Here is a 288,358-nt window from a genome sequence, read left to right on the forward strand (position 1 = left end):
TACCAGCAGAACGGCTACCTTTGTTAGCCAAGTCATGAAATCTCCTCAAAGTTCAGAACTTGTCTTAAGCCTTTCAGCGTTGCATTCCCACGGTCAGGCCAGCTCGGGCGGGGCTGAAAACGTGGGTCCATCCATGAGACTCCATGGATGGACCATTTGCCTGTCAGTCCTCAATGGGGCCAATGTCACTTAATATCGCCTACTTGGTGTAGATTCCATAGTCCCATTGAAAGATGGCTACTAACGTGTTATTTTGATACCATGCTAGCTGCCATAACCTTGCTCTGACCACACTCCTTTACCCCACCTGGTGACCAGTGTGATCTGAAGTGGTAAAATTGTGGTCAAGAGGGTGTGACCGAAACACCACCAGAACTCCCCGGCATTATCCTGACTGTAGGAATGCAGCTATTGAAGCTACTCTTAACTGTTTTCTGAACTGAGCCACAGGAACAAAGCCATAACCCCCTCTTAAAAAAAAAAAATAAGAAAAGAAAAAGAAAGTGAATCCGTAAACAATCTTTTTAAAAAGATGAGCTGCACTACTTTTTTACTGTACGAACTGCAGAGTGCAGCTCCTGGTTCGTTGTTGATTAAAGTGAATTGCAGTGATGCTGTAGGGTGCTAGTTTTTTGCAGGAAGGGCATCTCGTTAGCCTTGTGAAAGTGCACCCTGGGGACTGTTGACCAATTTTGCTAATTGGCGCACCGCTGAGAACAAACTTGCAACAATCCAGCTCCTTTGGCATGAAGTGAGAGGTCGGGACTCAAATCCTTCCATTTATATAGAGCAAAAGATGGCCACCGAAAAGTCATGTTATTTCCCACTGTAGAAATGCTTTGCTTTCTATCTAAAATTGATTTATTTTTGCTTTCTTTAATTATGTTAGGATTCCCGAAGAAATCTTGGCATTTAATTTTTTTTTTTTTCCCAATTTCAGGAACCCGGTCCTGAAAATTGCTTAAACCCTTTGGCAAATATAACAAACCAATAACTAAATACAATAAATAGGACTAGTCAATTATAGCGCCAAGTATGAATCACTTAGTGTTATATTCCGTGGTTCTGGCCCATTGTTCTTGCGATTTACGTTGATGCATATTGTCTGTGGGAAGAATATACTGTAATGCATTGCTGTGAGACAACATTGTTAAAGAGGGGTGGTCAAATGCAGATTTGCCACTGGCTTAATTAAACTTGTCAAGACTCATTGTTGGAACTTGGTGGAAATGGAAAAACAAAATGTTGTATGTTTTCACACCAGTGTTAATCAATCTTTCAACACTGCTACTTACTGACTGAGATTTTCTGAATCTTTTTAAACCTTACATATGGCTGAATACTTGCTTACCCCAACCATCTTGGTGCAGTCAGTTGAGTCTAATGTTACTGTAAAGAACACGGTCATCACAGAACAGATTTAATTTCCATGGATAGGAGCCTCCAGTTTTGAGAGAAATCTCAATGCATTGGTGACCTTTGCTAGCTAAATTTGGGAAGGTTGTTATTTGTGGTTTGTCGCAAGTCTTAAGGGAAGATTCTCTCAAATAAAGAGTTTTGATGGTTCACTCATCCATTTTGGTTTCCTGTGCTGGTATTATGCAGGATTTGAGGATGCTTCTGTCTATTCAGACCAGTGTATGAGTTTCACAATAAGGTCTTCCTTGTGAATGAATCTGTAGTGCTTAACTTTGTATTGGCTTGGTGATTAAATTTGGCTGGCCATCTATCATGTTATGGTTTAAGCTGCATCCATAGCCCTTGGTGGTCATTCATTCTGCAAACTTGGGACGTACTGTAGACCGTTCTGACATGCTCAACGGTTACCCTTCCCTAAGTTGATCTTTTTAAAACTCCAGCTCTTTAGGATCTTCAGATTTGCTAGCAATTCTTACTTGATTTTTTTTAACGTTTAAAAAAAAAAAATTTAAGACAAATTCAAGTGCCGTTCTATTTTTTCACCTTCTGCTCACTATGCAAATTTACCTTACTCCTGAACATCGTCCGCTTGCAAAGATGACTCGATTATTGGTTTCCCTTGAAGTGGCATACTTTTTAGTTTGACTGAGCTAAATTACTTTATTTTATGTACATATTTTCTTTTTTACTCAAATATTTGAGGATTAAAACCGGTTTATTTCTAAACTTCCAACAGCAGCAGCTATTTTCCTTTACAAAGTTGTACAATGTGTGTGTATGAAATGCTCAGTTTGTGATAAGTCTTCGGAAGTGGATATTTCCCACGTTTTTGAACGTTCGATTTCAGCCTGAAATGACACGTGTTAATCAGTGTACACAAAGCTACAGGTGGGGCTGTTGGAAACGTGTTAATCAGGATTGGGACAGTGAATGCTCGCCACGTCCTGCAGCTGATGTCTCCCTGGAGCCGCCCCAAATGCTGAAAGTCAAAAATAGTTTTTAGTAGTTTTTAATGCAAAAATGAGTGAGTCCGTGCCTTTTAAATTGCAATTCCTTCACAATGTAAGGAATTCCCCTGAGCAAGGAAGCCGGCCTTGCTCTTCTTTCTGTTACAATGGCATCTGAATGACTGCCCCAAGTGCTTTTCTATGTTCTGTACTGTTTAATACTGGAATGATTTGTGGGCATGTCAAGTGTCATGAAATTGGTGTGGCTTAAATGAAAATGGTAAGAGTTCTTTGATTTGAGCTAGGGTTTTTTAAATGTGATTGAATACCGAGCACATTAATGGATTGGTCTCTTGCTTTTTAAAAGACTGCTGATAACATGGGACTTTTCCCAGTGTCCATACTGTATATTGTGTCTATCTTAAGTATTGTTCGGACAGTATTTGTTCTGAAGTAGCAATTTAGGATGTCTACAAAAATTTGAGGCGTTCTAGATTTAAATCTTTTAGCTGTCTGCTTTACAGTACTAAATTTAATTGATGAATTGCAACCAAAACAGGGTTAAGGCCCCATAAAGACACACTCCAAAACTGAAGTCTTCTAATAGCCATTGTTTAGGAATGGCCAAAGGGAATACTGACTTGAGGTAAACAGTGTTGTTCTTGGCTATTTCTTTGTGCAATGCATTTACTTGCTCTCTTGTGTGTCCCACCATCCCAAGTATTGTTAAATTCCGATTTATCTGAGCCTAGTTAGTCTCCGCTGCAAGTATTCACACTGACCTTTTATTTAGTAACATTTTCACAAAATATTTGCACACTTGGCATTTAAATAACCTGACCCAACATACTTCATGAATGTAAATAGCTGTGCAGTTTGAAGCCATCCTTCAAATGAATCATTTAGGCAAGTTAGTGAGTTTTAATAAATGTTTGCCCCTAATTGGCTAGTGTGAATTATGGAAAGATCTGCTTTTAAATTTAATTTCTCAATTTAGGGAATAAATCTTAATTCTGTACATAGTGTAGTGGTAGCCAAACCGATGCCCTCAGATGGGTAAAGAATTACACACATTTTCAGAAACCAAATTGAATATTTCAAGGGTTCCTTTGGAACGGTGATTAAAAACGGACAGGGGTTGAGCAGCAAGTTACCATGACATAGCCGACTTCTTGAAAATGCAGTTGGGATTTGTTTTTTTTGAGTCAACGGCTATTTTCAGCATTGCTGTAGGAGGTTAGGCAATAACCATGTTAACATAGGGCAAGGATTGGCAGTCATCTTAATGCTTTTCATTTGATCTCCACCTGCACTTGATTTTAAAAGTGAATGGCTGTAAATAGTTGAATGATATTAAAGTATGTTCATTGCTAGCCGACAGGTTGGCTGTGTGCTCTGCCTTCATTCATCACCCGCCATCTCCATAATGCTGTAGCTCGAGGTCAATTAGCAGTCTTGTCCAAAGTAGTTATTCTGCTATGCTGCATTTGCTTGCATGGCTTATATCAGTTGTTGTAAACACAGGAAGGAATTGAGTAGCAACCACAAAAACATGGAGAATATATTTTATTTATGATGTTGATTGAGGAAAAATATGTGAAACCATACATTTTACTACACAATGGAATAATGGTAATAAAATAGATGCATCTTCCAATCTTTGGTTTTTAACAGGATTTTACTTTAGAAAAATAAAATCGTACAGAATTGTGGCTTGGAACTACTTGCACACTGTTCTGCACAATTCATACTTATGTGAATGGTTTATAGTAGTAATTTCTAAAAAATATAATTTTGACTCCTGAAAAAAAATTGCATACACAGCCCTAATCGCCATGGCTTCATAATTTCAAAAAAGATAATGATTTTCATAATATCAATGATTCAGTTGAGGTGCTTGTGTAATTTCTTGTTTGTTATATATATATATATATATATACAAAGTAAACCAACCACTGCTTAAAGCACCATTCAGTTTCTCCCAATGCAGTGACGACTGAATTGAAGTGAAACTACCCAACCTGAAGAGAATACAAAATGGTGGAATCTTCTCTGGCCACATTTGGAACAGTCTAGCCCATACCACATACAGCTGCTCAAAGACCAAAATACAAAAGTCTGCTCAGCACATTTTCATAATACAAAAAAACAACCACCTTTTGACTTCAAATGAAGCAAGTACCAGAGGGTTTGTTGTTTTCACCTCCTATACAGCAGGTATACGCTTTAAAATTTGTATCAAATTTGTTGTTGAAATGTGAATGCGTGCCCTTTATAAATGTACTAAGACACAACATTTTACTTGGTACAATCTTGAGCAATTGATCAATATTTATAAACTCAAATGGTACCCCACCCTATGATAAGTGGAATTCCAGAAATGATATACAAAGGAATAAAAAACATGGAAATAAAATAATTAATATCACCAGAGGACATGTGAGGGGGGAAGCTAACAAAATGAGACGCAGGGTTTGATTTGCACCCTTGCTTAAATAGGCCCAGTGTGAAATGCCCTTGAGTTAGGAGAGGTGGAAGTTGTTTTAACTTTATATATAAAAAAAAAAAAAGCAAATGGAATATTGCTATCAATACAGTTGTCACTGAGGAAGGTGTAAACACACCGTGACGGTGACAACCCAGGTGAAGTGTGCCAACTCCTTTACGCTCTATGGCGACTGTGGTTCTCTCAATGTTCTTTCTTTTCTTTTTTCTGTCCTGTTTCATGCCCTCAATAGATCTGCAGGTAAGGTGAAGTGGCTCCGTCCTTCCACTTGTGAACTTTGTCCGTGATCACCGTCCGACACAGCGGGCACGTCTTCTCCCGGTTGAACCACAGCGAGATGCACTCGTCGCAGAAAATGTGCTTTAGGGAAAGAGACACAAAATGGCGTCATCCCGACACACTTCTTGCCCAGTTTTACTCAGCTTCAGGCGCTGCTGACTGTGGCCTCACCTGACACAGGAGAACTCTCGGCTCTCTGAACTCCACCTGGCAGATCGGACACACGTCCCCCACGTCACTGCACTGGCTCTTAGTGGCTGCTGCACCGTTCTGCTGAGAGAGACCGACCAACACACAGCCGGTTTTAAGACCACTTCATTTCCACCTAGCAGCATGTACTCACGTGCATCAGGTTTTTGATTAAGTAAAATGCCTTTTAAATGAGTGTGCAAAGAAAGGAGTGCGTTCAAAAAGAATTTGATGGTTTTTACTTGCTGCCTTTATCCAGGTATTTGGGATGGTGTATCACTCAAATTGTTTATTCGGGGCAGCATCATGCCAAGTGATGATCTATGATTAATCATAGATAAAAAGGTATAGAAAAAGTATAGATTTGGTACCTCATTGTTCAAAAATATGCCACCGGTTTTCTGGACAGATCCCCAAAGTCCATACAGTCCCAGCAGCTAAGAAGAAAGCAAGTGGGGTGTAATACACAGTATTCATTCAGGTCCAGTCTTCATTTCTTTTTTTTTTTTCCCGATTTTTCCCTTTTTCTCCCAATTTGGTAGCCAATTGTACCTCGTCTGATTCAATTGGAGGTAGTCGTATTAGATGTACCGCCCGTACCCCGTCCCTCGGCGGCCCGAATGAGAGCGACACGCCTTCTTCAAGCCGTCTCGTCTCGTGCCCGTTGCCGTGATTCCGAGGCGCCCGAGGTGCTTATTGTGTGGCGATCTAATAACCCTGCCAAGTCCCTCCCTCTGGAGCAGCGAGCCAATTATTGCTGCCCCACGTGAGCCGGCCAAACTTGGCTTTTGGCAGGACTGAGAATCGAACCCCGGTCCCCGGTGTGCAACTGCAGCAAACTGCAACCGCAAGTCTGCTGCGTCTTAGCCTGTTGCGCCACCACGGCTCCCAGTCTTCATTTCTAACATACCCGCTATCTGGGAATTCTGCCCAGAGTTCCTGTTCAAAACCGACAATTCTCTGCATCCTGAGCTTCAAAAACGGCAAATTGTTTTGAATTTAAAATCAGTGATGACAAATGAATAGGTTGTCCCCACAATTTGTGCCTCAGTTCAGCGTTACCTTCAGAATGATGTAGACCAGTGCTAGCAGGATACCAAAGGTCAGACCGGTAACTCCATCCACCTCTTGGTAGGTGACCAGGTAGCGGAACCAGACGGGCATGGGAGCAATAGCCTGGTGCACCTGGCCAAACTCCTCCGTGAGCATGTACCACCGGCCCTGAGGGGACAGGCAAACGTGGCAGTAAGACTGATGAGCTGGGACCTTCTGACTGACATAGCAGAGATTTAATGCAAAATGAGGCGAGTCCTTACCCTTGATTTGTAAGCCATGAAGGCGGAAGGTACTAGTAGAATAAGGCACTTCAAACTCATGAACAGGAACTTCACGACAAAGTTGGTCACACCCACGGTCCACAAAACCTCCCAGAATCCGGGGGACTCGACATTTGGGTTCACCAAAATTAAGCTGTAAAGGAACAGAGGATGTGGCGTAAGACCTCAGGATTTCAAATGGGGCAGACACACCAAATTAACTTCATATCCTCACCAGTAGTACAGGTGCTCTTCGTGGAAAGTGTAATAGAGCAGGAGTGTGGAGGATATTAGGAAGGACAGCAGCCATACACACTCCAACTTTGAACGTCGGTCCTGATTTAAAAAAAACAAACAAAAAAAAAAACAGAAAAGTTATTCGACAGGTAAAATATCAATCGGACACTGAATGTAAATGTGATCGTTTTACTTACCTGTCGAAAAACTTGGGTTTGAATGATTTTATTTGCATAAAGAAAAGTTGTAAACAGGCCAACTCCAACAGCTAAACCTGGGGAAGGGGGGGGGGGGGACACATACAAGACCAGTGTGTATATTTAGCATGAACCACAGCTTTCAAAATCGTAAGAAATTACCGCTAAATCAATTTTCACAGTATCAATACATTTCTTGATGCATGTCATACTATCCCACACAATTAATCGTGCCACAATATATAATCAGAGGAAAGTCCAGGGGTCAGAAAGTAAAAGTCCTGCCACGTCTGTTTTCCACCTATCACCATCAATTAGTTCTGAAGATCTGTGCTAATTAGCAAATTAGGGCGAGTGGAATAAAATACTGGGGAGGACCTCCACTTTCTGAAATGGAATTTACCACCTCTACGTAATCAAGCCCGAAATTGTCTGGATGACAATGGCAGCGCAAGTCAAACGCGAATTTCAAAATCTAAAAAAAAACGTTTAAAATGAGTGTTCAAATAAAAAGCACATTCACGTCTACCACGTTCATTGAAACCTACCAAGGGCGTGCTGGATAACTAGTTTGGCACAAAGGATTATAATGAAAGGAAGACTTTTTTGAACCCATCGAAAGAGGTAACGCAGTTCGGAGAGAGAGGTGCTGGGTTCTCCCGATTCCGATTCCGTATCCCCTGGATCAGGCTCTGGCTCGCTATGCGAATGGGGACGGTTGTGCCCCTGGCTGTGCGAGTGGGAGTGAGAGTGAGTGTGGGCGCCTGTTCTCGGCCTTCTGGACGCCGGCCGCCCGCTGCTCTCGCCGGGTGGGACACTTATTGGAACACGGACCTCCCCAGTCTCCGATGGGCTGGAGCCACCTGCCGCCGGTGTTCTGGTGAGTAACTCCGGTTGCAGAGTTAGGGATAAGCCGTTGCCTGCCTGAGTATTATGTTCGTTTGAGTTAGTCTGCATTACAGTTGTTGATTCTTTTATTTTCAGCAATCTTCTGGACTCACTAGAATGGATCCTAAAACACATGAAAACATAATTAAAATTAAGAAAATGACATTTTGGACAACATCAGCTACCTAGAATAATACAGCTAACGTTAGACATCTAGCTAATGCGTATATAGTCAGCTTCGTAAGAGTTTTAGCGAACTCGCTAACATTAGTAAATAGTCATAGCTAGTGCTGCTAGCTTGCTTGCTTGCTTGTTATTCATACTTCATAAATGGTCGGCTAACATAGGTGGCAATCTCCTGGCTGAATCAAGAAATGCTTATTAACTTTATTAATGTTATGTTAGCTAAGGTTAGCTTGCTAGCTAATGCACAGTAAAGTGATTACTGACAGCTTGGTCACTAACGTTACTTTAGAGTGTCGACTAGGCTAAGTAGCAAGCTGACCAACAACATTCGTCTTGGTAGTTTTTTTTCGATCAGCGCCTGGAACCGCTAATCATACAAGGGGCTAGCACTAGTACACTGCACAGCAGCAAGCAAAATACTTAACATTATCTAGTGTCTATGTTTACTTTGGCACCTAGCCAGCTGTGACGAGCTACAGTTAGCCTACCTGTAGCCTAAGCTAACCTCACAGATCCGCAGTGTTTTCATTTGGCTGGATAGCTAACTTACACGTTGCACTGACAAATAAAACATACATTCAGTTACCTGTCATACTGAGTCCGGAGTTTCATGGTATAGCCTTTAAACCCATTTAAAAACAGGATCAAATACAAATCAAAATGAAACTAAAAGAAAAAATAAGCAACCTAGCTATTCAAAGCTAGCTGGCTAAGTTCACCGCTTCGCAGACATCTTTAGCTAATGTCAACGTTACTGATTGCAACTGCAACGCAACGAACACAGGTTAAAGGTCAACTTTATAGTTCGGTTTTATTTCTCCTCCTTTTAATGTAATTATTATTTTATTTTTTATTTTTTGACGAATGCAAGTCGGTGATAATCGAAATGAATAAAAATATAACAAGCAAGCTGCGTGAAGAAGAACGCCTATGATGACGCAAACACGTCACTGTATGCTGATGGCAAACAAAAGTTAGGTGACGTCAGTTGTCTTGTCTTGTCATGCAATCGTTAGAGAACAGAGATCACTCCCCTTGGGTTGCGTATGTGTAGAGTGGAGAGTATTTCATGTCGGCATCAGAAAAATGTTTTTGAATAAAATCCGTTCAATGTTAAGTATATGTTATTCAGCCGATCAAAACACAGGTATTACAGTATCAACTCAATTGTTTGTATATAGGTAAGCCTATTATACATTTTGAAGAACATAAAGTTTAATATTGATTGAAAACTTTCTGCCTTACCATCTACTTGGTTGAACTTGTGTAACTACTATCTACTAGTCTTAGAAGTTTGGAAGTTATACATAGAGTGGTACTGATGTAGTTGGCTAAGCCATGAAATATTGAAAGAAATAGCCAAGCAGCACTATGTAGCATTGTTCAATTACCATAACGTTTTTCTGAGCAATATTAGGAAAATAATAGTTCATAATCTGAAAGTGGAAAATTGTGTCAGTGTATGCGTTAAAATTCTTTCCCCCTGCTTTAATGCCAAAATCAATACAAACCCCAATTTCCACTCGCAAGTGACTTTTTGGGTGCCACCCTGCCTTTTTTAAGAGCAACGACAAATCCAATGAGGCTAATGTTTTGCATGTTCTCTATTGAATATATAAAGAACATTTACACAACGTTTGGAAGTTTGTTACCGAATGACCCTATTATTGTTATTACCACAACAACATATCCTGTAGAAAACAACCTCACCTCACATTGGTTGAATCAAATGCCATTGAACGGATTTAATTAATTACCAAGTCTTATTCACGGTATGTCCATATTCACGGCAAAGCCATATCTTGGCTCGAGACTAGATGGTATCCTGTGAATTAATTCTGTTGATAATGGTGAAGGGCATTTTACATAAGTGTGCCGCTCCACAGACCCCCAGAAGGAAACGCTGTGTTTACCATGTTGACACAGGGTCAGCAAGGTTTGATGAAGAGTAAGTAAGTACATTTTATTTATATTGCACCTTTCACAGACAGTCACAAAGTGCTTCACAGGATCAAAATAAAAATAAAAATAAGTAATAACAATAATAATGCATAAAAGAACGGTCAATAAGACCAACAAATCACAAGTAAACAAACATGAAATAAGCGGAAATACAGTCACAAAAACGGCTAGACGAACACCTGTCTGAAGAGATGTGACTTTAGCTGCTTTTTAAAATTTTTCACAGATGCCATGATGAGGACTTCAGTTTTGTCTGCATTTAACTGAAGAAAGTTACTGGCCATCCAGTCCTTAATAGCAGACAAACAGTCATGCAGTACATTAAGTTTATCAATCCTGTCAGGTTTAAAAGAAAGATATAACTGAATGTCGTCCGCATAGCAATAGGAGGAAATACCTTTGAATTTGCTAATAATAGCACCTAAAGGAAGCATGTGAGATACAGGACTGACCAATACAGGACTATTGCGCTGCCTCTGTGTAATTCTGCCACCTCATTGGAATGCTCCCAGAACTGTTAAGTTGAAATAGTACTGTGTAGATCATGGGTTTTCCACATACAGTGTTTCGTATCTTTAGATGTTGCTAATGTTGTGGGAAAGAGTTTGGTGTCATTGGTGGTGTAGTACACTGGTCACTGAATAAAGATTTTGAAATACCATTTCGAAATATACTACAGGTAATGCAAGTTACCTGTGAGTCAGCATCCAGCTGTGCTACAAAGATTAACCAGGTTTGTTAGACGTACAGAGATAACATCAGCAGGACCATTGTTGTTACCGCCCTCTTGTGACTCTTTTTTTGATGATTTGTCGTTTTCCTGTAAACCCTGGGTATATAGAGGGAAACATGGGATGGTTTTAGGAGGCTCACTAATACAACCTCCTGCGTGCCATTCGCATATAACCATTCATAGTTCACCTTTCCACATTGGAATTCTATTTCTGCATTGCACATTGTTTAATAATACCCCTCCGATGAATCGCCACCTTAACGTGGTGGAGGGGTTCGTGTGTCCCGGTGATCCTGGGAGCTAGGTTGTCGGGGGCACTGTTAGCCCCCAGTAGGGTCTCCCAAGGCAAATTGGTCCCGGGGGAGGGGCCGGACTAAGAGCGATTCAAAGACTCCCATGACACGGCCACACAAAGACCCAGTTACCTCGCCCGGAAAAGGGAAACCGGGGCCCCCTGCTGGAGCCAGACCCGGGAGGGGAGCTCGTCGGCGAGCGTCTGGTGGCCGGGCCTTATCCCATGGGGCCCGGCCGGGCACAGCCCGAACTGGTCACGTGGGGTCGCCGCCCTGTGGGCTCACCACCTGCAGGGGTCGGCATCGGAGTCGGGTGCTTTGCCCAACGGGCAGTAGGCAAAGGCGGGGATCTGGGCGTGCTGATCCTCGGCGTCGCAGACTGGTTCTGGGGACGTGGAACGTCACCTCTCTGGTGGGGAAGGAACCTGAGCTAGTGCGGGAGGCGGAGCGGTACCAACTAGATATAGTTGGGCTCACCTCCACGCACAGTACTGGTTCCGGAACCAAACTCCTGGAGAGGGGCTGGACTCTGTTCTTTTCTGAAGTTGCTCAAGGTGAGAGGCGCCGGGCGGGTGTGGGGATACTCACAAGCCACCGGCTGAGCGCCACTGTGTTGGAGTTCCACCCGGGGAACGAGAGGGTCGCTTCTCTGCGACTACGTGTCGCTGGGGGGAAGGCTCTGACTGTCATTTGTGCGTATGCACCAAATGGCAGTTCAGAGTATCCGGCCTTCTTGGAGTCACTGGGTGGCATCCTGGAAAGGGTGCCACCCGGAGACTCCATAGTTCTGCTGGGCGACTTCAACGCTCACGTGGGCAATGACGGAGAAACCTGGAGGGGGGTGATTGGGAGGAACGGCCTGCCTGATCTGAACCCAAGCGGTGTTTTGTTATTGGACTTCTGTGCTGGCCATGGATTGTCGATAACAAACACCATGTTCGAGCATAGGGTAGCTCATAAGTGTACTTGGTACCAGAGCACCTTAGGCCAAAGATCGATGATCGACTTTGTGGTCGTATCATCAGACCTGCGGCCGTATGTCTTGGACACTCGGGTGAAGAGAGGAGCAGAGCTGTCAACTGATCACCACCTGGTGGTGAGTTGGATCAAGTGGCCGGGGAGGCTGCCTGACAGACCCGGTAAACCCAAACGTGTAGTGAGGGTGAACTGGGAACGTCTGGCGGAGGCCCCTGTTCGCGAGGTCTTCAACTCCCACCTCCGGAAGAACTTCTCACGCATCCCGGGGGAAGCTGGGGACATGGAGTCCGAGTGGGCCATGTTCAAAGCCTCCATTGCAGAGGCGGCAAGCAGGAGCTGTGGTCAGAAGGTCATCGGTGCCTGTCGGGGCGGCAACCCAAGAACCCGCTGGTGGACACCAGCGGTGAGGGAGGCCGTCAAGCTGAAGAAGGAGGCCTTTCGGGCTTGGCTGGCCCGGGGGTCCCCTGAAGCAGCAGACAGGTACCGGGTGGCCAGAAGGGCTGCAGCTTCGGCAGTCACTGAAGCAAAAACCCGGGTATGGGAGGAGTTCGGGGAGGCTATGGAGAAGGACTTTCGGTTGGCCTCGAGGAAGTTCTGGCAAACCATCCGACGACTCAGAAAGGGAAAGCAGGGCTTGTCTCAGGCTGTTTTCAGCAGGGGAGGAGAACTGCTGACCCGGACTGGGGATATTGTCGGACAGTGGAAAGAGCACTTCGAGGAGCTCCTGAACCCGAACAACACGTCCTCTGTGGAAGAGGCAGAGCCTGAAGACTCGGGGGAATCTGCACCTATATCCCTGGCGGAAGTTGCTGAGGTAGTCAAAAAGCTCCTCAGTGGCAAGTCGCCGGGTGTAGATGAGATTCGCCCTGAGATGCTGAAGGCTCTGGACATTGTTGGGCTGTCTTGGCTGACACGCCTCTTCAGTGTCGCGTGGAGATCGGGGACAGTACCTGTAGAGTGGCAGACCGGGGTGGTGGTCCCCATTTTCAAGAAGGGGGATCGGAGGGTGTGCTCCAATTACCGGGGTATCACACTCCTCAGCCTCCCTGGGAAAGCTTACTCTAGGGTACTGGAAAGGAGGCTCCGACCGACGGTCGAACCTCGGATTCAGGAGGAGCAATGTGGCTTCCATCCTGGCCGTGGAACAGTGGACCAGCTCTTTACCTTGGCAGGGTTGCTGGCGGGGTCATGGGAGTTTGCCCATCCAGTCCACATGTGCTTTGTGGACTTGGAGAAGGCTTTCGACCGTGTCCCCCGGGGAACCCTGTGGGGTGTACTGCGGGAGTATGGGGTACCGGGGCCGTTGTTACGAGCCATCCGGTCCCTGTATAACCAAAGTGAGAGCTGTGTCCGCATTCTCGGCACAAAGTCAAGCACGTTTCCGGTGGGTGTTGGACTCCGCCAAGGTTGCCCCTTGTCACCGGTCCTGTTTGTGGTATTCATGGACAGGATCTCAAGGCGCAGCCGAGGTCAGGAGAGTGTCCGGTTTGGTGACCTCAGAATCGCATCTCTGCTTTTTGCGGATGATGTGGTTCTGCTGGCTTCATCGGACCGTGACCTTCAGCACGCACTGGAGCGGTTTGCAGCCGAGTGTGAAGCGGCCGGGATGAGAGTCAGCACCTCCAAGTCCGAGGCCATGGTTCTCTGCCGGAAATCGGTGGATTGCTCCCTCCGGGTTGGGAACGAGTCTTTGCCCCAAGTGAAGGAGTTCAAGTATCTCGGGGTCTTGTTCACGAGTGAGGGTAGAAGGGAGCGTGAGATCGACAGGCGGATCGGTGCAGCGTCAGCAGTAATGCGGGCGTTGCACCGGACCGTTGTGGTGAAGAAGGAGCTGAGCCGGAAGGCGAAGCTCTCGATTTACTGGTCGATCTACGTCCCAACCCTCACCTATGGTCACGAGCTTTGGGTAGTGACCGAAAGAACGAGATCGCGTATACAAGCGGCCGAAATGAGCTTCCTCCGTAGGGTGGCCGGGCTCAGCCTTAGAGATAGGGTGAGGAGCTCGGACATCCGGAGGGAGCTCGGAGTAGAGCCACTGCTCCTTCGCGTCGAAAGGAGCCAATTGAGGTGGTTCGGGCATCTGATCAGGATGCCTCCCGGGCGCCTCCCTTTGGAGGTTTTCCGGGCTCGTCCAACTGGACGGAGACCCCGAGGGAGACCCAGAGCCCGCTGGAGAGATTATATATCTCTCCTGGCCAGGGAACGCCTCGGGATCCCCCAGGAGGAGCTAGAATGCGTTGCTGGGGAGAGGGACGCCTGGAATACCCGGCTTTGCCTACTGCCCCCGCGACCCGACTCCGGATAAGCGGGTGACGATGGATGGATGGATGGACATTGTTTAATACATTTTATTTTTTGTTTAATAATATTCATTTTAACCTGGATCCTCTTGACTCGGACCACTACACACTTACCTAACAGGCATAGCTAACATAGGCTACCTTCACCCCGTGTTCACTCGCTTTCACACTAGTGCATATACAGGCCAGATGCCAGAGGCATGTCCGTGTTTACACGGATAGATAGTGATCATATAGCGCCATACTATTGGTGGACATTTCCAGTTACTTTTCTTGAACTGTTAGAACTTAATCTTTGGAGTCAGATTAATAAGAACACATTTTATTAACCCTGTTCCAGTAGTGCCTGGTAAGACTACACGCGTTTCCTTTGCCTCTCAGATACTTCAGCTTTTTGGTGTATTTTGGGGGGTGGGGGTTGGGGGGGGTTCTACAATGGACATGTAAAAGGAAATGGAGACGGGGAAGGAAGCAGTTTTATATTGACGAATACCTGAAGAAATAATAGTTTTAATGCAGCATCATTGCTTCCATGCATTTTGTTTGATCTGTGGCAGCTGTGCAATTAAAAGCAGCCTAACCACAGTGTAAAAACATATCATAAAATGATCACTTTCCATATTAGGTTAAAGACATTTTGTTTAGAACTAAATTTCTTGACTTAAGCCTCATATGCCAGTTTGTATGAGAAGCTCTTTCGGTGGGGTAATGTGTTTCAGGAAGAAGACCGAATTTAAATGAACCCTTCTGGTGTGTATGAAGCTTGTAAGAAGCATAACCTTTTTTTACAGGAGTACATAAAAGCAGACCGGTACACTGTAGGAAAAGGATTTAATGCAAACTACAAAATAGACATATTAATTTGTGTTTATGGTGCTTCCCACTTCTTGCCGCAAATTCCCTGACACTTCCCTGCAGGTTTCCTGTGTTGCTAGAGGCGGTTGATTGATAATACCTGTGGTGTGCGCTGAATAGCGGTCACCTGACAACCATAGATTCTGTGGCTGGCCGTTTGCTGTAGTAGTATCTTTCTGCCAGAAGATGGCGGCAGCCAACACTCGCTTTTCTGCAAGCCATTGAGTACTGAGTTTTTCTGGCTGCCATTCCGAGAGCGAGTGTTTATTACTGACTGATGTTAGGACATGAGGCGCGTCACATTCTTTATTCAATTTAGCGTTTGACATTAGGTCACCTCTTCGCTTCGTCACCTTGATAATTTAGCATGAACTCTACATGGAGTTCGACCAATCTCAAACGCTATTAAAATCTGTGAATGTAGCAATACCTTGTGTGTGTGTTTTTATTTTTTCTTTTATTTTTTTTATTTTTAGAATGACATTTATATGAACGGTCATAAAAGTACATTACGTTACAAAAAAGGGTTTCATTGAATCTACCTGCAATCACAAAATTTGCAAATGGGCATCAGGTAATTATGTCCAGATACATTTTCTACAGTTCTACAGCCCTGATGGAACCTACAAGTAATGACATTTATAATAGAATATAAATGAATAATTAAATAATTATGAATTTAATAAATAATGTTTTTTGAAAGGATAACTTGCTGATTTGGGACTTTTTCTGGCATGACAAGTACATAAATCCTTAAACTGGAACACAAATAGCAAAACGTGTATTCATGAATTACCATGAATTCAAATGAATTCTAAAGAGTTCACGGTTATTCTAAAGATGTTCAGCAGAGAGGCATGTTGGAGCAGCAGAGCTTCAGATTCTTGTCTTTCTCCACATAGTCATGCACTTCAAAGAATCGGCACCTTGATCTTCTGAGCCACCCTGACTCTGCTTTCTGACAAATTTATGTCCCCATATTTTCAGGTATTCAGCACACTCCCTGCCTGTATGTCTTGAGCCTCAGCAATGGAGGAGGATGTAACGGTTACGTGAGATTAATGCTTTCAGCAGCCATAATTTATCGAAATGGCTTCTTTCATACCTTTGCAAGGCTGCATTGAAGAAGGCTACTCACTGACTGAAGTGACTGTGTGTGTGTGTGTGTGTGTATGTACATGTGTGTGCGTGTGTGTGTACGTGTACGTGAGTGTGTGTGTGTGTACGTGTACGTGAGTGTGTGTGTACATGTGCGTGTGTGTGTGTGTACATGTACGTGTGTGTGTGTGTGTACATGTACGTGTGTGTGTGTGTGTACATGTACGTGTGTGTGTGTGCGTGTGAGTGTGTGTGTGTGTACATGTGCGTGAGTGTGAGTGTGAGTGTGAGTGTGAGTGTGAGTGTGAGTGTGAGTGTGAGTGTGTATATATAGTACACACTCAGTGAGCACTTTATTAGGTATTTATTAGACTTATTTTTTCTACTTAAGTCATCTGCTGCTGTAGCCTTCCCACTAGGTTTGATGCGTTGTGTGTTCAGCGATACTCTTTTGCATACCACTGTTGTAATGTATGCATTACTGTCACCTTCCTGTCAGCTTTGACCAATCTAGCCCTTCTCCCCTTACCTCTTTCATTAACAACGCATTGCCACCCGCAGAACTGCTGCGTGTATATACTTTTTAAAAGCACGGAACTAAAATGTACAACACATGCTGTGTTTAATGAATAAACGGATAACAGTCCGTTCAGCCACCCTGTGCTGTGCCATGGAGCCGTTTGCTCATCGCAGTGTGTGGTAAGTGTGGTGCGCTCTGCCTGCCCAACACCAGTCCTGCCTTTCATGCCGTGACCTCACCTGCTCACACAGCAGCTGTTCCCGCCCCCTCTGTGTTCCTCACCTCCCTGTCACACCCTTCATGTGTTTTCTGACGGATCTCAGGCGCTGTTCCACTGGTGGCACGGGGACAGCCAGCAGAGGTGTCGATGTAGCACTACAGCGGTATAGAGTGTGTGTGTGTGTGTGTGTGTGTGTGTTGGGGGGCGTGTGTGTGTGTGCATGTTGGGTTGGGGGGCGGGATGTGTGTGCGTGTGTGTGTATATGTGTGTGTGCTGGGTTGGGGGGCGGGGTGTGTGCGTGTGTGTGTGAGTGTGTATGTCAGGTCGGGGGATGGGGTGTGTGTGTGCGTGTTCATATGTATGCGCGTGTTGGGTTAGGGGAGGGGTGTGTGCGCATGTGTGTGTGTGTGTGTCTGGGTTGGGGGGTGTGTGGTTTAAAAACAGACTGAAGCACAACGGAGCATTTAAATGCATCCTTTCTAGTGATGGTGCTATGTAGCTGAACACCCTGCTAATTAGCGGTTAAGATATGCACAAGACAAGCCATACCGGGGGACTGAAGACAATCTCATTGTGTGACCGTGTGCGAAAGTGTACAGGTGTTGAAAAGAAATCATTTCAAGATGAATTTCTTTTAAAGATAGTACAATGTGAGATGCTAATCATAGCACTATGAATACAGTTATTAAGTAAGAATAGAACCAAAACAATAGGAGTAGTTAAATACTGTTATTAGGTAATTGAGCAGCCATTTAAATGTCATGAAAACTATTCTCTGGTATGTTGTACTTGCATGTAATAAATGCATGCTGTAGCTCTCCTATGCCAGCTCCCGGCTATTATTCAACTTTGCTGTTATTTCAAGATCTAACTTCCAGTTAAAACAGACTGTGAGCTGTGTAGGGTGCTCTACATGTTAAATGTTTTGTATTTGTAGAATGATGGTTTGGACCTGGTGTTGCACCTCCAAGGCCATCAGTTCATTACATTACATTACACTTATTTAGCAGACACATTTTTTGATCGTGATGGTTCAGCTCCCAAGTGGGCCTCTGCCATTGTACCCTTGAATAAGGTACTTAATCTCAGCTGCAGCTGTATAAATGGGTACTATGTAAAGGAATGTAAGCTGTGGAAGTTGCTCTGGTTAAGCATGCCTAAAGGTGTAAGCCTACAACACAGAGAAAACTCAAAGATGTTAACTTATTTTGAGCATCCAGGAATATCCTACTTTGCTACTATATCCTGTAAGGGTTCTGTTTTCTTGAAGGAACACAAATAAGCTCCCTTTGTGTGTGACCAACCAGCCCATGATTTCAAAAATAATTGATTCATGATACTGGTATACATTACAGTTATTTAGCTAATGCTGTGTACAGTGTCTTACAGTTGATTAGAATAAGCAGGGGACAGCCCCCCCTAGAGCACTGTGGTCTTGCTCAAGGCAGCAGGAATCTTATTGTGGCTACACCGGGGCTTGAACCACGAACCTTCTGGGTCCCACTCTTGAACCTTAGCCACTAGCCTACAGGCTGCCCCTGTATACCTTGTTTCCTGGTCTGGCTTAGCCAACCATTATCAGAGCAAAATAGAGGACTGAGCAGTCCTGCCCCTTCTCTCCCACTCTCCCATGAAATGCGTGAGCATGTGTGACCATTCCAGGATGAGAGTACTGTCTAACTGTACACGAATGAGCGTGTGCGACTGTTTCCAGCAGCAAGAGTTCGGTCAAATCTTACTCGCATGAGACCACTCCAAGATGAGAGTATTGTCAAATTGTACACAAGTTCATGCTTGTGATCATTTCCAGGTGATAGTTGCATCTAATTGTACGTGAGTGTGTGCGAGTGTCCCCCAATGGCAGTTCTAATCATGTGTATGCGACCGTTTCCAGGTAAGGGTTACATCTAATAGTACACGAGTGAGTGCGTACTACCTTTCCCAGGTGAGAGTTATGTCTAATAGTACACGAGTGAGCGCGTACTACCTTTCCCAGATGAGAGCTCCATGTAATCCTACATGAGTGCGAGTGTGCGACCGTCGGCAGATGAGTCCCGTCTCATGGTACACGAGCGAGTGCACGCGACCGTCCCCCAGGTGAGCACTGCGAGCGAGCTCAGTGGATCAGAACCTTCTTGGCGGAATTGTTTTCTGAGCTCCGGGGGGGAAAAAACATCCACGGCGAGAGGGCCGTTAATCTTCCTCCGCGCCTCCTGTTCAGGTGTTGTTATCGGAGCGTGCCGGCCATCTGTTTGCCGCTGACATTCAGCGAGTCCGGAGTTACCTGCAGCACAGGGGCCGGGTGGCAGCTGACATCCCGGGGTTTAACAGATTATGTACAAGGTGAGAGCACCGAGCGCTGATTTATGTCCCGCTCACTCCCGCGACCACTGCAGAAATTAAGAGGAGCTCTCTCTCTGTGAATATCTTTATTTATTTATCTTTGTTACTTTCTACGGTTTCTTTATGGGCCATTTCCAGAAGATGAATGGCAAAAATGATCTGGTTTACCAAGTGTACCCCTCCATGAGTTGTCTGGACAAATATACCCCCCCTGCCTCCCCCCCCTTAGTGCTGTTCCTGTGTGTTTTGGTGCTCTTGTCTTTGCAGCTTCAGTAGTGAGTTCATATTCTTGTACGGGTTTACTTAAAATATATGTGTTACCATTCCTAAATAACATTGAAGGTCGGCAGAAATAATACTGGATTTGTCTTAACTACAGTGAAGATTGACAGAAATAAGAGTTTTGTCTTAAATAGCAGTGCAGTGCAGAAATAAGACTTTATTTGACCTGCTATGAAAAGCTTCCCTTCACAAAATATGTATAATTAATTTACTACCAGTCAGTCTAGCCAGTGTCCATTTTGTTTCGTCTCCAGGATTAACTCAAAGTGCTTTGAATAATAGTCTTTCTTCCATTATTACATTCGTTTTTTATGTACACAGGGACACCACAACCTAATATTCTGTAGCTCTAAAAAATTTATGAAACTATCTTGTGTATTGTACAGCTTTACTATTACTGTTGCAGCCAAATCATCATGAAGCAAGGAACTTTCATTATGTCATGCTGTTTTATACTGTTCATACTTAGGTCCAGATAGATATGTGAATATGTGCTTTTCGTTCTTTGAGATTGTCTGAGGTACTCTACTTTATCACCTTATGGTCTCATGGTCTGCAAAACCACAGAAGCTTAGTGCATTTGTTCCTGGTTGAAGTACAGTATTGGAAGAGGTATTGATGGTTAATTAAAGGAACACTCACCTGTTCGGTCCTAACGGTAAAACCCAGTTCCCTTTAGCAGCTATGAAATTTCTGTACCAGCATATCTGTTGAGCTCTTAAACCAGGATGATTCAAAATCCTGTGGTGTTTTTTATGAATTGTGAGGTGCTTCTGGCCAAAATTCCAGGCTTCCTGGCTTTACTAATTTGGCTCCCTGATAGGGCCCAGAAATTAGCCAGCTGCACGAGGCTTCTCACTGGTCTTACTTATGCGTAAGTACCTGCCAAACCAACCAGGAGGGTGCTACACATGCTACATAAAAGCTTAATTCCACAGTTTGGTCATCTTAATGATTGAAGAGAGGATGTTCAGAGCTGACAGCTTCCTTTTCTTCCTGGAGAATTTTTCACATTTCTCAGGATGCTCCAATCTCATGTTTACAATTAATATGCTCACACTGTGGCAGCACAGATGGTGCAGTGGGTAGCACCGCCGCCTCACAGAAAAGAGGTCCTGGGTTTGAATCCCGGTCGGCTGGGGCCTCTCTGTGTGGAGCTTGCATGTTCTCCCCGTGTTCGCGTGGGTTAGCGTGCAGGATAGGCTGATTGGAGAGCCCCTGTAACCCTGTTCAGGGTAAGCGGGTTAAGATAATGGATGGATGGATGCTCACACAGTGTACCTCTGCTCTTATGTGAATAAGGAACCGCATTTACGAGTGGTCTCGACCTGTCGTACAAATTATATAATCAACGCATTCCATTCATTTCCTATGGATAGCTTTGGCACACAGAACTCAGATCAAATATGAATCAAGATGTACCTACAGTACTGTATACACTGTATCATAACAGACATTTTCATTTAGGACAGCTGTCTGTAACTAGGTGCGTCTTTTGAATCTGACATGACACACTCGTACGAGCCCATCGTATGAAAAAAGTAAGAGAAATGTATGATAAGAATATGAAAATCTTCTTGCCTGAGTCCCAATGACTTTGCTCCATAAACTGCAACCAGACCTCTCTGTTCAGGCTCTTCTCCCACCAGCTGGCTGTTCTCTTCAGGCACCTGGCAGCCCCTCCACCCGGCTCTCCTCCTCCATCTTCCTGCGATGGTGGAGTGACCTTCCCCAGTCTGTCAGGAAGGCAGACTCACTGTCTGACGTCTGCGGAAAGTCTGAGGACATGCAGTGCAGTCCGTAAGTATTTGGACAGCAAGATTTTTGTTGTATTTTGCTCTGTAAATTAAAATAAAATGTAAAACAATGCACTTCCACTTCATTGTCACTCTTTTATTTCAAATTCAACGTGCTGGAGTAGAGCCAAATGGACAGGAAATGTGTCCCTGTCCAAATACTTATGGACTGCACTGTACCTCAATTAATTCATCTATAAAAAAACGAAAACAGGGAGACAATGTTATAGTTTTTTAGTTTTCTTACCATGTTTTAATGCAAATTTTGTAAGTGACTAAATTGTTGATTGTAAATTGCCTCTGATTTTACACACAACTGAAATTTAACAGTCTGTGCCTGTAAATGCTGTCTATTCAGGGTGTGACTTCTGAAAGATGACATCCACACCTACCCCTCTGAACATCCTCTTCCTGTTGCAACACCCCCCTCCTGCCCAGTCTCTTGTCCTTTCTTAATCTCTGGCCCCTCCTCTCCTAATATCAGTGGGTCCCCATCTCTGACTGTGTCTGAGGGTGCTCTGTCTGAATGTGTGAACCTCTGTACATTACATTAGTTATTTAGCGGACGCTTTTATCCAAAGCATCTTACAGTTGATTAGACTAAGCAAGGGGCCAATCCCCCCTGGAGCAATGTGAGGTTAAGGGCCTTGCTCAAGGGCAATCTTATTGTAGCGACACTGGGGCTTGAGCCACAAATCTTCCAGGTCCCAGTCAAGCGCCTTAGCCACAAGGCTACAGACTGCCCTCTGTTCTGCAGCAAGCACTTCCACCTCACTGCTGAGATAACCAGCTTCCTGATTGGCTGGACTCATCAGGAAATACGTTTCCTACAGGCTCTCCGCACACATCCGTCCCTTATCTTTTAATACTGCACATATCTAGCAGGAACTTCCTTACGATTACGCCCCAATGCCCCAGTGCAGTGATGGGGACACTGTGCTGCAGGAGACATTATTTTCGCATGTTAGACCAAAGATATTATTATTTCAGTCTTTTACCAATTCCTTTGTTTTTGTATATTTCTTCCACTAATTATTGAATGGTCAAATGAAATATACTGGCTGTACATTAGAAGTACTCCATTTTAACAAACGTGAAATAATCATTCAGAAACACACATTTACAGACGGAGGCATTCGTCCCCAGGGCTGACCGTTTGGTGGCCTTGTTTTCATTTTCTCCATTGTGGTGAAGTGGGCCCACTTCTCTGTGCATAGCTGTGAGTCAGGCAACTGGGGCGCCCCTGTATGTTGAGAGAAGGCCCTTCTTTTGGGGGGCCCCCTGATAGGGGGGGGGGGGGGGTTTAACAGTCTGTCCGAATACAACCGGGCCCTTCCTCCGGGCCCCACCCCGCTCCACAGAGCCACAGGGGGCGCCATCCCCCCGCGGTCCTGGAGCCGTGGTCCCCCGCCGCGCTCTGATCTATTTAGCGCAGTGCGCATGAAGAGTGTGTCTGCCCGCGCAGAAAAGGTTGCGGATGACACGGTTGATTTAAAGGAGGCTGCCGCACCGCGACTCCCTCTCCCCCCTGGAAGATAATGAGGCCCTCCGATGCGAAATGCCCCATATGCAGCGAGGTGGATAAATCAGCCCTGAAAAGAGGTGATCACCAAAGACCCCCGCCCACCCCCGCCTGCGAGAGGCTCATCGTTCAGCGGCTGGGGACTCTTTACTGCGGCTTCCTAAGTCCGAACATATTTTCACAGGCCATAGCCAGTAGCGCGTATTGGACGCGTGCGCTTTTGCAATCGAACGCCTAATCTCTCGGGGTTCCCTTTCATTCGCTGCGCACTGAAGATGGCCTAGAGCGTCGTCAATAAATAAATAAATCTTTTGTCGCCCCACATCCTAAGGCTTGTCCGTCTTTTAAAATTCCTCACACACAAGTGCACAGAATCGGAGTCGGTTTCCCCCCCATATGACTCCCAATCAAAAACTGCTTTAACCTCCGCAGAACTCCATCACGCCCAATCAGAAACGTCAACATCTCCCGCGGAAGCGTCTAATAGGTCTTCATAACGGTCCGTGTGCGCCGGGGCCCCCGTACAGCCACGGGAGGAAGGGAGGTTAATGCGGTGGAGATGAAATCTGCTCCCAGTCTCCCTCTGCTGTGTAATCGTGTTATTATGTCGGCGGTATTGTCGGTGGAGTCGAGGCGCGGTGAAGACGTTTGGGCTCTGCCCGCGGAGCTCCAGATGACATATAAATTGCCGTCTGCCAGAAATGAATAGAAGGAGGTTATTCCCCGGGCTGGGAGCAGATGCGGGGAGCAGAGGGAGGGGAGGGGAGGGGAGGAGGGGGGACCCGACATCGCTCCTGACGGATGCGTGAGCTTTACTACGTGTCAGATGTTTCTTTTACATCCACTCTGGGTTGCTAGGGGCTGGAGAGGGTGGAGGGAGGGAGGGAGGGAGGGGGGTTTCCAAAAAGGACTGAAGGCATGAATGTAGTGGAATGGTGAAACGGTAATTGAAGTACAGGTGGTCGTACACAGTGTGTGTAGACTGTAGACATGTATGTATATTGTACAAACGTATGTAATACATTTTTAATATATTGTATATTTTGCCCTTTAAAATGGAGTAATCAAAATATGTGTGTAGTTTCATAAGCACAGGCCAAAGGGAAAGTTAAAAGTCCACTTTTGACCTTTTCAAATGTTAACTGCAAATCCCTAGATTGAAGATGGCAAAGAGGATCCGTGTATTAGTCTTGATGTGTGTTTGTATCGTTTCTGTCGGACAGCTAGGTCCGGACCTGACCGCTTCATACTCCACTGAGAATACTTGGACAGCGTTCAAGAAACGTTAGCGATACCATGAATAATCTCTACAGTTGTGCTCCAAATGTAAACCCTGTGTGGAAACATCTGGACCTCTGCAACCATCCTTACTGCTCCTGCATTTCTTAAGTTTATGTCTGCTCATTGAGGTTGTTTTATACTTGAATGGAATCTCTGGTAATGCATACCTGTACTAAATATAGTTTTGTCATTTAGCACAATTTTGAGGATACAAAGACACAATAACAAGAGAGCCACTGAATGTCAGTGGATGTATTTCATTAGGTGAAAGTGTGTATGCGTGTGTGTTTCTGAGGTCATGCTAGCTTATAAACAGCAGTCTGGAGCGCGTCCAATTGGCAGGCCCCGTGGGTAGATGAATGCGATTGTTATTCCGCAGAAAGGGAAGGTACAAAAGGGCAGGGTCTGGCGTTTCTGCTACACAATAATGTCACTTGTTGACCGTAAGTGGCTCGCGCGGAGGGAGTACTCTGGCGAGTCCAGTGCAGAGAGAGAAGGTTAATGAAGCTCGATCACCCGGCAGCAGCAGGCTCCATAAAGGGAGACCACGCCGCCATTCCGTGTCCTGTGTGACCAAACGGTGTGACCAACCTGACAGAGCGCGCCGCTGCCAGCACAGATATCGCGGTGCAGAAGCATGCGCCACGCGGACTGCACTGCAAACAAAGCAAAACTAAGAGTCAGGCTCAACAAGTATTTTAGTCTTCTCTTGAGACTTTTTCGCTATATGAGTCAATGTTTGAGTAATTTCACGATTGCCAATGGGGTGAGATCATTTCAGCTGTCAAGCAAACCGTAACTTAAAACAAGCTAATATTTTCTACTTCAGCAAGAAACAAACAAAAGAAGATCTTAAGTCCTATTACATGACTAATACTCTTAAGACATGGCCTGTCTTTGGAGACTGCATTGGCAGGCATGATCTTGCTCTGTTAGAGGGTTTGCGAGTTCAGCCAGCTTGTGGAAGCTGAGTCTCCGTGTTTTCCGGGTTTAGAGCCTGTTCTCCCGGGAATCTCGTGGGGTTTCCACACAGCCCTGCTCCTGCTGTGCATTTCATGGCTGTCCAGCTCTCTATTAACTGTTCCAGCACCTCCGCCCCCCCCCGCCCATATTGTTGTAATATATTTACAGTAACAGACATTTGCACTTGCCGTACACTAAGGAAATACACACTGAATAACTTGGGTGCCTGGTATGTTTGATTAAATTAAATGAATATGTGCATAGTATTATATGTATCTCATTCATAAATTACATTCTCTTGCCCTGCTGTCCAGCCAGTTAACCTCAAGACCTCAGTGACCTAAGAACTCAGTGGAAATGAGACGCAGTGTCATGTTCAGTGTTAATTAAATTCTAATGGAGTATAAATGAGTCCAATAAGATGCACACTGTCATATTAAAATGATCTTTATCAGATTTGATTTACTGTAAGGAGGAGCTATTACCTGATCATGGGGAGTAAACCGACTTGCTATGATTGACTGACTGATTGATTGATTGATTGGTTGTCATTTATTAATCCCTAATGGGGAAATTCACATTTTCACCAGTCCAGAAATGACCGTCAGATCTTGTCAAGCGGGGTAGCTGGGCTGAACACAGGGCACACATAATTGGCTATTGCCTTGCTCATGAAGGAAGTGTTTCAGTCGACAGGGTGCTCCCTACCTCATTGGTCAATGGCAGAGTTGGCTGCTGTTAGCATCCACCTGAAATATTTGCGGAGACTGCAGTAATGGGGCAGGCCCAGGATTATGATTGCCCATTCCGAATTGGGGGAGCAAAAAACTATTGAGGAAATCTGGGAAGTATCAGCAAATCACTCATAAGGACACTGAAAAGTCAACAACAGTTCATGCGTTGCCTTTAAGTGAGGACTGCCACGCAAGCTCCTCTGTGGCCAGCAGAGGGCGCTTGATGAAAAGGCATGGGCTATACAAGGAGGCCTGCGGAAAGGAAACGTTTTCCCGTCGGTGGCTGGTTCTGCTGCCCAAGAATGCTCTTCGTTTGCCAAAGAAAGTCTTTTTGGAGTGAATAGCAAAATGTACTTGCCAGGTTGTAATGTTTGCATGCGTTGTTAGAACAATGTGTAAACCCACGGTATGTGCTATTGTGTGTTTGTTTTCGTAGCGGTTACTGTTTCCAAACTTGGGACGATACGACTATTTAATGAAGTTTAATTTAATATGGCACGGTATTTTAGAACGATCTGTTTCAACACATTGTAAACCCTCATAACAATTAATGTTGACACACGATCGTTTTTTAAACAGCCTTGGTTTTGAGTACAGAGGGGGCTCTAGACATAAGGTGAATTGCACAAACAGTGGGCTTCTCTTAGCCTTGCCGTTTCCCATGTTGGCCCGTCCTTGAAGATTATTGCTGTGATTAATTACGGAGATTTATAGACGGAATGGCACAGGAACGCAGACAGCGCTCTTCAGCTGTAACGTGGAATGCAGTTTTAACAACAGGGGGACCGGGTCAGTACATGCTTCATCCACCTCAGAGAATCCCAGACATTAAAGCCAGGGTGTTTTTTTGTTTGCCTGGAAAGATGGTCATTTCATCAAGCGTGACTAAGAGAGAGGGGGGAGAGAGAGGGAGACAGTGTGAGAGAAGGGGAGAGAGAGACGGTGTGTGTGTGCAAGGGGGAGAGAGAGAGAGAACGAGAGAGAGAGACAGAGAAAGAACGAGAGCCATTGATTAATGTCACTGGTAGATTCCACCATAGATCCCCTGTGTATCAAGGTTAGAGGAATCGCTCTCAGGCGACCTCGTAACTGTCGCCAATTGAAGTCGGTGGCCTAGCTGTCCCAATCTGGTTGATGAGAGACCCCTGCCGTCGTCCTTTTTGCTGATAGCGCTAATGGAATGGCAAAATCCACTGCATGCATCTTTCCAGGGACAGCAAGGACATGCTTGTCTCAGTTTGTCGCATTTCACGCATGCCTCTGAGGCATTTCACACATCCTCACGTCGCAGGAAAGAAAATATTTGTTTCATTAAATTATTTCTGTGCCGCTTTCCCTCAAAACAGCATCGTCGAATGCCAAATAACGATTTTTTTCACCTATTATACTAAATTATACGTTTTTTCCCTTTTGATAAATACACATTGTAGGCCTATACGTTATTCATCTTCACGGCCTATTTCGGGCTCCCAGTCTTACGAGGCCACTGTGCGCGAGGAATGCCCTTGTGTGGAATATGGCAGAACAGATGTTTTTCTTTCCGCAGTTTTCTTTCCAGGAGGTTTAAACGAAACTAAACCGTGTATTTGAATTATTCTGAGCAAAAAAATACTTTTTCATGAGCTCCCTTGCCAGGAAAAGTGATAACAATCCAGCGTGTAAAAAAACAATTATAATAAAATGAAAAAATATTGAGCGAGCGTCGGTCCATGACTTAGCAGTTTCGTCTGTCTCCGCAGGTTTTATATGCACGCTCCCGGTGGCGCTCACTTTGCAGACAGTGCCAAAACTAACAAATTCCCATGGGAATTATCTCCACATTCCACAGGAATACAGACTTCCCAGAAACCACGGAGGAAATGGGGCAACAGCTGGTAAAGAAGCATAGGATTCGCTTTATAAAGGCTTCACACAGACGTGTCAATCGTGTTTCCTAAGTGCTGCAAATTTGGAACCGGGTTCAATTTTCACAATTCAGTGAAGATCACTGTAGAGCTCCTTGGCGTGCTTGCTTGTTCTTCGTATTTCCTGGGGGATATACAGTATTATTTTACCTGTCACATTATAGCTTTTAGTGTAAATATTCTGCATATGGAAATAACCAAATTAAGACCACCATGTTTGTCTATCAACTGTCAATATCATACTGTAACCAACCCCTTTTCTGTCATAATGCTTTGCAACCAAAAGAATACACTTTTAGGTTACCTAGACGTGTCAACATATTAGGTATTGTATACAGTGTGTAATGAGGTATAATGCCCTCCAAAAGTATGGTAACAGCACAGTGAAATGTACTTAAGGCATTTGGATTTGAGATCAAAAGATAAATATCAGACAAAGGTATGAGCTTTTATTTCATGGTATACGTTTTACCATTTTACATAAGCGGCTGTTTTTGGTTTGGGTCCTCCCATTTTCAACTGTAAATTGATACAAAGTCTAATATTTGGTTGCATAGCCCTTCAATGCAATGACTGTATCAAGTTTACGACCCATTAAAAGTTTGGCATCTTCTTTTGAAATGCCTTTTCAGGCTTTCACTGCAGCCTCTTACAGTTGATTTTTGTTACAGGGGGTTTCTGTCATCAGTCCCCTCTTCAGTAAGTGAAATGCATGCCCGATTGGATTTAAATCAGGTGACTGACTTGGCAAATCCAAAACCTTTTCTGACTGGGGACTGATGAATGATTTGATTGCATAGGCAGTGTTTTTGGGGTAATTATTTAGCTGCAGGATTGATGAAGTGTGATAAGGTTGGAGGAAATTATTTGTACTCGGTCTAATCCATGATAATACCCATATTTCATGAGATGGTACGGTTTGGCTCATGTGCTTTTCTTTCTCCACATTTTTGGCTTTCCATCGCTTTGGAAAATGTTAGTTTTGGTCTCATCTGTCCATAAAACGTTGTTCCAGAACTCTTCTGGCTTGTCTCTGTCATTTTTGGCAGAGTCTAATCTGGCCTTTCAATTCTTGCTGCTGATGAGAGGTTTGAATCTCGCAGTGTAGCCTCTATAATTCTGCTCTCAAAGTCTCCTGCATATGGTAGCTTGTGATATTTTCACCCCAGCCCTCTGGAGACTGCAGGGATGTCACTGATCATTGTTTTAGGGTCTTCATGGCTCTTTGGATTCATCTGTCAATACCTGCCAGTCATCTGTTAACTTTAGCACAGTTGAAATGGGGGGACTCAACACACAAACAGCTGTTTCTGTAAAATGGTAAAACACATATGAAATGAAATGTTTATTGTCTGTGCTTTGTTCATCTTTTGATCTCGAATCCAAATGCCTTGAGCATATAGCAAAAAGAAAAATAATAATTTCACTGTTCCGTTGCCATAATTTACTTACCATTGCCTGCACAAGTACAACTGAGATTTGCTCTACTACTGAGGATCTTGTAATGGAGCATTTCAATGCGAAGAGGTTTTGCATGTGCTTGTCTAGGGTGTCTGTACAGGAGAAGGAAGGATATTTACATGTTCCTGTCACTTTGTGTCTTAAACCACACTATGTGGATTCACTACAGTCAATCAAGTAGTCTATACTAAGTGACTGATCTTTGGGATATGAACAAGGTAAAAATTTGGCAACAGTTATTTTTTATACTTGCCTTGCTTTTTCTTTCCATCCCTGAACATTGTTTGATAAGGCCCTGTTGCAGCGTGCATGGACTCCTGTGATTAGCGCTAGCTGAGCACTGTGTTGTGTTTAATTACTGCAGATTGGAATACCATGACGACGGGCGCACCGGATCCAACGTTTACTCCTCCGTTTACGTCTCCATAGTTCCACCTAAACAGCGGGCGCCCGGCCCGAGGTCCGGTCTGGAAATGTGAGTGTGGAAAGAAATGTACGGAATCGCATGCCTCCGTGCGCATAGCAGCGACAAATTGCCGTTGGTGTTTACATCCATGTCACATAGTCGGAAATAGGCCAATTACGTCATACTTGCGTCGCTCCGAGGACTGCTTGTGCTTTCTGATCGACCGCTGCCCTGAATATGGGAGCGTGGTACACACACGCTCTGAATATGGGAGCGAGGTACACACGGGAAAATCTGTAACACAAGTGCCCACCCACCCCAACACAAGGATTCTGAAACGAAGTTATTTTCGTTTTTACGTGCACAAAATGACTATATTGCGTTGCTTTGTAACACCATTATTATCTGACTTATTGCAAAAAATAATGACGTTGGCTTTTATCTGTTATCTGTTGAATTTAAAATTGATTGTTTGGTCGGGTTGGGGAGGGAATCCGTAAAAAAATAATAATACATTTTCTAAAGTATGAATATACACTCAGTGAGCACTTTATTAGGTATTTTTCAGACTTATGTTTTAGACTTATTAAGTCTTATTTAGCTGCTGTAGCCTATCCACTTAAGAGGTTTGACTCATTGTGTGTTCAGAGATGCTCTTCTGCATACCACGGTTGTAATGTGTGGTTATTTGCGTTACTGTCAGCTTCAACCAGTCTGGCCCTTCTCCACTGACCTCCCTCATAAACAAGTTTTTCCCTGCAGAACTGCTGCTAACTGGATGTTTTTTGTTTTTGCAAACTCTAGAGACTGTTGTGCGTGAAAATCCCAGGAGATCAGCAGTATCTGGCATCAACAATCATTCCGCAGTCACTTAGATCACATTTCTTCCCCGTTCTGAAATTTGGTCTGAAAAACAGCTGAACCTCTTGACCATGTCTGCATGCTTTGCTTCCATGTGATTGGCTGATGAAATATTTGCATTAACAAGCTGGTGGTCTACATAATAAAGTGCTCAGTGAGTGTAGCTCAAGCTGCCATTTAGTTAAATGTTAAACATGTGTCTTGTGTAAATTACATTTAGATGTAGAGTGTACTGAGTGAAGCACTTGGACTGCATGGTGAGAGTGCAGACTACACATGTATCTGTTGTCAAATGTCAGTTGTTCTTGCAGGCCAGCACACGCCATGCCTCAGTGCTACTGCTTGTGACGACGGTAGTTCTTCTTTTCCCCCTGAAACACAGAGGAGCACTTGCAGAACCTTCACTGGGTGCTGTGACAGCAGTGACAGGAGGGGTGAAATATTGTGCCCAAACCGTACCCCCGAGAATGAGGGAGCTGGTGGAAGTGTCTAGAACATTTTCTAATGCAAACATCCAGTCAGGGCCTGACCAAACAGGCAGGAGTGCTGCTTGGTTTATATTCGCAAACATGCTAGCTCATCAGACAGTGGCACTTCCCTTGCACAGTGAAACGTCTCCAACCCTCTTGGGCTCCATATGCCACAGATTCTCCATAAGTGCAGATTAAATAAATGAGCTTTTCAGATCCGCGCTAAGCCCCAGAGGTATTTTTCCTGTTCTTGTGCTCTCTCGAATGTCGTTCTTTGTGGTCTGATTTACGCTAACATACCATCTTTATTAAACTGAGAAAACGCTGAGATGATGCTTGTCTGATAATGTGCTCAAATGGGTGTTTGTTTTTTCTAGTGTTTGTTTTTCTTTGTTAGTTACATGCATTGTGAAGATTCCCCAGCTGAAATTTCAGACCAGCTCTCAGATCGATATGGTTTGACCAGCTCAAGGTATGTTTTGAAACAGCTGGTAGCTGGTTGACCAGCTCATATTCAGCTTGACCAGCTTCATAAACAGCTTGGCCATGCTGGTTGACCAGCTCATACCTTCAGAGGTGGAAAATCCAGGTCCTCCCCAGTATTTTGTTCTGACCACCTGGATTTTGCCAGTTAGTACAATTCATCAGCCAGGAGGTAGAGCTTATTAGTGAAATCAGCTGGCTGAGTTCATGGGTGGAAGAAACACACAGCAGGACCTTTACTTCCTGACCCCTAGACTTTCCACCTCTGTATACCTTGCTAGGCCAGCTTGACAAGCTCAATTTTCACGTTGGTCTAGCTGGCATAGCTTTGATATGTACAACATGCCAGCTAGTAGTTGTACAGTAGTTTGGCATGCGAACGGGAAGCACTGAAATATGGGAGGCTCAGCTATATGAAAGAAATCGAAACGTTCTGGAAGACATCGGAAGGATTTGATGTTTGAGACGGTCGGCAGGCGCCATTTATGCATACTTCTAGATGTGGCACAGGAAATGGGGACCCGGCGCGATAACTGTCACCTTGAAAGTACGCTCCCTTCACCACACTCTGGCTCGTGGGCGTCTGGCACGCCAAGGACTCTGAGATGCATTTCAATCACGCAGTCAGTCAGCGCCGGCTCGAGGGAAGCCGCGTTTACTCCAGAGCTTTTCACCGATGATAGCAATTCCGTCTGATGATCCTTTTCATATGACGCAGCTGTGAGGAGAGGAGGCCCTCTGAGATGCCAACCATTTATTCCCTTTCCTCCTCTAGACAGATGGGGACAGATCTTTTCACTCAGGAAAGAATGTGCTTTCGGGGCTGAAAGCCGTGTCTCTTGAAAGTTATTGAACGGCCCGGTGTAAATACTAGCCTAGATCCATAGCTGTGAGTGTGGGTTGCTGATTTGGAGACCAGACTTTTAATCAGGTTGGGGAGACTCAGTACTCTACTCTTGTTCCCAGGAGCAGGCAACTTGACCTGAAGCACTTCATAGGAATATCTGCATGTGTTCAAGGGAGTTGTGTGAAAACTTTAAGCAATACAAGGCACAACAGATAAGGGTTTTGCAAACCAAGTAATGTAATTTGATTAAATTATTGATACATGGTGTACACTACTACTACTTCAGCAAAACAAAATTGGGTGGGTTTATCAAACACCACAGCTCATTAAGTATGAACATACACCACACTGCTATACATACGAAACACACACACATACGCACTTTTGTTTTCTGTGAAATGAAATTCTATGGTCTTCTTAGCATAAAGTAAACTGAACTGAAAATGCATGTTCCCATTCTTAAAAGAAAAGAAGATAAATCCAACAAATACAATGAATCCAACATACATGTTTTTCCCGATGGGAAGTCTGTTTAATTCAGTATCTGTCAGTAGTGTGCCTGTGTGTGTGTAGGCTACATATGTATGTACATTGTACAAATGCATATATTGCATGTTTTGCCCTTTAAAATTCAACATTCGAAAGGATGTGCATGATGCCAAAATGTACTTTATTCATTTTTAAATATAACATTTCAGGTAATTATGTGCTTATTGCGTATTAAGCGCGGTGCTGAATCGAGAGAGGGTGTAGTCGTGTGGAAGACGGGCGCTGTATGCGCCAGTCACCTCAGCCCTGTGATTAAGTACTCGAGCAGCGACTCGGCTTGTGGAGAACAAGCCGCTCACGAGGGCTGCCTCCGCCCGTCCGTCTTACTTAACCTGTATTTTAGAGAGCAAGATGTAGCGAAGGCAGCTCAAAAACCCCCCTCCCCAACAACCCACACACCCACTCCCTCCGCAAATGATGCCCTGATTAATGCAATCCATGCAATTTACATTCATTACCATATATTACATACGCTATGTTTACTGCAAGGTCGATAGGGTACACAATCGTTTCGCCCTTTAGAAATGGCAGCTAGGCTAGTCCAGGGGAAGCAGACTCCCCCCTGTATGGGAAGCCGGTGTGAATGAACGAGGCCCCGGGGCCTGGGTTAAATGGGATGTTACAGAGTACTCTCGGGGTCAGTGATAGAGACGCCGGGTGAGGAAGACACGAAGAACGAGGAATGTTTTATCACCCCTGCCCGCTAACGCGGAGCTGGATTTAAGGCGGGAGGATAAATGGCATACGGAAAAAAAGAGAGAGCTGCTGCTATATTATCCAAATGGAGAGAGAAATATATAGGGCTCATTACGGAATAATTATAGACTACCGGCGAGTATTTCTCTCTGCGTTACCGCGGCTCTCTTAACTCCAGTGAATGGCTTCTTCTGAGATCTGAAGGTGTGCTATAACTCTGCGTAACACGAGTGAGAGGCTTGCCGGAATAATAATTCCTTCGCCTTCGCCTAAATATGCATTTCATTAGCAGTCATGCCGTGTAGCCCGTACTTGTAGCATGTCTTCTCGAATCACAGCATCGCTCTCCTGGGACAATTTTAATGATCTTCAGAATAGCAGCATATCTAAATACGCTTCCAATCCGCCTGGATATATGGGTGACACGTCACTTTATTTCCTTTGCATGTTAAAAAGAAGACCTTAAATCTACAAACGGGCGAATCTCTCCATCCGTCCAGGAAGCCGCCCCGAGTCCTTAGGCTTGAGTTTGGGAGCAAGCGGGATGGGTGATCTGATTTAAAGCCTGTCAGGCTGTGAAAAACGTCCTCGTTGGCCCTGTTTAAAAAGCATGGTTTATTGAACGGAGGAGGCAGACGGTGCAAGATCTATTCTTCAGCCACCTCTGGGAAGCAATGCCTCGTAGCATCCTAGCGATCGCACTCCATCTCTCCTCTACTTTGCTTTACCCACTAAAGAGATTTGTGGCAGAAGTGTATTTACTTAGTGTTTTAGTAATGACCTCATTTCTCACCTTCCCCGTACATCTCCTTTCTAAAGCCCATTTGCAATATGTATTAATTAGACGTTTTTTAATACAGGGAAGGTTGACTGAGCAGACTTGCTAATTTACTGCAGTGGGTGGAAGTCATCCACACAGGCATGCAGAGGACATCCAGAAACAGAAATTCCCCAGTCGGGATTCGAACAGGACTTTTCTGCCTGACGCTGCTATCCACTGCACCTCCGGGGGAATTATCTGACCTCCTGTATGAATATAGTCGGTGGGTGTTTACCCGCACCCTGAGAGAGATCCCATATGCCTTCAAACATGTGTACGGGCTAGTCTACCCCTCTCCCTTTCTCCCTCCCATTCACATTGGAAGAATGCGTAGTATGCTCCACAACGCATGCTACGGGGTCCAAGCAGCATGCGGAAGTAATGAATTTTCAAGCTGTACAGACATATTGGGGGAAAGGTAAAGAATTCAGTCTGTTCCAAAATTTCACATGGTATTCCCTGCATGATGATCTGTCACTGGCACGTGCTCACTGACAACTGATCAGCATAGCATTCATACTTTTACCTTTAATTGGAGACTGACAGGTTGGCATAGCATGCAAAGTTTCAACTCGATTCAAACAGTTCAAGAGAGATTGGCATTTACACATTTCTTCTGAGAATTTGGTGAGAATTCTGGTTCATGATTAGTGCAAAAACTGCTGTTTTAGTTTTTGATATGTTTTTGATGTGTGGTGGCCATATTGTTTTGAATAATCATGACCATTGATATAGTGTCCCCTAATGCCCAACTGATTCCAAATTAGACACACTAGTACCAAGTCAAGAGGTCAGTATACTCACCAAGTGATGATAGGCCCTCACTGAGCCTGTTGAATGGCTGCTGATGGCAGGCATGTTTATCAAGAAAACTTTGATTCATTGGAAAGACTTATTGTACAAAATGTCAACCTGATTGGCCAAACAATTCAAGAGATATAGGCATGCAGAATGGTGTCAATGGGTCTGTCTTCCACAGAATCACATGCTGCAGTAGTGTACCAAATTTGGTGTGGATTGGACAAAGCGTTCATGAGGTTTTCCTAAAAATGTTATATGTGAAGGCCATTTTGTTTTGAATAGTCACGATCTATCAATAAATTTAGTTTTTCTGACTCTAAAGAAGGTTTCTAGCCTAATTTGGTGACAATGGAAAAAAAGTTTGCGAAAGTAGGTCATAGCGTGTTTAATAATAAAAAACAGAAAAAAACAAAAACAAAGAAACAATAGGGTTCCAGCACTACATGCTTGGACCCCTAATAATGATAATAATAACAATAATAATTTGGGAGCCCTTGGGAGTTTCCCAGAGGTCATTCAATGCAAATGCATATCAGGGTTTCCCCCAGGGAAATAATTAGTGTAGGGGGAAGTGCCTCAGAGGGTAAGCAGTGGTGGAGTGGTGATCCATGGCATTCACACGGCACAGCCTACACCTCACCTGGCGAAACCACGACTACACCGTGCCAATTTCATCAAATAGAGCCACTGTGCCTTTCCCCCCCTTCTATGGAGATCTGAGTCTGAGGTTGTATTGATTTTTCTCTGATGTTTGAGGAGGTGCTCATGAATTCAGCAGAGCTGAATAGAGCCCCCGCCATTAATACCGGGGGTAAACCCTGCTCATCACGCCCAGGGCTCACAAATTCACCAACGGTTATATTAGGCTGCCTGGCTATTTATTTCCACTTATCACACTTGTGTTGTTTGTAGTTGTAGCTCTTTGCTGATGCATTAAATAAACTGTTGTACTCTTGCCACAGCTAGTAAATTTCTCATCTTCCTTTCGGCTTGGCTCACAACATTCGCTGCGTCTTTACGGCTGCCTCATCGCTTCTTACTGCGGCTCTACGAGAAACACCTAGAGCTTAAACCAATTAGCTGCTTTATTGTTAGCAGGTGACATGATATAATGATTATTTTCATTGGCTATTGATAGTCCTGCTAATGACAGCCCTGCCTCAAATTTGTGCACTTCTTGTGAATTTTTAATAGAAATGTATTCTTTATTTCTGGCATTTTCCCCAATTCATATCCTGCTAGTGAAAGCATGCACTGTTAGAAAAAAAGATACGGTGGAGGTGCATTTTTGTTCTTTAAGGAACAAATTGTACAAAATGTGCCCTGACTGACACAATCATTTTACAAGCAAAGGAACTTTTGTTAGAATTATTAGATTAGATTAGATTATAATCTCTAAAATTACTTCTGAGAGCTTGTGCAGGATATGAATTGGGGAAAATATCATAAAGTTCAAATACAAAGGCACAAATACGAATATGTTTGGAGTGGGACTCGAGGAGAGGTGGATTGGTGTATTGGAACTGGGCTCTGTTGGCACAGACCGCAGTCCCGCCTGCCAACAATCAGTTAGTTCTGTTTGCTGGCCCAGGACATTATCGCTCCATTTGTTCACCAGCCAAAACATATCAGCGCGAGCATTATATCTTTCACTGCCTTTATCAAGCGGATTAATCCAACACGAATAATTAATAATAGACATTGGATATGATTCTGAAATTATGTGTAGTCTGGGGCTACTCGGCCTTAGACCTGAATTGCTGCAGCGGCTGCCGGCTTCGTTCCAGCCCGGCTCTTTCCCAGCCGGCGCTAATAACCGTGGTCTTTCCCGAGGCCATTCGGTTTCCCGTCGCAGTGCTGACTGTTAATGGGAGCCAGGGAAACTGCTTGATTGCGGCCCGCCAGGACCGGAGTGGAGTAGCCCTTTGCTATTCCGTGCGGCACTCGCGTTAATGGCCACCGCTGAGGTAGCGGCTAGCCAAGGAAAGCCACCCTGCTGTCACAAAATACCTGGAGATATTCTGGGAAGGAGACAGGACTGTTAAAAACAGCTTAAATGCGCATTAGTTTCACTGGGAAAGATCACCCCCCTTTTTCGATGCTCTGATTTCTCAAGTGCGACCACCTCCCTTTCATAATTGACCTATTTAGCGACTTGCTCTTGCTTTTCATCCAATTACTTTTCAATGATAATTCCAGTCACACTTTATTTCAGAGATGTTTTAAAAATCATTTTGGCTGTGATTTCTGCAAGGCTATATTTTCATCACACAAGTATGATTATTCTGTGTATACATACATCTAGGTTATATAAAACAAATAACATGTATGTATGTTTGTCTGTGTTTGCATTACAACATAAAGAAATACACCATTGTTTATGTAAATTACAACATATACTCTTATTCTTTTGACTTATTAAGTCTTCTGCTGCTGTAGCTTATTCCCCTAGAGGTTTGATGTGTTGTGTGTTCAGAGATGCTCTTCTGCATACCACTGTTGTAATGTGTGGTTATTTGCGTTACTGTCACCTTCCTGTGAGCTTTGATCAGTTTGGCCCTTCTGCACTGACCTTTCTTATTAACAAGGCGTTTTTGCCTGCAGAACTGGTGCTCACTGGTTTTTAGTTTTTTGCACCATTCTCTGCAAGCTCTAGACTACTAGATCAACAGTTTCTGAGATACTCAAAAATACACCAATAATCGTTCCACGGTCAAAGTCACTTAGATCACATTTCTTCCCCATTCTGACATTTGGTCTGAAAAACAGCTGAACCTCTTGACCATTTCTGCATGCTTTTATGCATTTAGTTGCTGCTACATGATTGGCTGATTAAATACTTGCATTAACAAGCTGGTGTTCAGGTCTATCTAATAAAGTGCTCAGTGAGTGTCCATAAATAAGTATAAAATATCATAGCCTTGCCTTTTACAGAGGCTCTCATGAAGCTTGCAGTGTGTGACCTCTGTATTGGCACTGTCCTGTTGCTTGGTCATTCATCTATCCCCTCTGCCCAAAGGCCTATTGGATAGTGCACATTTGCCCTTATATGGAGGCGATGAAACACACACAAGAAAACAAGAAAAATGGAAACGGTAACGACCTCTGCTTAGACAGGGATGAAATCCATAATGCATCAATTTCAGTGGAAATACCAGCCCCTGAAAGACATTTACGTGCAAGTTTAGGGAACAAGTTCACGTTTACACAAATAAATGGATGGACCTTTCATACATAATCTTAGTGAATAATCTTGGCGATGGTCTACGCGCGTCCGTACCGCGTTGTTTCCGTGCCGGCCACGGATCTTCGATGCCCTTGTAGGTACATTATGTCTAACCGTGGACGTGACAGGCACTGTACTCGCGCTTATACGAAAACTCTCATCGTGCCAGCTGGTCCGTTCCAGTCGCACCGAGGAGTCCGAGGCGAATCTCTTGACCTAAACCCGCGGAGCACCCCACAGTACCACCGATCTCGGCGTCGTTCCGGGAAATTTTCATATACCGTGACACGAGTGTGTCCTTGACACCGGCTTTTTCTGCCCGTAGCCATCTGTTTGAAGGGGGACCGCGAAGCTTGGCAGAGCGAGTCGAGGAGTGTGCTTAGACAGAGCTGCACTGCAAACAAGTCTGTCTTAACAAATGTTTTCATCTCATAATGACACTTAACATCTTGTTTTTCTGTCAAGTAGAAAATATTTGTTTGTTTTAAGTTACCGTTTGTCTACCAAATGGTTTTTGGAAAATCTTGAAATGAGTCATACGGTCTCACCTCATTGGCAGTATTTTAGTCTTATTTGGTGAGATAAATTGTATCAATAAGCTTTTAAGTGTAAATATAAGACAATGGATAAGATGGAGAATATGAGATTGACTTATTTTTTGGTTTTTGCAGTGTGGAAGTGTGGTTGTTTCTTTTTTGCATTCTGCTGATTGTTTTCCCTCCACCTCTCTGCTCTTTATAGTCTAATAGGATTAATGCCGTGTCTGTCAACGCACGGGCCCAGGGTGGTACAGAGCGCTCATTAATTCAACAGTGACGCGAGCGAGGCGAATCATTTATTTGCTGACGTGTTCTGGTGAGCAACGAGAAGCGTGAGTCAATCTTATTCATGCTGCTGGCTGCCAGCCGTGAGATTCTGTCAAACATCCAGTAGATACATGCAGCTATCGAATATTGTGTGTTTGCACATTATTTATCTGCCGAGCACACACTTATCTTGGCCAACCTCATTGCTTACATCATGCATATTGTCAATTTATACTGCTATATGCTGTATATGTACATGCACACACACACACACACACACACACACACTGAATCCACTTGGGTAAAGTACTGTGGTATCCCATATATAATTTGCAGCCTTCAAGTTACAAATTCTGTTCACTAATTAAAAAGGGGTTTTAATTTTTTTTTTTTTTTGCCAGGAAACTTTAGACAGGAACTGCGGTTTTGGTCTTTTGGTCTTTGGTCCAGCTGACTTTTCATTTAATTAGCAGCTGAAAGATATGAACTCAATTAATTAAGTTACCGAAAGATGCAAAAACATTCCCTAACTGATTCCCCGACTTCAGAACTGCATTCAAGTGTCAGAAATAAAAGCAGGTGGTGAACTCCCAGGGAGAGAGTGGTATTGTGTCATCTCCACCTCTGTATGCATAATTAATGGTCGCCTTTTAACTGCTCTCCTGGTGTCTGTAAGAATAATACGTGTCACCGACAGTAATCAGCAAATAAAGTAAAGTGCGATTGAATTTTTTTTTCCAGTCCCTGTTGCTAAGAGCTTTGCAGACCATGGCAAAGAAACATCCATGCCAACCCGAAGAAGAATAATGAGAGAACATTTCAGTTTACACCGCATGGTAAACACCAAAAACCAACACTGAAATTTGCAAACTGCAGCAAGAGCAAGCACATCACTTTATTCACTGACAAGACCTGTGTCAAATTTTTTTGGATTCAAATACTTTTCTGTGCTCGATTGATCTTGCCTGCTGCAATATTTGAGAGTATTTAATTGGTTTCAATACGCCAGACAAGCTCAGTAAAGCATTTTGTTTGTATATAGCTTTTCACAGAAGACTGTCCCAAAGACACTTATCCGAGTGAGTAACAGGAGGGAAGAAGAAAGGGGAAATACCAGCCCCAAGCCAACACAAGCAAAAAAAACTCTATACTGGAACCTGTCTATAGGGGGATGCCCTTCCTCCGCTGGCCAATAGGTTGAGATGGTAACAGTTGAGGTATTAAACTAGCAGGTGAAGTAGAAAGTGCACTTGAAGGGATGTAAAGTATGCAGTTCAGAGGGCCGGAAGTCAAAATGACGTATTTGACCCAGGTCTGTCACTCGCATAGCGGCCACACGCTTGACAGTATAACAGACTTTGGAGGCTGGATTTCCCCCGAGGCTGCTGTTGTACCCTTGAGCAAGATGCTTACAGACAAACTGAAACAGAAATTAGAGCAGCCCTAACCGCTACAATAAGATGTGTATGCATACAAGTGAAAGGGATCTTTCAGAGGAGTTTTTGAAGAGTAGGCAGGCGATTTGATTGATGTCAAATGAAGAGAGGGACTTCAAAGGAGGATGTGTGTGTGAAAGGGATATTGATTGCAGGAGAACGGAATATTGACAACCATTTGATCAACATACTCGCCCACTGGTACACGATGACATACAATCTCATAAAATTTTCCAGGAAGTGGATGGGAATTAAAATAAGGCGTGAAAGTACACAAGTATTACAATTTTATATATATTTAATATATACTTTAAGTTGTGTGTGTATGGTTATGAAAAATTGACTAAAAGTGAATTTAGATTTCTGCTTGTTTTTAACTTGACTTGCAGCTGAATAAATACACCCTATGTAAAAGAAGGTAAGATGTGTCACTGGAAAAGAGCATGTTATAAATGCTTTAAGTGCAATGTAACGAAAGGCTCGATATTATGGTTTAAATTTCAACAGCTCCTCCCTCCACATAAGGCCTGTAATGGATGTTAACGTGAACACGTGCCATCACTACCATGTGTGATGCTTTGCTATTATCCCCCTCCCCCAGGATTATTTTGAAGGTTGGTATGTTCCGTATGGCGACTGAAAGCTAGCGGGAAAGCAGGAAGCTGACAGCAGGAACGACGTTTGTGGATTGTGGGTGCTGTGAAGATGATGAATGTTCAAGAGTGGCCTGTGAGCACTTCTGTAGAGACACCGACGCCTTCCCAATGCCGTAAAACTCCAATAGTGAGTAATTAAAGTGGGAGGAGGGGTATTCTGATGGCGCGGGAGCGCTGACATACCGTATATCTTCCTACTCCCGTGTCATGACTCATAAAGTCGTTAAGCAATGCCACACGTGACGGTTCTGAAGAGGAGACGTTGAGAGTTTATGATCTCGCTCGTGTGTGTTAGGAGGGACCAAAATAATAATCCTCGATGTCGGTTTGATTCATTGCCATCTGCTGTCTATTTATTTACACTATAAGTTTCTAAACTATTGTTAAGTTGGATCTCCTTCAGTCGTTTTGCTTTTCAGACGGTTGCGGTTTGAATCGGCGGTTTCTATGTTTTACTGTGGAAAACTGGAAGCACTTTTGGCCTAAACTCACATTGAGTCCTTCAGAGAAAATGAAGCCAGAGTACGTCTGGAGAGAGATTCCTTCAATGATGAGTGAAGTCTCATCGTATTAGAATTTATGTTGGGTAGCAGAACTACAAGCGGGCTATTGTAATGCCATTATCATCTATAAACAATTGCTCTAATCCTTGAATAATCATACATATTTGACAAGCTTATAGCAATGGCTATAAGATCCCAAAGCATGCAATGATGAGTGTTATGTCCCTCATTACATAACATCATATGTCTCCTGTCCTTTGAACAGCAGTTTCTGTTTGCTGGTTTTAATGTTTACATATACTTATAATAATGATAATTTATAATGCAGTGCATGATAGCACTTGTTAGGCTATTAGGAATGCGACATACAGTAAGAGCCACTTCAAGTAAAGTGTTGCTCTGTTTTTTTCTGTGTAATTGCCGACTATTTATAACATTTCAGAAATGTGAAATTCATACCGTTATATGCTTCTTCATTCTTTTTCATGTAGCTGTAGAAAAAAATTGTACTTTAGCATTTAGGTACTGAGGTGTATTATGACAAGCAACTGAAAATGTCCTTGTTGGATTTATGTTAATATCGTCACTGCCGAGGGAATTAAGGGTTGCGGTACTTGCTCTGTCTTTTTTTCTGCACCCGTCACCGCGGTGGATGAAAGCAGACAGGTTGAAGGTTGTTTTTTTTATCCCCTTGCACTCAGGACTCTTCACGGCTGTAAGTCTTTTCTGCGCTGAGCGCTAGCAGCTGGACGGTCTGGGGTGGCGGGAGCTGACCCCGAGGTGAGGACGTGAGGGAGTCTGGTCCCAATGAAGGCAATCAAAGGCTCAAACCGCAGCGCCCACAGCGCGAATCGACCAGACGACCTCCCCGAGCACAGAACAAGGCCCGCGCGTGTTTCTTATCCACTCGCAGAACGGGGAGGCTGCTCACCTCCTCTCTGTTCTATCATAGAAGTGGAGGAGGTGTGTGTGTGTGAGTGTGAGAGCCATTTCATCTCCCTCCTCTCTCCCTACCTTAAGTGTTTGACAAAAATAACAAGTCGGATATCAAACTTGCTTCATATTAAATAAGTTTTTATTAAAGGACTCGGAAATAAATTTCCGTGTAGCCAGAATTTACCGTTTCACAACTGTTGGCCTTCACAGACGATGGAGTGAAAAATGTCCTGAGGGTTCCAGACCAAAGAATGAAAGAAGGCGGTGTTTCTGGCTGGTTAAGCGCGTGTAAGATCCGGAGTCTCAGACTGAAAGGTTTGGGGTATTCCAGAACATGGGGTCCCCCGTGAGAAGACCGTAGATGCCTGTTTTCTGTTCTCTTATTGCCCGCAGCACAGTACCAAAGGCGATGGGTTTTCGGTGTGCTGCGGCTGCTGCCTGAGCTTGTAGGAGTTCTGACTCAGACAGTAATTATTCTCCGCTCACGTTCGGTGCTCCCGAGGACAAGGCATCGCAGATAAAAATAGACTTCCTCTTCACGGTGTTCATTCCCCCCCCCCCCCCCCCTTTGTGCCACAGTTTTTATCTCCGCGACGGCACGTTGACACGTTTCGCTTTAACCATGTGTGTAAAATCGCAGTTGTGCTTGTGTGTTGATTCTCGCATGGGAGGGAACATTAGAGTGTAGCGCCAGTTCCTGAATGACAGGACCGTGTTCCTGTTCATTGTTGGGTAACGGTGGCATGTTGTCATGGAAATGTCAGGGAACATACTGTAGTCTTATGTATTTGCTCTCTGTGAAATAGTTAAATATGGCTAGATATGCCGAAGTGAAGTTTTGAAGCCAGCTTGTTGGTTTCTCTTGACTAATCACGGAATTGACCATGGAGACACAGGTAATTGCACATCAGTTCATAGAGACATGGATAATTATGCATCTGATCATAGAGGCACAGGTAATTACACCTCTGCTGATGCTGATGCAGGACATATAAATGCATTTCCTTCTGTACCGTCTGAAAAATTGCAATTACAAGTCAGAAAAGAGAATAATATACTTGATTATCAACCTAAAGGTCAAACTAAATGTTTTTATGTATTGTCATGAACAAAAGGCCAATATTGTCAACAATTTGCTGAACTATGAACATCTGGAGGGGTCTTTGTTTACATCCAATACAATATCTTTTCATGGACGAGGTTGACTTCTCTCATCAAATTGATTTCATTTTCAAAGGAATAGAAGCCCTTGTAGGCTTAACTTAATGACGTGTAAATATGATTTCATTTGCTTGTTTTAAAGCATTTTAAAGCAATTTTATTGGAACATATTTTCTTTCAAACAAAGTTATTGACATGGATTATTTACATGTTGCTTCCGCAAGTATTTTGAAGCTGGCAAATGTGACATAACAAGACCAGAAGGAGACGGACGGTGTCTTGGGTGTTAATGAAAATCACACAGATCCGAGTGTGTGTGTTACATTACATTACATTACGTGGCATTTAGCAGACGCTCTTATCCAGACCGACGTACAACAAAGTGCAAATCAAACACAAGAACCAGTGCATAGAGGACCTGAGAGGACAGTACAGTTCCGTGTTTGTGGTAAGGAGGATGAAATGCAGTATGCGAGCGTGGAAGAGTCATGCTGAAGTTATTAAATAATACATTTGTTCAATGCCATTCAACTCTTAAATGATTCATTACCCTGTGAGGTACGACAGCAGACAGCAGGCATTCTATTAGGAGGCGAGACTGTGTTTATTAATTATGTACTGACCTGAGCTCCGTCATTGCCGGGCTATCAGGTTCTTCATTCAGATAAACATAATGAAGCGTTTCCTGTGTTTTCAGCTGAACCTATTTTTGTGTTATTCCTGAGGATAAAAAAATAAAATGACATTTTTAAACCTGTTTTTCATTTACTGTCCCATTTAGAAAGTGCAGTCACAGTCCTATTACTGTTCTATCACTACAACCTCAGTCAATTGAAAATGTTGTCTTTCCTGTGTTGAAAACTAACCTGTGAGGGGCTTAAATTAAGTAAAGACGCTCGATTCCGATGCCCTATACCCTCGGAATCCCAGCTGTGAGATGAAGTCATCATTGTCCATCTGTGACCAGGAGTCCACAACAGCAGGACATAGTTGTCTTTGTCTTGCCAGACGTAGGGGCAGGGTTAGGCTGGCCAGGGTTCCATAGGCCATGCTCTCTCCGTCCAGGGATCCCCAAGCTAGTGCTTAATATCCGTCATAGACACACCTCTCCTCTGTATTGCCTGTAATTTCAAATGGTCATTACATTACATTACATATTGGCATTTGACAGACGCTCTTATCCAGAGCGACGTACAGTTGATTAGACTAAGCAGGAGATAATCCTCCCCTGGAGCAATGCAGGGTTAAGGGCCTTGCTCAAGGGCCCAACGGCTGTGCGGATTTTATTGTGGCTACACCGGGATTACCTTGCGTGTCCAAGTCATTTACCTTAACCACTACGCTACAGGCCGCCCCACGAAAATAATCATGTCAGCTAGCTGTAGTCCGCTATGGAGGCTATTAATACACATAACAAATCATGTGACCTTGACTCATCCACTATGCTGGAGGACAGACAAATGATCAAAACATTAACTTCCACTTGGCATCATAGCTGGCTAGATCGCTACTGAAATATCATATCCATGAATGGAACCTCTACTTCAGGGGTCTCCAATCTTATCCAGAAAGGGCCGGTGTGTGTGCAGGTTGTTGTTTTAGCACAGGACTAAGACAGCTGATTCTACTCATCTAGGTCTTGATTAAAGACCACGATTAGTTCATTAGTATAATCAGGTGTGTTACTGCTGGGTTAAAACAAAAACCTGCACCCACGCCGGCCCTTTTAGGATAAGATTGGAGACCCCTGCTCTACTTGATTACCGAGCTGCAAAATGCCATGGTTAGTAATGCAAGTATTAGTAGGAATTTAAGTTATAACTAGGCTACGTCTAAACTGAAGTACAGCAGGTGCAACCCACTCCTACAGAGGGCACGCAGAGACATTAATTGGCTATTGTCAGGTGTAGACGACTATAGTCATCTATAGTCAATCAGTATTTTCAGGCAGATTATGTGGCGTCAGTCTACACCAGGGATCATCGACTGAACTGAACCAGAACTGCTGGTTTACCACCCTCCCTTTACCAGGGTGTCAGGTGTGAAGTCAGTCTGGCTAATCAGTAGAACAATTTGCTGTGTTAATCACCCAAGAGAAAAGAAAACCAGGGTTTTGAAGATCCCTAGTGGAGGAGATTCTGCCCATGGGAGAGACCCACCCCCCTTACTGCAGAGACCTTGCCTTGTCTTTCAGCTCCAGTGCTGTCATTTGGGCTTGTTCTGGTTAAGTGAGTAAACCAATCTCTTTGTACACCACTGGTCTCCTTCTGGCTTGATTTATGAACATCTGATAACCAGTCGAGCTGAGGGATCATTTATTTTCTGCCATTAAGATGAACTGTTATAACCGTTTTATATTTCTTGACAAATGGTTCGGCTCAAGGTAAATGGAGTGGCCCCCACTGTTTTGGAAAAGCAGCAGACTGCAGGGTTTGATTCGGTTAACATGGCATAGCAACAGAAGGCCTGTGCTTTTGTTGTCTTGTGCTTATTCTTCAGATAACAGCAGCACCGATACAGCTATATCAGTAGACCTACTTCCCATTTTGCTGTTGGTGTTTTTGTCATTTTTCACCTTGGTGAAAGGTTTCCCCATCTCTCTTTCTCTCTCTCTCTCCTCCTGTCTCTCCCTCCATTTCTCTCTCTCCCCCTCTATCCCTCCCTCTCTCCCCATCTCTCTCTCTTAAATGAAGTAGCTGTGCTCTTGTGGGCTGAACTCCCTCTAGAGACAGAGCTTATTTGACTTCAGGATAAGCTAGACGACTGCTGAATGGAATTGCTAACTCTAGCATGAAATGCAGGCCATTGGAGACTAATCAGTTGTTGAAATGCACACATACATACACACACATACACACACGCATATATATATATATATATATATATATATATATATATATATATATATATATATATATATATTTTTTTTTTGTGTGTGTGTGTGTGTGTGTGTATATATATATTATACACACTCGGTGAGCACTGTATTAGGTATTTATTAAGACTTCTACTGCTGTAGCCTATCCACTCAGAGTTATGATACATTGTGTGTTCAAAGATGCTCTTATGCATACCACTGTTGTAATGTGTGGTTATTTGCGTTACTGTCACCTTCCTGTCAGCTTTGACCAGTCTGGCCCTTCTCCTCTGACCTCTCTCATTAACAAGGCGTTTCTGTCTGCAGAACTGCTGTTCCCTTTTTTGTTTGCTTTTGCACTATTCTTTGCAAACTCTAGAGACTAGTGTGCGTGAAAATCCCAGGAGATCAGCAGTTTCTGAGATACAAAAACCACCCTGTCTGCCACCAACAAGCATTCTACGGTCAAAGTCACAAAGTCACAAAGATCACATTTTTTGGTTGATGGTTGATTGATGTGAACATTAACTGAAACTCCTTATCTACATGATTGTATGCATTGCACTGCTGCCACACAATTGGCTAATTAGATAATCACATGAATAAGTAGGTATAATAAAGTAAACATGTTCCTAACAAAGTGCTTGGTGAGTGTGTATATATATATATATGTATATATATATATGTGTGTGTGTGTGTGTGTGTGTGTGTATATAGTAATGCTGCAAATTTAATTTAGCCAGCCTCCGGACGTGTAGAGGCTGGTCGTGCCTGGCTGGGTGTACAGAGAGCCTGACCGTGGCGGGGTCTGATTTTAAAGCACAGATGCAGCCAAGGGCTTCCTTACATGTGTCGACGGGGAGGAGCACAGCCCTGAAGAGGTGAAAGGGAATGGGGGATTTGAAGTTGAAAGCAGTGAGCGTCTGTATTCATGAAGAAATGGCAGACCTATCATTAATTATGCATTTCTCCAATAGAAATCCCACTAAATACATTATAGAACAACCATCAAATTGGTTTCCTCTGAGCCTTGTGATAGGAAAGAGGACAGACAGCTCGAAAGGAGTAAAGAATGAACAAACTAAAGGAGGCAGACAGGCCTGGAATGTAGCTCTAGCTACAACACTATTTTCAATATTTGATTATAGAATGCCTTAAATGGATTTGATTGTTTGTCGGCAACAATTGTGTGTGTAATCTAAATTTTTTGGAAATGGGCTTCAATTCAACACAAGGTTTTAGTTGATGTTATTCACCCCAAAAAAATGGTCTTTTGTTTTCGATTTAATTTTAGAAGAATGGATTTTCCATAAGTACCTCACCCTGCAGGGGCTTCAAGCAAAAATACCTTTGACATATGAATGAAAGGTTACTGTTGAAACAATGAGTCATTTCCACCAAATGTGATCAAGATATCTTCCTCCAAAAGCGTATGCCGTTTCATTTGTTTTGTAGGCAAACTGAATCATACATATGAAACTAATATAGCTTTAATACTCAACCTATTGTACAGGTACACTCACTGAGCACTTCATTAGGAACACCTGTATACCTACTTATTCATGTGATTATCTAATCAGCCAATTGTGTGCAATGCATAAAATCATGCAGATACAGGTCAGGCGCATCAGTTAACCATCAGAACGGGGGGAAAATGGTTCATCACGATCATCGCTTGAATGCCACAGCTGAACATGTGCATCCCTTCATGGCCACAATGTACCCATTTCTACTTCCAGCATGATAATGCACCATGTCACAAAGCAAAAGTCATCTCAAACTGGTTTCATGAACATGACAATGAGTTCAGTGTTCTTCAGTGGGCTTCCCAGTCACCGGACCTGAATCCAAGAAACACCTTTGGGATGTAGTACATTTACATTTGCATTTTAGTCATTTGGCGGATGCTTTTAATCCAAAGTGACATAAAAGTGCATAGGTTCTTCCACAAGTTAAAGCAACACATCCATAACTAGTAAAATACACTTGAAGTGCTGTTCTAAACAAAAACAGTCATTGTAAGTGCCATTTTTTTGGGGGGGGTTAGACAAGAAGGATATTGGAAAGGGGGAGAGAAATCAGGAGGGAACGGGAGATTTGGTAGAACAGGAGATTTGCATTATGACTGTGCAATGTGCAGCTGACAAATCTGCAGAAATTGCATGCCAACATGGTACAGAATCTCAAAGGATTCCATGCCACAAAGAATTGAGGCTATTTTGGGAGGCCCTACCCAGTATTCCTAATAAAGTGCTCAGTGAGTGTATATTTGAGAGCAAAATTTTCTCTCAAATATGACGCTTATTTGGTTTTGTTGGTATTTTAATTCAGTATGTTTGGCACCTTGAAAATGTTTTGATTTTAATCTTTTGTTTCTTTAATCTCTCAAATTGAGGGAAGTTCTTTTCTTAATTATGTGATAAATAGACTTTATTATCCCCGAAGGGACAATTGCCTTGGACAGTGAATGCTAATGCATTACAAAACAGAATAAATATGCATGCCCATGCTTGCAACAAGTTGCAGGATATATCAGAGGTGGAAGGTCCAGGGGTCACACAGTAAAGGTCCTGCCATGTGTTTAACCCATGATAATTGTGAGAATTGTGCTAATTGGCAAATGGTGATTGGGAAGGACCATTACTTTATGAACCTGGATTTTACCCGTCTGGGGTACACCCGTCTGGGGTACACATGTCTGGGGTACACACGTCCCCTCATGGTACAAATTCCACAGGGGTACAGCATGCGGTGCAGGAGTTGTACTAATATCTCAAATATATGCTTCCTTCTGCCCAGACTGTTTTTTCTCTTTTTTCATTATTTCTTTAAATTTTGCTCAGACTATTTTGATTCATTGCGTCATATCAGTTGGTCAAGAGTTGATATCATAATTGTCTCCAATTCATTAAAATGTCAAGATTGTTGTGGCTAACTGAAATGTATAATGGCAAACTTTTCTTCAATTAATGCGTTTTTGTGGTTTGCTGCATCCATTGGCACGTCCAGAACGACCTTCAAATCCCTCTTTTGGCCAGAAATATACCCTGTAGCCTGAACAGCTGTTATCGAATGTGCCTCGGTACTTCCAGATCATTCTATTCATTTTCTCTGTTCAAATTCATTATCAGGCTATAATAGATGAGTTGCCAGGACCCCCTAAGGTAGTGACTTAATGCGCCCACCCCACACACAAAGCAACAGCACACCTCGTTTGAAGGCTTAATCCCTCTACTTTACTTTTCAATGGTACGCTCCGCGCTGTCAGATTGTCGTGACAGTAGTAGGAAATTTAGCTTTTTTGGGAATGGGTGAAAAAAAGGAAAACTCTTTGTGAAACCTTAGTGACTACATTTTGGGATCACTCACTGTTTGGGGTGGTAATACTTGTATACATTAAACATACCAAATTTTTCTGAAAATAAACCAAACATCTACATCATTCATAACAGTCAACCAACACGTTTTTATTATACTCCCAAGCAGTGGCCAAATATTTATTTAAACGTTCATATTTCTATTGTATATACACTCACATTTTTACTTTAATACACCTACTTATTCATGCCATTATCTAATCAGCCAATTGTGTGGCAGCAGTGCAATGCATTCAATCATGTAGATACGGGTCAGGAGCTTCAGTTAATGTTCACATCAACCATCAGAATGGGGAAAAAATGTGATCTAAGTGACTTTGACAGTGGAATGATTGTTGGTGGCAGACAGGGTGGTTCTTAGAAACTACTGATCTCCTGGGATTTTCAGACTAGTCTCTAGAGTTTGCAAAGAATGGTGCAAAAACATTTTTAAAAATCCAGTTAGCAGCAGTCCTGCAGACAGAAAAGCCTTGTTAATGAGAGACGTCAGAGGAGAATGACCAGACTGGTCAAAGCTGACAGTAAGCACAATTTAACAGAATAAACTCAACAGCACAATCTCCTGTCCTTTACAATGTAAACTTCACTGCCCTTAGAAATAATTGTTTTTCAAAACATTTGTATGAAATATGGCTTACTCGAATATTTCTATTGAAAAAAAGCACAGGTCATGAAGAAGACAAAATAACAATATTCATTTATTAATTTACAATTGTTTGAGCACGATGACCAAAACCTATTCATTTACTGAAATCTGTTTTATAAATAAGTCGATATTTTATCTGCCTATGAATCATCTCTTTCATGCTCGCAATGAATTCTGCTTTACTGAATACCACCATCCTTGGATCTTTTATATGTCCTTCGAGCACCACAACATATTTAACAAGATACAGAGGAGTGGGTTCTACTCTGTTTCAGAGGGCTCTTTTGAGTGTTATGGGCCATACAGGTTTCTGAGAAATATGCATATATATTTACAAATCCACCTTTCAACTTCTTATATTGGCAAGAGCGTGTGTGCTGGATTAAATAATTTCACAGGCTGGGCCCTGGAGGGTTAAGTAGTTCCTGTACTCTCTCTTTTTTTATTTTTTATTGTGCAGATAATGTTCCCGGTGTCTCCACAGGAAGCTGGGCTGATGTATGCAGGCACTAGACCACTCGGCGATGAACCACTGACTGTGAAAGATGTTTTAAAGCATGGAAATTACATTCACAAATACTCAGGGACTCTGGCTTCCTCCCGCCGCTGAGGACGGTCTCGGGCAGGGGAATGGCAGCCGAGCTTAAACCAGTTAGGTGTGTCGATTTCCTGAGACCATTCCCCGTGGTTTGGGTCTTATAGCCTGGGAAAAAAATCACCAGACAAACAACGAGCAGCCGGAGAGGAGTGTGTGGGGTGAGAGAGAGGAAGTGGGAGTGGGGGAGAGAAGGGCCAGTGGGGAGAGAGATATGGAGATGGGGGATGAGAGAGAGAGTGAGAGGGAGAATGAGAGTGAAAGGGAGACAGAGCGAGAGATGGAGATGGTGGATGAGTGAACGGGAGACAGGGACAGAGAGAAATGGAGAGGGAGGAGGAGAAGAGACTGAGAGGGAGAATAACAGTGAGGGAGAGAGTGGGAGAGGGGGATAGAGGGACCAAGACAGAGGGATAAAGATGGAGAGGGAGGATGAGAGACTGAGAGGGAGGGAGAGAGAGGGAGAAACTGAGAGGGAGGGAAAGGGAGAGAGAATGAGAGGGAGAGAGAGGGAGAGAGAGTGAACAGTTCTTAAGACCGTGGCAGCGGGGGGGAAGTATCTGTCAGTGCTCCTCAGGGGGTACCTTCTGTCTAACAGCACAGTGAGTCATAACCATGCGAGACGGAGAGAGGGCAGAGCGGGGAGGGGCGCAGCCAGTCAAGCCCACCCCGGCGGAAACTTTTCCTCCAGATCAAAGCGGCCTGACGTCCGCTGTCCCTGCTTTTAAAAGTCACTGCGTAAGAGCCCCGTCACACTATTCACTTAGCGCATTGACCAGGGCCACGTTCAACCCCGACAAGACGTAGAAAAACAGAAACGGTGGCGCATTGAACTTCCTGTTGCAAACCGTGGGCGGATTGATTGACATAGCACGGTTTGCTCAAATGGCATCTGAGAAGGCATTCTTCGGCCTTTAAAGCTTAGGCCTACGTCCCCGACACACCCACCAAACGGGAGCAGACATACCTCTAAGCCTGTTGCAAAACATTGCACACCATTGGGAGAAAACATCATTCAACACAGAAACCGTTGCAAAACGTTTTCAGATTGAACATGCCCCAGGCCTCATGGGTATATGCAGAGCAGTGGACAGGGCCTGAGGTCCCTACCTGCTTAAGATCATTTTACATTACAGATCATACATAAATCACACTACATCATCGAGCAGTCCTGCTAATTGCCCTGGGAATATGACCTGTTACTAGAGGCCAGAACACCAGTGCTCTTAATCCCTTCTCTCTAAACCATCACTTTCAGATGGCTGGGTACTGCTATCGGTACTGTATACATGTAATCTGCAACAAATAAGATGAGTTTTGTAAATGGGGGCTGTTTAGCATGGACTACCACCAAGCAATGATGTAGCTGCATTTTTGCTTTTGAGTAGGGGTTTGGGGCTTTCCCCTGATGTTTTCAGTGATTATAGATGTGATTGTGATTGTGCTCATATCCTCAGCTTGTACATTCAGTTGTTTTATTTTTTAATGTTAATGTTTTAATGTTCGAGGGCTGGGCTGGTGTGGGTTTTTTTGCATTAATTCCTTTTTTCACGGTGGAATTTTCAATCAGTATGGTAGCAGGATATACTGATTGAAAGCGTGAACTTGCGGTTCTAACGTATTTTAAGATGCTGTTGCTTTAACGACAACAGTTCCTTATTTTGTAACATGTGGGTGGCAAAACAAGCGTGGGGGAACCTCGCCTTCTCTGTATTTTGGAAATCCACGGACGACAAGAATCAAGGTAATGTCAGGGTCCGTTTCACAGCAAGGGTCCAGTGAACCAAATGCATAATCGTTTCAATTCTAAAAAGCCATAATCTGTATCTACTCAAAAATGGAAAATCTTCCATTTCCAATGTGTTTGAGCTTCTGTAACTTTGTTGTAGAATAATTATGACTCTTGGAAAACAAACGCCGAAGGGTTACCTTTCAGAAGAGACCAGGATTATGCCTGCAGTCAGAAGGGTTCAAGAATAGTAGGCATTTTATTTTGGGTATGTCATTTTCGAGCTTGTGTTAAAAAAGGGGGTGATACTTAAGGGGTTCAACAAAAGTCACCTTTTTAGGAAGTCTACATTCCTAAAGAATTTGGACATTTAGAATGTGTAGATAGCCTGCAGGCGTATAGGCTATGTAGCTCTCTTGTCCCACAGAAAGTGAATTATTAGTGTCCTTTGTAAGCAGCGTGACTGACTGCTGATGGGACCTGAGGTGACATCAGGACTGTGGGAATGGCACTATGGCAGGACTCCAGTCATATGACAGACTATCTGGCCGTCTAATCTAGCAATAACCGAATCACTGGCCCGTCCCTCTGTTTCTATCTGTCCCACGCCACAAGCTGCGACAGATTCAATCATGCAAGCGACGCTCAACGACACAATCGAGCCTCGCGCAGCAGCTGTCAACGTTGGACGTGGTCATCTCAGTGCCGAACACGGCTAACATGTCGTAGCTTTATGTATTTATTTATTTATTTATTTATCGTCACTGCCTCCATCTGACAAAGTGACAGGAAGACAAGGAAGATCCATTCAATAAGCGAGACAGCAGAAACTGACGTTTCAGTCGGTGCCGTGCAGCGAATACCGGGATTGAGTGACCGGACATCGGTACCACACCTTTCATTCTGGACATTATGCAAGCTCAAGGATATTCAATATATTTGAACACCCTGCTGATTTGCAAACCAAATGACTCTTAAGCGCTGTTGTCTGAAACGCGTCTTTTCCATAACAAATAAAACTTGACGATTTTGGCAATGAAACAATAACCGCGAACAGAAGGGAACTTTAGTGCCTGTTAATCAAAGCAGCTCTTGCGGATGTTGTGACCCATTTTATTTACAGGCATTTATCGTTTCGTGAAAATCGACCCAAACTTTAATGTGCATAACGGGATTGCGAGGAAGGAAGAGAAAACGGGAGTGAAGTCAATACTGTGAAAACCACTTTAAAACGATCACTTCTCCCTGGAAGCCCAACTAATTAGCGTCATTACATGACGTACCGAACAGATTTTGAGAGCACAGGGGTGATGTGCTTCTTCGTTGTGTCTCGCTGCATTTTCATTGAATACTAATCCAGCGCCAGCAACAGTCATGGACTTGAAGGCATCGGCCGTACTCTGAAAGCTCCGGTTTCCAGCCTACCTCATCCCCCCCCCCCGGCTCAGGGGAATAAGGTGAATGGGCTTGTGCGGAGCAGGTCATGGAGCCGGTGTGATGTTAGCGACTCACGACTCCGTTTCGCCGCTGCCTGGGGCTGTCGCTGGCGCGCGGCGGAGCAGTGCATCTGTCTCGCTCAGCAGGTTAGCCCTCGGTGTTTATATAAGAGAGCAGGGCGGAACAGGTGCTATGTGGAGGAACATTTCCATATTAATCTCACTGCGGAGCACTGGGCCCGCATTCTGTGGAGAGACTGATTGCATAGCAGCGTGCCCTGCCCAGCGCTGCGTACCGTGATAAATGACATAAGTGTTCCCTTTATTTTATGGCATATGTGGGTTTTTGTGTGTGCGGGTGTGTATATGCGTTTGTGCATGTGCATGCGTTTGTGTATGTATACGCTTGTGTGTGTGTGTTTGTGTATGTCTTGGTGCAGGGGTTTGCAAACAATAATAAGCCGTCACTGTTGCTGCAGCTGACATAATCCATAATCAATAAACCGCATACATTTACAAACGGCTTACTCTCCAGAACAAACAATGCATATCACCGTAACCGACACAGTTATGCACACATTCCCTGCGTGAAATCGTAATGTAGCTACCTGCATTGCTGACTGTAAGGGCAACTTTCAGCCTGTTGCCTCATTTACAGCTTGGCAACTGTGGTTACCCACATTATTCCATGGATATTTCTTCAGTGGCTGTTACTTCAGTCAGGCCTCTCCCCTCTCTGGTCCTGCAGCACAGCTGATGCTGGTTAGACATGCCTTGTTCCCTGGCTCCTCTCCCCAGGTGTGTGCCCTCTGGGGATGTTCAGATCCTGTGTGGTGCCTACAGCAGAGCCTGGGTGTGTGTGGGGGTGTGTGTGTGTGTGTGTGTGTGTATGTGTGTGTGCATGGGTGTGTGTGCATATGTGTATGTGTGTGTGCATGTGTGTATGTGTGTGTGCACATTTGTGTGTGTGTGCATATGTGTGTGTGTATGTGCATGGGTGTGTGTGTGTGTGAGAGTGTGAGTGTGTATGTATATTTTAATGGGTGTGTGTGTATACGTACATGTATGTGTGTGTGTGTGTGTGCCTGTGTGTGTGCGTGTGTGTGTGTTCCTTCCAGCCCATACAGGAAGGAAGCGGCTCAGGCCCTCTGTGGAGGTTCCAGGCCCTTACAGTAACCGTGCTGCGTCTGTCAGAGCTCATCTTACCTGTCTGTCTGCACTCCAGAAGACCTGGCAGGATCCTCACCGCGTATTTAATACCTGTCATAGCACCAGGCAGCCAAGTCGCACTTTTACCTGCCAGCAGTTACAGGATAGGATGGAGGAAGATGGAGGGGGGGAAACACCAGACAGCAACTCATTTTAAAAACCAGCAGTAATGGAGTCATATTGTATCCTGAAACAAGCACTCTGGTTAAAGTTCTGCTGAATTTAATTTCCTAGCTCAGTCAGTTTCCTTGATATATTCCGCAGGAAAGCTTTCTGTCGTGGCACTAATGCAGTCTCGGTGTCCTGTTGTGAATCATTTTGTGTTCTTTTGTCTCTTTCTTTTCCGTCAGTCAGGTTTTGCTGTCAATATAAATCACATCTTATAGGACAACATCTGAGCTTTCAGGGAAACGTAATTGAATTCTGTAACTAGACTACCTACTAAGAACATTTTTTTTACTTACCCGTAAACTGTTTGGAAAATAATTTGTGTCCTACATCCCTGCTGCTAATGTTATTTCTTCTCAATCCTACAAGAAATGTGTTGAAACGGCTTGGTTTACCACTTGGGGCCTCAGTAAAATAAGTAACATGGATTCAGACATGTTGGATGTGGAAAATAAACACGAATTGAGGAGGATACATCTCATGTCTCCGGTCAGGAATCATGCACGACCGCTGCATGTAAATAAACATGAAGTGTTGCCTGTCAAAGTTGAAACAATTAGTTTGGCTTGCCAGTCCCGACGCATTATCTTGGACGATTTTATTTTCGTAGTCTCTCATAAACGGCTCGCTTGGGCACTATCAATAACGGCCGTGCGGTGCGACCCTGTACGGTAACCCTCCGTGTCTTAGGGCATTATTCTTCGCGCGGCGATGTAACAGCAGCCACTCGCCCCCTCCGTCCCTCCGCCCCCCCGTCCCCCGTCCCCTGTCCCCTGTTCGCTTCCACACTTGGCTCTGCGATCCGTCTCCTCGCGCGCTGCCAACTCCCTGCGCTGTAGCCGTTTAGCTCCGACATGCGAGGATTTAGCTCCCTCGCTTTGATCTCCATTGACGGCTCGCCTCAGACGCACAAAAAACTGCAGCGTGCGCAAATCTGGCACATCTTTCAGGGCAACGGTCCTTTGTTGTGGTGCTGGCAGTAAAACCTCAACCTCGGGACTCCATCTCGAAACGCGCAGCAGGTCTTTTGGAACAGCTATCGTGCTGGGCATTGATAGCAGTCATTCAAGGTACCTACTGGCTGCCAGCCCTTCCCGGTTTGTGTGGGTGGCGGTGAGACGTTTTTTTCGCTTAAGTTCTTTTTCCCCATTTAGCCCAATAATACAACAACAGATTTGAAGGCTCCTGTTGTCATGGAGTTTTGATCATATCCCTCAACGTCTTCTTATAATACATTGGCAACATGTAAATATTACTTGGGTAACTATGGTACAGTAATTCAATTCTTGCCCCTTTGCCAAGGATATTTCGGCAAGCTTTCCTTTTGACATATGATCAGTTTCCCAAAAACACAAATGTTTTTACAGCAAGCTTGGTCTTTATCAACACATTTAACACATGCATCATTTGTCATGCATTTAATCATATTTTGCTTTGAGTATACACATAAATGTGTTTCACATATTTCAATAAACAGACAAAAAGTTATTTTCTGCTACTAGAATTAGTAAAAACCACAATTTCCTCAAATTCCCCATGCCAGAATCACACAAGACAAGTGCTTCTGGGGTGGGTCTGTGGCTACCGTCATGCCCCAGATACATTTCTGTCCTCATATACAGGAGGCCACAGAAACTCAGCCACGGAAGAGAATCCCATGGCAACGGCGGGGTCGGTGAGGAAACTTGACTATAATAGAATGTAACTTTTCCTCAGAACCAGCGAGAGCCACTCCTTTCTGGGCAAGCCCTGTAATATTGTAAACACTGTTGGACAACATGGCAACATAGATTAAAATAAACTCTGGATGTCTTCTGCTGTTCAAGGAAGGCATTGTGTTTCATATGTGTAAAACAAACAAGATGGACACATTTACTTGTTTCACCTGAGGCAAACTTGGGTAAAATATGTTTCTTTATTCATTCATTTCCAGGAAAATCTTTTTTGGGGAAAAAAAGTGGGATTCTTTTGTTTGTTTCTGCGAAACGCGTGGGCATTTGGGGTTAGGCTCTCGCGTTACATAAAAGCAGGATGAAAAGGCCCCGCTGGCCAGGAGGAATGCGACGCACGCATCGGTAACTCTCACTGGTCAGGTTCTGACAGTCGCCTCCTCTCTCCGCTGTTTTTATGCTGCTTGTTTATGATGGTATCGCTCACACAATGTTCTCATTTTTCCTTCATGAAAAGGAGGGGGGGGAGAGAGAGAGAGAGAGAGAGAGAAAAACCCCCTTGAATCTCTGGCGTGAGAGGAGGCGGGGAGGAGAAACTCATCTCATTAGCCTCCAATCCACACCGAATCTTATTGCATTTATTAATCCCACGCTGTTCCTGCACGCTGGAGGCTGCTCCTCTGTAAAAAAAGAAAAAAAATCTTGCTACAGACACCTTTTCTCCATCTGTTCACAGCTACAACAGAGAGAACAAGAGCGTCTAACAACCGGTGCTGCGGAAGGACTGTAGGAAAAAACCCAGAAAGCATGTCAGATCATTTACCGGCGGGGATGCACGACTCCTTTTTTTAAAAAAAAGACTTCAGCCCTGCAGAAACTAGAACTCCTGTCTAGTCAGCAACAAAATGGCACCCAAAGCTTTATTTATGTCTAGAATTTTCATTTGGCGTTGTGCTAACGTAGAATTTATTCCAGCAGCAACTCTCATCCGTGTTCGTCTAAACTGGAGGGAGAGGTCCCTTGCAGGCATGCATGCACACACAGGACAGATGCACAGACAGACAGACACACACACACAAACACATACACACAAGAAAGACAGGCAGGCACGTGCGCACACACACACACAAGAAACACAGGCACACATACACACATATACACACACACACACACACACACACACACGCAACTACGATTCCACGGTTTCCCTTCAACACAAAAAAGGGAGTCGGTTGATGTATTTGAAAGCCATCCCTATCTGCAGTGTGCAAAGGACACAGGTGTGCCAAGTGATTCCCTGCAAAGCCCTGCTCAGTTTCCTCCCCCAGCCCAGCCAGAGCTGATGAAACGAGCCCTCACAGCCACCTTCTGAAGCCTATAGAAGAGGAGCCTATTCTGGACCCACACACACACACACACACGCGCCATAGGAGCGACCGCCGGGTCAATTATCCATTAACACCTGCCGGATTAATCAGGCCACATCAAAACAATAGTTTGTGCCCCGTCCCTGCCGTTCTTCCATGACTTCCTCTGCGCGGTGAGGGATGGAGGCAGAGGCGCGTAGCCAAAAACGCGTCCCCGTAATGAGTGCTCCGCAGTTTACCAGACGTTGCGCACGCAGACAGAGGCCACGGGTCGGGCCCTTCCGGATCTGTGGTCTGGTGGGGGTCGGGTCCAAATTGATGGGGAACTCCCTCAGCCTCTATGGAGTCTTCAAGGCATACTCCCACAACAAGATTCTTCATTCATTTCAAAAGATGTCAAAATGTTCATTTAATTAGAAATCACATGATTTCTACACTCCTTTTTGTTTTGCCATCCCAACTGTGATACATTCTTATCTTTAAGCAACACAAACAAACCAAAAAACATGTTTTTTGTGGAACTGCTGTGGGAATAGACGATTGTATCTGCTTTGTGTCAGCACGGCGACCTTAGTGACCCGTGTAATTTCTAACCCGTCCCCATTAGCGCTGAGGCTGAGAATAGGATATTACCTCTTAACCTTTGTAAACAAGAGCTTTGGAGCTGAACTGCCGCCCTCTTGGCCTGAGTCTCCCAGCCGGCCAGCTGACTCCGGCGACCTCTCAGAAGTGCAGCGTTGAACTCTGGGAAGAAGACACTCGCATGGATGGTCAATTTTATTGATCTGCAGAAAGCTTCTGAAATGACAGGTGATGCTTGAGGAATAGCAGTGTTTGCTGTCCCTGTCTGTCTCCTCTGAGGGCGGTGTAATACATTCTTTAAGCTCCCCCAACAAGGACTGTTTTAAAGGTGAGCGAAACTTGTGCTGTTGAAGAATGCTTATCGTTGTTCCAGTATACAGGCCTTTGTATTCTCATCCATATTAATTACTTTGGTTAAATTCCATATGATTACTACATCAATCCCTCAATCTACATCAATCCCTCAATCCCTCAAACTGAAGTTTACTTCAGTTCAGTGTTAATGTTTTTAATATAACCTCTTAAGAGTTGTTTTTTTGTAATCAATTAGTAGTAATTAATGAGCCATTAATATTCTGCCTAGTGCAATCTGTCAAGCTAATTATGTTCATGTAAAGTTGAAAATTACAATAAACAAACATTTCACTTTGGTAAATAATATTGCTTTAATACCATTGATGATCATACATAATAAATAAATTGCACTGAACACACAAGTTGCTTCCAAGTGCCACTCTAGTTCCAGCAATGCTAAAGATTGCAATTCCAGGTCAATGACCCAATTCCATTCTATGTTATATTTGAATAGGAACTGGTCGCATTTAAATTAAACCCAGGCTTGATTTTCACACAAGCAAATGCATATTTCCCCTCTGCTAGATTTCCCCTCACATAGAGCTTCAGTAAAACCTCATCTCATTACGACACTGCAGGGCGTGTCAAATTAGATATTCTGCAAAAATGGCCACTGCAAAAACTTTGGTAATTAGGGGTATCAACTTTACATGAAAACAGCGCTTTCTGAAAGCAGTTTTTCAAAGCTTCTCCCCTTTTCCTCCTTATAATTCGGAATGCATTTCACAGTTTTATATTTCAGGCAATTAACAGATGCTCTTATCCAGAGTAGCGAACACAGTTTACATTTTATATAAATTTAATTAATTCATACTGCTGCTGGATATTTACTGAAACAACTCAGAGCCTTGCACAGGGAGCATCAGCAGCAAACACACATGGGAATCGAACCTCCAACCTTGGTATTCCGACCCTAGTTCCATCACCGTTATACTATACTGTTGCCTAATGCTCATCGTGTGTGTAGAAAGCCCCTCACAACCTTCCTTGCCAAGTTGGTAGGGCCAAAGGCAAGCAAATGCTCTCATACGCCACTGCCTCTTTTCATACAATGGTTGACAAGTCAGGCTCACACAGACATGAGTCGGAGGAAGACACTTTCACGTGCAGCTGAACTGGGGGGTGAGGGGGAGTTGGGGGGTGAATTGTATGCAATGATACATTGTCATGCCAGCCATGACACGCCTATATTGCAGAACTGCACCTCAACCAAACGTCCCTTCTAAAAGCTTTCACACTCTAACTAAAATCACACCCACATTTGAACATTTGTTTTGGAACATTTTCCCCACTCAAAACATTTGCCAGTTTGTCACAAAAGGACACGTCAACACTAGTTTTATAGCTGTGCATCACAGGTTTAGAACCACATTGAGGGAGATGAAATCATTTGTGTTTCAAATGGGACCTCACAGAAACACATACAGCACAAATCACCCGGACTGTCAAACATATGGGCTCAATTTATCAGATTAATACAAACTTTATTTGTTAAAACCCTCACAACAGAAACAGAAATGTTTACTGAGTCAAAGGCAATGATATAAACTTTTCCTATTGTGTTAATATTTCACACAACACAAATATGGTGCCCTGCCTTCCTGTGGCTGTCATTTTGGGACTATAAACTGATAGTAAACTGTCCCAGCTGGTTTTTAAATGTATTTGAAAAGTCTTGTTTTTATTTTATATTCATGGTTGTGTTATCTGATGTTTTCTAAAAATAAATTAAAACAGATTTCTTCCGTCTGTTATTCATAACTTGAGAAGGAACAGGAAAAACTGGATCAATGAAAAATATTATTGCCAGCATTGGCCCACTGCTAAGAGGTGTCAACCATTATTGCAGATGCTGAAAATCAACATGGTATGTGATCTGTGATGGATTTTGTGACTACTGAAAAGGGTACATCTTTATATGAAGTGTAAACGATCATAATTCCTTCATTTGTTTCTTGTTGCTCATTGATTTTTGATGAATTATGTTATCCAAAGTCCCTGTCAACAACATGCTCATTATATGAATTCACCTGTGTGTCAATGTACTACATTGTTTATACAGAACTGTATGCTCAATACTCTGTAGAAATAATTGCTCGTTTTGGTATGATATGTGCATTTTTATAGCCTTTTCTCATTAAAAGAAAATATATGGTGTAGAGGAACTCAATTTATGTAGAGTTTTACTGATACATTGTCACAGTGGGAAGGGAAAAATGGGCACTGGGGGGCCATCTCAAAATATGTCAAATATGTCAAATGTTTCCATTATCTGTACCCCCTGTAAAAACCGAATAAAAATGTATCTCATAATTCCTTCATTATTACCTGATAGTCTTCTGAATAGGAAATAACGTCTGGAAAATAAATTTTATGCAAATGTGCTTCTCATTTACTCATAGGAAGCTATTCAAGGTTATTGTGTGTTAATGTATACACTGTGGATACATATATTAATTTAAACAGTATTTCACAAACTTTATGACATTTTGTAATGTCCTTCTTCATAAATCACTGGGTTGAAAAAAGATCCACCATTTGAAAATTGGATATTCACTCAGTGAGCACTTTATTGGATATTTATTAGACCTATTTTTTTAGACGTTTTACATCTTCTGCTGCTGTAGCCTATCCACTTAGAGGTTTGATGCATTGTGTGTTCAAAGATGCTCTCATGCATACCACTGTTGTAATGCATGTGTTACTGTCACCTTCCTGTCAGCTTCGACTCATCTGGCCATTCTCCTCTGACCTCTCTCATTAACAAGGCGTTGCTGCCTGAAGAACTACACCACACTGGATGCTTTTTGTTTGTAATACCATTTTGAATAAACTCTAGAGACTGCTGTGCATGAAAATCCCAGGAGATCAGCAGTTACAAAAATACTCAAACCAGCCCTTCTGGCACCAGCAATCATGCCATGGTCAGAATCACTGCGATCACATTGTTTCCCCTTTCTGATGGTTGAAGTGAACATTCACTGAAGCTCCTGACCCTTATCTCCATGATTTTATGCATTGCACTGCTGATTAGATAATCGAATGAATAAGTAGGTGTATACTTGTTCATAATAAAGTACTAGGTGAGTGTATATTTCCTAGTGATGTTCATTCATATATCAGTTATGAAAGAATCAGTTGATTTTATGTATTCATTTTCTTCAAAGTGAACTACCAATTTTGAAATTTGATTCATTAAATAAAAACACCTTTGTAAAGCAGCTTTAACATATTTCATGGTGGACCAAATAGATTTAATTAAGAGATTATATCTAATCATTTTTGTAATCTGTTGCATAAAATATGCATGTGTGAGATAACTGAATGAACTGGTAATTATGTGTCTAACTATTTGAAAGTGGAAGTCTAGGGCAATGCTCAATGTATTCTCCAATGTGACAGAGCAAAATGTTGATATCTTGACCCTTTTATTTCATTCTAGTATAAAATGAAAGATAAAATAACATCTCGGCAGGTTAAATGTGAGATATTATTTTGGAGTTATATATAACAAACGTGTGTTTCAAATCCACAGGAACATAAGTATATGAGCGTACAAATGGTTATTTTGGAAACGTGGTCAAAAAGAGATCGATGTAATATGGGCTCGGAACATAAGAAAGACGGTATTATCTATCACATTGATAACCCAAACATGTTGACAGCAATTACCTAACGTGACAGTCGTGGCCATCCACAAATAAATATCCCCTGTCCACGTGCAATACACCGTTCTATTTTCCTCTCTTAATTCCGTTTTACTGTTGCTGCAAAGAGATGGATTCTTTACTTACATAAATACATTTTCGCGCATTTCTTTGTAAATGCGCTAGATGGTGCACTGTGAAAGTCGACAGGTTTAAAGGTTTGATCATTAGTAACAAAATCTGCTTGCTCAGTAGCGCCACTTGCTCTCGCCTAGCGGCAATACCCATCAGTTACAGTATTATTACACCCCTCATGACCACGAACGAGCCAATAGGCTCCGGGAGGCAGAGTTGTCCCTGTGGCCGCCATTAAAGAAAGGAATCCATGAATTCAAATGGAAACCAGGAGGAACAGAGACCGAAATAATGGTTAAAATGACCGAAAAAATATAGACCAACACCAGCTTTCGATCGGTTTTTTACAAGATGTTTTTCATTTTTAAATCAAATTTGGTGGTGATGGAGCAATAGGGGGACGATTTTAAGCAAAGACCGTTTTAAGCAAAGGGGGAGGGGGAGAGTTGCTTCTTTGCTCTCCCTTTCTTTTTGTTTTAAGATCATTTTCGCCTCTTTTAAAAATTAACTTAACTTATAGAAGTATTTTAGCATAGTCGACGCCGGTGGTTGGATGCTTTTAATCTAAAAGCTGATATTTGTGGCGGACGAGAAGAATCGAAGGGGTTGTTGAATTACATTCCCCAACCGATTGTTTAAAAAATATTCTCGTTGTAGCTTAGCTAGCAGGCTATATACATCTTAGAAAATATTTTTGAAAATCGTTCTTTCTTTATTGGGAACTGAAATGATGGAGTGTTCGATCTCGCAGTGAAAGGATGAGTTCTTGTTTTGTACCGAACGGGGCCAGCCTGGAGGATTGCCATTCCAATCTATTCTGTCTGGTAAGAGATTTAAAACTAAAGGAAAAGCAGCCATTTTTAACTAGCTAGCTGAAAAGAGCTAACGTTAGCTACAGCAGGGCAGAGCAGGCTTATAGGCCTGTCGAGCACTGCAATTCAAACATCACTCATCAATCCATCATTTATTTCCATACTGCGAAGTTGTGCAAGATTAAAAATTAAGAATATGTATTAATAACGGTGCACGTGTTTTTCTTGAAGACTGGCTTGTGTTTTTGTTTGTTATTATTTGACAAGTTAAACTGCGTGTGTTGATCAACATTTAATACAAATTCAGAATGTAGCAAGTTAGCTCACAAGCTAAAGTTTATTTTTCATCTGATGCTTCTGAAATTAACATGCACGCAACTTGTTCACGCTGTTAGGAAGCGCGTTTAAAATGTTCTAGCTATAACATAGCTAGGAGGCTAGCGTTATTTCGCTTATGCAATACTGTTAACGTTAGCTGGATGGCTGGATGTACTCTGTTAGTTAGCCAGCTAATGTTAGTGTTAACTGCTAACGTAACATTTGTCATTCGTTAACTTATATTTAACGTTAACAACCTGATAAATGCTCATCATTTTATTTAGCTAGCTTGCTAACGTTGGCCAACTAGCTAACGTTACAATTTGAGATGTCTTGTCTGTTGACAGAACTGCTTGTTTCAAAATTAGTCAGCGTTGTGATGATTGCTGTGGATAATGATATGAAGGAGGATTTAAAATGGTGCAATAGTCACTTATTAGTCGCTAAGCGAAGTTGTTTTGGTTTCATTTCTGTGATATCCCTCGCTGATTGTCTACTGGTTTAGCTTCCTTGCTAAGTTATTCGAGCTGGTGAGCGTTATGGCTTGATAACTAGCCAGCTAGGCATTTTACGTTGTTTACAACAGTTCCTCCCTTTAAAAAGTTTCTGGCAAGAGGCTGTTTTAGACACTGGAAATAATGACTACAGCGTACTGTCGACAGTTGCCATGCTTGACATTTGCTTACTTACTTTAATAAACAAACCTGTCGAACTTCCTAGCAATGTGACTTTTGGATAGCTAGCTGGCTAAAAGTTCATTTCTGTTTTGCATACATTTCTGAAGTTTATTTAAAACTAAAATGTGGCTATTGTCTGATTCAGGGGTTATCCAAACTTGCTTGGTTGCAAGGAGATATAATTAACTCGGCTGTTGGCCGTTAGTCAGGTGAGTTGCATGAAAATGGATGTTGCTAGCAAGCTAAGTATATACTTGTGTGCAGGAAGTTTCTCCAGGGTATTGCAGTGAACTCTTTCTGGACTCATGTTTTAATGCACTGTTCTCGCAGTGTAAACTTGTGGGCTGGCTTTGGGTTAGATTTGTCTTGTATTTTGGAGTTTTATGCATGTGTGCAAGACCAAGTCTGCATGGGAATTACCGAAGGAACCTCAATATTTAATGACATGGCTTCCGTAATCAGGCAAATGGTCCAACCGCTACCAAACTAAGCTTCACACCGTAATTGTGGGTGACAACGCGTGCATCACTACCCAGGCAGTATTTGATAACAACTTTTGATATCGATTGAGTTGCAATTATAGATAACTTTTTATTTTCTAACACGGAACGCTGCATTGAGGGCCATTTATATTTAGAGAATAATGAAAACAGTGTTTGCCTGCTGTTTAAGGAGCTGGAAGGCTGAACAAAATAAAGATGATTTTGTAATGCTAACAATATTTCTTTCGATTCCTACGGCAAGACTGGAACGCAACTTATTGTATTAAACTAACGTTATGGGTTCTTAGCAGGGACGACATTTTGATACTGGCGGAGACTTCCCCTGATGCCTTTTAACTAGACGCCAAGTGCACGAGTCACGTCAGGACGGTGAGATTATGAATGATTAAACACTGGTATTTAGTTGTCACGATAGTACAAATATTGCTGAAAAGAGTACGCTTTCAGAAACCTGAGCTGGTTTGTGTTGGGGGCAAGTATACTGCCGTTGTGAGGTGCTGGTGGTATTTTAAGCAAATGTTTGTTGTTACTTGGTTCAAGAATTCATTGTCTGGGAAGGTTTTAAGTGTTGTCTTGTGAATATACATTATTTACTGTATATAACCATAATAGATAGGCCTAAATGCATTTTAATTTAGTAACGTTTTAACACAGGGTTTTCTTCCCTTTAAATTGGCAATGGTAGTTCCTGTCACACCCACCTGGTTTCCAGAAATCTTAACTACCAACTCAGCAACGTGTTTTCTGCATGTAGGAAACTACTGCAAACTTGCTCACTGTACGGCTGCTGTTCTGGTTTGGCTGTGGTTTACCAGATAGCTGTATGGGCAGCTGTAGAAGTGAGCATAGGGTTTTTTTGTTGCAGAATTGCAATACAATGTGTGTTAATTGTGCATTTTCTTTCATTCAAATTCAAACAGCAAAAAATGTTGTTTCTAGTCTGATATCTTGACTGCTCCTGGCAGTATTTTTGTGTGTATATGTGGGGGGGGGGGGGGGGGGGAAGGGGGGGTTGGTGGTGGCGTGGCCTAGATGATTTGAGAACTACACCTGCTGTTTCAGAATCTCTGGAAATGGCAGCTGTTGGTTTTCGATGTTTTAATGGGACAGGAGACTAGAGTTGCGAAAGTGTTTGCGAACAGCTGAGGAGAGGCCTGTAAAATGCGAGTGTATCCAGATTAGGTTAACTGGGTGTGAAAGCAGAATGTATTTACCCTCCAGACACCCCCCTCCCCCCCCCCCCACCCCCCCCAAAAAAAGCTGTAGTTTATGTGGGTGCCTGGTAGTTACTGGAGTTCACGGCCCACAATTTAAGACTTTACTCAATATTGTGATTGTTTTGTTACTGTTTCTCCCCCTCTGTGCTCCCTGTATCAGCCTTGCCTTAGCAGGAAGAAGATTTGCAGGTTTCTAACCTCGCCGTAGAGACGTGCCAAGATTTATTTTGAAGTGACTGCTTTCTGAGACGAGCATGAAATTCATAAACCGTGCAGAGAAAAAACAATCTCCCTCTGCCTTTCGAGGATGGTGATTTTATGTTTAAAAGGGTGAGAAAAAAAGGACCTGGCAGAAAGTGGTTTTCGCTTGGTCACTGATGGAGGGTTGTGTGCATTTGTTGTAATCTCACCCCTGGCTATCTGCATAACGGCATTATGGCATTAGGTGAGGATTCAGTGTTTTGCTAATAACATTTAACATGTTTTTGTGGAGCTCACATTATTTTTACTCCTCAAATGCGGTGTGGCTGCTCTGCATGGAAAGGAGTCCAAACTTTGGTGGTGTTGCGCTGATCATTTGATAAGCGGCCAATGACACTCTGCTGTAATTGCAGGTTATCTGGTGTCTCGGCTCGACTGCTTTTTGGCACCCTCGCAGATGCTGCTCGCTAATGGCAGGTGACGCCACGTACCCCCACCTCGAATTAAGACGTTATGTTTTGAAAGCCGGCAGTGGGGCGCAAGGCTGAAATTCGACATTTCGGCTCCGCTTTAATGAGTCCGCGGCGAGACCTTTTGTTCCGGAGTCAGAAAAATGTGCCTGTGGTCTCCTGGGTGGGCGGAAAAGCCACTCCGCGAGGGGAAATGTTTGGATCTAATGATGTAAAGTCTCTTGTCCTGAGAGTCCCTCTGAACTGTGTGCTTGTGAAAAGCAGTGGGTGCAGAGTTGAAGCCAGCACTGCCTTTTTGGCCGGGGGGTGGCCTTTGAGTATTTCTTCAGCCTCTGTGTGTTGGACTTTCAGTTTGTTCCGATGCATTTGTTCCCAGTGTACAATCCTGTTGTACTCCTGCTTTTACACCATTGTGTGCAAGTTGGCTTTCAGTTTTGTTTTTGAATTGGTTGTCTTAATGTTATCATGGTGTATTGGCATTTTGATAGTTTTTGAAAGATGTATCATAATGTGACAAATGCGCGGAACTATCCATGCATTGGATTTTTTTTAAAAAGGAAAAAAAAGAAGAAAAACACGCAACAGAATTTATTTGAGAGAAAAAAGGGTTAAAAAAATCAGTTCCTCAGAACTTAAGTTATTTTGCTATTACAGTCTGCGATATAACAACCCCGCAAGTAGAAGATTATGTGCATAGGAATGTCACCCTATTGCAGTGGGAAGCCAGCTAGAAGACATCAGATTCCAAGATAAGATAATTCTTTGAAAATGAATGTATGAATAAAACTTTATTTTGTCAACCATGATTTTGCAAGTGATGGTATATCCTTTGTTCTGAAACAGTCTTATCTGAAAGACATGGAAAATTTTCATGATGTACGTGTTGTGTTATGGTTGACCAGAAGAATGTGCTTATGACAAGTGGCAAGTCATCGTCGAGTCAAATGGCGGATTTGATCAGGACTCTGATGCGTGGGTGTCTGCATGCATATACATGCACATTTTAATATACAGCTTACGCTCACAGGCTAGTTTTCATCCTCACACCCTAAAGTATTTTGAATAGCTTTATGAAGTCCACATTCTAATACCTGGAGACTGTGGACTTTACACTTTTGGTTTTCTCTATTTTGTGGTAAAATTATTGTTCAGATCATGAGATGTACTTTAATCGCACCACTGTAAATACATTTGTTTGGATTGAGCAACACAACCTGAAAATGGGACTCTAGAGTAGAGAAAATGGCTTGTTATGATGTTGTGTTGGTATTATTCAAGGTTGACACTTCTGCACTAGTTTGACAGTCCGAGAATCCTTTCGCCTCGTATCTCAGGGCTAATCCGCGGTGCTTCTAAGGTGACTGCTGCTGGATGACTGGGATTATTTAGGCCTGCACTTGTACCACTTAGCTTGATTTAGGTTTCAGCTGGATTTGAATGGATTTGCCTGCCTGCAGAGGAACAGCATCTGACCTGGAACAATTCTCTTGTTGTGCTAGAGTGGAATGCCAGAGGAGACCCTGAGTGGGGAAAAAAATGTCAACAGAAAGTGGAATTCCATTGAAATGAAGCACTTCTGCTCTTACCCGACCATTCCTTAAGGTCCAACCACCTTGGTTCCTTTGCCCTGTGATAAGAGGTTGACTTCCACTACGTTTCGTTGCGGCACCGTAGCGAAACCTTCCAGGTTCAGCGCTTAAACGGCGCTTGTGATTTACTGACGCCTTCGTTTTGTTCCCTCCATAAAGGCCAGACTGCGTTTCACAGGAAAAAAAAAAACACCCAGCTCCTGACGGGCTCCTCATTAAAACGGATTAAGACAGTCAAGACCCCGCTCGCTGTAAATTCAGCATGGAGCCGGTTTTGCGCGAGACTGAAAGTTGAGCTCCGGTGCCTCCGTTTTCATACAAATAAGATGCCTCGGTAGCCAGCGCACCCGCCCAGGTCGTCGTATGCGTTCCTTTGCAAAAGCTATCTGTTAAAGAGGATTAATGCCTACTTTTTAAACGCAGCTTAGCCGGGGTGTTTGTTTACAGGTGCTGGGTTGCTCCTGAAGCAGAGCTGATTCTCTCTCTCTCTCTCTCTCTCTCTCTCCCTCCCTCCCTCAGGCTGACCTGACTGGGATAAAATGGAAGCGCTACGTGTGGCAGGGCCCCACCTCCGCCCCCATCCTCTTCCCGGTGACGGAGGAGGACCCCATCCTGTGCAGCTTCAGCCGCTGCCTGAAGTCGGACGTGCTGAGCGTGTGGCGGCGGCACCAGACGCCCGGCCGCCGTGAGCTCTGGCTCTTCTGGTGGGGCGACGACCCCAACTTCGCCGAGCTCATCCACCACGAACTCGCAGGTAAGAGCCGAGGGAGAGGGGAAGAAGAACGGGAAGGTCCCAGTGGGGCGCTTGGCAACTCTCTCGTTTTTGTCTTTTTGGGCTGTTTTTCGCACTTTGTTTTTTCTGGTTCATGTCTTGCTGTTTTGCCGAAAGTTTGTTTGTTAGTATCTTCACATGCTGTAAAAGGCAGTGACAGTTTTTTATGCACTCACTTTGGAGCTAGGCGGTGTTGTAAAAATTCTGGTGGCAGCCTGTTTATGTTCTACATTATTTGCGGGGGGAAAAAAGGGGTATTCGCTTTGTTGGGACGTGTAAAAGCATGTCTGAAAGGTCCCTTTTCGTTTTTAGGCGGTGTTCAAAGGGATCGTAATTAGTCGGGATGTTGTTCTGTTTCCAGAGCTGCAGGTGTGATGAGCGTACTGGCGGTGTGTTGGCAGTGGAGTCTGTGGAAGTGTTATCCTGGATGTTAATGTCATTAGACAGAATCTCTCTCGGATTTCGTGACTCCCTCCTGGGGCAGGCCTCGAATAGCTCCACCCCTGTAGACCCGACTCTGCAGGTGCTTGCAGGTGTGCCACCGCTGCCCGGAGCAAGTGCTGACGATGAGACAAACGCTCTATATTTAAACGTCGCCTCCTTTGTGCGTGATTGTTATCGGCACGACGCAGCGACTCGCACCCCCCCCCCGTCACCCCCCCGTACGAGACCACCGCGCTCCGCTGCATGTGAGACTCGTACGAGGTCTAGGGGTTCAAATGAGAAGGCTGGGGGTTTGGGGGGAGGGCAGGGGGGGCACTGGGGTCAGGATAGCGGGGTGTTCTGGCAGGGCATGGGTGATTGGAGGTGGCTGAGAAGCAGTGCAGGAGAAATGAGCTCCTTTAACCCCTTGTGTGCTAACCACCTCGATGGGAGGAGTGAGGCCGGCGTGATTGGGGCGTGTGGAGCGATGGCCATGGGGGTAGGTGTTATGCTTTGTTGGGGGCGCGGGTGGTTGGAGGTGGGTGAGAAACTCAGGAGCACCGTGCGGGCAGGCTTGGGGTTGGGGTGGGCCGGAGGCGGAGATGGGATCGGTGAGGCGGAAAGCTGGCGAGCGTATGAAGTCGGGGCCCCTCTCATTTCGGGGCGGACCCCTGTCTTTATTCGTGCCCTCTCCTGAGCAGGCTCCAGAGCCCCGTGGCGCTGTCCATGGCCCTCCTTCATTATCCGCAGTGGTGCCGCTAGTGGCCGGGAAATGGCTGCCAATTTGTCCCTGTTCCTACAGGCTACCAGCCCTTTTTTTCATGGCCACAGCAGTGGTCAGGGTGGTTCTGTTGAGCAGAGCGTTACTTTTGCTTTGGTTTTTCTTCAGTGCAGACTTCATTGTGGGAAGGCGCTCGAAGAACTCGGTGCAAAATAAGCAGGGGACAAGAGACTCCCCTGACTTCTGGAGCCGGAAGTTTCCGTGGCTCCCTCAGGCATATCCAGGAAACATTTCGTTTTTTCGTTCATATTCAATTGGAATTCGTTTTGGATATCCTCACTTCTAATGATAGGTGTGTCTTCTGGAGTGGAATCACTTTGCTTTTCTTGTGTGGATAAAAGGGCTTAAATCAAATAATCCCTCAGACTAAGTGTAGATACTCTTACTGAGCTGACGCTCAGCGTGGCAGCCTGTGTGTCCTGTGCTTTCTGAGCTTATCCCTGCTCTTTTTCCGTGTAGGCAGTTCTGCTGGTCCACTTGTCCCGGCAGGGGAGTGCTCTGTTTAATCGGCTGATGGACCGGGCAGTGGAGGGGTTTCCCTGCCGAAGGGTTGGGTTCTCCTCTTCACACCGAGGGCTGACGGTGGGCAGAGCGGAGCCCGGGCTGTGTGAGCTCTGATGTAACCGCCAAGCTCGTTTTTTTTTTTAGGAAGCCCTAAAACCTGGACCCCGGTGCTCCAGAGTTGGGCGCCAGCCAGCATGCCGCCCACGTTGTGCCAGAGAGGGTCACCGCTGTGACTCTGGGACAGCGTTCAATCCACCGGCCGCGGGGGCTCGTGTCCTGTTAGAACGGGGATCGTGGCCGAGCGCCGACACGGCCGGGTGGAAGTCGCTGCTGCAGGACCGCTAAGTGAGGTCCTAACCAGTCACACCCTGAGGTCTCGGTGAGGTCTGAACCGGTCTCAGTGAGGTCTGAACCGGTCTCAGTGAGGTCTGAACCGGTCTCAGTGAGGTCTGAACCGGTCTCAGTGAGGTCTGAACCGGTCTCAGCGAGATCTGAACCGGTCTCAGTGAGATCTGAACCGGTCTCTGTGAGATCTGAACCTGTCTCTGTGAGATCTGAACCTGTCTCTGTGAGATCTGAACCTGTCTCTGTGAGATCTGATCCGGTCTCAGTGAGATCTGAACCGGTCACACCGTGAGGTCTGAACCGGTCTGAACCGGTCACACTGTGAGGTCTGAACCGGTCTGAACCGGTTACACTGTGAGGTCTGAACCGGTCTGAACCGGTCACACTGTGAGGTCTGAACTGGTCTGAACCGGTCACACCGTGAGGTCTCAGTGAGGTCTGAACCGGTAACACCGTGAGGTCTGAACCGGTCACATCGTGAGGTCTCAGTGAGGTCTGAACCGGTCTGAACCGGTCACACCGTGAGGTCTCAGTGAGGTCTGAACCGGTCTGAACCGGTCACACCGTGAGGTCTCAGTGAGGTCTGAACCGGTCTGAACCGGTCGCTCCTTCGCAGACATAGCCCATATTTCCACACCCCCCGTCTCGCCCACAGTCCAGCGCAGATTTCCCTGGGGTGGGCCTGCCTGTACAGAGGTGGGTGAAGCCGGAGTGGGGAGACTGGGTGAAGTAACGGGTAATGAAATCTGGGGCAGCCGCTGCTCGTCGGCTCGGCTGTCCGTCATTCGTCCCGGGCGAGCCCCACGAAGCGAGAGGAGGGAAGAAAGGAAGGGCAGAGCTCTGCCGAAAGTCAGCTGACACTGCTCCGCACCCCGATATGCGCTGACCTGCACCCCAAAGTGCTCCACTCGGTGCCGGTTTTCCCCCCAAAATGCACTGCACCCCGTGGCCCATGCTGGCATTTTAATTTGAGCCCAGCAGTATTGTGCAACAAGCTAAAACCAGTGTTTATTTTTTCTTAATACCACACTTCTTTTTTTTTTTTCTTCTCCCCCCTCCCGTCTTTAAAGCCAAATGAGAAAGTGGCGAGTTTAATGTAATGTAATGTAATGTAATGAAAGTGGCGAGTGTGCGCGCGGAAAAACGGGCCGGTGAGGGCTCCCCGCGCGGCTCTGATCTGCGCTGCATTGTGGGCCTGTTGGCTCCCTCATCAGATTAGTGGCCAGTGTGAAAGTCTTTAAATTTGAGTGAGTGCCATTTCGGCAAACCAGCGCGCCACTAATCCCTTCTCTCCGGAGGGAGGTGGGGGGGGAGAAAGTGTGGGGAACCAGAGGGATGTTTTAATGCCTGCCACTTAATCACCAGTCAAGGAAAGCCCAGTGAGGGAGAGAGGGGGTGGTGGCGCTGGTGGCTCGGGGTTGGGAGATGAGGTTCGGGGTTGGGGAGAGGGGGAGGAGGTGGGGGTCTAAGGAGGCGTTGCGGAGGCGGAGGGTGGCGGTCTGTTTCCCCGACATCGGGGACTCGCCCCGTTCTTAACCGAACACTCGAGAAAAGCAATCGCAATCTTCCCGCGGCCACGTACGGAAGCGATTCCAGCCGGGCGAGCGCGATTGCTAAATTAAACGGTACCCCCTCGGTGGACCGTGGGCTTTATTCTCATGCAAATCGTCTGTAAAGCCGGGCTGCGCTCTCTATCCAGGGGCACCCAGAGTGTGGAGATAAATGAGTGCATTTCGCTCAAAGAACGTCTGATCTTTGCATAGAAATTAGGGATGGAAGTCTGTCTCGGAGGGTAATTGCTCTGCGGTTCGTTTCTGCCTCATTTCTCCCCCTCCACCCGCCAATCCGCCACCCCCCCCGCCGGTCCCCGGCGATGTCGGTGCTGGCTAAGCTGCTGCCAGCCTCCTCTCTCCTGGGCGTTCGCTAGGCTACCTGTTAGCATCGCGTGCGCAACACGAGCCCGGCTGACACGTGAATCCTGTTCAGGCATTGAACAACAAGCAGTTGTTCATGTTTTTTTTTTTTTTTTTTTTTTTTTGTCAACATTACTTATATTCTCTCTCGACATTTGCAGGTGGAAATTGGTCGTCCGTTGCAGATGAGATGTATCCTGATTGGATTTGTAGAAAAAACAAAAGCCAGTTAATTCTACCCCAATCCCCCCACCCCCATTTTGTTTTTCTTGTGGAACATCATACTTCACCAAGAAAGCTGAATGCTACATTAGCACGTCGGTGTCACAGCGTATTTGTGTGCATCCAGATTGGGGAGATAGCCACTCGACATATAGCCCTTTGTGTTGGCCATGCAGTAATTCAGTTTCACACGTCCAACCCGCCATTAAAGGCGCTCTGTGGCAAAATGAAAGGCGTCTTGTATTTGCTAGACGGCGGAAGAGAGTTTCTTATCAGCGAGCTTTCGCAGAGAAGCCCTCGGGCGGTGGAGCCGGGGAACACAAAGTCCTGCTTCAAGCACGATGGTGGAGACCGTAATGGAGAGAGAGAGAGAGCGAGAGCGAGAGCGAGAGCGAGAGCGAGAGAGAGAGAGAGAGAGAGAGAGAGAGAGAGAGAGAGAGCTCGCGGGGTTACTCCACTGTCATGCGGTTCCTGGGCCCGCTCGCTTGTGGACGCTGTTCGATGCGTTGATGTTTCTTAGCTCTTCGCGGCGGGCTGCTTTTGGAGGTGCGTCCTGCTCGCTCTATAGCTGGGAGATACGTGTGTAGGGCTCTAAGGGTCACCAGTTGACGGCTGGTGAGAGCGGTCGCTCTCGGTCGATTTAAAAACAAGCACCTGTGCCCCGACTCAACCCACTGTCGCCAACGGGAAAACCTGTTCCCACATATCAGCCATTTCTTTAAAAGGAGAGCTCCCGCCTTTCCTTTTTTACTTTATTCAGACGGGAATAAACACGTGTAACGTCAATCTGAACATTGGGTGGTTGAAGAACGGAGAGCACGGGTGCATGCCTCCACGGAAGAATGTTTTTTTTTTAAATAAGAGCCATTGCATGATCATTTCTGGCTAATTCTAAGTTCTAAGGTGAAAATATCAAACTACTGGTCACTTTATCAATCGCATCATGAAATCTCCATCTTCCATATCTGAAATTATTTTTGTCACCGTGCTATATTATTTCAGGGGCAGGAAGGTTTATTTGGCATGTCATATAATATGTAAGGGGGTCTTGTAACAGTATCCCCATCCCCCCCACATAAATTACGTCTTTATAATTACGTCTGTGCCTTGAGTCAGGCGACCTATGAAGTCAGCCACATGCCTCGCTATGAGGAGTGTTTTTTTTATAAACGCTGTCAGGTTGTGGCGTGGTGTTTTTGGTACTGGGTATAACTGCGTTTGGATGAAACTGAATACTTCCAGTGTAAATCCCCAGTGACCTGCCATCTTCCCTGCATAAGGAGCGCAAGTGCTGTTTGCACGGTCCTTGCAAACAAGAGTCCTGCTGTAGAGGGTCATTAGCTTGGCAGAAATCTACATGCTTAAGCAAACATGGCACTTAAGTTAGCATTGTAGCGCTGGAAACGAAACTGAAAAGTATTGAATATCTTCTTCACAAACCTGCCTAGACTTGTTTTTTTTATTCTTTCTGAAGGAACCCACATTTTTTGTTCAGAAAAGACCTGCAACAGAATACATGCAATAGAAATGCCCTTTGCCATTTTATTAGAAATATATTGAAATATGTCTGTGTTTATGTGAATGTAAGAATTTGTTGTACAGCAGGTACAGTTGTGTGTGTGACATAATTTGCCATTCTCACAATTGATAATCTTTTGGCCTAGGACTGGCCATATCCTGTAATTACTGGTGATGCAGGTTTATTGGGTCTTTGTCTAACTCCATGTCCTGTTTCTTGGGCCGTACAATTCTGCTTCAGCCAACTGTCACTATATTTTGAACAGTGTGGAGACTAAAAATTAAAAACAGATTCATTGATGATGCTAGCCTGCGGTACATTACTCTGAAGTCACGTTAACTATCCGTCCAATTTGAATGGGACACGCGGTTCTTTTAGGCGCTTCTTCTGAGAAGTCCGTCGGAATGCCGTTTTGACGTCCGCCATGTTATTTTCGCCCGATGCCTGGCCGCTGTTGTCGAATCGCATCTCAGAACAGCTCTTCTATTAAAACCAGAGTATTTCTCCTCCACTTGATCCCGTTACGCCCGCTATTTTCGCCGCTTCCTCGGGAAGGCAATACGTCGACGGGCTCCGTCTGTCGGAACGGAAAATGGGAGAAAACGGGGGTGAAATTGCCCCGCGGGAATTTTGTCAGGAGGGAAGAGGGTGCGTGACAGTCACGCCGAGTGAGTGGCGGTGTCGTGCGCCTTCCCTCCGACACGACCGCGCAGTCATCCGGACCGGCTCGGGTCCCCCCCCCCCCGCGTCTGCGTTTCCACAAGTAAACCAACGAATAGGCTTTTGGCCACTGCTGCCTGGCAGGTGCCTGCACGGGGTCGACGGTGTTTGCTTGTGGTAACCCGCGGTTACATGGCTCTACGGCGAGAGTCACTTGACGGCAGGGTGCTTCGTGCCGTATTAAAAAGCGCTCATGTGCGTCTCGGTCATAGGTTGTGACCGCCGTAGTAACTGCAGTCATCGGTGAAACCGCAAAGGATGACTAAAAGGTTTGACGGGTGGAGCGCGTGTCGACTTTTGTTCAGAACTTGTAGCAAAAATAGAAAAATGAGCAGTTCTGTTTTTTAGGCTGACCTTACAAATGAAAACTGATTGGGGAAGAATTTTGGGTGATGTCGCAAGGATTAGTGGTTTCGTTTTCACGAAGGGTTTTCTAAAGGTTCCGTATTTTACACCTTTTCAAGGTTTTATTTTAGGTCCTGATATCCATTAGAAAACATGTGTGGATTTAAGTTCCTAAAACTATCTCTATCTAGTTTTACGTGTCCATTCTCCAGCACCTCTCATGAGCCAGCGCCTAAATTTTAGTGACTGTCATTTCATTAATGTCAACGAAGCTCTGTTCCGATGGGCTGGCTAGCTCCGCAACTAACTGACGTCCTCTGTCCCGAGCGCTTGGGTTTGTTCTGGCTACAAAGTGGGTTGTGCTGCAGGTAGACATGCAAATGAGTGAATAGTTCTGATGTCACAAAGTTACAGAAGTCCATATGGCTTGTTTAAATGTACAGTTTCTTCATACGGATTGTGTGGATTCCTTTGGGGACTGTGGGTTTTTGATACTTTTACAGTGTTTCTATAGCAGCCACAACTCCTTCATAATCCACATTGCTAGGGAAATGTCATTTTCCACAATAAGGGACCTTTAAAGGCCTCTGGGTGTTTGGCTTCCTCCGCCTTTTGATGAAGATGGATTTCAGTATTTCAGAGAAACCTGTCCCGTCTGGTTTTCGTTTCCTGTGCCCCCTGCCCCTTCGACAGTCCTCCGTACCTCCTGTGCCTTAAAGAGCACCCTCGCACATCTGTCAGTTGGCCATTTTGAGTTGGGTGGTGGGGCCAGGTGAGCGATGTACATTGCACTGTGAGTTCATGTAAATGCTGTTCCCTCGGGAGTTTGCATAAAAAGGGAACATGGGCAGTAATAAAGGGCTGTAAAAACATGCATTTCCTTTAACTGGAGCCCGGTGCGACCCGTGACGTTTCTGTTCCACTGAGAAACTCAAATTTTCTGTCAAATTTACCTCTTTACTGCTGCAAATCATCCTTCCTCAACTATTCAGCTTTCAGGATAATACCACCTTTTGAATGATTATGCCGTGTGTATGGTGAAATTAGTATAATTACCATTTCTGTCTTTCTCAAAACCTGATTTTGGACAATACTACTGGAAACCTTTACTCCATATCCAGCAGTGTTTTGATTAATATTGGTTACTGGGGAAAAAAAGAAAAGAAATAATATATTAATAAATCCTCAATACAATTTTCAAACATGTCTTATTTAGAATTTGAAAGAATTATAACGATATTTTGGCTCAGATTATATATTCAGATTATAGATCACTACAAAAATGTTTGAATTTATCATTTCCGCCATCTTGAATAAAGTATGCAAATGAGCTAATTTACATATTTTGTCTGAATTTATCAAGTCCGCACCTCATGATAACTGAAGTATGTACCTCTGAAATGATCTGGAAGATGCATTTTCGGTGGAACATAACCGTAACCTCAGAAATAGCGCTCTAATTCAACCTGTTTTTGGGCACGGCGAAATAAACCGAATCGCGAATGGCAAATCGACACCGGTTAGCGATTGTTTCCACGGTGTCGCAGCAGTGGATCTCCCATTTTGCTGCGGTAATCTCCTCTCTCCTATTCCCTCTCTTCCTCTCCTCTTCCGCCGCCCCCGTGCCCGGTTTCCCAGGCCCCCTCTCTCCGGCGAATCCTCCCCGGGCCGCGGTGCGTCGCGCGGGGAGTAGCCATGCGTGAACGCCGCCCAGTGCGGCCCTTCTCCCCGCTCCGGAAACGCTCATTAATTAGTAACGGAGACTCCCGAAAAACTGCTATCCTAGCGCCCCGCACGCAGACGGAAGTAGAGAGAGAGAGGTAGAGAGAGAGGTAGAGAGAGAGAAGATGGGTGAGGCACTCCAATCCTGCATCTTGGCTGGAACAATCCCCTGGAGTCCCGCACATCACAAGATATTAATCACGGCGTTTAATGACCGACTGCGGCAGCAATTACTTGTGGATAGAAACCTGTGGCTGATGGGACCAACCCCCCCCCCCAGCCTCAACCCCACCTTTTGTTCCCTGTGCTTCTCCGCTCCAGCCAGCCTAAACCCCCAGCTCCGCGCCCGAGCAGCTTTTCGGGGGCCGTCGCCCCGCCATCTTTAAGAGCGCCCTAAAAGGTCAGCTCTGTTCGCTCCGTCCCACACAGGAGCACGGCGTAAATGTGTCACGGCCCTCAGCCCAACCCATAAATCACCCCCCGCCCGTGCGGATGGTTCGGCCCGGCCCTGCCCGTCCCCTTCCCCGGGCCGGGGCATCGCTCTTCTCCGGGGCCAATTAGCCGGCTCCAGGAGAACAGCGCAAACGAAGAATTACCGGGGTGATATATTTACCTTCCCGCTCAAGATATGCGGCCTGCCAGCCGGCCGCAGGTTTATTTTATTTATTTATTTTCACGGGCGATAAAATTTGCGAAAAATTAATACGCAATAAAATGTGTCGTTCATCACCGGCTGCCATTAGGGAATGGGCAACATTTATTGCCTAATAAAAGTGCATTGAGTTGATGTAGCGTAATTAAGTTCAAAACAATCGTGTTTTATGGTATTGTGTCGGCGTGGAACAAAACGTATGAGTTGAGTGAGCGGGGGGGAGTGATGTCATCCTGGAGGGGATGACGGCTCGTTGGAGCGCTTTGGGAGGTTTTCTGACGGGGACGTGCTGCCATTGTCTCAGTTTTTTGGACTCCTGGAGTTGATTGAAACGGTTTCCTGAATGTCTTCCTGCCGTAACGGCAGACGTTCTCATCTCTGTTTGATGTGTGTTCACTTTTGATCTCCTCCCCTTCCCTGGGATATTGATATTGTAAAAAATATTTTTTTATGACCGATTATCATACTTTGCCATCTTCAGAAAAGTAAACTTGAATTTATTTTTTTTTTAGTTTTTTTTTTTTAGTCTTCTGTTACCTTTTGTGTTTATCCGTTTGCCAGATAAGATTTGTGAGTAGTGCGATGACTCCCTGTGATAAGCAGTCAGGTCACCACCATCACCAATATCTTACTGTATTATTATGAAATACTTCTGTTTACATTGTTTATGAACTGTGCCCTGTAACAAATGAGAGTGAGGCTTAGTGGACAGCGAGACGCAGTCCTAGTGAACATTTGATGCAAAGCAGACTATTTTGGCCAAGGAGGGGGTGCGCTGGGCTACAAAAAAAAAACACAAGTGGTCTTGTCAGCTGTCTGCAGTCGGGTTCAGAGGCTCCCTGTCAGTTTCTGAGGATGCTCTTTTTAAATTAAACCTTGAAAAGGATGAGGTGGGGGGTGAGGTGTCTTGCCAGAGTGAGGAATGTTCACTTCTGGCGTTCCCCAATTCCCAGAAGTCATCCCTTCTAAGAGTGCTCCACAGTGGTTGCTCTGACGCTCTGAATTCTGACCAATCGGCCCATTAAGCCCCTGTGGTGTTCCCTACGTGTGGGCTGAAAGCCCGCCCCTCAGTCTTGGCCTCTCTGTAAAGCGATGGCACTCCTGTGTCCATGGAGACTGACGGGCGTTAGCACCGTTAGCGCGGGCGGTCCCGTGAGGAGGAACACGTGTCGGCCGTGTTGGGGCTGACCCCTGACCTTCCCGCGGGCATGTGAGAGGAGCCGGTTCCGGTGTGACCCGCTGAAGGGACGGTCTCTCCCGGCTGTTCGCCGTGTGAGGCACTGTACCGCCAGTGGCGTGGATAAAATCAGCATCGCTTCTGCACTCCATTTCAGCCGTCTGTTTTAAAACATGTTTTATTGTTTTGAGTGGAATGTCATTTTTTCCCTGCTAGACCTTAATACATTGACTTTATTTTTCTTCTTCTAAGCCCAGCCCACAATTCTGGTTATTAGTTTGTATCAATTTATTTATGAAGTGGACCTTTTTTTTTTTTTTTTTTTTTTTTTTGGTTTCTGGCAGCAAGCGCACATGTGAAAGTGTGTTCTTAAATCTCGTGGCTCTTGCTTTTTTTGTTGCATTTATTTATTTTTGCATGTCAAAGTGTTTCGAGGTGCTTTGTGGCGTTGGACCTATGAAAGGGAGAAACGGAGAAACAAGGACGAGTTATCTGTTCAGTTGCTGGAATCCTTTTTGCTTTAGGGGTTAAATTAGAATTTCAGGCTTTTACATTTCTGTTCCTGTGTATGAGTCCTGCAGAAGGAGTCTCAGCGGCTGCTCTCTTAGGCAAAAAAAAAGAATGGATGACTCCAGTTCTCACAAACATAAAGTGCCAAAAAGATTTGTTTTAAAAGCACAAGTCAGAGTTGTAGTTTCTTGGTCTCGGACTGGGTTTCCAGACATGGTTCCCAGGTGGTTTTGACCCAAGTGTTGGACTTGGATGGACATTCCGGTGCTACTCGCTAACTGCCTAATTTACCTGCTGGTGTTTCCACGGTTTGTTGGAAAGTGTGCGCACATGTGTGTTTGTGTAACTCCGACAGAAGCCCCCTGCCAAAATGTAAAATATAGTTGGCCGACTCGTTTCGACGCGTGGCCGGCGTCCATGTTTTTTGAGAGGAGCCCCACGAGACTCCATTATAATTGTACCGAGTGAAACGATTGCAAACAGCTTTCCGCTGCCAGCACCTCTCAGTTGGCCGTTCCTCTATAGTCATGCTTCTTAGCTCTCTTAACAGGCTTTTGAGTGTTTTGCGATTTTACCATCGGTTAAAAAGACTTTAAAAAAGGGACATGTTTACAGGATCTGCTCTCTGAGCCGTGCTAGTTTGCTAACTCGCGAGTGTTCCAGCCTGCGCCAGACTCTCTGTGTTTGCCCGGTTTTGAAAGCCCTTTTTTTCTGCTCATTCAGAAAAATCTCGCAAGCATGTCCTCAGCTGACTGGGTAAATATTTTCGTCGCCTCTGCCTTCTCCCGTCCCCGAAAGGAGGGCGATTCTGTGGACGTTCTCGGTTCTGTTAAAATACTCGAGGCCCTGGCGTTTCTCTGAAAGCTCTGTGCCAGTATAGAGTTCCAGATCATTATTATTTCACCTTCCCCTTTGTCATTTTCTCAGAAGTCCTTTTGTCAGCCGCGCATACGAAAGGGCGAAAGGGGACCATTCTCTGTTCTCCTGTCACATGGGGACGTCGCGCTTAACACTAAAAAAGCCTTTGGGAAGCTTCTTAAAGTGAAATTACGTCCCAAATAATTTGTTTATACTTGTGTTGAGTGTTCGTGATGTTGTTTGTAAAATTACTTGGTACTTCTCTCCCCCATTTGCTGTGTGTGTGTCTGTTGGACGTGAATATTGACTTCTTGGGACATATAAACTGTCAAACTTTCCTCAAAAATAAATTCTGTTCATGGTGTTTTGCTGGTTAATCCCATAATGATAATGTGATGTGGAATAGTAATGAAAAAAAGTCTAAAGACTTTTCCGAATGCAAGCTGCCTTCCCAGCGGCCCTGGAGAGGAACTGCACCACGCACCCCTTCTGAGACTGAATGGTGTGTGGAGTGATGCTCCTCGGATGTCTGAACAAAAGACCCCCTGGTAGATGAACATTAATCGCCGAAGTGCCTTCGCTAATTTTATTATGATTAACTTCAAAGTAAGCGGAAATCGGCAGCCAGTTGAAACAAGTACAAGTTTTGAAGTCATTACATGGTCATATGGGATGAAGTTAGTTAGTTCACTGCACTGCAGTGTTCTTTAAGGTCATTTCAGCGTGTAGTTATGAGCTGGGTCTTTTGGCTCATTGATGATTTGGTTGAGTTTACCCAGTCTTGATTCTCAGTGGGAAATCCTTGCATTGAGATTTTTGAGTGGAATGACGATGATATTTTTGCCATTGCTACCCCACTGAGGTCCATGATCTGGAATTTAACCGTTGTGTTCACCTGTTTAAACATACTTCCTGGATGGTCATACAGAATATGAGTAGGTGGAACAGCGTGCCAATGAGCAGAATTGTGTTGCCTATTCAAATGAGTGCTGACAGTGGGAAAAGCTGTGTTTTTATTTGTAATTGTCTTTATTTTATAAAGTCCGTTTAAGTCAGATAACCATTTTACCCTTCGCAAACAGCATTACCCAACAAGCACTGTGCTGATTGAGGTTTAGCCGTTTGCTTTGATATAATTTGTTCCATGTAGATTTATTGAAGATAATTTATATGAAGCATAGCTCCAGAATTTAAGCCATTAATTAAGTTTTCCCTTGTGTTGAGTTAAGAATTCACCTGGTTTAAGTAGCCATATTCAGCTCAAAACCAGAATTGTTTAATCATGCTCAGTAGAAAAGGCTCATTTTGGCACACTTTTGGCTGGACTATTGTTGATATTTTTGTAGTTGCAGTGACTTTGAAACGTTAGCACTAAAAGTCGTGGCATTGGTTCATTTTCATTTGCGGAGGTAAAGGCACAAATTTAGGAGTCTGGAATATCTGCATGAGGAGCGTAGAGGGAATCGTTTGAGAAATTGTGCATTTTATTCTGCACTCCATTATTTTATATTGTATTCCCCCCCCATGGGGTCCTGTTGGAAGTTTCAAGTGCTTGTCAGTTTTTATTCCAACAGCAAGTGCGTACATGCCACCATTTTCCAGTCGTCATATAGTGTTGCTTCCAACTGTCCGCCCTGTAGACATTAATACGGCCCTTGCATCAATTTCAGAAGGATGTGTGTGGGCAGAGCTAGCTGCACACCAAAATAAGGAACCTCCGCGGCAAAGGTTTCGGTTCCTTCCAAATTACGGCTCAAAAGACAACTTTAAAAAAGCGGGTGGGAGAGAGGATAAGGCAGGTGTAAATTTCAGATATTGCAACAAATTGCGTTTGTGAACCGGATGAGGGAATGAATTAATAAAAGCCCTGCCGTGGCGTCAGACCTGCCAATCCGCCTGGCAAACATCACGTGCGGTTCGGAGAGCTTCAATATTTCAGCGGCTTAATCCCCGCGTTATTGTGATATGGATCTGGTTTGAATTTCCTGTCTGTTTCATGCAAGTTTAAGATCCTTTTTTTCTCACAGCGTGGGTGTCAAGTAGGCAGCTGCCTTCCAAAAAGCCATTTTTCACGGGGCTTGTTGGTGAATATTTTAGAGGGCTGATGGGGTAATTAAAATGCTTTGGTTTTTGGTCTGTTTGACATCCCGGCTTTGCCAAGTCTTGCAGATCCGGTGCAGTCGGCATCATCATTTGTCAGTGACACGAAGTAACCGAAGCAAACCGTGAAGTCGAGCCCGTTTTACTCGCGATATTTTAAATTGTTTTGAATTATGATAGCAGAAGAGTTCTTATGGTGCTTACTGCAGGAAGATGAAGGTCGTGGTAATTTGCTGGTCATTTAGATATGATTATTGGGAAACCAGGCCACCATGGCTTTTTATGTGTTTGGACTGGAATGGTGGGACTGTTTAGTGGGCTGTCAATCAAAAGGGAGATTGAAGTGAATATCTGTACAGAACAAACAGGCCGTCACAGCTCTCCTGTTTAGAAATTGCCTACTTGAAAAAGAAGTTGCATTTTTTTTCCCACCCTGTTTGTCAAAGCATGGGAACACTGGCTTAATGAATACTTTACAGGGCTCTACAGGACCATTTCCAGTAGTGTGCTAACTGGAAATATCATTTAGGAACACCTGCTAATTGGGATGTATTGGTGATGTGGTAGCACACGCTCATTGGGCAAATTTGTTTTAGCGTACAGCTCTGCTTGAAATACAAGAACAGAGTGCACAAGGTCTTTTTCCAGTCCGTGTTCTGCATTGGTTCACGTGACGAAATGTCGAATCCATCTGCCGAATTGGTGGCCGTCCCACTCTGGGTTTGCTGTGGATTCAGGGAGTTGGGAGCACACCCGATACCACTTTAGCCAAGTTTAGTTCTGAATGTTCTCCCTGATTCCAGAAAGACGAGCGAGCGACAGCGACTGGAAGCGGCCGTGGCGAAAGGCACAAGCCCGGCCTCGGCCCCGCTGGCTCGCTCGCCCTCGCGTCACGCCGCTCGCTCGCCCTCGCGTCACGCCGGCTCGCTCGCCCTCGTGTCACGCCGCTCTCTATTCTAGAGGCAGGCTCACAGCCGTGAAAGTAGTTCACAAAAATGTCACGTTCATGTCGGATGGCCTACAAATCATCAATGGCCTGTCTCCGGCAGCGCAGCCGTAGTCTTTGTGTGCCGAGGCAGGTTGCGCATGCAGGTGTAGCTTGCGGAGATAAGATCATGCCGTGCGGGCCTCTCACACATTTCTCCTGTGTGTGTCGCACCTTTATGCTTTTAGTTGTCGTCCTCTCTCTTTTGGTTTGGAACCGCCGTCGAGTGTCAGAGGTGTTTAGCTTAGTTTAGCGCATTTATTTTCCATTTATCTTTCTTATTGTTGTCCTCCGTCTCCTTGGGTGCCCTGCACACGAGTGACGCAAAGCTGTAGGCTTACGGCTACGTGTTTTGGTAGACTGCATCTTAGAAGTCATGCACAATCTTTGTCCATTTGTCTTTGTTTCCAAGAATGGCTACATGAAACTTATCAACTTGGTCTTTAACCAATCGGTCTACTAAAGGCTGATGATTAGCCTATTGGAAAGAGACCGATACTCGTTGCTTTTTTACTTATTCCTGTCCCGGTGTTCTGTGTGAAATAATGCTGGTAAAATGCTCTGTGGGTCTTAAAAAGACCAAAAAAAAACGGGCTTTACTCCAGTACTTTGCAAGGACAAATCGGCCTGTCATTGTGTCGAGAAAATCGTAAAATGTTCCACATTGAGTCAGAGTACTAAGCATTTGGGGGCTTCCCTGTCATTGATGATGCTGTTGAACATCCTGCAACTGTAGATGGAAAATATCTGCCTGAAAAGTATTTAAATTTAATTCCCATAGCTAAATTCTCCAGAGTATGTAGTGTCACTGTTGGATGTTGTGGGAGTTTCAAAAGAACTTGTATTTTGAACAAAGTTTGCAAGCTGTTTTCAATTGCTGACATGGTCCTGCTATAAGCCAGTACAGATATCGGTCTTTTTCAAAAGCCACAACAAGTTCCAAAAAAGCGGAAATGCAACTCATTACTTTTGAGAAATGCAGTATTTGTCTGTTTTTATTTGATGTAAGTAGATCTAGTAACAGTGCCCATTGGCTGAAAATGCAGGCTGTCTTGCAGGAGCAGATAGTTCCCTTCCGAAGCTGTTGAGAATTTGGGACTCCCCTCCATTTATTTGAATTGTTGTGACGGCCTGCCTCTGCACAAGTTGTTTGTGAACTCCTGAACTCAGCGTAAAAGACATGGTTGGGTGTAAAATCGAAAATTGTACACTTTTTTTTTTTTTTTTTTCTCCTCCTCGCAAAGAGGTGCTAATGCAGGGTTGTCACTTTGCCCTGTGACTGACTTTGTGAAGGGACTGGCAAGTGACTCCCCACTCTCACTCGATTTTAGGATCTTTTGGCCCAATGTGTCAGCATCCTCTGTAATTTTGTCTGAAACCGAATCACCAGTGTGCTGAAATCACAGTGACTGCAAATTGGAAGCCTGCATTTTGTCTTTTGTTTCAGGCTGCAAGTTGTTCCCCTTGCCACTTCAACCCTTCAGGCCGCATCGATCTAAAACGCGTGACTACCATTTGGAGGAGACATTGTCCTACCTCTTTATTGCCGCCATTACTGAGAAGGCACTTTAGTGAGAGGAAAGCATGCAGATGTGATTGAGCTTTGCTGGCGTTCCCCATGGGCCTAACCGCGGTCCGCCTCATTTCTCCCCTCCGCAGCCGAAGAGGACGGGGTCTGGGAGAGCGGCCTCTCGTATGAGTGTCGCACGCTGCTCTTCAAGGCCATCCACAACCTGCTGGAGCGCTGCCTCATGAACCGGGGCTTCGTCCGAATCGGCAAGTGGTTCGTCAAGCCCTACGAGAAGGATGAGAAGCCAATCAACAAGAGGTAAGGTGCTCCGCCCCTTTGCACTCAACACTGAGGTCTGTGCAGCTGTGGTCTCTAGAACACCTGGAACTTATGTTGCGTGGATGCGTTTCTTGCACTGTGATTGGTTCGACCAGCGCGCTCTGATTGGTCGGTGGTCGTGTTGACTTGAATCGCCGGTTGCAGTTGGGTGCCCGGCCTCCTCCCAGGCAATGATCGTCTCGCACTACAGTGTGGACTTGATCAGGTTCATAGCGCAGGAGCAGAGTCAAGAGAACTGCCGCTAGTCCAGCAGTCTGAAGGCAACTGAACTCTGACTGCTAAATTTAGCTGCTTTTTCATTCTGTACACTTTGACTTTTGATCAGAATGGTGATCATTATTCCTAATTAACTCCTAATGCAGGGAAAATGTCCTTGATATAAATAGTTAAGTTGTCATATGGCTTCAAAAAATTAAGTCAATAAATACATTTATAAATATATCCTTACCTGTCTTGGTAAAGAGGGAGTGTGTTTTAGGACAGTGCAGTGTCTCCAACACGCAAGCACACAGAAAGAAATCTTACTTTTCAAATGTTTTACTGCTGAATACTGCCTGTCAGCACGAACACTTAATCCTGCACTTGTCCTTGACTTGACTACAACCTTGAAGCACTCTTCATACACTGTTTTCTTGGAGTATGTAATGCAACAAAACTGCTATTAATGGAAATACTTGACAGAGCTGAATACTTTTCAATAAGCTGCATCGTGTGACAACGGCAATGTTAAAATGTTAAGTGGTGATTTGATAATTCCCATAGTTTTGTGTGAAAAGCATTTGCAAGCTGAAATCCTTGAGCATCATTTTTACCTGCTGCCCTATTACAGTACTGCCAGGTGATGAGACTTCCCATGTTATCAGTCATCTTTTTTTTGGCTGTTTTTCTGTTTATAAACAAAGTGATATATAAGTGAATACATATCGATTCTTCACGCTCGCCCTTGTATGAACTTTTAACCTTCTTGTTACATAGCTTTTAATGCACTGGCTGAGGAGGGAATTAATGAGTAATTTACTTGACACACCTCTTTGAAACATTTCTCTTAACAAATTGGACCCCTTCAAAATAAAACATGAATTTTATTTCGAACAACAAACTTGAATGTAAGTGGGTATACAAGTCAAGTTTTTGTCTCTAACAAATGCTACTTTATGTGCCAATTGTGTGGTTTTTATCTTCGCAGTACTGTCAAACGGCATCTGTTTGATTCACTTAAAAGCAAACAAAACCCCCACTAAGAAAAGGTGGGCTTTTCGCCAGTGTACGGAAATAATTTTGGTAAAAAAATAATAAAAAAACAAACAAAACAACAACCAGCAAAAAGAACATTGACGCTATTTTGGCAGCCATGACACTGAGCTTTGGACCGCTCTCGTTTTGAAGCGCTCCAGTGGAAACAAGGCTGTTTGGACCGCAAATGTGTGTGCAAGCGCTCAGCGGGAGGAATTTTAATCCTGTAGCTGGAAGTGTGTGGTGACGCGCTTGGTCCAGTCCTTGGCTTAATGGAACCTAAGGCTTGTTTCCCAGGTCCAAGTTCAGAACTGGTTTTGAGTGTATTATGAATCGATTTAGGCCGAAACATTAAGCTATTTTACAAAGGAATGTGTGCTACACTCCTACGTTGCGTTCACAGATTAGAAGAATCCGTTTAATTTTGAATAAAGAGGACTCTGATAGTCTTAATCCTCCGCAAAGTTTGATTAATCGTTTGTTTGGCTTTTTTTTTTTTTTTAACCAGCCCCCCCCCCCCTGTTATTAATCACTTGTTACATTAAGAGAGCTGTTGCCTCAGCAAATATTTTTGCAGGAGAGAGCTGTGCGCTGATACCTTAGTTACGAGGCGAGCATTTTTTGACAGGTTGCGCTTGCAGAGGAGGGGTTCGGGGCAGATTTTTGTGCGCACGCCTCCCGTTCCCTCGGTGCCGTTCTTGTAAGTTTATTACCGAGGGGGGCGGGGGCGGGGGGTGGGGCGGGGGCGGGGGGCTTCCTATCTGGTGGGCAGGATTTACTCTCCGCGTCTGCGCGCTTCGATAAGACGGCGAGACTCGGGCGGGTGAAAACACGGGCGCGACGCTGGCGCGGCTTACCAGGCTCCGCTTAATTTTCTTATCGCCATCCAGATGTGCGTCTCGCTGCTCCGATGCCGACTGTAAACCCCCCACCCCCGGTATTTTTTGTGCTTTGCAGACTAAATTGAGGCTATTAGCGGCACAGGCCTGCTCTATGGCATTTATAACGCTTTCTCTCGCTTATAAAGCTCTCATAGCTGGGAGGGACCGGCTTGTTCTGGATCTTAGGGCATCTGGAATATCGTACACGGCGCTGGTTGAAGAGGAAAGTGGAGAATAAAGACTTGAGATATCCTGCCACTGTCTCCTGGAATGCACAGGTGCCCCCCCCCCCCTCCCCCCCCCCCCCCCAGCAGGAATGCGACTCGTGTGCGCGCGGGCCGGTGATTAACCTGCAGGGCCGCCGCTGGTTTAACCCCCGGCTTCATCTGCTGTGTGTTTGTGTAGTCTGCGTTTGGCATCGGCGGGGCGGCCCGGGTCAGGCAGAGAGGAGCGTGGGTCTGCTTTCCCGCTCGCACTCCCGCAACCAGAGTGGAGTGCGGGCCAGTGTTCTGAAACGGTCGACACAACCGCAGTGTCAGACCGCTTTGTTCTTTTCTCTTTCTGGGCTGCTCTCAGTGGCGGGCTTCAAACGCCTGAAAGGCCCTCTGGGACATTGCTCTCTGCCTCTGTCATTCTCTCCCTCTCCCTCTCTCCCCCCCCTCTCTCTTTCTCTCCACCTCTTTCTCTCTCCCTCTCTCCCTCTCCCTCTCCCTCTCCCTCTCTCTGTGTCCCACATTCCTTTGTGCCAGTGTGCCTATAAGCATTTGCAGCAGAGGGCTCATTACCGGCCCGTATCTGCGCTCGCCCACAGGGACCCCTCTCTCACCCACAGGGACCCCTCTCTCACCCACAGGGACCCCTCTCTCGCCCACAGGACCCCTCTCTCGCCCACAGGGACCCCTCTCTCACCCACAGGGACCCCTCGCTCGCCCACAGGGACCCCTCTCTCGCCCACAGGGACCCCCTCTCTCGCCCACAGGACCCCTCTCTCGCCCACAGGGACCCCTCGCTCACCCACAGGACCCCTCTCTCGCCCACAGGGACCCCTCGCTCGCCCACAGGACCCCTCTCTCGCCCACAGGGACCCCTCTCTCGCCCACAGGGACCCCTCGCTCACCCACAGGACCCCTCTCTCGCCCACAGGACCCCTCTCTCGCCCGCCGTGAGAGCGGAGGTGGGTTGACACCGCTCCGTGCCGTCTGAGCCACGCATCAGGAACAATGGCATTTCCTGCTTCCTGGAACCCGTCCTGAAAGTCTTTCTAGGGCTATAAATACTTTCACAGCAGATAAGACGCTGAAGGATGTTATTCTACCTGAACTCATTCATTCTTTCGTCCGTGGGCCATACGGCCATATGCGCTGTCGTATGTTTTTGGAGTTTCACACACTGCGGACTAAACCGGAGTAACACGTACAGTCGATGTTCCTTTAAGTAGATGTGCTTAAGACTCACTTAATTCCTCTCTTGGATTTTGTTGCAACTGCAACTGTTGCAGTGCAACTCATTCGGCCGTTAAGTGACCGCTTTTTTGAAGCAATTATAAAGTAAGTACGGAAAGATTGTGACAAGAAGAATACACTAGGATCTTATGAGGCCCTGCCGCACGGTGCGTTGATCAAACAGTCATTTCACAAAGGGAGTGGAGCTTCTTCCAACTTGTCAAACTGGGCTCTGATGATATCGTCTCATTAGCATTCCAGCCTGACGTTAATGGGATTGCCTTTGGAAAGCTGCCAGTTGGATGCACGGAGCACCTTGTAGATGCTTATTTTAAGGCGATGGAAATGTCCGCTTGTGAGAAGCATCAGTAATAATGAATGAGAAATGTCCGCCGTACGGGTTGATGCTGGGCAGTTCCATAGAATGATTGCAGTCAATTAAAATACCGCCATCACCATTTTTTTTATTAAATAGTTTGTTGTAAAAATTGGTGGTTGTATTACATAAGACTTTTTTTACACAAGAATTTGCTCCTTTTAAAAAAACAAAAAACATTGCGCGTCTCCATGAATGTTTTCAAAAAACAAAAAAGGGAGTACATGTGTATTGTGGCCTGAACTTGACTAGTAAGCATTGTTTTGGTTAGAAGAAAGAATACTTTGATATTTAATTTCCATGTTGAATATCCGGCTACTTGAGCAGTCAAGCCTTTTATGTGGTGGAAGGCGACTGGTCCCCTGCCATTAATATTTAGCTATAAAAACATCAAGCGCATTGTATTTTAGTTAGGCTTCTGCTTCAAAAGTTCCAGCTCGCTCATGTTTTGGAAAACCCCCTTAAAATTTTTTTATGAATTTTTAAAATATGTGCGGGTCGGATTTGTGGAAGAGAAATCATGAATGAATGGCCAACTTTGGAGATTTCTGATGCGTTTGTCGTTTGCTTCGTAGGTGACCATTTTATTGCGTCTCCCTCAGTTGAGTGCTCTGGTGGGGTGCCTCTAGCACAAAACCCTTTTACAGCAAATAAACGTTATGGCCCTATAGAAAGGCCTAGGAATCACAATGCATTTCAACGGTCATGTGTCTTGAAAAAAGGTCATATGATCAAATACAACACTGGCATCACATCCATCTATTATGGGAGATGTAACGCGCAAGTTGCATCTGCCCACAAGGGGTTAAAGTTCTTGAAGTGGAAAAATAAGCAAAGTTTGGCCTTCTGCAAGTGAATGTGCAAGCCTTGATGGGGTCTTTTCTTAGTAGAGCACTACACTGTAAGTCGGTGGAAACGTATCAGTCAGAAATCTCTTAAGCATATAAATGGGGGAGGAAGGGGGGGTGCTATGAAAAGACCAAAAAAACAAAACCATAACCTGGTTTAACCCTGTAGAGCTGTTTTGTCTGAAGACGCGTTTGAAAAGGCCGAAATGGTTACAGCGGTAAGCCGTGTCAGTGCATCAGCTTCGTGGAGGATTTACAGTCGTCAGACCGCGTAAAACGCTTCTGGGTAAACGTCACCACTTATCTTATTTACCTTGCAGTTCCCTTGTTATTGAGAAAAGAGCATCACACGATCACATGGAAACTGTGCGACCTTGCTGCTGGTTGGCTGTCGTAAAAACACCCGCTAGATAACAGCGGTTGACGATTTTGCCCCGGTAGCATTTCACACAGCCTCTGAAGTGTGGATGTTTACTGCGGCATCAGCTGTAATTAAAGAAGAAGAAAAAACAAAAAGAGGCAATACACGGCATGGTGGAGATGACCATTATTGCATTCGATAATTATCGTTGTAGTGTACCTATTCAGGCTGCGCACGGTGCTCTGGCATTCTGAAAGTGCCTCTGGGATCACTGCTGAGAGAGAAACTACAACTGCACGCTACAGCTCAACGCTCCTATGTACTGTCAGGTGAGGTGTACTGCAGAAAGGCCGTCGATGCGGAGGCCTCTCTGTGTTAGCGCTCTGTCCTGCATGGGCCAGCAGTGCCTGACCCTGCACGCAGAGCAGATGGTGAAGCACTGAATCTATCGCCGTGTGGAGTGGTAGTTCCTCTTCCCCCTTCCCCCCCGGTCTCAGCAGCCGGTCCTGCAGCGAGCATCGGATGCAGCCCGTTTTCGGTTCGTGCTCACGTGCTGGCCGCGGTCGCATAGTTGGCCGACGGCGTTCGAAAACCGAAAGTGCTGCGGTCCCCTCGAGGGTGCGCCGGTGTGCAGCTCATCCTGGCGTTCTGCCAGACCGCTCACCTTTTTTATCTTCTTCCTCCTCCTCCTCCTCCTCCTCTCTCACTGGGCTGGTGTGTCCCGGCTCACCTGAGCGTGAGTGCCCCACCCTTCTGGGTTTCCCAGCGGCTCCCAGCGGCCCCCACCCCAACACCTGGTGCCCCTTCCCCCGTTCCCCCGCCCCTCCTCACCGGCTCCTGTGTTCTCATCCGTTGAGATCCCGGCTCGGGAAAAAGTTTTACACGCTTGCCGTTCACCCTAAAGGTCTCCTCTGAAGTTTGAAAGCCCTGGTGCATAGTCCTCAGACAGCTGGAGCTTCTACACCAAACGTTTCCAGTATCGAACGGCTTTTCGACTCTGAAATGTCACGTGCAGTTGCGATTTCTTGTTTTTCCCTGGCTTAGGTGGTACTTGAAGTGGGTAAATAATCACATGCACACCCTGAGATTAGGTGCCTGGCTGAGATGATATGGAAATGGGAAAGGCCTGAGGAACAACCTAGCCGGATCGAAGCATTGTCCTTGTTCTAGTGTTGTATCACAAATTAAACGTGTGTTTGGAGTTCTAAAGTCGGCAAGCTTTCGTTTTCATGTGGTTGTTGGCACTTGCCTAGATGTGCTTATGTTGGGTGAGTCCTTCATCATTAAAGTAATTGCGAGGTGTTGTTGGATCGTAGAGATGTGTGTATTGAATCATTCTTCTGCTGCTTCATTGGGGCTGGCAAGCAGAGTAAAGTGCACGAAGAAGAAGTGAAGGCTTTGTCTCAGAAATGAGCTTTGACAAACCTCCCGTTCAGGTATTCGCTCAGACCTGACATAAACTGGCGACGACGATAAACTGCGTAAATGTGGCTTCCGTGTTGCATGTTATGAATGCGAATTACCCTCCGAGGCACTTAACCGTCAGGAGGACGAGACGCAGCGATGACGCAGTAAAATACCTTGGCTCCGAGGTTCGTCGGGAGTTAATGTTTGAAGTGGAGCCGTGTCAGTCGAGTTGCTTGAGGAAGACCAGGCACTGCGGTCCCCCTAGATGCACCAGCAACAGCAGCATTGGTTTCCAAGCAGAAGAATCAGAAGGTGCCAATGTTTTGGAGGGGCCCCCAAATGATTATTATTTGCCTCAGGCCCCCAAAAGTCTGTGTATTTATCCCTCTTCCTGGATGGTGATCACCAGGCTGCGTGAGGTTGTATGGGTGCGGCTGCAGCCTGTGCCCAGGCCTTGGGCTCTTATTGAAATCCTCACCTGTGTTTCTCCACACACTCTGCTGGCTGCAGTGTCGACGGCTTTCAGGGGTTTTAGCCTGGTCTGTTTGGGTCTCTTTTGCGGATTAAGGTTTCAGGAAATCTTGGTATTGACAATAAGAGTTTGGATTTAAGAGGGCTGCTGCAAAATGGCAACCGGTGTTGTTCGCATCCCGAAGTGCCCTCAAAGTGATCATGAAGTGATGCTTAAGTACCACTGATACGACGTCAGTCATTCTGTAAACTTCGGGTGGCCAGCGCAGCAGCGGTGTAAATCACCACTCCGTTTTTGAACAAGCTACAGGTCAGGTTTTTTTCTGGCATGAAATGGGTCTTTGGTGCTCCCCATCATTGGGCTAATGCGTTCAGTCATCTCACATAGAGCCATTTCCCATTGTCCTGTCTTTCTCCTTTTGCACTTAGCAAATTTTTTGAACGGATGGTTCCATCCCGGGTCTCTTCCTGTTTGCCTTGTGGTGCTTATGGCGCACGTGCTCCCGTTCAACAGCCGACCGTCGAGTGGCAACTCTTGAGCTTTTTGCGGCACGCCATCTTTTTCCTAGCGGGATTGTTTCAAAAGTATCCTCCGTCTCATAATCGCCTCTTCGCTCCGTCTTTATGGCGGCCGGCGCGACCTCGTCCGACGCCCATAAGGCGCTGTGACCGGCGTTTATAGAGAGCAGCCCGCTCCGACGCGGAGTCCTCATTAAAGCGGGCGGGAGTCGGTTATGGTTTGAGCGGGACGCATTACGGATGTAATGAAGCTTTAGGGTGTCGTTCCGGCGTCGGCGTTAGAGGCCTTTATAGAATTACACGCCGCCGTAATCCTGCCCGAGGGGAAGCCACTCGCCCCTCAAAGCGAGGAGGCGGGACGGGGGGGCGGGGGACGCATCCCAGCTTCCAGCGGGGCGTGGGACGGGAGCGTGGAGCTGCCACAGTAATCACGAAATACCCCCGCCCCCCTCCTCCTTCGGTTTTTACAGTATGGGCATGGTAAGTGCTGCTTGTAGTGTGCTGCTAGTCATGCAGACAGTCTATCCCAGAGTGCATCTCTGAGGGAACGCCGCACTCAGGCGCTGCATGTTATGGGTTCTTTGTGTTTTTCTTTCCCCATTGGTGGGTTTTTCAACGGCTACCGCCCGTTTAAAAGAAATTCAGCGTCGTGTCGAGGGTTGAGTGGTGGTTCGTGCACGCCGTGTCGGTGCGGAGAGCAGCTCTAGACCCCAGGCGTCTCTGTGTGCGAGTCGGGCTGTGATAACCGGTCCCCGTAGGAGAAAGGTTAGGGCACCGCGCGCAGGGTAATTAAGCGAGTGTTTAGGCCACATTATGTGCATTCGAGCCGACGTCCCCCCCCCCCCTCCTGGGCCTTCCCTCCGCGCCCCCTCGTCAGCACGCCCGCTGACAGTCTCCCGCTCTGGGAGGGGGAAGCGGAGAGCCGGCCCTTAAAGTAGGACAGCGCAGGATAAACAGCCAGAGCTGCGAGTCTGGGGCTAACGTGCTAAATTTATCCCCCACCGCCACCGCCACCGGTCTCTCTAGCAACGCAAATTCCGAAGAGACCGGCCTGTCATGTGACCCATCTCTTTGGAATATCATGTTGCCGGAGAGACGTGAAGGGGATAAATGCACTGCGTCAGAGCGGAGCGCGCTGGCTTACAGAGCCACCTCTCCGCTCACCTGCCTCCCGGCTCCCCACGAGCACTGCAGCCCCCCTCCGTCTGCGTAGACCACGGCTGCCCAGCCCTGTTCCTGGAGACCTACCGACCTGTAGGGTTTCATTTCAACCTTAATTCAGCACAAATTCCAAGAACGACGTCACACCTCCGCCAGCTCGGATCCACTTGGATCCAGCATCTCTAAAATGTCATCAATACAAATAGGAATAAATACTTTAACCAGGCCTGCAAAACCCTGTTCCTAGAGATCTGTCGTCCTGCAGGTTTTCATTTCAACCCAGATTTGGCACACCTGATTCTATGGATTAGCAGCTCAATCTTGCTGTTAAATAATGTGTGCTTTGTCAGGGTTGGAGTGAAATTTGACAGGACTGTAGATCTCCAGGAACAGGGTTGGGCAGCTCAGGCTTGGAGTGGAAAACGCGTCCCGCACCACCCACCCCCCACCCGCGCACCGCACCAAACCTCTGGAATTCCGAGCCGCTCCACGGCGCTCAGCCCTCCAGCCAGAGTCTTGGAGTCCACAGGAAGTTGTCACTGTTAATCCGGTGTTTAAAACGGCACCTGCAGATGGGAGGTCACCGCTGGAGGCCCCGGGGCCCCTGCTCTCCGGCTGGCTCCCCTCTCGCCCCCTCCCTCGTCGCGGAGCGCCCGGGGGCGGAAAGCGGCAGACTAAAGGAGTGCAGTACTTCACCTGGGGGGAGGCTGGGGAATTAGGGGCTTTACCTGCAGCCTGGTTTCCTGCACCTGCCCCTCTGTGTGAGGATAACCTGTGCAAGCTGAGCCCCAAACACCTGGCAACCCTTCTCATCTCCCCCTTTACAGCTCTCAGTTGCTTTAGGGATAGTGTGTAACATTACTTTGGTCCAAGTCAGGGCTGCCCAACCCTGTTCCTGGATATCTACCCATCCTGTAGGTTTCACTCGAACTCTGACTAAGCACACCTCATTCAACAGCTAGAGCAGGGCTGTCCAACCCTGTTCCTGGATATCTACCCATCCTATAGGTTTCACTCGAACTCTGACTAAGCACACCTCATTCAACAGCTAGAGCAGGGCTGCCCAACCCTGTTCCTGGAGATCTACCGTCCTGTAGGTTTCACTCCTACCTTAACAGAGCATACCTCATTCAGCTAGAGAGCTACTTGAGCTGCTAATTGTTAGAATCAGGTGTACTTAATTCAGGTTGAAATGAAAACCTACAAGAAGGTTGATCTCCAGGAACAGTGTTTTTCAGCCCTGGTCTAAGTCTTTATGCCGATCAGTTAAGTTGCACTCATGCAATTGTCGAGAGATGTGTTGGCGGATCATTCGCAGTCTTGCTTGTGTTTTGCGTTTTGATGCTAATCTACACTAAGCTCCACACAACTTCTGCTCCCGCACGCTCACGACTTGTTGATGCAATCGCGCAGATGAATCATCGGGTAAACTGTTGCCTGGCGCTGGAACAGTTGCGCCCGCGGTGGGGCCTCTGGTTTAAAAATGCATCACAGGTGGCACATTTACATGGCCAGGTAGGGGGTGTTAATCACAAACATTTAAATTGTGAATGTAACTTTTTTTCCCTTTTTTTTTTACGGTGAGTTTCAGTTGTTTTTGCGGACCCCCCTTCACGCTTGTTCACCTGTTCACACCTGTGTGTGGGAACGTTAAGCCTGTAAACGGACAAAATACCAGCTTTTGCTGACCTGTGAATCTGCTTTATTCAGACATTGAATCATGTTGACCAGTGGTTTCCATATCATTGCTGTGTTTAGTTTTTAATTATCTGGCTGTATCACTGTTTTAAGGCATTGTGACGGTAATAACTATGACTTGTTCATGCAGCAGTTAATTGTGTTTTAATTATTTTTCCCCCCTGCCTAATTGGGATTGAGTAATTTTTAGTCTACAACCACTTGCGGAATTTAACTAATTTAAAATGGTTACAAATTATCTAATGTTAAAATGATTACCTGTTTTACTAGCCTTTTTAAACATCCTTATCACCTAGCACTCTCAACTGCCCCAGTTTCATGGTTTCATTTTTCACAATGGGTTCTCCCTGTCGTAAACCAGGGGTCTTCATGTTGCATGTTTTAAGAAATAAACCTTGCCTTGCCTCAGATTTTTACAAAAATTCAATTCTCATTATGCAGTGTTCTTACACATCCACTGCACCACTCCACCTCCGTCGCCTAGGCAACACGCCCCACCCACACACAGTTTAATGTGAAGGCCTGCCATGTGTGTAGACAGAGTGTCACTTACACCTTTTAAAAGGTGATTTTTTGCTTTAACTGATTTATTTTATTGGCTAAATCTCATCATGGCTACCTGGAGGCGATTGAAGTGCCAACTGTTGTATGGCTCCCTAAAACATTCCTAAATTGTGTTTTAATTCCGCATTTTAACCTTCGCTCTTGGAAGTGTTATTCATTTCTTGGTGCGCGTGTGTTCATCCTTCCTTGACAATATCCTTGAACTAGGCTCTTTTAATAAATATATTTGTGAGGAACACGTGCAAGTAGTCATAACTTGGCAGAAGTCAGCACCGCTGTGTTCTTCAGCAAAGGCCAGTGAATTTTGCAGTGTGTCCACCGCAGGTTGCTAGGGCGAGATGATAAAAATAGCTTGTTTGTTCAGTCGAGCCCTTCCACCACCTGCAAAACCCACATTTTTGGGTAAGTTGGTCAGGCTCGCCTGAAATGCGCCTTGGGCCCGTGAACCCTCTGCCAGGTTGTTCATCTCCTTCACACAGTGCCTACGATGCTGCGCCTATGAGCCTTTTCTGACGGCTGCTTTCCTGCGTCTTGTGTTCTCCCCCCTCCAGGGATGTCTGTAGCCTGGCTGAGAGAAGGTGCTCTTTGTCTGTTTCGCTTGCTCTGAGCCCTCTTCGCTTTGGACTCTTCCACCGATAACCCTGGGCGAGATGAAACTCACTGCAGTCACCTGTAAGACTGTATTTTGCCAAAATGGTGTCCTGTTATACAGAAGACTGTATACAGAAGACCTACAAAGAAACATTCTGTCCTGTTGTGTTTTTATCCCAACTCAGGAGAACAAATACTGTTAATCAGTTAAATTCCTTCCCCTCCCTGGAGGTGCTGTGTCTTTAAGGTTTTTTTTTACCTTTTTTTTTTTTTTCTTTTTTTCAGGCGGCTAACTGTCGCGCCAATACCTTCGCCTGTCTGACAAGCGAGTCGAACAACCTGCCCTTTGCTCGTCCCTTAAAAACCTGCGTGCGTTTGTATCGTGGTCCTTTTCAATTTCCGAAGGGGTAGCGCACGCGGAAGGACGAAAGCTAATTAGCTTGTCGTCTCAAACGTTTCGGCGGTTTCTACCGAACCTTTGCAGTGGAGTTCACTCCCGTCGGGGTCGAGTTCTCCTCGGCCCGGCTGACAGTCACGCCGTCGGTTGCCAGGCCGACGTTTGCAGCTGACGGCGGTCCTGCCGTTTCGCCGGTGTGGCGTCGAAGTCGCCGTGTTGGTCTCCGGGGTCCAGTCCTGCGGAGTCGCCTCACGTCAGAGACGCCTGTCACGCGTCCACGCTCGTCACTCTGGCCGAAGACGGTTTCGCGCAGGGATGTCGAGGGAGGGTCTGTCGGAGGCTCCCGCTGCCATGACAGAACCGTTAAGATTTCTCACGGTGGAGGTGGGACAGGCGGGTTTCTGTGGGAGGGCAGTCACATTCATATCAAGGCGACAGGTGTGGTGTAGGCTGTTTCAGCAATGACTGTTATATGGACAGAATAGGTTGTGCTTGTAATTATTTGCGAGACCGGAATTTAAACCTGAAGAGCTTGGGTTCACATCCATGCCACCGTGTTTTTTAATGAGGAACTTGACCTGAGCCGTTTCAGTTAGTGAACGGTTGAATGACTACAAGACAGATGTATGACTGTCTGGGTAAAGGTTTCTGGTTTATTTTCTCTTTTAAAGTTAAAGGGGATTTTGTGAAACATCGTCCTTCGCTTGGGGAAAAACTGTGCGAGTTCGTTGTTTTCTTTCTGTGTGGAGAAAGTCCCTGGTCACTATCTGTACCGCGAAGCTGTGAAAAGGCCCAGTTTAGAAGCTGTGAATGTTGATGGAAGAGCTCTGCGGCTCGCGTCTTTAAAAAAGCCTCGCCTGTCGACAGCCTTCCTCTCAGCACCTCGTTCAGGTAGCAGCTTCCGGAACGTTCCCCGCGGATCCCGCCGCCAGGGAGCAACTCCAACTCCAGCTCCAGCTCTCTCCTCAGAGTGGCCGTGTCCGCGTTTGGGAACGGCGCGTTTGGGAACGGCGCTCCGGCCCTCGGCCCTTGTGACCGCTCCCCCTCCCGGAAAGGGCCCTCGTCAGGAGAGAGGAGCGAGGCAGTGGGCGTGCGGTAGGACCTGCTGAACCGGCCTGTTGCGGCAGAGGTGTAAAGGAGAAGTGAAACCTCCGTAATTAGGATTAAAGCAGATAAAGGTCAGGGCATTGTCAGTGCGGCACGGCTGGGTAGAGAGCTCAGGGCGACGGAAGCATGTTTACCGTGGCCCTCCTTTTAATCTGGGCTGAATCGGAGCTGTCGGGCAGCGCCGCCTGCCAGCCACGGCCTCCCGGGCTGCCAGCCTTTAATCCATGTAAATAAAGCCGCTCTCAAGATGGCCGTTTAGGACGGAGCGAGATCAATGCAAAATACTCGGCCGAGGTTGCTTTCCGTAGCCGTCAGCTGTACAGAGCACTCCCGTGACATGGCTTAGCATGCCAGGTTGTGCCTGAATGCTCATGCGTTTCTGTGAGCGTGCCTGTGTGTGCATGTGAGTGTGTGAATGTGCTGAGTGTGTGTCTGTCCAATTTTTTGTTTGTGTTTTTATGTGTATGTATTTATTTGTCCATGCCAGTCTGTTTGTGTGTGTAAATGTGTATGTGTGTGTGCTTGCCTCTGTAAGTATGTGCGTGTTAGTGTTTGTGTGTGGGTACTGATGTGTGTGCGCGCGTACGTGCGCCACCCTGCCAGTTGCTGCGCCCGCTGTAATGGTATGTTCTAGAAGCGGGTCTCCTGATCGGACTGAGCTGCTGGGTGGGGGAGGGGGGGCAGCAGGTGGTCAAACAGTCACACGGTGCTCCTCTCTGTCATGCGCCCTGTCGGGGGGGGTAGGGGGGGAGGGAGGGGGGAAGTGACATCACTGCACAGGCATCCCGCCGGCCGGCGGAAGAGCCCCTGACAGGGCAGCGGGGAAATCCTGCGCCTCTCAGCGCCACCAGTGCTAATTTAAGCCCCCCCCTCGTCACTGGAGGCCCGGCCGGGGTGAGGGCGGCGGAGGTGTGCTGGACACGACTGCGCTATGCTGGAGCTCATTAGAGAGACTCCCGCTCTATCTCTGCCTGCAGACACTGGGGTAAATCCACCTTGTCGGGGGGGGGGGGGGGGCGGTGTGGGTGTGAACTGATGAGCAGGGCTGCCTCTGCAGGAACGCTCCCCCCCCCCCCCCCCCCAAACACTGTCAGTGTGAGCCGACCTGGCTTCTCCTCAGCACTTTCAGACCGGAACCTGGACCCAGGTTGTTAGGTACCGTACACCTACAGCTGAAATCAAATTGAACTTTTCCCTCAATTTATTCAATTATTTAGTGAACCATATTTTAATTTGGGTCTTATGTCATCATGTACCAGTGTAAATTTTTCATTCCCTTTCAATCAATATCCGTTTCCCCCCTCCTCGTTTGATGTCAGTCAAATCGACTCCCCGCCCTTCAAAAATTCACCCCAAAAGATGTGTCACTCGTGGATACTGTGCATTATATCTCGCGCTGCTCCAACTTTTCAGCTCATGTTTAAAGAGGAAACTCATGAAGGAAGTCAAGTCCTCAAGTAATCTATAATGAAGTAAAGCGGTAATAGTTATTTATATTGTTACTTATTATCTTTTTGTTTGACACGCACACTGTTAGAAAGGGCACTGGCTGTTCTCAGACAGCAGTCCTGATTGGATGGGCTGATTTGAAGTCCGGGGCAGTTATTTGTAGGGGCAGCTGTCGAAGGCAGCAAGTGGGGTAATTGCGACAGGTTGGCATTCTCTCCAAAGAGCCGCTTGTTTTCCGCTACGCTACAGTGGTGCGGAAGTGCTTTTTTTAACCTGCTCACAGACCACTGCCGATCTAAATAAAGACATAATTTGTTATTTAGCTATTTTCTATCCTAACCGTTGATTAGACTAAGCACCATGTGCAGTTAAGGGCCTTGCTCAAGGGTCCACCAGCTGTGAAGAGCTTATCGTGGCTGCACCACGGGCTTAAGCCACCAACCTTCCGGGTCCCAGTCAAGCCCCTTAGCCAGCAGGCTACTTGCTGCCCCGATTATCAATACAATGCAACATCTCTCCCTTGTGACCCCCCTCCCCCTCCACTCCCCCTACTTCCCATTTTCGTCTCTGTGTTATGGCTGTCCTTGCGTGCGAGCAGCTCTTGAAAAGTGTGGTAGCGCAGGTTACTGTCGGACAGAGTGCCGAGCACGAGCGTGCTGCTGGAACAAGCGTTCATGTGACGGCGTTGTGGCGGCGGCTGCTGTTGTTGTTGTTGTGGTTGTGGCTGTGGTGGTGGTGGGGTTCCCGGTCGGGGGCATAAAGCCAGCGCACGTGCTGTTGACCTGCAGCTTACACTTTGCACGCTGTTTGCATGCCGAGCCAACAAATGTAAATCCCCCCCCTGACCACTATTTAAAGGGCAGCTATTAGTGGGCAGTTCCACCCTCTCCTCTTGGCTGTTCCTATGGGGGGGAAAGGGGGTGGTCCGTACAGGTAACCCCGCCCTGGTGGTGTGGGAATCCAACATCTGGGATGGGTGCAGATACCCCCCCCCCCCACTCTGCTGTGTTTACCGCAGGGGGCTGTTTGTGAGAGTGGGAGTGTTAGGAGTTTGAGCTGACAGCCTGAGCACACCCCTGACAGCTTGGCACCCCAACACTAGGGGGGTGGGGTTTGGGGGGGTGGATGTGATTGTGCTGAAGTTTTCTGGTCCCCTCTGGGGCTCCCAGTGTGTGTTTGTGTGTGGGGAAGGGGAGGGGGGGGGGTTAGGCAGAGACAGCAGGTGACCTCATTTTGTGCTGAATTGGGGGTACAGGCTGTTTGGGGTGCTGTTAAGGTGCTGTTGTAAAACTGACCATTATGAAGCTTTTTTTTTTTTGTGCCGTTTTTGTTCAAATCTGAAGGTAGGAAGTGGACTCACCTCCGCAGTGAACAGCAAGCACCTACCTGAGGTTCAAAGTTTTAAAAGGAACAGACAGAGATTATTAATGTTTAACCTATTGTAGTGATAAACTCACATTTATTTTTGTACTTAGAGGGGTCACTGAGCTTTCCTTGCCATGCTTTTTGAATGCAGATATAACACGAGTACCCATTGGCTAAACTGCCTTTGTGAATCATTTGAAATTAGTGGCCCATTGTTTGAAATGTAAAAACAATAAGCAGTCTTTGGACTGCGGAACTGCATTTTCGGTTCTGTACTGTAGGTGGCATCGATCCATTCATCTTGGGCTCTCTGAGGAAGCCTGGCGACTTCAGCACGGGGTGGTGCAGAGTGTGGGGGAGTGGGCTGTGCGTGTGTGTGGCCGTGTGGGGGTGTGTGCGTGCGTGTTTGTGCGCAGGAGCTGGCTGGGGAGGTTGGCACTGCACTGGTGTTTTTGTTCCCCCCCTCAGTGGTGCTTCCACACGCAGTTCGTTCCAGCACGTCAGACACTGCCTCTTTCAGCTCCCCTCCGAAACCTTACTGCAGCCTGGAGCCAGTCACAGCAACTGCACCTCAGCCATAATCTTTTCCCCCTTCTTCTTGTGAGGTTTTTTTGGGCAGCGGCGACCTGGGTGTGGTGGAGGAAGCTGGGACCGGGGGAGGTCCGTTCAGGCGTCTCCGCGGACGTCCCGCGCGGGGTCCTCGCACAAAGCTTGACCTGCCGGGAACCCTGCCTGTTTTCCCCGCGGAGGAATGCTTGTTTACATCCTGAAGCAAGGCCCCGACTTCCTGTCCTCCATCGAGCGCCGTCCTGTGCGACCGTGCCAGAGCCCGGAATCGGGCCCACGCGGGACCCGGGCTAGGGTGTGCCTCGCCTGGTCCCGTTCCCAAACCCGCTCCTGCTCTGGTTCCTGTGGCCTGTCCCAGACAGCGAGCAGCGAGGGTTACACATTTCGCCGTTATGCAACATTACCCAGACCTCAGTAGCTCCGTTCCCCTCTAACGGAGTTTGCGAGCTACTTCAGCAGATTGCCACATGGTAAACAGTTTTTAAGCGGGTGGCACTGTTACTGTTTTAGGTTGCAGTGGAGCAATGGTTGCCGGTGTGGAACCGGAGTTTAGGGAGACCGCAAAGCCACCGTAGAGAGACTGCAGAACTGGGGGAAGCTCTCCGCTGGCCCTGGTCCATGGTCCTGACCTCTCTCTGGAGTCTGAGCTCCGGGGAGACCAGCTAATGATTGTGTCAAACACACCTTCTACTGTTTTCTCTCTCACAGAGCAGCACCTTTTACAGGAGTTTGTGGAGAGCGCTTACCCCCGCCTTACTTGTGTTTACAACCCGCTGTCAATCCTGCTAAATCCAGCCTCATCTGTGGCTTTAAGTGCAGCGCAATATCAACACTAGTTCTATTGGCATTTGAACACAAATATATTGACTGGCACTACTTTGTGTGCATACTGCACATGCCCAGTGCGGTTCTGTTCTGGTTGTAAAACAAAGCGGTGAATGTGTTGCCGGGGCGTTTGTTGACGGTGTATTTCGGGTGCGTTCAGCCCACAGGTGTTGGCCGGGTGCCCTCGCGCGCGGCTGTGGTCAGCGGACTTCCCGTGCCAGCGCTGCGCTCCGGACCGCGCGGAACGCCAGGCTGCCTCCGCCGTACATTCAGTCCCTTAGCGGCATGCTAACGGCTCGCGTTACAGGCCAGTCCGCAAGAGTCCTGTTTACTCTACTCTTCTTACTGCGAGTGTGGGCGCTCTCGTTTTTATTTGCCTCATTTTTTACTCATTTTGTTCTTGCCGAGTTAGGGCTGTGTTTGTTCTTTCCTCATCCTTTAAATGCAGAGGAGCCCCCCGTGCTCATTTTGCATATTAATCTGATATTAATTTCTCCTGTTTTATCTGGCCATCCATCATCTCTGTCGGGCATGGTGTATTTTGGACGGCGTGCATTTTTGTTTGTTTTTTGTTCATTTATTTTTTTCCGAACAGGAATTTTGGCATGCCGTGCGACATGAGTTTTGTTTTACGAATGCCTTTTCATAATATTTGCGAGACGCAGATTGCCGGTGTGGGTTTATGGGAGTGACGTTTGATGTCTTCCACATGTTAGCCGATCCTCCCGCCGCCCACAGCTTCCCGAGGGAATCTTGTGAAATTGCCACCTGATGAACTTTCAATGACGCGCTTAACTTTGGATTCCTGGCAAGCGGATGAGCATTTGGCATGAACCCACGGGTTCTAGTCTTACTGGCCGTAGGCCCACTACTTCATGTTTGCAGTGTGTGTGTGTGTGTGTGTGTGTGTGTGTGTGTGTGTGTGTGTGTGTGTGTGTGTGTGTGTGTGTGTGTGTGTGTGTGTGTGTGTGTGTGTGTGTGTGTGTGTGTGTGTGTGTGTGTGTGTGTGTGTGTGTGCGCAGTGTGTGTGTGTGCGCGCGTATTTTCAGACATGCGAGAAACCTGCACCCATTGAGCCAGTTCTATGGCAGTTGCCGATTTGGTGTTGGGAACGTTGGGTCTAGTGTGAGTGAGGTCCCTGTGGTGGCCTGGCCAGATGTCCGTAGCCATGCGGTGACCTTTCTGCTAACCCCCAGTTGGCCGGAGCAGTGGTGCTGTGTACGCTAGCAGTGCCGGCAGGTCAGCGGTACTGTGGTGGGTAAAAGGGCACCGGTATCGTTTTAGCGTTGTTATCAGCAACATCCAAGCCAGCGCTACTCAACTCCACGTCCTGTGGGCCGCAGTGTCCGTAGGTGTGTCTGCTTCGGATAATGAGCTTATTACTGAAATCAGGTGGTGTAGCGCACGGTTGAAGCAAATACCTACAGACACTGCAGCTACGCAGGACCTGGAGTTAAGTAGCGCTGGTTTAGATGTTGCAGATAACGATGCTGACACGATACTTTTAAAATTGTACCTGAAACGGTTTCTGAACCAATACCTTCTTTAAATGAAGAGCAAGCAACGGCATTAAAGAACATCAGCTTTTTTGCAAAGGTCAAGAAATGTAACAATGTAATTGTTCTCTTATTATTATTATATCTCATAAGTTATGTTTTTATATCATTTTTACTGTTTCGCTTTTGGAGTTTACTGTAGGTTAGCTTGCTAACGGTACCTGCTGTCACTCACCGAGTTGTCGGAGCAAGTGCAGCGTTAGCTCACGAAGGTGTGTGGCACCGGAATAAGGCACTGAACTCTGCCTTGCCGTTCAGTTCCATAGTTTTCAAGATGCAGCCGCTCGAAGCCAAGGCGGACAGTCGCTGGAAGATTCCATCGTGGCGTAGGGACAGTGGCCGTGGCTCCTTGTTCATCCCTATCTAGTGCTCATCAGTGTTGGGCAGTGGGGTGTTACCCCCCAGCTCTCCCCTAACACACCTCCGCCGCACGCCTCCCCCACAGCGCGACAAAGGAGGCCGTATACGCTCACAACACGCGCGATTCCAAAGGCTTGTTAGCACCTCTCGTTCCCGCCACCTTTCCGCCGTCCCCTGGTGCGCACTTTGCTCCTGCCTCTGTCTGTCGCTCTGATCCCAGGCCTGCCTGTCTGTCTGTCGCGCTGATCCCAGGCCTGCCTGTCTGTCTGTCGCGCTGATCCCAGGCCTGCCTGTCTGTCTGTCGCTCTGATCTCAGGCCTGCCTGTCTGTCTGTCGCTCTGATCCCAGGCCTGCCTGTCTGTCTGTCGCTCTGATCCCAGGCCTGCCTGTCTGTCTGTCGCGCTGATCCCAGGCCTGCCTGTCTGTCTGTCGCGCTGATCCCAGGCCTGCCTGTCTGTCTGTCGCGCTGATCCCAGGCCTGCCTGTCTGTCTGTCGCTCTGATCTCAGGCCTGCCTGTCTGTCTGTCGCGCTGATCCCAGGCCTGCCTGTCTGTCTGTCGCGCTGATCCCAGGCCTGCCTGTCTGTCTGTCGCGCTGATCCCAGGCCTGCCTGTCTGTCTGTCGCTCTGATCTCAGGCCTGCCTGTCTGTCTGTCGCTCTGATCCCAGGCCTGCCTGTCTGTCTGTCGCTCTGATCCCAGGCCTGCCTGTCTGTCTGTCGCGCTGATCCCAGGCCTGCCTGTCTGTCTGTCGCGCTGATCCCAGGCCTGCCTGTCTGTCTGTCGCTCTGATCCCAGGCCTGCCTGTCTGTCTGTCGCACTGATCCCAGGCCTGCCTGCCTGTCTGTCTGTCGCTCTGATCCCAGGCCTGCCTGTCTGTCTGTCGCGCTGATCCCAGGCCTGCCTGTCTGTCTGTCGCGCTGATCCCAGGCCTGCCTGTCTGTCTGTCGCTCTGATCTCAGGCCTGCCTGTCTGTCTGTCGCTCTGATCCCAGGCCTGCCTGTCTGTCTGTCGCTCTGATCCCAGGCCTGCCTGTCTGTCTGTCGCGCTGATCCCAGGCCTGCCTGTCTGTCTGTCGCGCTGATCCCAGGCCTGCCTGTCTGTCTGTCGCTCTGATCCCAGGCCTGCCTGTCTGTCTGTCGCACTGATCCCAGGCCTGCCTGCCTGTCTGTCTGTCGCTCTGATCCCAGGCCTGCCTGCCTGTCTGTCTGTCGCTCTGATCCCAGGCCTGCCTGCCTGTCTGTCTGTCGCTCTGATCCCAGGCCTGCCTGCCTGTCTGTCTGTCGCTCTGATCCCAGGCCTGCCTGCCTGTCTGTCTGTCGCACTGATCCCAGGCCTGCCTGCCTGTCTGTCTGTCGCACTGATCCCAGGCCTGCCTGTCTGTCTGTCGCTCTGATCCCAGGCCTGCCTGCCTGTCTGTCTGTCGCACTGATCCCAGGCCTGCCTGCCTGTCTGTCTGTCGCTCTGATCCCAGGCCTGCCTGTCTGTCTGTCGCACTGATCCCAGGCCTGCCTGCCTGTCTGTCTGTCGCTCTGATCCCAGGCCTGCCTGTATGTCGCTCGCACCTGTCTGTCGCGGTCGTCCACGGCAACGGTACCACTCGCGAGGTGAGAGGTCCGCAATGTTCTGCTAGGCTCCGCTAAGAGCTTGTCCCGCTTGTTCCTGTCAAAACCGCGAACGCGGGACGTTACTGAGCCGCTGGCGTTGTCGTGCGTGGGTTTTTTGTTTTCGCCGTGTGAGTTCAACACCTGAAGCACGCCGTGAAGAGTGGGTACCCAGTGAACAGAAAAACGTCCTCACAATGTTGCCGCCGTGTAGTGTTGTGACATTGACAAATCGGTAGCATTGTGAGGACATTTTGTGTCTTCACGTTAGGCTGTCATTTAAGGCTCAGGTTGGTCTTCTCACTCACTGCGAATGCGGATATGATATTGGATTGATATCAGGGTGAAGTTTGTTTGTTTCTGTAAGATGGCTGACTCCCTCGCCCCTCCTGTCTCCACAGCGAGCACCTCTCCTGCGCCTTCTCCTTCTTCCTGCACGGAGACAGCAACGTGTGCACCAGCGTGGAGATCAACCAGCACCAGCCCGTCTACCACCTGAGCGAGGAGCACCTGAGTCTGGCTCAGCAGGCCGGCAGCCCCTTCCAAGGTGAGCGCCCCTTGTCTCTCCCTCTCTCTCTGAGGGGCAGTGGTCAGCACCAACACTTCCATAGGGCCAGTAAAGGCAGGGGGGATTGTCCCCTGCTTAGTCTTATCAACTATAAGTGGATAAAAGTGTCAAGATAAATAACTGTAACATGCAATGCAGGTCTCCTGTGACCTCCATAGAGCTTGCTTCCAGGTGAGTGATGATCAGTAAACACCACCTTCCCATGCTGGTTAGCTGTGGCCTTGTTCTAATGGTTTGGTTTTTGGTGAGGGCTTCTCTCAGCTCTGTTTGAGTGGATGGGTAAAGTTAGATGTCTGGCGCTCCCCTTCGGTGAGCGATCCCCCCTACACCCCGGGCACATCTGGCTGGGCCAGAGCGCGGTGTTTCCCCACTCCGAGGCCCCGGTCCTCCGAGGGGATTTCCCACAAGCCCCCTCTCTGCCCGGCGCAGACATCTGTGCCATTAGCCGGGCTGGCGGAGACGCCGGCACGCGGAACAGAGAGGAAGAACAAAAGAGCCAAGAACAAAGGAAACAGAAAGAGTGCTTTACAAGGGGAAGGGCGCTCATTAAAGGCAACACAACGGGCTCAACTAAACACTCAGCCCATTCACGCTGCTTCTGCCCCCCCCCCACTTCTCTCTGTGTGTCTCTGTCTCTGCCTCTCTCCCTCCCTCTTTCTACGGCCTCCCTCCCTCCCCCTCGATCTGTCCCTCCCTCTACTCCTCTCTCTCACTTCCTCTTTTGACAGTCTCTCCCTCCCTTCATTTCTCTCCCTCCCTCTATCTTTCTTTCGGGCTTTCCCTGTACCTCTCCATCCCCTCTCTCTCTCCCTCTCCCTCTCCCTCTGCCTCTTTCTCCCTCCCTACCTCCATTTCTCCCTCCCTACCTTCATCTCTACCTCCCTCATCTCTCTTCTTGTCTCTGTCGCTCTCTCTCTCTGTCTCTCTCGCTCTCCCTCCCTCCCCCTCTCTCGGTGTCTGTCTCCCTCTCTCTCTCTGTGTCTCTCACTCTGTTCGGCCCAGCGGTTTTCAGGCCCGTCCCCCCTAGGGGAGCGTACCACGGAGGAGGCGCCTGCTCCCGTAATTAACACCGCTCCCTTCGTTCTGATCTGGTACACAGCAGGAGCCCTTTTAACTGGGCCCACTGTAACGTCAGTTACGGTTAAAAGCCGCGGCCCCAAACTCCGCCTCTCTCCCTCCCTCCCGCGCCCGTTCGGCCAAGATCAGTGCTACAGCACAGTTTTCCCTTCCCACTTCTGAGTGTTGGCATCCTGTTCAGGTTTGTGATGTCACAGTGTCGAACAGGCCCATTTTGCCCCCGATAGAACTTAAGCTCCTTTAGCATTTAGCTTCTGGTAAAGGCCTTTGTCCAGAGTCTCATCGGCATTCGATTCGATTAGATTCGATTCGATTCGATTCGATTCGTATAGTGCTTTTTCCAACACAAATTTCCAACACAGTCACAAAGCAGCTTTACACAGAACCCCCTCTCTGCATCAGGGCCAAGAACACCTCCACATGTAAGTAGTTTGTCTGCACCGTTTGCTCAGGGCTTGTGTGTGCAGAGTCAGGTAATTATTTAACCTTAAATGGCCGTTACAGGCTAATCTCAGGCCACTTAGTGTGGGCTAAGCGTTCTCACGACCGTTTTGGTATGGTGAACGCACGCCTGTCTCCACAGTCTTTATGAGGGTCGTCTTTAACGCGTCTCTGCGGATCCGTTAGCCTCCGGCTTTCTTCAGCTATTTGGGGGTTCAAGTCTGGCGTTTGCCCTTCTGTTACGCTATAGAGTGTCTTTGGTGTCTTTGTGACAGTTCTGTAGAAAGCGCTGTGCACGATGAATTGAATTGAGATTGACATAAGAATGGAATGGAAACGAGTCATGTATTGTATTTTTAATTTATCAAATTATTTTCAATGCTTTTCACTTGTTGAGGAACTTACGCACTTGTAAGTCACTTTGGATTAAAAGCGTCACCGCAGTGACTAAAAGATAAAGTGTAAATAAAATCAATCCAATCTGTTCCCCTTAGGCCAAGCTCTCATATTCCGGTTTTGAACTGACACTGTGCGTTTCTCCGTCTGGGGCGAAATCCAAGCAACACCGCTGCCCCCAGCCCTGTCCGCCCCTCTGCCCCCAGCACTGTCCGCCCCTCTGCCCCCAGCCCTGCCCGCCCCTCTGCCCCCAGCCCTGCCCGCCCCTCTGCCCCCAGCCCTGCCCGCCCCTCTGCCCCCAGCCCTGCCCGCCCCTCTGCCCCCAGCCCTGCCTCTCTGCCCCCAGCCCTGCCCGCCCCTCTGCCCCCAGCCCTGCCCGCCCCTCTGCCCCCAGCCCTGCCCGCCCCTCTGCCCCCAGCCCTGCCCGCCCCTCTGCCCCCAGCCCTGCCTCTCTGCCCCCAGCCCTGCCCGCCCCTCTGCCCCCAGCCCTGCCCGCCCCTCTGCCCCCAGCCCTGCCCGCCCCTCTGCCCCCAGCCCTGCCCGCCCCTCTGCCCCCAGCCCTGCCCGCCCCTCTGCCCCCAGCCCTGCCCGCCCCTCTGCCCCCAGCCCTGCCTCTCTGCCCCCAGCCCTGCCCGCCCCTCTGCCCCCAGCCCTGCCCGCCCCTCTGCCCCCAGCCCTGCCCGCCCCTCTGCCCCCAGCCCTGCCCGCCCCTCTGCCCCCAGCCCTGCCCGCCCCTCTGCCCCCAGCCCTGCTCGCCCCTCACGGCGGCAGATGAAGGGGTGCCCGCGAGCCGCCTCGTTGATGTTTACCGCGCGCGAAGGCCCTCTCCCAGATACGAGCCCATAAAAGACAGGCGGTCCGAAACGAGCGCACAGCTCATTTAACTGATCCGCGCACATTCGACATGTCTTTGGGGGGGGGGGGGAGCATTTCCATATTTGTGCCGAATTTGATCTTTGCCTCGCTGGCATTTTCAGAAAGGCAATCAGAGGCGCACAAAAGCGAATTCTGAATTTAATTAAAGTTAATACGATGGCTAAACCCCCGGCGCGGGCTCGCTCCCGCCTCGCCCATGCAGATGACATCGCGGAGAGGAGGATGGAGCGCGGGCGCGGGCTGCTTTTCCGCTCCCGCCGTTTTTTAATATGGTAAATTGGCCTCGGCTGTCGCCGGTAGTTACGGTCGAGCTCCGTGACCGCGTAGCGCAGAGAACGTCGGTGGTGTTTCGTGACAGAGTAAGCACCCGTGTATATGTCCTTGTTGTGCTTAATTGGTTGTGAACGCTGACCGCTGGCTCTGCTTAGTGTGTGTGTGTGTGTGTGTGTGTGTGTGTGTGTGTGTGTGTGGCGCGGTGGTGTCAGTATTGATTCCCCTTTGTGGTGGTCAGCTTGGCTCCCTCCTGCTGCTAAAGTTCGCTCGTGTGCTGGCATGTGTCTACAACTCAACCAAGGCTCTTCGAAACAAAGGCGTTTCATGACAGTTGATTCATCCTGACACACAAACAAAATTATAATAAATATATATATTTTTAAAAACAATTATGAAAATGCATCCTGTCAGAATGGAGCCAAAAAACCGCTGTAGTCAGCACAGCTGGCTGTTATATGTGATTAATAAAGGAATAATCTGGAAGGGGGAAGGAGGGTGAGGGGGGGGGGGGGGGGGCAGATGAAATGAGATCTGAGCATGCTCACGGTCGCCTGCCATGCCCCAGTCACAATACAGGGATCATTTAGAGTCCTGTGGGGGTACAAGCTCTCTGCCCTCCGCCCTGGGGACGGGGGCAGTGACTGAAGGGGTAATAAACACAGGCTCTGATTATGTCCCTTATTTTGGATTGTAGCCTGGAAACTCGCGCCATGGTAACAGAGCCCAGAGAATTTTTAAGGCTCCAGAAAGTTCTATTGGGGGGTACTGCGCAACAGATCAATACGGGCTTCACAGAGGGGCGGGCTCTGACCCGAGCTGTAGCGGTGAAATATTTACGTTTACGTTTTAGTCATTTGGCAGTGCATAGGTTCTTCCACAAGTTAAAGCAACACATCCATAACTTGTAAAAAACACATGAAGTGCTGTTCTAAACATACAGTCATCATAAGTGCAATTATAGCGCCGGTGTAAGACGTGCTGTGCAAAGCCGTGACATGACATTTTTTTTTAATTTATTTTTTTAAGCGCACTGTCAATGTCTCGCGAGTGGGCCGGGTCGGGGGCCTCGGCACCTGGCCTTTCGCCTGTGCTCCGTGAGGCCGCTAGGTAATGATTTCTCGGTCGTTTGGGGGGGGGGGGGGGAGGCTGGGCTGTGAAAGGTCACCGGCGTCGTGGAGCTGCGTGACGCTCCTGTGTTCGGAGGTGGCCCCCGCGGTTTAAAAGCTTTGACCCGAACCCCTCGCCAACGCCGGTGCTGACACACCGCCACGGCCTTTCCTGTCGTGTTCGGGCGGCGGATGGATGTTCTGCTGCGGCCTTTAAGGGCTGGGGGTTTGGAGACTGATCATGGGGGTAGATTCTGCAGTGACTTGGTTTCTTTTTTGATTTGTGACTTGGGAGTTTTGAGATGTGTTGTCAGTGTCCTTATTCAGTATTAACACACAGTTAATCTAACAGTGCAGTGTTGAGTTGGTGGCTGGAGTGTCTGCGGGTGGATTCGGCTGTGTCTTGTGTTTTAAGAAGTTCTCTCACTGTGTCCTTATTCTCTCTCCAGTGATTTTGAGCCCGTTTGGGTTGAACGGGACGCTGACCGGCCAGTCCTTCAAGCTGTCCGACCCCCCCACCCAGAAGCTGATCGAGGAATGGAACCAGTTCTATCCCATCAGCCCCAGCGCCAAGGAGAGCGCTGAGGACAAGATGGAGGACATGGACTGGGAGGACGACTCCCTGGCCGCCGTGGAGGTCCTCGTCGGTAAGACGCCCGTTTCACTGACGATGGTATTCCCACGCTGTGGACGAGCCGTGGTGACTCCAGCACAGCGAGTGTGCACAGCCCATGAAAGGGCTTCTCAGATCTGTTCCTGGAGATCTACCCTCCTGTCCTGTCGGCTTTCAGTCCAGCCCTAATAAAGCACGTCTCATTCAACAGCTCGAGATCTCATTGAGCTGCTTAACCGTAGAATCGGGTGTGCGGAATTCGGGTTGACATGAAAACCCACAGGACTGAGTTCCAGGAACACGGTTGGGCAGGCCTGGGCCATCAGCTTTTGTGACTGTGAAAGACTTCCTGCGGCTGACTTCACTCTTATCTTCGAAGGTGGCGTTCGAATGGTGTACCCTGCCTGCCTGGTGCTGGTCCCTCAGTCCGACATCCCTGCCGTCGCCCCCATGGGGCCCTCCCACTGCACAGCCGTCTATCTGGGGGGTCCCCAAGTGCCTGCCTCCCAACGAGACCCCGCCATGTCCTCGGTTACCCTCACCCCTCCCACCTCGCCCGAGGAGGCCCAGACAGGTACTCAAACGCTTTTCACTCGCTCACGCCGTGTCCTCAGTTTAGCCCTGGTGTGCTTTCGTGTTTCAGAGCTCCAATTCATCACTGCGCTCTCCCCGAAGGTGAATAGCACCATTAACATTGTCTGCTAGATGAAGGAACAGGTCAAAAGCAGACCAGAAAAGACAGGCTAGCTGGTTTTAGCCGAGGCTAATGTAGCCGTATCCTCAGTGACCCCGTTTAAGGGGAGGAATATGGAGTGGAGAACATTTCCGCCGATCAATTATTTTATATGTATCATGTTGGCACAAATGCAAACATTTTTTGTATTATGATTTAAAAGGCACAAATGTACATATTAGTTAGACCACTTGTTTTCTCAGTGAAATAAGTTCATTAGTTCATGTAAAATGTTTTATTGATGAAAGTATATGCTGAACAATTGAGATTTCCATATAATGGAAATGACAAACTGTATACAAACTGTAAAAAGGCTTAACTGAATGGGGTGGGGGGAAATGTGAAATTAGCCCTTAACGAGAGTGAGGGTGCCCTGCTGGTGTGGAATGGCGGTGGTTACCGCATGTTTCTCTCTCTACGCCCAGTGGACTCCCAGTCAGCGCAGAAGTGGGTGAAGTTCTCCTCCGTGACGGACGCCTTCAGCGCTGACAGCACCAGTCACCACGGCGGCAAGATCCCGCGCAAGCTGGCCAGCCAGGTAGTGGAGCGGGTGTGGCAGGAGTGCAATATCAACCGAGCCCAGAACAAGTGAGTGTTTCCACACACACCTACACACACACACACTCACACACACACACACACCTACACCTGCACACACACACACACACACCTACACACACACACACACACACACCTACACCTACACACACACACACACACACTCACACACACACACACACACACACACACACAGACACACATACGCGCGCACACACACACCTACACCTACACACACACACACCTACACCTACACACACACACACACACACACACATACACACACCTACACACACACACACACACCTACACACACACATACACACACACACCTCCAGTTTCAGCCACTAGCAGACCCAGACCCATTAATTTACTTCAGGCTCAAGTGGGTCCTTGACTCTTCAGCATTACAGCTTCTCTCAGACAAGTGCCTTAATGGGTCAGTCGGTTCATGGCCAGGACAAAATTGCCGCCGTCCACTTTTGATGTTGCGAGAGGCTTACTTGTAAATGTAATCCGCTAATGTGTCCACAATGCCCTCAAGCAGTCTTGTCCATAATTGTGCACGTGTTACCTGTCTGTCTGTAAAGTTTGTGGACTCCCCGTGAGAAAGCGGGACGGTCCTGAGCGTGGTTTGGTTTCTTCCAGGCGGAAATTCTCCGCGACGACCAACGGCACCTGTGAGGACGAAGTCGTGGACCGAGCCGGGGTCTGGGATTTTGTGGAGGCCACGCAGCGGTCAAACTGCAACTGCTCAAGGTACCGTAGAGCGGCCTTTCCCAAGTTCTCTCCTTCTGTGGCAGACTTTCCAAATTTACACTCATGACCTGCTGCTCTCAAGAGCGGGTGACCTACTGGCGTCGATGTGACGTGTCAGCAGTAATGTTCTTTCAGGATGTTCATTAGACAAAATTCGCTTTAATGACATTTGTTTTGGCTTTGGTAAATGGGATTGGTTGATTTTCATACGGCACACCTGGCCTCACCTGACGGCACACCTGAGTGGCACGGCACACCGGTTGTTAAACGTTGCCGTAGAAACCCACCTCACCTCACTGAAAGTCCTCCTGTGTAAACCAGTGCCATTTGATTAAATGACACTTAATTACTAGTGTTATTGTCCGAGCAGAAAAAAACGTATGGGCCGTCAGATCATGCCACAGGTGAATGTGTTTGTACCAATATCGCGTCAGCAGTGTTCTGCGTCATCGCTTTTACCGGATCCTCTGAAGCCGAAGCGTATCCACTAGCGGGGTGACGGAATGGACACTTTCGGGAACAAACCCGTTTCTAAAAACGACAGCTAACGGGGAGAGGAAAAAAAAAAAAGAACGTGCGTAAAACACTGTAACGATGATAAATGACTCCGCAGGCAGGAGGGGGAGCTAACCCGGGCCTGCTGAAGCAGCGGCCCACAATTCTCCCGGCCCTCAGACGGTCCTGCTGGCCCTGGGGGATTTTCCGGAACCCTCCGCCCGGCGGAGAGAAAGCTCGCCGTCAGCACATCGCGCCGGCCCCGGCGGCGCTGCTCTTTCTGAAATGAGAGATAAGCCGCGGTGCGGGTCGCCCATAAATAGCCGTTTGACACTCCATGCCTCATAACATTATTCCAGCAGCGGCCTTCTGCCTCCTGAGCACTTTTCGTTGGAGATTCGGGCGGGCTGGAGAGGGGGGGGGGGGGGGGGGACTCATCACTTTGAAAGGCCTGCATGCGGCTCGTGTCGCCGTGTTGCCTGGGACCCGGGTCAGGGTGACATTGAAAAGGGAATCCCGGTGCAGAAATTTCAGCGAGGGCGCGTGAGCCGCCATCTTGGCTCTGCCGGAGACCAGTTTCCTGTTGTCGTTAGGTGACCGATTGCTTTCCGATGGCCCCTCCGTTACTGAGTTGGACAGTGGCCCCCTGCTGCTAAAGAGGGAGCTTAGCGGTGAGCATGTCGCGCGTGGCTAACCCTGTTCCGGCTCCACTGTTTACATGTCTAATGGGCTGAGTAAATGACCCCCGACCCCGACAATCAGGTGCAGGTGAAAACTGAGACGGGACTGTTTGCCTTGGTGACCATTGCACTGTTCAGAGAGCCCACCCAAATGGTACCATTGCACCCCTCCCCCTTCCACTCCAACCACATATGGCAGGAATGGTGTTGAGGCAGGGACGAGGTTTACTGGCCAGGCCGCACTGCTGGAAGTCTAACTTGGGTGAACCCTGCCCTAGCCACGCCCTCTGGCTACTTTGATCCCCATGCCGACCTGCTCGTGGTAAAAACATTGATATGACTGCAGGGCAGTGTTTAATGGCAGGCGGTTTTGTTCCAGCTCATTTGCCTAGCTAATCCTCCCGTGGATTTTAGGTGGGAGAGGAGATGCACCATAGTGTCTCATGTCAAGCCAAAACAACAGGGCAAGGAAAATCTGTGCACCCGTGGAAACGATAACCTGTGTGGGATCACAGTGGATCAAAGCACGGTTACACTGCCAAAACCTTGTACTGTCACCGGTGGATTTGGACTGCCAAGAAATGACTGGTTGTGGACTCCAAGCAGGAAAATGTAGTATGGTCTTTCTGGCCACCAGTTAGCCTTACTGGCTTTTCAGTCCGTGTCTTCCAGTTTGGCATGTATCCTCTTCCGTCTGAGTGCCATTACATGATGGCAAATTGCAGGTTGCTGCTCTCTAATGAATAGAGCATATGTTTTACTTTGCATAAATGGGAGATGAATTGGAGGACGGTTGTCAGTACAAATGCCAATAAAGCTGTAAAATGATAAAGTGGGGTGAAATATTAACTTTTACTTTTAAAAGCCCATAATGCTGTTAGTTTAGAGAAGTGTGTAATAGAGTTCATCTTAGTTACGGTAGTGCAGTTATAAATGCTTCTTAACCTGGACTTTAGCATTATAAATATATACTGTACACCTTTCTAGTGTTTTTTTTTACGTCCCGATATCCCGTAGGAGAGCTTTTCGAAGAACTGGCCGTTTTAGTTACTTTGTCTTTAAGTTTCTGTCATATCTATGACTGGCTGGCTTGCTCAAATGAGCTGAACGGCATCTATGCCGAGCACTTGGCTACAAGGTGGGCCACGCTGAAGCAAATGAGCGTGTTAGTGTGATGTCACTTCCCCAACCGGCTCGTTTAAATTCACATTTTATTCATACGGATTGTGAATTTATTTGGAAACTGTGCGTTTTGATACTTTCACAGTGTTTTTATAGCACCTTCAACTCCTTTGTAATTCACATCGCTAGGGAAATGTCATTTTCCACAATATGGGACCTTTACGAAATCCGCAAAATGACAGGATTGTAAATCTGTACAAAGTGAGTAAGCCTTTAAAATGAGTGATTCTTTTCACTTGGGCAAACCTGTATCATAGCTATGAGGCTAATGCTACTCGGGGAAGCTCTACTGCATTCCACTCATTCAGAAATGATGTAACGGTAGTCTAACTAAAACGGAGAAAGTGGAAAAAGTGTGCTCTTGTCATCCTCTGAGAGTAGCACTCTCAGCAGAACACACAGTTCCTCAGTAGTGTGGCAGTTATTCTCAAATTAGTCATTGCCCAAGCGGCTACTTGCCAGCTAACATTGTTTGAAATGGGTCAGAGTTCATGTTTGTTTTAATTTTGCTTCTATTTCAATGTGATAAATTACTCTATAGCTGGGGAATTCCAGAGGGGTTTTTCAAATAATTTTAGTGATGCATTATAAAAAAAATGTACATGCCCGACAGTTGAGATCGTTTGCTCTTTTTCAACATAAAATACCACATCTACAAATGTATTTTAAAAAATCCCCTCTATAATTTATGTTCTATTTTGGTTATAAAGTCAAATTTCGTAGCTAGAGCTATAAATTAAGATATGGGTTGGAATATGTTTTCTGTACAGGAAATTATGTCATTTAGAAAATACCCGTTAATGTTTTTATGGTGCTTGGTTTACTTGACACGGTTGGGATAAAAAAAATAAAAAAAAAACCTAATCTGAATTAACTGCTTAAAGTTGTTTCTGAACATTGGTGCCTCTGTGTGCTCCCGCTGGCCTGGGGTGGTAAAGTGTAAGTCCTGGTAAGGAAGCGGATGGTGTATTGACGGCGCCCCTCTGTGTTCCAGGCATAAGAACCTGAAGCAGCGTTTGGGCGGCACCCCGGGGCAGCCCCAGTCCGCGGGGCAGCCGGCCCAGCCGCCCGCCAAGCACAAGGCCGGGGAGAAGCCGGAGAAGGGCGAGAAGCAGCAGAAGCGGCCGCAGACGCCCTTCCACCACCGCAGCGCAGCGAGCGAGGAGTCCCCGCTGGAGCCCGAGGCCCCCGGGGCGCGGCTGGGTCTGCGGGGCCAGGACGGGGGTCGCTTCCCCGGCCTCCGCCCCGCCGAACCCCCGCCCTCCGCCAAGCCCCCCGCCGACCTGCCCGGCTCGCCCCAGCCCCCGCCCCTCAGCCCCCACCCCTGCGAGCGCGGGGGCGACGAGGGGCCCGAGGCCAAAAACCCCTCCACGCCCCACAACCAACACTTCTACCCGCCCGCCTCCGAGCCCTGCCTGGCCCCCCCCAAAGGGGCCGAGGACCCCCGGCTGGACGGCCTGCCCCCGCCCTACCACCCCGCCTACGCAGAGCCGCAGGAGCCCACGGCGTACGTGGGGGCGGCCGTGGGCCTGGGCGGGGAGGACGGGGGCCACGCCCCCTGGCGGCTCTTCGTGCTCCCGCGGAGGAAGGAGGCGGAGCTCCCCACGCCGCTGTTGCCCGGCGACAAGCTGCGGGACGACCCGGCGGGAGGGCAGGATTCCGTGGTGTCCGTCACCGAGTGAGTGCCCCCCCCTGCTCTGCTCTCCCTCTACACGACCTCTGACCTCCCCTCAAAGCTCTGTGTTTATCTGAAAGACGGGGGCGCGGAGTAGAATAGAGGGGGGGAAAGTGTTTTGGAGCCCGGCGGCACAAAAGCCCGGCCGCATTGCGGAATGTTCCCCCGCACACGCCACATTAACCCCTCGCTATGTGCCCTTTTGACACGGCGCATTCTGATACTCGCGTCCAACACTGCGCATCCTACAACACTGTTTGTTTTTCCACACCTGAGAGGGCAGGTATGAGTACTAGGTGTAAGTAGCTGACTCTCCCAATCCCCCCCCCCCCTCATCCAAAGAAAAAAAAAAAAAAGTCTGTAGGATCCAGAGTGAGGAAGAGGAACCGTGCATGTATGTGGGGTGCAGGGTAGGGGTAGGTGTTGTCTGACTCCATGGGAATTATTGAGCGGTTATGTAATTCCAGGATGGTTCCCAGCTATTCTGGCGGTTTGTAATCCTCCGGCCAGAGGCTCTGAATGGCTGCTAATCTCCAGCCGGGCCGTTCTCCGCTGTCGGGTCGGATCAGCGCCGGCGTTCGGACGGGTGCCGGCGTACGTCAACCGTGTCCAGTTCCACCGCTGGGGCCCTCTGTTCCGCCCCCGCATCCGAGGCCACGGTTCTGCACATCTCCGTGACGACCGCTCTGCACGTCTCTGTTAAAGCCAGAAACCTTTCTCTTGGACAGCGGACCGTAATGTCCCAGCCAAGCGGTCAAAAACAGGACTTTGTTTCTGAAGTTTATTTCCTGGTCTTGCTGAGACACTGGTCACTAGCGCCACTGCGGTTGGCTCCGGTATAGGTGTTTCAGTCACCCATGTCAGTGTAAGTCAATGGTAACGATACATTTTTTCCCCACAAGAAAATGTAGTTGCAACCTCCGGTTTCTGATTCTTGCACACTCCCCCAGTGCCAATTTCATGAAGCTATTGTGTTATTGATGCATTACAGTAATACTATGTGGTCACTGCCGAGTCCCTCCATCTCAGGCACTTAGTCGAGGAGCCGCTCCGGCTTCCTTACTGCGCAGTCTCTGGCTCCGAACGCGGCAGTGTTCGGGCTTCTGCGGTTTCAAAACGCCATATCTCTTTCCTCCAGTCTATGGGCCGAACTCAAAAAGCTGAAAAAAGATGCGAGTGTAGTCTCCGCGGCGACGACAGTCGTGCGTCGGCCGCCATCAAAGTGCCGTCACTCTGCTGGCTTCACTGGGGAGGTGGCGTTTTTGAAATGGAAATTATGATGAGAGTTTATCCTCCTGAGATATGGAGATGATGAATGCCCCAGCCACAGCCCCAGAAGGAACCGTTCGTCTGTCAATTAGCGCCAGTGTTGCGGCTTTTGCGTTGGATGCGAGCCAGTGATATTTTTTCAGCTTTGTGTACAGTGTGTGTGCGTGGGTGTCTGTGTGTCTATCTTCTTTCAATATCTCAAACCATCGGATGCTTTTCTTGTTGCCTTTCAGATTACTTTATATCTCCGTTAAATACATGTGGCGTGTCAGTGTCTTGTTTTTAAATGTAATTCAATGGGCCGAGTTTACCATCATCTTTTTTTCCTCCTTGCACGTTTTTTGCACAATCTAAGGACCTGCAGGGGAAATGCTATGGCTATCGGCTAGTGTTAAACTCTTCTCCATTGGTTTGTATACATACTGCAGGGATCCGCAACTCACGGCCCGTGAGGGTTGAGTGGTTTTCCACCCTCCCTGGTGTGAAGACCTGTCTGGCCAATAGGTAGCACTAATTACCCGTGGGGAAAGAAAACCAGAGCTGGGTTTGAATTCCAGGGCCGGAGTTGTTGATCCCTGATCTGCTGTATATGACTGTGAGGGACCTGACAGATGGGTGACACTGTGACCTCCTTTGATTTTAGACTGATGTCGGCGTCCAAGCGGCCCTTAAAAGTGTCGGAGGAGCTGGTGCAGATGTACCTGCAGAGGCAGAACCAGTACCTGTCGGCCGCTATCTCGGACGGCGACCACGAACCCGAGGTGGACCCCTACGCCTTCGTGGAGGGCGACGTGGAGTTCCTCTTCCCCGACAAGAAGGACAAGCAGGGAGGGGAGAGGGAGGTCGGGAAGAAACACAAGGTGGGTCTATATTTAATTATTTAGCTGACGCTTTTATCCAAAACAAATTATCGTTGATTAGTTGAAGCAGGCGACAATCCAGGGTTAAGGGCCCAACAACTGTGTGTATCGTAGCTACACCAGGGCTTGAACCACCAACCTTCCAGGTCCCAGTCCTGTACCTTAGTCGCTAGGCTACAGGCTGCCCAGTCATCAATAAATTGTTGACTCCTTAATGTATTTTCCGCAAATGTTCAGTGGACGACTCAAATTGTTCCGAGTTTCAAGGTTTTCCCCCCTTTTTGTTTTCACCTCCCTCCTGATTTCCTGTTTAATAACCGTGTTAGATTTGAGCCGGCCGTGGCATGATCGGGCGCAATCCACGTCATGTCGTTTCCTGTAAGAGGGACTTTCAAAAAAGATTGCTCACACTTTTTTGCGAAATGCAGCCAGTGCTCCATTGCACTTTGTGCTTTCATTTGGGTTGCGGAGATTGAGAAATATATGCGTGTAGTTTAACAGCCGACAGGTGGAAGGAATTTGTGCGAAATGTGACCAATTGATACAATTAAATAGCTGAGAGTTTAGTAGTTAAGTAATAAATTATATGGGCCTGAAACATTGCAGTTGATTTGCGTCAGTGACTAAACTTATCATCAATTTCTGAAGTTATTAGAAAATAGCATACTGTTATGCCAAGATTAATTTGATATTTATTTCGGTGGAAATGCATTTGCTAGTTACAGTTACGAGCATTTTATTGCTCAAGAAATGTTACTCAGAAGATCCCTTAAAGTTTTATATATACACAAGTACGCTGGCTGGGCTAATGTATCAATTCTATGCTAATTAAATAACATGGGTCACATGAACACAAAAAGGCTAAAGGTCATATTCAAGATTTAGTCCTCTTGGGGTCAAATATTGCCACGGTCTCCACCACATCGAGTGGGAAATGTATCGCTCCAGTTTATCAAAGCGATGCAATTTGATGTTCTGCCTTCGGAAAGTGTGCAATAACAGGGTCATCAAGATCCTGATGTCAAACTGAACTGCCGTGCTCAGAAATTCTTCTCTAGTTGTTCCCTTTCTGCGTTGCCCACTCAAACTTTGCCACAAGGGCAGGTTATGAAATGCTAAATGTTAAGGCCCCTTTAATGGGAATCGTTCTGCCTGAATGAGGGTTTCTGAAATTTGTATTTGTGTTTGTGCTGTGTACAAGCCCTGCACTTAATTCCCATCTTGGACAGACGCTCGGAATATGATGATTTAGAAAGGGAGGGAGAGAATCCCTGCATGATGTTCGGCATTCCCCCTCCAAACCGCCATCGTCCGCGACGGCTGGCGAAATTAACGGCCTAAATTAATTCGACGCCTCTTCACTGAACCGTGCCCTTTTACAGGCCGGCTGCCTGAAAACCCCCTCTTTACAGGTTTTGGGTTTCTGTTTCGGTTTCCTGCCCGCTGTAGCGGTCTTCTCGCTGTGTGGCACCACGAGTTCGCCGCCCGTCTGCGGAAGTGCTGGCACCCGCCTGGCCACCCTTTCTCGGGGCTTCGCGATGCTGCGGTCCGATTGGCTCAGCGGGCGCTGCTCTCGGTCTTTATTGCGAGCTGGCCTGCCTTTTTATGAGCTGTTTATTGGGTTTATCGGGCTGGACCCGAGCCCCCTGGAACGCCTGCTCTCCTGTAAGTGGCCCAGGCCTGCGCTGCGAAAGTCTCAATTAAGCCCTGTATTTAAGGTCTTTGGAGGTGAAACTCGAGACGCAGCAGGACCGGTTGAATGGGGTCGGGCAGATGCCCAAGTCTTTGTGTCTAAAGAACATTCCCGATCTCAAATTTCTTCATTAATTAAAATGAATTAAATTGAGCTCCATTACCATTACTGTTATTAGCTCCGCGGAAAGCTCTTATGAAACCTGTCTGTTGGTTGTCGCCTTGGAGCTGCAAACGGTAACTTTCTGCAGCTTGTCGAGCACTGTATTTTTCAAAACGAGTTTTCAATGCGAGTGTTTCCGAAATGACTCATGCCAGTCCCCTCCACTTTATTTTGTTTTTGTGTTTGTGGCACAGATGCACACGCGTCTCCCGTTGAGGTTTTTGTATTAAAGGTGCAGGAGCTTTGCTTCGTCTCGGCGTTTGGGGCGATAATCCTGTCGACGGGTTAGTTTATGAACCCCCCCCTCCCTGCTCAGCATGTAAATCTGCAGCGACCTCGGCTTGTTTACACTTCGCAGAAGTCTGGGAGGAAATGTGAAAACCTCCAAACGGCCCGGCAGTTGTTACGCGCGGTGCGGTAAGGCACATAAATAGCTCATAATGCACTTAATTCAGAGCTCTGTGGAAGGGTGCGTCGCCCACTCTGCAGCAGCTGACGCGCTCTGTCTCGGAAACGTCTGACCGCGCGCGTGCTGCGCGCTGCTGACGGGAATGTTCCGCCAGTCCCTTGCCAGTATCCCCCTGACGAGGAGACCCATGTGAAGCGCACCGTTCTGCGGCCTTCCTGGCATCCGCCGGGAGATTTCAGAAACGCGGGTTAGCCGTGAGGCTCAGAGCCAGAATTTAGAAGTGGTTCTCTGGTTGGGCGTGAAAGAAGGCCACGCCCAGCAGCACGCTAGAGAAGCACAAATTCTTTGTGTCGGTATTGTGACGCCTCTTTTGGAATCGTTCCCATGTTTTCGTTTTCAAGTGGCTTTATCTAATCGAAGAATTGGAATGCTGGCACATTTCTGTGATGCTCAAGTTTTGTCTGTTTATGTAACGCTGCATATTTTACATTTCCAGCGTGATTTCGCAGACTGCTGTTCTAATTGTTTTCTTAAATATTTTAGTACGCGTGTATATTGAAACCATGTGTAATCATTTAAGAATCAAGACTGTGGTATTCTCAAGTTACAGATTTTGGCATAGATTATCAACCCAACCAGTTGTGGAGTTTTCTGTCTTTTTGAAAGCTGAACGTTGCCTTGGACACCGTACAGAAAAAACTGTGTACTGGTATTACCTGTTAGCTATGTCGACTTATGTATAATGTTCAATCTACTTGGTTTGTACTACTGAGGTCATGACATTTCAAATGGTAAATCCAGATGCAAGGGGGTGGGGGGGGGGCGGGGGGTCTTATAGACAAAGCAGTATGACCTGATGAGAGTGGTGTAGCAGAGTTCTAAAACGGTGCCTTTGTTAGACGGATAGACAGGCTCTTCTTTACATAAACATTACTTAATTAGCTGCCACTTTTATCCAAAGCGACTTACAGTTGGTTGGACCAATCGGGGCACAAACCCCCCTGGAGCATTGTGAGGTTAAGGGCCTTGCTCAAGGGCCCAACAGCTGCATGGATCTTAGAGCTACACCCACCAACCTTCCGGGTCCCAGTCGTACTTTCGCCACTAGCCTACGGGCTGCTCCTGTCATTTCATCGCACAGTGTTATCTTTGTTGCTGTAGGCCCGTATGTTTTCAAAGGCATAGTATAAATCAGGTAATGCTTTCGCTTTCAGCTCACAGAGTCCTTGCTGTTGCCTTGCGAATCACGCGTCCATTTCGGAGAACTTGTTAAACCTTTCCCTGAAGATAAGCATGATGAACTTAATGACTGGAACATGCCATTCCAAATTGCTGTTCTTCAGACGGATTAACATTACTGCAGGCTGATCACAAGTGGAGTTTCTCCTTGTCCTCTCCAGACCCACGTTGCATTTATCGGATTTCACGTCATTACACTTCTGCTTGTACTCTCGGATCTCTCTGTCTATCTTTGTCTCTGCATTTGCTGGGTCTGTTGTAGTGCAGACATACTCTAAAAATCTTTGTCCTCTTTCTGTCTATGCAGGGGGACGACAGTGGATCGGGCCCTGCAGATGGTAAGGGTTCTGTGTCGACCTGTTCATACGTTTACGAAGAGAGTTAACCCCCCCGTGCTCCCCCCTCCCCCCCCAAGCTTTGCAGCCAGATAGAGGCGGGGCTGTGTAGTCCAGGCTCCTGTCTCCATGGAGTCCATGAAGCACAGTGTGAGCTGGGCTGTCCCTGGAGTTAGCGTGGCGCTTGGTGCTGCTTCTTCGGCTGGCCCTGTCGTTAGCGTAGCAGTTAGCGCTGCTCCCTCTGCTGGCCCCGGCGTTAGCATAGCGCTTACACCGGATCCCTTGGCTGGCCCCGGCGTTAGCGTGGCGCTTAGCGCCGAATCACAGGCTGGCCTCAGCGCTAACGTAGCGATTAGCGCTGCTCCGTCGGCTGGCCCCGTTAGTCCCCACACAGCTCAGTACACTGACCCTGATCCCTCAGCCGTGTAAGACTATTACAAGGGCTCCTTAGCCACGTGCAATGCCAACAGGGGAACAGCCATGTGCTCTGTAAGCCTGACCTCTCTCTCTCCCTTCATCTCAAATTCAGATTCAGAAATGTTTTATTGCTGTAAAATGCACTTATAAATATTGACAAAGCTTACATGCAGAATTCAATCTTGCCAAAGTGTACATACAGAATTGTATGTAAGAATAAATGCATTTACATTTATACACCTATCTCATCTCACTCTCCCCCAGTCCCCTCCACTCATAATCTGTATGAGCTGTTCAACAGTGAGTTTTTCTCTTCTCAGGTTGATGGGAATAGCTTTACTCATTGTGAATTCTCCCTCCTCTCTCTCTCTCTCTCCACCCCCACCTTTCCCCACAGACGCACAGCGAGCCGCGGCCCATAACCGAACCACCTCCACCAGCCTGATCCACGAGACCGACCTGGCCGTGTCCATGAACGACCTGGACAACCTCTTCAACTCGGACGAGGACGAGCTGGCGGTCAGTATGAAAACCCTGCGGTGGACGAGTATCCCGTTGGGGGGGGGGGGGGGGGGGGGGAGTCGTCGAGCCCCTTCATCTCCTGCAGCCCTACGCAGGAGACCGTGCCGGATTATGGCCCTGGGGGTTGAGGTTGGCCGTGGGCCGTGGGCCGTGCCCTTGCTTTTACAAACCGTTTCTGGACAGGGTTCTGTTTGTAGTTCTGATAGTCATTTACCATCTGTGACTTTTGAGTTGACAGTTCTTTTCCCATGCTGATGGTTGACAAAGGAATTTTGCATGCTTGTTAGCTCATTTTAATACTGTGGTGAAACAGGAAGCGATGGAATGACACAATATAGTTAATTTAGACTGCGATTACCTTAATTCTAGTTAAATTGTGCTAGCCCTGAGTGGGTGTGGGGCTGTCTGTGAATACGTGGAGCTGGGCTCTGTCTGCATGGGCAGGGCTGTCTCTCCTGGGCCATGTTCTGCTCCGACAAAACGTGGGAAAGTGTTTATTTAAACAAAAACAATGGTGCGTAGGACATCCTGTTGCAGTCCTGGGCAAATGATGTCGGTATGGTCTGCTCCTATGGCGTCTGAGAAGGCATTCACCACGCTTTAAAGCTTAGCCCTGCGACAATGCGACAAGGGCTCAGGTGAGGGGGCGACAATGGCTCAGGTGATAAGAGCAGTCGTCTGGCAGTTGGAGGGTTGCTGGTTCGAATCCCACCCTGGGTGTGTCGAAGTGTTCTTGAGCAAGACACCTAACCCCCAAATGCTCCTGACGAGCTGGTTGGTACCTTGCATGGCAGCCAATCGCCGTTGGTGTTGGTGTTGGTGTTGGTGTTGGTGTTGGTGTGGGTGTGGGTGTGGGTGTGGGTGAATGAGAAGCATAAATTGTACAGCGCTTTGGATAAAGGGGCTATATAAATGCCAACCATTTACACCCCTGACACACCCACCAAGAAGGGAGAAAACATACCTCAAAGCCTGTTGCAAAACGCTGCATACCTTTGGGAGGTAACGCGTCGTTCGACCTGGGAACTGTAGCCAAACGTTTTCCGATTGAACGTGCCCCAGGACAGCCTCAGGTTATTCACAGCTTTCAGTGTCTTTCAGGAAGTGCGGCGAGACGGGTGTCTGATCAATACGTCAACCTTTCTTAATTCCTCCGCAGCCTGGCTCCAGACGTGCTGCCAATGGGACAGACGAGAAATTCGGCAATAAGGAATCGAAGCCAGCAACACTGGACCCCCTGCCTTGCATAAGTAAGTACCCCTCTTCCCCTTTTATGTTTCAGATGGTCACCAGGATTCAATTATTTGTCTCATGATTAAATGAGACGTTGAGACCAAACGTGACAAAAAGGAATGTTCTCCTCAAACTCGGCTTAGTGGGGTCTTGTTTGGTTTTTGACTGGCCTTAACTGCGTTTGTGCAGAAAAGAGCTGTCAGCTTAAGGTGTGAAGGACAAATGTCTGTTTGCATTCTTCCGTCAACCGGGCGATTTTACTTTTCCTAGAAAGTGTGGCCAAGTTGTTCATGACAGGCCCGTTGATTAGTGACATGTTGAAATTCCTCACTTCGCCCCCTAGTGGAAAGGGTGGGTATTTTCCGTGCCTTTTGGAAACGGTGCTGGTTTGTAGTCACAGGAAACAGCGGTGTCAGTTAGCGGTTAACACCTGCAGAACTAACAGATGCACCAGCCTGTGTATGTGGCAGGAAATTGGTGAAGAATTTGCATCTCCAGATGCCAAACGGCTCTGTTACAGTAACTGTCTCCTTGCTTTAAGCATTTGTGTGACTAGCCATATTTGGCCAAATATAGTTAGTGTACACGTGTCTATACTTCCGTTTGTACACAGGGCTCCACAGTGCTCTCATTTTAAGAACATGAAATGTGATGAGTCCTAACTGGAAAAATAATTTTGGAGCATGTATACTAATTGCCATTCATTAGCCAACTAAATTAGCCCTTTGGAAAAAGTATCTGCGGATTCCAAGCTAAATACTGCTGCCCCCGCCTCTTGCATGGAAATAAGTGCACTGTGACAGAGCTATCCTTGTGTGTATTTCTTTTTCAACATGAGAATTGGCATAGATGGGAAAATACGCAGTCATCCAGTTGTAAAAGAAACCATTTTGAATGGCAGTGGTTTCCTATGCAAGTTTTGTGTAGTGACTGTATAGAGCTTTTTTTTTTTCTTTTTTTTCTTTTTTTTTTATAAGAAATTTTTTAGGCCTTTTTCAGCTTTATTGGACAGTATATAGTATAGAGAGACAGGAAGAATGGGAGCGAGAGAGAGGGGAAGACATGCGACAAATGTCAGACGGTCGGATTCGAACCGCCGACATCGCGGCTCGCAATGAGCATGCGGTCAGTGCTCTACAGGCTGCGCCACCGAGACACCCCTGTATAGAGCTTTTTAACGAGCAGAACGTCCCTCCCCCCCCAAGGTTCGGCAGACCTGCACCAGATGTTCCCCACCCCCCCCTCGCTGGAGCAGCACATCATGGGTTACTCCCCCATGAACATGGGCAGCAAGGACTACGGCAGCATGGACGCCGTCACCGGCATGACCCTGCTGGATGGCACCTCCTCGCTGGGCCAGTTCAAGATCGAGGTGGAGGAGAGCTTCTGCAGCCCCAAGCCATCTGAAATCAAGGTAGGCCCCGGCTGCCTGGCACTAATGCCCCATCCTCCTCTATGAGCTTCAGTGAGCTTTATTAACACTTGGAAGGGTCAGTTCTTTGCCATTTTTTTTTCTTCAAAATTAGGGTTGGTGGTAAGTTGGTGTTCTAGAAAATCCTTTGCATTCGCAGTCGTGATTCTTGCATTCCCAGCATTGGGATGTTCAGTGAAGAGCATTCTAATCGCATATCTGTGATTGGAATGTTCGGTTTAGAACATTCTAATCATGTATCTGTGATTGGAATGTTCGGTTTAGAACATTCTAATCGCATGTCTGTGATTGGAATGTTCGGTTGAGAACATTCTAATCGCGTATCTGTGATTTGCACCCTAAAGGTTTAAATTAATGAACAAGAGGCAACAACCACCTATGCAACCAAAATGATGGACAAGGACAAAGGACAACCTTACCATCCTGACACATACTGCCCTCCCCCACTTCACCCACGGGACCCCACCAGCCCAATGAACATCCCCACAGTAATCACAGTAGTGCTGGGGAAACACTGTGTGTTTGTGTACCCTAATCAATCACTGTATTAGACCGGGGGCTTTAGAGGGATACGTTTTCGTGACACTTGACATTGTAGCGAATCGCCAGTTCCAGCACTGCCTCACGAAACCGCTTGTTGGCAACCACCACATTCCCCTGATTACCCCAGCTAATTACGTTTGTTTGCTTGGACAGAGGAGGAAGCCACTTCAAGAGATTAATTGTGTCTTCCCAGCTTTTAAATATTTGTCTTGTGATCTTCCCCCGTTTAATCTCCCCTAAACGGCACATTTAAACAGGTGACACACAAGGGTGAAGTTAATGAGGAAACGGTTACATGTGAAGTGGTCGCGTTTCAACCGTATTTCAAACGCTGGGTTTCCTGTGTTGTTCCGCTGGAGGAAACGAGAAAAGAAACAAAAAAAAAGATTAACGTGCAATTTTATACGTTCGGCTGTTCAGAGCAGGGGAAATGTTTGAAAGTGAACATAAATATGGAAGCCATTACTGCAAATGGCTGTGAATGCTGACCACGTTCTCCTCCTGTGGTTGGAGACATCTTGCACCTAAAGTCTCTCTCTCCGTCTCTTTCCCTCCCTCACACCTCTCTCGCTGTCTTGCTTTCCTTTCTGTCTTCCTCTCCCCTGTTTCTTCCCCCCATCTCCCTCAATCCCTCTCTCCCTCTCACTCTCCATCGCTCTCCCACTCTATTCCCCTCTCACAATATCTGTCCCTCCCTCTCACTCTCTCTCTCTCCCCCCCCCCTCTCTCTCTCTCTCCCCCCTCCCTCCCTCCCTCCCTCTCTCTCTCTCTCTCTCTCTCTCTCTCTCCTCCTCCTCCCGCTCTCAGGACTTCTCCTTCGTGTACAAGCCGGAGCTGTGCCAGCCGTTCGTGGGCTGCTCCATGTTCGCCCCGCTGAAGGCCCTGCCCAGCCAGTGCCTACCCCCCATCAAGCTGCCCGAGGAGTGCCTGTACCGGCCCAGCTGGACTGTGGGCAAGCTGGAGCTGCTCAACCCGGTGCCCGCCATGACCTTCCTCAACAAGGACGGGTACGGTCCCCCCACTCTCTGCCCATTCCCCTTTAAAGGTCCCGTATTGTGGAGAATGACATTTCCCTTGCTATGTGGGTTATAAAGGAGTGCTATAAAAAACACTGAAAGTATCAAAACGCCCAGTCCCCAAAGAAATCCGCACAAACCGTATGAGGGAAATGTGAATTTAAGCGAGGTGTTTGGAGTTCTGTGCAGTTATGACATCGCTAAGCATTTGCTTTAGTGTGGCCAACCTTATAGTCCAAATCCAAATGCTCGGAACAGACTGTGTTCAACTAACCAGCCAATCAGAACAGAGGTTCATTAAGTCAATGATCCTTAAAGACACCGTCACTAAAACAGTCTGTTCTTGGTAAAGCTCATGAGAAGCACTGGAGAATGGACATTTAAAACTGGATGTAGTTTGTTTTTGGAACTTAAAACCACACAAACGTCTTATTCTTTACTGGGACCAATGGTGATTTTCAGACTCACTCTGGTATGTTTAATTCCTGGCTGGTCTTACTCATCCTGGGGCTATTGGATCCAGGATGTCTGTTTAGTCTTTTGTCGTTCCCCTTTGGGAGTTGATTTTCCACCGCTGCTCAAGTTTCTCAGCGTGTGATTCGTTTGCTGAAATGTGCGGTAAAACGGAGCTAATTGGAGGCGACACTTTCGTTTGAATGCGATACGTCGCGGACAGCAGTTTGGGTCGAATCTGACTCATCACAGGGCCCTCGCGCGCAGTCGGTTAAATTCCGAATTCTTTGATGGCCAGATGGCTGCTTTCTTGTTATGGCCAGAGTTGGGTTTCAAGTGAAGACGGGCTTCCTGAATGATTTCTGCTTAGCTTTGGTTCCTCGTGATTGCGGTGTATGCAAATGAGCCGTACGGAGGGGGTAACAGGGCCATAAGAAAGTTCAAGCTGAACAGATTCTGAGCGTTCATCGTTTGTGTCATTTGGTATTGCAGTTGTCCTGTTTTCTATTCATCTGAATCCCCTCTTTAGGTTCTGCCTGTGGGGCAGCTTATAGCCTAGTTCCTAAAGTGTATAACTGCGACCTGGGAGGTGGGTGGTTCAATCCGCTGTGTAGCCACCATAAGATCAGTGCAGCTGTTAGGCCCTTGTGCAAGGCCCTTAATTGTCCCCTGCTTAGTCTAATCAACTGTAAGTCTCTTTGGATAAAAGTGTCAGCTAAATAACAGCAATATTAATGGACGAGTCCCAATATTTAGGGGTGGGGTGGAAAAAAAAGAAAAGCTGGCTTTCTGCACTTGGTAAATTAGTCTGTAGAAAGTTCCCGTGAGCTGCTTGCAGAGTGCCAAGCCTGGCAGTAAATTCACAGGCCGTAAAACGGTGGCAGGAGCGGGGGCGGTGTATGTGGTCGAGCCCCTGTTGTTATAAGCTTAAGCGCTGTTGAATATAGGGCCGCTTTAGCAGCGCAGCCTGCGGGCAGCGCGCTAACCTGCTCTTATTTTGGGAAGTGCTCCGTAAAAGGCTCCAGGGGTCGGGTCCCCGCTCTCGGGGACATGCTGTGCCCACGCTCCTCCCAAAATAGTTAATCACGGGGAAGCTCCCTCGCCATGTTTCTGGGCAACGGCACTGTCTGATTGGCTGGGCCGTCAGTTGTCTGGGCAGCTTCTGACGCCTGATTGACTGTACAGTCTGTGTGGTATTGGCTAGCTGCCTGGGCAGCCCCTGACATCTGATTGGCTGAGCTGTCTGTGGTATTGGCTAACTGCCTCGGCAGCTTCTGACGTCTGATTGGCTGAACACTATGTGTGATATTTGGGCCTGTGAGTGGCTGTGCAGTCTGCGGTACAGGGGCCTGTGATTGGCTGAGCTGTGTGTAGTATCTGGGCCTGTGATTGGCTGAGCTGTGTGTCGTATCCGGGCCTGTGATTGGGTGTAAGGTTATTCCCTTCTCCTCCCTCACAGGAACATCCCCAGTGTGGGCAGCACCATGGACCCGGAGTACATCCAGACCTACACGCCCCAAACCCACACCCCCTTCATGTCCAACAGCGCCCCGCCCAGCAACAGCAACCCCGGGATCCTGCCCTCCCCCGCCACGCCCCGCTTCTCGGCCCCCACCCCTCGGACCCCCCGCACCCCGCGCACCCCCCGGGGCCCCTCCAGCGTCCAGGGCTCCCTGAAATACGAGAACTCGGACCTGTACTCGCCCGCCTCCACCCCTTCCACCTGCCGGCCCCTCAACTCGGTGGAGCCGGCCACCGTGCCCTCCATCCCGGAGGCCCACAGCCTCTACGTCAACCTCATCCTGTCCGAGTCGGTCATGAACCTCTTCAAGGACTGCAACTTCGACAGCTGCTGCGTGTGCGTGTGCAACATGAACATCAAGGGCGCCGACGTGGGCGTCTACATCAGCGACCCCAACTGCGAGGTGCAGTACTCCTGCACGTGCGGCTTCAGCGCCGTGGTCAACCGCCGCTACGGCAACGGCTCCGGCCTCTTCCTGGAGGACGAGCTGGACATCATCGGCCGGGGCTCCGACGTGAGCCGGGAGGTGGAGAAGCGCTTCGAGGCGCTCCGCTCCGCCTCGCTGGACCGGGCCGGGAGCTCCAGGGAGCGCGTCCCAGACGAGCTCATCCTGCTCCTGCAGGACCAGTGCACCAACCCCTTCTCGCCCATCTCCGGCCCGGAGCCCGACGCCCTGCCCAGGGGCCCCGGGACCCCGGCCTGCGTGCGGGTGGATGAGAGGGACTACCACAGCGACTGCTACTTGGCCCTGGAGCACGGGAGGCAGTTCATGGACAACATGTCCGGGGGCAAGGTGGACGAGAACCTGGTGAAGAGCACCTGCCTCCACCACTGGGCCAAGCGCAACGGTGAGGCAGAGATTCAGTTTAAATTCATTCAGGTTTGCCTGTGTTTCAGATCAGATGAAACCCTGCTCAGATTCAGATCAGATTCAGATCAGATTCAGATCAGATTCAGATTCAGATCAGATTCAGATCAGATTCAGATCAGATTCAGATCAGATTCAGATCAGATTCAGATCAGATTCTGATCAGATTCTGATCAGATTCTGATCAGATTCTATCAGAATAACTGAAGTTACTCCAACTTGCCTTTGTTCCCATTCACTCATCTGTCGTAGTCTCCATTTTCTTTAGGTCACATTCAGGCATGTGTTTTAGTCCTCCTGTGCTTTAGGTCACAGTCAGGCATGTGTTTTGGTGTGGCGTGTGTGTGGTGTGTTGTGTGGTGTGGCGTTCCTCCCCTGCTCACCGTCGTGCTCCTCTCCCCAGCGGTGGACGTGAGCACGCTGTGCTCTCAGGATGTCCTGAGGGTACTGCTCTCCCTCCAGCCCGTCCTACAGGACGTCATCCAGAAGAAGGTTCGCTCATGGGGCGTCCAGAGACCCCTCACCTGGCAGCAGTTCCACAAGATGGCCGGCCGGGGCTCCTACGGTAAGCGGCAGGGGACACTAGGGAGACTGGGAAGACCGCAGCACTGATCAATAAGCTTCTCGAGTTAATCTAGCACAATTCGATAATGTTCCAGATGTTCTTAATCTTCAAGTGGCTCGTTGAGTCAGGAACTGAAATGTGGCCAAACAAGATGGATGTGATCTCTCCCTCCTGCCCCCTCTCTAGGCACAGACGAGTCCCCGGAGCCCCTGCCCATCCCCACCTTCCTGGTGGGGTACGAGTACGACTTTGTGGTCCTCTCGCCCTTCGGCCTGCCCTACTGGGAGAAGCTGCTGCTGGACCCCTTCGGCTCCCAGAGGGACGTGGGATACGTGGTGCTGTGTCCCGAGAACGAGGCGCTCCTGAACGGCGCCAAAACCTTCTTCAGGGACCTGACGGCCGTGTACGAGGTGAGACCCCCCGGGACGCCCCCCCCTGTCAAAACGCTGAATTCCGCCTCGCCTACGCCCCTCCGGTCGCAGATCGCCCCGCTTTCGGCGCTAACGCTTTTAGCACGTTCCGCCGCGGTTAGCCCGAAAAGCCGTTCGGGGAGGGAAATGCTATTCTGAGGTGGTACATTTCCTTCCCCTCTCTAAAAGACTGGCAAATTAGCACATTAAGTTGGCTCTTTATCGAATGAATTTTTCAGTCGTGTTTCTCTGAAAAAAGCCCTTGTGTGCTGCAGGATTTCCGCTCGCCGAAGTCTTCGTAGGTCATCGCGAAACGGGATGCAAGGTTTTTTCCGCGATTATCAAATTCTATGTGTCATATTTGCAAAGATTGTTTCAGAAGAACCCACATGCCTAATTATTAATCGTGCTTAAATATGATTTGGCTTTCCCTTCAAACACCTCTTGCGTTTCCGTGGAACGGCGCCAACGCGCTTAAATAATGAAAGCCCATTTTTCTCTTCTTGAAGTAAAAATACATCTACTCAAGAATTCAAGGGATATGAAAAAGTGGTTTCATTTATTCAAGGAAATGGTATCATAGAGCATTTCCTGCTCTCATACTTGCAGCCTCTACTGGTTCCATTTTCACTCATTTGGCTACTCAGTCTTTTCTCCCTCCTCTTTCTTTCGCTTTCCTTCCAAAAAGTTCAACTTGCAAGTTCAGCCTGTTTACCACATCGCTATGGTGCACCTTCCTGATCTGTCATGCGTACTTACGGTCAGTTTTTAGTCCAGCAGCAGTGTCGCTCGACTAAAATTACAGAACATTCATAAAAGTTCTGTTGTCGTTCAACAGACTGTGGTCACTGTGAAAAGTATGCATGCGCTCCAGCAACGGGAGTCAAATTTCGATGTGGATTATGTCCGGAGCGACTATCTCAGCAACCACAGGGCGACAGTTCCCTGAAGTCTAAACCGCAAGTCAGTGGTCCCAGCGACAGTCTATTGCTGGGCCGTATTGACAGATAGCCTATCGGCACTTGGGTTTTACCAAGGGAGAATGATAGAGTGGTTAGTGCACTTAAATTGAGTATAACGGTGACTTGGCATTGACCAAGGGAACTGTCTAGCTGCATTAAGATTAGCTGCCAAACGCCAATGTCTGGTGTGGGAAGAATGCGTGCCGTTAGAATGCATCCCATTGTGCTGTAAGCACTGCTAGGTTAACCTGCATTCCTGTCCAGAGGCTGAAGCTTTAGAGATACAAACATGAAACCACCTATGTGGGAGCCATTTTGTGTTCATTTTGTGCTTGTCACAAAGCAGACAGGTGGGAAAAAGAAATAGAAAAGTTATGGCAGAAGCTTCTGGCTTTTCAATTCAATTCAATTTTATTTGTATACAGAACACTGTCACACTCTGGCTTTTAGAAAATGACAGACTGCTGAGGGGTATTTCTAAAAAAACCTTTGTGTATGAAGTTGGTTCCTGGATTCTTATACTGTCTGGTAATGACCGGAATGAAAAGTGGTTGATTCGTGACCGTCGGTGATGTCATGGTGACCTCATTTCCCTCCCTCCACGCGCAGTCCTGCCGGCTGGGTCAGCACCGGCCCATCTCCAGACTGCACACGGACGGCATCGTGCGCGTGGGCAGCACCGCCGCCAGGAAGCTGGCGGAGCAGCCGGTCAGCGACTGGTTCCTGAAGGCCGCCAACAGCGCCAGCGACTCCTTCGCCAAGCTCAAACTCTACGCCCAAGTGTGCCGGCACGACCTCGGTGAGCCGCCGCGCCTCCCCGGCTCCTGCACCGCGCAGAACGATCCCCGATCGACGCTATGCTAACGGCCTCGGCGTATTTAATGCCTAATCGGGCACCTCGTACAAAGAAAGGCCTTTTCTTTTTCATTGAGTAAATATGTGTTTCTAGAGCAGTGATGTGATAAGGCTTGTATGAGCTGTTCAACAGTCTTGTCTTATCAGCTTGATGGGAATTGCTTTGCTCATGGTGAATTTTTCCATTCTCTCTCACCTCTCTTTTTTTCTCTTTCCCTCTCACTCTCTCCCCCCCCCCCCCCCCCTCAGCTCCTTATCTTGCTTCTCAGTCACTGGACAGCTCTTTACTTGCACAGCCCAATCCCGTTCCTGCTTCCAGCCAATCATCATCCACGCAACCCCCGAGCTCCTCCTCCTCCACCTCCTCCTCCTCCTCCTCTTCCTCCTCCTCCTCCTCCTCCACGGCGGGCGCTCAGAGCTCGGCAGTTCCCAGCAGCGGTACGGGCGCGGCCCCGCCCGCCGCCGCCGGCAGCACGCCCTCGTCCACTCACACGCCCTCGGGCCAGGGCGTGGGCGGGGCCATGCAGTCGGCCAAGCCCAGCTCGTTCCCGCCCTTCGGGGCCGTGGGCGGCGGCTCGCAGGCGGGGCAGCTCGGCCAGCAGCAGGGCGGCCAGAACACGGGCGCCTCCGGGGACGCCGCCAACGCCACTGCACAATCTCAGGGGCCCGCGGAGCCACCCGAGAGGTACGCCGCCTGGAGAAACCATTACTCGCAGATATAATCTCATGAATATTTAAAGATTAGATTCCTTTTAATATTTGTTCTACACAACCAAATGCAACTTTAATGGTCATTTCGTTTGCAAGTCCCGAGTTTGCAAGTTTACCTTTCCACGTTCCGTTTTTTCCTGCTAATACTGCTTGGTAGCCAGTTTGTGAATCAATAGCCCAATTATGTGCTTCAAATCTTTCAAATGCTTTGTAAAAACTCTTTTGATATTTCTTATATTAATATGTAATATTTGTTAGATTGTTTTCAATATTTATTATACACAACAGCATACAATTTTAATGCTAGTTTATTTTACGTAAATTAATAGCGATGACTCAAGAATGAGTAAATGGTAAACCGTAAATAACATATAAAGTGCAAGTACCCCGAGCGTTATTGATTAGGCTCTTCCTTCGCTGGGTGAGAATTCCCTCATCGGAGCTGGTTAGCTGTTCCCAGCCGCTCTCGAGTGACCGTGCCTCCCGTCTCTCGCAGCACCATGGAGCGGGAGAAGGTGGGCGTGCCCACGGACGGGGACTCGCACGCGGTCACCTACCCCCCGGCCATCGTGGTGTACATCGTGGACCCCTTCACGTACGAGGAGACGGAGGGCTCGGGCCACTCCAGCGTCTGGACCCTGGGCCTCCTGCGCTGCTACCTGGAGATGCTCCAGTTCCTCCCGCAGCACATCAGGAACGCCGTGTCTGTGCAGGTAACGCTCCGAGCGTCTTCCGCTGCTATAAATTTTGTGGTCCTCTTTACTTAAAAAGGAGAACGTTTTGTGTAATGTGTTTTATAAGCCAGTGCCCAGGGCCATACCTCTTCTCCAGTACCGGTCAGTCCGGGTATTTGATGTGGTCCACCCCAAGGTCACCGGACATAACTAATCTAGCGCTTGATTAACTGCATCAGGTGTGCTTGTGATGGATGTTCCTGAACCGGTTCTGGCTACTCTGGGAGATTTGGGAGCTATAAACTATTAATTTGGAAGAAGTGGTAACGCACTTAAAGTAATTAAAAATGTGGGTTTTTTTTTTTATAATTCTTTGAATCTTGTGACTTTTCCAGTGGGTAGATTCTCAGAAGTGCAACAGTCAGCTCTGAGCGTGTCGGGTTGCACTGGAGGTCAAAGTCTGACTGTGTGTGTGTGTGTCTCAGATAATTCCCTGCCAGTACCTGCTGCAGCCGGTAAGGAGTGAGGAGCGTCACATCTACGCCCAGCACCTCAAGTCCCTGGCCTTCTCCGTCTTCTCCCAGTGCCGACGGCCCCTCCCATCCTCCACCAACGTCAAAACACTGACCGGCTTCGGCCCCGGGCTCGCCCTCGACACCTCGCTCAAGAGCCCCGAGGTAAACGCCCTAAAACACGGGCAAAAACCCCTAAAAACAAGTTGACAGAGGTAGTTTTAAGGTGATTAGGTTGTTAAATTTGAGTAGGGGCCCAAAACAACAGTACAGCAGCCTATGGCACTCTTGGGATTGAAAAGGTTAAATGTAGAACAGTAGAACAGAATCCACTTTTCTACTCCATAAAGTTTGGGATTGAAAGAATCATGGAACAGCTTATTTTAGTGTTTACATTAGTACTGGAGTCTGGGGGAATAGATCCATGAACTAATTTTAAGTTTTGGAAATGGGTGTCATAGGTATAAGTATAAGGGGGTGGAATGAAAGTTTCTCCTGTTTTCTAGACTTGAGGTGTAGAGATGGTGGAGATGATGTAAGGTGTAGCGATGATGATAATGGTAATAATGAGCTCTATTTACACAGCGCTTTCCAAGCATTAAATCATTTGATTAGGTAGCACTTCACAATAAGCTTACATGAATTGGCATGAACTAATGTGGTTGTTAAAAATGATCTGCTCCCCATGCGTTTCTTCCATTATCTGGATGGGTAGGTAACTGTTCAGAACGCACCTAATGGGATTCCTGAAGCTGCCATTTTGCAGTATCCGCTTTACAGCAGAATTAGATTAACTTCCTCCGGTCCGACAGCGTACACATGAACCGCTGTTGCGATTCGTACGCCGCTCCGTGCCGGACAGCCCCCGCTCTCTTCCAGCTGCCCCCCTGACCCGCGCCCCCCCCCCCCCCCCCCTTCTCGCCCGCAGAGGCCCGAGTGCTTGCGGCTGTACACCCCGCCCTTCATCCTGGCGCCCGTGAAGGACAAGCAGACGGAGCTGGGCGAGACGTTCGGCGAGGCCTCGCAGAAGTACAACGTGCTGTTCGTGGGCTACTGTCTCTCGCACGACCAGCGCTGGCTGCTGGCCACCTGCACGGACCTGTACGGCGAGCTCCTGGAGACCTGCATCATCAGCATCGACGTGCCCAACCGGTGAGCGCCCGCCCGCCCCCGCGGCGTTTAGCATCAAACACTCACCGAGCACTTTATTAGGAACATTTTTACTTTATTACACCTACTTATTCATGCGATTATCTAATCGGCCAATTGTGTGGCGGCAGTGCAATGCATGCAGTGTAGATATGGGTCAGGAGCTTTGGTTACAACCACACGTAAGAATAGGGAAAAAATGATCTAAGTGACTTTGACCGTGAAATGATTGTTGGTGGCAGACATCCTGTTTATGGTTTGATTATCTCAGAAAACGGCTGATGTCCTGGAATTTTCATGCACACTAGTCTCTAGAGTCTAGTCTCACAGAATGGTGCAAAAAAGAGAGACTGGTCAAAGCTCACAGGAAGGTGACGGTAACGCAAATAACCACACATTATAACAGTGATATGCAGAAGAGCATCTCTGAACACACAATGTGTCATAACTAAGTGGATAGGCTATGGCAGTAGAAGTCTAAAACAACAAGGGTGCACAACAAGGGCTGATCAGTTTCAGGATTTTGTGCCAACTTCTGGTCTTAATTATTTAAGTGACTCAATCATGTCTTTTCTGACATGTGTATGAGTACCGGCTACAGCTGCAGACTGCAAGTGTATCCTCATGATTTTACTGTGCTTAAGTACAGGCTTGAACCAGGGTCAATTATAGAGCTGTCCGCAAAGTAAAAACAAGGCAATTGGTTGGAACAAAAACCAGTATGCTGACCTGCCCTTAGGGATTGGAGTTGTGTACCCCTGGATCAGACTAAGCAGGGGACAATCGCCCCTGCAGCAATGCAGGGTTAAGGGCCTTGTTCAAGGGCCCAACAGCTGTGCAGATCTTATCGTGGCTACATCGGGGCTTGAACCACAATAATTCTTGGTCCCACCTTCACCACTAGGCTACAGGCTGACCCAGGCTGTCCGATCTTATCCAAGGCGAGACAAAATCGGCCTTTTGATTCTACTTACCAAGGTCTTGATTAAATGCCAGGATTCATTGATTCGTTGGCGTTTTAGCGCGAGACTCCAGTCACGCCAGCCATTCTTCGATAAGATTAGACGCCCTTGGTTGCGAGTTTGTGCTTTTCAAAGGAGAGGCTGGAGATTTCACTGCTCCTACTGGTCCTTGAAAAGCAAAGCACTTGAGTCTGAATGTGTAGAGCAAGTCTTGGGTTTTGTACGTAGTGCTTAAAGATGCTCATTTTGATTCACGCTTTAGTCCAAAGTAAGAAATATACATTTGCACACACCTGGAATCTCTATATCAAATATATTTATCTGATATTGGGTAGCCTTTAGTCTCGTGGTGAAGGCTGGGACCTGGAAGGTTTGGGTCCACTGTTGGCCCTTGAGCAAAGCCCTTAAGTGCTCCTGGGGGGAAATTGTCTCCTGCTAAATTAAATCAACTGTTTTGAATTTTAACTTGATTATCCGATAACTTCAAGGACCTGAGAAACAAGGTCCTTGAAAATTTTGACAGTTACCTTGAAAGGTACTTAAAATGTGGATTTTAATTCCAGTGGGAATTCTGAGATGTCACACGGTGTGCCTGATGGAGGACTTGCTTTTCCCACAGGGCCCGGAGGAAAAAAGGCTCGGCCAGAAGACTGGGACTCCAGAAGCTGTGGGATTGGTGCCTGGGTCTGGTGCAGATGACATCACTGCCCTGGAGGGTGGTGATTGGCCGGCTCGGGAGGATAGGACACGGAGAGCTGCGAGGTTGGGGAAACTTTGTGTTCTCTCCAACTAAAATATTGTTTTCTGCTGCTTGTGTATATCCGCGTGTATGTTTTTAATAATTAACCGCAGACCATTGGACTGTGTAGCCATGGGGGTTTTGTTTGTGTTTTCTGTTGGTATTCTTTTTTATTTCTGGAGCCAGGCTGTGTCGCCAGCCACAGTGCCTGGCACCTCGGGCTCCGTGGCTGTGTGGCTGAGGAGGAGTAGGGGAGGGAGGAGAGAGGAGGAAGGGGGAAAGAGGGGAGGGGAGGGGGGGGTTGGTGGGAGCGGAGCCGAGCGGAGGGGGGGTTGGTGGGAGCGGAGCTGAGCGGAGGGGGGCCAGCGGGACTGAAGCTCTCTTCTCTGCCCCCCCAGACTGGAGCATTCTGCTCAGCAGGCGCAATCTGCAGTCGCTCAGCAGGAGGCTGAAGGAGATGTGCAGGATGTGTGGCATCTCCGCCGCAGACACTCCCAGCATCCTCAGCGCCTGTCTGGTTGCCATGGAGCCCCAGGGCTCCTTTGTCATCATGCCAGGTATTCTTGCGCTCTCTCTCTCTCACTCTCTCTTCTCTCCCTCTCTCCCCCCCAGGTCTCTCAAACTCTCTCATCCCCCTCTCTCCCATCCTCTTTCACCCTCCCTCTCATTCTTCTCTCTCATCCCTCTTTTTTGCCATCCCTCTCTTTTTTCAATCTCTCTCTCTCCCTCTCATCCCTCTCTCGCTCGCTCCCTCTCTCCCTCTCTCTCGCTCCCTCTCTCCCCCTCTCTCTCGCTCCCTCTCTCCCCCTCTCTCTCGCTCCCTCTCTCCCTCTCTCTCTCTCTCCCTCTCTCTCCCTCCCCATCCCCCTCTGGATGGTTTCTCCCCTGTTCAGCGTCTCTCCAGCAGAGCGGTATAGGGCAGCCCTGCAGGCTGTGAGGCGCCAGGTCCAGGGCGCTCTCATCCATCTGAAGCTCCCGATGCGTTTCAGCAGCTCGCCAGATTCACGGCCCTGCCCACTTTTATGACTAAATTGAGCAATGTCAATATTTCAAAAGCTTTATTGATTTTGCAATTTCACCATGGAAATGACTTGACAGGAAAGTAGTTGTTTCATTATTTCACAAAGAGAAGTGTGAGCTGCTAGCTGCCAAACTGTCCGCAGAACTCGTTTCCGGATGATAAATATTTACTGTGGCTGAACCAATTCTGTCGACATGGCTGACATGTCAAACTGTGCCTGTTTTCTAAAAAATGTTGATTTTTTTTTAGCAGACAGAGACGTTGTGTTTTCATTAGTCGCGGGGCTGGCGGAGAGACGCGCAGTGCTTTTTTTAATCAGTGTCTCGGCGATGTTTCGAGTGCGCTAACGCTCCTCCTCGGGTTCTGTCCCCCACAGACTCCGTGTCCACTGGCTCGGTGTTTGGACGGAGCACCACGCTCAACATGCAGACGTCCCAGCTCAACACTCCCCAGGACACGTCCTGCACGCACATCCTGGTGTTCCCCACCTCCGCCTTCGTCCAGGTGGCCAGCTCCAACTACACTACTGAGAACATCGACATCGCCTTCAACCCCATTAACGGTGAGTCCACAAACCTCACTCCAACTACACTACTGAGAACATCGACATAGCCTTCAACCCCATTCACGGTGAGTCCACAAACCTCACTCCAACTACACTACTGAGAACATCGACATAGCCTTCAACCCCATTAATGGTCAGTCTCCAACCCAACTCCAATTACTCTACTGAGAATGTCAACATCACCATCAACCGCATTAATGATGAGACCCAAACCCAAACCCAACTCCAATTACTCTACTGAGAACATCAACATCACCATCAACCACATTAATGATGAGACCCAAACCCAAACCCAACTCGAACTATACTACTGAACCTCAAAATAGCCTTCAGCCCCTTCGGAGTCTCCTGGAATTTGCCACCTGCTACCTCATATCCAAGACCTGGCAGAAAGTGAAGTTTAGAGTCTTGTTATCCTGCCAAACTTTTTAGAACAGTCGCAAATTAAGGAACAGGAAAGTATGGGGGATGTCTAACGACTCCAGTCCAGCTACACGACTGAAAACATTGACGACGTCCGACTGCAGGGTGTGCGAGCCATGCGGCCACACGGGGAGAATCTCTGTTGCCTGAGTCCGTCGTCTCCTCTCCAAAATGTTTAACATGCAATAAACATAATGCTAGATTTTCAAAGGTCCTGTACCAACTTTGTATATGAAGGTGTCGCCTAAGTACAGTCATTTAGCTGTATGAAACTTTTTAAAAATGTTTTTATTTTTTCATCTCTAATTTTAGTGATTGATTCAGGTGGAACTTTGCCAGACAGGTTTGAAACTTCACCGACTGCTGCCTGGCTCTGCAGATTCTATGATTGAACTTTGTACATCTCCAGCTCTTGTGTTGGTGTTGTGTCAAAAATGCACTCTGGCCCTTTTGGCTAGAACAGTCTGCTAAATGACCGAATTGTAAATTGCAGACGGGTCGGACGCCATCGGCATCTTTGATCTGCTGGAGTCAGAGAACGACCTGGTGGACCCCGACATCATCAACATCCTGCCGGCCTCGCCCACCACCTCCCCCGTGCACTCCCCAGGGTCACACTACCACCACGGGGGCGACAGCAGCAAGGTAGGCTCACGTCCAGCCCGGAGAGCGGGTCGCTCAAAAGTGCACTTGTACTTTTAGCCTTTAGTTGTGTGTGCGAGTGCGTTTCTGCGATTGTATTTGTGCTGTGATTGTATGTATGCGTTTGTCTGAGTTTGTGTGATTCTCTGTGAGCAGGAGTGTGCGTGTGTGTGATTGTTTGTGTTGTAATTGTTTATAGTAGACTTCTGTGTTTGTGTTAGAGTACATCCTGTCATTGTATGTTTGTTCAACTTGATTCCCTGTGTTTGGATGTATGTGTGAGATTGTTTATGTCCTGTAATTGTATGTGTATATTAAACTTCTTAATGCTAAGTGTTTGGATGCATGCCTGAGACTGTTTACATGTACTGTAATTGTATGCTTATGGGAGACTGTGTCTGTGGTTCTGGGTGTATGAGTGTGTTTGGGTGCTGATCTGTGGGTGCAGGTTGAGTATATTTGGGTGCTGATCTGTGGGTGCAGGTTGAGTATATTTGGGTGCTGGTCTGTGGGTGCAGGTTGAGTATATTTGGGTGCTGGTCTGTGGGTGCAGGTTGAGTATATTTGGGTGCTGGTCTGTGGGTCTGGATGGTTGAGTGTGTGTTTGAGTGCAGGTTGAGTATATTTGGGTGCTGGTCTGTGGGTCTGGATGGTTGAGTGTGTGTTTGAGTGCAGGTTGAGTATATTTGGGCGCTGGTCTCGGTCCAGGTTGAGTATATTTGGGTGCAGGTTGAGTATATTTGGGCGCTGGTCTAGGTCCAGGTTGAGTATATTTGGGTGCAGGTTGAGTATATTTGGGCGCTGGTCTAGGTCCAGGTTGAGTATATTTGGGTGCAGGTTGAGTATATTTCGGTGCAGGTTGAGTGTATTTGGGCGCTGACCCTTCTCCACCCTCCCCTCAGGGTCAGAGCACGGATCGGATGGAGTCTCATGACGAAGCGCCCAACATCCTGCAGCAGCCCCTGGCTCTGGGGTACTTTGTGTCGACGGCGAAAGCCGGCCCGCTGCCCGACTGGTTCTGGTCCGCCTGCCCCCAAGCCCAGAACCAGTGTCCGCTTTTCTTAAAGGTACTACCCCTCACCCTGTTCTGGCTTTTTTATACATAAACATGTCTACACTGCAAAAAACAAAGAATAAGTCCAAGTGTTTTAATACTTAGACTGTAAATCTATTTTCTTTTACGTTTTTGCTAAATAAGGCAAAAAATTATTGCCAATGAGGTAAGAGTTTTGACTCATTTTAAGATTTGCCGATGGAATAAGAACATTTCACTTGTCAAGCAAGCGGTAACTTAAAACAAGCTAATAGTTTCTACTTGGGAGGTGGAAAAAAAAGAAGAAAAAAAGATCTTATTACAAGACTAAAAATGCTTCATATTTTGCTGTGCATATTATTTTTTAACAAGCTCCAATGTGAACAGTATTACTCCAACTCTTAAGTACTGCACATTTCCAACTGTTTGTGCTTCCATGTATCGACCGGGTGATTATAGCGTCTGTGCAATGCCCGAGTTGTCCATCTGTTACCTTAAATCTCTCTCTGCCTGTCCCTGGTCACATGACTCGGGCTCTTTCCCTTTAATAATTGACGAGCACCTCGGCAGCTCTGTGTGAATAATTCAGGCAGCTTGTTCGGTGGGTCAGACCAGCCACTGATGGAGAGGAAACACAGATTTTAACTCTAATCAAAAGACAGCCATTTTGTTTCCTCCGAGAGTTTGGGGCCAATGAACCAGCGGAAAGACATCATAGCACGTAACATTGCCAACAAGATATTAACATTCGCTAAGGTCTGATAAATTCCCCTAATGTGTATAATATCTATTGCCTCTATTATCTCAATACTGAGTGTGGAGCGGTAGCTTTCAAAGTAGTGAGGATGAGAACATGTCCACAGACGAGCGCTTTCAGATGAGACAATGTGTGAAACGCCTGCACCTGTCTTGACTGACACTTTCTCTCCCCCCTCCTCTCCTGCTTCTCTCTCTCCCCCCTCCTCCTTCTCTCTCCTCCTCCCCCTCCTCTCCTGCTTCTCTCTCTTCCCCCTCGTTCTTCTCTCTCCTCCTCTCTCCTCCCCCTCTCCTCCTCTCTCCTCCTCTTTTCCTGTCCTCCTCCCCTCTCCTCCTCTTTTCCTGTCCTCCTCCCCTCTCTCCTCCTCCTGCTCTCCTCCTTCCCCATCCTCCTCTCCTCCTCTCTCTCCTCCCCCCTCTCCTCTTCCTTCTCTCTCCTCCCCCTCTCCTCTTCCTTCTCTCTCCTCCTCCACCAGGCCTCTTTGCACATCCACGTGTCTTCAGTGCAATCCGACGAGCTGCTCCACAGTAACTACTCCCACCCCCTCGACTCCAACCAGACCTCAGACGTGCTCAGGTACGCTCAGCCGTACTCCCTGTGTCAGACCGGGTGCTATATCAAACTCGCCAGCCTTCCCCTGTAGGGTCTGTGGCTTGCTACAGATGGTGCACCAGACCTGGGTAAAATACGGCATTGTTTTGGATTCAAATGCTTTTTGGTGCTTTACTGAGCTTGCCTGGTGTATTGAAACTTTATATATGCTATCAAAAGTGCAAACATCGCCTTCTGGTCCTCATGCTTGGCTCAGTTGCACCAGGCAAGATCAACCGAGCACAGAAAAGTATTTGAATCCAAAGCAATTATGTATTTGTCCCAGGTGTGTGCAGCACGTGCGTATCTGACCCAGGTTTTCTGTTGTGCAGTATGTTACCTGTTGACTTTGTACTGTAGTGTCTGCCTGCTTGTTTTCATGCCAAGTCGTGAGGTCATTGAATGTGACTCCATGCGAGGTTTCCCCCTAGTGCGCAATTAAGACGTTCAGAAAGCACCTCTTAGCAAGGAGGGTACGTCTGCGTTTCCACATAAACGATGATTGAGAAGCGAATATAACTGAACACATCCCGCCTGTGTGATTTTTAGCATCTGTTCCCGAGTTAACGTCTCCGACTCTCTCTCCCCCCTCCCCTCCCCACGCAGATTCGTCCTGGAGCAGTACAACGCCCTCTCCTGGCTGACGTGCGACCCTGCGACGCAGGACCGGCGCTCCTGCCTGCCCATCCACTTCGTGGTGCTGAACCAGATGTACAACTTCATCACGAACATGCTGTAGCGAAAAGCAGCGCGAGCCAGCAACCCGGGGGACAGAGGGGTGCTTAAAAAAAAGGGATTAAAAAAAAAAGACAAACAACAACATGTCTGATTTACTACAGTGCTGGACTTTATATGAGTTTGGAAACTCTTCCCCTACCAGTGCGAGTGGATACGCGTGAGAGAGGATCGACCCTTAAGAGCCAGTACCCGTGGAGGCGGAGAGGCTGGCTTCTGTCTACTGGCAGACGCCACGCAAGTGTGGGGATTGTGACGGAAATGGAAAGCCCTAACAAGGCAAACGGCCGATCGGCGCCCGCGTGTCTGTCAGGAACGGGAAGAAAAGGGACATTCGCGAACGAACGAACGAAGCCAACCGATTGACTCGTCATTTACAGACCTGAAATTCCTTGTCTTTGGATGAAATTCTATCCAAATGAAATGCCTGCATCTATCTTATTTATTGTAAGTTTTTAAATGTATAATTTGTCTTATTTCTTAACCTCTTTTATATATGAAAAAATCTAGAAGGTTTATATCGCCTTCCTGCTTTAAAGCAATTGGTCTAAAATATATGTAATCGTCTTAATTAAAAAACCAACAAAAACCACAAAAAAACAAAAAACAAAGTTGCAGTAGGTTGCTTTTAGAGTATTATTTTTTGTAAGGGAGGGGGGGGACAGAAATTTGTATTGTCATGATGTACAGATGAAGTAGTTTTGGGGTGTACGCCCTTGCCATTGTGAGTGGGGGACTTACAGCTAAGCTGCAGCTTCACAGTACTTGTACAGCAATGAAGTTCACTGTGTTCAAATAAAGAGGTACATTGTCGTATATAGTATTTTATACCACACATTTAGACACAAAAACCAAACGGCAATATATATAAATAATTATATATTAATGCTGTGCCGCTATGGGTGGTGCAGCTTCTGTTTTAGGAATAAAGTGCGTCAACTCAATTCTCCTGTGCTTGTGTTTATTGGGGGGAGGGATTTTGCGATGTGAAAATTTGGACACGGCTGAAAATGAAGTCCTGCATATATATATGTATATATATTTTATTGTAGTTGGCTCTCAGGATTCAGCCTGTACCCTGGTGATAACTGTGAGGGGGTGGCAGACCAGACCAGTTCATGTAAGGAAGACCGATATGGAGTGTCCTTATTCACCCAGAAAGCCCTCAATCCCCAAACCCCCTCCCCGTCATCCCCCCCCCCCCACCCCCCACCCCCTCCTTCCACTAAAACCCACTCAATCTGGCTTTCCTGCCCAAAAGTGCAGGACACCCCTCTGACCTGACTGCATTTAGACCAGCTCTCATTGCTTTGTGGAAGTAAATGTGTGGTGTAAATGAAAAATTTACCCGATAAACCGCCTCTGGGATTATGCCGAGTTTCTGTGCGCAGCGGAACATGAATCGCGTTTTCGGGAATGCGTCAGTTGAGCTTCCTCTGCTGGAACCTCTGTACTGATTTTGAAATAAGCTCTTTCCCATTTGTTTCTGGTATGCTTTCAACCCCACTTTGATTCTGAAAGTTTGGAAACTAGAAGAAAAGTCTAAAGTCATTTTCTCGGAACTGGTCAGTCCTCTTGTCAAAACCGTACTTGCAAAGCGGTTTTTTCTCACGTGAGCTCATGAAGGTCAACCGTTGGCCACTGCGTATTGCGTGTAAATATATACATATATAAATATTGAATTCAAATGGACAGATTTTATTCGATTATACTGTATAGAAATTGTGCAAAGTAGCAATTTTTTGTAGCGGTTAATGTTTCTTCATTATGTGCACATCAGGTTGAGACTTAATCATATCCCTTTATTGACGGATTGTCGCTGTCGGGAGCTTGGGCCATAACGGGACTGCACATAAAGTGCCGTTGGGTTGCAGATTCTATACAGTTGGGGCAGGTTTGTCATCGAAGAGGCTCTTGATTTATCTTTTAACATGTTTCCCAAATTTAAATATCTGGTGAGGCCTGTTGGCCATCTTGTCAAATATCTGCTTTGAAACTAGACATTTTCTATTTGGTGCAGGGGCCACATTCCGCGCAATTAGCCTAAGGAAACCTATCAGGCAACCTTTTCTACAGTTCATAAAAGCGGTTTATTCTTGACGTCTGCCTTTGAAACTTTTCATAAAACTGTGGCTGAACTGCCCAAAGTCATTGTGTCACACGAGGTACAAATGGACATTTTAAATGCTATTTTATTACTAAACTGAGTGAAACCACACTGCAACGTTCCCCTTTCTTTCTGAGACCACAAAATCCTTACTTGTGTACTATTGTTGTGAATTTCAAGTTATTGGTGTACATAAGCACCCTCCCCCCGACTGCAGGATGTAAACATGAGGTGAACTTATTTTCAGTGTGATCTCTTGACGACCTCAGTCTAGCACAAATTGGAAATTGCGTTAAAAAATGCACAGGTTTGTGCTGTGCTAATTTCACTGTGTATTTGCTTCTTAAAGTAGCCTGCGTGGATAACGGGATGATTGCTAAACTAGCAACTGTGCGCTGGCTACTGACATGAAGGGACTGAGGAATCGCAACAAAATAATAAAATTAAGATTTTCCAAAATGATATGAGTAAATGTAAATGTAAAGGTTTCTCTTGGTGGCATTGCATCACTGTATGATCAAACTGACTTTTGAAATGTCATTAAATTCAACTTGAGTGGCACACCTGATTGAAGCATTGAAGAAGTGTGCGGTCGGGGGATGGGATTCCTAAGGGACTGCATTGGTTTTGAATTCTAAAAATGTTATTATAAATAGCTACTATAAAAGCTACTATATAATAATTATAAATAGCTACTATGAAAGAGGATAACTTAATATATATATAAAATATATATTTGTAAAATTCTAATCCTGCCCAGTTTTCTGTACTGAAAAAGTGTGAAAAGGAGGAAAATGAGCGTTGTGTCCAAGTAATTTAAAAAAAGAAACTGATTCCAAAAATGTTAAATTAAATAGAATTCCTACCCTGCTAACAAGATTTTGAAGACAATTCTAAAACTTAACTAAATTCTTGAAAATGTTTGTATTGTCATTTGTGTTTATTCTTTATTTTTTTATAAAACTAAATCACATATGCAAATTACTGCATCGTCTTTGTATAACAGGAAAATACCACATCCAACATTTGCATTTTATAGTGGATATTTGATCAAATTTAAAATTGATCACGTTTTTGAATACTCGAATTCGAATTATCAGTTTGACTTTAATTTCGTGTATCGTTGGCTGCCGATTTTATACTCTGTGTGTATGAGAGGTGCAATTTCAATTACTTGGACCGAGCCGTTTTTCTCCTTATCCCTCCAAATGTACCATCTATGTAATGTTGTGAGAAATGTCTTAAATTATTATTATTATAAGTGATTTCCTTCAAACATTGTTTGATTCAGAAGCTGATAGACAATTAAATCCTTTTTATTACCACAATCACTTTTTGGGGTGCACGGAGAAACGCAACTTAAAGCTACAGAGACCTGAAAGCTGAAAATTAAAAACAATTGTGGCTAGAAATGTACAAAAAAGTTCATACTTTAAATGACATTTCGGATGAATAATAAAATAATTTATTCAGAACTTTTCACCTTTTCTTTTTGTGTGGTTTTTTATTTTGGGAATGGAAAATTTGACATGTTCCTGGTTTCTTGCTGCACCATTGCAAATTTCTACATATAGAATAGCTACTGTACATTGAACTGTTATAATACAATGCTACTGTAGGCCTTTGACAGTGGAAAGAAGCGTGATGCTTGACGTATTCTCCACCGCCCTTACGAAATCTTCGTATATTACGCCAACGCCACTGACTGTAGCTAGTGTGGAGTGAGGTTGGTAGGAAGCGCGTACGGAGTGCCGGTCGGAAATATTGGATATGAATTAAAAGTGTACACCTGTTTTTTCTTTCTCCAAAAAGTATAACGTAGTTAGACATACATATACTTTTGCGACACTATATCAACTTTAAATTTCGTACGCTAAATTATTTAAAAGAATGAATCGGATGCAGTGATCCGGGATGAGCTTGCCTTGAAAGCGAGTACGTCGGTGTGGAGTATCACGACAGCCCGAGGTTGTTCGAATTTCGAAGGCCTAACATTGCTGCTTCAACTCAAACAAAAGTCGCCACGGTTAAGGTAAGAAACTGCAAACGACTGCAGAGAAATAATGTAATATCATTATCTGACAGCTTGAAAGAAAATTCCAAAAACTTAACAAAGGGACATTTTAAATGTCTAGCGTTAGCTGGCTAGCTAGCTAACAGATGGAGATGAGGTAGAGTAGAGGTGCACTCGCCGCCCGGTGAATGTTGCACATCCATAGAACTCCTTGATATGTTAGCTAGATTAGCTAACAAAAGTTTAAACATTCGTTCGCTCACTTGCGGCGTCAGTGTTCTGGTATGGATGATCCGTATTCAAAAGTCTCCATGCACTGTGTTGTTGCCTGTCCCGTTATATTTGTTAAAATATAAAATACTTCCGATGAGTACACATTCTGAGCAGCAGTTTCAAAGCTCTAACTAATGTTAGCTAACTGCTACCTGTCCATGTTTGCAAGATAGCTCGTCGGCTACCTACCTACTTCTGTCTAGTATGACATAATTTTAAGCCAAATATTGCAATTTTCATAACTATATGGTGATAGCTACATACGCATTTCTCTGTTTGGAAGGCGAAGAAGGATTGATAGTTGGCAACTGGCTACCTAGCTGTGGGGCATCCAAGTTACCTTGCTGCATATTTTCTGAAAATAAAGCATTGTAGTTAGCTAGGTCTAACTTTAGTACTTGGTCGTACTTGATTTTGCTGGTCATCGTTGACAAGACCGCTCAGTTCATTGGCTGGCTAAGTTCTGTGCATGAATTTGATAAACTACCAATCAATAAATAAGGAACTCTTGAAGTAGTGACATCTGCAACGAATAATAAGAATTACACGAATGTCTTTCCACAAATTACCTTGCATTTCTTTCGCAGGCATCAAAGATTTAGTCAGGATGTCGGACAGCGCGGGACTCCAGTTTGTCAGCCCGTACGCTTTCGAGGCCATGCAGAAGGTGGACGTGGTGCGTTTAGCGGCACTTAGTGACCCGGAGCTGAGACTGCTGCTGCCCTGCCTGGTGCGGATGGCACTGTGCGCGCCCGCAGACCAGAGCAACGCCTGGGCCCAGGACAAGAAGCTCATCCTTCGCCTGCTGTCCGGAGTGGAGGCCGTCAACTCCATAGTTGCGCTCTTATCGGTCGATTTCCATGCCCTGGAACAGGATGCCAGGAAAGAACAACAGCTCAGGTAAAATTGTCATCATAGTCTTGCTGGTATTATTTTTTGGACAGTGATGAGCATTGTTTCCCCACATGGCTGTTTGTAAACCCTGCTGTAAGACCTGGGTGTGAGCAGGTCAACCACCATAGCCAAACTGGCAATAAAGCTGGTCTAGCTGGGTATGAGTTGGTCAACCAGCATAGCCAAACTGGTAATAAAGATAGTATAGCTGGGTATGAACTGGTCAACTGGCATAGCCAAACTGGTAATAAAGCTGGTCTAGCTGAGTATGAGCTGGTCAACCAGCTAGTGCTGGTAGCCTATCTGACTGAGCTGGTAGCTGGTCAACCTGTTTCAAAACAGCTTGAGCTGGTCAAACCATGTCAAATTGGGAGCTGGTCTGAACTGGTCAACCAGCTAAACCATGTTGAGCTGGGAGCTGGTCTGAAGTGGTCAACCAGTTTCAAAACAGCAGGGAATGCTAATGCTATTGGTGCATATTGGGCTTGTGCTTGATGCCATTTACTTTGCTCCGCTGAGTGTTGTAGGCTTGAACTTGAGCTGATGTGTGTTAACTCTTGGGCAGACACAAGGCCGGGGGCTCCAATGCTGAGAGCGTGCTGGTGTCGCAGCTGCAGCACGGCCTGACCCTGGAGTTTGAGCACAGCGACCCCCTCAGGAGACTGAGGCTGGCTCTCAGCGAACTGCTGGCCATAATGAACAAGGTACCTCCAATGGCGTCTTAGCCTGTGCACTGCTGATACCACTGTTACATAGCGGATGAATGGCACCAGTACAGAATGGCCCCATTGTATGCATGCACACACTTAGGTGCGTCAGGAAGGTGTGACATCACTTAGCATCATCTCTGACATCACAATGTGAAGGGACTGTCTGATGGACTGGGGTCAGTAGTGCAGTGTACTTCATGTTACAGGAGAAGTGCACAAAACCATACATCGTTCATTTGAAGTGTCGGTGGTTTCTATATAAGCCAATAAAAGCCAAATTTCAAGAACTTTTTTGGGATATGTTTGTCACTCAGTCCTTTCTCTTTGCAGGTTTCAGATTCAAATGGAGAGTTTTTCCTGAAGTCCTCAGAACTCTTTGAAAGTCCTGTGTATCTCGAAGAAGTAGCAGATGTTCTTTGCATCCTACAAGCAGGTATAACATCAACGGCCGAAAGATTGCTTTTAGATGCTGCAATTCACCGGAAGACAAAATAATTCCCTGGCGTCAATCACTTATGACGTCCCTCTGCTTAATGAATAAAAAATAATCTTGATGGATAATTAAAAAGAACAATGAGAAGTTATAAATGTTTAATGTAGGGATCATTCGTTAATTTGCAAACTGTCTGTTTGGGGGTTTTATTCTAGTTCGCAACTGAAATTTCATGAATGCCACCACCTACATTCTGGAAGAGAAAATGTACTCTCCAAAAAACCCAGAATGGAGGTCTTTGTGAGTTGTATCTCTCAAGGCATTTTCAATAGAAGTGCCTAAATATGCAATATTATCTGATTATTATACTTTCTTATTGCCATTCATTTGCAATACCTCATATTTGATTTCAATTCAATTTATTTTTGTATAGCGCTTTTCACAGAAGACTGTCACAGAGACGCTTTACAGAGTAACACAGAAAATTATTAAACATATCAGCCCTAAGCTCCCTATAGCATACGAGGTAAACGACTCCCGTAGGGGAGAAAACCCCTGAAGTAGTGGCGAGAAAAAACTGATGGAAAGAAATCTCAGGAGGAACCCGGCTTTTGTGGCATGACCAACTTATAGGCACTGCTGGCCTATAAGTTTGATGTATAAAATTTGTAGGTAAGCTAAAGTCCATATGGAGGGGTGTAGGGTCTGGAGTTCAGAGGGGAGGGGGATGAAACTGTCGCTCCAGGATGCCAGGATGTGTAGAAGTGTGGTCTGGACCAGGGAGGTGCAGGGCTGCCCCAGTCCGCCACCTTAGAGCGGGGTCCCGGGGGCCAATTTCAGTGGTCTGTGAGCTCCGGGGGGAGATGTAGTGATCGTGGCTGTCAGACAGGGAGAGTATTGTTGCAGGGCAGTGTGCCTCGTCAAGGGGTCTGGCCATCGGAGTAGCAGGGAGGTCTATTTTCCAAGAGTCTGTTTAAAGGAGAACCACAACCCCACACACACTTTTTTATTTTGAAATCAAATAATTGGTGCTGTGTAGACCTAAAACAAGCACAATATGAAAAATAAATGTGTCTTTGCTTTAAGCAAGTTTAAGATTCTTTCTCGTGAGAGAGACCCATTTCTTTTTCGAAAGCTGATACAGATCTGGCCCTGTGTTTTTAAATTGCCTCAGCGTAGGAGTGGTGATCGAGGGTCAGGTGTCTCCTGCTCATATCCCCGGTTCTTTTATGGGTGTATTACATCAGAGAATACCCTATGTCTGATGTAATTAGTGGTTAAGGTACTTGACTGAAGGTTGGTGGTTCACACCCCGGTGTTGCCACGATAAGATCTGTACACCAGGTGGGTCCTGGAGCATGGCCCTTAATCCCACATTGCTCCGGGCTGGGTTGTCCCCTGCTTGGTCTAATGAACTGTATGTCTAATCAACCGTATGGGGCGACATGGCTCAGGCAGTAAGAGCAGTCATCTGGCAGTCGGAGGGTTGCCGGTTCGATCCCCCGCCCGGGCTGTGTTGAAGTGTCCCTGAGCAAGACACCTAGCCCCTACATGCTCCTGACGAGCTGGTCAGAGCCTTGCATGGCAGCCAATCGGCGTCGGTGTGTGAGTGTGTGAAAGAAGCGTCAATTGTACAGCGCTTTGGATAAAGACGCTATATAAAATGCCAACCATTTTTGATGGAAGCTTCAGCTAAAGGACTGTAATGTAATTTAGTGCTTTAGCAGGTTTTTCCCCCTGCTGCTGTGTGACCTGTGGGCTCTCTCCCTCTCTCTCCCCCTCTCCTCTCTCCCTCTCTCTCTCTCCCTCCAGAGCTCCCCTCGTTGCTGCCCATCATAGACGTAGCTGAGGCCCTGCTGCACGTGCGGAGTGGAGACTGGTTCCTGTGTCTGCTGGTGGCCAACGTCCCAGACAGCTTCAACGAAGGTACGGACGCACCTTTACTGTCGCCTTCTGTGTGCCAGCGCGCTTTAAAGTGATTTCATTAAATACAAATCTTTTGAACGTTTTTAATTTTTTCCTCTTTAAAAATCTTTCAAAGAAAATCAAAAATCAAAGAAGAAAACAAAATGAGGTTGACAAATTTTGACGGCAAGTTTTGAACAAACCAAAGAAAAAATAAATTGGTGGTGAGGGACAATACTAGACCGACAGGTTTTTGGAGTCAGTATTTGCACAATGTTTTTCAGTGCAGTGGTCACTCCGTGTGCTGGGAGAAATACAACCGAGGTGTGTGGATTCCTCCAGTATACTGTGAAAAATAGACCCGTGGTGTGTGGATTCCTCCAGTATACTGGGAGAAATAGACCCAAGGTGTATGGATTCCTCCAGTATACTGGGATAAATAGACCCAAGGTGTGTGGATTCCTCCAGTATACTGGGAGAAATAGACTCAAGGTGTGTGGATTCCTCCAGTATACTGGGAGAAATAGACTCAAGGTGTGTGGATTCCTCCAGTATACTGGGAGAAATAGACTCAAGGTGTGTGGATTCCTCCAGTATACTGGGAGAAATAGACCCGTGGTGTATGGATTCCTCCAGTATACTGGCTTGCGGGCCCGTGTCCATTTCTTACAATGCAGAACATTATGCAGCTGTAGGAGAGCAAGCATTGATTGGAGGAGAGGTACATCTATCACTGACAACAACTGCTACTCTGTAGGCCCCTGGCAAGTAGGACTGATGTAGCAGTAACCACAGGAACCCTGCTGGCTTATGGCCACCCTAAACACACACACACACACACTCACACACACACCCACACAACACGCTGTACCGTGCAGTCTGTAAGTATTTGGACAGGACAATTTATATAGAAATGTATTGAAGGATAGCCCCTCAAGATGAATCATCTCGTTTTCAAGGGGATCCAAAGACACAGTTACAATTAACTATCTAAGTAAGTTTGGCACATTTCCAAATGGATGAGAACACACAGGTAGATATAGACAGACTGAATAGGTCAGCAAGTGGATACATTAGGATATGGGCAGCTGGTTAATAAATTCAGCCTGAAGGCCACCTGGTCTCCCTCTAAATCATTAATGACAAGAAGAACATCAGTAGGCAGTATTTTTCTGAAAGAAAAAGAAGTGCTACAATTAGAGTTGTTAAAAGAATTGAAACTGTTTTTTGAAACGGCCTTTTTCAGCTTTATTGGACAGTATATAGAGACAGGAAGAATGGGGGCGAGAGAGGGAAAGACATGCGACAAATTGTCAGACGGTCGGATTCGAACCGTTGATGTCGAGGCTCACAATGAGCATGCGGTCAGTGCTCTGCAGGCTGCGCCACCGAGACACCCATTGAAACTGTTAATTGAGTCAAACACCTGAGAACTACCTATGCAGGAATTTCTGTTCTTTTGCGTTCTGAACTGCAGCACATTAGATTTGAAATTAGACAATGAATAATGAGGTTTACGAGCATACGGCCACCTTTAATTTGCAGATATTTTCATCCAGGTTGGCTGATCCATGTCGGAATTGCATCCCTTTCTATACAGTCCTCCAATTTCATGGGACCAAAAGTAATTGGACAGTTCGTTTCTCAGCTGTTTCTGATTAGTCAGGTTTATTCAATCGCTTCCTTAGTAAAGGTATAAGAACGCTTTCTGTATCTCGGCTTCATTCTAGGCTTTTCTTTTTCTTTTTTCCTTTTTTTTGAAGTCTGTTATTGCCGATTGTCAACAGGAGGACCAGAGTTGTGCCAATGACAGTCAATGAAGCCATTAGGCTGAGAAATAGGAAAAAGGAAGAAAACAAAGAAAACAAAAAAGACATTTGCCAAACAATATGCTTACCGTAATGAATAGTTTTGGAATGAACTGTATACACACACACACACACACGCACACACACGCATACTTTATACACGCACACACACACGCGCGTACTGTATACACGCGCACACACGCACACACACACGCATACTGTATATATATATATATATATATATACACACACGCACACACACACACACAGACCGCACACAGACCGCACCACCCTTCCCTGGCTGGGCGAAGCCAGTCGTGCCCTGCCGCTGTGGTTCTGTCCAGGGTTGTGCGACTTGGGAGCTCCTGCTCTTGGTAGTTTAATTACGTGTGTGTAATCTGCCAAGCCTTTATCCCCTTATTACAATAATCCCCTGTTGAATATGTGATTGTAATTCCGGTCAGGGGTTTCTGTGTCTCTCGTTTGTTATGGCCTAATTGGAATTGCACACGGCATCTTTTCTAATTCCGCAGTGCTTCTCTTCTAGGAATTGTAGATTTAGCTCATTGATAATGGATAGCATGTTATGTCAGCTCTGGTCTAAGAGACGGGCGAGTCTTTGAGAGGCACATTAAGGGCCATGGAATAATTGGTGCTCCCTTTAGCTTGTTATCACAAGGGTCACCTACAAGTCAATAGCTTATTTGTGCAGGGGAGGACTGGAAGGAGGAAGTAGTCTAAATCATTACATGCAGATGAAAAAAAAAAAAAAAATTCTCATCTGGTTTATTCCAGAAAATGCATTTTATTCCAGTCACAGGAGTGAATCACGAAAAGGCTGTAATTACACTGATCCTTATCAGACATTACGGGGAAAAGCAGTGACATGTGGATAAAATAGCTTGCACAGAAAACTTTGTTCCTTTCATATTGCTTCGGCTGCACGTTTTTATATTTTGAGTTGACGGGAATGGGCATAATCTCGGTTGGGGTTATGTATTGTCCTTTAACTTCAATTTGACCTAACGCATTTCTCCCATTAACTGTAATTTGTTGGAGAGCGTATGTGTTAATACTTCAAAAACTAATGAATTATGTTAAGCGTGTTTAGTTAAATAGATTTTTGTGTGCAGGCACTCTCGATTGTTTCTTTCTGAAATGAATAACATTAATGGGCCCTCAGTAGATTTGAAATTAAACAACCAAACCATTGAGAGAAAAGGAGCCTCGTTTAGCTAAAGCCACGTGAATGATTGAAATCACAAGTGATTTGCATTTGATGTGCTGCTTCTGATTGCTAAGCCTTCTGTGTGTTCGTGTGTGTGCGTACGTGTTTTTGTGTGTGTTTGCGGCATGTGTGTGTGTGCGTGCGTGCGTGCTTGTTTGTGTTTGTGTACGGTGTGTGTGTGTGTGTGTGTGTGTGTGTGTGTGTGTGTGGGTGTGGGTGTGGGTGTGGGTGTGGGTGGGGTGTGGTGCTCGTATATTTGTATGTGTATTTGTAACTCTGTGTGTGTGTGTGTGTGTGGGGTATGGTTTGTGTGTGTGTGTGTGTGTGTGTGTGTCTGCGGTGGGGTGTGGTGTGTGTGTGTGTGTGTGTGTGTCTGCGGTGGGGTGTGGTGTGGTGTGTGTGTGTGTGTGTCTGCGGTGTGGGGTGTGGTGTGTGTGTGTGTTCAGTGTGCAGGGGCCTGATTAAGAACGGAGAGCGGCAGGATGAGGAGAGCATGGGGGGGAGGCGCAGGACTGAGGCGCTGAGACAGCTCTGCCAGATGAACCCCTCACAGGCGCTCAACATTCGAGCCATGGTGGTGAGTGTCCCTCCAAAGTCCAAACAATGTCTCTCCAGTGCCCCCTCTACTGCCCTCACACTGCCCCCTCCACTGCCCTCTACTGCCCTCACACTGCCCCCTCCACTGTCCCCTCTACTGTCCTCTCAGTGCCCCCTCCACTTCCCCCAGTGCCCCCTCCACTGCCCCCAGTGCCCCCTCCACTGCCCCCAGTGACCCCTCCACTGCCCCCTCCACTGCCCCCACAGTGCCCCCTCCAGTACCCCCACAGCACCCCCTCCAAGTCCCTCCAGTACCCCCACAAGTGTCCCCTCCCCAGTTCCCACAGTGCCTGGACTGGAGGGCCATGGGGTCCACTCATTTTTGTTGATATTCAGCACCTAATTGGTCAATTTAAGAAGTTAATTAGACTGTTTACTCCGCATAAGTGGTGTCTTGGGTATTTTTACGGTGGCTAGTAAGCCCTGTTACACTCCAGGACCCTGCTAGGCACCTCTGAATTGTAAACATAAATGAAAAGCATACAGATACGCTCTGAATTACTTAAACTAATTGAACTATATAAGTTAAGTAAAGCCAGCATACCCAAACGTCCCTAGGGCTTTGTTTTGGGCCCCCCCGAGGCTTTGTGTTGTGGTCGAGCTGCACAACTCTTGCCTGGCCCTGCCCGGCCTGCTCTGCTTCTGCAGGTTTGTCACGGTTGGGCACTTCTGCGTCTAATCTGACCGAAGATTGTCTGCAAGCAGCCAGCTGGGCAATGCTTCCTCCCTCACAGAGTCTAACCGGTTTAGAGAGTCACGCCTGTGGGCAGGCAATCCAAAACATGTCGGATCGCCTACTTACAGGAGTGGAGTGGAGTGCCCTGTATTCGGGACTTTTTAAAAAGCGTGATATGCAGTTTAATACCTGGAGCCTGTGTGCTTGGGAGCCAGGCTTTTGCAATATTGCACCCAGTACATTACTCTCACTTGTTAACTATAAGCCACAGTTGTGCTTTAATGCTTAATGGCCTGTCTCTGGGACTCCGTGTTGTGTATTTTATAAGCTGTACACTGCAAAGGCAAATATGCCCTCAGGTGCACTGAAGTGAGTGGCTGTGTTTTCTGTGCTAAGGTAATGTTGCAGCCTATAGTCTGGGACCTGGAAAGTTGGTGGTTCAAGCCCCGCTCAGCTGTTGGGCTCTTGAGCAAGGCCCTTAACCCTGCATTGCTCCGGGGGGTGGGGGGGGGGGTTGGCTCGTCGGCTGTAAGTCACCGGATAAATAACAGTAATGTGATGTGGTGTAACACCCTGGTTTGTCACGCTCAGGTGGATGAGTGTCACCTCCCCGGTCTGGGCGTGGCTCTGACGCTGGACTACAGGCCCGACGCGGCCGATGACGCCGTCAGCCCGCTGGTGTCGTTTGTCAGCGGACTGCTCCTGGGCACCAACGGGAAAGTGCGCACCTGGTTCGGCATGTTCATCCGCAACGGACAGCAGGTGAGCGGACCGGACTGAATGTGTTTTTATTACTCTTTCTTTCTTTTATACTTAATACAGTCCCCTCCAAAATTATCGGAACAGCAAGATGAATTCCTTTGCTTTTGCTATACACTGAAGACAATTGATTTTGAGGTCAAATGATGTACATGAGATGACAGATCTTGGAATTTCTTGGAATTTTCTTTTTTTATCTAGATTTGTGAAACAACTTAGAGCATTTCACCTTTTGTATCAGACCACCCAATTTTTAGGTGAGCAAAAGTATTGGAACGTGACCAACAGGTGTTTCTTGTTGCCCAAATGTGTCTTTTTAGATTGATTGGTTCAGCAATAAATCTTTCTGAATCGCTATTCTTGGGTTTTGCCTTGGGTTTTGCCTGTGAAGATTTGTGTTTGAAAAGATAAACCATCATGAAGACCATTGAGCATGCCTTTTGGAGAAAAGCAAGCCATTTTGAAGCTTAGAAAAGAGGGGAAATCGATCGGAGCCATTGCACAAGCTTTGTGGTTCGCTTGTATAACCACTTGGAATGTCCTGAAAAAGAAAGAAACCACTGGCATTCTGAGCAACAGACATTGAACAGGTCGACCAAGGACAAAAACAGCAGTTAATGACAGAAACATTGTGAGAGCTGTGAAGAAAAACCCCACAACATCAAGACAGTGACATCACAAACAATCTCCACGGGGCAGGGGGGAAGGTATCTCAATCACCCGTCAAAGAAGACTTGGAGAGCAGCAATATAGAGGCTATACCACAAGATGCAAACCACTCATCAGAAGTAAGAATTGAAAGGCGAGATTACAAGTACAGAGATGAGCCACAAAAGTTCTGGAACAAAGTTTTATGGACTGATGAGACCAAGATTTCCTCGCTGTTAGCGGTTTGTTAACGATCCGTTAATGGTTCTTTGTGTTCTTTTGCTGGTCCTCAGAGGAAGCGGGAGAGCAGTTGTGTGCTGTGGCAGATGCTGCTGATTTGTTAGCCGTACGTTAGCGGTCCGTTAGCGGTCCGTTAGCGGTTGATTGACGGGTGTTTGTTGGTTTCTCAGAGGAAGCGGGAGAGCAGCTCGGTGCTGTGGCAGATGCGCAGGCAGCTGCTGCTGGAGCTGGTGGCCATCTTGCCGCGCTCACGCAGCACCCACGTGCCCAACGACAGCGAGGGCGACGGCGGCTCGGGGTACTCCGGCCTGAGGGAGGAGCACGTGGTGAAGGCCAGCGCCCTGCTGCGGCTGTACTGCGCCCTCATGGGCATCGCCGGCCTCAGGTAGGGCTGACCGCCCCGGGCCCTGACTGTGGAGCTTACAGTGTGGGCCCCTGACTGTGGAGTTTACAGTGAGGGCCCCTGACTATGGAGTTTACAGTGAGGGCCCCTGACTGTGGAGTTTACAGCTAGGGCCCCTAACTGTGTAGCTTACAGCAAGGACCCTTAACTGTGGAGCTTACAGTGAGGGCCCCTGACTGTGGAGCTTACAGTGAGGGCTCCTGACTGTGGAGTTTACAGCTAGGGCCCCTGACTGTGGAGCTTACAGTGAGGGCCCCTGACTGTGGAGTTTTCAGTGAGGGCCCCTGACTATGGAGTTTACAGTGAGGGCCCCTGACTGTGGAGTTTACAGCTAGGGCCCCTAACTGTAGCTTACAGCAAGGACCCTTAATTGTGGAGCTATTCATTCACTCTTTAGTCTTTAATTTTGTAAGTGAAAATTTTTTGTTCCTTATTTTTATGTCATTATTTTCAATATAGCACAATGCTAACATGAGATGTTTACTCTTCATGGCATGCATAGCTAGTTCTGGGATAATGTGACTTAAGATGGTAAATAAACTCTCTAAACGTGAAAAGCACAGAATTAAGAAAAATTCTGGGACTGCGACTGGTTGAAACGGAAAGCCAGCAGATATACAATGAGGTCCGTAAGTATTTGGACAGTGACAGAAATTAAAGGGCTGTAATTGCTACACAGTGCGCTCAATATGGATGCACATACGACTGACAGTCTGCACTTTAATTTGAGGGTATTTACATCCATACGGAGTGAATGGTGCCGGAATTACAGCCTTTTTAAAATTGGCTCACTGTCCAAACGCTCACGGACCTAACTGTATATATTTTGCCAGCAGACTTCCAATTATGGCTCCGCACCCTCGCCCCTGCCAACACTTACGATCCGAATCGATTGTCTGTTTTGAAAATGTTTTCCGCAACACTTTGAGTAATTGCCGTGGCCCTCTTCTCCGAACATGGAGGAGGATGTATTGAGGAATTTGGGATTTACATGCCTGGGTGCTGCAGGGGGAAGAATTATGCATGTGTTTAGGGTTGAGTTTAAGGCAGTTTTTTCCCCTGCTGCCTCTAAGGGTGAATTTTTCATGCAGGAAACTGGTTGTGGGAGGTGGACAGAGCCATAAAGACTGGCCATCTCTGTGCTTAGAGCGCAGATAAATTACAGTGTTAACGCTGAAGAATTGATCTGGTGCCCAGTTCATTTGTCAGCCAATGGATTTGGCTAGAGTAGGGCATTAATGCGCTGCGCTGTGTGTGTGTGTGTGTGTGTGTGTGTGTGTGTGTGTGGTGTGTGTGTGTGTGTGTGTGTGGTGTGTGTGGTGTGTGTGGTGTGTGTGGTGTGTGTGGTGTGTGTGTGTGTGTGTGTGGTGTGTGGTGTGTGGTGTGTGGTGTGTGGTGTGTGGTGTGTGGTGTGTGGTGTGTGGTGTGTGTGTGCACGTGCGTGTCCATTATGTGTGACTTGAGTGTGTGTGTGTTCATGTACATGTGTGTGTGTGTGCGTGTGTGTATTCATGTACGTGTGTGTGTGTGTGTGTGTGTGTGTATTCATGTACATGTGTGTGTGTGTGCGCGTCTGCCCAGGCCCACTGACGAGGAGGCGGAGCAGCTCCTGCAGCTGATGACCAGCCGCCCCCCCGCCACCCCCGCCGGCGTGCGCTTCGTATCCCTGTCCTTCTGCAAGCTGCTGGCCTTCCCCACACTCGTCAGGTACTGTCGCCTCCTTCCCCACGCTCGTGAGGTACCGCCACCTCACCCCGTCGCCTCCTTCCCCACGCGCGTCAGGTACCGCCGCCTCCTTCCCCACACTCGTGAGGTACCGCCCCCTCACCCCGTCGCCTCCTTCCCCACGCTCGTCAGGTACCGCCGCCTCCTTCCCCATGCTCGTCACGTACCGCCGCCTCCTTCCCCATGCTCGTCACGTACCGCCGCCTCCTTCCCCATGCTCGTCACGTACCGCCGCCTCCTTCCCCATGCTCGTCACGTACCACCGCCTCCTTCCCCACGCTCGTGAGGTACCGCCCCCTCACCCCGCCGCCTCCTTCCCCACGCTCGTGAGGTACCGCCCCCTCACCCCGTCGCCTCCTTCCCCACGCTCGTGAGGTACCGCCCCCTCACCCCGTCGCCTCCTTCCCCATCCTCGTGAGGTACCGCCCCCTCACCCCGTCGCCTCCTTCCCCACGCTCGTGAGGTACCGCCCCCTCACCCCGTCGCCTCCTTCCCCACACTCGTCAAGGTACCGCCCCCTCACCCCGCCGCTTCATCTGCACTTCCTCAACTCACCAGGAAATCAGAACAGAACATAGCATAACATAATGGCGAGAATGGGCCATTCGGCCCAGCATTGTTCGACCTTTCCTACCACTAAAGTGTACCTAGTGCTAGTTTGCATAAACTAAATAGTATTGAGCACCATATCAAGTCTGGTCTTGGAATCCCCAGTGTTTCTGCCTCCACTACATGTCCTGGCAAGCTATTCCACACAATGACCACTCTATGTGAAAGATTCCGCATGGACATTAGAAAGTAATTTATCCTGTTGATCAGTTGAGCTCATCTATCCTAAATAACTTTCCAACTGGTTAAATGCTGCTCAAAGGAGCTAGGAGCTAGGAGGCTGTCGAGGATTCTGGGCAGTGGGACAGGTTAATGATCAACAAATGTTCCATTTGCCTAATTTACTTTCCTTGTTTCCTTGCCTCCTCCAATGGGTGGAGCTTGGAGAGGAGGCAAGGAAAGTAAAGGAGGAGGTAAAATTAAGCGATTGGAAAGATTGCCACATCTCACATCGCCACGCCCACACTACCACTGGTCTCACCCCTGCTCTCTGGGCATGCTCAGTCCCCTGCTCTCTGGGCATGCTCAGTCCCCTGCTCTTTGGGCATGCTCAGTCCCCTGCTCTCTGGGCATGCTCAGTCCCCTGCTCTCTGGGCATGCTCAGTCTCCTGCTCTTTGGGCATGCTCAGTCCCCTGCTCTCTGGGCATTCTCAGTCTCCTGCTCTCTGGGCATGCTCAGTCCCCTGCTCTCTGGGCATGCTCAGTCCCCTGCTCTCTGGGCATGCTCAGTCCCCTGCTCTCTGGGCATGCTCAGTCCCCTGCTCTCTGGGCATGCTCAGTCCCCTCGCTGTCAGTTAAAGCATCCCAGCTGTCCTTGGGTCGGTGGCCGCTGTGATGTACAGCGAGGGCACGAGGGCATCAATCTTCGGGGTCACGAAGGGGTGGCCGTTGTGTCACATATAAATATGTCGGGCGGTGTAAACACGGCCGTTTGTTAAAGCGAGGTGATTTCCTGCCTGGCTGATGGTGCCACGCTCCTAAATCAACTCTCACTCTGACCCCTGAAGGGAAAGATGCTAAGGCTCAATAATCGATGTCCACAACCTACACCTTAACTCCTTCACGCAAGTCCCCTACTGGCCATGGCCCCAGCACCATGAGACTGCTCCACTCAGACATTCAGTGCTCCAGCAACTATAAGTGGAAGCAACAAACCATTTGTTTGAGTTTGTTCAAAATCAAACATGGGGGGTCTGAGTGCCACCATTGTCGCGTAGTTTGATTATTTAACAAGCACCCCCTGCACAGTCTCGTCTGCAATAGCATCTATCTGGAAGCATGAACTCGAGGATACATACAAACGTGTCACCTCCGGGAATTCGTGTTCCGTCATAGCAACAACAAATACCAAAAGTAGCCCGAAGGTCAGCGGTGAAAATCACCTCGGTGAATAGCGAAATAAACAAGAGGAATTTGTGTGTAATTATACTACGTCATTCTACTATCAATATCTGCGACTAAATAGGGAATAAATATACCATTGGTTTTGCACATAGAGATGTGCAAATTAGGGTCATTAGCAAATTACGCGAATAGGGTAGACACTTCTCTACATCTGCGATGTTTTCATGATAACAAAAAAAACAATAACACGGTTAATTTTCATTTCTCCTGCTATTACTTTGTCATTGTGTTTGTGGTTATTGTTGTGATAATTAGCAATAATAAAATGGAATGGTGCAGCGCCTAGTTACATGGTGGAAGCAAGAATTCCTTAGTGGCATAGTGAGTCTCTCCCTCTCCCCTCCCCAGTACTCCAGAGCAGGAGCAACTGATGGTCATGTGGCTGAGCTGGATGATCAAAGAGGAAGAGTATTTCGAGAGGTAAGGACTTCCAATACCGTTACCATCCTCAAAAAGAGCCATTTATCCCTGGCACTTTACCCACACGCTCAAAGGAGCTAGTCGCTTGTTTATTTGCACACTGGCTCTCTGTGTACCTTCGACTGGCTTGTGCTAACACAGCAGGGTTTCTCCACTGCTCTGATGGCATTCAGATTCCCTGCTGTGTACGGGCCAGAGGTGTAAAAATCCAGGAGCTGGAAAGTAAAAGTTCTGCCGTGTATTTCTTCCACCCAGGAACAAAATCCTGAGGAGGAGTTTGACTTGTATGCCTGTGGTATGGGCAGCTGTGAGAGCTGGAGGGCATCGTACAGGTGCCGGGGGGGGCGGGCAGATGTACCCAGCAGGCCGTGGGGGGGCTTTAACACACTCCTCCAGTGACACACACTTCTCTCCCCCCCTCCCCACACACACACACACACACACACCCGTGCTGCTAGCGCATAAATCTCTCACCCACATGCCAAAGTACATACATCAGCGGGAAAGTAAATTAGTGCTGCTGGAGATGTGCGTTTGGGGGGGGGGTATGCTGGCATAATAATTTTATTAAAGACCCCCCCCCCCCTCCCTGTCTGTCTGTGCTGAGGAGGCATTATTAGCGGCGCATAAATCCCTCTCCTCTGTCTTCTGCTCTACCCCAGTGCCGCGGGCGTCTCCGCTTCCTTCGGAGAGATGCTCTTATTGGTTGCCATGTACTTCCATAGCAACCAGCTCAGCGCCATCATCGAGTTGGTCTGCTCCACTTTGGGGATGAAGGTGAGGCCGCGATCGATACGCCGTCTGAGAATAGCAACCGCCAGTCTGCTGCTGCGTGCTCAACACGCACGCACGCACGCACGCACGCACACACACACACACACACACACACACATACTCACACACACACACACACACACACACACACACACATACTCACATACACATGCACGCACACACTCACACAGACACACATGCACACACACACACTCACACAGACACACATGCACACACATGCACACACATGCACACACATGCACACACATGCACACACACTCACACTCACACAGACACACATGCACACACACAGACACACACACACACTCACACAGACACACATGCACACACACACACACACTCACACAGACACACACACACACACACACACACTCACACAGACACACATGCACACACACAGACACACACAGTCCCATGTCCATGTCTGTGGGGAAGGTCGTCTGTCTGGTTGCATCCTGTGTCTCTCCCCCCTGTCTGCACTAAGAGAGCAGCGCTGCTGTTTGTAATGATGATTTAGCTGAGAGCCTTTCGCACTGAGGGAAGGCTTGGATAAGCACAGCCTGCTGTGACTGTAATTCTCTGTGTGCGGCGCGTCGGCGTGGCCTTTCACGCCGGCTGGCCTCGCCCTCCAGAGTAACGGGGGAGGTGCAGGACCCAAAATATTCATGCTCCTTCAGGGTACTTTCTCCCCTCAGCGGTTTAACACACCGCACCGCGATGAACTCCTCACAGATAAAATTACTCTTGCGCAGATCGCCATTAAGCCCAGCTCCCTCAGCAAGATGAAGACCATTTTCACCCAGGAGATCTTCACCGAGCAGGTACTGCAACTGAATCCATTTCTCTCAATCACATAACATACACTGCAAAAAGCAAAAAATAAGTCAATAATTCGAGTCTTATATTTAAACTTAATCTTTTTTCTATTACTATATTACTATTAAAAAGGAAAAATATATAAAAATATGGCCAAAGAGAGTTTTATTCATTTTCCAATTTTAATTTTGTTAATTATTTTAATTTTAATAATGTTAATTTTTTCTTCTTGAGAGAAGAAAGTCTCATTACAAGACTAAAACACTTAACAGGCTTTTTTTGCAGTATATTACAATATCTTTTATCTTTTTTTTTAAATTAATGTTTTAATTAGATTATTGTTGTATGTCAGATGATTCTATGAGTTTTTTTGATAACATTTAATTCATGTAATTTATCTGATGAGTGCTTGGAACATCCAAAAAAGCCTTACTTGACTGACCTTGTAGACCAGAGATCTGGTTCTCTGGTCCAAAATTAGTGCTACTGATTGGCCAGACTGTCTTCACACCTGACTCTCAGGTAAAGAGAGGGTGGAAAACCAGCAGTTCTAGGTCCTTGAGGTCTGTGGACTGTTTGATGGTCCCTGTTGTAGATGTTTTCACAGTGATAATAGTAAGGTCTCTGACCATCACATCATCATAACATATTTTTTTTAGCTAAAGCTTTTATCCAAAGTGACTTACAGTTGATTAGACTAAGCAGGTTGACAAACCTCCCTGGAGGAATGTTGGGTAAACGGCCTTGCTCACAGGCCCCACAGCTCTGCAGATTTTTTGTGTTTTTATTGTGGCAACACCAGGGATTGAACCCCCAACCTTGCGGGTTGATCGTTCCCTCATAAAGTTACCGCCGCTCTGTCTCTTGTGCTGCAGGTGGTCACCGCGCACGCGGTGAGGGTCGCCGTGACCAACAGCCTGAGCGCTAACATTAGCGGCTTCCTGCCCATCCACTGCATCTACCAGCTGCTGAGGAGCCGAGCCTTCACCAAGCACAAAGTGTCCATCAAGGTAGGCCCCGTGATGTCATAACCCACGCACCTGCACCTGTGAACCAGACTGTGTATTTCTGAGTGTTTAGTGCGGAGAGGTAGACAGCGGTAGGCATTTATAATTATTAGCTGTCATGTTCATAAATGTAAACGGGATAAACAGGATTTGGGGTAATGTGGAGTTTATCAGTGTTTCTAGAAATTCAGCTTGTGTTTCCCATTGAACAGCTAGAGATCTGCTAATCAGTTGTGCTAAATTAGGGTTGGAGTGAAAACCTACAGGACAATCTCCAGAAACAAGGTTGGGCACCACTGTAACCCCTGTCGGTTAGGGATCCATGCTGGTTAGAGGCCCATGGTGGTTTGGGCCCATGGTGTAAAGACCAGGGTTAGGGGCCCATGGTGTAAGGGCCAGGATTAGGGGCCCATGGTATCAGGGCCAGGGTTAGAGACCCATGGTGTAAGGGCCAGGGTTAGGGACCCATGGTGGAAGGGCCAGGGTTACCCATGCTCTCAACCACTGCGTTGGATGAGTGTAATGTGGGCTGTCACACACACACTGTTGTCGTTCTGATGAGTGTCCTCTCTGATGAGTGTCCTTCCTGACGGACATCCCCGCAGGACTGGATCTTCAGACAGCTGTGCGAAACCACCACCCCCCTGCACACTCAGCTGCTGCCCCTCATCGACGTCTACATCAACTCCATCCTCACCCCCGCCTCCAAGGCCAACCCCGAGGCCACCAACCAGCCCATCACCGAGCAGGAGATCCTCAACGTCTTCCAGGGCCTGACGGGGGTACGCTCCGGGTTCCTCCGGGGCAGGGGTGTCGGTCTGCCCTCCCCGGGGGCCGCGGTGCCTGCAGGTTCTTGTGGTTCCTTTCAATCAGCTGCCATTTGAGGCCTTGAGGAAGAGATATGTGGATTCTTTAGCCAATCAATGGCTTGAATGAACCACGGGTGCTGAGAACAACCCGGAACCAGCACACTGCGGCCCTCCAGGACTGGAGTTGACACCTGTGGTCTACAGAGAGAAACATTGACACTGTCCCTGCGCTTTACTTTCTAATATTTATTCTGTTTATATGTGGGAAATGCAAACATATTTATGGGTACTGTTGTATAAATGATGTTATCGATTACCTTAAATGTGGAAAAGCCTTTTGCTTTGGTTTTCCTTTAGGTTTTGTTTATAATGAAATTGTATGTTTGTAAATGTGACATTATTCACTTCAATGGCAAATTGAAAAGTGAAGAATTTATATATAAACATATATTTTTAAAATATTGACTGTCGCTCAAACAGGTTAATTAAACTTAAGGTCGAGTGCCATTTACCAGAAACCTTATAATTGGACACTTCCAACCTTTGAGTATATTAATCACTGTAACCAACATTAATATTCTACTTTGTCTTAATGTCTGCATTGGTAGTCCCACAGGAGACTGTTATATTTTACTGCCCATTGGCTCCTGTAATACTGCAGTACTTTAACCTCTGACCTTTGACGTTGTGTCACAGGGGGACAGCGGTCGTGGGCGGCCACAGTACAGCATCACAACCCAGCTGCTCGTTCTCTACTACATCCTGTCCTATGAGGAGGCTCTTCTGGTCAACACTAAAGCACTGGGTTTGTACATCACTCCTATTTTTATTTAAAATCTTTATTCAGCTCATCTTATCGGGTGTCACGGTGGTGCAGTGGCTAGCACTGTTGTCTCGCAAGAAGGAGGTTCTGGGTTCAAGTCCTGGCGAGGTCACAGATTTTGCATTTTCTCCCCATGTTTGCGTGGGTTTCCTCCCACTGCCAAAACATGTAGCCCAGGGACTACAATTGAGAATTGGCCCTCTTGCCTAACTGGCACATTTACAGAAATGGTATTAATCTGATTCAAATAAATTCAATAAATACATAACTCTTGCCTTTATTTAGTCTCCTCCTTCACCAGAGTTGCTGGAGTTCATACCGTTTGATTTGGGGCGAGAGGGGTGTCTTCAGATGGACCACCCCCGCACCTCCGAGTGGTAGCATCCGTTCCATCACTGGTGACTGCAACAGGAAAGCAGCCCGTGATTGGCTCTGTGTTCCCGCTCATTCGTATTGGCCCGCCTCTACAGTCCCTGTCACCTGCGTGAAGCCCATCAGCCGGCCTCTGCAGGGAATCAGACGGCGAATCAAACAGCCCTGTAGCACGACACCATCCTGCAGCAGAAGCCAACAGCAGGGCTGTGTGAAACGGCAGCTGGCAGGCGCACAAAGCCCTTCCTCCATTAGTCACATCGACTCGTGTTTGTCTTCGGACGTCCCCAAATTGTCACGTTTGTCGAAGCGGTTTACACCTCTGGGGGAAACGAGGGTTCAGCCTATCTAATGAAGCAGCTCCAGTGTGAAGAATGGCTCTGCTTGGAACACACAGTGCACAGTTACATCTGAGAGAAGTGCAGATGTTAGATTAGATTAGATTATGTTACATTAGATTAGGTTTATCTCGATTTGATTATACATTCTTGTCAGATTTATCTGATATTTGTCACCAGCCATATTCCTTTTCACATACAGGGGTATAGACACGTGTTGGTACAGTAGTGAGTTGCTACAGAGAGGAGGGGGTGGGGTTTAAGGCCCATGTTCCCTGTTTGTGTGACCTGGACACTGCCATGCACTCTTACCTGTGCTTGACTTCTAATTATGTTTTTCTTTCATTTAAATAAATATTACCTTAAATAAAGCATCTCAATGCAGGCACTATACCTGCAAAAGCATGTTTTATTTATTGCTTCGCTTCCTAATTACCCACTTTTGCAATTATTTGTAAAGTCCTTAGAACCAGGTTTAAACAAGTATTCATGAATTCAGGTTGTATCCATTATGCGAGCACATTAAACTGTTTTGTGTTTTCTACTTAGTAATTAGCGTCATTTTTGGTTGACAAAAATAAAACAGACAAGATGTGAGCTAATGGGTGGATTTCAGCCCTGTGAGAGCGCTTGGGTTTGGCACGCAGAGCTGGAACGCGTTCCGCTGGCTCCTCTCCTTCCGTAGCTGTGAATACAATGACATCAATGTTCTGCTTTCCAAAATGCGCCCGTCGTCTCGATTGATTGGTTTGTGTGAGGAGCAGCTTTGAAAAGTCCTGGAAATGCCCTGAGATTTGTCCTGGGAGAGTCTTTGAGTCTCGCGTCTGCTTCTCCGTGTCGTTCCAGCCCTGATGCAGAGGAAGCCCAAGTCCTACTCCGCCACGCTCATGGACCAGATCCCCATCAAGTACCTGATCCGCCAGGCCCAGGGCCTTCAGCAGGAGCTCGGGGGTAGGAGTCAAGCCTCCCCCTACTCTCAACCCTACTCTCCCCCTCCTCTCAACCCTCCTCTCCCCCTACTCTCAACCCTCCTCTCCCCCTACTCTCAACCCTCCTCCTACTCTCAACCCTCCTCTCAGCCCTCCTCTTCCCCCACCCTCAACCCTCCTCTTACTCTCAACCCTCCTCTCCCCCTACTCTCAACCCTCTTCTTCCCCTACTCTCAACCCTCCTCTTCCCCCACTCTCAACCCTCCTCTTCCCCTGCTTTAACTCCTCCTCTTCCCCTACTCTCAACCCTCCTCTTCCCCCACTCTCACCCCCCCCCCAATTTTTGGGGACCAAAAGTAATTGGACAGTTGGCTTCTCAGCTGTTTCCGATTTGTGCAAAGAAATGACAAATAAACATCTACAGTAGAACCCAAAAACGTGTACAGTACACTATAAAAACACTAAAGAAGGAATTACATGCTGTCAGGAAGTCTAAATGACAACATAAAAATAAGCAACAACACCTCCACACTAACAGAGCACTGTGACATTATTCTCTGCGTTTTAAGATGGAGGGAGGACAGGTGGTACATAATGTGTGTGGTGTCTGTTTGGGGCTCTGGGAGCTAGCTGTAGGGGAAGCCAGGGGAGGAGTTGGTGTGATCTGTAATGATGAGCAAGTGAGTCATCATGAGCTTCATAATGGGCACAGCTCTATCAAGCTGTCAATCACTTACTTGTTATGGCCAATTCAAAGGCATTGCTCCCCACAGCGAAGCACAGTGGCTCAAATGAGGGACTCGATTGAAGGGTACGGAAGCCCCGTCTATTGTTGTTGCTTTCAGGAAGGTCTCGTTCTTCCATCACTTAGTGAGGTGTGTTTGCACTGAAATGCCCCATTTGCTCTCTGTACCTGTCCCCTCTACCTCCACCCCACCTCACTCTTACCCCCACCTCCACCTCCCCTACCTCACACTTAGCTCTACGTCCCATACCTCACCCTTACCCCCACCCCCACCTCCACCTCCCCTACCTCACACGTAGCTCTACCTCCCCTACCTCACCCTTACCCCCACCTCCACCTCCCCTACCTCACACTTAGCTCTACCTCCCCTACCTCACCCTTACCCCCACCTCCACCTCCCTCACCTCACACGTAGCTCTACCTCCCCAGGCCTGCACTCTGCCCTGCTGCGCCTCCTGGCCACCAACTACCCCCACCTGTGCATGGTGGAGGACTGGATCAGCGAGGAGGAGATCACTGGCACCCTGCCCCTCCTGCGCAGGATGCTGCTCACCAGCGCCACCTGCAGGTACTCCCAGCAGCAGCTGCAGGACGGTCAGTACCAACGCACCCCCCGTCTCTAACACCCAGAGCTGGGGAAAAGCCCACATTTATATCTCTAACCCTAACCCTAACCCCCCCCCCGTCTCTAACACCCAGAGCTGGGGAAAAGCCCACATTTATATCTCTAACCCTAACCCTAACCCCCCCCCCCCCGTCTCTAACACCCAGAGCTGGGGAAAAGCCCACATTTATATCTCTAACCCTAACCCTAACCCCCCCCCCCCCCCCCGTCTCTAACACCCAGAGCTGGGGAAAAGCCCACATTTATATCTCTAACCCTAACTCTAACCCCCCCCTTCTCTAACATCCGGAGCTGGGGAAAAGCCGGCGTTACAAATCACATGATCCCACGTTTATATCTCTTTCAGTCTCTCGGTTTATCTCTCCTCTCTGTCTCTACTGTCTCACTCTATATCTCGCTCTCTCTCTCTCCTCTCCACTCTCTCTCCATGTATTATTTTCTCTCTTGCTCTCCCTTTCTCCAGTTTTTTTTACCCCGCGCAAAATGCACGGCTTTTCAAATCCTTAAACATGACACCTTATAATGGAAATGGAGACATGATTTAATCTAAACCTCAGGTGAAGAGATTTTTACTACAGAATGAGAATCCGACCTTCGGGGAGGTTTTAAACACATTTCTTTTGCCTGCGTAAGCCATTTAGCGCGCAGGCTGAGATGAGTAAGCTTTAAAGGGTCCCCCGTATCGCAGATGAGAGAGATGTTGAGCTGACATCTGGCAGAAAGCGTTGGCGGCTCACGTTATCGGGCCTGCGTTAAGCGATGCCTTCATGACTGAGCACAGCACTTGCGCGGAGGTACCGGGACTGGGTGTAATTTAAGCCCACTGAGGTGTGAAGCCAAGTTCAAGATGTTTTTAATACGAGTACACTTGTTATTATTGATGTTTTTTTATTTTTATTGTCTTTTTACAATTTCCAGTATTGCGCTGTAGGTCTTTTATGGTCTCTTATGATATTTTGTCTTTACGATGTGAAGCGCTTTGTATTGCAGTCTTACGCAAGAGATGCTATATAAACAAATAGTGATTTGATACATAAAAAAAATATACAACCCATGCATATAGCTGAATAATGACTGGAGTAGTTCAGATTAAGTACCTTGCTCACCTGATGGTGTCAGGTGAAATTGAACATAACTTAACATAGTGATGAGAACAGGCAATTCAGCCCAGCAATGCTCGCCTTTTCCGAGCACTAAAGTGTACCTAATGCTTAGTTTATCTAAATGCTCGATAGTATCTAGCACAATATGTGACTGAACACCTCCTTGACCACTGTACTACACTGCTATAGTGGTTAGACAGACTAGTCCAGGTCAATTACCTTGTTCAAGGGTACAGTAATGGGTGTCCAACCTTGCAATAAAATGTACATCTGAACACTTCCTATGATTGTCCTACATGACAAGTGTTCAACCAGTCTAGTCAAGGTCAAGTGCCTTGTTGTTGTGGTTAGACAGTCTATTTCAGGTTAAGCACCATGTTCAAGGGTGTAGTGATGGTGTCCAACCATGGAATTGAACATAGAACTCAACACTTCCTTGACCGCTGTACTCCACAGTTGTAATGTTGAGCCAGTCCCGGTCTGTCGGCTGACCTCCCCTCCCCCTCCTCTCCAGCCTTCCAGACGCTTCCCTCCTGCGGCCCTCGGCTCATGCAGATCCTGGAGCACCTGACCCTGCTTTCGGCGGGCGACCTCATCCCCTACGCCGAGACGCTGACGTCCAACATGAGCCTTCTGCTCAACACGGGAGTGTCCCGCAGGGTGCTACAGACGGTCAACAAGCTGTGGATGGTCCTCAACACCGTCATGCCCCGCAGGTGAGAGGGGCCCCCTCCTCCCTACCAACCAGCTCTTTAACACGGGCGTTTGAGAATGGAAGAGAATCCTTTTATTGTATAAATACAGGGTATTCTAGCTGCCAACCATGGTATGCTACATGGAAAGTTGATTTACTCTTCAAGGGTTCAAGTTTTATCTGTGTGATCACTCTAGGACTTGGAACTGTACTTTCTTCTAGGGTCTTCGACGCACTTGTCCCTGGTTCTGATTTGCACTGTTTTGTACGTCGCTCTGAATCATTTACAGATAAACTTTCAGTGTTAAGAATGTATAGCTGGAAAGGACCTTTAAAATGATGTAAGAACAATTTATCTATGACCTAGAGTAATGTAGATATCGCAAGTGAAAGTCACGGAGTCACATTAATTTGCCAAACTTTCTTAGTCCATACAGTATTTCCCTTAATAACGATCTGAGAAGTGTAATTTTGAAGGGGTTTCTTATAAGACCAACTAAGCATGCTAAATCTCATTAAGATTCTTGACCATGTGGTCCAAAAGTGTGTTGAATAGATCTGGACTTACCCATCAGTTCACATCATGCCACAGTTCATTCTGGAGAATTCTGAACGCCCATGCAATTCATTTTAAATAGGAAAGACATTTTCAGGAGAATGCAGAGGGTCACCTCTGCTATAGGAGCTTGCGTGCTTGGTGTCTGGGGAACTGACGTGCTAGCAATTGCTCTAGAACAGGGGTGCCAAATCACGTGCCATAGAGAGTATGCAGGTTTTCATTCCAACCAATCAGGACACCAGCTGACTTCACCAATTAACGCACCAGCAACTAGAGAGGAGGGAACTAATTTGTGAAATAATCTTGTGTAGTGATTGGTTGAAAAACCTGAATACCCTCGGCCCTCCACGGCACGTGAGTGGGCACCTCTGCTCTAGAACATTCGGCAGCAAGACCCCGTGCTTCCTGGTACAGAAGGATAGCGCAGGGGACAGAACCTGTCCAGTCAATAGGCTGCTTTAAGGAGACGGCCCGGCTCAGGTGAGCTCTGCTGGGCAGGGCTTAATGCATCCCCCTCGGTATCGAACGGAGGGGAGGCCATAGGGGACGGAGGTGTAATAAATCTCCCTGGCAGTGCTGGAGTATCAGGCTTCTCAAAGCCCCATTGATTACTGTCACGGGTCCCCCGGAAAGCAAGGCACTCTGTATTAGCGAGCCGGCGGGTGGCGGAAAGAGTTTGGGGCACAGCCGAGCCGGTTTTCGCAGGTCTCACCGTCCGTCGGGCGTTGCGGTTGCGTTCATCTTCCCCTCCCTCCGTGGTTCAGGTTGTGGGTGATGACCGTGAACGCGGTGCAGCCCTCGGCCAAGCTGACCAGACAGCAGCGGTACACGCAGAACGACCTGATGATCGACCCGCTGATCGTGCTCCGCTGCGACCGGAGGGTCTACAGGTGAGCCCTCCTCCCCCAAACCCCCCCGGCAGCTCAGACTGAAGCCATCTGTCACAGGTGCGATCTCAGACAGGACTCCAGTGCGGCACAGCCGTCTGCAAACACTCTCAACAGGCAGATGTTGAACAGCTGGGAGTCTAGTAGTTTTTTAAATAAATTAAATACAGCTGAATACAAAATCCAAAGCACACAGTTCTGGAATATTTAAAAATATGTTTCAAAATTGACACCATATACGTAGGTTACAACAAAACATATACCTGTTTATGCTTGTATTTTTAATATTGAATTTCTTTTTCAGAATGGGTAGTAAGGCCACCAAAAGCCTAGAATCAAAGCTAGATACTTAGTTCTCTTACACCTGTATGAAGGAAGAGATTGAACACACCTGACTAATCAGAAACAGAAGTGAAGCCATTTGTCCCAAACATTATGGTGCCATGAAATGGAGGAACTGTGTAAAAAAAAAAAAAAAAAGTGCTGTAATTTTTGTCCTAAGAAGGATGCAGCTCACTGTATGTATCGTATTTTGAAAGGCATTAAATGTAAAATAGAGAATGTAAATAAACATATTTGGTAGATTATAAATAGCTTCTCTTCCTCCCAGGTGTCCGCCCCTGATGGACATCACCCTGCACATGCTGAACGGCTACCTGCTGGCCTCCAAGGCCTACCTGAACGCCCACCTGAAGGAGACGGCCGAGTTCGACCGGCAGGCCCAGACCATCTCCAACCTGGGCCTGTCGGGGCAGCCAGACACCCCCGAGGTGACCAGGGAGGAGCTGAAGAACGCCCTGCTGGCTGCGCAGGTACGCGGTCCTGTCAGCACCTTCGCCGCGTCGAGACCACACCGCTTGTGTGTCCGGGACTGTGTCGTTGACCGCGTTTACACCTGACGTGCGTTTAGACCGTGAACGTTTAGACCGTGAACATTCACGGCCAACTATGTTTGCAGCATACAGTTACTGTTGAATGATTTTAAATGAACATGTAGTTCGCCGCCAATACATTTTGAATACAAGTGGATGCGATTTAGATCTCCCAAAGTATAATGTCGTGCGACTTAGCCATTCTCCAAAATGAGATGCTCACTCCTGATACGGACAGATAATTCTGTGCAGAGCAAACTTCAAAGTAGTTACAGAATCTGTTTCTGTTTTCGTAATGGCAGCAGCCAGGGTCGCTGCTGTATTAAACAATAAAACAATTTCCATTAAGAAACTGAAATATGGGTTCTACTGTAAAATAGTATGAAATCTTGCTGTTGCAATCTTGCTATTTTGGAAGCTGTTACCATCTTTGCACGTACACTGTAACTTCTGTAGTTGTACCTATATTTTCTCACACTGTAAACCAGAGAGCATCAACTCACAGCCCTGGAGGGCTGAGAAACTGCTGGTTTTCCACCCTCCATTTACCTGGGAGTCAGGTGTGAAAACAGTAATTAAGCACTAGTTGTTAAGTTAATTACCCGGGAGAAAAGAAAACCGGGGCAGGATTTGGATTTGAGGGCCAGATTTGCTGATCCCTGCTGTAAATGCTCTGGATCAGGACATATGAGATGAAGATAATGTCGTGTAAAGGTCAGGAAATTGGACTTGTAACCTGGACACTGCCGTCGTACCCCTGAGCAAGATAATGAACCTTAATTGCTTCAGCAAATACCTAGCTGTGTAAATCAATACAATGTTCAAAAAATGCTAAAGTTACTGGAAACACTGTGATATGAGGAAGGTAGAGTCTTTCCCCAGTGTCAGATTTAAAAGAGCAGGGGGGGAATGGCCTTTGGAGTTCCCTGTGATACCATGTTTCTGGAGCCATTTCTGTATCTGAAGACTATGCTGTGGGCTGCTCTGTTGAAACTCCCAATCAATCAATCAATCAATCACATTTTATTTATATGGCGTATTTCATACAACAACTGCAGCTCTCCATGAAATGAGAGAAAAGGAAATAAGCAAGGAAATAAAAAGAAAAGATTAAAAGCAATACACAGTATAGGAAGGACAATAATATTTAAAGGATTTAAAAGTGATGTAAAAGAGTAGCGTCTGTGAAATTCAGCCTCCCATTTGGCTGAATTTCAAGCCTGCAGGACCGGGGTCTGAGGAGTGGCTTTGGGAAGCCTCGTATAAGAGCAGACAGGCGTCGGGACGGCCCCAGAAATATTTTACCCTCTTGATTAAAAACAGATCGGAGTCTGACGCGTCCCGTTCTCCCGTCAGGGTGATAGTAAATCTCCGGGTCGAGCGGCCCTGTAGCAAGGCTAGGGGGCAGGGAAACACCCCCCCCCCTCACCGCTCTGTCTCCACCCCCCCCTCCCTCACCGCTCTGTCTCCACCCCCCCCCCCTCACCGCTCTGTCTCCACCCCCCCTCCCTCACCCCCTCCCTCACCGCTGTCTCCACCTCCCCCTCCCTCACCCCCTCCCTCACCGCTCTGTCTCCACCCCCCCCCTCACCGCTCTGTCTCCACCCCCCCCCCTCACCGCTCTGTCTCCACCCCCCCCCCTCACCGCTCTGTCTCCACCCCCCCCTCACCGCTCTGTCTCCACCCCCCCCCCCCCTCACCGCTCTGTCTCCACCCCCCCCTCCCTCACCCCCTCCCTCACCGCTCTGTCTCCACACCCCCTCCCTCACTGCTCTGTCTCCACCCCCCCCCTCCCTCACCGCTCTGTCTCCACCCCCCCTCCCTCACCGCTCCGTCTCCCCCCCCCCGTCTGCAGGACAGTGCGGCGGTGCAGATCCTACTGGAGGTGTGTCTCCCCACGGCGGAGGAGGGCGGGGCCGGGGGCCTGCTGAAGAGCGTCCGGGGCGGGGCGTCGGAGCCGGCAGGGGCGGGGCAGGCCCAGGGGGCGGAGCAGGAGGCGGGGCTGCTGAGTGACCTGAGGGAGGTGCGGTGTCTGATCTGCTGCCTGCTGCACCAGATGTTCATCGCCGACCCCAACATCGCCAAACTGGTGCACTTCCAGGTACCGCCAAATCTACCGCGCCTCTTAAAATGGGGCTTTCCAAGACCGCGCTTGAGACTGTGCTTAGCTTTCAACTAGACTAAGCATGACGTACACTTAGGTGGTAGGACAAGGCAAGCGTTGCTGGGCTCAATGGCCTGTTGTTTTCGTTATATTACAGTGTTATGTTGTGTTATGTTGCTGTATGTTATGTTACGTTACGTTACATTAAATGGGGTTAAGTTGGACTGAATTCACTTTAGGGTGTCAAACCAGAAGTTAAACTTGCCTTGTAAATGAATAGAGCTATGTGGATACATTATCTACCATTAATTACAGTAACAGTAACTTTGAAGTGTTTTTTGGAATGTTTTTTCAAAATTCTAAATCTATCTTTTCGATGTCGATTGCTTTCAGTTAGCGTAGAAGTTATCGTTACATCAGCATTAGTATTCAGTCTACACGTTTGTGATCTTACACTTAAAGCCCTGCCCAATCATGTTCCCAGAGGTCTACCCTCCTATAGGTTTTCACTCCAACCCTAATTTGGCATGCCTAATTCTGCTAATTAGCACTTTAAGTTTGGATTGAAAACCAACAGGACGGTAGATCTCCAGGAACAGGGTTCATTAGGGTCTTAAAGGGTTCACTAACCCTGGATACCACACCAAATTCCAGCGAGTTTAACAGGAGTGCACCATATGTTTCTGTCTCAGAAACTGAGCTCCCTAGTGTGTCACAGTACTGCAAACTGTCTGTTGCTCCGATTCTGAGCTGTAAGTGTGTGTGTGTGTGTGTGTGTGTGTGTGTGTGTGTGTGTGTGTGTGTGTGTGTGTCTGCAGGGCTACCCTCAGGACCTGCTGCCTCTGACAGTGGCTGGAATACCCTCCATCCACATCTGTCTGGACTTCATCCCTGAGCTTCTGGCTCAGCCTCAGCTAGAGAAACAGGTACCTCTCACCTGACTCACCCCACTCACCCCAAACCCACCTTTAAACAGGTACACGCTCACCTGACTCACCCCAAGCCCTGCTTAAACAGGTACACGCTCACCAGACTCTGTTTAAAAAGGGGTACACTTACCAGGATCGCTGCAAACCCAGCTTAAACAGGCTCACTTTGAACCCCCCAAATACAGTTTGAGAATCAGGAACACACTCCTGTGCTGAATTCTCAGGTTTGGCCTTTTCTGCATAAACACTTGCCACATAAACAGAGCCTTTTTTGCAGACTCCTGGCTGTTGCTTGTGCAGTTTTTGTTAACAAGGTCTCACTCTCTCTCACTCCACAGATATTTGCCATCCAGCTCCTGTCACACCTGTGCATACAGTACGCTCTGCCCAAATCCCTCAGTGTGGCCCGTCTGGCCATCAGCGTCATGGGCACCCTGCTGACCGGTACTCCACCCCTGCTGTCTCTCTCCATCTTCTCCTCCTCCTTCCCTCTCCCTTCTCTCTCCCTCTTCCTTTCTTTCCTCCTCCCCTGCTGTCCCTCTCTATCCTCTCTCCCTCTTCCTTTCTCTCCTCTACCCCTGCTGTCCCTCTCTATCCTCTCCTCCTCTTTCCCTCTCCCTTCTCTCTCTTCCTTTCTCTCCTCCACCTCTGCTTTCTCTGTCCATCCTCTCCCTGTTCCTTCTCTCTCCTCCACCCGTCCCTCTCATGCCAATGTCAGTTTTTCTTTCTGTCTACTTCTCTCCCTTTTATTTCTCCCTTTCTCTATGTCTCTGTCTCTCCTCCCTCTGTTTGTATTGGGGTCCTGTATAAGGTGTAATTGCAGTCAGTTGCAGCGAGGTCCTTCATTTCAGTATTCTGCTGCCATCTCCTGGTTGATTCACTATATTGTAGTGGGATATAAATTGACTTGTCTGTCATGTGAAACTGATGTCTTAGAAGCTTCCACTTATGCAATAAGAATTACTCATTTTATTGAAAAATTTGGGCCAGTTTCACAGACGCAGGTTAAGCCTAGTCCAAGGCTAAATTAAATTTTGAATGGAGATTCTCCCGGTGATACTCACTTTAGTCCAGGACTAAGCTTAATCTGTGCTGAAACTGGCCCTAAGCCAGGGGTCTCCTGTCATATCAGAGAAGGCCCAGTGTGGCTGCAGGTCTTTGTTGCAGCCCAGCACTAAGACCCTGATTGAACAAATTAACTCATTGTGATCTTTAAGCAAGACCTTGATGAGTGGAATCAGCAATCTTATTACTGGGCTAAAGCCCTGCACCAAAACCCCAGCCCTTTCTGGGTAAGATTGGACATCCCTTCCCTAAGTGTTGGAGTACCTGTCGTAATGCATCACAAGCAGTGTCGGAGTGATGAATTAGAGGAAGCCATTTGGCCGCAGTGTATGTGAACGCTCTCTCTGGTCTGTCCCAGTCCTGACCCAGGCCAAGCGCTTCTCCTTCTTCATGCCCACGCTGCCCTGCCTGGTGTCGTTCTGCCAGGCCTTCCCCCCCCTGTACGACGACGTCGCCGCCCTGCTGGTGCAGGTGGGGCAGGTGTGCGCCTCGGACGTGGCCACCAAGGCCCGCGACATCGACCCGCTCATCGCCCGTAAGTCTGCGTCGAACCCGAAAACGCTCATCCCACACCCGCCAGGGTCCCCCTGCGACCCCACACTGCTGGAGAGACAGCCCGTGTGAAAGAATAGGATGCTGAAGTACACCTGAAGTCCACCATTTTATACTTCAGAATACTGGGCAGCTTGTGGCCTAGTGCCGAAGGTGCTTGACTGGGACCTGGAAGGTTAGTGGTTCAAGCCCCAGGGTAGCCACAAGCCACAGTAGTGCAGCTGTTGGGCCCTGGAGCAAGGCCCTTAACCCCACGTTGCTCCAAGGGGGATTGGCCCTTGCTTAGTCCTATGAACTGTTGCTGTGGATATAAGCATCAGCTAAATTAATAATGTAAGGTACTTGAAGTGTAATGAAAGTTTATATCAAGTAGCTCTACAGTGCTCCCATTTCAGGAGCATTTGCTCTTAAAATTGATGTGTGCTCACTGAAAAAAAAATTTAGTAGCACAACTAGGAATTGGGATGCATTAGTGTGCTCCTACATTTTTCTACTGTGAAAATGTTTTTGTATCGAGCCTTGCCTGAAGTATACTACACAGGTACACATTCACCCCAAACCCTGCTTAAACAGGTACACGCTCACCAGACCCTGTTTAAAAAGGGGTACACTGCAAACCCAGCTTAAACAGGCTCACTTTGAACCCCCCAAATCCAGTTTGAGAATCAGGAACACACTCCTGTGCTGAATTCTCAGGTTTGGGTTCCATAGAGCCTTTTCTGCATAAGTACTTGAAATAGAATTAAATAATTAAAGTCAAGTATTCTTGGTGTACTGTTTTCTCTGGGTCCTTCTCGCCGTCCTTCATCTGTGAGGGACGATAGCGTTAGGTTACAGGAAGATGCTGTTGAGGTATCTGTGGGGTTTGTTGCGGGGTTGGCAGTTGGCCTGCAGTTTTCACGACCGCTGCCGGTCATAATGGACCGCGCCTGACCGCACTGTCCCCCGCCATTTCCCCTTACCGCCGTCAGCCGCTTCCCAGTTGTCGGGGTCAACAACTCCGCATCCTATTATCCGCGTAATGCCGTTAGCCTGCTCCGGCGGCTGGGAAAATGTGTGCTTCTAAGGCGGTAAAAGCGGCGAGGTAACTAGATTAGCGGGGAAAATATATACTCCAAACTCGAGTGCTGCGCGATGCCATGGAAACGGAATTCGGTCCCTCCGGAGCGTGTTAACGTCAAAGGTGGCTGTCAGGGTAGGATGGAAAATTTCCCCAGAGGAACAGTGTCCTTGGTGTGGAGTCTGCTGTGACTCACCCCGCTCTCAAGTGCTGTCGGATTTACGGTCTAAACCGGTCTCCCAGCGGAGAGGCCCACATAAACGCCTTATTATGTCGGGTGTTCAAGTTGGTGAAATCGGGACTTTGGATGCGGCTGGAATTGGCCGAGTTGTGACGTCACCTACTCGCCTACTCATGCAATGAAGCCATGAGTCAACCACGGCAATTTCACATCATACAGACATTGATAACTAAAGTGCTGCAGCATTCAGTCTCCTGTGGTATTTGCGTTCTTAACCCCCAGCAATGGGCAAGAAGTGTTTGCTGGTCCAGTTGTCCTCACACCTGGTCCTGGAGAGCAGCAGGGTGTGCTGGCTGTTTGTTTTTACTCAGCACATAATTGATCAATTAACGCAGTTAATTACAGTTAACTCACCTCACCTGGTTTCTTGGGTTTGAATTAGCTGCTGATATTAAGGACGAAAACAAAAACCAGCACACCCTGCGGCTCTCCAGGACCAGGAGTGAGGACCGCTGAGCTCGTCGATGTCACCTCAGAGTGTTCTGCATGCTGCAATATGCTAGCCTAGAGTGTAAACAATCTGAGTGGTACTAACACACACCCACACATCGCCTTTCCCTCAATTGTCCGACCATAAAGCCTGAACGTGAACGAGTCGGACGGCCGAGTTGTGACGTATTCCCAACTTTGAGAAAACTAACAACCTGACACCACTTGAAAGCAGGGTCACTCCAAAACTGTCCCCTTCTCACGTGACCTCTGACCCCCCAGGGCTGCAGTACCTGAAGGAGAGGCCGAAGGAGGCGGCAGGGGCGCTGAAACAGACGCTCCCTCAGCGGGCCGGGGGGGAGCTGGGCTGCAGCGACCCGGACGTGCAGCTGTGCTACTGCATCGAGACCACCTTCATGGACATCATCAGCATCGGCCTGCGCGGGACGTAGGGCCCCTACGGGCCCAGCCGGGCCCCGGGACCCTCCTGTCTCTGACTCACAAACACATCCCCCAGCGGGGCAGTACTTTTCTGACATGTTTTTGGTGACAGACAAAAATGAATGTTTTTTTTGTCAAACCGGGCCAAGAAGCTCAAGGTCTTTTTCTGGACCTGTGGCTTTCTTTGAAGCCACTCCCGTCTTTTGAGCGGAGATTCAAAACCGATGGTTGTGTTTCAGTACTCAAAAAATGCATCCTCCTTCCCTCCACCCTTCTCCTCCCGCCGTACTTCCAGAGAGGATCTTTCAGAGTCACCAATTCTTTGAGTATTGGGACGCAGCCTAACTTTCTATACCGTGTGTGGAGGCACAAGCAGTAAGACTTTTTCAGACTGCAGTTACTTGACTAAAGAGTACTTCTACGGCTGACGATAGACAGTTAGCTTGTCGTCGTAGTTTTCCGTATTCTACATGGCTGCGCTATCATTTTCAGACCTGTGTATTTCTAGAATATACAATTTGTGGTGTTTTCATAGTTTCGTAAAAGAGATGTTATGTATATATATTAATTCTGTGTGTTTTAAATTTCAGGATTTCCTGTACTTGAGGTATTCATTTGCATAGATCATGAAGACATAATAGGTAAAACGTAGGTAAAGCAAGCTAGAGATACTATAGGTCTATTTTCTGGACCACTGTACAGATAACATTTTCTAAGCTCAACATCACGGTATCACTCCACATGGAGAGATATAAAATGATCAGGTTTCCTGAAATTTAACATTTTGGAGGTTGTCATTTTTGTATTCATGTCTGTGCTTCTGACATTTTGTATTAAATATTTCTGAAAGCCCTTTGCTGTCTTCAGACTGTTGCCTATACTGAAATGTATAATCTAAACCATAGACCGATAGATAATTACATTTATATAGTACTTTTCCAGACACTTGTGATGAGGGAGAAACTCGTCTCAACGACCACCAATGTGTAGCACCCACCCGAGTGATGCACGGCTGCCATTTTGTGCCAGAACCCTCACAACACGCTAGCTGAGCTGGAGAGAGAGAGAAAAATGTTTTTGCCAATTGAATGAAGGGATGATTAGGTGACTGGTTGAGAGAGCCAGGGTTGGGAGTTTAGCCAGGACACCGGGGAACCCGCTACTCATTGCGAAGAATGTCATGGGATCTCCACGATGTAGCTGACCATTGGTGCATGCCTGGAGGTTAGGTGGACTCGTCTCACATTAGGATGTTAAACTGGTCAGGCACACCATGCAATAAGGGTGATCCTAAGCCTGACAAGTGAGGGGAGGGTTCCAGCAGCTCGCTGCACCCACAGCACATAAATGCACCTTATTTTCCCTATTGGTACACTGGGAATATACGTGAACCTGGCAACGGTTTTGGATACCAATGGTGCAATGCAATGGATACCATAGTGCAATGGATACCATGTGAAACTGCGTTTTAGTTTTGTCACTGTGGCCCCTGCCAGGATCACATTAACCCAAGTACAGTACCTGCAATATACCATTGAGAACAGGCCAAGTAAACAAAGCCTCGCTCTATTGAAACATCACAAATATTGGTACATTGTTGTTCAACCAGTTTTGTAAAGGTTTGCAACCATTTTCTGTTTAGTTTTGCATGTAATTGCTGTACTAGAATGCTGAATTGCACTATGCAAGAAATCTAGTGCTGTGTTGATGTTTCATGGTTTCCTTAATATTTAATTATAGTATTAAGTATTAAAATATTTGTCATCTTTTCTGCTCACAGTGGTGTTTGTGTATTGCTACATTTATTCTCTGCATGAGTAATGCTGCGAGTCATCAGAGGGAAGGCTGGCTGCCAAATGAATTAATAACATAGTAGTAAAAAATCCTTAAATTGCACACGGAGGAGAAAAGTACTGAGAATATTTTATGTATGTATTTCCCCATAAACACACATTGAATATATAGTTCTCAAGAAACGTGAAAACAGCATTTGAAATTATTTTGTTCCTTTAGTCGCGGATTGTAAAGTAAGCTCATAGGCTATATGGGAAAGGCCGCCGAAAGCTTACCATTGTAAATATCCAACTGTCATCTCAAGAGTTGCCAAGCAACAAGCCTGTGACAGGCGTTGAGCTTTTAAATTCCCCCAGCATGTGTTTCGTCTAGGCAGCATGTGTTGCAGAATCACATTTTTGAAAAATAAATAAAATAAATCTGTGACTTCCAAATGTGAAGGCTTGCCGCAAGCAATATATGGAAGGCGTGCTTGTAATGGTGTGTGCAACATTAAATATACTGTCAGATTGTATCAGAATAAGTACTGAATAACTTTTATGATTTAAGTGTAACAAAGTCAATGGGGTTAGTAAAATGTGGCGGGCGCCGTTTTTTTCTGCCTGTCTTCCCACATTATTCATCTTTATCACAATGACGAAGAGTTTCTGGAGGTATTTCTCATCCCGCGGAGCGGTGGCTAAAACGCCGTTTAAAATGTTAATTTTGGCCTACAATGCATGGCAATAGTAAGCTACCTCTCCAAGACTATTACATTTTCAATTAATTACTGACTAATTTAAAAATAAATAAATAGTATTTAATTAAAGCGCCTTTATTAATTATTTATTTATTTGCCACTTCATGCTGTGACGTCAAGCACTATTCCACAGATTATTAACATTTGCCTCCTAATTGTTGTGACATCACAGGAAGGAAAATAACGTTGTCATTGTTTTAGTATAATTTCTGATACATTTCACCCTCATTGATTCGCTGGACGTGCTACAGTTGCGGTGTAGCCTACACAATTATTTATTAGAAAGTACTTTTCTACTCGGCCTTTCGTCCTGTCCCGTATTTTCCTGCGGATATTTGGAGGATGGAATGTGTCCTAGCACCAGCAATTTTGTCTCGATTTCTTTCATTCTGCTTTACATAAAATAATATGGTAAGTAAACGAGCCAGAAAGCAAGCCGCCGTTGAAGGCAAAGGATTGGGCTGGCCCTGGCCACAGGGAATAGGCTACTCATCCGACAGGCAGGTGAGTCCCCTGGGGGAATGATGTCCGGTACCATTAATGTTAGATTAGAAAACTTTACCTGTTTCCAGAATGAAGTCGTTTTCAGCAAAATACTTCGCATTTCTGCTTACTAGGTTTGCTAGGCTTAGGGGGTAAACATTTTGTGGTGCTGGTAAAATCACTGTTTTTATATTGAGATTTGCATCATGAGACTGCAGGACTAGATGTCTTTCAAATGAAGGGTTAAAGGGAGAAAGAAGTAAAAATGTTTTCACTGGTATCGTGAGAGATTTCAGGAGTCTGGTATGTGTCACATCCAGACTAATGAATGCCCTCTATAATGCAAATGCTGCCCAGGTACCGCGCTGATGGAAGAGGATGCCAGTGCCCTCGCGATGTCTTCATTTGTAGCTGCTGAATAATTTACCAGCCCAGTTTCGTTAGCCTTTTTTTGTAGCTAACCGGTGGTGCTAAGCCGCCTACCGTCAGAACAGCAGTGGGCTAAATGTAGCCTGATGGTCTACAGTATGTGTGCTGTTCTTATCAGTCAGTCTACCTGCTGGACATTCTGGGGCATACTTATAAGCAGAGGTGGTATCTTCAAATGCTCTAAGTGAACTGGCACATCCGTCTGTCCAGGGTTTTTGACTGACCCTTAACCCCCCACCGAAATACTGAAATACCTCTACAGTCAAATAAAGTGGTCATTATGAAGATTTTGCCACGTCACAACACATGCTCACAAATACAGTTGTCATGTTTTCAAAATTGTCATGTAATTACAACACTGTACACTCTCACAAAAACCTACATACATGTTGAAGAAGATGAGGCTGGTCACTGAATTGGTGCCCAAGGTCCAAGGTACATAACATTACACCCTTTGCTAGCAATACATAATTGATTTGTACCTTTTTTGCTTGTAAAATGTACTTACATTATTGTACCTTCAGGGTACATTTGGGAAATGTGTTCTTTAAAGAACAGAAATGTCCCTCTGCTGTACCTTTATTTGTGTGAGTATATATTGCCGTATAATCCATGTTCTTCAGATTGCTGTAAGTGACTGTTTCACATGCAGCCCTGTGGACTTGCACAGATTGATTTTTTGAGAAAACCAAATGTTAAGTATTGAGATGGCGGCCACAAATTTTGAGTTTTTATGGAATGCCTGTCTTATGTAAAGTGGAGGTACGGTGCGAGAAGTGAACTTATTTACCCACAGAAATTCCTGTCTGATTTCCCCCAGGAAAAGGCCAATGTTGTTGATGTATTCATAGGCCTTCTACTGAAATAGCCATCAAGCCCGGTAATGAAATGTATTGAGCTGAAAGCTTCTCCTCTCTTCTGGCCAATGGCTGCATATCTCTATGGCATCTCTCAACTCTGCCACCTTATCAGATTGATCTGTCCCAGTGTCTGATGCCATCTTCAGTATATCGGTCCTGTAATTGTGCAGCAACTGATATGGCAGCTTAACCATCCTCATGAAGTTATCTCTAAGGTAGCTGAACTGTGGGGAAAACATATATCCATTAGCTAAAAGTATCTCCTAAACTATATTATCCACCAGCTTTTTGAAGAGTGCTTAGTCATTAAAATGTGAAGTTGTACACTGTATAACTTTCATTTTGCCACTCACAAAAGATTGTGGAATGCTTCTTCATTGAGCACCTTGCATGGCTGCCACATGGTAATATATTTGTAGAAAAAATGTCCTTAATCTTTTCTTTAATGTGGTTTTCCCACTTTCACCTATGAGGCTGTTCCTTCTTGTAAGATCCTCTGTCAGTCTAAGAGGCTGCAGCCAGCCAGTGTTTGTAGCCGACAGGATTCGATACTGGGCCTCAGGGCGTATTACTGCCCCGAGAGCTGGTGCTTTTAGCCATTTGTGCCGGGAGCGGCCTTAAAATCTCCACTCTGTGGTGGGTGGGGGGTGTCTTTATCTGCTGTCTGAGCTGCTGGTTTCAGCCCTTGTCTCCAGGCTGGGTGGGTGGAAACTGTCACAGTTTGTGTGTGTGTGTGTGTTGTGTGTGTGTGTGTGTGTGTGTGTGTGTGTGGACTCGACCCCCCCCCCCCCCCCACCTCCTGCCCCATTGTTAACAAGCTCCTGTGGCTGAAAGGACCTCTGTCTCTGCCTCTGTAAGAGCTCTCCAGCTCTCCGAGGGGGTTGGGGGGCTGACAGTGTTCAGTCAACAGTGAAATATACACTGCTAATGAGTGCGTGGTTCGACGTGAACTTGAAATATCCCACGAGTAGGCTCTTCTTGCTCGACAAAAAAAAAAGATAATATAAGGATAGCGTTTTTTTACACACAACTATCCAGCACTGCTGCAGTGGTCTAAAACGGAATCTGGAACGATGACAAGTGCTTATTGATTAACATGAGTTGGGGGGGGAGAATTAATTTTAAAATAGAAAATTGCTTTACCATGAGGCAGATTGAGCCATCATGTAATGTAGATATTTAACAACATTACCCCATCCCCCCCTCTTAAGAACCGTTTACTCATACGTAATAATGACCTAGGATTGGCCGTTGACCCAGTTGCTAGCATTCAAATGAATACTAATGATTCCCACCCCCCCCCCCCACAACCTGAGTTACTGTTGCTGGGATACCCTGAACCTGTCATGATGAATACATTTGTTCAGGCACAGCCCGACAGGGCTGCACAATATTGCGCTCTGTGACCTACAGGATGTCAGGTACACAGATTCCCACACTCCTCTGTATGTACAGAACCCCCCCCCCCCTCCCTTCAATTGTATTTGCTATTACACCTTAATATTTTGATACATTGGAAATATTATTTCCCCTTTACCGGTACAATAAATTCACATTTATGATAGAACATTTTCCAACAATTTTCATTTAAAAAAAGATGTTTCTTGTTTACCTAAGTATACATCCCCAACCCCAAATATGGTCAATACTGAAACAGGCCCTTTGCATCGATTACAGCTTGTTTCGCCTCTGTCTGTAAGCTTTGCACATTTACATTTTGGAATGGTTGACCATTCTTGCGTGTACATTTGCTCCAACTCTGTGAATGAATTTAGCTGGAGGGTATATTAATGGTGTTTTTATTCAGGACTTTGGGTGGACCATCCAGAACCACTGACCAATTCTGTGTACTTTTTAACATGTGCTTTGGGCCAGCCGCCAGTGTACTTTTGGAACGTGAATATTTTCCCCAAAACTATTTGCCTGCATTCAGCTCCATTAACTTTGCCCTCGATGGCGGCAAGCTTCCCAGTTCCTTCTGCTGAAAAAAGCCTCCGCACAACACGATGCTCCCAACACCACGCTTGACGGTAGGGACGTTGTTACCTTGGCGACAAGAATTATTCAGTTTGCGCCAAATATAGCTCAGTGCTCTCAGGCCAAAGAGCTGAACCGTAGTCTCATCAAACCTCAAAATCAGGAATCTGTCGCGGGGCAAACCCTTGGCAAGATGTTAGCGTTGGCCTTTCTCCGAAGTGGCTTTTGCGTCAGCACTCCAACGAAGAGACCACATCTTTGAAGCGCTGAAGAGATTGTTGATCTATAGATTCTTACATTTCCGTTCCATTCACTCTACTATCATGCAGTCGAGCACAGCTTAATTTACAATCAACATAGGTGGACTTTAATGCATTTAGAGTAGGGGAAAAATAATACACTTGGCGAATGCATAAGAATGTATTCATATTTAATACTTAAGTTATTTTTAGGTTTTTATATTTAGTATAACTCTCAAGACATAAATACTTTATTTTGACATTATAGAGCAGGGATCACCAAATCATAGTCCTTAAGGTTGGTTTCCCACCCTCCCTTTACCTGGGAGTCAGGTGGGAAGACAGTCAGGCCAATCAGCAGCACTAATTATTCAGTTAATTACATGAGAGAAAAGAAAACCAGGGCTGGATTTGATTGCTCTTGTAGAGCGTTACTTATGGAAGAGTGGAAGAAAGTCTCATTTTGAATATCATAACATAAGAAAATGAAAACCTTCTGTAGGCACTGTGTGAGTGTAAAGGAGGCAGGGTTGAGAACGGCACTGCAGTGTGGGTTGACTCTCAGGGCAGCGCCTGCACATTCGGTACAGGAAACCGTGGCGATGATGCCATCATCTGTAATGATCAGGCTGTTTGCAGTGTGGAGATAATAAGATCCTCAGAGGGACTGCGAAGAGTTGTAGCGGCACCTTTTCTCCGCTCTGCAGCGAGACGAGGCGGCACAGCCACTGGCCACATCTGAGGCCTTCCTGTGCTTTTTCTCTCGGAGCTTCTGCTTTTTAAAAAGCCTGTAAAAAATGTAATATAAGGATATGAAGGAGGTACTGGGACTTACCCCGTTGGGAAACGTTAGCCTGCAGGTGAATGCAAGCGACTCAGGATTCACATCGCGCACATCAATTTGTCTGCATCTCCCTTATTTTTCTCCTGTTTTTCCTTTTCTTTTCTCCTTTTCTTGCCCCTAGCTCCACCCATAGGGAGAGGCTAGGAAAAGATGAAAGAAAAAGAAGTGAAACACAGGGAAATGTAAATTAGGCAAATGGATGTTCCTTTAAACGTCAGTTTGAAGCCACATCGGTTACAGACATGGCAGATGGAGAGAGCTGGATTATACGTCAGGCTTTTCTCCTGGAATACATAGGATGCGCTCATGTTTTCTTGCTCAAAGGAGAGATTGGGAGTTCTTCACTTCGACTTCTATCTCCTTGAAGGAACATTGAAGCGGCTGGAATGTCCTTAAAAAAGGTGGACCTCGATCGATTTCCGGATCAGGAAAAAGTGTTGAAAAATAAGCGATTCGGATGAGTCCTGAGTCTTGTTTGAATTCCCTTGGGCCTGAAAAGCAAGATTAAAAAACGGGACACCTCAACAAAACCCATCATTCTTCGGTGCTTTTGCTTCTTACCACATGAGGGCACTTTAGCTACACGGTAGCCGCGATATTTGGTTGTAATTCACTCCACTGCCTCCCGCTGCAGAAAATATAGAGTCTTGTGGCAGATGTGTCATCCGCACTGCTATCTTACCGGGAGGCGTACCGGGGGGACGAGTGACACACACCAGGGAGAACTGGTTCAGCAGTCCCTTGAAAGCTTTTCCAAAACGTCAGCCTGTGTGCTGGTCCAGATCTGTTAAACAAGTTATTTTTTGTTAGATTTTTCGCTACACGTTGGACTGGAAACCTTGTGCTTCACATTCCTCTGTGCGTTCACCACCTATTCCATTTTCTCGCTCGCCTTTGAAGGGACCCGTCAGGTTATTAGCATGGCAGATATTAAGCATTCGTCACACCTGAGCTGTTTGTGAGCATCTTTCGATTTACTTTGCATCCTGTTACGCCACGGAAAACACTCCCCTTAATAAGATTACATATACATACTAATATAATTACACAGCGCAGTACTTGCATGTGTATACTGATGTTGGTAATTTTATGCATAGAGATTTTACGGTGTGCTGAATACCGTACTGTGTGAGAAGCATGGTTTCTACATAATACTTCCATGGTACATATTCACAGAATGACTTGAAGGTGTGGCCTTCTGCAATCTGCTTCATTAACACTGCATAACCTTTAAGTAATGCCATCTTCACCTCAGACGAGGTGTAGACAAGTAAGGCTAGTCTATAGAAAATTACATTGTATGTTTTTAAACAGAAAAAATATGACTTACTGTTTTGTGCAACTGGTGTTAGACAGGTTGGAGCAGCACTAGCTCTCACGAAACTGATCTCTTTTTCCATGGGAATTTTGAAGGGCAGGGAGTCGATTTGCCTGACATCAAATGAGGAGGGGGACATCAAATGATGACGCACACCGCTGTCTGAAAAGCTTATTGATTGGAGGGGAATGGGAAATTGACATTTGATCGACCTCCACGCCCACTGGTACGAGATGAAGTAAAATATTGTAAAATCTTGTTCTCCAAGAAGTGGATGAAAAAAAAAAACATTGGTATGAAAATAAACAAGTAAACGTTTTTTTGGAATGTATACTTTGACGTGCTCATATGGCTCTGAAGAATGAACTAAATTGGAAAAAAAGTGAATTTTGATTTCAGCTTTAACGATGGCACATTAGGAGTTGGTGAAACTAGGCCTGAGAAGCTGTGCTGCCTTATCTCTCTCCTCTGTATGAATGCACTTCTGAGCCGCGTAAATCCAGCCTCCTCTCTGCAGTTAGACTTTATTGTGCCGTAATTCACCGCCACCGTGAAAGAAGCCCCTGGCATGCCAGAGGAGAGCGCATAACTGCTTTGTTTTTACCGAAAGCTCGGGAATGTTTAAGCACCTTTCAAAATTGCCTTTTTTTCGTATCGTTTCTGCCGGAGGCGTGGTGTAAGGATCTGCCGTGTTTTACAGTTGGGTTTTAAACAGATTTTAAATTATTTATAGTTCTGTGTTTATTATTGTTCTCCTAATGAAGATTAACTGGGTATTTCTGGCCACTTTGTGAATACAGCACAGCCTAACAGGCCAGTGTTTAGCTCTCCAATTTTGGAAATGACCATTTTCATTTCATAATACAATCTACATGTTACTTAGATCTGGCATGTCCATCTGCCTATTGTCATATTTCTATAAAGTGAGGAACACACACACACAGACACACACACACAAACACCAAAAATTGAGTGATAAACACACCCATTGCCATTGTTGGGACATAAACAATGCTTGCCGTTGGATCGAATAGATTGAATTGAACCTGAGTTGAATTGAATCTGACAATATAAAGACAAAATTATTCAGGCTGTCACTAAATTATTCAGCTGGACCAGTGGGACCTGATCTCTGTCCCTATTTCTGCTGAATCCTGGAAAATCCCTTCACGGGAATCTCAAATAACTGCCACAGGAGGACAGGGAACAAACCGAGTGGTTGCTTAGCAGGTTTCATAACATTTGAAAAAGCTGCGGCTCAAATCCTTCTGTCAGTGCTTTGGACTAACTCAATTAGTCTGTTTACAGATTCTAAGAACCCATTTAAGTACTCTTTTTCCTTGCAGCCTTCACTCGGAGGTAAAGTGTTTCATCATTCATAGAAAGAGCCCGAGTGGCATTACATCATGTTTCAACGCTGAAGATTAAGGCAGAACTGGAGTTTTTAATGTTTATAGAACGGGGAATAAGAACCATGTGGTGTTGGAAGCATCTGGAATCAACAGTCAACAGATGACCGTTTGCCAGATGAGTAAATTCCAGGTTCAGAAAGTAAAAGCCCTTCCCAGTATTTTGTTCCAATCACCTGGGACATTGTTTCCAATCACTTATTTTTCACCTCATTCCTTTTCCTGCTCCTAGCTCCTCGTTCCAAGCAAGAAAGAGGTGAGAAAAATATGTGAAGACCGGGAAATCGAGAGAACATGAATTGGGCAAATGGAATGTCCTTGCTCCTTAAAATGTCAATTCGAAGCCACGTCAGTTACAGACGTGACATTATGCTTGGTAGTTGGGGAGAGGTGGCTCCACAGGTCAATCATTTATACGTCACGCATTCCGAAAATATACTTCCTTGCTCAGTTCAGGAGCTTCCTAACTTCACGCTTTGAACTCTTGGAAGGAACATTTAACGGGTTGGAATTTCCTTAGAAATGGCGGACCTCGATCGATTTTCCAGGTCTGGCGAAGAACGAGGTGAAAAATAAGTGATTGGAAAGATTTGCTAGTTGGCACCATTCTTCAGCCAGGAGGTAGAATTAATTAATGAAATCATAGGCAATAGGCAATTAGCCTATTCTTTGGCCCACTCCAAACTCTAGAATAGGCTCTCTTTCCTGGTGTGAGAGTGTCTTTTGTCCTGTCTCTGTTTCCTGGTGCGTGAGAGAGTGTCTCTCCTCTTGTCGCTCTTTCCTGGTGTGTGAGAGAGCTAAAATGGTGGGAGTTAAACAGAAATAACTGATACAGAAATTGTAGTGTGTGGTGTGTAATGTGCACCATCACCACTGGTCTTGGTAATCTAAGGGGCGGATCAGCAGGGGCGGATCCTGGAGCAGGCTGGTGACCGGGTCCCAGCGATATTCAGTGATTCAGTGAATCATATGAAATGAATCGGGAGATATTCCGTGATTCAGTGAATCATATGGAATGAATCGGGAGATATTCCGTGATTCAGTGAATCATATGGAATGAATCGGGCGATATTCGGACCCATGGCAGAGCGTTTCCCCCACTTGGCCGTGCAGAGCAGTGGACACTCAGACAAACTAATGACTCTCGCGTCTCCTCTCAAGAGCCAAACGGGGAGAATTATGGAGCCCGGGATCCGGTTCATGTGCCGGTGGGAACAGGAGGCGGTTAAAGCTGTTATTGCTCTTGGCAGTGCATTCTGGACGGCGTTCGCTGGAACACGGACACGGGTGCGTCTCCGCGGGTCCGCGCACTCAGCCAGTCGGAGCTCTCTCCGGGAGACTGAAGCGCCTCTTCACCAGTCTGCGTTCGTCTCGTCGGCTCTCGTTTCCACCCAAAAAAGGCAGACGAGTGTTTAATCCCCCACTTAGCCCCGAAAGGCGCGACACCACTTCAGTCTGTCTCACCGCAGACACCAACATTCCCGTTTAAGTGCTCTTTCGCTGCTTTTAATTGGTTGTTATTCTTCCCGAGTGCAAATTAAGTGACAGGTGAGTGTCAGGCCCCCAGTCTGTTCGGCGTGTTTATTATTCCTCTTTCTGCAGCTGGTTGGTGAATATCGCTTCTCTTGTGTATTTCTCTGGTCTCCTTGCATTAAGTGATATTTGAGCATGTACTGAAAAATCCAAGGTAAATAGAAAGCTGGTTTACTCAGGAACGGAACGGAATGGCTTGAAGCTACCAGCAGTAAGCGATGACATTATAGATGTTTGCCAGATAAACCCCAGGACCAGAATGTAAACTAGCAAGAGGGTACAATTCCTGAATGAAACCTGGGGCAACGCCATGCCGACTTGAACTGCAACCGCTGCTATTTTTACCCCCACCTTCCCCGAAGGACGTTCGGAAAGATCAGGAGAGTTGTCGGTTGCCGCAGGTTGTTGGGGGTTAATTCAAAAATGACTAGACGTGAGGACAACACACAGTATTTGATCTTGGCTGGAAAAGTAGGCCTTGGAATCCTCAGTGCTGTTGCCATGGTGCTCTATCCAGCCTATGACATCATCGGAGGACCCAAGGTGGAGCAGCCTGGTGAGAGGATCCTGACAGGGTCACATGATGAGTATATAAGAATGCACAATGACAAGACCAGGCCATTCAGCTCGTCTCGGCTGGAATGCTGACAGGCTTGAATATCCCGCACTGCATCAAACTCGGGCTTGGGTTCCCCAAGAGACTCTCTTCATTGCACGACCTGGCGAGCAGTTGACAACGCTGCTTAAAAAAGTAACTCTTGATATCTGCAGAATTTACATTTTGCTCATGTCTATGTGCGTCCCCTTATGGAGATTCCCTTGAGGAAATACTCTGCTGATTAGGACCCAACGGCACCGGGCCGACCAGATGCCGAGCGGTGCTGTAACACAGTGGTGAGCACGGATAGCTACAGTATATCTGTGTCAAGATTTAATTGCATCAATGACCCACTGCCGTACTTGACGGCAGGTATTAGGGGCTTCTCCTTGTATGCATTCCATTTTGTTGCCAAACATGTCGATGGTGAGTACGGCCACAACATAGAATTTTGGTCTTTCTGAGCACAACTATATGCCCAACGTCCAGTGATGTTACATCCCATTCACGGCAGCAAAAGCTCTCCGTCTGGGTATGCATGGGTTCACAATTCCCACACGGACACCAATTTCTGTTCCCACTTCTCTGCTCTCTGTTAGCCTCCGCTGTCTGTCTCTCTCTCGCACGCAATTCTCTATAAATCCCAGTTCAAAACTGTCAGGTTGTATTTCTTCTTCAAAATCGAAAAGCTCAACCTCTAACTCGGCTGTCCGTCATATTGTTCAGGCTCGCCACGGTAGGTTCCGTGATATTTGTATGCTATTTGTATACATGTTACCATGTTTTCCTGGGAGTGTCATGTGATCGCCTGGATGGGAGGCCGCCCATAAAACAGTCTAGTTTGAGCGCCCGCTACCTTCTGGGAAACACAGGCTTGGAGATTTTTTTTTTTTGTTTACTTTTTGTGCATATCAAGGGTGCCAATAATTCTGGAGCCCACTGTGCTTTCCCTCGAGCCCTGTTTGAGAAAGCGCTGCTGTTTTGAGTGAATATCCGAGGACTATCGCTGGCGTTTGAGCTGCCCCAGAGCTGGCTGCTGCCAGTGCGTTGTCTCTCAGGGAGCTGGCAGGCGGCCTGCAGTGACAGGGGCCGTGTGCAGTGACAGGTAGGGCCGAGCCCTCTCAGGTTTGTTATTTAGCCTGTCGCCGTGTGGGCGCGGATGTCACAGCCATCAGCGGGCCACCAGGCTCTGTGGCGTGTGGCCAAGCCTCTCGGCAGACAGCTGAGGGAGTGGGCAGTGTGAGTGTGTGTCTGTGTGTCATTGTGTGTGTGTGTGTGTGTCTGTGTGTCATTGTGTGTGTGTGAGTGTGTGTGTGTGTGTGTGTCTGTGTGTCATTGTTTGTGTGTGTACGTGATGGTATATGTGCTTGTGTGTGAGCGTACGTATGTGTGTGTGTGTGTGTGTGTGTGTACAGTATGTGTGTGTATATATGTGTGTGTGTGTGTATACAGTATGTGTGTATGTATGTGTGTGTGTGTGTGTGTGTGTGTGTATACACAGTATGTGTGTGTATGGTGCACATGGATAGGTTTGGCAGGAGTGGGCACAGTCTCATTCCTACTCATTAACTCCCTGGTTGCGGATGGGTGTGTGTGTCTGTGTGTACAGTATGTAATTATGTACGTATGCTTGTGCGTGAGCGTGCGTGTGTATTTTTGAGTGTGTTTGTATGTATGCGTGTGTGTTTTGTGTGTGTGTATACAGGATGTATGTGTGTTTTGTTTGTGTATACATATGTGTGTGTGTCTTGTTTGTGTATACAGTATGTATACAGTTTGCAATTGAAATTGTACTTCCCTCTAGGGTCTTTCAGCGCACTTAGCCCTGGTTATGGGTATGCACTTTGTTGTACGTCGCTCTGGATAAGAGCGTCTGCCAAATGCCAATAATGTAATGTAAAAGTATGTGTATCTGTGTGTGTTTTGTGTATACAGTATGTATGTGTGTATGTATGTGTGTGTTTTGTATGTTTATACAGTATGTGTGTGTTTTATTTGTGTATACAGTATGTGTGTGTGTGTTTTGTGTGTCTGAGTGTCTATTTTGTATGTCTATACAGTATGTGTGTGTGTGTCTGTTTGTGTGTGTTTTGTATGTGTATACAGTTTGTGTGTGTGTGTGTGTGTTTGAGTGTGTTTTGTGTGTGTATACAGTGTGTGTGTGTGTATGTGTATGTGTGTGTTTTGTATGGGTGTGTGTGTATACAGTGTGTGTGTGTGTGTTCTGTATGTGTATACAGTATGTGTGTGTGTTTAAGTGTGTTTTGTGTGTATACAGTGTGTATGTGTGTGTGTGTGTGTGTGTGCACATGTGTGTGCGTGTTTGTGTGTGTGTGTGAGAATGAGAGTGTGTATACAGTGTGTGTGTGTGTGTGTGTATATACGGTGTGTGTGTGTGTGTGTGTGAGAGTGAGAGTGAGAGTGTATACAGTGTGTATGTGTGTGTGTGTATACAGGGTATGTGTGTGTGTATGTATGTGTGTGTGTGTGTGTGTGTGTATACAGTATGTGTGTATGTGTGTATGTGTGTGTATACACAGTATGTGTGTGTATGGTGCACATGGATAGGTTTGGCAGGAGTGGGCACAGTCTCACTCCTACTCATTAACTCCCTGGTTGCGGATGGGTGTGTGTGTCTGTGTGTACAGTATGTAATTGTGTACGTGTGCTTGTGCGTGAGCGTGCGTGTGTATTTTTGTGTGTGTTTGTATGTATGCGTGTGTGTTTTGTGTGTGTGTGTATACAGGATGTATGTGTGTGTGTTTTGTTTGTGTATACATATGTGTGTGTGTCTTGTTTGTGTATACAGTATGTATACAGTTTGCAATTGAAATTGTACTTCCCTCTAGGGTCTTTCAGCGCACTTAGCCCTGGTTATGGGTATGCACTGAGTTTTGTTTGTGTATACAGTATGTGTATCTGTGTGTGTTTTGTGTGTTTTGTATGTGTGTATGTATGTGTGTGTTTTGTATGTGTATACAGTATGTGTGTGTTTTGTTTGTGTATACAGTATGTGTGTGTGTGTGTTTTGTGTGTCTGAGTGTGTGTTTTGTATGTGTATACAGTATGTGTGTGTGTGTGTTTGTGTGTGTTTTGTATGTGTATACAGTATGTGTGTGTTTGTGTTTGAGTGTGTTTTGTGTGTGTATACAGTGTGTGTGTGTGTGTGTTTGTGTGTTTTGTGTGTGTATACAGTGTGTGTGTGTATGTGTGTGTTTTGTATGCGTGTGTGTGTATACAGTGTGTGTGTGTGTATTGTATGTGTATACAGTCTGTGTGTGTGTTTAAGTGTGTTCTGTGTGTATACAGTGTGTATGTGTGTGTGTGTGTGCGTATGTGTGTGTGTGTGAGAGTGAGAGTGAGAGTGTATACAGTGTGTGAGTATGTGTGTGTGTGTGTATACAGTATGTGTGTGTGTGTGTGTGTGCGTATGTGTGTGTAAGAGTGAGAGTGAGAGTGTATACAGTGTGTGAGTATGTGTGTGTGTGTGTGTGTGTGTGTGTGTGTGTATACAGCGTATGTGTGTGTGTATGTATGTGTGTGTGTGTGTGTGTGTATACAGTGTGTGTGTGTGTGTGTGTGTGTGTGTATGTATGGTGCACATGGACAGGTTTGGCAGGACTGGGCACAGTCCCCCTCCTGCTCATCATCTCCCTGGCAGCAGAGGTGGCTCTGAGGCTGGGCAGCCTGCACCCCTGGCCCTGGAGCCCGTGTGTGTCATCCAGCTCCACATCACACAGCCTGGGGGGGGTAATTACACTCTGACTGGGAGATGCCACTTCCACATTATTACAGGGTCCCCAGGCCTGGACACCTGTCACAGACACTCTCCCACGTCCTCTAAAGTGGACCAGGGATTAGCAGAGAGAAGGGATTCACAGCCGCTGTTCGCAGTTCACGATTCGGCTTGGCACATTGACCAAGCCGAGCCGAAATCGATCACCCTGTCAGGCAGGACTGGGAGGGGGTCGAGGTGAGGGGCTCCGTCCGTAATTACACACACACTGTGTCCGTTATTCTTCCTAAATCGCAGAGGAGAAACTCTCGGGGCTCACGCAACGCAGCGTTTACTTTAAACTGTTCCAACGTATTTTCCGACGATGCAGCGTGGCAACAAAGTGTCGGCATTAAAAGCTTTTTGAAACTGCTTCCAAACTTTTAATTGAAGCCCTCTCGGTTGACGAAAGGACTCGGAAAGGAACGGATGGGGAATTAATTGGCAGTTTGTCTGCGGTGTATTTACATTTTGTTCTTTTAAAGATGTGATTAATTACAACAGATGAAGAACTCGGAGGGATGATGAAACGTGTTGCGTTTCCCCAGACTTCTGTGCTCTGAGGGGGTGTATATCAGCTTGCCAATTAATTACTCAAAAAAAAAAAGACACTCCTCGAAGGGTTTCGGCAGGTAAAAATTCTGGGATTTAAATGCGGAGAGTTGCGCTGCATTGGCACACGACGGGAGACAAATTTGAAACATTTTTTCCCCCGCTGTGTCCTTGGCAAGTTTTGTGCGTAAATTAGAAGTGATGCTAACATTAGTACCATCAGAAACTTTTTTGCCCATTGCAAATATATTAATCACTTGGGGTTTCATTAAATGTGTAGCCTCATCAATCCTTCCTCTAGTTTTAAAAAAACAAATAAGACTGGCTTCATGTTTTTGCTTTTAAAGCATTCTGTTTTGGGAGAACAACTGTTTTTCTAGCCAGAGGCATGCTAAAATAAGGCGCAAATGGGGCTGTCTCTCGGATGGCTTAGCCGTTCACTCTCACTCTATTCCCATTCCGGCGGATAATAACCATATTGGGAACGATAAGACCCTTTGAGACTGCTGCCTGGGACTCCCGACTCTAGGTGGTGGAATTTTCCGGGTGTAACCCTGGAGAACGACTCTCCCTGGGCCTCTAAGAGTGAGCACTAGCCCTGGAGCTGGGACACAGATGAGATGTCTTTGTCAGATCTATTTTTTTCCCTTCCCCTGGCAACCTGAAACTATATGCTTGCCCTTTGCATTCCACCGCAGGTAATCACAGGCTGTGGTTAGTTTGGGGTCCATCCAACAGCTAGAATATTGACGGGAGGCTACCTGATGATGTGTAGGTTTGTACTGGACTTTTAGATGAATGTGAAACCTGGTTTATCTTGGTAGTAATGTGGTCCTTCAAGACTCCATAATGCCTCTGGAGTTGTGACACAATGTCTGTGGCGACTGGCATGTAAGTGCTCTTCTGGGTGTGATGTTCGTTTGTCTTTCTTGCATAGCTTAGCTGAAATGGTGCGTGTGGTTTGTGTGTCTGTGCGTCTCTCTGTGAGTGTGTGTGTGTGTGTCTGTCTGTGTGGATGTGTCTAGTGTATGCACGTGTGTATGGTGTGTGGGTGTGTGTGTGTGTGTGCACGCGGTAAAAGAAGACGTAGAAGAGATGTGGGCCCGAAGCCAAGCTCTGAGGTTCTGAGATCCTCAGAACACTCCTCTGTTCTCTGTGAGAGCCCTCCACGGCATCCGCTGCAGCGAACAGTCGCATAGGGTGCATTCTTCACTTAAACATGAGAGACGTGATGTATAAATTTGCCTCCTGGAGGGTTTTTACTGTGGTTTAGTCAAGCCCTCCAGCTCATTTAGATTTACATTTCACTGGAAGGATCGGTTTTTCGAGCCAGAGGGGTGGGGAAAAAAACGACTGCGTTCCGCAAAAGCTTTACACAGATTTTTTTTCTTCCCTGATGCCAACTCATTGACATGCTAATGTATTCCCCCGAAACATTTACAACCGCGCGGTATCTTTACAAAGTGTTTGAACACCGAGCGGGTCTGTTCTTTGACAGAAATAATGAGATCCGGGAAGTCCGTGAGCCCTGGAACGGTGGTGAAGGGAAAGCCTTCCCCAGGAAGGGCTGCACTCAGAGGTGAGATTAAGGCTAACATGCTAACGTGTTAACGTACCCGCTCTCATCCTGGTGTCATCTCCCACCATCCGCTCCACCCAAAGCTGCCACACGATGCACGTTTGATCAGGATAAACCGCGTGGAATGACCCTACAGAGGAGGGAAGCCCCAGAACTTTCTAGAAAGCAACGAATAAAGGCGCTGTGCGGGAGGGGATGTTGTGTAATCGTGCTCGGTGCCTCTGGGCCTTCCCGTTGCATATTTTCCAGTCCGAGTACAGCAACAACTAACGGGCAGCATTGTTTGGATGCATGGAAGAGATTGATCTATAAGCAGTGTTCTTCTTTGAGTTTTTCAAAAAGGACATTAGACGGGTTGTGGAAGAAAGGACTCCATGTAGTTATGAGAAATAACTATTTTAATGCCCTATTTTTCTGCCTCCTTGAACAGCAGGAAAGTTGGTTGGAAGGAAAGAAAATGAAAAAGTTTGAAGCAAACATTGAAAGTGGGAGAGTTTTCTTGAGAGATCATTCTGCATGAGTTCTGATACACAGACCAAAGGAGCTTTCTCAAGACATGTATAATTTAAACCACTGCTACATGGGGAAATCTGCGGCTGAATAGCATTGTACAGTATTTGTTACACACTGAGTCACTAATGGACAGAGCACATACGGTAATGGCAATGAGGTACTTCAGGAAAGGGACAAAATGGCAGAATATGTACCTGCATATGTTGTACGAGAATATCTTAGACGAGGGGTTTTCAACCTTTTCTCATTCAGGGACCCCCACCCTGACTCAAAGGTATCCACAATACCTCCAACCACCCCCAGGGATCTGTGAACACCCAGTAGATTATTGCCAGGATTGTGCCTGTAGTAAAAAGGGTTTATGTCGTAACCATTTTATTTTGGGGATATCATTTTCAAGCTTGTGTTTAATAAAATAAGTGTACACATGGCTGCCCCGCTTTCTTCAGTGTAAAATAGTGAGGTTGAAAAAAAAGGAAAGGTGACTGTAAAGAACCTGAATGAATCATTTCTGGGCTGTTACTGTAGATCTGCCATGCTTGGCCTCTGTCTGCTACCCTACTTATGGGAGTACACACACACACACACACAAACACACACACACACACAAACATATACTCTCATGCACTCTCTCTCTCACACACACACAGGAACATAACACATGCTCCCATGCACTCTCACACACACACAAACACACACACACAAACATATACTCTCATGCACTCTCTCTCACACACACACACGAACATAACACATGCTCTCATGCACTCTCACACACACACACAAACATGTACTTTCATGCACTCTCTCACACACATACACATGAACATAACACATGCTCTCAGGCACTCTCACACACACACACATACACACACACACGAACATAACGCATGCTCTCATGCACTCTCTCACACACACACACCAACACAAACATAACACATGCACTCACACACACACACACACACACACACACACACGAACATAACACACGCTCTCATGCACACACGCACACACACAGGGTACAGTTGGCACGTCCCCGCCCTGTCTCAGTGCACACGTGCCCCTCTGTGGGCCTGTCCCTCTTAGTTTCCTCCGAGGTGTCGGGAATCAAAACCTCACATCTTAAAATAGGGCCCCTCAAATGACAATTCCCAGTTGGAGGCTTCCCATTTGTTCCCCGCTGCGACAGATGGCTCTCGATTCTGAAACGATATCCATATTAATAGCTTAATTACAATGCACTACATCAAGATCTTGTCATTAACATTGTGATTTAAAAAGCAATTATGGTTTTTGATTATCATCAGTGACGGTAATCCAGTGTTTGTTGCCGGCAGGCTCACAGAGCAGATTGATTTCATCACTAAAGATGCTGCTGTCTGATATTCCTCTGTGAGTGACACTTAATTAGCTGAAGCAGCATTAGCATAATTATTTTGGGAAAGCAAGGGGAGTGCGTGGGCTCAATGGGGGAGGAGGGGCGGGGTTGTTTGGGTTGTCCTTTGCTGACCTCTGTAGGAACAGGTGGTCAATTGCAGGATGGAAGGGGAGTGGATACTGTCCCAGGGTGACGTAACCAACCCTCCCACAGAACATGGCACTTCTCAGCTTCACCTCATAGACATGTCAGACATCGGTGCAGTCCGTAAGTATTTGGACAGTGGTACAATTTGGTCCATCTGTCCGATTACTCTTGGTCTCTGAGATGAAATGGAGGTAAATGCCCTCATACTAAAGGCGGCAATCTGCACTTTAACCTCATAGTCATTATTTCTTTTCAAATACAATGTGCTGGAATGCAGAACAAAACATTACAGAAATGACCACTGTCCAAATACTAATGGACTACACTGTCTGTGGATGCATGCAAATATGTTCCATTGACCCCCAGTTGACCTCTCACCTGTTCCTCATATCCTGCTGAAAATGATCAATAAATCTCAAGGCCTCATTGATAGGAGGGGCTTGGAACAAATATCTAATGAAAATGTGAGTAGTAGTTTCCTTGTACTGATATCATTTTATCTACAAATGTTACATATGCTGTAAGTGTTTATTGTTCAGGAAGTTGGGAACTCTTAAACTGCAGAATGTCCACTTTTGCCAGATGTCTTACAGCTGTATCAGAGAAATGCGAGAAACTGAGCCAACTGCCAACTGCCAACTGCCCTGTGTAGAACTCTGCATCAAAGTCAAAGGCTTGTTGGAAAAGAAAATCGAATGAAAAACTGTGAAATGGAGTTGTGCTCTGAATAGACCAGCGATGGTTTGGGCTGATAAGAAACAAACTGTTTCCAACAAAACGTTTCCTGTTGGGATCGATCCATCGTTTGCTGCTATTTCAGGTGTGAAATCCTCTCTCCACCTGACAGTTAAGGAACAGGTGCGTTCGCCTGTGAATTATTATGTTCACAATCCCTGCCAACTGCCAACGAGGCCCCACTAAGACGGCGCTACTGTGTTTTGCTGAGTCGCAAAGTGCCCTCTCTGTCGCCTTGTACTGAGCTGTCTCTATGGCAATGTGCAGGTGAAGTCGTGTTCATGGAAAATGGAAAGGCTTTCTTTGTACATCCTGCTTTTATTTTGGTTCATTTTGGGATTTTGCTCGGTCTTCTGCTCTTAATTATTCTCTTAGCTCAGTATTTATTTGTCATTGTGAGTCGCAGCTGCTGGCTGCAATTGTATGCCTGGTGAAAATGTTTTACCGTAATCCAATATAGGATTAAAGCCAGATTGTGTATGCAGGCTGCGTTCAGGCAGCGTAATGGGTGGAACCAGACCCACCTTGCAGACCGTCCCTCTGGGATCACAGTTGCGGCCCCCCTGATCTAAAAAGAGGTGTTATGGGAGATATAAAGAGACACAGGTTTTACACAGTATTTCCAGTAAACGCAATTGAGGTGCACAGAAGGGAGGATGTTTCCCAATTTATGAAAAGCTTCCTCCAAGGACTCCTAACGCGGCACGTTACGATGACACGGGAATGCCATTTCAATGACATCTCCATATTCCTTGGCCTAGGACGTGAGAAATGCGTCGGGCGCTGTCCGCCCGTTATCGGGTTTCCGTGCCGACGCGCGGTGCCCTGAGGAAAGCCGCTGTCTTGCGAAAGGACCCGGCAGATTGCTGCCCGGGAAGGCTGCCTGCCTCAAACATATTGGCCTATAAAATACCTTGCGATAAACATGTCAGAGCGGGCTGGCCGGCGGCCATGACACATCCAGCCCCTGAATGTAGAGCAGGCGTCTGCTGTCTTTACCCCCTCCGCTGCAGAGCCAGACCAAATTCAAGGCTTCGAGTCTGAACACGGCGAAGAGCATCCCGCCTAGTCGATATTACGACTATGAATGTTAATAATTAACACAGCGCCTGGTTCTTCCATGGTCCTTCAAGAGCTGCGATGTTGCTTCTTTCTTTCTTTGCGTTTGTATGCTTTTGTGAATTTACAATGCGCTGAATGAACGGGGATTTGGGATGAATACGGCTGCTGCTTCTGAGGCTCATTTGGTTTATAAAGGCCCCAGTTGTGAAACTATTTCTGTTATGATTCCTTCGAACAGAAAACGAGGCTTTGTGTGCAACATTACAGTCCAGTCCCAGTGAGATCCGGACCTGGGTTAAAACGACGTACTTGTTCTTGTGTGTCTGGGCGTTCTGGGCGTTCTTGTGTGTCTGGGAGTTCTGGAAAGTGAACCCAGATGTGGTGTGGTGCAAAATGGCCCAGCAATGCAAAATTGGGCCTGTGACCACAGCAGTGTGACCACAATAATATTCATAACCTTGAGCGCACATAGTTCTGGGCCCACCTAGTTCTATCTAGGTAGGCATTCACGACTAGGTGTGGTGGTTCAGCCAAGATAAATGGCCCGGCCAGGAACCCATTTAGGCAGCTGTGGCCCACACTGGCCTCCCCATCCCTCTCCTGGACAGAGGGTGACCTGTAAGGCCTTGGGTGCAGCTCTCTGGCCTGTAGCACAGTGCTGAGGCAGTGCACAGAGAACACAAGATCCATCCAATAAACCCACAGCACAGGCTGACTGAAGACGCGCAACTGACTGTTCTCATCGGGTTACCATGAAACAGATTTCAGGGAGACGCAGACGCAGCGTGACAGAAACGCAGGCCATTGCAGGGCGTTATGGGTAATTTGTGCTTCTGAGTATAAATTATTAGGTGTGCTTCTGACTATGAACACCGCGCCGCAGCGCTTGCTGTAGTTCGCAGTCGGTGGGAGGCGGAATGAGATGGCTTGCTGGCGGCCAGGTGGTTGATGTAGGAGAAAATAATAAAGGGAAATGATTTGCTAGCTTTAGCGTGAGCGTTACAGGGATGGATGTTGAGTCAGTGAGGGTCCAGGGGAGAGAGCTCTAAGGCTGGGTCTGCCCCTGGGGGAAAGACCCCAGGTCTTGACCAGCTGTTGAGCGTCTGCCCTGCCTCTTCCTCCTCCTCCTCACTTTAACCCTTTCAGTCCCAAGCCCAATACGACGTGGCTCCACACTTATCAAGGCGTTTTGGCTTTGGCTGATAAAATAGAGAATTTAGTTGGGTTTTAATAGGGAATAATAGTATTGCAGTCATAGCAGAAAATGTATCCGGTCGTGAGTGGCATATGGCACTCGCGGGATTTTACGGTAGTTACGCCTGAGTGCCGTATGCCACTCTTGGGACCGAAAGGGTTAAAACTGTTTCCAATGTCTCGCCTTATAGCGTGAAGGTTGTGGTGACGGATGGCAGTGTAATTTTATAGCTACTTGTGAGATGATAAAAGAGGAAGGTGTGTTAAAATAATCTGAATTTCACCTCTGTGTCCAGGCACCTGCTGTAATTTGTCATCCAGATTGTATTACAGAACCAGGTGGGAAACCTCCATCAGTGACACGTACTGAAACCGGAGGTGGACCGCTCCTCGTATTGGCTTCCCTGCACAGTAAAGCGTTCAATAATAAATCAACTCTGAAAGTACATTTTATCCCTGTTGGACTTGTATGAACTCTGTTACAGTTAAATCAAAACTGTGCTGTGTGTAAATCATGCTCTGCATATCCACTCTTCATCTACTTCAAGGATTTATGCGCTTTTTTTTTGCCTTGTTGCCATGCTAATACTCTCATCAAAACAAACTTTCCCAGTCCCATATTCTGCTACAGTAATTGCATAACACAACAAAAGCCATGTTAATCTGTAGCTTACAGCGTGTTGCTCTCCGCGGACAGTCGTCTGTAAAGCTGCTGTGTTTTTAGCGGCTGTAGCTTTGCGTTTTTCTGGCTGACGGCTGATTTGTGCCGAGCAAGAACGACGTTATCTCTGACTGCTTATCAGCTTTTATGCAGCATGAACAGGCAGATCTCTGGGAAGGATTCATGAGCCTATCCCCTGACAGGGCTCAGCAGAGACGCTCCATATCAGTGCTACTCAACTCCAGGTCCTGGGGGCCACAGCCTCTGAAGGTATTTGCACCAGCCGTGCACTACTCCTGGTTTTGCTAATTATGCTAGCTCCTCGGTTGAGGAAGTAAGTGCTTTGGCCAAATCAGGTGATATAGTGCACAGTTGAAGCAAATTCCTGCAGACATTGTGGCCTACAGATGTGATGTTGATTAGCGCTGATATTTCTTATGTCCTCTGTACTTTCTTTCCTGGTGGTTTTATGTTTGCCCCCTATGCAGTTTGTGGTGTTGGGTTTTTGCTACAAATCCACTACCTTTATCAACCATAGTCCCTTCTTGGACGTGAAAGTCTGATTTATGCGTCGTACAACCGTTGTGACACAGCGCTTCGCATTTAAACTTCAGCGAGGGTCTGTGGTGAGGGCTCTCTTGTCTTCATAGTAATGAGACATTTTTAAAAACAAGACAATAATAACAATTACTTTTGGCATTCCATTTGACGGATCCTGTGCAGAAAGTATGAGGTTGTCCACAACATAACAAAATCCTACAGGTGTGCAACACTGAGAGTGTCGCATGATGTGCATTTTCAAATGAAAAAAAACATTTTTATCTTTTGATTGAACTTGAGGAGAGAAGATGCTTCTGTACTCTTCACAATTCATTCTGTTGCTGCTATCAGCAGTTACAGTATCAATCAGCAAGTGAGCCAGCACCTGTGGCAGCCATTCATGTCTGAACTATAACAGCCCCACCACCATGTTTCACAGATCTAGGAGGGTGCTTTGGATCTTGGGCAGTTCCTTTTGGCCTACATGCTTTCCTTTTGCCATCACTCTGTTACAAGCCTATCTTGGTCTTATCTGTCCAAATTACCTTTTTCCAGCACTCTGCCAGCTACTTCTAAGGTAATCTGTAATCTGGCCATCCTGTTTTTGCTTCTTACTAATTGTTTGCATCTTGCAGTTTCTGTTTATGTCTGTTTGTGTTTCTGTTTGTGTGACTACTCTCTGCAGAAGACTTGACATTCACTCCTACCTGCTGAAGAGTGTTTATTATCCGTTAGACAGGTTTTTTTTTTTTCCCTTCATTATGGTGAGCATTCTTCAGTCATCAACGATAGAGGCCTACCAGCTCCTTTGCAATTACAGAGCTGACATTGCTCTCTTTCTTCTTAATGATGTTCCAAATAGTTTATTTTGGTACTCCTATTGTTTTGCATATGTCGCTTGACTGTTTTGTTCTTATTTCTCAGCCTCACAATGGCTTTCTTGGTGATCATTGGCACTTTGGAACATTGGTCCTCACGTTGACAAATGCCAAATGACTCCAAAGGCAATCAAAAGCTTAGAATCAACACTAGATACTGAAAGCATTCTTATATCTGCGCTAAGAAAGCTATTGAATACACATGTCTAATGAGAAACTGTTGAGGGCTGTCCAATTACTTTTGGTCCCCTAAAATTGGAGGGCTATACAAAAAAAGGGAGGCAATTCCTACATGGATCACCCAATATGGATGTACATACCCTCAAATTAAAGGTGACAGCCTGCATTTTTAACTTCATATTCATTGTTTAATTTCAAGTCCAATGTGCTGCAGTACAGAGTCAAAAGAACAGAACCACTGTCCAAATAGTTATGGACCTCACTGTACATATTGACCTAGCTCATGAAATATTCTAAAGTATGCTAACCTACAATCTGTCATGGCAGTAAGTTGTCGATAATGAAGGAAGGAGTTTTGGAATGGATAAAAAGATAGATTAGTCTGAAACCCCTTTGGACGAATCTGAGTTCAGCATTTCTAACGGGAAATGTTCTGTATAAGATGTTGAGTAATGTCAGTGGTGCCTAATGGAGATGGCTTTTGAAAGGACGACTTCTGGCAGGGCGTTCTGTTAAAATGTGAAAAGGTTCTGTTCACGGAGGTCGGTCACATTCGCCGTTTTGTATCGCTGATGCGCCGAAGCCTCGGGAGCGTTGCGCAGGGGCGGTTTTCTCCGAGAATAATTCAACAGGGGACACGGCGAGGAGACAGAGTGCTGGAATATTCCCCCGGAGGGCCCCATAACTGCTCACTGTTCTCTTCCTGCCACCGCCATTACAGACACAATTGATTACGGGCCCGGAGAGTGATAATACAATTCCCCCTCACCCTTAAGCGGACACGCAATCACAAGAGCGCCTTTCATAATTTACAGACTGAAGGGGGGGTGGGCGGGGGCGGCGTAAAAGGCCCCGGCGTCCTCATCGTAGGGCCGTTATTAATCTCTCACCGTTACATTTTCATATCCTTTAAAACATTTACGTCCACGTTCCCCGCATTAGAGCGGCCCGGGCGTCCGTGTCAGCCTTGATGCAGTGGAACATGCCGGCAACATGAAAAAGGCATAATTGCCATTTAGGTCATTTGAATTGCTAACCGGAGCCTGACATTAGCAAATCATCCCTATTCTGAAACGATCGAGACAGGCCTGCCTGTGTGCTTTCTCCTTCTTTTTTTTTTTACGAGCGGCATTTAAACGAGAGCCTCAACCTTCCCCGTGTAAATGAAAACATTTTTTAACGTCTCCTAAACCCGGGGTAAAATTAAATCAGCGGCGCGTGTTTCTTCTCCGAGGAGATGGCGCTCGACACCGAGGGTGGGGGGGGGGGGGCGGCAGGGGGGCTGGCTTTAATTAGCGGCGGTAATAAATGCCTTGGCGACTTGGTTTACGGATGTTGTTTTATGGGACTGTCTGCTGCAGCACCGCGGAGCGCGTTTTCATGAGGGGTCGGAGGGGCAAACGAGACGCTGTTTGTTGTGTCGCACGCAGGGTAATGCTGTGAGCGGGGGGTTAAATGTGTTTCATGAGATCACCATCATCACCACATATCTGTTGACTACGTTACAGTATGTGGTCTCCAGCCACGGGAAATATTAGCGAAGACGACGGTTTACAAGGCTGTCAACTCCGCTGCATTGTTCGTCATGCTGCATGCGCAGTTTTGAGTGGCGCCGGGGGAAGCCAGGCAGTACAGATGCACAGCGAGCCGCTGGGAATGTCGGGAGACCATCATCTTTTGTCAGCCAAGATGGACGCGGTTGTTAAACGCCAATGGTGCCTGCAGAACTGCAGTCTTTCTGAATCTGTGTCTCTGTCATACACTTCGTTCCTCCCTTTCTTGCCACTACAGACAATCCACTCTGATTTAATCTTGAGGATGGCTTGGATTCAATCACCATTTTGTCCTTTACAATGATTGACTCTCAATTAAGGTTAAAAGCCAATGCTGCCATTGCTAGATTAAGGTGCTCTGAGCACGTTTCTTTGGTATAATTAAGTGTTACTTTCTTGAATGAACTATGTTTCATTTTTTAGAACAATACCTGTTGGGAATTAATGCTAGCATTCTGTGTGACATTGCAAAAACTAGGCTACACTAAGAAGTGGCTACACTAAAAACAACAGTACTCTAGCAAATGGGGAGTCAAGTGGAACCAATTTGTGCTCTTGAACCTTAAAACACTGATCCAATGAAACCAATGTGGGAGCTGTCAACCATGAAACGGGAGAATCTCACGTCCACATCAAAACCCAGGGCTTTTGAGAGGTTCAAATCGCATCTTTGAGAGGTACTAACCACGTCTTTGAGAGGTAATCATCGTATCTTTGGGGGTTTAATCACCACATCTTTCAGGGGTAATCACTGCATCTTTGACGGGTAGTTGGCACATCTTTGAAGGGTAATCCCCACATCTCATATGAGGGACACTGCCATATCACTTCCAGCACGCCACTCTTCCAATCACTTATTTGTGCCTCCGTGCTTCCATTGGAGGAGGGAAGGATAGGACATGAAGACTGAGGCGTTTATTAGGCAGATGGAATGTCCTTGCTCTTTCAATCGTCAGTTTGAAGCCACGTCAGTTACAGACGTTGCAGATAGGGAGAGGTGGATCCACAGGTCGGTCATTTATACGTCACGCGTTCTGGTAATATACTTCTGCAAAGTATGCACTCGTTTCTTTGGTCGAGAATCCTTCAGGGGCCACCTAGCTCCTCGCTCTTAGCTCCTTCGAGGAACATTTAACGAGATGGAATCTCCTCCGTGTCAGACGAGGAACAAGGACACACGGATAAAATAAGCATTCGGAATGAGTCCCCCGACCCCCTCAGCAGATCAATCCTCCTTCCGTTTCTCAACGCGGCGTCGGAACACGCACACGCCCCGGCGCTCTTTGCGAGTATTTGTTCTGCACACGGTGCTCTCACCCACCCCCAAACTTAAGTGCGATGGATGGGGGCTCCTGGCGCGACGCGCTCGCTGCTCAGGGAAGCAGATAAATTGAATTCCCCGGGTTGGCGTAATGAAACTCCGCTAATCCGTTTCCGTGCAGCTCGTCTGCATTTTTCTTCATGAATCAGGCCGGCGTGTAATTGCTATTTTGACACGGACTCAGCGACGCCATTTTTTACCCGGCACCAGAGGGCACATTCAGCTCCACCGTGTATCAACATTTCCGCAGGAGGGCGGCGGGCCCCGCGCGCGTGGAGAGCGAGCGATAACCTTTTTACGCCGCGATTAGGCGCGCGGACGATTTGCCTCTGAAGCGGTGACGGAAGTTATTGTTTAAAACCGCAAAACAAATCCCCGAGACGTGCAGGGCCAGGAGATAATCCCCGACAGGCCTCTCCCCGAACGCAGAATCGCTTTTCCTCTTATTGAATAAAGCGGGGGAATAATTTGTAAACAGACACGCCTTACAGCAGCCGCACAGAGCACAATGCACCTGGAGTTCCGTCGCCGGCGCGTTTCGCAAGGCGAATTCAGTCTCGTTTACCGAAGGAAACATGAAACGAAGGCTTTCTCTTGTAAAAACAGAAAATCTCTCTGCTGCTTGGGAACACGTGCGAGCGTTTCCTGAATCAGCCCGCTGACGATTTTTCTGAGGAAACGCATAGCAGGAGTTTACAAGCCATCAGTGATACCAGGGCATCCTGTTGATAATCCGCTGTGGTCTCCAGCAGAGATAGCGGTTTTCCCTGTTTCCTGAATGTCTCCATGGGACAAGCTGCCGAGATGGTGCAGACGGACACGGAGAAGTAGGACTGAGGGGGAAAAAAGGGACAGAAACAGATGGGCTTTACGTGCGGTTCATCAAAGTGGAGCAGATGAAAGCCGGCCCCCGCGCGTTCCTGCCTATCCTAACAGCGGCATATGCTGTTGTTGCCTCTCCTCGTGAAATTGACGGCCAGCAGATGGAGGCAGTGCGGACGGTCTATCGGTGGCGACGGCAGCGTTTGGGGAACTCTCCTGCGTCCCGTGCTGATGCCCACAGCAGGCTGCCTGAGAGGGGAGGGGGGCGGTGTGGACGGGCCCCTGGGGCTGTGTGGTGGCACACCAGATGCTGTGCTCTGCATAAACACAGGACAGTGAAGAGGGGAGGGCCCCTGTGCGGTCTGCTCTCAGCCCAACAGCTCTGTACACAGGACCCAACACGCACTGCAGCCCAGCATGCCCTGGGACCCAACAGGCACTGCGGCCCAACACGCGCTGTAACCAAACACGCACTGCAGCCCAGCATGCCTTGGGACCCAACACACACTGCAGCCCAGCATGCCTTGGGACCCAACAGGCACTGCGGCCCAACACGCGCTGTAACCAAACACGCACTGAGGCCCAACACGCACTGCAGCCCAACGCACATCTCTGGGTTAATGCTTTTCAGTGTCGATGCAAATTAAGCTGGCTGTCACGAGGCTCAGAAATCCAGAACATTGCAAAAACCCTGGGCATGCCCAAGACAACAGTTTGGTTCATCATCAACAAGAAAAATAAACTGGCGACCACTACAGGATGAAAACCACTGATGAGCCTCAAGAACAGAAAGGCAAAATTACAGTTTGCTAAAAAGCACCTAAAAGAGCCCCAAGAGTTCTGGAACAAAGTCTGGAACAAAACCACTGATGGAAAGAGGAAGTGTGGCGAAAAAAAGAAATTCCCATGATCCAAAGCATACCACCTTCTCTGTGAAACATGGTGGAGGGGGTGTTATGGCTTGGGTCTGTATGTGTCACTGTCCAATTAATTATGGTGCTCACTGTATGTACTGTTCATATAGCACAGTATTTTGTGGGCACACGATCGACATTAAGCTTTTTAAAGCTTTTTAAGTCAGCAGTTAGCCCCTCCCTTGAAAAGAGAGGCCCTGAAATAGAAACACTATCATGTACGAATGACACACAATTCCATTCCTTTTTGCAGATTTGCTCGCAGTCTTCATGACTAACCGTTCTTCCAAAAAATCAACGTCGGTTTTCCAGAAAAAACGATCAAAACAGTCAAGGTGAACCTGACTTTGAGATGGGAGAAGATCATTTGCAAGTCAGTTACCCGAATTAATGAATTAATCTTAAAATATAAAAAGTAGCGAGCCGTGAAATCCCTTGCCAGTGAGATGATATATAAATTAATAATGAGGAAATAATAGATCAAAGGGGATCCATCTGTTTCAGGACCAGAGCCTGGATGACTGATGTTTGTCTGTGACAGAGGGAAAAACAAAATGGATGCCGCACGCAGCCCAGGATGAACAGAGATGGATGCATCTCCAGAAAGGCTGCTGAGAATTGTCAGCACTGATAAATATACAGCCGGAGGCTTGTAAAGTCTTAACAAATGGCGTCCCTGTCAGACCATACCTCCAGAGGGCTGGAATTACCTCCGGACAAAAAAAGGAGGCAAGAGGGACACTGAATGCATTTCCCAAATCAATTAAAAATGACCTAAACCTGTCACTCAAAGACAATTACTCTCATAAATATGCTACTTGAAACCACCAATAAATTAGCTTGGTTTATTGCCGTGTTCCATTACAATTCACGTCTGGGAAATTTCCTGTCATTTCAGTTGCACTAAGAGATGGATTTACACTTTATTCTGGAACCGGAGTCTCAAGCATTTAGGCTCAATAAAAAAAGGAACCTTAATGAAATTGAGAAACCATCTGCGTGTGTTGGCTGTTCTTATCGCGATTGATTTATTTACTTATCTCTTTATTTGTGCTCCATCCAAGGAACCTGTCAAAGAGTCAGACGTTATTTTTCCGAATTTACGTGCCGCATTACGACGGTCCTTCTATGTTCTGCGTAACTCCACTCAAGCGGATTATTTCTCCTTGAAGTTATTTTGCGATCCGAGGATAGCCTCGCTGTCCCTGCCTTGTTTAAACTCAGCCGAGCCAGCGAGGGGGATTATATTTGTGCAGCGTGCTTTTCAAAGCTGTCTGTTTCCTTTGGCAACGTTTGTGTGTGCTTTTCCCCTTATATTAACCGTCTCCTGGGTTTTCTAGCTCTTTCTTGGAACCTTTGGTGGAGTTTAAGAAGGTGGCTTTTTTTCATCAACATAAATTTTGTTTCCAGACATTAGAGAGACCCTTTGGCAGCTGCTCGGCAGTCTCTGGCCCTGGAATCGCAATGTTCTTTCCGCAGAGACTACATCCGATGCCAAACTCTACACTATTCTACACCGTTTCCTGTGTTGGACAGGAAGGGGAAACGTAAACTAAATGGTTCTATATGCTCTGGTATTGACCTAGCCACCTGTGTTTTTTTGCCAAGTCATGGCTGTTCTTTGGAGGTTTGGAGAACAGGCTACAAGGCTGTGTCCGTGTCCCCTGTACCATCTCCACTAACGAGCTAACACCATTGTGAAATTTTAATAAGCAAAATGTTAACACTAAGAGACCAGCCCGTCGTTGATGGTAGTGGATATCTGCTAAAGAGCACACATATTGACATATTTAACACGAGGTAAACCACAAAAGACATCTGTATACAGTTAAGAGTCCAACATGTTCCGACTGCTCAATTTGACAATTGAACAAAATGTAGGCCTATCTTTAGCCAAGGCGTAGAATTTTTTTTTTAATGGACCTGATTTCTCTTTTTTTGGCAATCACCCAAATAGTAAATGAATAAATTAAATAAAAATGTTCATGTGAGCAAAAACAGAGACAGAATCAGCTTGGAATTCCTACCTCTCCCTCTGCCTGCCTCTCTCTCCCTCTCTGTCTCTCTGTCCCTCTCTCTCCCCCTCTCTCGCTCTCTCTCTGTCTCTCTCCCTCTCCCTCTCTGTCTCTCTTTCTCTCCCTCTCCCTGCCTCTCTCTCTCTCCCCCCTCTCTGTCTCTGTTCCTCTCTCTCTGCCTCTCTCTCTCTCCCCCCTCTCTCTCTGTTCCTCTCTCTCTCTCTCCCCACCTCTCTCTCTGTTCCTCTCTCTCTCTCTCCCCCTCTCTCTCTCTCTCTGTTCCTCTCTCTCTCTCTCTCCCTCTCTCTCTCTCTCTCTCTCTCTCTCTCTCTCTCTCTCTCTCTCTGTTCCTCTCTCCCTGCCTCTCTCTCTCTCTCCCTCTCTCTCTGAGAGATTTGTTGCGGGGGTTTTGATGCATAATGGATGCCGGCTGAGAGGCGCGTCTCGCGGGGTGACAGGGACGCGCTGGAGACCGGGCTCTGGCGCTGATTGCCTCTTATTGAGCCCAGCTGCCGGCGGGACGCGGCTGGGGGACGCTTGCCGCACGCCGCCCCTCCCTGCGGGACCCCGCACTGCGACAGGCTCCGGCACGTTCCGCACGCTAAGCCTAACAGACAGATACCAGACGAACACCGCTGTCAGCCCCTTCCTCCTATTTGTCTGCCGTGGCTCACTTTCCTACTTAATTTAACTTCCGCTGGCTCCCTGCACGCGCAAGCTAATGCGAATGCGTTCTCTCTCCTCGCTGGTGTGAGCTACTGCCACTTCCACAGCCTGGGCCACAGCTATGAATTCTCAGGCCTGGGATGAAATATATTGGGAGATATTGGACCCCGCCAATTTTGTAACTAATTACAGCTTTTTACAATCACTTTGGCACTAAATTCAGGAATCTATTGACACCAATTACTTTCGACCATGAACAAATTTTACCACAGTATCATTGGATGTGATATTTCATCACCATCCTTTATCACAGGGGTTTTCAACATTTAACACACACCCTCCTGTTTGTACATTTGAGCTGGCACCCCTGAACCATCCCTGCAATAATCAGCTGATATATCCAGGCATCCATCCTCGATGTTGAATGGCACCACAAATTTTCCATAGATAAAACGGAAATTCCCTCAACACCTGGGCAGGTCTCCAACAGAATCAGGTGTGATTGTGAAGTGGATATTGACTAGAACAATCTGCATCAACTTCAATCAGCAATTTGTTTCTATAACTATTATGAAAACTTTTTGTAGGGTTTTGCATGGATTTCAATCTAGTATTTGTGGCATAGCAAATTGATGTCTACTTTAATCTTAGCCTATGTGTATCAGTTTTGAAATAATGTGTGCAAACATTTGAACTAAACAAATGTTCCTCTCGTATTTCACGATAAATTAGTAACGTAAACCAATGAGTTTGGAAGTGCAGTTTGTGTTTTTAATAAATAGATACTGATTGGAGGCCATATACAGCAGGGGTACCCAACTCCGGTCTGCAAGCTGGTTTTTGTTCCAAACAATTACCTTAATGTATTTTTCTGATAGCTCCATAAATGATGTTGGTTCTCTCCTGTACTTGAGCACAGTAAAATCTTTAGGATACACTGGCAGTCTGTGGCTGTAGCTGGTGCATATACAAATGCCTGCTCAAGATATTATTTAGCTAATGAAATAATTAAGAGCAGAAGTTGGCACAAAATCCTGAAGCGGATCTGCCCTTGCTGTGCACCCCTGGTATACAGGAATACATTTGCCAGTACTTGGTTTACATGTACATTTAAGATTTATGTATGCGTAAATAATGCATTAGGTATTTATGAATCTTAAATGTACAAGCAACAGACTACCGAAAATGTGTAGTTGTACATTTTTAAATGGAAAAATGAAAGTAGGCTGAGGAATTGGAGGGCTTTTTTGGGTTGACTTACAGTAGAAGTATGCTTGGAGTTGTTTCTCCTAGAATGATCCGTTTGCAGCCAAGTTTGAGCCTTCTGCAGGGGAAACTATGTTTTTCTGGCCAAAATGTTGTGGTTGTATTTGTTCAAGGTCACGATTGCATTGACCTTAACAAACGCCCCAGGACCTGTAAATACAAAACAACCCAATAATATCAAATATCGAGATCGACAGCCCCATATTTCACCATAAGTGTGATGTCCTTTTCAGCATACACTGTTTTTAACATTTTGTAGATTTTAGACATTATACTGCTCTGAAAATGCAAGGCTATGCTGCACTGATATTGCTATTGCTGAAATCATTGCTTATGAATATTTGCAAAGCATTTATGAATGGCCACAATAAGATCAGTGCAGCGGTTGGGCCCTTCAGCAAGGCCCTTAACCCCTCATTGTTCCAGGGGGGATTGGTCCCTACTTAGTCTAATCAACTGTAAGTGATTTTGGACAAAAGAGTCAGAGACATAACTATCATGTAATGTAATCATATATTCATAGAAATGTATGATCTTTTTATTCAGGTGACAGGATTCAATGAAAAGTTACAGTAAAAACCATCTTTGTCCTTAACCATTACAATAACCATTGCCCACTGAGTGAAAGTTAATTGTTCACCATAATGTAGTTCCACCCCCCGAAAAATAAAAGGGTCACATTGGCCTTGTGCCCATGCTACTGAGAATTTCAATAACTTGCAATAACTTGTAATGTCAGCCTTAGCGCTTTAAATCTGTAAAGAAAACACATTATTAAACACATGCCCACAGGACAGAGTAAAGTTGTCATTATTTTTTAATTTCTATATTTATATTTTAATTTCCTGGGGTCAAACAAAACCCAGAGGCTAAGTAATTTGTTTCCCCCTGCTGTAAATCAGGATAATAATTAAGGTGAATGGCAGCGCAATACATCAGCGGGGCTTTTCTGTGTAAATTATGCACGCGCCTATGTGTTAATATTTATTTCATCATTTTAATTCCGAGTCCTCTCTTTGGAGCCAGTGTATTAATCATACCTGGGGGAGAACTCATTGCAGTTTCCAGTTTCTCTGCCTCTTGGCAAAAAACACATTGCTGCTTGAATGGATAGAGGTTCGTTTTTTCTGTAGCAATGTCCTGGTGGTCATGTTACATCCTTCTTCTTTCCAAATTATGACCTTTTTATTAAAAATGTATTTGTTACTTATTTTTTTCTTCTTTTTCTTATGGCTGTATTTTCGGAATGGTCTAGAATAGCGGCTTCCAGAATGGTCACGAAATGGCCAAAATTTTTCTTCCCACAAGTAATAGTTTCATGCCTTATTTGAAATGAACTAAGCTTTGCTAGAACTAGAACTAATGCTATGTGGATTTTAATGGAGTTGGACACAATCTGTATGAAGAAAAGGTGCGTTTAAATGAGCAGTTTGGACTTCCATGAAGCTATGACATGACACCGATACGCTCGTTTGCTTCAGCATGGTCCACCTTGTAGCCAGAACAAAATCCAAGCTGGTGTTCAGTTCATTGGAGCTAGCCAGCCAATCGGAACAGAGGTTCATTGACATCAATAAGCCTTAAAGAGACAGTCACTAAAACAGCCTGCTCTTGGTAAAGCTCTTGGTAAAGCTCATGAGAAGCACTGGAGAATGAACATGTAAAAATGGATGGAGATTGATGCACTGATGTTTTCTTGCAAAGTTCCTAACTTCTACTTCTAGCTTCTAGAAGGAACATGTAAGGGGTTGGAATGTCCTTAATGATGACGGTCCTCTATTGATTTCCTGGTCAGGAGCAAGGATGGGGGGAAAAAAGTGGAGAAAAATAAGTGATTTGAATGAGCTCTACAATATGTTGAATATATAAGTGCACTTTTTAGTGCAATTCTCTTTGATGATGTTTGGCAGTGAGCTAGGAGTCTTCCAGTATGGGTTGCTGTAGCTGCCTTTTTTTCTGTGGTGGCCCAAAGCCAGGGGTAGTAGAGGTCAGGGGCATTTTGGGAATTCTGGGGCTAACAGACCAAAAAGCCTGTAGGCCACCACACAGTTCCTGAGTCAAGAGGAAATGTATTGTATGACACAGCTAACGATTTCCATAACCGTGTTTCTAACAGTTTGAATAATTCAACAAATGTTTAATATATTTCTTTCCTGTGAAACTGAAATACAATAATTGATTGTAGGTTTTATTTTTATTTTTTTATTTTTTCCCGAACTGTAAGGAACATTTATGCAAGTCTTGGAAAAACATACTCGTGTAATATACGTAACAATGCATTCATTTGCAAGAGTCTGATTAAGGCAGAGATTTTTTCTCTGAATACGGTTATCGTGCTGTTTTCATAAGTTTAGCATGCTGGGAAAACGGTGGAAGGGCCAATTAGGAGGGGGAAAGTGACTGCTCCGGTATCGTGTGCACTGCAGTCATTGCTAATGGGCCTATTACACTGTCAGCTCCCTCGCTCGCCGGAGAGTGCAGTCAATCAGTTTCCACTGCGCACGCTTTCCAGAGGTAGCGCCCTCCCCAGACATCCTCTTCCCAAGAAAACTGACCTGTCGGAAGGTGGAGACGGATTTTAGCCCGCGAGACATTAACTGGAATGGGTGGGGGGGGGGGGGGATGTTCTGTGTTTGCGGTCGCTACAGTGTCTTACCTTGGCCTGCTGTGCTCACAGTCACCCAATTCTTCACAGCCTGGGCCTGTGCTAATCACAGTGGAGTGGGTAATGATGAGGACGGTGAAAAATAAACACTTCGGTGTCTAAATGAAGGAATTCTCTCTCTCTCTCTTTTCCCTCAACTGTCTGCTTCAATGTCGGGGTGGGGGGTCGGGCGTATTCGCCCCCCCCCCCCGGGTGTCCTGTCACCCACGCAGTCCTCATGAACTGCAGCCCTGATAAAAGAGTTATGTTCGGTGATGACAAGAATTGATTTCCAATTTCCTCCACAATGACTGCATCATTGCTAGCGACTCGGGCGATTTAGCCTACATTACCGAGCCAGCCGGGGGGCCGTAGATCAAGGTGACAGCTGTCTTCCCCGGAAGGGTGCTTACTTTGACAAGAAATTGAAAGAGATATTTAGGCTGAGCGATTCTATCTGCGGCTGAGATCCAGGAAATAAGCCCTGCTGCTCTTTAGAGAATTGTTCCCGACGATGGTTCCTCCGAGAAAGGATCTTTTTTTTTTCATGCGTGTGGGCCGCTTCGAGGGTTGCTTTCATCTTGCCTTGCGCCTTGTTTTGAAGTGCAATAGATTCCCGTCAGCTGGGAATAGGAAGCCATTAGTATGGAGAAAACGTGTTTTGTGTTTTTTTTCCCTCTTTGATACCCCCACACCCCACCCACCCCCCCACCTCCCTCAACTTTGGCACACTCGCGCATCAAAGTGCATGCCGTTTGAAACGGTCTCTGTGCGGCAGAAAAATGATCACATCCCTCCCCCTATATTCAGTTTTGGGAGAAGTGCCATTGATTTATTCATAGACGTAGCGGTGTCCTCTGCAGTACCTTGTTAGAAGACCCATTAAGCTCCCTATTACTTGTCTGTGGCGTATTGATCTCAGATGGATTTCCTGAAAGCGGGGGGAGAAATCGGATAGACATTCGAGTAGAACGCACCCATGAATTTCTATCAGCGCTGACTCCCATTTTTCAGACTCCATTGTCTGATATTGTCTGAGATATGAAACCACTCACCGCCATACAGAGGAGGGAAAACACGGTGTGACACCAGCGTGTGCACCTGTTGGAGCATTGTGCTTCTGCAATGCTTGGCTTCGGTCCACAACTATGATTTCAGAATTGAATGAAAATGGTGGTTACATTACATTACATGGCTGAAGCTTTTATCCAAAGTGACTTGATTTTTAGACTAAGCAGGAGACAATCCTCCCCTGGAGCAATGCAGGGCTAAGGGCCTTGCTCAAGGGCCCAACGGCTGTGCGGAACTTATTGTGGCTATTGTGGATCAAACCTCTGACCTTGCGGGTTCCAGTCGTGTACCTTAACCACTACCCTGCTGGCCGCCCATACTGGTTCCTGTTCACAGTGCAGCTCTGAACCTCTTGCGGGATACTGACCTGTGTTACAGCAGTACCTGGATGGGGTTTGACCAGCATCGTTTCACATCAACTGAATTTTTACTTCATATGTATTGGCTAGCTACTATTTGCTTTGATACGCATGTCAATATGTTTTTAAATGCAAACAGGCTACAAGTGTCTTTTTTGACATGCCAGTGTAATATTTTGGTTAGTAATTGAATATGGAATATTAAATCAAGATGTATAAACAAATTAATAGATGCTGTAAGAATTTCCAAGAAATTGAAGATCATCCTCGAGTTAAACCTTAAGAGAAACTTTAAATATACAAACCTTCAATTTAATTTCGGCCTAATAGTGCTCAGACTAATATTTTAATCCGTAGCTATTCTCTGGCAATGAAAATTTTTCTGAGAAAATCTATAAACATAGATTTTCACTTAAAAACCTAAGAGCATTGCTATCGTGGTTAGAGCTGACCTTTAGAGAAAAGCAAATGTGAAAGCGTACTCTGTGCCTCTCACATTTGTCTATGTATATCTTTCCACTACATCCATTATAACGTTATATAGGTGACATATTTACATATTACACGCCGTGTACGAATACAAGGACAAGAACCTAAGGTGAAATGACATTTGAAAGTAAATGAAGCCTCTACATGTATCTGGTGTTCCTGATATAACATATCATCAATTATTAACACCAACATCAGTTGACACGACACTACTAGTGTAAAAACAGCTTTGGCTGTATGTGGGAATGTATCAGCAAGTTGTTTCTGTATTTCCTTTTCTTTGCTGTACACACTTACATAAGGACATAAGCTGAAAGAATCCCATCTCCATCTGAAAGAGGCTGCTGCAGTTCTTTCAAAGGCAGCACTTTCTGTCTGCGCTACAGCGGGTCCATTTCTGTACAAAGCTTTGTTTAAAAAAAAACCTTTCAAATATCGACTCAACTGGATTTCATGTTTTGAATTGCCATATTATTTTTAGACTGATCGACTACATTGCAGAAGACATTGCAACACATATTGCAGTATTATTCTTTCTTTGACTACTATGGTTATTTTAGATCTCTCAAAATAATGGCAGGCATAGGAGTACTGTGTGTTATTGGCTTCTTACGACCCAAAATAAATGCTAATATCAGAATGGAGTCGGAGATGGAAGTAAAAATAGCGATCCATAATAAAGACATGCAAAAGCTTAATCTAACCGCTCGCTGGCTCCATCAAAGCCGAAAAGGCCAAGCTATCAAAAACACAAGGAGTCATGTTGGTCAAGTATATGCATCTTGCAGAGTTATAACGCACCTTCAGGGGGAAACAGTGAATGGCCTTTAAATAGAGTGGGGCTTAACCATAATGAGAAAGAAGATTGCAAAGATCTTGCCGTCAGATTAAAGTTCAAATGGAACCGGAAACAAACTCACAGCGTCGTGGCAGAGGCAATACAATACAATGGTCCAACAAGGATATAAACAACCTCATTGTAGTTTTTATTCCTGCGTTTTTAACCTTTCTTCTCTGGTTCAGAATGCACAGTCGATCATATGTCTCTTTCGCTCCCTGCCGGAACCCTTAACAACCCCCCCCCCCCCCCAAGAACACGTAGTCGCAATCTGTGTTCTCGCAATCTACGTCTCCCCATGTGCCCATTTTCTTTATCTTATTGTGTTACTCGGGAAATACAGCAATGTATCGTGGACGAATCAGGGACTCACTGCCGAATCTCATGCGCAGAACGGAGGAGCCCACTCTGCTTCCCTGCTGGCCAGTCATGGCTCAAAATTGTACAAAATGGCGGCGCCCATGCACTTGAGTTCCCTGGTTTAAGAACACTTTTCACAAGCCCATGGATGAGTCAGTGGGTGATGTAACAGTCACTTGGTCCATATCTTTTCTACGGTCTATGGTCTGGAACCCAGCATTTAGTCCACTCCTTATTACACCTTTCTTTATTGTCCTGTTGAGTTCTCATGAGCTAATGCCTTCTCCCTGTTCTTCCACCTCACGGGCAGAAACATGCCGAGTTGCTGAATATGGGCCTGTTTTTCTGAGACCGTTAGCACATGCAAGATATTTTAGCATACGCGAAACCAATAACATGTTCAGTGATTGGTCGTGGTATTTGTTTTGCATTAATCATTGGCCGTGTTATTAGTTTTTGCATGTGCTTACAGGTTTTGCACGTGCTAGATCTAAGTAAATGAATAAAATCAGTCAAATATGTACATATCTGCTTCATCCAACAGTGCGTCTCTTCTCACTGGGCATTGCTGCTGCCATCAAACAAATTGAACAAGTCAAGGAATCATCTAAAGACATAAATAATCAGGGCTCAGGCGAGAATTTAACTTGCAATAAAGAATTTTCATAACCGCATATAGTAGGTTTTATGGGGCGCCCTCTCTCACATTGCCCCAGTCCAAGCATTTTAATCAACTGGAGCACAATCATTTATTCATTGCAGCACGAGCAGGGAAGCCAGGGCTATTCTCCATTTTCCAGACACTTACATTCTTCTGAAGTAAAGACATGCTGGTGGAAAATAAAAAGGTACACGAGTGCTCACCGAACTGCAAGCCCGGGAGTTATTTGCGAGGGAAGCGAGCAGGGATGCCACAAGCTATAATACTTTAAACTGTACAAGTACGATGATAAACACAAAGTGTGGAAAAACTTGCCACTCCGTGACAAATACAATTCAGAAATCCAAGACTATCCGGTCTCACACGGAACGTTTTTTGTCCGAGGTACCGATCCCAATGCGGGAGATTGACATTGGAACTGATTGATTTTCTCAGGCTTGACAGATGCTTTCACGTCAGAGCTTTCCCCGGTGCTGACTGGGGAATATTCAGCAAGCTGCCCCTCGCATTTGTTTGCAGAAAGTACTGATACAAAGTACCCAAACTGTGGACTTACAGCATGTGAAAATAATTACTGATGAGCAGGGTAGGGTGGGTTTGTGTCAGTGAGGGTACCTCAGGTTACTGCAGCACTGGTTCACAGTGAAACCCTCAGGCTCCCAGTCATCACCTACTATCATACTAGTGTGAATGTGCTACATTTTGCTAGTTTCATTGTTGTACGGTGTGCTAGCATGGTTGTTGTACTGTGTGCTAGCTTGGTTGTTGTACTGTGTACTAGTTTGGTTGTTGCACTGTGTGTTAGCTTAGTTGTTGTACTGTGTGCTAGCTTGGCTGTTGTACAGTGTGCTATTGTATGTGTTGTAAGTAGTGTACACTGTGGGGCTCTGTCAGTTAATTCACTTGCTTGTTCATTTGTCACACTGCGGTTCTATGAGTCCACTACATGACCAAGCCATTATAACTAATAGTCTCTCGGTTTGAACGACAGTACACACAAGCAGCCAGGAACCGTTTGAGTCTCTGTCACACATGTAGTAGTACAGCAAGTTATTAATTTATTTTATGCTTCAACATTTATTCATTTAGTTTAGCCATCATGAAATGACTGGACTACATGTGTTAAAAACATGGACTTGCTCAATTTTGTCTTGGCTTCATTGCTACCTTATGAAGCACAATGTTTTTAGCTACAGCAATTTAATAATCTTGCTTAGGTAGCTAGCAATCTAATGAATGCAGAAAGTAGTTATCATGAATACTCTGGTTTACAAAAACAAGATTTCGACTACTGTGCTCTGTGCATTACAATACACCCATATGATAGAAAAACAACAACAACAAAAAACAACGCAGAATAGAATTCTGATTTATTACATTATGACAATAGCACTAAAAATGGGGGGAAAAACCCTGCAACCCCCCAAACTTTTCCTATACATTATCCCGTTCTGCTGTGATTTGTCCAAGAGTGTACCACTCTGGTGGTGTGGGGAGGTTATCGGGTGGGAGGGAGAAATGTTGTCAAATGTTGTCAAATGTTGTCACATGTTGTGTGTGTCGGTGGGGCCGGCCTCGAGCTGTCAGCAGCAGGCAGTGTGCGCTCGTCGGCCCGTTACTTCGACACTTCGACCGAGACTGCAGGTAGTGGGCGAGGTGGGCCGAAAGCACCTTAACAGCCTCGTGTCCATCTGCCTGGCCAATCTCCGCTCTGCAGTCTGCCTGCACCGTACGCAGATACATCATTGTAGCTCTGCGGGCACCACACTGAATGATTTAGGCCTGGGCTGATCAGATCTGGGATTATCAGATCTGGGATTGCAGATTGGGTCTTTCTCCCCCTCCTGCTTTTAACTGAAGGTCACAGGCGGCCGTCTCGCGATACGCGATGCGGTGTCCTGATCTTTTTTTTTTTTCGACCGTGTGTCGTTGCGCTGCGCGGTATCTCCGCACACGCCTGTCCGTTGCTAGGGGCTCTGCTTCGTGGACCATGCCACAGACAAATTGCATTTCACACAACCGTGTCACTGTGTTTTCTTTTCATATGAATTTTTTCCTTATTATTGTAGTCATTCTGGGAATCTTTCTCCTGGAATGTTCTTGCAGGGCTGAAGGAGGTGGGAGGGTGATTGGAGTTAGGAGTGGAACTCTGAATCTACACGGCTCAACCATCATGTGGGAGGGTGAAGGAGCAAAGGCCAGCGGTCAAGTGACACTAAAGCATGCATGCATCTTGAACCATACGTTCCTTGTTGGCCTTGTGTGAACAGTGTCTGTTCCATGTAAGGTGACCTGGCATTTTTCTGGACCTGGTCAGATTTCCAGAAATCTTCCGCCACTAATGTGCTCAACAGCAGCATCATTTCCAGAAAAAGCATGCCAAAAGCTAGAACATTCTTACTGAAGACTTTGTTTCTAGCACAGTTTCTTCTTAAATTAAATTCTTTCCTGAATCTGCACTCTCAACAAAATATGAGAATTTGCACTTTGAAGATAGGCAACTGGAGCTGTTGTGTGATTTTGTGAGGGGAAATTTACACATTTATTTTAGGAATGGAATAAGCCCTGTCGCTGTACGTGCTTGTAAGAACACCATTACAAAATCATTGCCTCAAGAATTGCTTTGATACTATGCAATACTTCTCCCTGGTAAATATCTGTGTCAGGCTCTTCCAATTTTAAGTTGCTTTTTTTACCCAACAAGCTGACTAATGCCACTTCTCAGTGGCAAATACCGCTAGCTATTTAACTTGGCTAACAGAATTACTTCTGTTTTGATTCTGGAAATCCAGCCATATGTGCAAGGGGCTTTGCACCCCATAATTGTGTTTTGGGGTTAGCACACAACTTGAGGGATGTACCCTCCTCCATTCCTGGTACACAGTCACCCACATTCTCCTTTCATCCATCACTCTGGTCTTCTCAGCAGACACTGTAGCCTCCTATATTAAGAGTTTCTGTGGATATATTTTTATCATCAGATCTGGCATTTAGAACAAATGAGGGCCCATTTATCTGCTGTAACCTGACACTCTGAAGGTTTTTAATCAAAGCCCGGCTCTTCACTTTGACAAATGGTTCTGGGGTCTTTGGGCCGAAGCCAATTGGTTCTGAGTGAATCAGCTGATGCGAAAGTAAAAAAAAAAAACCCAACTGTCTCAAAGTCCTGTGGGAGAACGTTGCTTGGCCCAGGTTTCCTGGGCAACCTGGCACGTGTGCCTACGACAGTCCCAGATGTGTGGGTTGTGGCGGTGGCTGATGAATATAAATATTTTCCGCTGATGAAGATGAAGCGCTTGTGAAGGAAATGTTAGTTGAATGATCAAAGGCTGAGCAGCGAGTGATAAGACTTTAATTAAAATACGGCACACACAAACCCTATCATCCAAAATCAGCAATGAGCTCCACTGATGTACAAAATGGCTGTTTGGGTTCAGATGGCTTTTTGACAAAACCTCTCTTTCAAATGACAATATAATTGTTTATGACTGTATTTCAAGCAACAACAGAGAGAGAGAGAGGCTGGTTATGTATTGGATTGCAAGCTTAAAGACTTAAACGGAAGTTAGAGTAACACTTGCTTCCACGATATGTATACACAAGTGAAAGGGTCTTCCAGGGTAATTTTTGAAGGGTAGGGAGTCGATTTGATTGACATCAAATGAGGATGCATGACACTCTGTGAAAAGGATCGTGATTGGACTGAAAATTGACAGATATTTGATTTGCGTCTACTGGTATGCAATGACGTAAAATCTTGTTTTCCAGCAAATGGATGGTGTGAAAATACAAGTCTTACAAGACCCTGTTCAGGATAAGCGGGTTAGGATAATGAATGAATGAATGCATACTTAATTAAAACCACAGTTGGAGAGATTCATCAATGAACAAAAGGAAAACTAAGACTGAGAAATTGACACAGAAATTGTATTCTTACGTAACTGTGATTATTCTGATGGAGAACTAACAGACCACATGAAGCCTCACATGGCTGAATATTTCTTACATTTACACTCATTGAGCACTTTATTAGGTATTGATTGAACTTATTTTTTTGACTTAAGTCTTATGCTGCTGTAGCCTATCCACTTAGAGGTTTGATGCGTTGTGTGTTCAGAGATGCTCTTCTGTTTCCCCCTGTTGTAATGTGTGGTATCTGCATGATTTAATGCACTGCACTGCTGCCAAACAATTGGCTGATAAAATAATCGCACAAATAAGTAGATGTACAGGTGTTCCTAATAAAGGTGCTCAGTGAGTCTATACATGTTAATAAAGGTTAACACTTCCATTTAATAAAGGTTAAGTACCGCTTTCAGTTTTTCATAATGAAAAATAGTTATTTTCATTAGTTATTTATCAACCAGAAAAGCAGGGGCCCCATTAAAACTGAAGGATTGAAATATTCCTAATCCGTGTGGACACACTAATTTGACTGAAGGTCAGTTGACGATCATGCAGAGGGGGATTATTCATTTAGATACAAAAACGTGAAATTGCGTCTGTCTGCTTATGATGTCTCACACAATTTAAAAGAAACAGACATGACGTGTTGCCCTTATTTTTAATTGTGGAACCCTCTGGGACTCTTAACGTTGTGTAGGAATTAACATACAGCATGCTGTGGTAATCAAGTGCACAGCTATTCTTGCGTCGTCAAGACAATTTGTTCAATTATAATGAAGTCGATCAAATGCAGGCAGCCAACTCCGAGGGCCCAAGTCGTATTTAAACGCGGAGCAGAAAAAGGTTTTATCTGCAGGAAAGATTTAGAGAGGTGACCTTTGTTGAAATCCCTGTGGTGTGAACTGTGATAAATATTCCTACCTTACTGCTGTCGACGGGAGTGGGCCCCCAACCCCCACCCCCAGGCTCCTCTCCGTGGGCTCCCTGTCTCAGACGGACAGCCATGGCAGGCAGCCAGTGGACCCAGAGGCCTGGGCAGCAGCTGCTGGACCCAGGGGGGCGTCTCTGACCCACTTTTCCTTCAGTGGAGGATAATAGACAAGCTCCTGAGCACTGAGGACACTAATGCTTCAGCCTGGGGAGTGGGGAGTGGGGAGTGGGGCGTGGGGTTTGGAGAGTGAGTCGTGAGTCGTGAGTCGTGTGTCGTGAGTCGTGAGTCACATTGTTGGTTACTATAATTTCCCACTGGTTCAATATCTATATGGCCAAGTTCATTACACAAGTTAATTTTGTTTTATGCCAAAAATGTGAAAATACTGATGAAATGCCAGTAAAATTTAGAAGTGAAATGTTTGTACTGTGCATGCAAGAATCATTTGGAGCTTGTCATTTGTAAACATTGGACTTACGAGGAAATTGAAGAAAACGCTTTGAAAATTGCTGATTGTGGTGATATGGCCTCATGTTTTGACAATGTGTGAGTTTAACTGTTTTTTTGTTGTTGTTGTTTTGACTATGTTTTGACAAGTGTGAGTTTAAGTGCAATGTTGTGTCAATAGTTTCCGTTACAGTATGTAGGCAATTGAGAACAAATGTATTTTAAAAAAAAACAAGAAAACTCTCACACGATGCAACATGAAGTTATTGGATAGAGGAAACATTCTCTACTTCTGATGTTCTGATGTCTTCTTTATGTTTCCCATTACAGTTCTCCTTTGTCCTCGCCCTGTTATGTCTGCGTCTGAATGTTTAGCAGTCTAGTCACTCCCCTGTCTGCGTGTCCCACTATTCGGGTGGTTACGGTAGTTTCGGTTTTTCAACATTTTTTCTAAAACTCGCGATTCTTACTTCCTGCTTTTTCTTGGTAGTTAAATGTTGTAAAGCACGATTCTTACTAATTACTACTAATCTATATTTTGTACAGTACTAATCCGATTAATACACTTACTGCGTGTCTAACTAACTAACTAACAATCACTTTTATTGGGTAGTTTAGAAATATTCGCGTAACTAACTCACTAACGCTATCTCTTAGTATTTCTGCACTGTTCTGTAACTCCGCCTCCCTATGCTATCCCTGATTACTCGTTTAGTTTCAGCGAAGTGTTCGCACCTGTCTCTAACTATCACTACGTCTTCAAACTATGCAAATGTCTACTCCCTAATCCAGAGCCGTATGTTTTACATGTCTTGTTTCGTGCATCCAGTCCGTGTTTTCGTCTCCCTCCCGTTATTATGTTATTCCCCTATTATGTTTCCCCACCTGTTGTCTATTTGTTTAGCCCACCTTGTTCTCTGCCCCGCCTAGATTGTCACCTTCCCTCTTGTATTTAAACCCCATTCTCAGTATGCTTCTTTGTCAGAACGTTGATCTTAATAAGTGCCGATTGTGTGTAAGCCTTGTTATAGAGAGTCTTGATAGACACCCCTTTGCCTTGACTGCCGTACCTGCCTTGCCCTCTTGTTTGTTTGCCCATCTGATCTTCTGGTTTTTTCGACGTGTTATTTTGTACCTTTTGACTATGAGTTTGTTTTTGCCCTTTTGTACCTTCGCCCTGTGATTTCCTGGATTTTGATCTCTCGCTTGTTTTTTTCGACCGTTCTTTTGCTTTTCATTCTTGGCTTTGTACTGGATCTCTTGGCTTTTGATCACTGAACATTAAAACTTTGATTTTTGGATTATCCTGTGGTCTGCGTCTGGGTTCTCTGCACCGTACATAACAACTTCATTCACTCACTCTCAAACATTCACTCACGCACTCACTCTTAGACACTCACTCTCACATTCACTCACTCACTCACACATACACACTCACTCACTCACACTCACTCTCAAACTCTCACTCACTCACACACTCACTCTCAAACATTCACTCACTCACTCTCAAACATTCACTCACTCACTCTCAAACATTCACTCACTCACTCACTCTTAAACACTCACTCACTCACTCACTCTCAAACATGTACTCACTCACACACACACACTCACACTCATTCACACACTCACTCACTCACTCTCAGAAATGCAGCATTGCAGGTGAAGGGGTAGGTGCTCTCCCAGCAGGGGGTATGAAAAGGGGTTTGCATTACGGCTAATCAGCGTGCGCGTCTGTGTGTTCGTGTGCGGGGCGCTGGCCTGGCGTGAGCACCGCGGGGCCCAAGGCCGGCTCTACCCCGCCGCTCACGCAGGCTATGAATTTCAATGGGTGTAAGAAAAAAAAAATCCATCTGCTGGAAAGCGCTTTTATGGGATTGCTTTGGAGGGCGATAAGTAGTGGGAGTTTTATAAGTCTTGCAAAACTATTGATTCGCTGCGGCGTGATATTCCTCCGCCCGAGAAATAAACTCCTCTAGCCCTTTTCCAGCGCTGGCTAGCTCTCCGCAGCCCAGACGCGGCGAGGGGCGTGATGAACGGCGGAGTCCCGATGCGCAAAACACCGTGTGTCCTTGGACACGGGCGGCGCTAACGCTAGCAGGGAAAATCGCGTTTTTATGAGTCGCTGCTGACTGAAAAGAAGGCTTCTCCACTTGTAAGCACTCAATCTCCCGCCTGCATGGGAGGAAATCTCATTTCACGATGAATATTGACCCTTTCGGGTTGAGCTTCCGCGTAGTGGAGGAAAAATAAATGTGAATGTTATATAACGTATTGAAGAGTTACATTCAAAGGCCGCCAATGGCTATTTGTGTGTGTGTGTGTGTGTGTATGTGTGTGTGTGTGGAGACATAATGGATCATTCTCACTCTTGACTGACTTACAGTACAGCTAAAATAGATGTTAGATTGTTTCAATTGGCAGTTGTTGCACAATTGTTTACAAAAAAATGAGTCATTACCGACAAACTGGAAATAAAAATCTAATATATGTGTTTAATAACATTCTGTAGTCCAGGGCAAGTGGTAATTGCATGAGGATTGCGTTCCCGTCCACACCAAGAGAGGTCAATACAGGTCAATATAGTGCCCTGCCCATGACCATGTACTTCAGATCTCAGCTGCAGCACTGGCTCCTCCGGAGACCCATAAACCCCCATCTTTCTGCATTAGGTCTGGCCTTTTATGGCTCCCTCTGCAGCCTCCAGGAAGAGCCTGTACAAATGTCACTGGAGAAATCTGTACAAATGCACTGCACAAGACCACCGGTCCCTGGGTGGCCATTTCCTTTTATAGGAGAAGGCATTACCTCAAATATTGGCGGCAATAAGCTCACACGTTATTCCAAATTAAAGCAAAGTGGTATTTAACTATGTATGAAACCCTGCTTTTTTAAATGGTCATTAGGCCTATCAAAATCGTGTTTGCAGGTGATAGAACAGGCAACAAATTCAGTGTCTGTTTTCTCTCTTTCCGTTTGTCTAATTATCGTTATCCATTTATCTTTGTTTATTATTTTTTCCTGATTGATTGATTAAGCTGTAATGTGTGGAGGGGCGGTTCTGCAGGTTTCCTCTGCTCCAGTGTGTCGTATCATTGGCAGTTTTCCACTGATGGATTCCGCTGATTGAAACAAAATCGTTTTTAACTCCCATCAGCAGATTCCCTCCCCCCCCCCGCCCTTTCAAGTCGTCCGTTTCCTCAGGTAACCCCGACTTCAAATCCATCCCCGGGTTCTCGGACCTGACTTTTCCGTAACTACGAAACATCGATCGCGTCGTCCGGCCATCTTGGGTCTTCGCCTCCCGTGGCCATTAAAGGTTTTCCCCCCCCCCCAGGCCGTATCTCTGGCGGGCCGAGAGCCGGCTGTGGCCATTAAGGCCTCTCCTGACCCAGGTGGCTCGCCGCTGATTGCTGACAGAAGTACAGCAGGTGCGATGCTGCTCCCTCATTACTGTTTTAAGACTGACCGCACTCCTGCCTGGCCCCGCTGCTGAACCTCGGGATTTGTGTGCGGCGCACACTCCCCGCGCGCCGGGCCGCTCCTGCTCCCTGGCGGGACCACAGAGATAATCGCTCTCAAATTGTCTTTTTATTCGGCTGGGTCGGAGAGAACATGGCCGACATAACAATGGGATGAAGTGCTGGAACTTGTTACTGCTTCCTCTCCCCCCCCTCCCCCTCCCATTGGTCCCATTGAAATCGATATTTCAGCGAATTTATACAAAACCGGTATAGGATCGGACCGAGCGTCGTCAATAAATCCGCAGCATATGAAGCTACCAGATAAGATTTTTTTGCCCTGCGATAAAAATCAATGCATCAATTCACACTGGACAATTGGAACGTATTAATGTTAAGTGCATTCCACTCAAGGTGGCAAATGAACACCTTTCTCCCCCCCCCGTGATACATAAAATGGCTCCGCTTATAAGTCTTCTTTAATAGTGTGCTGGTAATCCCCATTAAAAGCTTCTAGGCCATTATTAAGTTACATCTCATTTCTTGTCAAATGGGTTATCGTTGGCCTTGAATCATATCCATAAAATAAAAGATGGTGCTTACTGGGGGTGACGTGTGGAGGACTGCAGCTCCACGCCATTTTGAAGTTAGCCCTTTCCCTTGTTCTCAGCTGTAATTTATAGTTTCATAAAAACGTATGACCCCGGCTACTATCAACAGGACGGCTTTTAAAATGGGATCCTGCAGTCAACGTGGAAGATGACCTCATTCCTTCTGCTGGGCCTAGCCGAAGAGCCATTTGGCTTAATGAAATGAACTTGTAATTTTTTCCAGGGGTTGACTTTTTGAGTTAAGAGCTAAACGATGAACACATGTTAGCGGTCCTGCCTAAGTCTAAATTGTAGGCCTGGCGCTGAATTACTTAAGTAAAGACTTAACTCGTACTCTGAAGTATGCTGACTGGTTAGTCCATGAGGTTATCAATGGGCTAAGACCTCCAATGAATCACAATGAGCTTTGTCTGTACCTGAAAATTATATATATATATATATATATATATATATATATATATATATATATATAAATTTGAAGTTGGTCATCATTTAGAATATGCTATGTAAAAATGTATTATAAACTTTGCTGTGACTAGATGAGTTGCCCAAATAGGCAGTTGGAAGTCACTTGTGTACATTAAGGGGTATTATGCACACTGCAGCAGAGTAAACTAAAACCTGTGCACTATCGTATCATAGCCTGAAGCCTGGCTCGGCCATTTTCTCTGCAGATTAGCGGAATGTAATGGTGTATCATTCCAGTTGTGAAGGTCAATTCATTTCACAAGTAATTGCACTTCAAGGTTTTTAATTTTAATGAGATAGTTAATCATTTAATTCCATGCTATATCAATAAAGGCTGTCAAGATTTTTCTTTATTAACCTTATAATTGTCAAACCTCATTATTGCGAATGGTCCCTAATATTGGTGAGTTGAACATATATAGTAATGGTCACGATATACTGTAATAGATGGATAGCGCATTTCATTTTTCTTCTGCTCATCATGCCGATGATAGAAAGATCTCAATTTATTTCTGCTGCAGAGAACACAATAAATCCCGGTTATTGGAATCCAAATTAAAACCACTAAACCTTAAAATTCCTTTCAGCATGCAAACACCGCCTCCTTTCCACGGTCTGTTAATTGCCGCAGTACAGATAATTAACCAAGCATTAAATATGTCACATAATATGGATGGAATTTTGCCTGAGGCTGTGAAAATGGTATTCAATGTAATTGCAATTATCACAATTTCAATTAATGATAAATGTTTGCGTTTCATAAATATCATGTAAGCGAGTCGGTTTATTTTTGGGGGTTAGTCTATTCAGTCTGAGTTTCGCCTGGAGGCCAGCTGGTACTCTTGTGTACGCTACGTTTTTGCGGGCATATATCAGATATTTTTTAAATTAACCTTTCATAATTTCATCCGCATTCGACGCATGAATTGTTAATTGATTTCGTGTTTACCTCTCCACGGAGGTCGTAAAGAAACGTCAGCTTGTCTGCGTCGAGTTATCCTCAGCGCTGTATTGTGTGAATATTTTAGTATTTAGATTACTTCACAGCAGACACGAGTGCAAATTTGTTGGAATACCTCAGACACAAGTATAAAGTAAAAGCGAGCAGGTGGGCTTAAATTAGTTATGAGCTGGGGGGCTTAAGATAAACCTCTGACATGAATTTTTGATCTCATCTGGCAGCTCGGCTGAAGTCGCTCTCTCCCCCCTCCCCCCTGCTGCTTGCGCTCGCTCTGAGAAAGCCCACCCGGCCACAGGGTGGCGCTGTTTATCAATAAATGTCCCCGGCCAAACAGCACCTGAAAGGCAGCGTACCTATTCCTGTGCTGCTGTAATGAAGTTGAGTGCCATATGGCATCTTTTGTGCGTCTGAAAATAAAACCCCCAGCGAAACAATTACCACCTGTAAACCTGTCACTTTTGTCAATTAGCTCATTTATTCCCCCCCCCGCGCCTCCTCCTTCTCCTCCTCCTGTGGGAGGACGGGAGGTGTTCTGAGTTTGAGGAGCACAGACAGGTGCCCCGTGGCAGAGCCGTCTCGCACCGTGCCGTCACACCGGGGTCGAAGACTCGCCCGTCAGTGTCAGGGCCACTTAGCGGTGTTTTTCCCAGAATCTGTCGCCCGGTACGCTCTCAGAAATAAAGTGACAGTGCCGGTACTTTTTTTTTCTTTTTTTTTCGTCAAGGCTGAAATTTCCCAAATGTACCCTGAAGGTACAGTAATGCTCTCTGGGTACAAATGTGTATGCTTTCCAAGCAAAAAAAAAAGGTACAAATGTATTATATATTGCTGGCTTGGGGTACAACTTTATGTACCTATAGGGTACCACCTCAGTAACAAGCATGTGTACCTTTTTTGGCACGTTTTGTACAGTTATTCCTGAAAGTGCAGAGAGCAGTGGTCAGCACTCCGTTTCAACCTCCTGAGACTCTGAATCCTTAAAACGAGGATGTAAAATGGCTTCCCTGATCTCTGTACAGCATTTTTCTTAACATAAGAGATTCAAATTAAATGTATATATTTAAAAATATTTTCACTGCAATGTGTTTTTGTCATCAAAGGCACTTAGTATGTCAAACCATTTCTTTCACTTTTTTTTTTAATCTCAGGAGGTTAATGGGCTATCTGCGCTGGCTAAGAACGAGGCCCGCTGTCAAATAATAAAAAAATACAACAACAGATGAATGATAGGAGTCATGTGAGGACCCTGCTGACCTCTATCAGAAGGTGTCCATGGGAGCTGTAGTTTTTAGAGTCCACTTTTTTGAGCTTTCACACAGATCGAGGTAAAGCGTGAACGACTTGACATTCCATAAATAGTTCATATGCGCCCGGTTCACTTTACGACGGGATGAGGTACAGTTACGTCTTCACAGATTTTAGAGGACACATCGGACAGCTCGGAGTTGACGGAACAGCACTTTTCCGCCGTCTTACTCTTCAACTTCCTGCTGCTCGGGTTCCTCCAACAGGAGTGTCTTGTCAGCAGTCACCTAGCCCGGCTCCCGCGGGTCCCTCGTGGGAGGGCTGCCTGCGATGTCGGAAGCAGATGTCGACACGGAAAACCTGAAGGCATCAATAAGCCGCGGCACTGAAATTGCGTGGCATTGATCTGGATTCGCCCGGGGGGGGGGGGTGAGACTGACAGCTGGCCCAAACTCTGAGTGTTTCCCGGATGAACTCTCGACCGAACTCTAGTGAGCTGCACGTCCCCCCACCCCCCTCAATCAAACCCCCACCCCCGGCCGTGTCCCTCTATCCGGTCCCCACTCCTCCCTGGTGCCTTCGAGGTTTTGGCCACTGAGCCACGTCTCGGTTTGGGCCAAGCGCTTGGGGACGTCCCCGGAGACCCAGGCGGCTATGTATCTGGGGAAATTACGAGCAGAGGAACAGTTCCCATCATGCCACGGGTTCAACTGCGATTAAGTGGGCTGGGTGGTCTGGAGTGAGGTGGAGGAGGGGAGGTTTGGGGCGGGGGGGGGCGTTGGAATTGGATGCTTGTATTGGCCCAGGCTGGGTTTTCCTTGGAAGGGAGAGCGAACCATCAGAAACTCAATTAACCATGTCAGTGTGGGGGAGACCCATATGGGCGCCGGGTGCTTCTGAAAGGCGGCCCGGCCGTAAAACGCTCTTCGGGGGCCAGAGCTCCCCCTTTCATCCGCCGTTTCCACAGAGCGTTGATCTTTAATACAGACGTCCGGCTCGAAAGAAAGCGCTTTCTCCCTCCCCGCTTCCCCCAAATCACACATGGTTTTAAGGAGAAATGCAAACAAACAGGGCTAGATAATCCTTCCAAATCCACACCAAATCCCCGCTACAGGAAGGCATTTGAAGCCGACCATATGTAGACTCTGCTTTTTCCTCTGTCAGTTTGTGTGCAAACTCCAATGCCGTGCTTCAGCGTGTTATAGCTATTAAACGAAAAGCAAATGTGAGACTATAAAATGGTGAATGTGAACAGATTTTTGGAAATAAATAAATAAATAAAATGCCTATTTTTATATTTTCAAGCTGAAAAATGCAAAATGTCCTAGAATTTATTTGTTGCCAGATCAAACCTCAAACCAACACGGAACCCCACCATGAGTCAGGTTTAGATGTAGGATGCACTTATGTGAACTAGCCCACAGTCATTTCTAAATATATTTTCATCACATATTTTATCACATCGTCGAAAAGAGTTTCAAGCACATATTCCTGCAATATGTCGTTTTTCACCTGGGTGGATGGAAAAAAATTGTGATACGGGCTTAGGAAACTTCCCCGCATTAACAAAGTTGATCAGCTGAGTCCACATATGCTTTTCCAGAGTAGCTGGTTTTGGGATAATGTAATGCACTGGCACTGTGATTCTTGGCTCGCCCCGTTTTTTCCCCACTCTCAGTCTGTCGAATTTATCATTTCAATCTGCTCGACAACAAAAGTCTTCCTTGTTGATTCTTTCCTCCGGCTGGTGGGGGATTGTGGGTAAATGTTTAATCACAGTGCTGGGGGTATTTTTTCCCTCTCTAATTATACAGCATGAATAATACTGAAAGCTCTTCAGAGGGCAGGAGACACAGCCAGATGGACGTGGGGACAGCGGAGGGCTGCCAATTACTTTCCCCGCCACCTGCTTTTCGGCCCCAAAGGACCGCCACCAATAAAACTCCCCTTTATCGATTCTCATTTCCACATTAAAGTACACCTGCAAGGAGCTTCGGGGTTTTTACGGCTTGCGAGCAAAATTCAGACCGCGCGCGGATACTGGACCGCGGTCACGTTCGGTTTGAGCGGTCGGTCATCTTGGCTCAGGGAGGTGCGTCTGGGTCGACGGCGGCCATTTTGTTTTTGACCTCTGCTACCCCTCCGCTGGTAACGGTGACCAGAGGCCAGGCAGTGTCCTGAATGCTGAGAACGAGGGTCTGAAAAGAACGATGGGCCGAAAGAACGGAAAAAGAAGTGAGATTTGCCATTAGACTTGCCGCGAGCATGCAGTTGCAAGCGCAGCATTAGTGGGAATCGATACGTTTCCTGATGCGGAGGCAACAACACGGGATGCTGCATCGACGCTCGCTCGTTATTGTACTCCGTCCTCTCTCTCGGCCCCGTATAATGGGTCTTGCTCTATTTACTTTCAAACCATACTGTATATAACTACCCGCTAATGGCTTTTTAAACCGTCCCGCTTTCTAAACGATGTTCAGCCAAGTGCAAACACGGCCATAATTTGGCATTACAAATAAACTCGCGAGCGTCTGTTTGATCTGAGGCTGCGGCAGAAATGGATGTACAATACTGCCCACAGTGTTGTCGTAGCATTCAAATTCATAACGGCAGAAACACCCAATTATTTATGGAGTGCGCCCCTAACGAACAGTCAAATAGACCTAAAACTGTAAATGTTTCACAGTGAAATGATTTTACAGTCTTTGGGTTATGCAAAAACACATTTTTTGAAACCTTGTTAATACAAAATGTAATTAGCATACCGTATGTGCTCAACAGGCAATTCAGCAGGGGGTGGTTGGGGGTTGGGGGCTGGGGGCTGGGGGATGGGTAGGTAGGTGGTGGATAAAGACACAACACAAACGGTAACAGGTTAGGTAAGTTAACCTTAGGGCTTTCAGTCCAATTGCTGATCTTTGACATTGGATAGCAGGATGTATGTAACAATGGCGTTCTCTTCTTGCCTGCCTTTTCAACTGGGCCAGCAGTAACTTTGAGGCTGGACGGATGTGTGTGATTCCCTTTTATTTTTTATGTTTTTAGTTTTTTCCCCATTCCAATTTTAGAATTTCCTAATTTTAGAACCCTCTTGTCTACTACAACCACCCGTGCCCACAGGGGCACTTCAACTGAGTGTGTGTGTGTGTTCTCCTCACCTACTAGTCCGTGACAGTTTCTCTCACTGCAGTCAATTGGCGGGCAGGCATTGCTCTCACCTGTAACAGTTTGCAACCTGTGGAGGCCTGCTGGGTCAGTGTGAGGAACTGAAGCAAAAGAAACCTGGCAGGATGTTGCTCTCTGTTGCAGCAGATTCTCAGGCTCTTCTCGTTTTCTACCCTTGACATCCGATGTCTGCGCTCCTGAAAATAACCGAGGCGAAGCGCACCCCGCTTCCACAAACGCACGGGGGTCGCGAGGGTGAAGGTCATCAATCAGTCATTTAGCGGCTTTCCCGCCGTTACCGCGGCGTGGCGGCCGAGAGAGCCCCGCTCGGTGCGCAGGTGATTAATCTGCACGGGCCGTATTGATGCGCTACTCAGCGCTAATAAATCAGCCGCCATTAATCCCCCACATAATTCCTGTCATTCCCCTGGATCAATTCCCCACGAGCTAATTGAGATTGAACGAGCGGATATGTACTGGCTCGGAGTTAAACAAATCAGGCACGCGCTGCTCTCGAACCACACGGCCTGAGAGACTGACTGCTGTTCTGGGAGGGGAGAGGAGTTAAACAAATCAGGCACGTGTTGCTCTCGAACCCCACAGTCTGAGCAACTGACTGCTGTTCTGGGAGAGGAGAGGAAGGCTCTCGGGAGGGGGGGGTTGGGTTGGGTTGGGGGGGGGGTAGTCAGGCCTGTACTCAAACGCGAAATAAAAATTCTTCATTAGCCTTGAATGTAATTTCGCTCTTTCCAGCGAAGCTTTCTTTCATAAAAATGCTGGGTTTTTTTAATGCTGAGAAAAGCAACTCCGTTGTCCGACGACAAGAGGAAGCCAGGTCGATGTGGAAAGAAAACAAGGCTTTGAGCCAATGAGATGCTTGAGATTTACAACAGCCTCGTGACCCTGACTCGCATCATTCTGTCCGCAGACCGCAGCCCGAAAAAACCGCTGTTGTACTATCAAAGAGATTTACATTTTCATATTTGGTCGTATTGCTGAAAATGACTGCTGGAGGTAAATAATTCCAGGGTTGAGTTACTTCAACTTGTCTGCAAGCCCGGTTATGAATAAGTGTTCTGTAAATGAGTTGTTCTCTGTGACAGTCTTGCTGTCTCAGTGCACCCTATTGTGTCTCAACGTGCTTCCATGTCCCGGTGTAAAAATTAACTGCTCCTTACCACATACCCTGCCTTTTATCCAATCAATATTTGTCCTTAACTTTGTCTTAAAAGTAAGGAAAATTGTTGTGCCTTTTCGTAACTTGGTCAGTTTAAGCAATTGATGAACTTGCCAACAGAAAAATAATTATTGCTTTTAGTTGCTACATTAAGTTTACATGGCAAAAAACAAAAATCTCAACAAGTATTCTAGTCTTAAATTTAGGCTTAAAATCTTATTTATATCACTCTTTTGCTAAATAAGACCATACTACTGCCATGAGGGTAACTACTACATACTACTGCATTTGCCAATGGGGTAAGAAAATTTCAAGCAAATAGTACCTTAAAACAAGCTACTATTTTCAACTTGAGAGGAAAAAATATGATTTTAAGTCTCTTTTTGCAGTGTACAGTAGGTACGCTGGCTGAATCTTGGCCTGTTTCTGCTGCTGGAAGCACATCCTCCAGAGCAGCCCTGGCTCGGGGCTCCATATGCCCCTCATCCCTGCACATGAGTGGGTATTCTCCGTGACTGACAGCCCTGACAGAGCGGGCCTGGCACCCAGGGCAAGTCCGCCAGGATCCCACTCTTCCTTTGCATAAGCGCGTCTCTCCGACTTCTCCTGTGATGAATAATATATGTGCTTCAGTCTGGCTGCCTGACTGTAGATCAAAGCCACCCAGTGCAGGGAGAGAGAGGGAGAGAGGGAGAGGGAGCGACATGTGCTCAGCTTTGGGAGTGACAGGAGTCTGCGTGCCTGTTTGAGTGCGCCCCTCTCGGCCCGAACAAGTGGAGGCGGGATTTATGACCCCCGGCGGCGGGTCAGCGAGCTAGCGAGTGAGTGATTGACAGAGAGCAGGGCAGAGAGCGGTGACAGGGAGACAGATCGGCGAGTGTGTGAAACAGAGGAGCGGGCAAGAGACAGAGAGCTGGAAAGAGAGAGAGAGAGAGAGAGAGAGAGGGGGAGAGGGGGAGAGGCAGTGGCAGTGAGTTGATTAATGTTGGTGGAGAACACTAGAGAAATATGGAGGAGCAGTGGCTGGGGATGAAACCTTCAGCCCACGCAGGCCCCAGTAGGCCAGACTGCTCGCTGGGAGTCCGGGAGATACGGACCTCTAGGCTTGTAGAGTGTGTTTGAGAGGCAGTTGGCTGGCTTCCTCTGCACAGCGCTGAAAACTAAGGCCGCAGGTTATAGCTATCTACTGTTGAGTCAGGCCTCAACTTACTGTATGTCCATATTCTCTCTCTCTCTTTCTCTCTGTCTTTCTCTCGCTCACTCTTTCTCTCTCTCTCTTTTCCTTCCCTCCATCTTTTTTCCTGACTGCTCTTGCAAGAAATACCCCCGAAGTCCTACAAAATTATATGCAATGGAAAATGGGGGTAATCTAGCTGCTTATGTCCATATTTTATCTTTCTCTGTCTCTTTCTCTTTCTCTCTCTCTCTTTCCCTTACATCCCTCCCTCTTCTCTTCTGACTGCTCTTGCAAGAAATACCCCCCAAAGTCCTACAAAATCACACGCAATGTAACACATCCTGTTTGGATTCGGATATAAAGCTCATTTCAGTGATGTTCGTGTTTTGTCTCGAGCTGATTAATTAAGGCTTTAACATCTGTTAACTGTATAAACAGGTTGTCCTCTTTAAAAAAAAACTAAAATCTGTCGAGTGACCTCACTGTCTCAATTCTTCTTAAATTACAGCAAATACGCAGATTGAGTTTCTGACAATATTGTTACATCTATGATTCGGGTACAAGCCTACTGTATCACACCTAGATCACCATCTGGTCTTAATGAATGAGCCTTTTGAGTTATACTACTGTATATTAGGTAATGAAGTTTATCTGAAGAGACTAATTTAGGGTGACGTGACAGAAATGTTATTTATGTCTTTAAGGGTCATTGTTGAAGCCCTCTGGTCTGCGAATTAATGTGGCATGAATATTTTAATAACAATGGTGAAGATTAGACAGAACAAGTGTCTGGTGACAGAGGATACAAGGCTTTTTAAAGATTCAGGAGATTACAGATGGAGAACAGTGTTCAAAGCAGAGAGACACGGAGCAAGTGATTATAGTAGGTAATTGTTATATTCAGTGGAATGCTTTTCATCTCAAAATACTAACTCCCTTTTGGCAGCTGATCCATTGTAATTACATTGCTAGTGCCAATGTAAAATTGGCAGAATGGCAGTATAATGGTGTGATTCCTACAGCTGGGCTTATCTCTAGAACATTCTACCACAGCGCAGTTCTGCTGTGGAGGCAGAAAACGTCGTCTGATTTCTCTTTTAGTCCGGCTGAGCTGAGATTCATTAATTCAAATAATTTGTCATGGAAACCTCTTACCAGATGGAATGCAAACAAGCACAGTCGTACACAAATGAGTCCAAATTGAAACTGACAGTTGTATTGAGCCGTATATTAGTGGTGATTATATACCCGTTTCCCAATGCAGCTAGTGTAAAGAAAATCAGGCGGATTATAACACGCGCGTATTATTAATGGTGATGTATAGTCCCGGTGGCATGATGAAATTAAATATATCGTTTTGCCTGGATGTAGGAAATGCTTTGTTACACTATATTGCATTGGGCTTATCTCACTGCTTACTGTACTCATTTAGTGCAGTATGGTGATTTCAAGTAGTAGCACTTGAGTAGTGCACTTGTCAAAATACCTGTATCTATTCCTGGCAATATAACAAAAGTTAAGGTGATAATACAGTTGTAGGCAAAAATTCGGGCACCCCTGGTCAAAAAGTATTTTTCAATTAATATCTTGGTAAACGGAAGCAAAGCTAAACTGTACATGTTTCAGAGTCTGTTTTGCACATTTTTAAGCAAGATTGCTTTTTATTTTCATTTTTACTGCTTATAAATGATAAAAAAGGAAAAGGGACCTGTGCAAAGGTTTGGGAACCCTTTTGGATTATTCTTTGTTACTTTTTAAAGAGATGATTACTAAGGCCCAGACCCAGGAGATTTACTTGTCATGAGTCAGGTGAGTATAATTCCCGGGCTGAACTTTATTCTGAAGTAATTCCATGCCTTCTAAAGTATCCAACTGCAGTGACTGTTCTGTCTGGTGTTAACAATCATGGGTTCCTCGAAACAGTTGTCCAAGGATGTCAAAATGAAGATAGTTAATTTCCTCCAAGAAGGAGAAGGTGACAAAAAAAAAACTCTCAGCATTTCAAATTGCCAATTTCCACAGTCAAAAACATTATTAGAAAATGGAAGATAAAAGGAACAGTTGAAGTCAAGGCAAGGTCTGGAAGAACCCACATATCATTGCAAAAGAGCCGCAAAAAAGAGTAGCAGCTACAGATCTAGCTGTTCACACAATACAAGGTACTTAAACAACCTAAGACCTACATGGCAGCGTTGCCAGAAAGAAGCCTTTCCTATGACCTCACCACAAAACTAAGTGTCTGAAGTATGCAAAAGAAAACATTAAGAAGCCTGAAGCCTTTTGGAACAATGTGCTTTGGACTGACAAATAAGATATCTTTTGGAGAATAAAGGGTGAAGTCTTTGTGGAGAAGAACGCCTTGCCAACTGTTAAGCATGGAGGTGGATCCATTATGTTTTGGGGTTGTGTGGCAGCTGGGGGCACAGGAAATATTGTGCGTGTGGAAGAAAGAATGGATTCCTCCAAATCTAAAAAAATTCTAGAAGCTAATGTGCAAAGGTCAGTCCAGACATTGAAGTTGAAGAGAGGTTGGGTATTCCATGAAGAAAATGATCCCAAGCATACCTCAATATCAACCATGAAGTACCTCCAGGAAGGACGGATGAAGGTTTTGGAATATAATTGGACAGTTGGCTTCTCAGCTATTTCTCATATCAGGTGTGTTCAATCACTTCTTTAGTACAGGTGAAATAGAAGAAATCTTTCAATATCTAGTCTTGATTGTAGGCTTTTTTTGTATTGCCATTGGAGTCTGTTATGTACACTGTTATCATGCGAGCTGTGCTTTAAATGCTGCATATATAACTGTGCATAATGTCCGAAGCGTGCTAAAAAAGAAACAAGGCTCGGGGGCTAGAACATGAGCGCGACTGTGAAATAAAGCCGATGTAAGGGTATGTCAGGAGGAGTTATCGGGGTAATTCTTTCTCCTTCCCCAGTTCAGGTCCACTCAGGCTTTCCCTAAATCACTCCGAGACTTGAGCGTCACCCGGGGTGGGATAGCGCTGGTGTCCGTCCTCATTAAGGGTTTCCTGCTGGCGCCTTCCTGGTCTCCTGGGTTACGGCCCTGAAAGAGGCCGCTGAAAGAAGAGATCTGGGAGTAGAGGGATGTGGGGATGTTGGGGGGAGGGTGTGAGGGACAGGAAGGAGGCCGTGTGGGAGGAGAGAGTGAGTGGAAAACAGAGGGAAAGACGAGAGAGAGGAGATGTGGAAGGGGAGGTGGTGCTCAGGCAGTCAGGGCGTTTAAGTAGCTCCCCCGGGCGTGGGCTCGGTCGTATACATGGGGCTGCTTGATGGAGAGACAGTCCTGATTCCCCCCTCAACCCAACCCTGCTCTGGCGGTTTGGTCCTCACCATGGCACTATCTGAGCTGTGGTCCTTTCACTATTTATTTCCCTCTCTGCTTTCTACCTGTCAGAAGAAAGCGAAAATATGAGAGGAGAACTGACCTTTCAGCACAGCAATGTTCCCCTGTTCTTTCCACTAAAGTGTACCTACTGCTTTGTTTGCCTAAAAGCTAAACGTACCAGCTTATCAAGAATCAAAGTCTCGAAAGCCTCGAAAACCCCCAGTGTTTCTGCCACCAATACATGTCCTGGCAAGCTAATATAAAACACATAACATACATCAGTAAATAAATGAATGAGCAAATACATTTGATGTTAAGTGATGTTACGGATCCATGATTGTGGGCTGAGGGCTGCAGTGTGTGAAGTTGCTCATCAGCACAGACCAGGCCCTGGACACACAGGCTAAAGCCTCAGTCTTAGCAGCATCATCAGCCAAGAGTCACCTCCGCAATAAGTACCTCTCCTGTGATAAGTGCCTTTCCTGTAATAAGTGCTAGCTCTCCTTTAGTACAGTGTGCAGGGTGTAAAATGGTTGCTTGCTGACAGGCGACTGCATTGGAGTAGCTCCTGCTTTAGCTGAAGTGCTTCTGTTGTGTGGGCGCAGGTAGCGTAGCGGTAACCTTGAGGTTCAACTGGCTTTTTTAAAGTGGGTTTTTAAAAGAACGGAGGATCAATAGTAAAAATAACACCATTAATCCTGAATTATGATTTGACTTGAGTTTTTGCATGTAAAACAACTGATAATCACTTTTAATCCGAAAAGCCATTTTTGGTGTTGCATGGTACCAGTCTACAGTAGAGACTTCCAGCTTTTTACCTCAAGCTCCTCTTCATCTCCAGCTATAGAAGCTCCACAGCTTGTTCCCAAAAGCCGTGCCTTGAAGTGAACTAAACTCATCCGACTCCCTTCCCTCCGACGAAATTCAGCATTGTTGAAGCTCGTTGTTTCCGGAAAACAAACAGCTGCAGTCTCCCTTTGTCGAAAGACGGCGATTCGGCGGGAAGAACGGCGGGCCCGGCGACGGTAAACATTTGTAACCCATTACCGCCAGCAATTACGGAATCCTGTACTTCCTTATCCCTCCCTGTTCCAATTAGAGTCGTTTCGAGCTGCTAAATTTAGAATAAATTAAAAATCAATCAGCTGACTGGCGCTCCGCGGCTTGGCCCGGGGACCCGTCTGCGTGAATCAAAGCCGATAAAACGGCAGGGGAAAGGCCCGATTGATCTCCGCGGCGACGCGCTGTTTTGCTTATTGATTGGTGCCGGCTGCGACCTCCCGGCGGGCTTTGGTCTTTTAATTCCTGCGGAACCGATGAGCTCAGGTGTCTCTCTCGCGGTGAATAATTTACCTGCAGCACGGGCGAGGTGGCGTGACTCCCCGAAACGAGGCAGAACTGGCCCGGGGCCCTTTTGGAAAGCTGTCGCTGGCAGAGGAACTCCTGGTTTAGCGCCGGGCTACATTAACGCCGGCTCTGTCAACAGGCCTGAGGCCTTCACTTCCTGGTGAAATCCCCTGATAGCAGGGCTGTCGTACAGCTGTTACATATGCTTTAGCAATACGGCGTGGCCGTGCTGTAGTGCGAATGCTGTCTCAGCTACGGGGGCCTTGTTACGCACAATGCAAAGTGGTCTGTGTTCATGCTACAGCTTCAAGTGCTGTATTACTTTTATAAAACCGTTACAACGTACAGAGACAATGAATTGACACAATATTACTTACTTTGTGATATTATTTTGGAAGTAATGGTTCTGTTTGAATAACTGTTATCATTGTACAAAAAGCAGTCTCAGCCAATCAGTATCCAGAATCGAAACAACCCATTTTGCACAATGTATTACAGAAGGCTTTTCATTTTTTTAATAAATACTGCCTGTTGCTGTTGTTTGTTAGCCTTGTGCTTTGTCTTAGGCTATTTGGGTTGCCATCATTTACAAGGAGGCTTAAACTGAGTGCACATCAATAGCAGCCTTGGGGTTACTGCATTACTGTAAAAGTCTTGTCACACAACCCCAAATTGAACCCCTTTGCTCCTGTTTATATGATCGGGTTGATAAAAGATATAGAGATATAGTGTTTCCCCCACTCGCTCCTTCTGCGTCTTTATCTACGATAAGCACATTGAGAAAAGAGGCATTGATTTTTATCTCTGTTTACATCTGCCCGACATGTTATCATTAATCTTCCAGGGTTTCCGTGGAGAACGAGATTTCATAGCGTTCGACGTTCGGCGCGTTGGGAGGGGCCGTCAGTCGCTTTTCGCGAAAGCCGCATAATCCGGGAAATTAATTTAATGTCCCGATCAATATTCAAAGCGGTGATTGCTGACGGTTTTTCGGAGCCGGTGATGGAGATGATTAAATCATCGTTAAGGGCCTCCCCCTCTCCATCTCAGCGCGTCTGCGCGGGGAGGGTAATTGATTTCTCCGCAGAGTTCTCCGAACGGCAGAGTAGGGGAAACGGAGACGGAAGCAGATGTGGCGGCTGATTGCGGAGCGGGGGATGGAGGAGAGCGGAACCGCGGAGGCGGGGGAACAAGGGTCCCGGCGGGGCCCGCTGGGGTCCGATGTCCATATTCCCACGCCATCCGGAGGGCGCTGGGTTTCAGAGCGATATTCCCCGGGGCCCGTTTGTGTCACTTTGCCGATGCAATTGGAAATGTGACATTATGGAAATGATATGATTGGCTGTAACCCGTGCATTTGTGCGAATGACCAACCTCTGCTGGGTGGTCTGAATGTACACAAACCACGGTCTGCATTGCAAAAACCAAAAAATAGTTTTGGTAGCCAAAAGCAAGTATTTTAGTCTTATGTTGAGAAATCTTATTTCCAATATTGCCAATGATGCAGGACAGTTTGACTCATTTCAAGATTGCCAATGCAATAAGAAAATCACTTGTCAAGCAAATATGAACTAAAAACAAACAAACATTTTCTACTTGAGAGAAGAAGAAAAAAAGTCTTATTACAAGACAAAAAAACGTAACTGTCATTTTTTGCCGTGTGTACATTGCAGCACCCAGTGCTACAGCAGTTTATTATAAATGGCCCTTCTCTGCGTTTCTCAGAGAAAATGCACTCATGTATTCCCATGTGTGACACTGTTGTTCTTTGCTTTTGTAAGTTCTGAATAAGTGCAGCTCCCAAGCGATTATAATGTCATTTAATGACAGATATGGCCCAAATTATTTATGTATGTAGGTTTTTATTGCTGTTCTTCATTTCATTTGTGTATCTTTCACACAGAAGTTGGTAATGATCTACAATAATAGACAAAATACTGGCACGATAACTGCAGGCTTCAAGTTATAAGCTTTAATTTGTCAGATTTAACTATCATTTCAAGCACATGCAAATCTGGCAAAGTGGTTGCACATATATTTGTTTTCTTGAGGATGTAAATTTTTCATACGGTATGTTCCAGCATTTCACACATGTTTGTTTTGCAGGGATTTTTAATTAGTTGCATAAACATAATTGCATGAAAACCGACAAGAACAACAAACGAACCGCATTAATTAGGTGTTTGAGGAGTTCTGCTAATTGGCATTTCTGTTGTTCTGAGTGCACAAGGCTGGCTTCGCTAAAGGAGAGGCTTCCTGCTTTGGGTTTATTCGGGGGTAAAAACCATAGCTCCTCCACCGATGGCTCTCAGAAGTGAGCTCCTGCACTGCTGTACGAGTGATGAGTGCTTTTCTGCCACCTCTGGAGAGGAATCTCCCGGCTAAGCACTGCAGGAGATGCATTGGTATTTACACAGCACTGCGGCAGGGCTCTTTATGGTGTTTGGTTTTCTTTCCCCCACAGAACCCGCAGAGAGCACGAATACCTGACCCTACCAGAACATTTAATAAGGACGCCATTTTTCACACAGCCCAGGGGCTCCCTGTCGAATCCTACCTGTACATCACCTGTGCTCGATGCACAGGAATGCCTTTTATTTGCTTGGTTGTTATGCTGCTTGGTTAGTCAGTGGAGGAGATGAGGGGAAAGTGTGGTAGCCTATGAAATATTATCGTTGGTTTCTCCATCCTGGTTAAGTCACGTGTGTGCAGTGCAGTGATTGGGTTCAGTGATGTCATTGCACATGTACCAAAGGGCCAGGGTTTTGCTTTGCTAATAAACCAGTAGTTGGTTACTACTCCTAGTAAGAATCTCTTATAGAAAAGTGTATGCTAAAGGGTTTAATTGTAGATGGGGCTCAGACAGTGATTCAAACTAAATCGACCACTGACCAATAATGCAGGCTACCTTCTCGAGTCAAATAATGAAACATAAATTTGGCATTAATGGTAAATGGTTTTGTGGAAATGGGTTACATAAAACTAGACAGGGAATAAGACTAAAGATGTGTCAGTCACTCAGTTTGCACAAGTAGTGAGTTTATTATTAATTATATACAACACGATACCAGTAGTATAGTAGCCATTTGGGGATTGAATCATTGCTTGAGGTGCAATGATGTTATAATTATGTTACAAATGATGTTATAAGTGATAGTATAAGGTCAGCAATCTGTGTCCCCATGCTAGTGACCTACAGCTAACCAAAGATGTTTCCATTTAACATGTAACAAATGTTAAGCAATGTGTACAGTAGATATAATCATTACTCCTGCGGTGCATCAAAGTTCAGTTGACCTCTTGGCTTCTCTGGTCCACATCATTGAGAGTCCACTACCTCTGTCCCAGTGGCCCCACCACTTGAACCCTGGCTCCCCGATACGGAGGGTGTTGGGGGCACACAGCAGTCACTAAACCCTTCACTGTTTAGCGCCCATTCACTTCAGAAAAGACCTTAATTCATCTAAACGTGCACATGTGTAAACAACCCAATTTCGCAGATGGAATCAGAGCGGCATTTTATTTCAATCAATAACGGGCATGTCACAATAATCTTCAAACCCATTAAACGAACCGATGGTGTCAATTTAATGTGCTAATTGAATGTGACTCCTGGCTCTTGGTTTTCATCAGTGTTAGAACGGAAATCAGTCACAGGGCTGTGCTTGTGTAATGGCTGCAGTATAATTAGAGTGCCGTGCTTCAATCACAAGAGACAAACATTTTTTCATTATAAGAAATATTAAGATTTTTTTAGTTCAGTACCACAGAGTCTCTGTCTAATAAGATTTGCTGGAAGTGGGCAGAGTACAATTTCCCCCTGCGATCCTGTGAGATTTCTCTTTTCTCTTTTTGCAGTCTGTAGTACAGTAAGTGGGTCTAAAGAGACCTCTTTGATCGTGGTTCATTTTCCCAATCCTCCAGACTGACTGTAACTCAAAAAGACTTGCCAATTGTTACGAACAAAGCCTATATCCTGCTGAACAAGGAGGAAAAAGATAATTTAGCTTTCCTCCTCCTAAATATTCAGGATGTGACATTGTGAGGGTACTGCACCAAAAGCATTGGATGGATTTTTGGAGTTAAATAAGATTTGATGTACAGTGTATTTTTTTTATGCAATCAGTATTCCTTCCTAAATGTGAAACATATTCAACTTTGAGAAAGTCTGGTTATAGCATCCAGATGTCGAATAGCCTTTTGTTTTTGGATGTTTGATGCTGTTAGGCATATATAAAGATTATATTTATAAAAGAGCATTGTACAAACACATTGTACAAACTGGAAAACCCTGCAATTCCCAGTTAAGTAGCGCAATGTAATGTGTTACGTCCCAGTGTTTTGGGATGTATAATGCTGTTGCTTTTTGGCTGTTTTGGGCTGGGTACTGCTGTGTTTTTGTGTTTCCCTATACAGGTGGAGGGGAGCATGCATTCCGTTGCTGAGAGACACACTTGGGCAAAGAGGATGCAGCATCTCGTCACGTTGGAGACCGGACCAGATGCAGCCGTTGCTAAGAATGCCGGCGGTCGTCGCGGAGCAACACATGCCAAGAAGAATGCAACTATATAGGAGCTGCACGCTGTCAAGAGCGTGACTACATCAATTCACATGCAGCTGGAAGCTACGCCACTTTGACCTCCGCTACCAACAAGTTGTCTGTGACTTTAAGAGACCGAACTTTGGAGAAGTTTCACCCTGTTGTAGAACAACTTAGACGGTGAGACTTCCGAATCAAGGACCTTTAATTAACAAGGATATTATTAGTATAGGACTCTGTTTAGCGTTGTAATTATTAAACATTCTCTTACTTCTTTATAACGCTGCGTACTGGTTACTTCTTTCTGAAGGGTTTGTGATAGTGAATGTTACGCAGTAATCAACTCTCTTTGTTATTGAAACATCGGTGAGTACCAGGTCGTAACAAATGGAAATATAGAGGATAATATAACTTCTCTACCAATGAAATGCATTATGTTTTGCCAGATAAATAATATAGTATTTCTGGTCAAAGTAAAACAGAATACAAAATAAAAAAGTAAAACCACTATCATTATATTTTTGCGATTCATTAATCAACAGTAGCCTGCTTACAAAATATAGTGTCTGGTTGGGCGTTATTACTCACAGAGTGTGTTTCAGTAGGAACAATCTTAACACTTCTAGGGCTCTTGAGTGCATTCTACCTGGGTCGGCTCCTGTGTGAACACAAGAACGACGTTGGTCCAGGCTGCGTCAGAGGCTAACACCATTCTCACACCATGCTCCTCAATCACTCTGGAACAAGAGGAATGAAGACCTTTCTTTAAACACGTTCTTCAAGTAGACCAGGAGTGCACAGCAAGGGCCGATCTGTTTCAGCATTTTGTGGCAACTTCTGCCCTTAATTATTTAGCTCGCTCAATCGTGTCTAAATTTGCTATGTGTATAAGCACCGGCTGCAATCACAGACAGGTGTATCCTAAAGATTTCACTGATGCAGCACAGGAGTGAACCAGCGTAAGTCGTCGATTGGCCAGAAAACAAAAATTACGGTAACTGGTTGGAACAGAAACCAGCACGTAGATCGGCCCTCCGTTGTACTTGATCATATGACCATTTTTCAAGACACGCGACCGTTGAAATGCATTCTGATTTCTAGACCTTTCTATGGGTTTTCTATAGGGTGCCTTGGCCCACAATGGGTTAAACGTGTTCTTCATGTTGACTGACAGCTACCACCGCCAGTGTGTTTATATGACTCATTAAGGGCCCACAGTAACACCGGAAGTTACGCCGAGCTGAACAAATTAATTGAGGAAAAGCGAAAACCTGCCTCGGTCCTTGAGGGAGCACAGTGAACATGAAAATATCTCCGGAGCGCTTTTCCTCCGTCTTTCGGAAAAGGGGAAAAGAACGATAAAATCTGACAGTGAGCATCAGTCCCGTAAGCGCTGGGAGTGTCGGCAGTAATAACACAAAAGTGTCACGGAGGATTAGGAAGTAAAAGCAATCTGTGCTGAGGAGGCCCGGCGGAGAGGGGGCTGTCATCGGCTCAGGGAAAGGGAAACCGCGGTACGCACGGCGCCCCCCTGTGGGCCGTTTGCCCTTCATCCCGCCGCTCCTCTGGGGCCGGAGGAACGAGGAGAGTGACGCGGGAAGACAAGGAGGCAGGAAAGGGCAAGGCATTCTGGGAATGGCGGCGGTAGCATCGGGGCGCGGAGGGCTGAGGATGGCCGGGGAGAGAGGGATTATGGGAAGGGGGGTGATTGAGGAGGGGGAGGTGGCGGGGGCAGGAGGCCGAGGACGGGAGGGGAAGGCGAGGAAGTCTGTCGCGGTCTCGCTCGCTCCCTGTCATTCCTGAATATTCCCTCGGAGGCCCGGAGGACAAAGGCCGGTCGACATACAAGCTCGAGAGCCGTATTATCGCCGCTTCCTCTGGGATTATGGGTGCTTTGGTGCTGAGACAAAGACATATTCTGTCTGGCTTCGCTGAGTGCTTATCGTCCCAGAGTGCATTACTAGGGAAACCCACAGCTACTTATAACTCTAATGGAATGTGTGCATATTTTCTTGTTTACTGTGAATCCACCCAACTGGGTGATTATTGCTCATGTCTTTAAATGGGTAGTGAATAAACGGACTCGACTGGTACAAACTGCCGCCTCCCATGACTGCCCCAAGCAGATGCTCCTTGGCGACTGAAGGGGAAAACGTTACACATTTTGGCCTCGGAATGGACATCGATCAGGTCCAGGGCATTAATATGGCGACACCCGTTCCAAATGGACTCACGGCCACGTTGGTATTCTCATGTTTTCAGTTCCTGCCTCGGTTCGGATAAATCCAATCATGTGGAATCTACCGTATAATGAGCTTTTCTGAACTGAGGAAATACGTTTTTCTGGGTTTTTCCTCAAAGTGTAGCACAATGGTTAGGCAGCTGGACTTGTGACTACAAGGTTGTGGGATTGTTTCCCAGGTGCTGTAATACCCTTGAGCACGGTACTAATCCAGAATTACTTGAGTAAACATCATGCTGAATAACTGGATTATTTGTGTAAAAAATGCAAGCCGTGTAGGTCACTGTGGATACAAGCGTTTACTTAATGCATATAATGTTACATATGTACAGCAATGATGCTTCTCTGCCATCTAAAGAACATTTTGGAGACCTGGGAGACTCTTTCCTCATCATACCTCCTGTTACCTAGCGACGGGGTACAGCTCTATAACGACAACAAACAGATATCCTTGCACTCTCGCTGCAAAGTGTCGGCTTCCTATTAACTTCTGTCTGAAAGATGGATATCGCCGGTGTCTGTAGTGTCTCAGGGCACGCCGCTCCATCAGTGATACTTTCATACACCGCATCTGATTCCGCTTTAATACATTCTAGTTTTGTTTTTAGCAGGAAGGGAGAATATCTCCTGAGAAACACACAGCTTAATTTAAATCTCAGATGATCCACCGGGGGTGGATGTCGCCTGTGTTGTCCTTGCCTTTCAGGATCATTCAGTCATTGTGCTGCATATTTCAGTTTAATCCGGAACAGTCTTTAAATTTAACTATCTGACTGTCCTTGCATATGCTCTGACATGTCAATTTCCAACTATATTCAATATACTGCACTATAATTGTTCTCACCTGTATATAGGGTATGTGAAAGTTGAAAAATGAAGAAAATGGCAGATCCGCTTGCCACAACCCTCAAGATTCTCATATACATATATATCTGATGTTGTTACATTGCTCAGGACATTTTAATATAAATAGAAAAACTTGGGATGTTGAATGAAGGCTCCTCCATAGGAGACAGGAAGCTGGAGTGTGTCCCAATTACTGTATACCCAGTTATTGTTACCCCAATTGTGACAATCGTCCCCTCAGTCGCCATGACAATTTCCTAGAAAAGGCTGCCCCATTCCACTGATGGAAGAACCTGTTTAATGCACACCTGGTCTGTCAGCTATCTCTAGTCAAATCCATTATGCTGAGCCATTGGGTATGTTTATGCGAGTGTTACAGGATTAACTTTGACTGGGCCAGCGTGTATTTTCTTTTTCAATCTGCGTGATCTGTTAAATGCTGTAATCTTATTGCAGAAGGATGCCTGAGTGGTTTTTGAAGTACTCCTGGCATGAGAATGAACAGTTTCAATCGCTCTCTGTCTCTCTCGCTCTCCCCCCTCTCTTTCCCTTTCTCTCTCTCCCACTCCCATTCTCTCTGTCTGTCTTCTGTGTCTCTCATTCTCTTCCTGTCAATCACTCTCTCTCTCTCGCTCCGTCTTCTGTGTCTCCCAATCTCTTTCTCTGACAGCGATTACACAATATTAAGATGTAATGCGAATATGTTCTTAATCCTCTGCGTATTATTTGACAATATGGCCCATCTACATTTTTGAGAGAGCAGAAATTATTTGGTGATTTGGGAGCTCTCAAATTTGATGGGCGAGAGACGTTTCCATGGTTACAGGCTGACGACATACAGGAAATATATTCAAACACGACAGGTTCGCATCAGTGAGGAAGTCGGAGAGGCCCCTGAATGTACCAGCGGACACTTTCAGCGCTATAAACGGAAGCCTTTATTGTCTACTCACGCAGGTAGTTGTCAAAATGGCGGATATGAAGTCTGTTAATAGGCCTTGGGCTACCATGCGTCTCCAGAACATGCTGCGCCTACAATGGCGTAGAAGCTATCGGCTTTCTGGAGAAGAGATGCGACGCCATTTTTCCATGGGAAAGTAATGAGACATGAGAAGCCTTGTTGACCTACTGTAGGTGGAAAGCGCTACATACTGTATGACCGCTTTCCAGAACCTTCCATAAATGTTTCATTGAGGTCTGGTGACTGAGAAGGCCCTGGTATCCACTTTACATCTGGGCTGCCGTGTCCTGCCCCCGGAGATCAACCATCCTGTTGGTTTCCCCTCCAACCCTACGACAAAACACACGTCATTCAACAGCTACAGATCTCATGGAGCTGCTGATTTGGTTGAAGTAGGTGTGCCCAATTAGGGTTGAAATGAAAGCAGGATGGTAGGTTTCCAGAAGCAGGGTCCGGCAGTCCTGGTTTACATGGTTTATACAGTATTTTCAACAAACCACTGGGCATCTGCACGGTCTCTTTGAATAGGAATGCCGTCACCCTGGAACATGTGCATTCCCACAGGAAAGAAATGCGGCAACATAGGACGATCGCTCGGAATTGTCAAAATCAGTGCGGTTTTCTGTTTTAGCGTTTTCTGTTTTCTGCTTGTGTTTTTTGTCCATCCGTAGTCCTTCATTCGTTTCACTTGTTCGTAATTTTAGTTAAATCACCTTCGTATTTATACCCCTCTGTTTCCTTTGCCAGACTGTTATGTCCTTACCTCTAACTTTCCATCGTTTAATGGCGATTGACCCGAGCCTGTTCTACCTGCTTGGAATTTAATAAAACCTGCTGTCCTGCCATCCGACTCCAGGGACAGAGACTGGGTCAGCACGAGTCGGAGATCCGCTCCGTCCATCAGGATCGCCGCACTCTACTCACCCAAGTGGCCAGCCTCTCCAGTACCGGAATCACTTTTGCAGCCAAGCCCTCAGGCCTGGCGGCTTCTCTAGTTATGCTCTCCGTGTGAACTCCTCTGCTTCTCAACAACCTGGTGAAGGATGATTCTTCTGACCATGTCACACTCTTCCACTGCTCTGAGCTCCATCTCTCTCTTCTCCCCTGCTCACACGAACACGCATTGGCAAGTGTGGTGTGGTGAGTGGGTTGAGCACTGCAAGCCTGTGGAGTTCTCAATGGCGTATTCTCGGTGTTGAGTCGGGGAATAGCGCTGCTATGATTTATGACTGCGAGCCAATGGGTTTCTGATTCCCCAGTAAAATACTCAGTGTGCGCAAATGCAGGCATATCGGTCTAAAACACCAGAACAGGATGGTGCGCTTCAAAAAAAAATTCATCCGTCAGCAAGAAAGCTTGTTTTGTTTTGAAAGACTGATTAAGATGTACACGGAAACTGTCTGTGGGTCATAATATTTTGGGAGGCCGATGTTGGAATATAAACTACTTCAGGTGGATCATCACATGCCCATGCTAACAGTTATTAAATTTTTCAAATACACCTCTCAGATTTGGTCAGTGCAATGCAGGTTTAATTGAACACCACAAATGCTTATTTGACCACAGAAAAGAGAATTTACAGTAAGGGAAACACCTAAACAGAGACTGAAGTCTGCAAGATTACAGTGCCATTAACCAATGAGATTTTGCTAATATTATGGTTCTTTGCATTAAAATATGCAGCAACATATCCTAAACTTTTGGCAGTGAGGCTCTGTTCAGTAGCTTTAGGGGTGTAGAGTGATCTTAGGCGTCAAATGAATAGCATGATTCTACAGTTTCTCTTTTTCCCTGCCACGGAGAGCTTCATTCTCTTTTTTTATTGCCCTTTTCAAAAAGGCACTGGCGTGTCAACCCAAAGGTCACGGCTCTCCACACTGCATTAAAGATCATCACGGCCTCCCTCTCTCTTTACATGGGGGCACATCATCTGTAAGTGGTCCCTGGCGACCCCCCTCCTGCCTTTTAGAGCGGGGTTTTCAGCAGAACAAACACGCTCGCATTCAGCGCTGCAAAACAAGAGCCGCAGGTACAGGAAACAAAGCCCTCCTGTCCAAATAATCCCCGGATAACCTTTGGGGAAAGCATCATGCATTTCTGACAGCCTTTTTTTTTTTTTACCAGAGACTGTGCGTGTGTGTGTGTGTGTGTGTGTGTGTGTGAGAGAGTCAAGTAATCCCCAGATAACCTTTTGTTAATGATTCATGCATTTTTTTTGGTCAGTGTGTGTGTGTGCATGTCCATGCATGTGTATGTGCTTGCATGTGTGTGTACGTGCGCGTATGTGTGTGTGAATGTATGGAGGAGTACGTATGTGCATGTGTGTGTGTGTGTGTGTGTGTGTGTGTGAATGTGTGCAGGAGTATGTGTGTGTGTGTGTATGTGCGTGTGAATGTATGCAGGAGTATGTATGTGCTTGCGCGTGTGTGTGTGCGTGTGTGTGTGTGAGTGAATGTGCGCAGGAGTGTGTGTATGTGCGCGTGTGTGTGAATGTGTGCAGGAGTGTGTGTGTGTGCATATGTGTGTGTGAATGTATGCAGGAGTACTTATGTCCATGCGTGTGTGTGTGTGTGTGTGTGTGTGTGCAGTTCATTTATGCAGTTGACAGACTGGCATAAACACGGTGTGAAGCAACAAGGTGATTTGTTGTGCTGGGAGCTGCCATCGTCTCGCACAGCAGAATGTGTGAAAAGACTAATGTTTACTGAAATACACACAGGCAGACAAAAGCCTGTCTCCACCGCGATTTGTCACAGTTAAACTACCACAGAGGCTTTTTATTTTTTTTAATGGCTCTGAAAAAAGAGAGCATTAGGAAACCATGTGTAACATTTCTAAATGGCTTTCTTTGTTTCTTTCACCAAGCAATTTTAAACCCACAACATTTTCTTTTCTCCTAATTTGTAATGACTGATTGCGTTTATAGGAACATTTGGAACATTTTCCATTGATGTGGGAGAACTAGCATGCATCTCTGCAAAAGCGTGTGCTAACCTCCGGAACTTACTGTCAATCCATATTCCACCTGCTGATCTGCACACCCAGGAATATGCCTGCAGTTCCCCCACTCTACCACAGGGGGCATTCCTGCACTATGAGACAGGGATATGCTTGCTCACTGAAACCCTCCCTCCCAGAGTGATGACAGGGATGATAATTTGATACCCTGTGAGGTCGTCTGGCACTAACAGTGGTGGGTTTCCATCCAACCGTTTTTATGCTCATTTTGAGTTTGCACAAAAAAAATTGGAGTGGAAATGCCTGAAATGTGAAAAAACACTGAAATATCCAACAAAAGTTTTTACCCTTGGCCGAGGTGGAAAAGTTGGCGCATGGACAGAGAGCAGATGCGAAAAAGGGTGACCAAAAAAAACGAATTTTTCTGGCTGTAAAGAATGGCATCCTTTCTCGGCTCATACCCTGTGCCTTTGTGAAGGAATCACGGTCTAAGCTTAAAGCTGGGCGAACGAGACCTACGGAGAAGGCATCCGCCCTCTCTCCTTCGCAGCGAGAGCAGCGGACTCCCTCTGGGGGTTGTTAAAACAGAGTGCCTATGGTGAACTAGCAGGCAGGTAGAGTTTGAAAACCGATGCCTTTTGAAAGACGGCCGACGGAAAGACGATCCCCCCACTGCACAATGGAACTTGTGTTTAATGCTCCGGTCTTAGTGAACACATCCAACAGGGCCCTCCGGAGCTGCCTCGCCAGAGCCTCACAAGGTAAAAAACATGGTTAGGGCATGACAAAAACAAATCAGTTTTTTGTCAATTAATCTAATGTCAAGCACTGGTGTAGTGATAGTGTATACAAAAAACCTTCCACTTATGAGACAGACCGTATACATTTTCAAGTATGCATCATTTACTGGTTATTGGGGTTATGGGGTTTTAGATTACCTAAACCGCTTTAATAACCAGCAGGGGGTAATGTTTATCTACACCGAGCGCGGAAAACTGCAAACCTGCCCGTCCACCTTTGAATATCCTTTCTTGTCTGAAAGCAAGGTATGCTATAATGGCACTTCAGTCACAGTACCTTAATTAACTCGCATACCTAATTACTACATGCCTAATTAGTGTTAGATTTACAAGGCCACGGTTTGTACTTTGATGTCCCGACAATCGCTCCGAGAAATCGGAGCGGTCGGCTTCTAGGGGTGTGCAGGAGTGCGGTGTAGTGTGCCGCACCGCTCTGGAAACAGCCACAGCCACAGTAATTTGTCTGCTCAACGCGACAGTGAGGCGCGCATCCCGGCACATTGCGTGACACAGCCGTTTTCAGAGGGTGTGATTCAGGCGGTCTTCGGCTGCCGTCGTGTTGCGCGGCTGTGATGCGCGCCCGCCAGCGCTCGGAGCGGGAGCCTCTCATCTGTCTGTGCTCCTCACATGGGGGCACTGTTACTCTGCCTGAAATGCATCTCACTTTTTCCCCCCAAATTGATTTCTTTCCTTTTTTCACCCTCTTAACTCGCCGCTGTTCATTTGCTCTCGCTGCAGTGTGCCGCAGCTCCCCACACTAACCGTAACGGATCTGACACAGCCAGAGCAGAGACCACAGCCCCCTACACTAACAATAACAGATCTGACACAGCCAGAGCAGAGACCACAGCCCCCTACACTAACCATAACAGATCTGACACAGCCAGAGCAGAGACCACAGCCCTCTACACTAACAATAACAGATCTGACACAGCCAGAGCGGAGACCACAGCCCTCTACACTAACCATAACAGATCTGACACAGCCAGAGCAGAGACCACAGCCCTCTACACTAACCATAACAGATCTGACACAGCCAGAGCAGAGACCACAGCCCCCTACACTAACCATAACAGATCTGACACAGCCAGAGCAGAGACCACAGCCCTCTACACTAACCATAACAGATCTGACACAGCCAGAGCAGAGACCACAGCCCCCTACACTAACCATAACAGATCTGACACAGCCAGAGCAGAGACCACAGCCCTCTACACTAACCATAACAGATCTGACACAGCCAGAGCGGAGACCACAGCCCCCTACACTAACCATAACAGATCTGACACAGCCAGAGCGGAGACCACAGCCCCCTACACTAACCATAACAGATCTGACACAGCCAGAGCAGAGACCACAGCTCCCTACACTAACCATAACAGATCTGACACAGCCAGAGCGGAGGCCACAGCTCCTCACACTAACCGTAACGGACATGACATAGCCAGAGCAGAGACCCAGGAACATAATCACATTCCTTGGCGGACAGTTGGCGGATGGTGGCGGGGGGCCGTGTGTAACCTCTGGGGCGAGCACGAAAGCAAGAACGTGCATTTTATTCTTGTCCTTACCTCACACTGCAGCAAGTGCGGGTTTGTAGCAGAACATGGTGGCAGGGTCACTGACTTTTTTCTGTGAGCAATGGCAATGAGCGAAATTTGCACTCTCTGGCATCTTATCTCCGCGTGTCACCCAAGGACACCAGAAACAAACTCTTCTGAGTGGCATTCTCTTGGCAGTCTCAGACTGTGAAGCCACAAGAGCTTCAGACTTCACAGGCTCCGCCTAGCAGAAGGGTTATCAAGTCGACACTCCAGCTAAAATGGAGGCTGGAGTAACATTTGGGCACTAATCCTTGTTCGTGTACAAGTTAATGTAAAATGGCGAGATTGCTTGCGGGTGGGAGGTGGCAGGGAGTGAGAAATGTGTATTTGCCAAAGATTAAGTCTTAATGCCTATAATTAAAACTTACTTACACTTGCTAAGTAGGTCAGTAGGTCAGGAGGCTAACCTATAAGCTCATATATTGTGTGAGTATAAAAGTGTACACATACATATGCACTCATATATACAAAATACAAAATAATATCATTTTATCATGGTTTGTTTCCAAGCCCATAATAATTATGACAATCTAAGAGGTTTGATAGCTTGCTAACATTGCTTGAATAGCAAAGTGACATAACATAACTAATAAACAACCCTGGAGGCCTTCAGGGATAAAGGGAGGTACTGCTGGCATACTCCTTGATTGGTGGAAAGTTTATTATCTTTGTGCAACAATACATTAGCTGGAGGCTAACAAATCCAGCTTCCAAGCCATGGAGGTTCTCAGGATGTATGTGCACTTATGGGTTGTCTATGCTCAGGAACACTTCAACACACCCAGGGTACACTTCAGCTGCCAGCCCTACAACTGCCAGACAACCACTGTTACCTTCTGAGCTAATGTCGCCCCTTTTTGTTAATTTGTTTGTTTGTCATTTGTTGGTTTGTGCTTGCTTTGATTTGTTTGCGGTAGCCAATTGTTTGTCTATTTCCTAAGATGTGCATGCAATATAACAACAGCATCTCTCAAATCTCCCAAATCTCATCAAACTCAAATCCTTTTACCTGTGAAATCCATTCACCATTTACATGGCTGTAAGAATCAGGAGGAAGAATGCATAGGGAACTTTTTGAATGCAACATTTTCAAGTCTCATGAAGTTGAGTGGTCCAACAGACAAAACCACACCACACCAAGATGGGATGTACCTCTTGGGTGGGATGGATATTTCAAGACTCTGTGTGCAGGTAGCATTGTGTCTCCTGCGATGAGTTCAAATGAGATGATGGCCAAGTAGTAGTGGTGAGATGATATTGTGGCAGCCTGTGGGAGACAGCTGCTATGGTTAGTTTCATGGTCTGCCACATTTCTTTACACAAACATATAGTTGTGTCTTGCACTTGGTGTGAACTCTTTTGAGAGCTACTGTAAAGTACAATAGCTTCTTGTTGCATCATGATTCCTGAGATTGGATAAGGAAACCACATTTGTCTCACAAGTTTCCCCCACAAATCTGGCTTCATTCTTTCAGTGTATTTTAATTTATCCATCATCCATGATCAAAAATAATCACAATTGATGGTGGGAGCAAGTTGAGCAAAATTAGCTATTTAACAAGTGACATCTATACAATACGGGTTGCAATACGGGGCTATCATTCTCTCTCGCTGCAGTTGCTTCACATCATTTCAGGCTCAAATTTAGAACTGAATTGTGGGGAGAGAAGAGAGAACTAGGCACTTGAGTACCCGTTCGAAATGGAGTACCAAAATGGACACGCCCTGAACGCCTCTCACCACTTGCTGAGAGCCTGGGCTCAGTGGAAAAATGGTTACGATGTAATCGGCAGCACTCCGTTCGCCCTTACGTATCACCGCAACACGGCGCTAACACCCTCGAAACAATATCAGATTACCAATCCGCTAAGGAGTCGCGGTCGGGCCTTCACAAAGGGGGTATTTAAATGGTCTTTATATCGCTGACAAAGGCCGTTAATCTGATCGGGCTTCTGTTTGGACAGGCCGTTTTCCTTTCCATCAGCCAGGAAGGAATGTACCCCTACTGCTATCTGCCATCTACAGTGCTTTGGCAGTGAACTGTAGGAATTGAAGGGGATTAAACAGAAGCTGATCTCTGGAAGCTCAAAAGGTCTCGTGTGAGGGGAAAAAAAAGATGCGACTCCATCTTGAAACTGAAGAGGAGGATTGGGCTCGAGCTTCAGGGCATCGGTCCCTCCCCCGCTCGGGGCCTGGACAGTTGTACCGATGATAAATCATCGCTAGTTTCCCAAATCCTATGAAGAATAACATGTAGACGGAACACATTGAGATCATTATTTGGTCAAAAGGGTATGTAAGCTGACTCCTTTGTGGGGTTTTTTCCCCCACTCAAATGTTCAGACTCAGTTCACTCTTTGCAACGTTGGATATTGTCGAGGCACTGAGGATCGTTACGTAACTATTTTCTTAACAGACCCCCCTGTGGGACAGCCTACATAGTTCACGTAGTTCATTTTACATAAGGTAGTAAATTAGAAATACGATTGATTTATTCAGATGGTATGATGATATATCAATAGGTTAAGCACCTTATTCAAGGCTTAAACAACAAATATCCATTTAAAAACTGAAAGCTGACCCATATCACATATTGTATTGTGATATATGTTTACGGCCGGAATTGATAGTCAATTGATAATTAAGGACCTACCAGCCAAATGCATTGCACTGTCTGCCTACCGTTCAAATCAATTTGCTGAACTTTTGTTTGCGCTGGCTGACTAAATAGTCTGTGAGCATATTTTACTTTGTGCTGTTCTACAATCTGTTACAATCTGCCCTTATCCAGTTAGTCTGTTTCCATTTCATAAAAAAACAAATCACTTCTATGTGGGGGGAAAAACTCCGGTATGACCCTAATGTGTATTTAGTCGAGTAAAATTTATCATTTTCAAATTCATTGGGATGAATAATTATAATCACCACCAGTATAAACAGAGCTGGCGGCTGTTGTTGTTATTCTTAACAGGTGTGAAATAATGACCGCAAACAGATGCAGAGCCCGGAGAGACGTTCGCAGGTTTGAATTATACAAGCAAGCCTCCTGCAGCTCTCTCGTCTCTTCCGAACTGAGGGAGATGATATTAGCCTCCACTCTTAAGCCCTTCACCTCGTTTCCCATTGCCTGGAGTGTCTGGCTCCCTCACTCTCTCTCTCTGTCTCTCTCGTGCTTTTTGTGTGGTTCTCATTACTTCCAGGCTGGTTTTTCCTGTTATGGAACAGCGTGTCGGGAGGCTGTGTGATGAAACATCCAGAGAAATGTCATTTCTAAACTATTGGGTTTGTCATGTTGACGTCTAATGACCTAATCCGTTGACGCAGTTGATTGAATACACATTTGGTAACACTTCGGATAGAGTCGCAAAGCTTGTGGGGAAAGCTTCAGTTGATACAACTGACAGAACGATACAAATAAGGTTTCCTCACAGGCTACGAGCTACACCATGTTTTCTGTCAGTTTAGTCCCTGTACGCCCGTCCATTGTACAGCTGTGTGAGGATTTTCTATTTTCCTGTCCTGTGGCTGGAGCATCCCTTTGGCATTCCCACCCTAACCGAAATTTAAACTCATTGGTCATGGCTCACTTCTGCCAACTTCCTTCCTTCCTTCTGCAAGAACTATACCCAGTGGCTCTCAAAAGCAACACGTTGGCCTATGAAAGACATTAGCAGTAGACATACAGTCCCCTCCAAAAGTATTGGAACAGCAAGGTCAATTACTTTGTTTTTGCTATAAACTGAAGACAATTGAGTGTGAGATGAAACAATGTACATGTATAGATGACAGATCCGAATTTCAGCTTTTATTTCCTGGTATTTTTATCTAGATTTGTGAAACAACTTAAAACATATTACCTTTTGTATCAGACCACCAATTCTTTAGGTGACCAAAGGTATTGGAACATATGACAGGTGTTTCTTATTGCCCATGTGTGTGCTGTTCAATTGATTGGTTTAACAATAGTTCTGAATGTCTACTCTTGGTTTTAACCTTAGACTTTTTTGGGCAACACTTGAATTTGGCTTCCCTGTTATGGTTCTACGTGTTAGCAGGCTGTGCAGCCATTTCTAGAGACGTCACGCATTGTCAATGAATCAGCTAATTAGCTGTAGGACAACTCATTGGAGGTCTCGCAGGCCAATTTGTGGGACAGACACCTCTGCTTTTAGGCCATAACACATACAGGGGCCTTGCACAGGCTAGGTGCAACTGTCAAACTCAGGAGGTAGCTCAGGACCGTGCTGAATTAAGGCGTGTCCAATGCAATTTCAGTACATTTGTGACTACAGCGCACCCTCAGATACCGTTTGGTACCATTACGGCCAATCGGGTCTCCTGCATTCTTTCCATGAACTGGTAGTTTGGTAATGTCTATACTTACCCAGGAGATGGAGAGTATTCTCAAGCCCAATTTTGGCACTTCAGAAAAACTGCCTGAAATCTAGCAGAGGGAGACATGGTGCACGTTACTAGTTTAGCTGTATTTTTACTTTGCAGTATAGAAGCCTAATGTAGCGCATTGATTTATTATGTGTAATTATTTTGTTTCTTATGTTAATTTGTTTGTGTCAAACCTGTTTTAGACTGTACTATTTTTGAGCTGATCTGACTATTTAAGCAGAACCATATGTATTGTCCACTTCTAATATGTTATTTATTTCAAATACATTTCATTGATGCCAACGGTTCAACTGTGGTCACAATCAACTGAACCTCTGGAAACTGAAAATAGCAGTTACCGTCAACTTTATTGGCATCAACTCTAATGCAATGAGAATTGGCTGTTGTAAAATGAGGTAACAATAATGTAAGTTACAAAATGCAGCTAGTTAACTGAAGCGCATTAGAAGCTTTTAATGTAATTGAAATGTGATATATTTAATTTAAATGCAAGGTCACCTAAACTGTCTAAGTCATCAGTCCTGGTCCACCACTGGACTTCCTATTGCACTTTAGGAAAACCAGGAATACCAGAAAACCCTAGAATATCCAGGATTAGTTTCAAAGCTGCCCTCATATATGTGTTTTTCTAAAACAGTGACAGACCAACAAATTGGCATATACTATGCAGTAACTGGCAGAATGCATTGTACTCAACTCTGCCTACTGTAATTTTCTACAACAGCGGATCTCGCGTAGCACATAATTTAACTGCGATAAATAACTGTATTTCTTCAGATTCTCCCCATAATCAAAATTACTTCCAGTAGGAGCCACGCTGGTCTCTGGGTAGTATTTGAGTCCTGGGGAAGTCCCTCACTTGTCTTTCTCGCGTGGTGTAGCGCTAGCGGTGGTCAGTCTCCCTTTCCCAGACGCTCCGCTCCATAAGCCGTTCTGGAGGCCTTTAGCGGCTCAGGACAGCTCCCCCTTAATCCCTTCATCTCCTGGGGTGATCTCTCCTCTACCTTGAAGCCTCGCGATCTGATGGCCCAGGGGGCTTAGTGCACTGTCAGGGCCCGGCGTGACTCACTTTCAGAGTCCTCACCCTCCCGTCACCCCTATTCCCCTGTCCTTTAATGTAGCTCATTCCCCCTGAGGCCGTCTGGAAGATTACCCCCCTCTCTCGCTCTCTCTCTCTCTCTCTGTTGGAGGATGCCTAAACCTCTTGTTCCAGTTTGTTTACCATTAGGATCATTTACCAGCGGGCCGCAGTCTCCCGGCTGATCCCGTTACCGCCTTTTTTCCGACAAAGGCGGCGGATTCTGTTACGGAGTGCCGAGGAGTTCATCGGCATCCCCGTCCCTCACCTCTCCCTCACCCCCTCCTGCCTCTCTCCAGAGGCCTCCCGGGAATACAAGCGGGAATGCTCGCTCTCCGGAATAAAGAAGTCCCGCTTAGGTTTCAGATCCTTTAAGTCTGGCCTTCCGCTGTTCTCCCAGTTGGTGTATTTTCTCTGTGGGCTTCCAATAAGACACCGTGTCTGTTTACACAGGGCCACTTGAGAAGCTATCAGTGGTTCGTCTCCCGAGTAATTTAGCAAAGTGTGGCGGTGAGCAAGTGGAAAATGTTTGTCTGCTATAAGTATCGAAGCTGCTGTGAAATTAACTGTATGTCGGAGCTGGTTGTCTTAATTTATGCCGTGGTCTGGGGGAATACTCGATACTGATTGGCTGGAAGGTGTGTGCTAAAACCGTTTAATGCACAGGTAGTTAGTCAAGTTAAGATCGTTCTAAATTCATATGCTGCCTGGCTAGCTAACCAGCCTATGTAACCATCACAATAGTCTAGCAAACAACTTTTTAAGTCGTTGTTTTAGGGCATATTGCTCCAAAATATTTACAACCCCTCCTTATACTTTAATCTTTGTCAAATGACCATGGTACAAGCAGAATAATCCACTGTGAGGTGAAGGTCTGTGTTAAAGGGTTTGAATGCTCTCGGTCAAGACAACCTCTGCTTCCCTCATTCTTTGTGTGTTAAGGCCAGTTCCTTATAAGTTGGGTCTAATCTTAGGCCTACTTCATGCATTACCTTGCATAGTTGCGTACCTTTCTGTTTTGCATGTTACCCCGAATGACAGCATCAACAATCTGTTTGTAAGATTCATTCCCCTCCTGTGACACTCGCCCGAATCACAGTTTGATAGATGTTAATGGAATCTGAAATGTATGGTGCTGTTATATTATGCAACCATTTCTTGCAGGATATAACAAGATCTTTTAAAATAACACATTATTTTTCTGTCTCCTCTGCTTTGCGAAACCCTCTATCAAGACTGCAGTCAGACGTTTCTGGCGGAATTCCCAAAGCCCCGCACTTGTGGTGTAAATGACCCCATTAAAACGGGAGAGCAAATTAAAATGAACGTCAAAGGTAACCATGGTAAAATGCAAATGTAACAAGCATCCGTCAGTCCCCGCTGCATTCTGAGCAGGCGGTCTCCCTGGGCGCCTATTGTACGTGGGGCTTTGAAGTCTGGCGGCCCTCTGGCAGGTGACAAGCAACTTTATTTCCACAGGGGCAAGGGTTGTAGGCAGACTCCGTAACGCCCTACTTGGGTTCGACACTAGTGGTATGAAAGGCGGCCATTGCTGGGCTGAATGGCCTGTTCTCACCATTATGGGATGTTATCTTGTTCCTTGTTTTTTTACTGAGCTCAGTTGCTCTCTGCATTTGACGTGATTCGGAGGTTGGTACAGAGGGCGAAGAGAGGTAGTTGTAGAAAGGCAGGTCCCTGGAGCACAAGTACCGCATTATGTGTCTGTAGAGCCTTTTATTTCCATTGCCCTGGTGTGTACAGTAACCAACCCCAGATGCCCTAGACCCGGCCATTCAGGGATTTTCCTTTTAAATATCTGTAGGACTTGCCGTAATGCGATTTGTCTCCATTTCTTATTTCTTTTGAGCCGCGGCTGTAAATTGCTCCATGAAGTTTCCCATGGCAACCATGCCGCTCGGCTAATGATTCCGCTCCCGCTTAATGATATGCCAAGAATGATGGCGAGCAAATAAATAAATAAATCAAATCAAATGGAATCGAAGGATGAGGGAAATGAGAACGTTGCCACGGTTAATTATTTTCTTACGGCTCGAACGCTTCTGCGTTTCGCTGTTATGGTTGCAAAACGGGGGGAAAAAACACCTTGCTTACATTTCAATCACACTTAAGGTAAAGTAGGCCATATAATGATGCAATTATGTTGTGGTTAAATAAGTAAGTACTGTGTAATTGCAAGAGCGTGCTGTGGTAACCATAAGGCAGCTACACAGTGTTATATAACTGGGGTAATTACATAAACGGTAAGGGCTGTTATTGGGGTCAGAGGGTTGAAGTCAGGTTAATGACTTTTTATGGGCTGAGTTGAGTTTGGAGGTTTAGGATGAGGGCTATGGCTGGCTTTATTTAAAGGTCCCATATTGTGGAAAATGACATTTCCCTGGCTATGTGGATTATAAAGGAGTTGAAGGTGCTATAAAAACACTGTGAAAGTAACACAATGCACAGTCCGCAAATAAATCCACATAACCCGTATGAAGAAAATGTGCATTTAAACGAGCCGTTTGGACTTCAGTGAAGTTGTGACATCACAACAATATGCTCATTTGCTTCAGCACAGCCCACTTAGACCCACTATAGACGGAACAAATCCCAGCGCTCGGCACAGACAGCATTCAGCTTGTTGGAGCTAGCCAGCCAATCAGAACAGAGGTTCCACTGATATCAATGAGCCTTAAAGACACAGTCACTAAAACAGTCTGGTCTTGGTAAAGCTCATGACAGGCACTGGAGAATGAACATGTAAACATTGCAAAGACATAAAATAAAACACTGGAAAAGTACAATATGAGACCTTTAGCCTGTGTAATCATGTAGATGAATAGATGAATGGCGTCTTTCAGAAAAGCATCTTGTGCTGACCATTATTTTTTCTTGGGTATCTAGCTGGGTTTCCAGCAGCCATTTTACTTTTGAGCCTCTGGAGTCTGTGGAGCACATCAATTTAATGGCAGAGCCCTGCTTTACTAATTGATTACTTAGAAGCATAATTTAGTTACTGGCTTATCTACTTATTCACAGTTGTAATTACACCATTACTTCTAAAATGCTCTTCTATTTTACATTATTAAACATGCTGAAATTTCAGTTTCTCATTTTAGTCTTGGCTCCAATTCAAGTCCATTCAAGTCTAACATTTTTTTTTATCTACTAAACTGTGTTTTACCACAGTTGAAATAATTTCCTTAGCCATATTTATTATATTATTTAAGCTTCACCACAAGCAGCAAGATCAGTTAAAATAACTTGTTTCACATCTGAGAATCAATCAAATTAGTTGTAAATAATAAAAAAAAAAATTTACTATTATGGAATATACATAAATTGAGTTATCATTAATTTCTGAAAAATTGAAGAAGAACCAGTGGAAGCCCTATGGATACTGCCCTTCAGCTGTGTTCAGACAGAATAAACATTGAACATCTCCTGCATTCTGATGTGCGAAGACTAGTTTCCATTACAAACGTTGTCACATCTATAGCCATTGGGCAAAGTAATCCTTTGCTGTCCTGCTGACTGCCCGTGAGCAATTTAAGAGATCATTCCGTTTGTAGAGCGCAAGCTCTGGTTAAAATTATAGGCTTACTGATTCATACTTCTCCAGTGTTCTTCAGATATTTATATTCTATTCTATTTTATCTTCATGTCTTTCTTATATTTCTATTAGTATAATTGGCAGCAGGGGCATGAGTAAGAATTCCAGTACTAGTCCTTGTTACACACACTGCAGCAAATCAATCTTGAAAGTGGAAGACGAACAAAGGTTTTATTGTTTTCAGTCCATATTATTGGATTGGATGAGGTTAAAGTGCAGACTGTCAGATTTAATTTGAGGGTATTTACTCCCTTATTGGCTGATCCGTGTAGGAATTACAGCCCTTTGTTTTTAAGCCATTGTTTTCGGATTGTCTGAAGTACAGAGCCAAATTGTGTCATGGCATCCCGATGCTTTTGCATATAAATATGTGTGGAAACCCTTTCAGTGTGCTGGCGAAGGTGGTCATAGAGCGTGTGTGTGTGTGTGTGTGTGTACTGTTTGTGTATGTGTACCTGTATATGAATTCTGAAAGTGTTCTCCCTGCGGTCTACCTGGTGTGAGTTCAAAGGTTTGTAAAGACTGTAAGTTTGGGGGATATTTGAATCATAGGGTTAAAAATGGGAAGATTTCATGTCTCTAAATGGTGCTAGTCGGAAAGTTTGTTGAGTTGACTGAACGATGACGTTCGATAACGTCATTTTAAGATCCCAGTGAGATGGACTGCTGTACCCATCGGTTCCTCTGAGATGTTCCTCCCAGTCACCTGTGGTGCAACTCGCTGTGCGAGCCAGCCGTGTTCCTGCCAAATGTTCGCCGTGCACCTAAAAAGAAAAAAGAACCCAAAGAAACAAGCAATTGCGTATACGAGACAAACAGACAAACCAACGGTACGAGGAGGAAAGGCCCCCCCCCGGCTCTGCAACCTGGTTTGTTCCGGACACTGGCTGAGATTCAAAGCGATAGACTCCGTGTGGCGAGAGCTTTTGTTGTGTCTCAGAGAAGGTTCTGGATCACAGCTTTTCCCCTCCTTTCATGAGCTGCGCTCGGCCTCCAAGCTTATTCGGGGGGAAAGGAAATCATTAGGCGGCTGAAACACATTTTGTTTTTTGAAACACAAAACTTTATTTCGCCTGCTGACACAGGTTAACCCTTTGAGTAGGTTAGAATTGTTTTTTCTCTGGAACCGCTGCTGTTTTCAGTTACCAGTAGTGCTGTTACATCAGCAGTAGAATGTTCAGTTCACAATTTTATTTTATTTATATGACAAATCTAGTGGGGATATGCAACACATGCCACCTTTTTCCTAATCTCTAATATGTTCTGGTTAATCGAGCGGTGGCATAGTTATTCTATTGGATATTAGGGTACTTTCTGTTAGTCATTTCTGTGACATTTGAAACTCTCTGGCCTAGTTAGTGGCCAGCCTCACTGCTTAGTGTGCGGTGGAGAAGCCCATCATCGGGGACAGGGTGGTCTGATAGCAGCTGCTGCTGTGGAGATGTCCTGGCTAATTGCCCTGACCCGGCCTCTCTACCAGGGCTCTGGAGAGGGTATGTGAGAGAGGAGCACAGGGCTGGTATAATTGAGGGCAATGAGTGGAAAAAAAACGTCCTTCATCAGGCTCACAGTGGTAATGAGTCAGTTCGGGGGGTTGGGGGTAGGCTCGGGGGGGGGGGGGGGGGGTTGGGGGCGGGATCAGGGGGGGTTGCGTCTCCGGGCAGAGTGCGAGCCTCAGCTGCATTCCGAAGGCCTCGCTCGTCAGAAAAACCTCCAGCTCCGAACGCGCTGTCTCCGAACGCCCCTTCAGAGCATCTGTTCAACAAAAGGCCGCATAAAGGATGTGGGGTACTGGAGCCCTGCGTTCAATTAGACAAGTTCACATTCACCCAAGAGCAGCCTTTTCTCGATTCTTCTCACTGACAAAACACTGACAAAGGAGTGCATGAGTCACATAATGCAAGACAATTAGAAAACGGGGCATTCTTTTAATGCCCCCCTCCCCCCCTTTTGTTTTTACCTCCCCTCGCAAATTTCAAATACCCAATTACGCTCAAGCTGCGACGCCCGACACAACCTCCCGCTGTGGATTCGGGGGAACACAGAAAAGTGTGTTCTCTCCTCCGAAGCACAGTGTGCTGCTACCGCCTCTTTTCATGCTGTATGGGCTCACACAGACATGAAGGAAGGACCCCAGCTAACGCAACGGTCTCACAATGTTTCCGGAATGTTCCGCCAGTGTTGTAATATTGCCACTGCATGGCAGCAACACCGTGGGAATGTTTTTTGTTTCCTGGGATGGTACCTTTCACATACTGTTGGAGCTTGCGGTTTCCGAGTTAAGCTACGATTGACCAATGGGAGTTGCTGGTGTGCAGTGGAGCGCTGTCATTCCGGCCAATTGAAACCCTCCCTCCCCCTGGGCCACAGTAGCACTAATGTGTATTGCCCTGTGAGGCTGCCAGATAGAATAACAGACCATGGGGCTCATTCATGCCCTGACAGTGGCCTAAAAACATGAACCACCCCAGCAGCCCTGAAAATGGGTCATTCCTAATAGGCTCATGTAAAACTGTTTTTTTGGCTTTTATTTATGGTGAGTTTATCCCTGTGTCAAGTTCGGAGCCTCGAAGCTGCATTTCCATTACATATTCCAATTGGGTGTGCCATGCACTGAAATATCCTGTGTTAAGTCAACACATTTAGTGTTAAATTGACACTTACTGACTACATATGGTCCTACTGTGTTCTATAGTAGGACCATATGTACTCTGTTAGTGTTGAATTAACACTGGATATTTTACTGTGCTGGTTCTTTTCAGAGCCTCTGGTTTGCTTTATTAGTCATTTTCAAAAATGTAAGCACTTAGATTAAATCAACCTCCCCCATCCTCCGTTTAGCAAGACTGAAAATAATCTAAATATTTTCTTCTCACGTTATCACTGTAAAATCTGCAAATAGTTTTACCACCATTCTGTGCTTTCCTTGAGCTTCTACATTATTTATTTAGTTACATAACCAATCCCGGCGCAGCAAATGTAGCATAATGCATTGTGCATTTTCAACAATTGATTTAATATTTCGCAATGCTTTCTTGCCTTCGATTTACATGCCACTCGAATCTATTATAAACGTATGTCTTAAAGTAGCATCAGATTTTTATTTATTTTGTAGAGATGTGTGTGGAGGTATTTCTATTTTAATTTTTTTTAAATGAAAACGAAACGGTTGATGGTTTTACATCAAAATAACGAAGGAGTTTACCACAATAGCACAACAAGATTACCAAGCGAATTAAAATGTGTTGCAGCGGAACCCCGGAACCTGTATTTATTCGCACTGTGGCCTGCATCCCTCGACGCAGCCAAGCTTTACATTTTTTTATCAGTGATTGTGTTGGACGTTTCTCCGCTGTCACACACTATTAAGGAAACAATTACTTTGCTCACCAACTTCATTCGTGCTCTCAGGCTACGTCTAAGGCGCCATATGGCGGATATGCGTACTGTATATCACCACAACATTAACATCTGCCCAAGGGGCCTGCCTGATGTATTCCTTCCAATTCATCTGCTTTATGGGAAAACGGGGACTCAACTGTTTCATACGAGGCAGCCAAAAGGTGTTCCACTCAGCCATTACTTTTATAAAGGGGGGTAGGAGGGCCTGTTGTCAGGGGTAACTGTTCGCCCGAGGTACTTTCTATCCCTCTGTGACGCCTGCAAGGCTGCTGCTGCCTCCAAGAGCGCAAAATGCAGATTGGGCAGCAGGTTCAGCTCAGCCAACCACAGATCATGTCTACATACTTCACAGGCAGTGTTTATTTAATGTGTTTTTATGAAATCTATCCGTGCCTTTGTTACTGAGTTAGAGAGTGCCATATGGCACTCAAGTGTAAGTACCGCAAAAAAAATTCCAGCTATACTATTGTTTTGGGCCCCTATTAAAATCCTGTAAAAAAATGTTTTACCAAACCAAAACCCCTTGGGAATTGGCTGGAGCCACTTCATATTGGGCTTGGAACAGAAAGGGTTAACTAGTTTGTTAATCTATTGCTATTAGTTCAGTGGTTCTAAAAGCCGCTGTCTTCTAGGTGCCACTCAGGGAAGGAAAGTACCTTTGTCTAACTGTTCCTCCCTTTTACACATGCTCGCCCAATGGGACGTGTCCGCCCAGGCCACCTGGTGGAGCCGCTGGCTACGGGACTCGGGCACTGATCCCAAATAATCCGGGGAACCGCGGGAGATTCCATTAACCGCCGGCGAGCCGCTCGTCGGCACCTCCCAGGTTACTTCTGGGCCAATGGGGATTGAGCGAGGCTCTGGAGGAAGCGCCCAGGTTACTTCTGGGCCAATGGGGATTGAGCGAGGCTCTGGAGGAAGCGCCCAGGTTACTTCTGGGCCAATGGGGATTGAGCGAGGCTCTGGAGAAAGCGCCCAGCTGAGAGTCCCCGCTGTGCGCAGTGGAGGTGCGCCGCGTTGCATCTGGAGAGCCGCAATGGCTCCTCTGCCGGGGCTCTACCAGTGCGCCGCCAGTCAGCGGGTTCGCCCTGCCTCAAAGAGCCACGGGGGGGAGGGAGTTAATGGCGTAGCAGAGTGTGGGCAGACTTAATGTGCCATATCTGTAAGCCTGGAAGAAATAAAATAAAAACTTGTCTAGCTGGGAGACAAAGCCTTTGTCGGTGCCTTGTCAACCCTCTGAACCACGGCTAATGTCTCGTAATACTTCACCAAAAGCCTCCAGGCGTCATTCTGCCCTCTGCCAAACGACTGCGCTAATACACTCTTTTAGCTGGGTCTCAGTGCGCCATGGTAACATTGTGTGTTTGCCCCAAAACAGCTGCTAATAAAGTGTGGTGCTGTGGCGGATCCAGCCATGTTCCTGTATTAAATTGGATCTGCAGGGGACTTAATGCCCACAGTCTGTGCTTAAAACAACATCCAAAATGGCTGCTTTAACAGAGGCCTGCTGACATATACTTTCAGAAATATCCCTTTCATGTAAAATATGCTCAATAGTGTGTTGTAGTAACCAATAATCGTTCTCCCTTGTGATATATCATCACATATTTTATAACATTCCTTAATATTTCATGATTCAGATTGGCTACAGAATATTGAATGTAGTTGTGAACATTATAAGAACATTATAATTAGGCTATTAGGCAATCACATAATTAACTGTAATCTTACATTATTTTAAGGACAGCCAATTGTATTTGCGCCTGGAGAGTCTGACTAAATAAAATGTCAGTACTGCATGCCCATGTCTTCCCTGTGGCACAGTCTGCATTAAATAGATTTCTCTGACTTTTGGTCAGAAGCGATTTCCACAGTAGTCACATGCTTAGAGGCTTTAAGATATTTCAGTTAGCATACGCAGTAAAAGCTAATACATGCCGTGCCAGCTTCTCATGACAGGCAGGTGCTTACGTAGTGTATTATCCGCTAGACAGGTACTGTAATAGATATTTCTGACGTTCATTTTAAAACATGGGGTCGGTTATTAAAAACTTTTAAATAAGTGCTATTATATGGGGGAAAATATAGGCCTCCACACCATGCATTATGTAGCACTACAAGCAGTACCATAAAAACATTTTTACACTTTGGAATAGGTACATACATGTATGCACTACAGCAGGGGTGCACAATAAGGACTGCTTCAGCTCTTAATTATTAAATGTATTCAATCATATCTTGATCTGACATCTGTCTAAGCGGCAGCCACAAACTGCAAATGTGTCAAAAGATTTCACTGTGCTCAGGTACAGGAGTAAGGCAGCGTAGTTGGTAGTGTTGCCAGAAAACTACAAGTAAGATGACTGGTTAGATCAAACCAGTCATCAAACTAGCACACAGACCAGCCCTCCAGTACCAGAGTTGTGCACCCATGTCCGTAGTACTTCAGTGAAGAATGTGCTAGGGAGCCTTGTCATCCCGTCACAATAAAGGGGCATTCTGCAATGCAGTATATCATACTGTGTAATGTATAGTCAAATGCGTTGCTTTAGAATGAAGTGGGTGCCCATAGTGGCAGTACAGCTGATAGAACTCAGATCCTTCTGCTGCATTTGTTGAGTCTTTCCGGAAAACACTCCCGTGACCGAGTTTGAAAATCAGTGGACTTGACAAAAAAAGTGACAGCCGTGACCCAGACTTGATCCACTTCATCATTTAAATACTGAGGCGTATGGCGCTTGTGTTCATTGCTGATCTTCTGCACTATTTTAAGACGGAATCTGGAGCAAATATTAATTTCACCTCACAGAGAAAAGCCGAGCGCCATATGAGAGGGCAGATATCTTTGAGTAAAGTGAATCCAGGTGTACTCTCGCTTAATTCAATTGAGTTGCTTCCAATAATAAACCTGAGCCGGTTTCATATAAGGTCACCTTCTGTGAAGTATGCTATGAAACGTGGAGAGCACAAGGTCAGAATGATGCTTTTGCAGTTTACAGAGATGGTTGCAAAACCGTTTTAGAAAGATTTGAATCGTAAAGTGAAGAGATCGCTGCACAGGAAGCCTATTCTATTTTTGCTTCTAGTGATACATTCCTTCCCTTCTGGAAGATTCCTGCAGACAATTAATTTTCATATTGACTATCTTTTCAGTCCTAAATGTTGATATACGATACGTACTTAATTTTTATGACCACTAATTACAATAAGTACAGTACAATAAAATGCCACATTGTACGTAAACCACATTGTGCAATGACCGTTATATTTCATCGGTGATCTTAAACTGCAGAAATGTGAAACGTTTTTATTATCTGTATTGAATATGGAAGAAGATAAAACTGTATTTCTGTTAATGTGAATATGGTTAAATTAACTTCAAAAGGCATGGCAAGGTACTACTGTTACTGTCTTAATTGCATTTTATTTATGTAACTGAAATGAAATGGAAATGCAATATTACTAAACTCCTTTGATTTGAAAGGATTAAAAGGCGACATTGCATTGCAGCGAGGCGTTCTCAATCAATGTTGTAATGTGCCAGAGTTACACAACGTTTTAAATTGTGCTCTCATGCAGAATGCCACCATAACGAACACCGCCCCCCCCCCCCCCCCTCAAAAAAGAAGAAACATCTAGAAACCGACAGCACGGCTCCTCTCATATCAAGTTACCAAAATTAAATAAAAGGCATCTTCATTTTCTCTCTCCTTTCCCGACTCTGGCGGCGGACTGCGACTCTTGCGCTTATTCCAGCAGACTTATTGCCTCCTAATGGAGCTCCTAACGCGGCTTTATCCATGAGCGTCCAACCGGCAACTGTCATATGGAGCGTTGCCAGGGCGCGGATATCTTCCTCCGCCACTCCCCGCATTCAAATAAAGCCCTGCCGCAGTTTATCGTTACTCTCGGCGGTTAAAATGAGCCGCAGGTAGGGCCTTTACAGCGCCCGTCAGGAGGAGAGAGCGATTTCTCTGCTGGCAGATGGAGGATTTATCTCGCCGAGGCCGGGGCGACGTCTCGACACAGGGCCCGGTGTTTGTACGCGGCTCACTTTCGCCGACTGACCTTTCGGTTATGAAGTTGGGATGTGATGAGAGAACCTGGAAAAGAGAACAGCCTGGCTGTGTGAGGAATTGATTCTCACTGGAATGTACAAAATTCAGCCCTAGTTTTCTTTTCTCCCGGGCTAGTGCTACCGGTTGGCCAGACTGTCTTCATACTCTCTCAATCGGTTAGAGTGAGAGACTCCCCGCTAAAGGGAGCGTGGAAAACCAGCAGTTTTCTGGTGTGACGATCCCTGCAGTAGGGCATTAGTATCATGGTGAAACTTTTTATTCTATAGGTCGTGTAATACTCGCTGTTATCGCGAAGTGACAGGTCCCACGAAGGCAGTCGGAAATGTCCCACTATTCATTTGCAATATGCTTTGCATATTCCTCAAATTCCAGGATTCCTGGCTACTCCCGTGGCTCCCACTCGTATTCCCACTGCGCCCTTTAGCGATGTTCGGGAATGTTCGCTGCTTTGATTGCGCCGATGGGTTTCTATAGCTGGATAATACATTGAATTAAAGTCACCCAGGAAATGGCGGCTAATGGCCGCCGTCCAAGCAGGCAGTGTAAAGTGCGTGTGCGGTAAAGAGTGCGGTACAACAACCCGCACAACGGAGGTCACTGCGGTGGGAGGCTCCACATATGGCGGGGGGCCGCGCCGGCGCCATGGGCTAAATTACCCACCGAGCAGCTGCCCGCTGGCGGAGGATAAAACCGCCTTCCCATTTACCTGTGCGAGCAAGTGCATTACGGATCCGTGGGAGACAATCCGAGTCCGTTATGTGCGCCTCTTACTTCCTACTGTTTGATGTTCCCACCGCAGGTACTGCGATAGTTCAGAAATCGTTCGAGAAACGATTCAACGCCGTCCTTTGTCCCTCTGTACATTCCGGAATGCATCTAGAGGGATGAGGGGAAATGGAAGGAAAGGAATGGGGTGGAATTTTTAAACGTCGGTCATAAAATATTGCAAGGTAGCTCGCTGCAAAAATGACAAGAAAAAACTGCTGTAATCCAAATCCTTTGGTGAGTGTTTTTCATCTGAAGATGAGATAATCAAGTTGTAGCCAAAGAAACACAATCCAGTGCCTTTTAAGTTCCTTTCTTTTTTTCTCGAAAACTAAAATCCAAAGAAAGCGTCAGGAGATTCCGGCCTAACCTGGGATTTCTTCCTCCTTCTGTTCGGATCAATCTCATTAAGTCCTGCTCAAGGACAGCCTCTTTTCAGGAAGGGGTTTGTGAAGTCCAACCTTGTGGAAAACGACATTTAAAAACCTGGGCCTTGTAATCCTTGTGATATAGTTAAATAGCCATGATGAACTAAGCCAATGCAATCAAAACGTTAATTGTATGTAGGAGGGACACTCCAAATTGACTCATTGTTTTCAACAAGTGTAGGCTGTGAAGTCGAGTGCCTGTGAGTTTCTATTTTCACCCTAGGTAGGCAGAATGTTAGTCAATGCGATTGTGTACTTGAACTCAACTGAACTGCAATTTACTGCTTTTAGTGAGGGACAAGGCACACTGTTGTGACAGCATATTGTCCTTTTGAAATATGAAATGGTAATATAATGAATATGGAAAAGTATCCAGGCAGATCGGGTCATGATAATATGCCTTTCACCTTGCAGTGTTTTACAGGTTAGTTTTAGCATCCAGGCTATACAGTAGCAGCATACATACTAACCAATACCACAGTTACTGAGATGCCCAAAAGTGGCATTTTAAGCAGGACTAATGATACTGGGTAGCTGGGGGGCCACCAGAGATTTGGGGTTCCCTGAAAATATCTCACATTGGGCCTCACCAGCCCACAAAATCCTATGGTGTAATATCTATATGGGCCCTTGTCAGTCAGGCCCTTAGAATCATGTTAACTCCCCCCCCCCCCCACCTTATTGCACCCCTGCTGGGCAGAGCTCACAAAATATAATCTATTAAAAATCAGCCTGACCTATACTGGATAAACAGTGTGAAAAAAAGTAAATGACCAGTTAAAATTCATGAAACTTTAAAATATATTTTTGAACATTAATAAGGATGATATTAAGGAGAAGGTCATTGTGACATAGTCATTATGTAAGCTGCTGAATGGCTCGTTCGGTTAGTGCCACACTGTGGGGCATGGCTGAGCCTCACGGTTCTGGATCCAAACCGGATTGTGCCGGTGCCAACTGTGGTCATTAGCTTCATAGGACGATGTTCAATTGGCAAATGTGTATCCCAGCAAGTGTTTACTTGGTTAGGTTACTGCGTTTCATCCCTCTCTAGTGGTCGATCAGGGCTCCTGTAGACTGCATGTCAAAGCCACATTCGTAGGTAAGGTCTTCCTCTGACTCTACTCTGTGAATTTATCCGTTGTCTGCGGTGTAAAAAAAATGGTGTAGCTAAGCATAATTTTGTTTTCATAGCTTCCTTTCTCTTCTTCAAAACTGCATTTGAAGGAGGTTTCATGTTAGAATAATAAAAGTTTTATTTTAAGTTCTAATTTACATGCATTGATGTACGATGGCCCTGTGATCAGTCATAGCATGTCATGTATGTGCTTTAGAGAAATAGGTATATTTAATCAGCCAATCATGTTGGAGCAACTAAATGCGTAAAATCATGCATTCAGCTGTTTTTCAGACCAAATGTCAGAATGGGGAAGAGATCTAAGTTACATTGACCGTGGAATGATTGTTGGTGCCAAACAGGGTGGTTTGAGTATCTCAGAAGCTGCTGATCTCCTGGGATTTTCACACACAACAGTCTCTAGAGTTTGCAGAGAATGGAGCGAAAAACAAAAAGAGCAGCAGTTCTGCAGGCAGAAGCGCCTTGTTAATGAGAGAGGTCAGAGGAGAAGGGCCAGACTAACCAAAGCTGACAGGAAGGTGACAGTAACGCAAATAACCACACATTACAACAGCCATATGCAGAACAGCATCTCTGAACAAGTGAATAGGCTGCTGCACCAGAAGACAAAATAAGTCTTAATAAATACGTAATACCTTGTTCCATTATTGTTCTACTTGTTAACTCTTTTGATCAAATTTCATGCATGACACTGACTTCTCTTTCCGACAAAATATAGTTTAATGTATGTCAAATGTTTGTATAAATCAGTATTTATTTAAAAAGTTGTCCCCTAAAGTGGGGGGGTGGTGGAGGGATTAAAAAAATATATAATAATAATAACCTAATATCTAAAGTGTTCACTGAGTTTAATTCAGGCCTTAGACGTCTGTGGTGAGTCTGAGGGAGGGAACGCCGCCAAGGTAACATGGAGGTAGCGGTAGGTGACATGACGGAGTACTGGGAGAATCTGCTCGGGTGATCAGGGATGTGCATCTGGCATCCATGTCCTTGCTGGAGAAAATCCATCAGCACATTAACCTTGGTGAGAAGAGAAAAAAACACACAGAAAGGCAAGGAGAAAAAACTCATGAATAGATGCTGGGTCTGAGGGCTTGATGTGAATGGAGGTAGAGAAAGGGTCTGCCTTCATATTTTTCCAGGCTTCAACAGGAATAAAATGCAGGTATAATCGTTATGGAATAATCTTCAATTTGAAGCTGAGTTTACTCACCAGTTAGGTTTAATCTTCCAGACAAAATTGCTGTGAATTGGCACAAAAAGACACATGTAACTATGGCCTTCAGCAAACGCAGTTGGGGGAGTTCAGCGGTTGCCAAAATGAATTTTTTTAAAACGGCGTCTGCCTCGCAGAAAAGTAGCGCTTGTATTTTTTCCCGCTAGCTGAAGTTGAGGATGAATGTCGATTGAACCCAGGCCTGCAGCATGTGTCAGGAGCGCTCCCAGCCAAGACCTGGAAAGAATGTCAGAGTGTTTAATTCATTAGCGTTTCCGTTGACCTGTTTTAGAAGAGGCGGGCGATAGCTAATGGAGCCGGTCTCGGCTATGGCTGGCTGCCCAAACCTGGGGTAGGGTTCCCTGGAGGGTCTCGTCTCTGAGCTGAGCTCAAAGTCCTGCCTGCGCCGCCTCTCCGAAGACGGCAAACTGTCACGGTGCCTCTTCCTCTGCGGAAAAAGAAATCCTACATAACCCGCTGCGTGTCGCCCCCAAGCTGTGAGCCGCCCCACCTCTCTCCGCGCGCCGTCTCCCGACCGGCGGTGAAAGAGGCACCAAAGGCAGCCGGAAAAATGTGCAGACGCCAGCGTCGCCACCTGCAGACGCCAATAACGGCCTTTTTTTAAATTCCTTTTTTTAACTGCCGCCCAGCTCAGTGTGAGGCTTCGACACGGAGCTGTAAAACAATTTTCTAATCAAGGTTTTAATTAGTGTTGGGAAGCATTCTAACCGATTGAGAGACCCGCAATTGGCAAGCCCGCAGAGTTTGTAATGGGAAGAACAGGGGCCTAACAGAGATGCTGCGGATAACATTACGAGTGCACTGGAAGTGCTCGAAACTACGCCCGAGAAACAATTAGAGAAACAGTTCTCTTCTCCGTAATAGCAACCTCGGTTTCCCCCTCAGTAGTTTCAGTATCAATATCTGAACTGAAAGCAGCTATAGAGTCTTATGGGAACACGTGATTTTGTTAGCATTCTGCTATGCTGTTCTCGCCCCAGACAGATGTAGGAAAAGCCGTCTGCGCTAGCCGGAGGCTCGGTTTTTGGATTTGAGGACGTGCGGTTGAGGTGACACCGCGACAGAAGTAGCGCGCCAGGCTAATGCCCACTGAATGCCACCACGCTTTCGCTAACGCGGGCGGGTTGACATTTAAGACGCTTGGAGGCGAGCGTGGCCTTCGTCTGTCTTCTTCCTCCCGCCGTCAGACCGAACGCGTCCCGCTCTGTTCCCGCCGCGCTGGGAAAACGAGCGGCGCGTGACCCCCCCCCCCCCGGGGAAACGGTGCGGCCGTCGGTCCGCCCGCTAAATTGGCAGCGGCTTTAAAGGGCGGGAGAAACTCGATCAACGCGAGAGTGAGCCGGCTGTCTCGCCCGTAATGAAGCCGCAGAGGAGCCGCAGACGTCTTGGCAAATTGCATTTCACAATAAATGAGCACGGCCCTCCCAACTCCTCTCTTCTCTCTCTCTCTCTCTTCCGTCAGTACCCATAGCAACAGCTCCTATTATAAGCTACGGCGAGCGTCCCCTCCTAGCCTTCTTCTGTTCGGCTTGCCGATACGGCGTCGACGCACGACGGTATCGCTCGAGACGGAAGGCGTCCTTGTGGACAATCGGACGGTTTTACAGGTTGCCGTGGAGCCTGCGCTTTTTGGTCTTTCGTTCTGTCCTGTCCGGAAAGTTACTTTATGGCTTTGTGGATTTGATAGGGTGTCAAGGGTACTGTAAGATCAGTCTTTCATAGCGCAGTACTAAAGGGGCCCTGTGCAGGGGCTCTGCTGACTGTAAATCATGGCTTAACCGTTTTTTGAAACCGTGAAAGGACGCATAGTACTAAAGTAAACACACCTTCATCCCAGAAAGAGATTTAATCAGATATAATAAACGTTCTTCCAAAAAGTTGTGGTTATAGTATATTAATTATGGTTATTCCACAAGCTAAACAGTTCCAAACATTATATGTAGTGATAAAATAAAACAAAATGTTCCATTAGTAAGTTATTTCTAAACTGAGCCTGTTGCACATTATTCCTATCGGATGGATACAGTTGAGAGAAATACCAGCAAATACTGGTAAAACTAGTCTCTGTTATTTCTCAGGAGCTGTATTAAATTTCTGTGTTGGAAATAAAGCCATTTATGTATGTGTTCTCTGAAACCCAACTGTAATGATGTAAATAATGGAATATTTAAATATATTCACTTGCAGAACTCATATGAGAGAAGCAAAATACTTATCCTCCTCTCATGCGGAAACTGAATCCTTAACTGAACTACTGTTTTAAGATAAGTTGAGCTTTATTGAACCCCCGTGAGTTAATTTGTCCTCTGGGGTCCACCAGTTCTGAGGCCAGTGCCTTGGTCAAGGGCGATGGCGGGAGTATAATGTGACATTCAGGTCTTTATGTGCCAAAGGAAACCAGCATACCCAGAGGAGCCCCGTGCGAACACAGGGAGAACATGCAGGCACCCCATTACCACGACTCTTTTATTTATTTATTTTTATCCTTTAACTTACTCTTGTACAAGGGAGCCCTGGCCAAGACAACAGCAGCAATATAATATCGAGTACATGACACAAAAACACAAAACAGTACACGATTATAAAAGTGCATGACTGAAGGTGATACAGTAGATTGGGAACCCAATCTATGGAAAGTATACAAAGTGAAAGAAAGCTGTCTTTCCTAGTTCAGTGTGTACTGCCACCTTATTGCCATCTCTGTCATCTACTTTCAGAAGAGCAGGAATGTTTATTGTTGTGCATGTCCAACGGGGTATAGATTGTGTTATAAAACATGCAGTGACACAGCTGCCATTGGCTATGAGATCTGTGGGCCTGTGCTACAATAAAACTCAGGGCGAAAATAGATTAATAACATTTTGTCAAAAACAAATCAATTTGCTTCATTGAATTGCACTCGTCTTCAAGATGGTTTTGATTAAACCCAGGGCCTAATCAACTTTCATTGGCTTTCTCGCTACAGACACACATACGGAGGCTTTGGGCATGACAGAATAATTTGTGGAACGCCCAAATCTTGACAATTTCTCTCCTTTCTGCTGTTCCTCCATTGTCTGATTCTTTAACTCCGCTGATTCTACTGTAAACGGCAGCAGCACTGGTGGATTAAACACGATAGCTACTTTCAGACTGCAGCATTTCGAAATAATCCGTGAACGACGAGCAGATTTTAACAGCGGACTTGCCTGCAATCGGGATAGAGGACACAAGCCAGGAGAGCAGCGGTTGCGTGCTTATAATGGGTCAAATGTTGCAGTCTGCCCTCTCTACAGGGGAGAGAGTTCGCTGCAGAGGTAATTCAGTGTGTTGAAGATGTACCACTGAGCGAATCAAGGACAAGGGCTCAGGCCACAGACAGTCCCCTGCCCCCCCCCTTTGGTCAGCCACTCACGTCCTGTCCTGATGTATGACATCACAGCATTCCGCCACGCTTGGCTCTAGAGCAGTACACAATGGCCCAAAGCCAACAGCATTTTCCCACCAGGTGGATGGAGTGTATTTCATGGACGTCTACACACATTGGTTTAATTCACTGGCCCCCTCCAACAGTTCCTATATAAAGACTGCAAAAAATGAATATAAATCTGGAAAGAATAACTCGTGATTGTTAAAAAAATAAAAAAATAAAACCCCGGACCTGAAAATGTATTGCATGCATTTGTATTTATATATATATGATGGCATTTTATATATATACACATATGTTACCATTCATTCTGTCTTTACTATTACCCTGGGCCAGCCAGTGAAGGATGGACTCTACAGCCAGGTTCCTCCCACGATTTCTTCCCATTGGGGAGTTTTTTTCTCACCCCCACTTGAGCGTTTTCCTTCCCAGTGGGATTGTTTTGTGCCTCAATTGCTTGCTTTTTTTTGCCCAATTTTCCTCGTTTCCGCAGTAAACCATCATTCTGAAAGTGTTTTTAAAAAGCACTCTGCAAATTAAATTGAATTGAATGATGTTTCTCGTCATGCTGTGATGGAGGTAACTGGCTTTGTGATGTCCGTGAACTTGATTTTTAAAAACGCTCTTCCTTCCATTTTCTCCGCAGTGACACGTATGCTGCCACCTCCACAGCTGACCGGGGAAAGTGTACACAATGTGTCACACTCTCTTTCAAAGCCTCCAAGGGGCTGTAATGTCGGCAGCTGCTTCTGAGCACATCCCAGCCCACAAGTCAAGCTCACGCAGACGTGAGTCAGAGGAAGAGGACATTTTGAGCCTGATTTACAAAGACCTTTAGCACGTGCAAAACTAATAACATAGACAACGATTGGTGCAAATCATACCATGATCAATCATTGGTCATGTTATTGATTTTGCGAATGCTAAAATGTGTTGAATGTGCTAAAGATCTTTAAATTAGGCCCTTTTTATGCAGCTTGCGCAAACACTCCTTGTGAAAGCTGGGGGCCACATTGGCTAGGTTATCTGGTAGCCGGTTCGACCCCGCCCTGGGTATGTTGAAGTGTCCGTGAAGTCTCCCTGAACAAGACCCCCCCCAAATGCTCCTGACGAGCTGGTCGGTACCTTGCATGGCAGCCAATCACCATTGGTGTGAGAATGGGTGTGCCTGGGTGAAAAAGAAGCATCAATTGTACAGCACTTTGGTTAAAGGCGCTATATAAATGCAACCATTTACCATTTATTTTACCCCTTGGGCTCTACTAGAGAGTGATGAGATACAGGCAGATATCCCCTCAATAACCCTGCACAACACGACCGCCAATTATGCCTCGCCCTGCGGGCCCAACGGTCACAGTCGAGTCGAGATCCCCCTCAGACCCCGGGGCTCATCCGCGTGCTGGAAGTGTCTTAATAGGATGAGCTCGCCAGCAGCCCTCTTCTCCAGACAGGATTCTACATTTTCCTGCTCGGATTTGGAGCACCATCATATACAAGCTATCCTCACTAAATTGACCTTATCATGGCGCATTAATAATTGCTTTGCCTGTAAGAGCCGGTCATTGGCCCTCCTGCTCACTGAACTGTGCAAATGCTGGATGAAGGTATCTCTCTGCCTTCGCAAATTTAGAGTGTAATTTCACCCCCTTCTCTTTGGCGGACGGCCATTAAGCCTGTGGCCCTCTCAGCCCGCTGCCTCTGGTGAAATTGTTCACGGGGGAAAGTGGGAGGGAGTGGAATGGAGAGGTAGGTTGGGTTAAATTTACTATATGCCTGCCTATTTATTCCTCTGTTCGTTTGAGGCTGTTTAACTGGACTGCTGCTGCAAAGATTAGCCCTGCACAGTGCAGCACACTGCTGCTGAATCCAATCTGGCCGGCCTCTCTTTACTTACCACTAACCTATGGCCATGGTGCCGTGCTGTGCCTTAGATCCTGGCCTTTTAACAGGGACTTCCCTGTGGCCAAACTTCATATGCAATGACAATGTATAGATCATACGATGTATAAGTCCTTGTTTAAAATATAGCCCTTTTGAACTTAAGATGCTCGGAGCGCAACGTAATCGGAGCTTGGCCTTTGCGTGTCATCTTCCTCCCGCTGCCAGAGCCCGTACACGTCCCACTCTGTTCCCGCCACGCTAGGGAAACTGTTCCTGCCACGCTGCCCACTCGCCTCCTGGATGCTTTTGAGCCTGGGTGGGGGTCTCCTGATCAGAAAAGGTTGAAAAACCCCTGTCCTCGATGCTATAAGTCCAACACCGATTACAGTGTACACAAGTTATCAGCGCTGAAGTAGCGCTAAATCATTAGCACTGTCCAATACCTAAGCGTGATGTAGACTATGATTAAGAGCATTGGTCCAAATGCAATTCACAAGCAAAGGAAAGTTAAGAAAACAAAATCACAATGTATTGTTTCGGCGGAGTTGGGATGATCTGGAGCCATGTCTACTCAGAATGGGCTCACACACCTGGGTTGCCTTCAGCCCAGGGCTTAAAATTGTGCATCTATCCAGGGCTGGTGTCTGAAAATCAGAATTGCTGCATCCCCCTGAGTCCAGATATTCCCAGGAGTGTTACTTGCTGTATACATTTTTGGTGCCAAACTCTGGGAGGAGGCGGTGGCAACCAAGCTGGATGCACCTCGGCTGCATTCTGGTGGGGGACTAGTGTGGCAGGACTCTGGAGAAAAGAGTTGGGGCAGTCTGGAGCCACGCCTAGTCGGTTGCGTTGACAAATCAGTCCGTGTGTAAAGGTGTTTGTCTGCATGGTGGGTGTCGGAGACTGTAATCCGCACACCGAGAGAGAGGGCAAAATCGAGAGAACCAAACAAACCGAGAGAGGTGAATGACCCAACAGAAACCAAACTGAGAGCTGAAAAGCTTTTATTTGTGTAGTCTTTGTTTATTATTTTTACACGGAACCTGTGAGAGGGTACGGAGAGCAGAGCTGAAAAGCTATAAAGGCTGAAAAGCTTTCCCCATGTTTGGTTTATTTTTATTTTATTTTATTTTATTATTTTTACCCAGAACCTACGAGGAGGGAAAGGAGAAGGTTTTCATTTATTTAGTTGTTTGTTACATGCACATGTTCTCTCTACCCACTGTGACAGCCACATTTATGAGTTGACTATATCCACTTATCTCAGAAGAGCCACATGTCTTTACAGCAGAAACCCAAATCGAGTAGCATGAATAATGCAAGCCATTTGTATGCACATCCACAAATAACCCCGGATGAAAGGTCAGAGGCATGGAAACATAAACAGCATGTACAGGGTACAGCATGAACGCTAGTGGGGTGGTATCTATAGGCAGGGGTAAACGGGGTGTATTACATTACATTACATTACAGGCATTTGGCAGATGCTCTTATCCAGAGCGACGTACAGTTGGTTAGACTAAGCAGGAGACAATCCTCCCCTGGAGCAATGCAGGGTTAAGGGCCTTGCTTGCCCGGTGGCTACACCGGGATTAGAACCACCGACCTTGGGTGTCCCAGTCATTTACCTTAACCACTACGCTACTGGCCACCCCTGATGTGTGGCTATATTTCACTCATGTACAGTATACTGAAAAAATACCTTTAATTCTGGAACAATATTGCCAACAATGGAGAGCAATAATGTGGTCAAATAATCTGTTGGGCTGTAATCTGTATGAGTTTTTGACTCAATTGCCTTGATGTTGGATGGTCTCTCTTCTAAGCAAGTTCCTTTCGAGATCTCTTGTAATTTAGTGTTTTTTTTCTTCCCAAAGGCTTTTATTTCAAGCCCAGTTGTTCCTAAATAAATTCCTTCATTTTTCCTGTGAAGTGACTCAGTAAAAAAATAAAAATAAAATAAGAATGAATGAATTAAATAACTGTATACATTATTTCTTGAGCACCTCCCCAGGCAAGACTATGTATGTAATTTGTTGACAAGCTAGCAAACTTGCTGTTGTTACACTGTAGTGAGTTATAATAATTATCATGGGTATGAAAAATGATGGTACGCTTCAGCTATTCAGATGATCTGTTCTGGTTAGCTAGCTTGCTGAAGGCATAACCAGACTCCATTTATTAGCACGTTAGCCACTGTTGAACTGCTAGCTGCTGGCAGAGGGTTATATAATAAGAGCATAGACTCCAAAGAGTTGCTGCTGTGTCAGTTGCTGCAATCAGTAGCCATTTATCAGCTGGTTCTTCACCCCCTCTATGCAATGGTGCATCCATTACGGCTCTTGTGAAGGACAATGGAGGTGGAGGTGGGTGGGGGCGGGGGGGGGCTACAAATATGTAGAAAGAAATCCACTTCATCTCATTTTTATTTGCGCACATCAGTTCTCCTTTCCTTTCCCCCTTACAGTGAAGGCAGGCCAAGCCACCATTTTGATTTAAATGTTGAAAGCGTCTGAATGCACTTGCGAGGAGAGACTTTTTTGTTTTTCCGCCATCGTCTCTGAAGGCCCGCTCCTCTCTGCCCGGTGAAACGGCTGTTCGGAATAAATTCAGGAGCGGCCGGCGTACCTTATGTCCAAAGCGACAGCGTCTATTCGACCGACTGCTTCCACTGCCGCTTTCCCTGGCCAGACAAAATAAAAACTCAACAATGGTGCACTGGCAATGCGTTTAGTCTGATCTTGCTCCTGCCAATAAAAGCTCCTTAGGCC

General features: G+C 46.3%; 3 protein-coding genes and 1 long non-coding RNA gene across 7 annotated transcripts; 2 read left to right on the forward strand and 2 right to left on the reverse strand.

Annotated features, from left to right (window-relative positions):
- Positions 1–3,917: 3,917 nt before the first annotated feature.
- Positions 3,918–9,102, reverse strand: rnft1 (ring finger protein, transmembrane 1). Of its 2 annotated transcripts, none has more exons than XM_061247481.1 (9): positions 8,751–9,102; positions 7,639–8,102; positions 7,091–7,167; positions 6,892–6,992; positions 6,657–6,810; positions 6,403–6,561; positions 5,712–5,777; positions 5,323–5,421; positions 3,918–5,232 (listed from the first exon to the last, which is right to left on the reverse strand). In XM_061247481.1, the coding sequence occupies exons 1-9, from the start codon at positions 8,774–8,776 to the stop codon at positions 5,098–5,100; spliced, it is 1,281 nt and encodes a 426-aa protein (XP_061103465.1). In that variant the 5' UTR covers positions 8,777–9,102; the 3' UTR covers positions 3,918–5,097. The 2 variants fall into 2 exon arrangements, with proteins under 2 accessions (XP_061103465.1, XP_061103464.1); XM_061247480.1 differs by having other exon boundaries at positions 5,323–5,424.
- A 35,649-nt stretch (positions 9,103–44,751) lies between these two features.
- LOC133132324 (uncharacterized) lies at positions 44,752–45,577 on the reverse strand. The gene is made up of 3 exons (XR_009709120.1): positions 45,374–45,577; positions 44,933–45,187; positions 44,752–44,786 (listed from the first exon to the last, which is right to left on the reverse strand). It is a non-coding gene; the product is annotated as an uncharacterized LOC133132324 (long non-coding RNA).
- Positions 45,578–64,047: 18,470 nt separating this feature from the next.
- med13a (mediator complex subunit 13a) lies at positions 64,048–150,102 on the forward strand. 3 transcript variants are annotated; one of them, XM_061247662.1, is made up of 31 exons: positions 66,464–66,517; positions 67,526–67,695; positions 70,145–70,379; positions 86,833–87,001; positions 108,204–108,349; positions 112,989–113,186; positions 113,532–113,726; positions 114,311–114,473; positions 115,092–115,202; positions 118,554–119,237; positions 121,147–121,363; positions 125,174–125,204; positions 126,016–126,137; positions 127,300–127,390; positions 128,579–128,787; positions 130,156–130,355; positions 132,277–133,187; positions 133,611–133,772; positions 133,959–134,182; positions 135,754–135,943; positions 136,249–136,684; positions 137,207–137,423; positions 137,870–138,061; positions 138,825–139,048; positions 140,627–140,769; positions 141,145–141,303; positions 142,144–142,329; positions 143,249–143,400; positions 144,300–144,464; positions 145,663–145,763; positions 146,385–150,102. In XM_061247662.1, the coding sequence occupies exons 2-31, from the start codon at positions 67,684–67,686 to the stop codon at positions 146,515–146,517; spliced, it is 6,378 nt and encodes a 2,125-aa protein (XP_061103646.1). In that variant the 5' UTR covers positions 66,464–66,517; positions 67,526–67,683; the 3' UTR covers positions 146,518–150,102. The 3 variants fall into 3 exon arrangements, with proteins under 3 accessions (XP_061103644.1, XP_061103646.1, XP_061103645.1); XM_061247660.1 differs by lacking the exons at positions 66,464–66,517; positions 67,526–67,695 and adding an exon at positions 64,048–64,662; XM_061247661.1 differs by lacking the exon at positions 66,464–66,517 and having other exon boundaries at positions 67,474–67,695.
- A 233-nt stretch (positions 150,103–150,335) lies between these two features.
- On the forward strand, positions 150,336–184,414 carry ints2 (integrator complex subunit 2). The gene is made up of 25 exons (XM_061248383.1): positions 150,336–150,652; positions 151,495–151,807; positions 152,367–152,505; positions 152,842–152,944; positions 154,757–154,870; positions 158,332–158,462; positions 159,750–159,920; positions 160,976–161,190; positions 162,790–162,915; positions 165,295–165,366; positions 166,029–166,143; positions 166,914–166,982; positions 167,853–167,987; positions 168,590–168,766; positions 169,490–169,598; positions 171,173–171,277; positions 172,430–172,594; positions 174,243–174,444; positions 175,746–175,871; positions 176,479–176,680; positions 178,596–178,841; positions 179,663–179,770; positions 180,112–180,217; positions 181,197–181,373; positions 183,403–184,414. Exons 2-25 carry the CDS (start codon positions 151,515–151,517, stop codon positions 183,570–183,572), a joined length of 3,576 nt encoding a protein of 1,191 aa, XP_061104367.1. The 5' UTR covers positions 150,336–150,652; positions 151,495–151,514; the 3' UTR covers positions 183,573–184,414.
- Positions 184,415–288,358: the final 103,944 nt, after the last annotated feature.

The sequence above is a fragment of the Conger conger genome, chromosome 7, assembly GCF_963514075.1.
Source record: "Conger conger chromosome 7, fConCon1.1, whole genome shotgun sequence".
NCBI lineage: Eukaryota > Metazoa > Chordata > Actinopteri > Anguilliformes > Congridae > Conger > Conger conger.

What these genes read in the sequence shown, in the direction of transcription:
- med13a (XM_061247660.1), top strand. Translation starts at nt 64,597, where the DNA reads ATGAGTTCTTGTTTTGTACCGAACGGGGCCAGCCTGGAGGATTGCCAT. An exon ending in CATCCACCACGAACTCGCAG is followed by an intron (nt 70,380 to 86,832) that starts GTAAGAGCCGAG and finishes TCCCCTCCGCAG; the next exon opens with CCGAAGAGGACGGGGTCTGG. An exon ending in GCCCGAGGAGGCCCAGACAG is followed by an intron (nt 113,727 to 114,310) that starts GTACTCAAACGC and finishes CTCTACGCCCAG; the next exon opens with TGGACTCCCAGTCAGCGCAG.
- ints2 (XM_061248383.1), top strand. Translation starts at nt 151,515, where the DNA reads ATGTCGGACAGCGCGGGACTCCAGTTTGTCAGCCCGTACGCTTTCGAG. An exon ending in CCCAGACAGCTTCAACGAAG is followed by an intron (nt 154,871 to 158,331) that starts GTACGGACGCAC and finishes GTGTGTGTTCAG; the next exon opens with TGTGCAGGGGCCTGATTAAG. An exon ending in AGCCTCAGCTAGAGAAACAG is followed by an intron (nt 179,771 to 180,111) that starts GTACCTCTCACC and finishes CTCACTCCACAG; the next exon opens with ATATTTGCCATCCAGCTCCT.
- rnft1 (XM_061247480.1), bottom strand. Translation starts at nt 8,776, where the DNA reads ATGAAACTCCGGACTCAGTATGACAG. An exon ending in GAAGAGCACCTGTACTACTG is followed by an intron (nt 6,811 to 6,891) that starts GTGAGGATATGA and finishes GTTCCTTTACAG; the next exon opens with CTTAATTTTGGTGAACCCAA. An exon ending in GCATATTTTTGAACAATGAG is followed by an intron (nt 5,425 to 5,711) that starts GTACCAAATCTA and finishes GGTCTCTCTCAG; the next exon opens with CAGAACGGTGCAGCAGCCAC.